Raw genomic sequence first — 232,091 nt, 5'->3', positions numbered from 1 at the left:
AGACTCAGATCTTGGGCGTGATGCCCTGTAACCTTTTCTTCATTATGTTCCTAGCACCACATCCTTCCTAAGCCTCTCCCATTAGCTTGAAGGGACTCAGTCCACAGTGGTGGATTTTGTCAGATGGAACACAGGCTGTGTGTTAGTACCCTTGGTGACTGCCATTATGTCAGCATGATGGTAACACCAACTGCTGGTATCTATTAAAAGTAAAAGTGACTAAGCTGAAATTTGGTTAAGTAACATGCAACCTGTTCGGCTCTGTTCCATAGACCAGGGAGGCGCAGGAGGACTGGGTGTGAGTGTGAAAGAAGCAGAGATTTTCGTGTAGGGGAGGAAAAATTGCTTTCCACACCCATTGCTAAGTTCATGACTGAGCCCCTATAACAAAAGACAGATCCACAAAAGCAAAGCATACACTTTGTTTTGTTTTTTTTTTTGACACAGTCTTACTCTGTCGCCAGGCTGGAGTGCAGTGGCACGATCTCAGCTCACTGCAACCCCCGCTTCCCGGGGTCAAGTGATTCTCATGCCTCAGCCGCCCGAGTATCTGGGACTATAGGTGCGCACCACCATACCCAGCTAATTTTATTTTTAGTAGAGACGGGGTTTCACCATGTTGGCCAGGATGGTCTTGATCTCTTGACCTCGTGATCCGCCTGCCTCGGCCTCCCAAAGTCTGGGATTACAGGCGTGAGCCACCGTGTCCAGCTAGCATACACATTTTAAAAATGTTTTCTGTGACATGAGAGCCTTCATAAGGAAATGAGGACCCAAAGAAACAGGTGAGTTTGTGTATTTTTATGTTTCGGTTTAATGAAGAGTGAACGGTTGTGCAGAAGTATTGGACAAAGGGGATGATCTAATGGTAAACTCAGGGGAACTCAGCAAGGCCTGTTTGTTCAGATTCTTCTCTGTGTTTCTGTGTCTTCAGAGATGAGGATGTTTATTTCCCCTGGGTATATGGAGGGTACCTCTCAAATGAGAGTCATTTCTTTCTTTCTTTAAGACAGGGTCTCACTGTGTTGCCTAGGCTGAAGTGGTGTGATTATAATTCACTGTAGTCTCAAACTCCTATGCTCAAGAGATCCTCCCACCTCAGCTTCCCAAAGCATTAGGATTACAGGCGCGAGCCACTATGCCGAGCCTATACCACACCTATTGCATCAGAATATCCAGCATTTAATGTTTTGGGTTTTTTGTTTGTTTTTTCAGACAGTCTCACTCTGTCACCTAGGCTGGAGTATAGTGGTGCAGTCTTGGCTCACTACAACCTCTGCCTCCTGGGTTCTAGCGATTCTCCTGCCTCAGCCTCCTGAGTAGCTGCGATTACAGGTGCCCACCACCATGCCAAGCTAATTTTTGTATTTTTAGTAAACACAGGGTTTCGCCATGTTGCCCAGGCTAGTCTTGAACTCCTGACCTCAAGTGATCTGCCCGCCTCAGCCTCCCAAAGTGCTGGGATTACAGGCATTAGCCACCGCGCCCAGCCAGAATATCCAGCATTTTAAAGGCCCTTCTGGGATTTCAGCTCCCTGCTGGGGGTTGAGAAACCACTATTGTAGCAGGAACCATACGAAGGAAATGAGCTCATGAGATAAAGAAAAACAGCCCAGGCAGCTGGCTTGTGGTTACTGCCCTCTTGCTAAAGCGACATATAAAGCGCCAGAGTGGAAAGGAATCTAATGCGCCTGTCCGGTGCTCAGCATCCTTGACTTCCATCCCTCTTAACCACAGTGCCACAAAGGCCCTGCAGTTCCCCAGATGTGGCTTGGCCTCGTTTTCCACATGGTATGTTAATGCAATAATATTTTAATGCAGCCTGAACTGACATTTGCTTCTTTGGGGGTAATATCAGACAGGAAACTTGTCTTGAATTTCTGCCAGGTAAAACCTGTCTTCATGCTTGCTGCTGAAACCGGGTCTACCCCATCCACACACTGGTGCAGTTGGATTTGGGACTCACCGCACAAGAACTTATACTGTGATACCTTTTTCTCACTTTGCATACCAGATGTCTCAGCATCCGATGTGTACTTTAGACATTTTCCTTCCTAATTCCTTTTTCTTTTCTTTCTTTCTTTTTTTTTTTTAATTCTATTTTAGGGCGGCTAAAACAAATAAAAGATAAGCGTCTGCATCAATTTGGCAGACTTACAAGAAAAAAGGCATTCTTTCAATTTTGGAAGAAGGCATGTGGAATTAGTACTGTGCTGTGGTGGTATTTTGAAATCTGGGTTCTAATAAAAGCCCCACCACTTGCTGTGAGAAATGCAGCATCTTAATCTTTCTAAGCCTCAGTATCTCCATCTAGAAAACAGATACTCATACTTACCTCATCGGCTGATTTGATAAGTAGAGGCTATCATAGGAGTGCTTTTACCGTGAGAAATTCTTACAATACTGGTCTCTACTGTGAATCAGTGCAAAATACAAGATGCCTGTTCACATTTTCTGACTTTTGTGTAGACTTGGGAAACTGCATCAAGAATATGTTTTAGGCCGGGTGCAATGGCTCATGCCTGTAATCTCAACACTTTGGGAGACCAAGGTGGGCGGATCACAGAGTTAGGAGTTCGAAACCAGCCTGACCAACATGAAACTCCATCTCTACTAAAAATACAAAAATTAGCCGGGTGTGGTGGCAGGCGCCTGTAATCCCAGCTACTCAGGAGGCTGAGGCAGGAGAATCACTTGAACTTGGGAGGTGGAGGTTGCAGTGAGCCAAGATCATGCCACTGCACTCCAGCATGGGCAATAGAGCAAGACTTAGTCTCAAAAAAAATATATTTTAGCTCATTTGCATTACCTACTCCCTGGTAGCTGTCCTCACACCCTATTTTTCACTCAGAATCTCCTTATCACATACTTGGTGATTTCATAGATAGCTGACCACATGGGTCTGGAGTAAACCCTGAATGGGGACCCATGAGTGCCAGCTCTGGTGCCAGCCCAGAACCCCAAAGCCACAGAGTCCTCCTCCAAAATGAGATGATTAAACTGGGTGATCCTACTTCAATCTCTAGGTCCTTTCCATCTTCTGTAAATGAGCCTACTTACTGAGACCTTAGAGACTTTGGTTGTTTATTAAGACTCATTTGAGGCCAGGCGTGGTGGCTCACACCTGTAATCCCAGCAGTTTGGGAGGCTGAGGCAGGTGGATCGCTTGAGGTCAGGAGTTCAAGACCAGCGTGGGCAACATGGAGAAACCCCATCTCTACTAAAAATACAAAAATTAGCTGGGTATAGTGGTGGGTGCCTGTAATTCCAGCTACTCTGGGGACTGAGGTGAGATAATTGCTTGAATCAGGGAGGCAGAGGTTGCAGTGATCCCAGATTGCACCACTGCACTCCAGCCTGAGTGATAGAGAGAGACTTGGTCTCAAAAAAAAAAAAAAAAAAAAAAAAAACACAAATTCTTATCTATCCCTAGATTCTTCTTCAGGGTTAACAAGCAGTTTGATGTCACTTTAAAATGGGCAACTCATACCTTCCCTGTACCATGTGAAACTTTGTGTACCTATATTCTTTTTTTTTTTCCCCAAACATCGCCGGGTTGATCCTAGTCTTGAAAGTTCGGGCCTTTCCTCTTGGCCTGTTTCTGGAAGAAATGCTCATGAGGTGGATGAGAGGCAGGTGATATGTGCTGTTGCTCTGGCCCCACCCTGGGGATGCCAGAGGACAGCACCGCAGCATTTTCAATAGGTGACCCGTCTGAGAGGAGGAGGGACAAATGTGCCCAAGGCCATTATGGAGAACGAACACCTACGCAGTTGGAGAATGCTAAAGATACCCAAGGGTGTCGTCCTCTCCCTCCTGAGAGAAGCTAAGAAGTTCCAGGCTTAGGGTGCTACAGAAATAGAGATTCAGGATGGAAAAAAGGAAAGATTTCCTAACTACCACCAGGGCTATCAGGCACTGATCTGACTTATTTGTGAATATAGTTGTATAGAATTGTTATGTGGCAAAGACGAAGATCATGCTGGAACGTCTTCCATGTATCCCTTGGTGGAGGCAGTGGGCAGCATAAAAGTACAAGATGGCAGGTGGAGTCTTTAACCTTGTGGTCTGGAGGCCGCATGATAGGGTTGCAGTGTATTTTCCTTCTCTACACGCTTGGGCCCTCATTCTGTTTTCTCTCATTCACTCCATCCTAGTGTATTCTTGGATCCTGTCTCCCTCCCCTTGAGATTCTGGCTCTAACTAAAGCCAACTATCAGACCGACTTTACCTGTCTCATTACACCAATCACAGGCAGATTCTTTATTTTTCTTCCTTTTGAGACAGAGCCTTGCTCTGTTGCCCAGGCTGGAGTGCAGTAGCACAATCACAGCTCACTGCAGCCTGAAACTCCTGGGCTCCAGTGATCCTCCCACCTTGGCCTCCCAAGTAGCTGGTATTATAGGTGCGCCACATCACGCCTCACTTAGTTTTTTTTATTTTTGGTAGAGACGAGGTCTGCTATGTTGCCCAGGCCAGTCTCGAACTTGAGGGCTCAAGTGATCCTCCTGCCTTGGTCTCCCAAAGTGCTGGGAATATAGGCATGAGCCACTGTGCCCAGCCTACATTTATTTTTATCTTTTTTTTTTTTAAGACAGAGTCTCACTTTGTTACCCAGGCTGGAGTGCAGTGGTGCGATCTTGGCTCGCTGCAGCCTCCACCTCCTGGGCTCAAGTGATCCTCCCACCTCAGCCCCCTAAGTAACCGGGACTACAGGCGTCACCACCAGGCCCAGCTAATTTTTTTGTATTTTTTTTGTAGAGACGGGGTTTTGCCATGTTGCCCAGGCTGGTCTTGATCCACTCACCTCGGCCTCCCAAGGTGCCAGGATGACAGGTGTGAGCCACCTCGCCTGGCTGTCTACATTTCTTTTTAGAGAGAAAAGATGGTTCATCAAACTTCAGTATAGCCAGGCTGAAAATGTTTCAGATTTGGGACATGTGATAAACTGGTTGCACTGATGGCCAAATAATCTCCTTGTATTTCTGCCTCTTGCAATGCGGCTTTGCAGCTGCTCCCACCAAGGGGGAGATCTACTTCCCCGTCCTTCACCGCCAGCCCTGTGACTTGCTTTGACTGTGAGAATGTGACAGAAGTGTTGATGTGACAGTTCCAGGCCTAGGCTTCAAGGAGCCTTGAGCACTTCTCTCTCTCCAAACACTGCCTCCACTGGGAACGCAATCCTTGACTAGCTGCTGGAAATGAGAGACCGCGTGAAGCAGGGATGAATCATTCTAGCCAAGGCTATCCTAGCTGACATCCAGCTGTGCTACCAGCTGACAGCAGAGGCATGAGAAAGCCTACTCCAAATGACCCAAGACCAGAACTCCCCAGCTAATTAAACTTAGCCTAAATTGCTGATCCCCAAAATCTTAAGCCAACAAATGGTGGTTGTTTTAAGCCACTAAGTTTTGGGGTGGCTTTATGTAGCATAATTCTGGTAATAGGTAATTGTTTCAGGAGAAGACAGGAATGGTTCTGATAATTAGAACCACAATGACTCCCATATTTATGTCACCAGCCAACACTTCTCTCCCTTGAGTTCCAGACCCAAGTACCCAGCCACCAAACCAACATTTCTATAATCAGAACCAAGCTCTTGATAATACCCCAAAATTTACTCCTTCTATAGCCACAGCCTTTACTGTCTTCATAAAATGAATAACTCTCTATTTCCAGTTGCTTAGGCCTAATCCTTGCACTCATTTTTAAGATTACTTTCTTTTACATTCCATGTCCAGTTTATTAGCAAATCTTGTGGGCTCTACCTTCAAAATATATCCAGAATCTGCTCACATTTCACCAAATCTATGGCTACTACTCTGAGCCAAGCCCCCACCATGTCTTGACTGGATTGTTCCAGCAGCCTCTTATTTTTGTTTCCAAGTTAATTGGGCACTTTGTATGTTACCTGGCAACCCTAACCAGGCGTGCTTCCACTTCACAGCTTTTGCATCTGTCCAAATGCTCTTCCCAGATAGCTGCATAGCTCACTCTATGACCACCTTAAAGTTTCGGTTCAGATGTCATCTTGTCAATATCGAGGCCTTTTTGGTCAGGCACGGTGGCTCACGCCTGTAATCCCAGCATTTTGGAAGGCCCAAAGCGGGTGGATCAGTTGAGGTCAGGAGTTTGAGACCAGCCTGGCAAACATGGTGAAACCCTGTCTCTACTAAAATACAAAAATTAGCCAGGCATGGTGGCACGTGTCTGTAGTTCCAGCTATTCGGGAGGCTGAGGCACAGAGAATTACTGGGAGGCCGAGGCTGCAGTGAGCCAAGATCACGCCACTGCACTCCAGCCTGGGAGAGAATGTGAGACTCTGTTTCAAAAAAAAAAAAAGGCCTCCTGGACCACCACATGTATTTATTTATTTATTTAATTTCTTGAGACGGAGTCTGGCTCTGTCATCCACACTAGAGTGCAGTGGTGTGATCTTGGCTCACCGCAACCACTGCCTTCTGGGTTCTAGCGATTCTTGTGCCTCAGCCTCCAGAGTAGCTGAGACTACAGGTGCGCACCACCACACTCAGCTAATTTTTTTTTTTTCTTTTTTTTTTGAGACAGAGTCTCGCTTCTGTCTTCCAGGCTGGAGTGCAGTGGTGCGATCTCAGCTCACTGCAACCTTTGCCTCCTGGGTTCAAGTGATTCTCCTGCCTCAGCTTTCTGAGTAGCTGGGATTACAGGTGCCTGCCACCATGCCTGGCTAAGTCTTGTAGTTTTAGTAGAGACAGGGTTTCACCATGTTGGCCAGGCTGGTCTTGAACTCCTGACCTTGTGATCCGCCTGCCTCAGCCTCCCAAAGTGCTGAGATTACAGACGTGAGCCACCGCTCCCGGCCCACTCAGTTAATTTTTGTATTTCTAGTAGAGACGGGGTTTCACCATGTTGGCCAGGCTGGTCTTGAACTCCTGACCTCATGTGATCTGCCCGCCTCGGCCTCCCAAAGTGATGGGATTACAGGCGTGAGCCACCGCGCCCAGTCGACCACCATGTTTAAACCTACCTTCCCGCCATGGTATGCCCAACCCTCTTATTTTTTCTCCATGGCACTTATTACCATGTAACATACTATGTATTTTACTTACTTGTCATCTATCTCAACCCCAATCCCATGCAAGCTTCAAGAAGGTTTGGTTTTTGCTCTATTTTGGTTTGCTCACTGCTGTATCCTCAGTGTTTAAAACAGCTCCTGGCACTTCGTAGGTGCTTGTGGTGGTTGATTTTCTGTGTCATCTTGACTGCACCAGGGGGTGCCCAGATTAACTATTGTTTCCGGTTGTGTCTGGGAGGGTGTTTCCAGATGAGATGAGCATTTCTGGCAGTGGACTCAGTGGAGTAGACGGCCCGTGTGAGTGGGCATCATCTAATCCATTGAGGGCCTGCACAGAACAAGAAAACAGAGGAAGGAGGAGTTCACTCCTATTACTGCCCGCCCACCTGCCTGAGCTGGGACATTCGTCTTCTCCTGCCCTTGGAATGGGATTTATACCACCAGCTACCCCGGTTCCCAGGCCTTTGAGCTTGGACTGAATTATACCACCAGCTTTTCTGGGTCTCTAGCTTGTAGATGCCAGATCATGAGACTTCCTAGCACCCACAGTTATATGAGCCAATTACTCACTCACCTGAATGCTATATCCCCTTCTTCCATCTTGGTGAAACAGCCTCTAACAGTTTATTGGGAAGCTACCTTTTTTGTTTTCTTTTGTTTTTTGAGACGTTGCTTATATAAAATATCCGTATTTTCTCCTTACACTTGATTATTTGACTAAATATGGAATTCAAGATTAGGCAAACTTATCAGACAGATTTTTGAGGGCCTTGTTTCATTGTCTTCCAGCTTCCAGTGTTGCTGTTGAGAAGTCTGATGTCACTGTAATCGTCAATTCTTTACTTGTAATTTGCTTTTTTTTTTTTTTTTTTGTCTCGTCTCTGGAAGCTTTTAAGATCTCTGTTTCTGGTACTGAAATGTCATCATGTTGTGCCTTACTATATGACTTTTGAAATTTCTTGTGATGGCTACTTGGTCAGTCATTTCAACTTGAAAACACATTTTTCATTTCTTAGAAACTTTCTTGAAAAAAATTTTGTTCTGATATTTTCATTTTCTCAGCTCTTACTTTCTGGATTTACTGTTAGCCAGATGGTGGGTCTTCTAGACCTACTCCTTGAGGGTGAAATTCAGCATAATCTGGGCATCACATAGGCATCAGGCTCACCAAGGAAGCCAGTTTATGTCCAGGGCGTCAGGAGGCTAATTCTTCACTGCAGCCTGTGCCAATACTTCTCTGCTTCTGTTTCACAAATTAAATGAGAAGCCAGTAGGCCGGGAGTGATGGCTCAAGCCTGTAATTCCAGCACTTTGGGAGGCCGAGGCAGGTGGATCACGAGGTCGGGAGATCAAGACCATCCTGGCTAACACAGTGAAACCCCATCTCTACTAAAAATACAAAACCAAAATTATCCGGGCGTGGTGGTGGGCGCCTGTGGTTGGGCACAAAGCCTCCCAGCTGCTAGGGAGGCTGAGGCAGGAGAATGGCATGAACCCAGGAGGCAGAGCTTGCAGTGAGCCGAGATCGCGCCACTGCACTCCAGCCTGGGAGACAGAGCAAGACTCTGTCTCAAAAAAAAAAAAAAAGAGAGAGAAGTGACCACATTGTTAATCCACTGTATTAGTCAGGGTTCTCCCGAGGGACAGAACTAATAGGATAGATGTATATATGAACAAAAGTTTATTAGGGAGAATTGGCTCACACAATCACAAAGCGAAGTCCTGTGATAAGCCATCTGCAAGCTGGGGAAGAAAGAAGCCACTGGTAGCTCAGTCCGATTCCAAAAGCCTCAAAAGCAGGAAAGCCAATAGTGCAGCCTTCAGTCTATAGCCAAAGGCCTGAGAGCCCTGGCAAACCACTGGTCTAAGTCCAAGAGTGCAAAGTCCAAAGAACCTGGAGTCTGATGTCCAAGGGCAGGAGAAACGGACAGAAGCATCCAGCACAGAAGAAAGATGAAAGCCACAGGACTCCGAAAGCCAGCTTAGCCCACCTTCCACCTTCATTGCTCTAGCCCCACTGGCAGCCAACTGGATGGTGCCTACCTACATCGAGGGTGCGTCTTCCTCTCCCTTTCCACTGACTCAAATGTCAGTCTCCTCTGGCAACAGCCTCACAGACACACCCAGAACAATACTTTACCAGCTATCTAGGCATCCCTCAATACAATCAAGCTGCCATCTAATATTAACCATCACACCCACCTTGTTATCATGTGGGTATGTGTTGAAACTGCAGGTTATGTTGAGAAGCTTTGTGAGAAACGAATACATGGAAGCTTCCAGAGGTTAAAGAAAATTAGAATACTGGCCGGGCATGGTGGCTTAGGCCTATAATCCCAGCACTTTGGGAGGCCGAGGTGAGTGGATCACTTGAGGCCAAGAGTTCAAGACCAGCCTGTCCAATATCGTGAAACCCCATGTCTACTAAAAATACAAAAATTAGCCAAGTGTGGTGGTGCGCACCTGTAGTCTCAGCTACTCTTGAGGCCCGCCTCAGCCTCTCAAAGTGCTGGGATTACAGGCGTGAGCCACTGCACCCAGCCTGTCTTTTTGTCTTGAGAACATGTCTGCATTCCTATTTCTTGGTGCATACTGCACTGTCACCATAGGCCCCGGTGCGTTCTGCCTGCACATGCACACTGTGTGTTGTAATAGCGAGGCAGCAAGGCACAGGAGGAGGGTGTGTGTCATTATATAACATGATGCATTGTTGGGCACAAAGCCCAAACCCTGCCACCCAACCCAGATGGGAGTTATTACACAGTGACATTTCCCTGCAGTGTCTTGTAACATTAGACTTTCCTTTTCTTTCCTAGAATTCTTTAAAACGCACTTCCCCTGTATATAAATAACTTCTTAAAATATTGGAAAGTAGCTGTCCTGCCAGGTTATAGCAGGAGGTTAGCATAAGAAGAAAACTTCAATTTCCCCCCCATTATTTTGTTCTTCAGTTATTTAATAGCAACCTAGACTTTAATCTGAATATAGTACAAGGTTTGGGGAACACTGCAGGAGTCTGAAATCAATAGTGATGTCATTAAATTGCCACTTTAAATTCGCTTATCCTGGCTGCTGACACCCCTTCCACTGCCTGAGCAAACTACAAGTTTTTGAACAGCCAACACTTACTTAGTGTGCTCTCTCTCTCCCCCAACAATCTAACCTAAACTATAAGAGAAAGTTTAAACCTAAACTATAAGAGAAAGTTTAAACCTAAACTATAAGAAAACTCTTGCCTTGCATTATTCTGACTCTAGGCCAGTACTTTCCAAAGTATCTGTGGTAAAGGACTGGTTTTCTTTTCTTTCTTTCTTTCTTTCTTTCAAGACAGAGTCTTGTTCTATCACCCAGGCTGGAGTGCAGTGGTGCAATCTCAGCTCACTACAACCACTGCCTCCTGGGTTCAAGCGATTCTCCTGCCTCAGCCTCTCCAGTAGCTGGGATTACAGGCATGCACCACCATATCTGGCTAATTTTTGTGTTTTTATGTTTTTAGTAGAGACGGGGTTTCTCCACGTTGTCCAGGCTGGTCTCTCTCAAACTCTTGTCCTCAAGTGATCCACCCGATTCAGCCTCCCAAAGTGCTGGGATTACAGGCGTGAGCCACCGCGCCCAGTCTCAGGACTGGTTTTCTTTAAATTTTCAATCTGTTCGGACTGGTAACTTTTGTAAAATATAATAAATATGAATTACTATAAATATAAGTTGGAAAGAAAAACATGCAAAATACAGTTCCAAATAATTTTTGTTATTACATTGTATTTTTAGATTCAATAAACAAAATTATTCTATCATATTGCCTGAAAAGCTCCCTCTCTCCCTCCTTCCTTCCTTCCTTCCTTCCTTCCTTCCTTCCTTCCTTCCTTCCTCCCTCCCTCCCTCCCTCCCTCCCTCCCTCCCTCCCTCTTTCCTTCTTTCTTTTTTTGAGACGGAGTCTCGCTCTGTCGCCCAGGCTGGAGTGCAGCGGCGCGATCTCAGCTGACTGCCGCCTCCTGGGTGCTGGGATTACGGATGTCAGCCACCCCATCCAGCATCCAGTTTCTAAATGTGTGTTCTCAATCTCTGTCCCACACTGTGGACCACATGTTGAATGACTACGCTTTAGTTGATACTGGCCTGAACATTACATAGCTTTGAAGTTCTGAACTTGCAGTCAAATACTTTCACACTCCCCTTTTCAAAAACTAGCAAACTTTTGGCCTTTCTTTTTTTTTTTTCACAGTCTCGCTCTGTCACCCAGGCTGGAGTCCAGTGGCGTGATCTCAGCTCATTGCAACCTCTGCCTCTGAGGTTTAAGCAATTCTTGTGCCTCAGCTTCCTGAGTGGTTGGGATTACAGGTGTGCACCACCACACCCAGCTAATTTTTTTTTTTTTTTTTAAGTGGAGTCTTACTCTGTTGACCAGGCTGGAGTGCAGTGGTACGACCTCAGTTCGCTGCAACCTCTGCCTCCCGGGTTCATGCGATTCTTCTGCCTCAGCCTCCTGAGTAGCTGGGACTACAGGCACCCACCACCACGCCGGGCTAATTTTTGTATTTTTAGTAGAGACAGGGTTTCACCATGTTGGCCAGGCTGGTCTTGAACTCCTGACCTCAGGTGATCCACCTGCCTCGGCCTCCCAAAGTGCTGGGATTACAGGCGTGAGCCACCGTGCCTGGCCTGTATTTTTCTTTAGTAGAGACGGGGTTTCACTGTGTTGGACAGTCTGGTCTCAAACTCCTGACCTCAAGTGATCTGCCTGTTTGGCCTCCCAAAGTGCTGGGATTACAGGCATTAGCCACTATACCTGGCCTGACCTGACTTGCAAAACCTTCACAATGTGCCCCAAACCTACTTTTTAAAAATCACCAGAAGGCCCAGTTTTCTTTTTCATTTCATTTCTTTTTTTTTGAGATGGAATTTCACTCTTATTGCCCAGGCTAGAGTGCAGTGACTCGATCTCAGCTCACTGCAACGTCTGCCTCCCGGGTTCAAGTGATTCTCCTACCTCAGCCTCCTGAGTAGCTAGGATTACTGGCACCTGCCACCACGCCCAGCCAGTTTTTGTATTTTTAGTAGAGACAGGGTTTCACCGTGTTGGTCAGGCTGGTCTCAAACTCCTGACCTTTGGCGATCCACTCACTTTGGCCTCTCAAAGTGCTGGGATTACAGGCATGAGCCACCATGCCCAGCCTCCAGTTTTCTTTTTCTTTTTTTTCTTTTTAAGACGGAGTCTCATTCTGTTGCCCAGGCTGGAGTGCAGTGGCGCAATCTTGGCTCATTGCAACCTCCGCCTCTCGGGTTCAAGCAATTTTCCTGCCTCAGCCTCCCGAGTAGCTGGGATTACAAGCATGTGCCACCATGCCTGGCTAATTTATGTATTTTAGTAGAGATGGGGTTTCATCATATTGGCCAGGCTGATCTCGAACTCCTGACCTCAAATAATCTGCCCGCCTTGGCCTCCCAAAGTGTTGGGATTATAGGCATCAGCCACCGAACCTGGCTAATAAATGTTTGTTGAATAAAGGAACATAATTTAAAAAGTTTGGAAAGGGTCAGCATGTATGGTTTTTGAGAAAAGGAAATGGGTTAATGAATTGCAGAGAAGAAAGCTAAAGATGGGTAGAGTAGCTCCCTTGGGCCAACTGTATATGAAATAAGACTGGAACTTGTCTACCTTATATGATGTGAAGTGTTATTTTAAAGGTGCCAAGATCAACTGATTCTCTGTACCTCAAAATAGCCCTCCTCCCATTGACCTGCTTGCACACCTGAAATTCCATTATTAACTATACATTCTTTTTTTTCCTTCTTTTTAGACACAGGGTCTTGCTCTGTTGCCCAGGCTGTAGTGAAGTGGTGCAATCATGGCTCACTGCAACCTTGACCTTCAAGCAATCCTCTCACTTCAGCCTTCTGAGTAGCTGGGACTACAGGCATGTGTCACCGTGCCCAGCAGATTTTTGTAATTTTTTTACAGATGGAGTTTCACCATGTTGCCTAGGCTGGTCTCAAACTCCTGGGCTCATGCGATCTGCCCACTCCGACCTTCCAAAGTGTTAGGATTACAGGCGTGAGCCACCGGGCCCAGCCCTACGTATCCATTCCTACCTGGGTATTGAGTATCAATGATCGGAAATATCACAAAAAGAGAGACAACCAGATATCCGTTACATACTTCCCGATGGAAGAACACACCACCGACTATGAAATGGCCTTGTCAAAAGATCAAACCTAAAGCTGATTGACATCCATATACCAAATTACAGCAACTATAGGGACAGAGGGCGTATTATACGACACTACGGTGATGCCATTGCCGAAGCCCTGGCTGGGGAATTCTAAAGGACAAGCAACTTGAGTTTGTTTTTGTTTCTAACAAATAAATTGAAAGAAAAAAGAAAGAGATAAACTCTAGATTAATAAGATATTTAAAAGATCAATGAATCACAATGTATAGACCTTATTTGTGTTACCGGAAAGGGGTCCCAGTCCAGACCCCAAGAGAGGGTTCGTGGATCTCGTGGAAGAAGGAATTCAGGGCCAGTCTGTGGAGTAAAGTGAAAGCAAGTTTATTAGGAAAGGAAAGGAATAACGAATGGCTACTCCTTACAGCAGCCCCAAGGGCTGCTGGTTGCCCATTTTTATGGTTATTTCTTGATTATTTGCTAAACAAGCAATAATCCCTTGTTTAGTGGATTATTCATGCCTCCCCTTTGTAGGCTATATCGGCCTACGCCTGTTGTTGCCATGGCATTAGTAAACTGTCATGGCGCTGGTGGGAGTGTAGCAGTGAGGACGACCAGGAGTCACGCTCATCACCATCTTGGTTTTGGTGGGTTTTGGCTGGCTTCTTTACTGCAAGCTGTTTTATCAGCAAGGTCTTTATGACCTGTATCTTGTGTTGACCTCCTATCTCATCCTATGACTCACAATGCCTTAACCTCCTGGGAATGAGGCCCAGCAGGTCTTAACCTTATTTTACCCAGCCTCTATTCAAGATGGAGTTGCTCTGGTTCAAATACCTCCGACATTTGATCCTGACTGAAGCAAACTATAAAAAAAGAAATTGATGACATTGATGATATTATGGTTATTTTTTCTAGTCTCTTTTTACCTTTAGTTTCTTTTTTTTTTTTTACTTTTATTTTAGGTTCGGGGGTCTATGTGCAGTTTTGTTATCTAAGTAAACTCGGGTCACAGGGCTTTGTTGTATAGATTATTTCATCACCCAAGTACTAAGCCTTATACCCAAGAGTTATTTTTTCGGCTCTGAAGTCTTAATCTTTTAGAGAACATTATCTCTTGAGATTTGTTTTAAAATAATATAGCAAGGGAGAAGTGAGTGGTGAGATAGATGAAGCCAAACTGGTTCTGGTTGATAATATTGAAGCAGGACGACGGGTTACACAGGTTATTCTTGAAATTTTTCATAATTAGAAAAGTTAAAATTAAAAAAATAAAACAGACTGCCCCTCAGCCAAGTCTTCCGGGCTCCAAAGGGCCTTTTTAAAAAATGTTAGCCCTCACAGTGGGTTAATATAGTGACAAATGATTAATCATTAACATTTTAGTCTGCGATGGTTTCCAGCAGCTTCACTGAAATGCCTGTCTTCCGCAGCCCAGCCTTTCACCCTTCAGCCCACCTCTCCAGCTTCTCCCTCCCTGAGCCCCCCGCAGCCCCAACATACCCTCCACTTCCCTGCACCCATCCCCTTGCTGCTGGTGCCGTTTTGCCTCCTGCAATGACCTCTCTGCCATCCTCGACCTGACCTAGCCTGCTTATGTTTACCAGTCCAGATAAATGCTGCTTCCTTCGTGAGAGCTTCCTCCTCCTCTTCTCCTCCTCCTTCTCCCACTTCTCTTCCTCCCCCTCCTCCTCCTCTTCCTCTCTCCTTATTAGGAAAGGAAAGGAATAACGAATGGCTACTCCGTACAGCAGCCCCAAGGGCTGTTGGTTGCCCTCTTCCACCTCTTCCTCTGTCAGAATCCATCACTCCCCTCAAAAAGCTCTGATTCTACTGCTCTTTCTATATACTTAGCACCTTATGTTACTCTTTCTTTCTTTTCTTTTCTTTTCTTTTCTTTCTTTTCTGGAGGGCAGTGGCGCAATCTCAATCTCTGCTTCCCAGGTTCAAGCGATTCTCCTGCCTCAGCCTCTCAAGTAGCTGGGACTACAGACACATGCCACCATGCCCGGCTAGTTTTTGCATTTTTAGTAGAGATGGGGTTTCACCATGTTGGCCAGGCTGGTCTGGAACTCCTGATCTCAAGTGATCCTCCTGCCTCGGCCTCCCAAAGTGCTGGGATTACAGGCGTGAGTCACGGCGCCTGGCCTTTATGTTACATTTTCACTTAATAGTCTGGGTTTTTCACATAATATTCCAACTTAAATTAAGATGGACATTTTTGGCAGATTAACTATTTGGGTTAATCTATTCTGTCTACTTTAATCTCAGTCAAGGCTGGACAACCTTCATTTAAAGGCATTTGGCCTTTGGCCAGAGTTCAGCAGGCCATACTCAGGCTGGATGGGCTGCAGGGCTGCAAATTTGAAACAGCGACAGGTGCCGACAGGCCAATCAGCTGGGGAGAGACTGGCACAAAGGAATGCACATGCCCTGGCCCAAAGGCACGCCCACCTCCCAGCTGCGGGGGACTGTGGACCCTAGGTTAAGGGCTCCTTTAAATACTCATTCTCGCACCTCACTTTGGATTCATTATTTTATATTCATTTCCTTAAACGAGGCCTCACAAATGGTATCAATTTAGGCCCTAGAAAACCTGGGCCCTGGGGCTGGGCGTGGTGGCTCATGCCTATAATCCCAGCACTCTGGGAGGTGGAGGCAGGTGGATCATCTGACGCCAGGAGTTCGAGACCAAGATGGCCAACATGGCGAAACCTCGTCTCTACTAAAAATATAAAAATTAGCTGGGCATGGTGGCGCACACCTGTAATCCCACCTACTCGGGAGGCTGAGGCATGAGAATTGCTTGAACCTGAGAGGCTGAGGTTGCAGTGAGCCAAGATTGTGCCACTGGGCCCTGCTCCCTGGCTGCACATTCCACCTGTTCTTGCTGATTTGGAGTTGAGTCCAGTCTCTCCCCACTGTGGAACACTCCTTATATGTATGGTGATGGTCCCCTGACTAAAGTCTGCCGTACCACTTTAACAAGTGTCAGTAGTAATTTTTTCTTTCTCTTTTTATTTATTTGTTTATTTTTTAGAGATGGAGTCTTGCTCTGTCGCCCAGGCTGGAGTACAGTGGCACGATCTTGGCTCACTGCAACCTCCGCCTCCCAGATTCGAGCGATTCTTCTGCCTCAGCCTCCCGAGTAGCTGGGATCATAGACGTGTGACACTACGCCCGGCTAATTTTTGTGTTTTTAGTAGAGACGGGGTTTCACCATGTTGGCCAGGCTGGTCTTGAATGCCTGACCTCAAGTGATCTGCTCATCTTGGCCTCCCAAAGTGCTGGCGTGAGCCACCACGCCTGGCCATGAGTAATTTTATTCTGTAGCACACATCTGGCAGGTCCCCTCTCCCTCACCCAGCTCAAATCGCTCAGGCCTCCTCAGTGCCCCTCAAACATCTGTCCAAACTCCTAACCTTACGCTCGCTCTGCTTCCATGGAGCCCCATGTGGCTTACACTCTCATTTCTCTTTCTTTCTTTTTTTCTTTTTTTTTTTTTTTTTGAGAAGGAGTCTTCCTCTGTCCACCAGGCTGGAGTGCAGTGGTGCAACCTCGGCTTACTGCAACCTCTGCCTCCTGGGTTCAAGCCATTCTCCTGCCTCAGACTCCCAGGTAGCTGGGACTACAGGCATATACTGTAGTCAGGCATGAGATCCTGACTTGCTGTTACCGTACCCCCCATCAGAATGACACCCATTAGAATAGAAGGACCATGAAAGCAGGGACAAGGGTTCTGTTTTAGCTTTCATGTTAAGAACACACTTTGTGGGTACTTAATTGTGGATACTTCATAAATATTTGCTTTTTAAAACACAAAACAAAAAAATCAGATCAGAAAAGAATATGGGCTTTAAAACCTAACAAGACCAGGCACGGTGGCTTACGCCTGTAATCCCAGAACTTTGGTAGGTAACATGGTGAAACCCCATCTCTACCAAAAATACAAACAAAACAAAACAAAACAAAAAAACAAAAAAAAACCCAAAACAAAAAACACTGGGCATGGTGGCCATCACCTGTAGTCCCAACTACTAGGGAGGCTGGGGTGGGAGAATCGCTTGAACCTGGGAGGCAGAGGTTGTAGTGAGGCGAGATCATGTCACTGCACCCCACCCAGCCTGGGTGACCAAGCAAGACCCTGTTTAAAAAAAAAAAGAAAAAAAAAAAAAAAGAGGCCAGGCGCAGTGGCTCACGCCTGTAATCCCAGCACTTTGGGAGGCTGAGGCCGGCAGATCACGATATCAAGAGATCGAGACCACCCTGGCCAACATGGTGAATCCCCGTTTCTACCAAAATACAAAAATTAGCTGGGCGTGGTGGCGTGTCTGTAGTCCCAGCTACTCGGGAGGCTGAGGCAGGAGAATTGCTTGAGCCCAGGAGGCAGAGGCTGCAGTGAGCGGAATCGCACTACTGCACCCCAGCCTGGGCAACAGAGAGAAACTCCGTCTCAAAAAATAAAATAAAATAAGATAAAATTAGCAGGTCACGGTGGCGCCCGCCTGTAATCCCAGCTACTCAGGAGACTCAGGCAGGAGAATCGCTTGAAACCGGGAGGCGGAGGTTGTAGTGAGCCGAGATCATGCCACTGCACTCCAGCCTGGGAGACAGAATGAGACTCTGTCTCAAAAATAAAAAAGGCGGCCAGGCGCCATGGCTCACGCCTGTAATCCCAGCACTTTGGGAGGCCGAGGCGGGCGGATCACGAGGTCAGGAGTTCAAGACCAGCCTGACCAACATGGTGAAACCCCGTCTCTACTGAAAATACAAAAATTAGCCGGACGTGGTGGTGGGCACCTGTAATCCCAGCTACTCTGGAGGCTGAGGCAGGAAAATCGCTTGAACCCAGGAGGCGGAGTTTGCAGTGAGCCGAGATTGCGCCATTGCACTCCAGCCTGGGCGACAGAGTGAGATTCCGTGTCAAAAACAAACAAACAACAACAACAAAAATTAGCCGGGCACAGTGGCAGGCGCCTGTAATCGCAGCTACTCGGGAGGCTGAGGCAGGAGAATCGCTTGAACCTGGGAGGCAGAGGTTGCCGTGAGCCGATATTGCGCCACTGCTCTCAAGCCTGAGCTACAGAGCAAGGTTCCGTCAAAAAAAAAAAAAAAAAAAAAAAAAAAGGTAAAGTGAAAGAAATACGCCAAATCCACACTTCCGTAGATTTTTGTTGTTGTTGTTGTTTTTGAGACAGGGTCTCTGTCGCCCAGGCTGGAATGCAGTGGCACGATCTCGGCTCACTACAACCTCTGCCTCCCAGGTTCAGATCCTCCCGCTTCAGCCTCCCAGAGTGCTGGGTAGCTGGTACTACAGGTGCCCGCCACCACGTCCGGCTAATTTTTTACGTGTGTTTTCAGTAGAGACAGGGTTTCGCCACGTTGGCCAACTTGGTCTGGAACGTCTGATCTCAAGTGATCCGCCCGCCTCAGCCTCCCAAAGTGCTGGGATTACAGACGTGAGCCACCTCACCAGGCCTGAAGGCGATGTTCTTCAACCTCCCCCAAGCTTCTAAAAAGGGTAAAAGGCCCCTGGGGACCATCCCATTGCTGCTTGCCACTAGGAGCCACACATTTCAAGACTTTTGGCTGGAAAGATAACCGTTATTACGGTGATACTTCTAAGGTGTTTATCTGTGTGCTTTTTGGTGTAATGTCAAATCTTGTGGTAAACATGCAGTGAACACACACAGACTTTTGGAGGGGACTGGCTGGGCCCCCTCTGCGGATCACCCTAGAGAAAATGCAAACATTACCGTTCAGAGCCTCACCCGCAGAGCTGGAAGAGTTTTCTATGTGAGGACCGGGCGGCGCTGGGAAGTGCAGCGGCCAGAGACCCCCCGGGCCTCTGTCTCCTGCGGGCGCGGCTGCCCTGCCCGCCCAGGACTCGCCCCTGCGCCCCCTCTGCGAGGCCGAGGAGAGCAGAGGAGGCAGAGCTCTGGCAGCAGGAACCCAAAGACAGCGAGCGCTCCCCGGACGCTGAGGTCCCTCCGCGCCTAGCCTGGCCTCGCCTTCAGGGCGCGGACGCCGGGGCGCGGCTCGTAGGACCTGCTGCAGGGTCCTGGGGACCGCGGCTCGCTCCGCGCGGATGCTGCTCGGCAGAAGCCTCCTTTCTAGCTTCTCCACCGCCATTCAGAGCAGAATGTACTCGAACATACCCAGATTTTTTTTAAAAAAGGTAACTCATCGGCATTATCCAGTTCCTCCTCCTCCTCCTCCTCCACCCTGTTTTCCGGGGACCATGACAAGAGGCGGTATTTCGTGGTGACTGCAGTCGCTGCTATTTTATAAGCCAAACGGCTGCTCGCTTTGCCCTGGGAACATAAAAATGACCACCCCCGCCCTTTAAAAAAAAAAGACGCTTTGTGGTTCGCAGCCGGAACAGCTAAGAGGCCCTGCCTCTGGCCTCTGCCCGCGCGCTCACAGCCGGGAGGTGTCGCCGGGAGGGGGCGCCCGCGCGCCAGCGGCGCTGAGATGCACTAAAGCGTCAACTTGTCTCTACTGGGAGCGGTTCAGGGAAGGAGAAAAAGGTCAGGAGGAAGCAACCGCAAAGAGCATGTTTGGGGAACGGTCACGTTTCCTTCAGAGCCAGGAGAATGAGGCAGACATTTGTACAGGTGTAGTCTGGCGAAGAGCCCCAACGTGATACGTTGCTTAGCGACGGAAGCCAAAGCGTTAATAAAAACCGTTAGAGTGAACACTTACAATAAAAGGCAGGTGGTACAAAGTCAGCGGATGCTGCCGCATCTCATTATCGAAATGCCTGCTGGCTAAGTGGAAGAAGAGGCAGTCTTGCTTCCAAATTTGCCTTTGCATAAGGGTACCAAACATTACGTTGGGGATGGAAGTGGGGCTGTTGGTACATTAAGTCTGATGCGATTATTATTGTGTGGGCATTCTGACATGGCCAAAGTGGTTAGCATGTGTTTACTATGAACATATTCTCTCAGCAGTTAAGTACGTAATGTGCAAAACACGTGTGCATCATCACAGATTGTCTTTATTTAAAGTTCTTCATATATGCATCTGCAGCCACCCTTTTGTATCTTCTTGTGACTACTTTGCCCTATGACTGCCCTCTCCTACCCAAAAGACAGATAAAGGCAGGGAAGATGATGAAATAGTGGGTGCTAGGTGGGGAGGGTAAACAACTCATAGTTCTTACCTGAAATCTTGCCCCAGGGGCTTCTGAAACCAGCAAACATGAAAACAGGAGTTGAGTCAGGCATTGGTATTCTAGCTCTCAAGTGAAATTTAACAAAGTTTGCAGCCACTTCTCTAAGGCTTCCCAGAATTAGACTGGGTGATGAAATTGTAACGATTCTATTACAATTTGTACAATCAATAACCATAACCCATTAGTTGCACCCTGCTAAGGTATAGATAAAATAAATGCGGTAAAGAATGAAAAATATGCGGGCCAGGGGCAGTGGCTCACGCCTGTAATCCCAGCACTTTGGAAGGCCAAGCTGGGAGGATCGCTTGAGCCCAGAAGTTCGAGACCAGCCTGGGTGACAAAGTGAGACCCCCATCTCTATAAAAAAATTAATACAATAAATAAAAAAGAAAAATATCTGCAACTGACTAAAAAAAAGTATGTAGGTACAGTTTTTCTTTTCGGAAATCATACTCCCAGCTGCTGCATCTACCGTGTATGTACAGAAAAGGGACTTCAGTAATTTAACTCATATATGGCTAACCTGTTTAAAATAAAGGGCCCCGTAATGTTTGGGTAGTGTAGTTCATCAGAAGGCCACCAGAGGGCGCCTAAGTTTACTTCCCACAGAACCCCAGGGTAATTTGCAGTTCAAAAGACTGGCACTCAGCCCAGCATGGTTTCAACACCTGGAGGTCCTGTTGCGGGAAAGCGTTGTGGAAACACAGGACTGATAACTTCCGTTCCACTGGTATGAACCGGAAGATGGCTAGGCTAATGCTCATTGTTGGATTCGAAGTCTTGATCTTGTTTTCAGTTGTGTTTGGGGCTGCTTTGTAGGAAGGCCCCTCTCCCAGCTCTCAGCTTGTCTCCCTCCCTCAGCATTTTTATAATGATAGTGCACAATGACCATCCCTGGAGTAGTATAATTATAGCCTAGTGCATAGAGCGGTATGGATGAGGGGGACGTGTACATCCACAGAGGAGAACAGTGAGTGAAATCAGCCCTACCTAATCAACAGAGCTTTGTCATAAGTTCTAAAGGTTAAACATTCTCAATACGGGAACTCCCTTTGATTTTCACATCCACATCTGAATCTCTTTCACCTTGTTTACTGTGAGTCACTGAATCAATTATCTACTGCTGTGTTACAAATAACTTCCAAAGATAGTTAAGACAATAATAAAGATGTATTATCTCAAAGTTTCTGTGGGTCAAGAATTCAGCGCCTCTTGGCTAGATGGTATGAGCCTGGGGTCTCTCTGATGAGGCTGCTGTGAAATGGTCGCTGGGTCTGCAGTCATCTGAACACCTGACTGGGCTGGGGTATCCACTTCCTGTATGTTCACTCACATGGCTGCTGGGAGGAGGCTTCAATTCCTCACCCCCTGGATCTCATCATCGGACTGTTTCAGTCTTTCCCACAATATGGTAGCTACTTCCTCCGCAGTGAGAGCTCCAATGGAAATACAGTGGAAGCCACAATATGGTTTATGAACCAGTTTTGGAAGTTGCACATCATTTCCTCAATGTCCTAATGGTTACATGGTTAGCCCTGGGACTGACTATCCAAGGGCATGAATATCAGCTGCTGGGGATCATAGGAGACCCTCTTGGAAGCTGGCTGGAGTGCAGTGGTGCGATCTCGGCTCACTGCAACCTCTGCCTCCCAGGTTCAAGTGATTCTCCTGCCTCAGCCTCCTGAGTAGTTGGGATTACAGGCTTCTGCCACCATGCCCAGCTAATTTTTATATTTTTAATAGAGACGGTGTTTCACCATGCTGGCCAGGCTGGTCTCGAACTCCTGACCTCAAGTGATTCGCCCACCTCAGCCTCCCAAAGTGCTGGAATTACAGGTGTGAGCTACCCTGCCCGGCCCAATTTACCTTATTTAATGGAATCATTCCTGTTTTAAGAATGCATACATGAACCATCTTTTACACTTGATCTTAGCCAAAAGGCCAAGAAGCAATACATGAAGCACTTTTTAAGTGCATACCAGAAGTTTATTTTCCTATGAGTACAAATTGCTCCCTCTTCTGTGGATCGGAAAATAATTTCTGAAGAGGTGTGTGTTGGGGATGGGGAGAATGTCCTATCTTTAATAATATATGTGTTACTAAACATATTTGTCTCTCACAACTGTAAAATTGATGTGTTAAGGAGAAGCTTTCCACCTTCTGGTTGAGAACATTTTCCTCATTTCTTTCTGCAAGCAGATTTGCTAGCAAATGGCAAGTTATATCAAACAGTAAGAATCAACAAAAGTCATCAGGGAATTACTGGATCACTTTGTTTTAAAATTAACAATCCCAAGCCCTTTTCTTGTAGACCTGACACTAACCAACCCTTAAAGGGAACTGTGATGATTCTTTTATTCATTCTTTTTTCAAAAATAAGAGCTCCAAGACAAAAAGGTTTGAAGCAACCTCAGAATTAGAAAATGGCTGTGAACTCAAAGTTCTAACCTGCTGAGTGACCTTGGATGACATCAGAAACTTAAGAGACAGGTTCTGACACTCACTCAGCGGCCTCCCTCCATTTCTGCCAACAGCAGAGGCAGTGTCCTGGCATCAAGCGATCCTCCCGCCTCAGCCTCCCAAGTAGCTGGGATTCATATGGGTTTTGAAGTGAGAGAGATTCGAGTTTAAATTCTCCCTTCACTTCTCATTGGCTGTGTGACCCTGGATGTTTTATTTAGCCTCTCTAAGGCTCAATTTACCCTTCTGGAATATAGGGATACTAGTATTTACCTTCCCGGGTAGTTGTGAGGTGATCTATGTAAAGTACCTATTACAGTTCCTGGGCCTCCTAGGTGGTCAATATTTGGAGGCTGTTATGGAAGGGGGAGGGGAAGGAATACGCACCACAGTGATGCTCAGAGGGGGTCTATAGTCAGCTGTTTCTCTCTAGGTGAGATCATGTAAAACATTATACGACGTTCCATAGTATTTTTCTCTTTAGAAAACTGAATAAACTCTCTGGGGAAAATCAGGGAAGTGAGAATGTGTGGTGTCCCAAATTTAGGTCCTCCACATGCTGGCATTTCAGGATTCCCAGAACCATGGCCGGGTTCCCACCTGCTCACCCAAAGCAAAGTCTGTTGATGACAGATCCTGCCCACACAGAGAACTCCTAATCAAACATTTCATTTCCTCATTTAAAAAATGTGAACAAATAGGCAAGAATCACCAACAGAGCCTTCAGCATGAAAGAGAAAGACCAAGATGAACAAATAGAAAACAGATATAATGCAGGGTACAGAAGAGTACAGGACTGCTAATTAGTATTCTAGAGAAATCTACAACAGAGCATCTATAAAAGAAGAACAAACATGATGCCATAAAATAAGAAAAATCAGGCAGGTGGCTAACACCTGTAATCCCAGCACTTTTGAGAGGCCAAGGTGGGAGGATCGCTCGAGCTTAGGAGTTTGAGACCAACCTGGGCAACATATCAAGACCTTAACCGGGCATGGTGGCTCACACCTGTAACCCCAGCACTTTGGGAGGCCAAGGCGGGCAGATCACTTGAGGTCAGGAGTTCAAGACCAGCCTGGCCAACATAGCAAAACCCTGTCTCTACTAAAAATATAAAAATTAGCTGGGCGTGGTGGTACACACCTGTAATCCCAGCTACCCAGGAGGCTGAGGCAGGAGAATCATTTGAATTTGGGAGGCAGAGGTTTCAGTGAGCCGAGATCATGCCACTGCACTCCAGCCTGGGCAAGAGGGCAAGACTCCATCTCAAAAAAAAAACAACAAACAAAAAACAAAAACAAAAACAAAGACCTTGTCTCTACCAAAATTAAAAAAAAAATTGGCTGGGCATGGCGGCACGCACCTATAGTCCCCACCTGTGTGTGAGACTGAGGTGGGAGAATTACTTGAGCTTGGGAGGTAGAAGTTGCAGTGAGCTATGATCACGCCACTGCACTCTAACCTGGGCGATAGAGCAAGATCCTGTCTCAAAAAAAAAAGAAAAAAAAGAAAGAAAAGAAAAGAAAAATAAGAAGCAGCTGATTCCTTCATAAAGGAGTTGGTTTTAGAGCAACATTGTTAAAAAAATATATAAAAAATAGAAACAGAGAGACTTTGAGCACATTTAAACTCTGAGACAGAAGAAAACTTATTTAAAAAGTAAAAATCTGTTTTGGGCATGCTGGCTCACGCCTGTAGTCCCAGCACTTTGGGAGGCTGAGGTGGGAGGATCGCTTGAGCCCAGAAGTTCATGACCAGCCTAAGCAACATAGCAAGACTCCATCTGTAAAAATAGAAAATAAAAATTATTATTATTATTATAATTTATTTTTTTATTTTTGAGACGGAGTCTCGCTCTGTCGCCCAGGCTGGAGTGCAGTGGTACAATTTCGGCTCGCTGCAACCTCCATCTCCCAGGTTCAGGCGATTCTCGTGCTTCAGCCTCCAGAGCAGCTGGGACTACAGGCAGGCACCACCACATCCAGCTAATTCTTGTATTTTTTGTAGAGACGGTGGGGGTGGGGTGGGTGGTGTTTCACCATGTTAGCCCAGGCTGGTCTCGAACTCCTGACTTCAAGTGATCCACCCACCTCAGCCTCCCAAAGTGCTGGGATTACAGGTGTAAGCCACTGCGACTGGCATAAAATAATTTTTTAAAAGTAAAAGTCTGAGCCGGGCATGGTGGCTCACGCCTGTAATCCCAGCACTTTGGGCGCCAAGGCGGGTGGATCACAAGGTCAGGAGATCGAGACCATCCTGGCTAACACGGTGAAACCCCGTTTCTACTAAAAATACAAAAAATTAGCCCGGCACGGTGGCGGGTGCCTGTAGTCCCAGCTACTTGGGAGGCTGAGGTAGGAGAATGGCATGAACCCGGGAGGTGGAGCTTGCAGTGAGCCGAGATCGTGCCACTGTACTCCAGCCTGGGCGACAGAGTGAGATTCCGTCTCAAAAAAGTAAAATAAAATAAAAGTAAAAGTCTGACCTTGAATAGGTAGAAATAAACCTGTTTGGTGTCAGAAAATTTTCTTCAAGGGTAGAGAAAGTTTACGGCATAGATATTGGAGGTGAAAGTTGGTTAAACAGAAGTTGAAGAGGTTAGTAATCCCTAGTGTTTATAGAAACTTGGTTCCTCAGGAACTTTTTTTTTTTTTTTTTTTTTTTTTTGAGACGGAGTCTCACTCTGTTGCCCAGGCTGGAGTGCTGTGGCCGGATCTCAGCTCACTGCAAGCTCCGCCTCCCGGGTTCCCGCCATTCTCCTGTCTCAGCCTCCCTTGTAGCTGGGACTACAGGCGCCCGCCACCTCGCCCGGCTAGTTTTTTGTATTTTTTAGTAGAGACGGGGTTTCACCGTGTTAGCCAGGGTGGTCTCGATCTCCTGACCTCGTGATCCACCCGTCTCGGCCTCCCAAAGTGCTGGGATTACAGGCTTGAGCCACCGCGCCCGGCCTCCTCAGGAATTTTCACAGCTGATTTGCAAACGCCTTAGCTCCTAAAGCTTGAGTAGAATCAGGATAGAACTCAGGCCTGAAACACCATGACTGATACTGCCTGATGATGCTGGCCTCTCCCTCAGGGACAGGGCCTCCTAAAATGGGTGTGGCCACACAGAGCACAGGGATCTATAGGCAGAGGTGTTCCTTGCAGCACTGTTACAAAGTGAAGCAGAACAGAACAAAACTCAAGCCTGGAAACAGCCTAAATGTGTATTAGGGGAACATTTAAAAAAATTGTGGTTTGTTCATATCATAAATCCTATGATGGCTGTTAAAAAGGATGAGGCTGGCCGGGTGCAGTGGCTCACTCCTTTAATCTAGCACGTTGGGAGGCCGAGGTGGGTGGATCGTTTGAGGTCAGGAGTTTGAGACCAGCCTGGCCAACACGGCAAAACCCCATTTGTATTAAAAATACAAAAAAATATTAGCAGGGCATGGTGGCGCGTGCCTATGTTCCCAGCTACTGGGGAAGCTGAGGTGGGAGGATCGCCTGAGCCCAGGAGGTGGAGGTTGCAGTGAGCTGAGATTGTGTCACTGCACTCCAGCCTGGGCCACAGAGTGAGGAGACCCCTTCTCCAAAAATAACAATAAAATCATCATTACCAACAATCAACATCTATTTGATGGTTTCTGTTTACTACCAATCTCACTCCTCTGGTCCCTCTCCCCCAGTTCCAAGAACTTTGTCATCTCCATCGCTAAGTCCAGACCTCTAGACTCTAGTCCCACATCTTCAACTTCAGTGACTGGACTGCAGTTTAAACTCATTATGCCCAAATGGAAATGCTCAGTGCTTCCCTGTATCAGTCCATTGGAAATAAATAAAAATCCATTTCATTTGGGATCTTTGTTCTCTATCTCACATATGCATTATTAACTCTGGTCATTTCTTCCTTCAGAACATCTTCTACCCTTCTTGTCTATTTCTACCTGAGTTGACAACATTGTTATTTATCGGTGTATTCATTTAGCAAGTATTTATTAAGTGTTTCTTATGTGCCAGGCGCTGTGCTACCTAAAGGGGACAAACACTAATTCCCAGCTCTACCTCGGTAGGAGGAGCTCACAGTTTAATGGGCCTCCCGACGTGGTAGCATGGTGTCTCCCGTCCATCTTCTCGCTCCTGCACCCCTGCTGACCTGCCAGGCTAGGCCTGCACCTCTAGGCAGTTCCAATCACACAGTTCCCAAGGGCCTGTGAGTTTCAGCAGTGCTACTATTTCATAATTCTCACATTTTCCTATAACCTGTTACTCTAGTGCCATTTCCTAAAGAAGAAAATTTAAAATATCCACAAGAATGCTCACGAGTCTCTTCCTACAGAGCATGTTTGCTAGCAGAGTGACACCACGGAGGAGGCAGGGTTCTAAAAGCATGGAGGATGCTGAGACTGGAGAAAGACCATGTAGGAGACAAGCTGTCACCAGGCCTGCAGGTTCTCTAAGCTCAGTGCTTACATCCAATCAGTCTCAATGGCTGGGTGCGGTGGCTCACACCTGCAATCCCAGCACTTTGGGAGGCCGAGGTGGGCAGATCACTTGAGGTCAGGAGTTCAAGATCAGCCTGGCTAACATGGTAAAACCCTGTCTCTGCTAAAAATATGAAAATTAGCCAGGCGTGGCAGCAGGTGCCTATAATCCCACCTATTTGGGAGGCTGAGACAGGATAATTGTTTGAACCAGGGAGGCAGAGGTTGCAGGGAGCTGAGATGATGCCACTGCACTCCAGCCTGGGCAACAGAGGGAGACTTTGTCCCAAACAAACAAACAAACAAACAAAAGCATCAGTCTCAAGATGGGCTGTTCTGGAAGTACAAGCTGAATTCCTTACTGACAAGCCTTCGTTAAGTTATATTGTAATGGAATCAGTAACAACCAATGGGCCTATATACTATGTCTTTGCATTATTTATCCCTAATATTAAGGTCCATGGTGCAGATTTATTCTATTTTTTTGCTTAGGCCAGTCTGAGTTTCTATCATTTGCAACTCAAGGGACCCACACTAACAAAAATAAATAACAGCTAATAGGTTTACCCTTACAATATCTATGTAAGGTTGGTACTTTGGTTGTACCCTTTATAAGGAAGAAGAAACAAAACCTCAGAGATAGAAGCTGTTCCCAAGCAGCTGAAATTTGAGCAGCTGAAATCCTGCCCCAGAGCCTATGCCCTTTTCACTAGAAGTCCCTTCATCTGTATAGGAAGTTTTAAGTAATCTCAAATTTTTTTTTTCTGAGAATAGGTGTGGTTGACATTGCTTATACATGATAAACCGAAGTAGATGATTAGAAGTTATGTTTTCATTAAATTATTTCTAGTCTCTTTTTCTTTAGATCCTTTTAATTTCTTTCAAATCATTGATATTGGGGCCTGAACTAAACAGTAATTTTGTGAGACCCCCGACTTCCCTTTACAAAGTCAAAAACCTTACGGTAAACACTAATTACCAGCCCAGCAATCCATCCTTCCCTCCCCAAATCTAGAGGAAGCAGCTGTTTCTTCACTCATTATCCAGTCTCCTGGAAGCCCAGTGAGGGGACAGTGTCAGCTATCAGAAAAAGTAACCGCAGCTCCTGCGGATCTGACTGACACTGTTTCTGAATTCATTTTGCCAGATCCCAGAGAAACATGCTTAGCAAGACAACCCCCAGACTGACCCTGCTGCTTGCTCTCAACTGTATGTAATGCTAATTGTCACCACCGAAGCTCGAGGTCACAGTGATTTCAACTCACCCGCAGGGATTGTATTCAGCCCAATTTAAATTAATTTGGCAAGTGCGCTGTGGCACTAACCACCCTCTCCAAGCCCAAAAGTAGATCCTGTGTAGGTGTAGCCTCCACTTGGAAAAATAACAGAGTTGTGCATTCATTTCAGCTGAGGAAGGAAGGCAGCAAATAGTTGTTTTCAAAATAAGGTTTATTCATCATTTAAAAAAAAAAAAAAAAAAAAGGTACAGGGCAAGACCCTGACTCAAAAAAAAAAAAAAAAAAGAGAACATATTCTCATATCAAGCTCATTCAAGGTATGACTAACCAACTCTAACGGGGTGAATGTATGTGTCCCTTCTTTTTTTTTTGAGAGTCTTGCTCTGTCGCTCAGGCTGGAGTGCAGTGGCACGATCTCGGCTCACTGCAACCTCTGCCTCCCGCATTCAAGCAATTCTCCGGCCTCAACCTCCTAAGTAGGTGAGATTATAGGCACGAACCACCATGCCCGGCTAATTTTTGTATTTTTAGCAGAGACGGGGTTTTGCCATGTTGGTCAGGCTGGTCTTGAACTCCTGACCTCATGATCTGCCCGTCTCGGCCTCCCAAAGTGCTAGGATTACACGCGTCAGCCACCGCGCCGGTTGACTGTGTCCCTTCTAAAATTCATGTTAAAATCCTCATACCCAAGGTGATGGTATTAGGAGGAGGAGATTGGGGAGGTGATTACATCATGAGGGTGGAGCCCTCATGAATGGGATCAGTGCCCTTATAGAAAAGACCCCAAACAGCTCTCCTTCCCTCTTTCTACCACGTGAAGTCACAAAGAAAAGGCAGTCTGTAACCCAGAAGAGGACCCTCACCAGAACTGACTTCCAGCCTCTGGAACTGGGAGAAAAACATTCTGTTTATAAGCTGCTCAGTCTATGGCATTTTGTGAAAGCAACTTAAATGGGCTGAGACACCAGCTGCTGCACCAAAACAAAAATGTGCCTGGATTTCTCATTATCCTACAAAGTGAGGTGCTGCCAGCTCAGAGACTTCTCCTGGTATGTCACAAATGCTAAGGTACAAAACCAGTAAGAACTCTGAGCGTGATCCACCTTTATTTTATTGCCAATATGCACTCTAAAGCATACCTAACAGTGTGACTGAAGTGCCTGCCTTCCCACAAGCGATCATGAAGAGGCACTTGCTCCAGCTACTCCCAGTGCTGTTATCGCCTGCAGAAGTCACACCCTGAAGGGCAAGGAAATCGGAGCAGAGAAGGAACCAGGGGACCTACAATGTCAACCAACTAGACTGTTTTTTATTTTTTTAAATTTCGAGATGGAGTCTCGCTGTGTCGCCCAGGCTGGAGTGCAGTGGTGCAATCTCGGCTCATTGCAACCTCCATCTCCCGAGTTCAAGTGATGCCTCAGCCGGCTTTTTTTTTTTTTTTTGACAGAGTTTCACTCCTGTAGCCAAGGCTGGAGTACAGTGGCGTGATCTCGGCTCACTGAAACCTCTGCCTTCAGTTCAAGCAATGCTCGTGCCTCAGCCTCCCGAGAAGCTAGGATTACAGGCCCCCGCCACCACATCCGGCTGATTTTTTGTAGTTTTAGTAGAGATGGGGTTTCACCATGTTGGCCAGGCTGGTCTCGAACTCCTAACTTCCAGTGATCCACCCACTTTGGCCTCCCAAAGTGCTGGGATTACAGGCGTAAGCCACTGCACCTGGCCTGGACTGATATTTCGAAGGGTAAGTTATGCACACAGGGGCAACAAATACTTCCTCCTTTCCATTTTTCCTATTGGGACATTCACCCCAAGGAGGGACACAATCAGGAAAACCTATAGTCAAGCAGTGGGAGGTCCACGTCTGGCTGTGTAGGGGCTGACGCAACTGGTTTGCTGGCTCTGATGGCTTTGAGTGGGGGTACAGAGGAGACATTTGAACCCACAGGACTCTAAACTAGTTAGCAAGGGCCCTAGGGCCAATGAATATTTACCTTTTATTCTACACTGGAGTTATTATTTGGTGTGTTTGATAAAGACAACCGTCTTTACTCAGTATGAGATTTCCTTTGTCCCCGGCTTTTCATACCCATTAATGGCTCTATGGTCATTTCCTGTGAGGTGGCTAGAAATGTGTGAAATGCAGCTACCTTTACTATTGAGTGGCAGTAGCTCTGAAAACAGTCAATAATAAATGCTTACTGAACGTCTACTATGTGGCAGGCACTGAGTAAAGCCACTTTATACGCTTCTCATTCATCCCTCCCACCGCTATTCTCATCCTTGGTTTTCAGGTGAGAGCAGGGAGGCCTCCTAAGGCTCACACTGTCAGTGGATTCATTCTCAAGTTCTCAGGGCAGGGTGTGTGGTGTGATGTGTAGGTGGGATGTCACTCTGCTTTTTCAGGGAAGTCTTGAACTCTCCCACAAGCTGTTTGTTCATGGCCAGGAAAACCCCACCACCAAACAACCCTTTTTATTAATTTTCTGGTTGAAAATGTTTTATGAATGCAATAGTTTTCAGACCTGCTTGATCATCAGAAATAACTGTGGAGGCATGGCATGGTGGCTAAAGCCTGTAATTCCAGCACTTTGGGAAGCCGAAGCGGGAGGATCCCTTGAGCCCAGGAATTGGAGACCAGTCTAGGCAACACAGGGAGACCTTGTCTCTACCAAAAAAAAAAAAAAAAAAATTAGCTGGATGTGGTGATCCATGCCTGTAGTCCCAGCTACTCAGGAGGCTGAGGTGGGAAGGTCGCTTGAGCTTGGGAGGTTGAGGCAGCAGTGAGCCACGATTGCACCACTGCAATTATGAGGACCTTTCCCTCATAACTGTCACTGTTATCTTGAAATTCACTGGTAAACCTTTTTTTCAGTACTCTCTTTAGTTGTGGAACTCAGACCTAGGCACAGGTTCTCACCAGAGTGGAGTACGATGGAACCTCAGGTAGGGATCATATTCTCGGAAAAGCATTCCCGAGTAGCTACCGCAGTCCGAGGATACCGTGGTCTTTTTCTGGAGTGCCCAGCTAGACACGAACCCTTCCTTGGGAATCACCCCGGCCCCACAATTACAGCTTCTACTGGCTGTGAACACACATGCACCCTCCTGCTTTCCTCTCTCTAGCCCCACTGACCTGACCCAAGGTGGGCAACAACCAGATTGGTCTGGAAAACCTGGAAATGGGACCTAGAGTGAGTTAGCCAGCTATGGGGAGCTAAGGTGAGAAATCATGTAAAAGTGAAGCCAGAGCTGGCACCATATCAAGACAAATCACAGTGCACGCCAAGTTATGGGGGAACTCGAACTGCATGGACCCGGGGAAGCCAATCTGTAGAGAGCAGGGTGCTGCAGATACACAGAGGCAGGCCACCAGCAAAGACCCTGTGGCCCAAGAAAGGGAGGCCCGGTCTCCGTGAGGACTGTGCCTCCTACCTTTGAGCCACCTTGAATGGACTTTTTAAACTTGTGTTTTGTTTTTTCAGACAGGGTCTCACTCAGTCACCCAGGCTAGAGTGCAGCGGGGTAATCTCAGCTCCCTGCAACCTCCACCTCCTGGGTTCAAGTGATTCTTGTGTGTCAGCCTCATGAGTAGCTGCAATTACAGGCGCCCAACACCACACCCGGCTAATTTCTTGTACTTTAAAAGTAGAGATAGGGTTTCCCCATGTTGGCCAGACTGTTCTCGAACCCCTGGCCTCAAGTGATCCATGGTGCCTGGCTGGACTTTTTAGTCATGGTCTTGATCTATCAGCCAGGCTGGAGTACAGTGATGCAATCATAGCTCACTGAAATCTCCAACTCCTGGGCTCAAGTGATCCTCCCACCTCAGCCTCCGGAGTAGCTGGGACTACAGGCGTGTGCCACCATGCCCAGCTAATGTTTTTTTTTTTTGTAGAGATGGGGTTTCACTATATTGCCCAGGCTGGTCTTGACCTCCTGGGCTCAACTGATCTTCCTGCTTCAGCCTCCCAAAATGCTGAGATTATAGGCATGAGGCACCATGCCCAGCCATGAATAAACTTCTCTTTCATACAACTGAAAGGGCCTTGAGTAGGAGGGAACTGAGTAAGGATTAAGTGATAAAGACAAGCATTTCTGGGTGCATGCAAGAGTGTGTGTAGAAGCAGGTGGGCCTGCAGCAGGGGGGAGGTGAGACTGCTGTGAAGCCATGCAGGGAATGGTCTTTTCTGAGAACATGCATGCCTGTCTGGTGCCTGCCTCCTGTCCGCAGTGCGATGTCCATGTGTAAAACTCAGTGTGGGTGTTGTAGCTGGGCCTCTGCCATGTCCAGAGCCTCTGGGTAAAAAGAACAATACAGCAAACCCCTCTCCAGTCTTGCGCCGGGCGAGGCTGACCGGATCTTCAAACCACAGCAACATTAAAGATCATTTTCACCGATCTCCCGCCCAGTACAAAGATACCCTTTTCTTTATACCCAGTACAAAGATACCAGCCTCACCTCAACCACTTTCCCCAAACCAGGACAAGTTTCTCCATCCCAGTTACTGATGACAACAGCTGTGTAAAAACACCCAGCAAAAACATCACATGTGATGGAGAGCATGCAACCGCAGCTCTAACTTCCTGGCTTCTTTTCTAGTGCACGTGATGCCCTACTCTTGATTGACACACTCAGTTTTGTTTTTTCCATGTGGCAACCAATTGAGTCCAACAGAAAGTTTTTTTTTTCTGTTAATTAAAATAATCCTGTTTTTTCTTTTCTGTCCTTTCCCAGTTGATTACTTGGTATCCACGTGCAACATCAGTTAAATACAGCTTGAGAAATCGACATGTCGAGGTTCAATTTATTTAGCTTGCAGGCTAAGGTTTGTGGAGCTTGGGATGAATCTTTGTGTAGGTGGGTAACAATGTGATCTCAAAGCTGAGTGTTTCACATTGTTAAGGTTTCACTTGCTGATGCTGTCTGAAGGTGATTAAGAGTTTTATTTTCGAAGTGGATAGGAAGCTTGGTGAGTAATAAGGATTCACTACCTCCATAAGCTGTGCTTGTAAAGCCTCTAGCAGCTGCTGGTGCTGCTGCTTTCCATGCATAAGGCCCTGGGCCCAGGTGGCTGAGCTATGCCAAGAGTGCAGCATGGGAAGGGAAGCAGGCACCCACCTTCCTTTCAGATCCATAACTCCATCAGAAACAAGAAAGGAGACGTTGTGGGGCTAGTAATTTAGCAAAAGCTTTGGCTCAAGTGGACTTGAAATCTAGCATCAATTTTTTTCATAGTTGGACCATGGCATAGTCAAGAACTCACCTTGCTTTTCTCTGCTTTTATTACTACTATTATTTTGAGACGGAGTCTCGCTCTGTCACGCAGGCTGGAGTGCAGTGGCACCATCTTGGCTCACTGCAGCCTCTGCCTCCCGTGTTCAAGTGATTCTTCTGCCTCAACCTCCCAAGTAGCCGGGATTACATGTGCATGTCACCACACCTGGCTAATTTTTGTATTTTTAGTAGAGATGGGGTTTTGCCATGTTGGCCAGGCTGGTCTCGAACTCCTGACCTCTGGTGATCCTCCTGACTTGGCCTCCCAAAGTGCTGGGATTATAGGCCTGAGCCACTGTACCCAGACACTCTTTTAGTTAACACTTTTATGCAGTAACACAATGTGCAAGTTTTAACACACACAGTGTCATGTAGCTGCCACCACAATCAGGATTTCCATTGCCTGCAAAGTTCCCTTTTTGTAGTCAACCTCAGGCAAATACTGTCCTGTGTTTTTATCCCTCTGGTTTAGCCTTTTCCAGAATGCCACATACACAGAAGCAAACAGTAATACCACTGAGTCTGGTTTCTTTAAACCTAGTAGAATGCATTGGAGATTGAACGCAGTTATTGTATCACTAGGTCCTTCATTTTCATTGCTTAGTGGTTTTCCATTGTATGACTGTATCACAGTTTGCTTTATCTAGTTATAAGTTGGTGCACATTTGGGGAGTTTCCGGTTTTTGGTGATTAGAATTAAAGCTGCTATAAGCCAGGCGTGGCAACTCATGCCTGCAATCCCAGCACTTTGGGAGGCCAAGGCGGGTGGATCACGAGGTCAGGAGTTCAAGACCAGCCTGGCCAACTTGGTGAAACCCCATCTCTACTAAAAACACAAAAAAATGGCCAGGCGCGGTGGCTCCCGCCTGTAATCCCAGCACTTTGGGAGGCCGAGGTGGGCAGATCACCTGAGGTCAGGAGTTCAAGACCAGCCTGACCAACATGGAGAAACCCTGTCTCTACTAAAAAATGCAAAACTAGCCAGGTGTGGTGATGCACGCCTGTAATCTCAGCTACTCAGGAGGCTGAGGCAGGAGAATCATTTGAGCCCGGGAGACAGAGGTTGCGGTGAGCCGAGATCGCACCATTGCACTCCAGCCTGGGCAACAAGAGCAAAACTCTGTCTCAAACAAAACAAAACAAAACAAAACAAAACATTAGCCAGGTGTGGTAGCAAGCGCCTATAATCCCAGCTACTTGGGAGACTGAGGCAGAGAATTGCTTGAACCTGGGAGGCAGAGGTTGCAGTGAGCCGAGATCACGCCGCTGCACTCCAGCCTGGGTGGCAGAGCAAGGCTCCATCTCAAAAAAAAAAAAAAAAAATTAGCTGGGTGTGGTGGCGCACGACTGTAATCCCAGCTATTCAGGGGGCAAATCTGGAGAATCACTTGAACCTGGGAGGTGGAGGTTGCAGTGAGCTGAGATTGTGTCACCGCACTCCAGCCTGGGTGACAAGAGCAAAACTCCGTATCAAAAAAATAATAATAAAATAAAGTTGCTATAAACCCTTCTATACAGGCTTCTGCGTGCACATATGTCTTCATTTCTCCTGGGTAAACTATAGGAGTGGGATTGCTGGGTTGTATACACTAGTGTGTTTAACTTTATAACAAACTGCCAAACTGTTTTCCAAAGAACCTGTATCCTTTTGCATTCCATGAACCATGTGTGCGTTCCGGTTGCTCTGCATGCTCATTAGCACTTGACACTGTCAGGTTTCTAAAGTTTTAGCTATTCTGGCCAAGCGCACTGGCTCACGCCTGTAATCCCAGCACTTTGGGAGGCCGAGGTGGGCGCATCACCTGAGGTTAGGAGTTCGAGACCGGCCTGGCCACAATGGCAAAAAAACCCATCTCAACTAAAAATACAAAAGTCAGCTGGGTGTGGTGGTGCACGCCTGTAATCCCAGCTACTTGGGAGGCTGGGGCAGGAGAATCGCTTGAACCAGGGAGGCAGAGGTTGCAGTAAGTCGAGATTGTGCCACTGTACTCCAGCCTGGGTGACAGAGCGCTATACTCCGTTTCAAAAACAAAACAAAACACCCCCCTTCCCCACCAAAAAAAAAAAAAAGAGTTCTAGCTATTCTGATAGGTATGCAGCATTCTTTTGTAGCTTTAATTTGCATTTCTCTAATGACCAATTATGCTGAGCAGCTTTTCATGTGCTTGTTCATCTACACCTTCTTGATGAAAGGTATATTCACATTTATTGCTCGTTTTTTAAATTTTTATTTATTTTCTTTTTTCTACCTTGCCTGGATATTGCCTGTTTTAAAACTGAATTGTTTTATTATTTTATTAAAGTTTTAAGAGACCTTTATACAGTCTGGATACAAATCCTTTGTATGTGTTTCACAAATACATTCTCCTTTATATGAAGTTTCCCTTTTAGCATCACTGGTGAGAAAAGATTATTTCTGAAGTGCTAATTGGCAGTTTCATGCCAGTCGTGTCTCTTGGAGGTCAACATGTGACAAATGTTGTCTGAACATATGGCTGAGTGAGTGCTCACAAATGTCTCAGCTGTGTCCTTGGGGTAGGGGTGGAGGTAATTGGTAGTCCAGAGGGGAATCTGGGGGAGTAGGCAGGTTTGAAGGGACTTGGATGAGTTCATTGGGTAGCCTGCTACCATTCAATCATTTGTGCCTTTTCAAAAGTCCATCTTTTCTATGTCCACTAAGTTAACAAACATTCCTTAACAATGTATCAGGGAATTTTGACATGGTTAGGTTCATCCCTTTCCCATTATGTGTTTGCTGTGTTCTTGAAGTCCTACGTCCACTCCCACAGGGTGAGGACACTAGGCTGTGATACCTCTGGGAAGACCAACTACTCTAGATTTTTCACCTGCAAGTGGTAGTCAGGCCAACTTCTGTTGGTGACCAGTCATCTCTACCTGAGGAAAAAGATAAGGAGATTCTCCACTTTGGCCTCGGTTCTTAGCTAGGTTCTCTAGTCCAGCAAGGAGTTACTGGGCCTCCACCAAGAAGGTGAATCATTTGACCCCATTTAGCCCCTGCTCCTTATTTATTTTATTAGCGTTTGCAGTGATGGAGAGTAAGTGGTTGGGACCTCAAACTTCTAACACATATAATTATCTCAGGTTGTTTTGGACCACTACTCTAATTAGACCATACTAAAGAAATGTGTTCAAGGATGAATCATAAGGAAAACGCCTGCTGCAAATAAAGGAGTCATTGAGTTGTTGGCATCAGTTTGCACCTGTGTCCACAGATGATGGAGGTCAGCCCTGCCTAACTCCTCATCCATTCCACTTGGGCCCAGGGTGAGATTACCTGATTCCAAGTTGCTCCATCAGACTGAGAATATACTCAACTTGTCAAGTCACGGTCTTTTACAATCTGCTGTATCTGCAAGTACACTGAAGGTGTGTGAAGGTTCTCATTCAAACCACCTAGGGAAGTAAGGCTATTCACATTCTCTTGCACTTGCTCTTTCTGTACTTCCTGCTCTTCGACTTTTATGAACTCCTACACTCCTTTAAAACACAACTCAGATACCAACTCCTAAGAAGCTTTCCTGATTCTCCAAAAATGTAACTAGTCGTTTCATTCTCTGTGCTACCCCATATTTTACATAATAGCCAACTCTGATAAAGTACTTTTTATGTGCCATGCAGTGTTCCAAATATAACCATTAAACTGACATTTAATTTTCATCACAATTCTATGAGATAGATACTCTTAACATTTCTATTTCACAGACAAGTAAACAGGCACTGATGGTAGGCAACTTGTTCAAAGTCCCAAGCTTTGAATCTAGGTAGCTCTTAAAACATTCTCCCACGTATTTCTACTGCTGCACTTAAGACACTATGCTGCCATTTATTTGCTTCCCAGTCTTCTTCAATACCATGGCCCCCTAAATGCAAGGACCTGTCTTATTTGTTCATCACTGTATCCCCATTACCTGGGAGTCTCAAGCTGACGGACTTCCTTTGTGATCACTGGGACATGGCAAAGACCCCCAGCTGTGACCACCCAAGCCAGCAATTTTCTCATGAGCCTGGCATTGGAGAGTCATTGAGTGGTCTTGGATGGAAAGAAATCAAATACACTGGCCATCTGCAGTCATTAACGGGAAGTATCTCCTCATTTGAATCTACAGCAAAAAAGGAACATCATTCCATAAAAAGAAACTCTACAAAAGAAATAAGCACTAGAAACCCAATCTCTAAATGCAAAGCAACTGAGGCAGAATCCTGAAGCAATTATTTTTGGTTCCGGAAAGGTAACTCTTGAGACTTTGCCACCAGCATTGAGTGAGGAGTCATTGAACCCTAGGCAGGTGAATGACAGCTGTGGGCACCAAGCAGTGGCGCACCCATTGTCTAACACACGGTGGCCAGGAGCCTGTGTTCCACAGTACCATTCTGAGATTTGATCTAGTTCCTGCCCTTGGCTAGACCTGGGGCAGATTCTTTAACCTTTCAGTGCCTCCGGACTCACATAGATAGAACACAGATAATAACAGAACCCAAATTACAGGGTGGCTGGGAGGATTAAATGAGTTATATGAGTTAAATGCTTAGCATGGTGCTGGACACACAGTAAGGGTCCAAGAAACATGAGCTATTTTTCTTCCTGCTTATTAAGACAGGCAGAGAACTGGTGGTATGTAAGGTCCATTATCACAAGTACATAACACCTCTACCCCTGGTGCCTGGCACACAGTGGGCAGCAATGCTTTTTTGTTTGAGACGGAGTTTTGTTCTTGATGTCCAGGCCGGAGTGCAATGGTGCGATCTCGGCTCACCGCAACCTCTGCCTCCTGGGGCTCAAGCGATTCTCCTGCCTCAGCCTCCCGAGTAACTAGGATTACAGTCATGTGCCACCACGCCTGGCTAATTTTGTACTTTTAGTAGAGACGGGGTTTCTCAACATTGGTCAGGCTGATCTCGAACTCCCGACCTCAGGCAATCCGCCCACCTTGGCCTCCCAAAGTGCTAGCCACCATGCCCAGCAGCAGTGATTTTTCACTGAATACATAAATGGCAAAGTGGTTGACAGGCTTTTGTTCAAGGAAACACAGTGGAATGGTAATCAGAAGTAAAGCTTAAATGTCAAGAGGACTAGCCCAGTAAGCTCTTAATTCAACATTCTATTGAGATCATTGTATTACAGACATCCACTATGTGTTCATAATAGTCAGTCTGAGGCACTGTATAAATCCTTTTGTGTCTTAAGAATTGTCGATGATTAAATTATATTCAATGAAGTTTTAAAATTAAGTGTACGTTATTGCATTCAAATGCTTGAAACACTGGAAATCCATGAAGAGCACAAGTGGCAACAATGAATTAACTGGAGTCTTCTCATGGAGAGCAACCTCTGTACCTACATGGTACTGTTACCCATCCACAGCTGCATTTCCCACGAGATTGTGAATGCTTATGTCTAGTGCTTTTGTATCTCCAGTGCCCGAGATACAGTCATGCTTAGTAAATACTTACCAAACAGCCATTGTGTTTCATGACCAAACCAGATTATAGTTTTTAGCCCAGAAATATATTCTTTTGGTGAACTTATATTTCTACAACACAATAAAAAAAACTTGTACCCGTGAGACCACTTAAATATAAGTTTCAACATTTAAAAATATGGTACATAAGAAAATCATTCTTCTTTTTTTTTTTTTTTTGAGACGGAGTCTCGCTCTGTCACCCAGGCTGGAGTGCAGTGGCTAGATCTCAGCTCACTGCAAGCTCTGCCTCCCGGGTTTACGCCATTCTCCTGCCTCAGCTTCCCGAGTAGCTGGGACTACAGGCGCCCGCCAAGCTTTTCGTATTTTTTAGTAGAGACGGGGTTTCACCGTGTTAGCCAGGATGGTCTCGATCTCCTGACCTCGTGATCCGCCCGCCTCGGCCTCCCGAAGTGCTGGGATTACAGGCTTGAACCACCACGCCCGGCCAAGAAAATCATTCTTGAAAGCCCTAACATGTTAGACTAAATGACTTAATAGAACCCAGTTAAACTGAAAGCTAATGCATCTGAAAAGTCCTTTTAAACTTAAACAATTTCTAACACAATCAGATAAAAATTAGCTGGGTGTGGTGGTGGGTGCCTGTAATCCCAGCTTCTTGGGAGGGTGAGGCAGGGAACTGCTTGAAGCCAAGATTGCACCACTGTGCTCCAGCCTGGGTGACAGAGTGAGACTCCGTCTCAAAAAAAAAAAAAAAAAAAAAAATTGACATTAGGTCAGGCACAGTGGCTCATGTCTGTAATCCTAGCACTCTGGGAGGCTGAGGTGTTGAGAATCAGTTGAGCCCAGGAGTTCGAGACCAGTCTGGACAACACAGTGAGACCCCATCTCTACAAAAAATGTTTTAAAAAAGTAGCCAGGTATGGTAGTGCATGCCTGTAGTCCCAACTACCTGGGAGGCTGAGATGAGAGGATTGTTTGAGCCCAAGAGTTTGACACTGTAGTGAGCCATGATCGTGCCACTGCACTCCAGCCTGTGTGACAAAGCGAGACACCATCTCTTTAAAAATAAAAAAGAAAATGATATTAGGCTCAGGAACTTTCTCTGGACTCATGTCAGAGAAACGAATCCAAGCACTTTGGGAGACTGAGGCAGGCAGATCACTGGAGGTTAGGAGTCCAGCCTGGCCAACATGGTCAAACCCCGTCTCTTCTAAAAATACAAAAATTAGCCAGGTGTGGTGCTGGGCGCCTGTAATCCCAGCTACTCAGGAGGCTGAGGCAGGAGAATCGCTTGAGCCCAGGAGGTGGAGGTTGCAGTGAGCCGAGATTGCACCACTGTACTCCAGCCCAGCAGACGAGTGAAACCCTGTCTCAGGAAAAAAAAAAAAAGAAAAGAAAAAAAAAAAGAACACACAGAATAAGAACCACTTTATTATCTCCGGGACTCTCTCACACAAATGCTAGGGAAAACGGCCAATGTGGTGAAGGCGATCTGCAGCAGGTGATGTCTGCAGCTCCCCTCTCAGTTCAGCACCCCTCCCCACAACACACTGCACTGGGAGCCTCAAACATGCAGAGGTCTAAATCACAGAGTCCACTCTAAAGCTGCACTCTCTACAAGATACTTTTTTTTGGAGGGGGGATAGGGGGTGGGGATGGAGACTTGCTCTGTCACCAGGCTGGAGTGCAATGGCACAGATCTCGGCTCACTGCAACCTCCGCTTCCCGGGTTCAAGTGATTCTCTTGCCTCAGCCTCCTGAGTAGCTGGGACTACAGGCATGCGCCACCATGCCCAGCTAATTTTTGTATTTTTAGTAGACACAGGGTTTCACCATGTTGGCCAGGATGGTCTCAATCTCTTGACTTCATGATCCACCCGCCTCGGCCTCCCAAAATGTTGGGATTACTGGTGTGAGCCACCATGCCCAGCCTCTACAAGGTACTTAAGTGTCACAGAGATTACATTGTCAGCGAAAGGATCTTGACTCTAAAGGCGGAAGTTGATTCTTCATCCTGTGGATAGGAGCAGTTTGGGTGTTAGGATTTAAGGAGGGTGGAAGTTTCGTCTTCATCCTATGGATAGGAGGAGTTCGGGTGTCAGGATTCAAGGAGGGGTGCCAAAGACAAACTCCCATTCCTTCACAATTTTGCTGGGATCAGCTCCACTTTCTTGGTTTGGAGGTGAGGTGGGGAGAGAGAAGAATTCTGGGAAAGCAGACTCTGATTTTGGCCATGGGTAGAATTCCTCCAAAGAGGAACCAGTACTCACGAAGGTATGCTAGGCAGGAAATGGTTCCATAAAATGGACATTACTTACCACTCAGCATTGTGAGGATCAAATGAGATAATATTTTAGATGACTTAACATACTATGAGGCACATATGGCCTGATAAGTGTTTATTATTATTTCACTGATATGTACTAAAAATGATGAAAATAAGCTTCCAAAGAAATTTGTTCACAGACCATTAGAAACAGTTGCACTTGTGCTGAAATCCATAAGAACTGCTCATGATACAAAAGAGTGCAATCTTTTCCCTTTTTAAAGATCCATCACTTTTTTTATTTTTTATTTTTATTTTTGAAGACGGAGTCTTGCTCTGTCACCCAGGCTGGAGTGCAGTGGTGCCATCTCAGCTCACTGAAACCTCCCAGGTTCAGGTGATTCTCCTGCCTCAGTCTCCCAAGTAACTGGGATTACAGGTGTGCACCACTATGCCCAGCTGATTTTTTGTATTTTTAGTAGAGACGCGGTTTCACCATGTTGGCCAGGCTGGTCTTGACCTCCTGACCTCAGGTGATCTGCCTGCCTCAGCCTCTCAAAGTGTTGGGCTTACAGGCGTGAGCCATTGCACCCAGCAGATCACTTTAGAAGTTACTGTGGTAACACGTAATTTCAAATCTTTCCAATGCCCAGCAACTATAATCTCCCCTCTCGCCTACCCAAGACGGAGTCTTGCTGTCACCCAGGTTGGAATGTAGTGGTGAGATCTCAGCTCACTGCAACCTCTGCCTCCTGGCTTCAAGCAATTCTCCTGCCTTAGCCTCCTGAGTAGCTGGGATTACAGGTGCCTGCCACCGCACCTGGCTTATTTTTGTATTTTTAGTAGAGACGGGGTTTCATCATGTTGGTCAGGCTGGTCGCAAACTCCTAACCTTGTGATCCGCCTGCCTCGGCCTCCCAAAGTGCTGGGATTACAGGCATGAGCCACCACGGCCAGCCACAACTATAATCTTATTACATTTTGTCAGTTAAAGCATCCCCTCAGTGTGTGTATTAGTTGAGTTTAACAATATCATTTATTAAATATGGCCTTCCTGGCCAGGCGTGGGGGCTCACACCTGTAATCCCAGCACTTTGGGAGGCTGAGGCAGGTGGATCACGAGGTCAGGAGATCAAGACCATCCTTGCTAACACAGTGAAACCCTGTCTTTACTAAAAATACAAAAAAATTAGCCGGGCGTGGTGGCGGGCGCCTGTAATCCCAGCTACTCTGGAGGCTGAGGCAGGAGAATGGTGTGAACCCAGGAGGCGGAGCTTGCAGTGAGCCGAGATCACACCACTGTACTCGAGCCTGGGCGACAGAGTGAGACTCCCTCTCAAAAAAAAAAAAAATGGCTTTCCTGTCTTATGATGTGACATCTTACCAGAGGTGTGCATCTCCTTTATCTGTTTTCCTCTCACTCTCAGTTTATAAGGGCTTAGGATTCCTACTTTTTGATTTTTGTCAAAAGTCTGTCAGAGTAAGAGAGTCCTGAAATAAAAAAATAAGGGAACCTGGGTAGAAGGAAAAATCTCCTCCATGGCCAGCAGCCACATTTTAATGTTAAATAAGAAAGCAATTTAAGCCAGGCGTGGTGGCTCACACCTGTAATCCCAGCATTCTGGGAGGCTGAGGTGGGTAGATCACTTGAGGTCAGGAGTTCGAGACCAGCCTGGCCAACATGGTGAAACCCCGTCTCTACTAAAAATACAAAATTTAGCTGGCCGTGGTGGTGGGTGCCTGTAATCCCAGCTGCTTAGAAGGCTGAGGCAGAAGAATCGCTTGAACCTGGGAGACGGAGGTGCCAGTGAGCCAAGATCACACCACTGCACTCCAGCCTGGGCAACAGAGAGAGACTCCATCTTGAAAAAAAGCAATTTAAAAAACTTAATCAGAAACAGCATCAGTCTAGCACCTAAATTACGTATCCTACTGAAGAGATAAGTGTTTAAGAGACTCAAGCTCATGCAGTCAGGTGTGCTGAGGTAACAGGGTAAAAGAAGCAGAAGAAACCAGTTTACAAAAAAACCAAAGCACAGCTTCAAATAAGACACAGCTCTGCCCTGGAAACTCTTCTGGCACAGCCACCTCATTTGATATGGTAGGCACTGTCACAAAACAAAAGACATCAGCAGAGGAGACACAAGTCTGTTTCAGGGCAGTACCACATATATAAAAGGTTTTGGGGAAGATCCATGCTATGAACCAAGCACATGGCAGGTATCCAGAATTCCCAGTTCCATATAGATTTATCAGACCATTATCCATGGGCTTCCTGACACCGAGCTTCCACTCATCAGGAGCTAGAAGGCAATGGGCATACCACATTTGGTTCCTGTACATAAGACAATTTGAGGTGGGGTGGGGAATGGGAACACCCTCCTTACTCAGAATTGTATTTTCCAGTGTGTACACAAGAATAAAAATCTTCTTAGTGCTGTAACAATCTCAGAATTCTAAAGCTTTGCTTCTAAAAGCAAATAATATAAAAATTGCTTTTCTCAATGGATAGATATCTCCTTGCTTTAATTATATAACATTTTCTTCAATTTTTGGCATTTGCTCCTTGTTTATTTTTATTATTTTTTCTCTTTTTTTCCTGCAAACACTATGGCAACTTGAGCATTTGCTGCTTCTTGGTTGCAGCATCCAGGAGCAGCTGACAAAATGAATGAGTGAAAAACAACTTTTCCCTGTGCTTCGTTTACTTAAGCTTCTTTTGTTTGATGGTCTTGATGGTATGATTTTGGATTGCTTAATATATAATAATTTGTGCTAGAAAAAACTAACATATACATGTATTGTTTTCATTAAAAAATTAATTGAAGAGAAAGAGAAAAGCAATATTTTAATGCCCCAGGAATTGAAACTAACCTTTTCTGTCTCGACTGGACCCCTACATCCCTCTTTTGATTTGCTGGTATCATTTGCCATGTATTGGTCAATACATGTCTGCTGGGTGAGCAATAAAATTCTGGGGGCAAGCCAGTTTTGAGAAGTTTATAATCTGACTGGGGGAGACATATCTTGAAATTTTGGAAAGATATTTTACTTCTAATTATCTTAAAAGCAAACAAAAGAAACATCAATTGACCATGATTCTGCACATTTCTCACCTCAGTATCACTACGGTAAAACAAGCTAATCACGAACACTGCCATTTCACTACAAACTTAAATGCTCTCCTTTTATTAACGTTGAGTATGAACACGAAACATGATCACCTGTTTAAAAGAAAAACACCGCTTTGTTCTTCGACAATTTCAAAATAAGGAACTTTGGCTTTTTATTCCTTTTAAGAGTTTCCGTAGTTGACTGTTTTTTTCTTGCTATACAATTCTCCTTGGATCTGTATTACCTCAGCTCCTCAGATCCAGCAAGGGTAGAGAGTTCTCATTTAAAAAACATTTCCTAATTGTACACATTAAAAGCTAATATTTAAGAAAAACCCTCTTAATCCTCCAACCCCTATTCCTATTGTGAGTAATCTGGTTTAATACAAGTTAAGTCTATAAATAAATTTGTTCTTTCTCCTCAAAAAAACAGTTAAGAAACTTTACAAGAATTACAGGTTTAAAAAATTTACCGAGAGAAATGAAAGTATTGTCACTTAACCCCTATTAACATACGGTGTTCAAGCCTTCCAGTATCAGCGCCTGTAGCACAGCATCGCCACTAGCTGTTTCACTAGCATGCTGACTAGGAGGCTTCTCAGTCACTCTTTTCTTCTCCTTGATAGTGTCTGTACTCTGGCTTCAGCTCCCATGTGTTTTTGTGGATCCCTTTTACATTCTGAACACCAATTTCTTTTAAGATTTCCTTCAGGTACACCTAAAACAAAAACAAAACCCCTAACAAATGAGATTATAAAGGCAGGGAACAAAACTTAAAATAAGGTGATATGCCGAAACACATATGCAAGTCATAAAAAGTATGATCCTAAAAGCTCAGCAAGATTTCTCTATAAGGAGGTTCAATAAACTGCCTCTTGATTCTACAGTGCGATGATAACTGCACTAAATGCACTAAATAACTGCACTAAATATATGATCATGTGCATTAAAGGGGCTGAGAGTCCTGAATGCCAACAACTTAAAAGCTAAAATAAACAACAACGACAACAAAAAACCCCACAAAAAACACTAGATGAAATACACGAAAAAATTACTGGTCCTCACTCAATGTGACACAGTACACCAAGTGTAATCTGCCCTTGAGTTCAACGGACTCAGTTCACAGATTGAAACCAGTAGTTTCAGGAGCAGTAACATATATAAAAAATGAGTAACATTTTTGAGAATATTCTATCAAGAAAGCATATGACAGGTATTCAGAATTCTCAGTTCTCAGATGAGTTCTCAAATTTGTTATTAGGCCACCCACTTATTTTTTCCTATGTAAGAAGGAGAACTGTTATGTATTTACTACTATTTGTACTTTATCCAAGCTTGCCAACACAGATAAGGGAATAAGAAGTGATAATAAGGCTGGGCTTGGTGGCTCACGCCTGTAATCCCAACACTTTGGGAAGCTGAGGTGGGCGGATCACCTAAGGTCAGGAGTTCGGGACCAACCTGGCCACCATGGTGAAATCTCGTCTCTGCTAAAAATACAAAAATTAGCCAGGCATGGTGGTAGGGACCTGTAATCCCAGCTACTAGAGAGGCTGAGGCAGGAGAATCGCTTGAACCCAGAAATTGCAGTGAGCCGAGATTGTGCCATTGCACTCCAGCCTGGGCAGTAAGAACGAAACTCTGTCTAAAAAAAAAAGTGATAAGACATCCCCCAAAACTATCAGGGATGCAGCTTTGTGTTTGGCTTCTCCAAAGAAAACAGTCTGTAGTATGGTGTTTTAGGTCCCTAAAAATTCAATAAACATTTACTAAGCGATTACTATGGTCATGGAAATGATGGCTATTTAAGTGTAATACGAAATTCCACCTTTGCTTGCCAATGCTGAAGGCCAAAAAGCATTCCACAATAAGCTGACCAATATAAATTACAAAATTTCCTTCTCAGAGAAGAAAGATAATAATAATAATTACTATTATTTTGAGACGGAGTTTTGCTCTTATTGCCCAGGCTGGAGTGCAGTGGCATGATCTCGGCTCAATGCAACCTTTGCCTCCCGGGTTCAAGCGATTCTCCTGCCTCAGCCACCTGAGTAGCTGAGATTACAGGTGCATGCCACCATACCCAGCTAATTTTTTGTATTTTTAGTAGAGATAGGGTTTCACCACGCTGGCCAGGCTGGTCTCAAACTCCTGTCCTCAGGTGATCCACCCACTTCGCCCTCCCAAAGTGCTGGGATTACAGGCCTGAGCCACCGCGCCCGGCCAAGATAATTATTTAAAAACGACTCTTTTGTTGTTGTTGCAGAACAAAACAATCCAACAATAATTTGTGTGCGTGTGCTTCAAAGAACCAGTTACGGTATGATGATGACTCATCCCATTGATGGAAGACGTAGTTTTTCTTACTGATTGAAATGAGGCATTAATAAGAAAAATGGCTGAGAAGTTCTTGTCCGTATATTTAAAGTAGTGCTCTTCTCTAGCATGGTGCTAGACTACCTGCAACAGAACCTTGTGGGGAGCTTGCTAAATAAGACCGAGCTTGGGCCTACTGAGTCAAAGTCTCTTGGGTTAGGCCCAGGAATCTGCATTTTAACAAGTGCCTAGGTGACTCATGTAACTATATACTAAAGTTCCACCACATCTGGCTTAAGGTTCTTCCAGTTCTGATACTCTAAGATCTTTTGAGTCTTTAGTGTGTTGCTTTGTTCTCTGAGTCTCATAATTGCTGGAGATTACGTGCTACCAACATAATCTAATGCCACTTTACACTGACTGATACAATGCTCTAGAGTTCATAAAGTCCTTTCAGTTACGGGTAGGTTGTCACCTAGAAACATAATAGCTGATTAGTACTGGAACTACACAGAGGTTCCTCCAGGATGGCTTACAGCTCTCTCGGACAGCCTTTCCATTCCAGCAACCAAGCCCCAGCAGGTGGCAGCAATGAACCAAATGAGCCCTGGTTCCCCCAGGCTTGCTTGCCTCCCACACCTTCTACAGTTGGCTTCACTAGCAGACCTGTGTCAATGAGTAAGCATAAAGGCTTGAGATATCCAGGTAATAGAAAATGCAAGTCTGCCACCTGCTATTTCAAATTACATTTAAAAAAACAGGGCGCTGTTCATAAACTACTTTCTAATTGAACAGGATTTATAAATGGAAAATGATTGGTTAGGCACAAATGATTCTCTGTTTAGGTGCCAAGAATGATATCTTTGTAAAATTCCAAAGAATGGTTTATTATGAGACTGGCTAAGACGATGTTGCACAAACAACCATACAATTGTGGATGCACTGCAATGGGTCAAAAATGAAAAGAACAATTGCCAGGAGCATTTTAGCAGCTCCATAGAAAAGAAGCTCTCCTGACTTCAAGACTTGTGTGCTCATTTATAATCTAGGCCCAGAAAATGAAAAGCCTAAAAAGGGTTAAACACAAAATATTAAGAAAGTCTTAAGTGTACAGATTAAGTTGCTTTCATGTCCACCCTCATTTTGGCAATCTAGCAGAATATATGGAATTCTTTTTATATACGAAGGTGTCATTCTTTTTTCTTTTTAACAATAAGAGTGGAATAAGATGATCATGGTCTGTCGTCAATTTCTCAAGCAACAAAATGCAATCAGGGTCACAATGTACTGTGATCAGGGGGTAGGAGACACAAACTTCCTGATTTTTAGGATGTTCTGAACTGCAACCTAAGACCATTTTACTCTAATCAAATAAATTAGCTTGGCAGGGAAGTAGGTACAAAACATTAGCAGAGAAAGTAGTAGTGACAATAGGGAAAAACACGGTCTCTAAAGGGAAAATCTCTAAAGGGAAGACATGGACAGAGAAGAGAGAGAGGACATGTCCTTCCTCTGTCTAAAATATTCCAATGACTTCCCGCTTTGGGGCTACACATTAAATTCCAAACGCCTTTCAGGCATCCACTCAGGTCTGCCTTCTCCCTTTAGCCTCATCTTCCAACATTCCCCGTTACACATACTTCCCATTTCTGTATCTGCATGCTTCTGGGTTTTTCCCACGTTGTTTCCCTTTCTTGTTATGTTTATCTCCTTTCCTCACATCTGAACCCCTCACTCTTTAAGACTAGGCCCAAACGTTACTTTCTCAGAGAAACTTTCTCTAACAGCCTTCCCTTAGATTTACATTTCACACTGCACAATCTTCGATGGTAGCTCTTATTATATTATAATCCTTTATTTATATGCCTTGCTCTCCTCTTAAATCACATGCTCCTTTTTTTGGGGGGCGGGTAGGGGACAGGGACGGAGTTTCACTCTTGTTGCCCAGGCTGGAGTGCGATGGTGCTATCTTGGCTCACCACAACCTCCGCCTACTGGGTTTAAGCAATTCTCCTGCCTCAGCTTCCCGAGTAGCTGGGATTACAGGCATGTGCCACCACACCTGGCTAATTTTGAGTTTTTAGTAGAGATGGGGTTTCTCCATGTTGGCCAGGCTGGTCTTGAACTCCTGACCTCGTGATCCACTCTCCTCGGCCTCCCAAAGTGCTAGGATTACAGGCATGAGCCACCACGTCCGGCCACATGTTCCTGTTATAGTGCCTGCGTGCACATCACAGAGACTCAGTGTAGTTATGCAAAGTGAATAGGGTGTGCTTAAGACTGACAAAGCAGCTAAGAGGATTGCTGGGTGGTGGTGGGGGATATCACTAAGAAGGTCCATAAAAATAGACCATTCAAATTCTAGTTCATTTTTAGAACTCAAGCCGTGATCTAGTTTGAGAAACAAAAGTTTACTGACTAAACTGTACTACGTGAATTTGAATGTAATTTATTACTAAAATCTGCATTTTAGTGCTAAAATATTGTTGGTGACAAAGCCAACTGAAGAACAGGTTTTAAAGGTTCTACCAGGATTGAAAATTACTTGGTAATCTTATCTCTCTTTTTAACATTCATATATTCACTCAAATATTTATTCCAGCATCTACAATGTGCCAAATAGAATGGTAGACACTCAGCCTCCTTCTCAGAGTTCACAGTTTAAGTTTAGCATAGAGGATGCGGGTAAAGAAAAAGGCACATTAGGCTGGGCGTGGTGGCTCACGCCTGTAATCCCAGCACTTTGGGAGGCTGAGGCGGGTGGATGACCTGAGGTCAGGAATTCAAGACCAGCCGGCCAACAGGGAGAAACCTTGTCTCTACTAAAAATACAAAAATTAGCTGAGTGTGGTAGCAGGCACCTGTAGTCCCAGCTATTTAGGAGGCTGAGGCAGGAGAATCATTTAAACCCGGGAGGTGGAGGTTGCAGTGAGCTGAGATCACACCACTGTACTCCAGCATGGGCAACACAGCAAGGTTCCATCTCAAAAGAAAAAAAAAAAAAAAAAAAAAGAAAAGAAAAAGGCATATTGGCAGGTAATTAGAAAATACAATAGAGGCATGTGTACAGGGTATTGTGAGACCACTGAGAAGGAGCACCTAACACAGCCCGCACAGAGATGTTACGTTCTTTGAGGATAGATATTTGCGCATAGAGATGTTACTTTCTTTGAGGATATATATTTGATTATCTGACTTGAATAGCAATTCTGTGTAGAGATCTACAGAAAGGAGTTCTCCTCCTCCTACTTATTCTAAACATTGAGTGACTTTCCAATTAAATCTTCTGTCTAACCATCTGTATTTGAAACAAAGGATTCTAGAAGTGAGTAGATCGCCTTTATGTCACATAGGATTGGGGATATGTCTCATTACAGACTATGCGCTGAGCTGCAGCACAAGATCTGAAAAAACTGGCTCTGGTCCAGCAATTCTCCTTCAAAAGGATGTGTGGGAGAGAATTTACAGCAAGTCTGAATGCAGAGAAATAAGGGATAGAACATCACAGCTTTCTTGGAAGGAAATGGCAAGGCACATACTTGACCAAAGAGGTCAAGTGATTAGGATGTTTGTTTGCATTTGTGGGTCAAGTTAAAACTGCAGTGGGCAAAAAGCCAGAAGTCCATGGATCCACTTCCTAATTGGCCCCCAAGACTGAGACAAACCTATGTAGAGTCATAAGGCACAGTAGCCTATTATTTTAGTCTTTTGCTCCTTCCTTCCCTCCCTCCACCCCCTACCATTTCTCATATCTTCTTTTCCTCTCCTGCTCTGTCAAACAAATGGAGGACTTAATCTGCATTTCATCTTATCAGGCATTTCAGTGATAAGCATAATAATAAATCAATTATATCTAAATTTGTAGATGTTCATTAAAAACATACACCTTTGACAGGGAGATGATCACCAACGATTAATGCTTTAAGTAAGTTAACAATATGACCCTGTTAGGGTTCTAGTCACAAAAGCTTCCCAAAATGGTGAGACTGAATATGCAACATGCAAACTTAAACTGATGATGGCACTGATTAATGCAGTCGACAAGGGGAAATGCACTATATGCTTTTTATAAAGTGATCCAACCCCAAGAAGGGCATTATCGATTCTGTGATAATTTCAAAGTATCATTTCATCTTTACATGATTTTTTTGTGAACGACTACAACTCCTTTAAGAGATATCAACAGAACGAAAACTTACTGATGAAGATGTTAGTGACTTCAAGGCACAAAATTCTTCTGTTAAAATATAAACTACACATTAGGAAGAAACTGTGATCAAATGTGATATGGTTTGGATGTGTGTCCTCACCAAAATCTCATATTGAAATGTAATCCCCAGTGTTGGAGGTGAGGCCTGGTGAGAGGTGATTTGATCACGGGTTGGAACTCTCATGAATTAGCACCATCCCTCTGGGTACTGTCCTCACGATAGTGAGTGAGTTCTCCTGCCATCTAGTCGTTTAAAAGTGTGTAGCATGTCCTGCCTCGCTCTCTCACTCCTGCTTTTGCCATGTGACGTGCTTCCACCATGACTGAGTTTCCTGTGGCCTCTCCAGAAGCTGAGCAGATGCCAGTATCATACCGTACAGCCTGCAGAACCATGAGCCAATTAAATCTCTTTTCTTTATAAATTATCCAGTCTTGGGTATTCTGTTACAGCAATGCAAGAATGGCCTAATACAGAAAATGCAATAGACATTTTCACTCACTCACAGGGAAGGTGATGCTAGGAGACTTCTCTGAAACACAGACCATTTCTGCATTTTTCTTCTCCTTTTCTCCTGGTTTCACTTTTTCTTCCCCACTAGATCCTGCCTCCTATCTTCCACTCAGGGTCCCACTGTCTCCATTCCTCCCTGTAAAAACTCTAAGCAGCATACAGATGGGTGACGAAATGGTCACGGTGCAAACCCTACTCCACTTTCCCCCAGCTCTACTTTACTGCTTAATCCAAATCTTGAAAAAGCAATTATTGCGTTAATATTTGTATGCTAGTAAATTATCTCACGTTCGTAACATCTCCTCTGTCTGGCACTGATGAAATGTTTCACGTTTGAATATTGCAGATAAACAAAATTTACTTTCTTTAGGCCAAAACTTTTAATTTTGTTTAAAGACATGCTTCTAAATTGTATTAGGCTGGGCGTGGTGGCTCATGCCTATAATCCCAGCACTTTGGGAGGCCAAGGTGGGTGGATCACCTGAGGTCAGGAGTTTGAGACCAGCCTGGCCAACATAGCAAAATCCTGCCTCTATTAAAAAAAATACAAAATATTTGCCGGGTGTGGTGGTGGGCACCTGTAATCCAAGCTACTTGGGAAGATGAGGCAGAAGAATCGCTTGAACTCGGGAGGCAGAGGTTGCAGTGAGCCAAGATCATGCCATTGCACCCCAGGATGTGCGATAAGAGCGAGACTCTGCCTCAAAAAAAAAAAAAAAAGTCTAGCAGTTCCTCAGAAGGCTAAACAAAGCTACCATGTGACTGAGCAATTCCACTCCCAAGAGATATGAAAACATATATTCACATGGGAATTTGTACACAAATGTTCATAGCACCCTTATTCACAATAGCCCCAAAGTAGAAACAACCCAAACGTCCAACCCAAATGTACCAATGTGTAAACAAAATATGGTATATATACACTATAATATATATTTGCAAACAAAAAGAAATGAAGTACAGTCAGCCTTCCATATTCTTGGGTTACACATCCACGGATTCAACCAATGGCAGATCAAAAATATTCTGATTCTTTTCTTAATGCATCTGTACTGAACATATACAGACATTTTTGGGTCACTATTCCCTAAGCAATATAGTATCACAATTATTTACATAGCATTCACATTGTATTATATATTACAAGTAATCTAAAGATTTAAAGTATACTGGAGGATGCATGTAGGTTATGTATAAAAAAAGATGCTGGAGAGGATGTGGAGAAATAGGAACACTTTTACACTGTTGGTGGTACCATAAACTAGTTCAATGATTGTGGAAGACAGTGTGGCGATTCCTCAAGGATCTAGAACTAGAAATACCATTTGACCCAGCCATCCCATTACTGGGTGTATACCCAAAGGATTATAAGTCATGCTGCTATAAAGACACATGCACACATATGTTTACTGCGGCACTATTCACAATACCAAAGACTTGGAACCAACCCAAATGTCCATCACTGACAGACTGGATTAAAAAATGTGGCACATATACACCATGGAACACTATGCAGCCATAAAAAAGGATGAGTTCATGTCCTTTGTAGGGACATGGATGAAGCTGGAAACCATCATTCTGAGCAAACTATCACAAGGACAGAAAACCAAACACTGCATGTTCTCACTCATAGGTGGAAACTGAACAATGAGATCACTTGGACACAGGGTGGGGAACATCACACACTGGGGCCTATCATGGGGTTGGGGGAGAGGGGAGGGATAGCATTGGGAGAAATACCTAATGTAAATGATGAATTAATGGGTGCAGCACACCAACATGGCACATGTATACATATGTAACAAACCTGCACATTGTGCACATGTACCCTAGAACTTAAAGTATAATAATAATAAAAAGAAAAAACACCATTTTATATCCAGAACTTGATCATCCTTGGATTTTAGTATTTGCAGAAGGTCTCACAGCCAATCTCTCATGAATACTGAGGACAGCTGTACTGGTATGTGCCACAACATGGATAAAACATAAAAATATTATGTCTAAGTTAAAGAGGCCAGGTTTAAGAGATCACATATCCATACATATTAATGTCCAGAGAAAATCTATAGAGACAGAAAGTAACACTAGTGGTTCCCTGTAGGGGAGAGAAAGGAAATGGAGAAAGGAAATGGAGAAGAGACAGGAGTGACTAGTAATGGGTATGAAGTTTCTTTTTAGGGTGATGGAACTGTTCTAAAATTGATTATGGTGTTGGTTGCACAACTCTATGAATATACTAAAGTCCACTGAACTATACTTTTTTTTAAATTTTTTTTTTTGAGACAGGGTCTCCCTCTCCCAGTCATTCAGGCTGGGGTACACTGGCACGATCCGGGCTCACTGCAATCTCTGCCTCCCAAGTAGCCGGGGACTACAGGCACGCGCCACCATGCCTGGCTAATTTTTCAGTTTTTTTTGTGGAGACGGGATTTTGCCATGTTGCCCAGGGCTGGTCTCGAACTCCTGGACTCAAGTGATCTGCCTGCTTTAGCTTCCCAAAGTGCTGGGGATTATAGGTATGAGCCAACGCATCTGGCCTGAACTTATACACTTTTAAGAAAGTATAAATTGGCCAGGCGCGGTGGCTCACGCCTGTAATCCCAACACTTTAGGTGATCAAGGCGGGCAGATCATGTGGTCAGGAGATCGAGATCATCCTGGCTAATACAGTGAAACCCCATCTCTACTAAAAATACAAAAAAATTGGCTAGGTGTGGTGGCATGCACCTGTAATCCCAGCTACTTGGGAGGCTGAGGCAGGAGAACTGCCTGAACCTGGGAGGCGGAGGTTGCAGTGAGTTGAGATAGCGCTACTGTACTCCAGACTGGGTGACTGAGTGAGACTCCATCTCAAAAAATAAAAATAAAAATATAAAAAAAATTTGTGTGTGTGTGTATATATATATATATATATATAATTTGTACTAAAAATAAAAGGTTTTAAATGGAGAGGAAAAAGGGAGGACACTTCAGCTTATAACAACAGATTAAGATGACTATTTTTATTATCCAATTATCTGGGTAAAGTAATATATCCAATAAACAGTGGCTGGCTCTGTATGTTAATCTATAATTGAATTAGCTGTCTTGGGACATTCCAAAAAGAAGAAATGGCTCTGTAATGCCACAATACAGAACTGAAGAAGGCCAGTGCTGACACTACAAGGTCCTCTGCCAGTTGGTTTATCCTCTGGTATTTGAATCCACCTGCTCAGACAGAGAAATGGGAGGCTTTGAACACCAATTCAAAACCACAGAATAATGTTTTCTTAAATGCAGAGCCCAACACAAAGAAAATTATTTCTTTCCTGAGGGAAATTATTTCCATAGAGGTGGCAAGCCTAAAACCAAGTCTTTCTAGTGTATTCAGGAATTAAATAAAACCATCAGCAGACAGTTAATAAGCTTAAAAATTTTAGCCGGGCATGGTGGCGGGTGCCTATAATCCCAGCTGCTCAGGAGGCTGAGACAGGAGAATCACTTGAACCTGGGAAGTGGAGGCTGCAGTGAGCCGAGATCGTGCCATTGCACTCCAGCCTGGGCCACAGAGCAAGACGCCGTCTCCAAAAAAAAAAAAAAAAGGCATATATATATATATTTTACCTCTCTTTAAAATCAAGCCGGACTGGAAGGATGGTATGGAGATTTTATTGGTAAGGGCATTTTTCAGAAAATATAATTTTTGTGGCCTACTGCTTAATTAAAAATTCAATGTAAATTCTATATACAAATAAATACCAAACTTTGTTTACTGGGTACCTATCCCAGATACTGCTCTTATCCATGTAATAATATCTTACATAAAATTCTGACTCATTTGTTTATATTACTAAATTCACCCCAAATTTCACCTCATTCAGGATGAGGTAAAAAGCGAACAAGGGCCAAATGCTGTGGCTCATGCTTGCAATCCCAGCAATTCTGGAGGCTGAGGCAGGAGGACTGCTTGAGGCCAGCAGTTCAAGACCACAGCAAGCAACATAGTAAGACTCTGTCTCCACAAAAATTTTTTAGAAACTTAGCCAGGTGTGGGCCGGGCATGGTGGCTCATGTCTGTAATCCCGGTACTTTGGGAGGCAGAGGTGGGTAGATCACGAGGTCAGGAGTTCAGGACCAGCCTGGCCAAGATGGTGAAACCCCGTCTCTACTTAAAAAATAAGAAAATTAGCCAGGCGTGGTGGCAGGTGCCTGTAATTCCAGCTACTCGGGAGGCTGAGGCAGAGAACTGCTTGATCCCGGGAGGCGGAGGCTGCAGTGAGCCGAGATTGCGCCACTGCACTCCAGCCTGGGCGACATAGTGACACTCTGTCTCAAAAAAAAAAATCAGCCAGGTGTGGTGGGGCATGGCTGTAGTCGTAACTACTCAAGAGGCTGAGGTGGAAGAACTGCTTGAGCCCAAAGGTTGAAGTGACAGTGAGCTATGATCATGCTATGAGCTATGGAGCTATGAGCACTCCAGCCTGGGTCACAGAGCGAGACCCTGTCTCTCTATTATTTATTTATTTTGAGACAGGGTCTCGCTCTGTCACCCAGGCTGGAGTAGAGTGACACAATCTTGGCTTACTGCAAGTTCTGCCTCCTGGGTTCAAGCAATTCTCCTAACCTCAGCCTCCAGAGTAGTTGGGACTACAGGTGTGCACCACCGCTCCCAGCTAATTTTTGCATTTTTTGTAGAGTTGGGGTTTCACTACGTTGTCCAGGCTGGTCTTGAACTCCTGAGCTCAAGCAATCCTCTCACTTCGGCCTCTCAAAGTGCTAGGATTACTCACATGAACCACCTCACCTGTCCAGACCCTGTTTCTAAAAAAAAAGCCAAAACAAAACCATATAAGAAGTTAAAAGGGGAAATGTTACTGTTCCATAATAAAGTTGGTAGTAGATCATTGATCCTTCTATTAAAATCACTATTCAAAAAGAAAGTATTAAAATTTTATAAATGTGATTAAATTTCACCCACTTATAGTCAACACAGTTGACAGTTTATTTTATATCACATTTCATAGTCTAAAACTTTTAATTAAGGCTCTACTTCATAAATTAGCAAATAATTATTTCTTAAAAGCAGTCTTAAAGAGGGCTGTCATTAATCAATATGCTCTGTTGGGAAATTGATTGTCTTTTTTTAAAATATAAAAAAATACATATTTAAAATATAAAAATATAAAAATTTAAAAATAAAAATTTCCAGTTATAGGAAAAATGAAAAGAAAAAAGGAACCAAGTGAATATATGTCAGTGCAAAGCATTATAATAAAAACAGCACTTATTAAGTAGTAGTAAATTTGAGAATAAGCTTCAAACATTAAAAACACCTATTTTTCCTTTTGGAGTAGAAACTGAACTAAGATAAAGCTTAAATTCTACACTCTACATATTCTACATACCTGGTTTAGGATTAATGATGATGATTCTTAATAATATAGAAATTAGAAAGCAGCCTGCCTGATGGGCAGATCACCTGAGGTCAGGAGTTTGAGACCAACCTGGCCAACATGGCAAAACCCCGTCTCTACTAAAAAATACAAATATTAGCCAGGCATGGTGGTGCATGTCTGTAGTCCCACCTACTTGGGGGCGCTGAGGCAGGAGAATTTCTTGAACCCGGGAGGCGGAGGTTGCAGTGAGCTGAGATCGTGCCACTGCACTCAAGCTTGAGGACAGAGCAAGACTCTGTCTCAAGAAAGAAAAAAAAAAAAAAATTAGCTGGGTGTGGTGGTGGGCGCCTGTAATCCCAGCTACTCGGAAGGCTGAGGCAGAAGAATTGCCTGAACTGGGAGGTGGAGGTTGCAGTGATCCGAGATTGTACCACTGCACTCTAGCCTGGGCAACAGAGCAAGACTATCTCAAAAAAAATAAAAAATAAATAAAAATAAATAAATAAAAGAAAAGAAATAAAAACAAAAATAAAAATAAACTTTTCTGAATCCTGAACTGAAATTGGGTAGGTGGTGCAAAAGGAAATTAAGTGGTCCAGTTCTAATCAGGGCTAGTTTTCAATGACACTTTTTAATACAAGTATGCTGTAGAGGAACACTGGTAAATGAACACTGTTAGACAGAAAACAGAGTGTTGAAGCTCAAAGTGGTATTGGCAGTTTGGTGTTTCAAAGGGAGCAATTAGATAAAAGTTTTTCATGATTTGTATCTTCAAAGGAAATGCTGTAAATGCTTCTATTTGACAGATAAAACAAAATGTGAAAAAAGCTAGACATAACCCATTCAAGGTTAAAAACCAGAGTACCAGGAGAAATAACAGGCCTCCTGAAATCTTCTATTTTTAAGGGGGAAAAATCCAGAAGTTAAACCCTATAAAAATATCTGGTATGGTTTGTATATCTGTCCCTTCTAACACTCACGTTAAACTTAATTCCCAATGTGGCAGTAGTAAGAACTGGGCCTTTGAGAGGTGACTAGGTCATGGGGGTTCTGCCCATTCATAGATTAATGGGTTATCATGGGAGTGGGATTGGTGGATTTATAAAAAGAGGAAGAGGAAGAGGAAGAGGAAGAGAGACCTGAGCTGGCACACTCAGCCTCCTCACTATGTGATGTCCTGTGCTGCCTCAGGGCTCTGCAGAGTCCCCACCAGCAAAAGCCTCTTACCAGATGTGGTCCTTTGACCCAGGACTTCTTAGCCTCCAAAATTTTAAGAAACAAATTCTTTTGCTTTAAAATTGCCCAGCTTCAGGTATTCTATCATAAGTAACAAAAAACAGACTAAGATAATATCTCTTTAAATGGATACTATGTCCCTGACTTTACATCAGTTACCACAGCTTGGCCTCCTTGATGAGTAACTTCCTTTTTTTTTTTGAGACTGAGTCTCACCTCTGCCACCCAGGCTGGAAGTGCAGTGGCACAATCTTGGCTCACTGCAAGTTCCACCTCCTGGGTTCACGCCATTCTCCTGCCTCAGCCTCCTGAGTAGTTGGGACTACAGGCACCCGCCATCATGCCCAGCTAATTTTTTGTATTTTTAGTAGAGACAGGGTTTCACCATGTTAGCCAGGATGGTCTCGATCTCCTGACTTTGTGATCTGCCCACCTCGGCTCCCAAATTGCTAGGATTACAGGCGTGAATCACCGCGCCCGGCCCTCGATGAGTAACTTTCACTCTTTCTAGTTGCTTATGTAAGTAAGCCACATACTGGCAAATGAGAGAAAAAGACGGGACCTAAGCACAGTTTCTCTAGCCAATAATTTTGCTTATAGAAATGAAGGTTTTAGCCAGGAACAGTAGCTCACGGGTAATCTCAGCACTTTGGGAGGCTGAGGCATGTAGATCACCTGAGGTCAGGAGTTCAAGACCAGCCTGGCCAACATGGTGAAACGTCGTCTCTACTAAAAATACAAAAATTAGCCAGGTGTGGTGGTGGGTGCCTATAATCCCAGCTACTCAGGAGGCTGAGGCAGGAGAATCGCTTGAACCTGGCAGGTGGCAGTTGCAGTGAGCAGAGATTGTGCCATTGTACTCCAGCCTGGGCAACAAGAGCAAAATTCCATCTCAAAAACAAACAACCAACCCCCTCCCCCGCAAAAAAAAATTATAATTTGAACATACTGGCAAATTTTATATTATTACATATGTTAAGTGAACTAAATATTAAATATATAAGTAATGTATTAAATGTATTTAAGTACTTTGTCCAGGACTATTTGGCTAAATGGTAGAGCCGGGACTTGAATTGAGATCTCATACTCCAAATCCAGGGTTCTTTCTATTATACCAGGACATCCCTTTTCCTGGACCACAGATCTTCATGCTAGAATAGATTCCTCAAGTCTCTTGGGTACTGATGACCATTAGTACAGATTCACTTATGTCCTGGGATCCTTCTAAAGGGGGATAGTTGCCTACTTGGGGGAGAGCTAGGCTTTGGCAATTTTCTTTCCCAGTCAATGGACTGGAATCCATGCTGACCACTTCCTGCCCTCTCCTCTAGGTGGAGGTAACCCTACCTCTGGCCTACACCCAGCCTGGGGAAGGCATTCCACACTTTCTTGGCACTCTTTCCCCCAACTTCACTATAAATGACGTGAGAGGCCTGCCAAAATCCATCTGAAGAAAATATGGTGGGCCCTTGGAGACTGAGGACTTTCTTTTTTCAAATCAATTCATGAGATATTTACTGAATTTTTACCATATTTTACACTATGGGGTATATGAATATTTAGGGACAGGAATAGCACACAACTCTGCCTTCAAGAATCTTATGTTTATTGAGGCAATTTAGTCTCTAAATAATAAAACTATTATTTAAAAAGTTAGTTTCAATATCAGTGGCTTGTATGAGAATTTGATACAAACTATGGATGATATGTTCCCCAGAAAAATCCATATATTTTTGCACATATTCAGGATATTCAGGAACTTAATGGATCCCCTGAAGTCCACCCACTGGTTAGGAATTAAGAAGTTCTGTTGTAAGAGATTCACTGAGTACTACCATATAAAAAATATCTTTTTTTTTTTTTTTTTTTTTTGAGACGGAGTCTCGCTCTGTCGCCCAGGCTGGAGTGCAGTGGCGCGATCTCGGCTCACTGCAAGCTCCACCTCCCGGGCTCACGCCATTCTCCCGCCTCAGCCTCCGAGTAGCTGGGACTACAGGCGCCCGCCACCACGCCCGGCTAGTTTTTTGTATTTTTAGTAGAGACGGGGTTTCACCATGTTAGCCAGGATGGTCTCGATCTCCTGACCTCGTGATCCACCCGCCTCGGCCTCCCAAAGTGCTGGGATTACAGGCTTGAGCCACCGCGCCCGGCCATAAAAAATATCTTAACCAAAACCAAAAGACATACTAGTAATCCTTTTTCTTTGATGCAAAATGAATAAACCTTATATCCCATGTGAAGGCAAAGAAACTTTTCCCTAATCATCTGAATGCCCCTCTACAAGTGATTATTTTCCATATCTAATTTTTTGTGTTTAATTCCATGAGAATCTCTTGTCTGTTTTCAGAGTTTCTGGAATGGTCTTTACATACAGATGTATATATACATATACACACACAAAGATAAATTTCATTAAAACAGAAGAAACACAGCTTGGCTAATGAATTAGTGTATTTCAAAAAAATTTTTTAATCTAGCTTAGAATGCTGTTTCTAAGGCTTTGATGCCAAAGGGAGTGAAGTCATTGGGATGAATTGATAATACTGCACCATGAACACTTTCTTCTGATTAAAAAGTAAATCTTTTGGAATTTAAATTTTTTAACAAAAAGTGAAAGGTTGATGTACAATGGTAAAGAAATCTCTGCAGAAGAAACTGTATAATGAACACTAAAATTTCATAACTAATTTCCTAAAGCTTTGTATAAATTTTAAAAAATCAAGTTATTTCACAAATAGGTTATTTGGTTATGTTAAGATTTTTAAAAAATTGGTTATTTTGTTACATATTCTGAATCAAATAAATGGAGCAGCAAGAATCAACATATTCTTGAGTATACTGGCAGAGTGGACAAAATGGTAAAGCAAATGAGATAAAAAGAGTTTCCATTCAATTTTCTGAAACCTATAAGTAAATACTTAATCTGATACTGTGGTAACATACGGTGGAGAAAGTTAAATGGAAAACAATGTGACTCAAAGACTAGAGAAAGAATTTGGATTTCTTATTGTTACTATCATTTTAAATGGATTATTAATGCAAATTACTAGTAAATGCACAAAAGCCTAGAGAAGAGATAAAAATGACTATTTATAAAACAAAGATAAACTTTCTAAAATACCAATTTGTTAAATTTGTCCTTAAAAATGGGGAACAGGCCAACCTAATCACAATCTCTGCAAGCATAATGAAGTGCAGTTCAGCTCAGGTTTAAAAGGACCTACTTAGATTCTAATTAAAAAAAAAAAAAAATCCACAGAGAACAATCCACAAGACAGGGATAAACCCTCCCACAATGACAAAACAGTATAGTTCTTTCAAGAATGTGATTCTTCTATGAGGCACATTTTCCAAAAAAAGGGAAGGAGTTAAGCTTTTTCAGAGGAAGACAGGGAAACAAAATAAAGACCAGAAATGCTATCAACAGATTTCAGGCTTAATGTCAAGAATAAATGAACACGAGGACAACTTCTTTTCTTCATAAAGAATTGTTGATATTAAGTGCACTAAAATCTAAAATAAAAACTGATGTTACCAAAAAATGGCTGCATTAAGGCATCTTTTCTGACTGTTGTCATAAAATTTGTCATTAGCATAGGTAAATATGAATGAAACCATGTATGATACACTTTCAGTAATGTCATGTTAATGAAGGAGGGCATATTCAAAGGATGAGTATGAACATATACATACCACAGGTTGTTTTGTGATGTCCACCAAGTCCTTAAGATTATAGTACTGATGTTTCTCAAAGGCTGAAAATAGCATGTCTAAAACATGTTGTTTATCAGCTCGAGCTCGCTTTCCGTCTTCTTTCTTTTTCCTTTCATATTCAATCTATATGCAAACAGCAAAGGAAATAAAAGCATCAATTCAACATGCTCACTCTGAAACACAGGTATTCTCTCTCTCTCTCTTTTTTTTTTGAGACAGAGTTTTGCTCTTGTTGCCCAGGCTGGAGTGCAGTGGCATGATCTCAGCTCACTGTAACCTCTGCCTCCTGGGTTCAAGCGATTCTCTTGCCTCAGCCTCCCAAGTAGCTGGGATTATAGGTGCCCGCCACCACACCTGGCTGATTTTTTGTATTTTTTTTTTTTTTTTTTTGAGACAGTCTCTCGCTCTGTCGCTCAGGCTGGAGGGCAGTGGCGCGATCTCGGCTCACTGCAAGCTCCGCCTCCCGGCTTCACGCCATTCTCCTGCCTCAGCCTCCTGAGTAGCTGGGACTACAGGCACCCGCCACCATGCCCGGCTAATTTTTTGTATTTTTGGTAGACACGGGGTTTCATCATGTTGGCCAGAGTGGCCTGGAACTCCTGACCTCAGGTGATCCACCCGCCTCAGCCTCCCAAAGTGTCGGGATATCAGGTGTGAGACACCACACTTGCCCAGGCATTCTCTTTTTAATCATTCATTAATGACTAGATTTTAAGTTTCGAGGCAGCAGGCCTCTGAACAGTACTTCAGAACCTGGGACCTGTTACTCCTAGGGGTCCCCATATCTTTAAGGCTCTAAATTAGTAATAATTCCAGTCACTTTCATTATCCCCTCAAGTTTTATGTAACGCGTAATGTGCCCATTTCCCCCCAAAAAGGCCTTTTGCCAAAATTATATCAATTCAGTGTGGTTAACTGGTTAGCTTGTGTTGATCGAAAACTCTAACTTGTAGTTCTTTGGTTTTTGATTAACAGTAAAACAGTTTATTGAACAGATGCAGTGTCGTAGGTCACATCTTTCAAACGTGGGGTTCTTGGAGGCAGGCAGATCATAGAACAGGTTCTTTTTTTTTTTTCTTTTTGAGACGGAGTCTTGCTCTGTCACCCAGGCTGGAGTGCAGTGGCCGGATCTCGGCTCACTGCAAGCTCCGCCTCCCGGGTTCATGCCATTCTCCTGCCTCAGCCTCCCGAGTAGCTGGGACTACAGGCACCCGCCACCTCGCCCGGCTAGTTTTTTGTAATTTTTAGTAGAGATGGGGTTTCACCGCGTTAGCCAGGATGGTCTCGATCTCCTGACCTCGTGATCCGCCCGTCTCGGCCTCCCGAAGTGCTGGGATTACAGGCTTGAGCCACCGCGCCCGGCCAGAACAGGTTCTTTACGGAGTGAAAAGTTCGGGAAGCATTGGTAAAAAGAAAAGGACATGGACCTTTTCTCATCCTGACCCTGTGCAACCTCCTTGAACCTGTTTCTCTTCCCATACAATAAAGTTAGTTTAACAAGAGAAAGGACTAAGTATATACTTATCACCTCAGGCACAAGCAAAACATTTTTCTGAAATTCCCATTTAAAACTTCATGTGACCTCTAAATTGACCTGTATAATACATCTTTATTTTTAACATGGAAATAAAAAACAGAGTATCTCCTGTCCAAATAAAAATGACCATGTGTTATGTTTATCTTGTAGTTTTGTGTACCTCCATGCATGCCAGCTTAAAAAGCAGTGGTACTAACACAATGAAGAAGTTCCCTCCTACTGTTACCATCCTAGAACTGTTCATTTGTAAAACATTACTCTTTTTACTGAAAATATGCAAGCTCTGTTCAATTACTTAGTTAATTGAGACATTTGTTTGTTTGTTTTTAGGAACACTTCACTTGTATAAACCATCAGAAACTCGTTGAAGGGGCCAACCTGGTGAAGAAAGCATCAATAAGCTGGGTGGAAACTGCCAGAGAATAATGTCCTGTGTGTCAGCTGGAATAATTATAATCTGGGGACTAGCTTCAAAAACAATGAAATACATTTCAAAACTTACAAATAAATTGTTCCATAAATTTCAGCCTCAGGTAGTTAGGCTTACTCTATTTTAACAATAAGGATTTGTTATAAAGGATAACATTTAGTTTCTACTGATTTATTGATATTAAAACTAAAAATACATCTTATGAGAGACTGTCAAATTAGTGGTAAAAGGTAACTCTGACAACCTTGAGTATCTACTTTTTAGTTAAATAAAGGTAGGAGTGAGACAAAGGGAAAGGACTCGATCTTCATTTTTTGATATGTACGAACTGGGAATAAAATTCCAACTCCACTGAGCTTCAGCAGATTAAGCATGACGATATGCTAGGCATTGTGCTGAGATATGGGTGTGCTAAGATATGGAGACAGTAAGACAGCCTTCTCTTTCTAAAATGGCTTTACATGGATTACAATGATTAGAGAGGGGAGGGCCTTGAACGTTTTAAATGCAGTAATGGACAAAGAGCTACCTAGGACAAGATCATCATGCTGAAAAAAAAATGCAAATGAATGACATAGATTGTATTGTTGGGGAAGACTGAAATCCAGCCAGTTTCAAATTTTTTTTTTTTTTTTTTTGAGATGGAGTCTTGCTCTGTTGCCCAGACTGGAGTGCAGTGGTGCAATCTCGGCTCACCACAACCTCCACCTCCTCAGTTCAAGCCATTCTCCTGCCTCAGCCTCTGGAGTAGCTGGGATTACAGGTGTGCCCGACCATGCCTGGCTAACTTTTGTATTTTTAGTAGAGACGGGGTTTCACTATGTTGGCCAGGCTGGTCTTGAACTCCTAACCTCGTGATCCGCCCGCCTCAGTCTCCCAAAGTGCTGGGATTGCAGGCACGACCCACCATGCCTGGCCTCAGTCTCAAGTTAAATTCAGGAAATAGCAAAGAGAACTGATGATATACTGTTTCTACCTTCAGTAGGCTGTTGTGTAAAATCACTGGAGAAGCTAGGAAGTTTAACAAGAAAAATGTTTTCAAATAAGCCCACTGGTAAAGCAAGATGACCTACTTTACAGAGGGCACACATTCTAGTTGGCTGTGGAGAGAAAACTTTTTAAATGTTGTTGTCAAACTGTCCCAACCCAGAGTCACGTGTCAGATGCAAGAGGACCTGAATCAAAGGTACAAATTAAGAATTAGAAAAGAACTTTAAAATCAATACTAGGGATAAGAGTAAGGGTCAGATTAAGTTGTAATTAGTAATGTTAATGAATAGTAAGAAAATTACCGAATTCTACCCAGATTTTTCAAAAAATCACGGGGCCAGGCGCGATGGCTCACTCCTATAATCCCAGCACTTTGAGAGGACAAAGCAGGCGGATTGTTTGAGGTCAGGAGTTCAAGACCAGCATGGCCAAGTCTCTGCTAAAAATACAAAAAAATTAGCTGGGCGTGGTGGCACACGCCTGTATTCCCAGCTACAGATTCTGAGGCTGAGGCAGCAGAATCGCTTGAATCCAGGAGATGGAGGTTGCAGTAAGCCAAGATTGTGCCACTACACTCCAGTCTTAGCAACAGAGTGACTCTGTCTCAAAAAAAAAAAAAGAAAAAAAATAATGGTTTACATGCTTCAATCTCAAATTGAAGTTAATGTTAAAACTAGAAAAACAGACTAAAAATATATGCTTATCTTTCTGTGCTAACCATGTACATCACTGGTTTAATTCCTGGGGGTACTGCAGCCTACCTCTACACTTGCCTAGTAAACAAAAACTTTTTTTTTTTACACTCCAAAATATTTCTTAATTGTTTACTTATCAAGATAAACTCTTTCTCAGCCTACATATTCATGTTTCATAGTTCCTGAACACAAGTCAGTGACAAACTTCCATGTGATTCAATCCAAGCAAATTTTTTATATTCCCAAACCACTTTGCACTCAAAGATACCAGCCTTCCTCATGGCCTCAATATCTTTCATGGAATCCTAATTTCTGCAGAAATCTGCATATGCCTTATTTCTTGGTTCACCACAGCAAACTTAGAGAGAGCTGCAATCCCCAGGGATACAATGAATGCTCCAACAACATAAAACCTCAGATGCAAGGTGTTTGGTATCATCAAAGCACTGGAAACCATGGTAGTTACTGTCCTTGACAGGTATATGTCAATCTTAAGTAATGAGATTCAGAAAATAACTGTACAGTTTATTCGAGCCCAGAGCTTGAGGATAGCCACGCAGAAGCATAGTTTCAAGGTACCCTGACGATACAATCTGTAGTAAACAAAAACTCTTAAAAATGTAGTCTGAAGGCTGGGCGTGGTGGCTCAGGCCTGTAATCCCAGCACTTGGGGAGGCCGAGGTGGGTGGATCACGAGGTCAGGAGATCGAGACCATCCTGGCTACACGGTAAAACCCTGTCTCTACTAAAAATACAAAAAATTAGCCGGGCATGGTGGCGGGGACCTGTAGTCCTATCTACTTGGGAGGCTAAGGCAGGAGAATGGTGTGAACCCGGGAGGCGGAGCCTGCAGAGAGCCGAGATCGCACCACTGCGCTCCAGTCTTGGTCACAGAGCAAGACTCTGTCTCAAAAAAAAAAAAAAAAAGTAGTCTGAAAACTCAGACATACAAAACAACGATAGCAATAACAAAACAGAAACATTCTTATTAGAGAAATTTAAGTACTTTAAAATTAATCCCACATTTATTTAAATTTATTTAAAAATAAAAACAGGGCCGGGCACGGTGGCTCAAGCCTGTAATCCCAGCACTTTGGGAGGGCGAGGCAGGCGGATCACGAGGTAGGGAGATCAAGATTATCCTGGCTAACACGGTGAAATCCCGTCTCTACTAAAAATACAAAAAATATTAGCTGGGTGTGGTGGCAGGTGCCTGTAGTCCCAGCTACTCGGGAGGCTGAGGCAGGAGAATGGCGTGAACCCAGGAGGTGGGGCTTGAAGTGAGCCGAGATCGCTCCACTGCACTCCAGCCTGGGCAACAGAGCAAGACTCCATCTCAAAAATAGATAAATAAATAAAAATAAATAAATAAAAACGGAACATCTCTTTAATGTCCTCAGGGCCTGTTTAACTATGGGATAATTTATAGAAGATTGTTTTAAAACAAAATTTATGGCCACACATGGTGGCTCACACCTGTAATCCCAGTGCTCTGCCAGGCCAAGATGGGAGGATCACTTGAGACCAAGAGTTTGAGACTAGCCTGGGCAATAAAGTGAGACCCATCGCTACAAAATTAGCCATGAACAAGCCTGTAGTTCCAGCTACTCAGGAGGCTAAGGCAGGAGGATTACTTGAGCCCAAGAAGTTGAGGTTGTAATGAGCTATGAGCATGCCACTCATGCACTCCAGCCTAGGCAACAGAGTGAGATTCTGTCTCTAAGAAAATAAATAAATAACAAAATAAAGATTAGGCCAGGCGCAGTGGCTCACACCTGTAATCCCAGCACTTTGGGAGGCCAGGGTGGGTGGATTGCTTGAGCTCAGGAGTTCAAGACCAGCCTGGGCAACATGGCAAAACCCAGCCTCTACAAAAATTACAAAAATTAGCCAGGCGTGGTGGCACTCACCTGTAGTCCCAGCTCTTTGGGAGGCTGAAGTGGGAGGATCACTTGAGCCCAGGAGACAGGAGCTGCAGTGAGCTCAGAATGCACCAATGCACTCCAGTCTGGGCAACAGAGTGACACCCTGTCTCAAAAATAAAATACAGATTTAACTAATACTGTACTACAAAAATATTATTGTTTTAATTTAATTAGTTAACTAATTAATTTTAGAGATAGGATCTCACTCTGTCGCCCAGGCTAGAGTGCAGTGGTGTGATCATAGCTCATTGCAGCCTCAACCTCCTGGGATCAAATTATTCTCCTGCCTCAGCCTCCCAACTAGCTGGAACTACAGGGGTATGACACCAAACCCAGCCAATTAAAAAAATTTTTTTGAAGAGATAGGGTCTGGCTATACTGCCCAGGCTGGTCGCAAACTCCTGGCCTCAACTGATCTTCTAACCTTGACATCCTAAAGTGCTAGAATTACAGGCATGACCCACTGCAACCAGCCATTAAATTTTTTTTTGATAATGTCTAAGATAGGCTCATAACCCAAATTCTGCTCTGTGGTATCAGATAAGTAGTTTCAGTGTATGTGTAATTATCAAAGGGGATTTAAATGATTTCCATGGCCATTAAGTTGTTAATAAACTTATAGTTAGGACAAAACCAAGGTCACTGAGGTAATTTTTTAAAATTAAACAGTGCAGAAATGATAATCTTAATACTATATTCACAACTTGACACTACAAATAAACTTAACTGTACAAATAAACTACCAATGATATGAACTATTCTCTTTAGGAGAAGATTGCAGTTTTGAGATAATGTTATTTCTTCTCTTTTTAGCTCTTTGTCTTTTGGGCATTTTGTTTCTCAGTGGAGCTCAGGCACTGTAAGGAAATGATATTAAAGCAGTCAGATATCTAACTTGTTGGCAGCCACTAAAAATCTTAGTAAGACTGGAGTAGAAACAGCTTTTATATTGTGTGAATTTTAATTACCAATCTTCTATCCAATGATCACAGACCACTGTGCAACTGCCTGTACAGAAATAAATGTCAATTCAGAAAGCACTTTAGTCTTCAGTTACAAATTTTTACCAAAATATCCATCATATACAATTAATTTTCACAACAGAACACAAATTATTGTTTTTTTTTTTTTGAGATGGAGTCTTGCTTTGTCGCCCAGGCTGGAGTGCAGTGGTGCAATCTTGGCTCTCTGCAACTTCAGCCTCCCAGGTTCAAGTGATTATCCTGCCTCAGCCTCCCAAGTAGCTGGGACTACAGACGCGTGCCACCACACCTGGCTAATTTTTTGTATTTTTAGTAGAGAAAGGGTTTCACCATGTTAGCCAGGATGGTCTTGATCTCCTGACCTCATGATCCGCCCACCACGGCTTCCCAAAGTGCTGGGATTATTGGCTTGAGCCACCGTGCCTGGCCCCCCAACCTTTTTTTTTTTTTGAGATGGGGTCTCACTCTACTGCCCAGGCTGGAGTGCAGTGGTGCAATCTAACCTCACCGCAGCCTCCGCCTCCCATGTTCAAGTGATCCTCCTGCCTCAGCCTCTTGAATAGCTGAGATTACAGGCGTGTGCAATCTGAGATTACCTGGCTAATTTTTGTATTTTTATTAGAGACAGGTTTCACCATGTTGGCCAGGTTGGTTTCAACAGTGACATGCCACCAGACCCAGTCAATTAAAAATTTTTTTTTGAAGAGATAGGTCTGGCTATACTGCCCAGGCTGGTCTGAAACTCAAGGCTGGTCTCAAACTCAAGTGATCCACCCGCCTCAGCCTCGGAAAGCGCTGGGATTACAGGCGTGAGCAACTACACCAGTCTATTCTTGACTAAAATGCAACCAAATGTTGAAAATCCTTTGTGGATGTGGTATATAGATGTTCAACCATCATTACTGGAACTGTAATCACTGACTAAAATTATAAATGCCACCCACTACCAATTAAAATTTATAATACAGACATCTATAAATTTCTAGATTATTGTTTGCAGAAATACTTTGTTTTGTCAAGGCAGTCTTTGTAAAGGCTTTTAACTTTTGAAGTGAGCATGACAGCTGTGAATATCATGGTTCTGCATGTTAAATCCCTATGAGAGATTATTCCCCCTCCCCTCAACTAATGCTTCTATTTCTGCCTAGGGTGTCATTATCTCTTGGGAGGAAATTATTTCTTTAGAATTGGTCAGTCCTTTGTGTGCAAATTCAAACGGAAAAAGCATGTAGTATACTTATACTATATATTATAACAGGCAAATATTACTGAAAAGCCCTAATGATACAGTCCTACAAACATCCTTTTTATTCAGGAAAATTCAAATTTATGCATAGAACTTTAAAAGATTAACCACTCAAACCCCAAATCTTAGTTCTGCAGACTAACAGTCCGCTGCCACACTGAAGGAAATAGAGTATATATGCATGCAAATGAATTTCCTTTCTAGTTCCTGGGGCTTTACCTCAACTTACCAGTTTACTAGGTAAGCTTTTCTTTTTTCTCTCTTACCCATCTGAGCATAGTTAAGGTTTTCAAGTTCTTTCTGGCCAAGAGCTTTTACCAGAAATTTAAAAAAAAAAAGAAGAGAGAGAGAGAGAGAGAAAACTTATTTTTTCAAATTGTGGGGCAGAAATTCTAACAAAAATAAGAAAATATTAATTCCTTTTAAAAGTTCTAGGTTTGCTAGAAAGAGGTTTCCTCCCAAGTACCATTATTAAACACCCTAAACAGGAGATGGCAGAACTATAAAAAGTTCTCATCTCTTTGGATCAGTGGCTGTATACTAGAATTACCCAAGAAGTTTAAAAACTTAAGATGGCTGGCCTCCCCATTAGATTAACCAAATCAATTTCTGAGGGTATTTTTTTTTTCTTTTTTTTGAGATGGAGTTTCGCTCTTGTTGTCCAGGCTGGAGTGCAGAGGCGTGACCTTGGCTCACTGCAACCTCCGCCTCCTGGGTTCAAGCAATTCTCCTGCCTCAGCCTCCCAAGTAGCTGGGATTATAGGCATGTGCCACCATACCCGGCTAATTTTGTAGTTTTAGTAGACATGGGGTTTCACCAGGTTGGTCAGGCTGGTCTCGAACTTATGCCCTCAGGTAATCCACCTGCCTCGGCCTCCCTAATGCTGGGATTACAGGCATGAGCCACTGCACCTGGCCTATTTTTCTGCTTTAAAAGCTTCCCAGGTGATTCTAGCATACAGCAACATTGAAAACAAATGTCTAGACAACAGAGGACATGATTCCTTATGAGAAGAGAAGGAATTCCTTATGAGAAAGGTTATAAGAGGCCATGGAATACATAAAAGAATGCTATGAAATTTACATAGGCTAGATGCGATGTTCACAAAGTCAACCAGAACACACATACAGAGTCACCCTTACTTGGAATCAAAGTTGGAGGGAGTTGCAAAGAACCTTACGCATCAGCTGACTCTATACTTTGATTATACACCTCTGTGAGCAAAAAGCTTAAAGCATGAACTACGCATATATCTCTTTATAAACTGACAAATGTACCTACTATATTTATAAATAGACACTAGAAGCATACACAAGATAAAATATTTTAAGGGGATGAAAGAATGTACATAATTTTAAGAGTAAGTTTTGGCAAAACTACAAAATACCTTTACGTTTTGCTCTCAAAATATCATGATTTGTCTTCATGTTCTGTGTGCTTAGTTTTTAAATGCATTGCACACTGCGATAGCTTTGTCTCAGCAATAGCTAATATAACAAGGTACAACACCCACAAAGGTCAAGGGTCACTTTGCCAGTTATTTTGCAACAAGTCTTCAGCTCTAGCCTTGGTGTTAAGGGCAGGGTGGCAGGAGATCTGCAGGCTACATTTCCAAGATTCCCTTGCTAGAGGGTTTCCAGCTGGGGTTCTGCCAATAGGAGAATGAAATTGGGAGGGAGGGAGATTTTTCTTCTTTTTTTTGTATTGCAGGAGCACCTCCGCAGCAGCTTCCTGATCTCTTCTCCCTTTTGCAACTTCAGCCCATCCATTTGGTATTCATAAATCATTCGTAACCAGCTCCCTACATTACATTCTTTTCTGCTTGGAATATCTAGAGTTGTTTTTGATTCCACCATAGACACTAACTGAGTCATCATTAAAGACAGGGCATGACAAGCCATATTTAAAATGATACTGATAATTTCCTTTTTGGAAGGGCCAAGTTCTTTTCAGATCTGATTACGTCATCACTGTTTGTCACCTCAAAGATTGGCTGATAAACCATTTTTAGAAGCAAGAGAAGTTCAGTTTTTTCACTTTCTTGTTCACATGTTTGGTTTATTAGTATTATCTCTAATTGACAGTTTCTCTGCAGAAATCTTTTAAAGCCATTTGTTCATTTATTGAGACTGAGTTTAGTTAATAATAGATACTATAATCTGTAAACCTCTGAATTGAGCACCAATGCTAAAAAGCTAAAAGCAAATGAAAACATGAAGGCACAACGCTCAACCCCTCTGTCCTGTCCCATTTCCACTCTTCTGCTGAAAAATGACCGATTAGCACATGGGCTGCAAAAAGATGCCAGGGTCAATCTACATAGTATTTCTAAAGCTCAATTTCTTTCTTTTATAAGGTGCCAAACAAGATAAATATAAGTTATAATATAATAAATATGTTTTATAATAATATAAATAATTTTCCCCCTCACCCAGTGGGCCCTCTAGTAAACCATTCTTTGACATCTCCATTTTTTCCCACTGTCTGTTTTCACTACTTCAAAGAATGGGGGAAATTTGATGTTCAAATGTTTATAAATGCAGGATTAAACAAATTCCTAAAGCCTCCCTATCTTGAGTATATTAAAGTGAAATGTCAATTTAAGAGGAGGATATAATCAGAAACTACAAGTTCTTTAAACACAGAATCCTTTTTACATGACTTTCTCACCTAGTTAATGTTACAAAATATTTACTGTGGAAAATGCTGACCTACATGAACTGATTCAAATTTCAGACACTTAATGAAGATTTAAGGTACAGGAAATGCCACTTAGGGAAAAAAACTGACATGTCATATCCTAGTAAGAAGATGGTTTTCAGGGGTGCGATTTCAATGGAGTATTCTAAGAGATAAAAATAATCATATAATTCTTTTTGGCTCAGTAGATGGTTTCTGAATGACAAGTATGACAGATACTATACCCAGATAGTTTGTGAACTAAAAAGATAAAGCTGAATTTAATTCTTAGAATAGCTCCAAGAACAAAATTGGATATTTTCTCTACATATATACAGGTAAATTCACCTATGTGCCATAGGTGGGTGAAAAGCTGTGGATAAATGCAAGGTTTCTTTCTGACCAAACGTAGGAACATCGTTTTGCAAATACATATGCAATTTCCCAGTCCCTCTTTCACTTTTTTGTACAATTTTTAAAAATATTTTTATTCTGAAAATTGCATTCAAAGAAGCTCAACTGTTAAAATGAAACACTGAGCTTCATGTTTATATAGCTTTATCTGGCAAGACTTTCAAAACATTTCAACATTATATTGAGTTAAAATTTTTTATTAAAAGTCTTTATTATGTTTCCTCTAAATCATTCTTGCTGTGTTCACTTATGTTTCTCAATCTTTAAAAGTCAATGTCCTCTTCTAATAAATAACAAAAATGTTATATTCTTTCTATAGTTGGTATTACACTACAACACTGAATATGTTTTTTAAAGCTATGCAGGTGCCCATCCTGGTTTACTCCCAAAAAAATAGTGATTAAACATTCAAATGCAATGTGGTAGATTATAGTCAATCTCTGTATGTAAAAATCTTAAAGACTCATTACTATAATGACTTATTTTCACTATGACAACCTTAACAAAGGTTGATATCTTGAACTAAAATGTCACTTAATGTTAATTATCTTTATAGAGGGTGCTATAGCTTTATATAATAAGGAGTTCACAATGTAACATGTTTCTACTTACTTTATTCACCAGGGGTATGTATCTCAGGCACGAAGCAGATATTTAAAAAGTACTTGTTGTTTAAAGAAGGTAAGTCTTAGACAATCAGTAGGGTACTATCATGGCTAGCTATTCTTCCCTGGCTTTCTTTCCTTTCCAATCTTCCCCTTCCCAATATAACTTTATTGCTTACCAACAATTCAGGCAATATGTGCTCACTGTGACAATTCCAACAATTGGAAAAGATTTTATAAAAAAGAAAATTAGGATAAAATCACTGTAGATCCTACCATCCAAAAATAATGACTTAAAATATTTAATCATTCCCCAGTTTGGGACATTTGTTTCCAATCTTTTCCTATCTTAAACAATAGAGAGAAACATTATTGTATATATATTTGGGCACTGGTGTCACTATAATAAATTCCTAGACAAAACTGCTAGGTCAAAGGATATATCCTTTTATAGTGCATTTGACATAAACTACCAAACTTCCCTCTAGAAAGGTAATAACTCTTTATAGTCTATGAAAGTGTGGTCTTTCTTGTACTCACTGTAATAAAAACATACACAAGAGTAGAAACGACAGAGAAGCCTGGCCCATAAAAGGACAAAAAAGCTGAGTCAGGAGCTACAGAAGCAGCACACCAATGAGGAAGAAAGGCAAAAACAACTAAGATCTATACTGTTTTACAAAATAGAACAGAATCTCTATTTGCACGTAGCTCCAGAAAACTGTATGTATTCCCATCCAAGAGTAGAAAAGACTAGAATGGAAGAGGACAAAGATGTGGACTTTTATCTATTTGTCTAAGTCAGAAAACAACAGAAAAATACCTCTTCTGGATCATCTGATACCTTACCTGTCCTTTAGTTTACTTTCCTCCTAAAGCATAACCAGAGGCTGTAAAATGGAAGCTTGGCTGGATGCAGTTGAACTTTTACCTGATTTGTTTAACTCACATACCGTAGCAATTTCAAAATGTGAATGTATTTATACAGGTCATGTGGACTCCAGTTCACATAGTCTCTATTATTGACTTTCTTAAATGTCATTGTTCTACTCATTTAAGATATCTACTTAGCCCTAGTGGCATTGGCATTTGCTACTTTCATATAAAACAATCACTCAAATTTCATAAAGTAGTAATTTGGTAGATACTATCCTGTGCTCACTGCAACCTCTGCCTCCTGGGTTCAGGCAATTCTCCTGCCTCAGCCTCCCGAGTGGCTGGAATTACAGGTGCCTGCCACTACTCTTGGCTAATTTTTGTCTTTTTAGTAGAGACGGAGTTTCACTATGTTGGCCAGGCTGGTCTTGAACTCCTGACCCTCAGGTGATTCGCCTGCCTCGGCCTCCCAAAGTGCTGCGATTACAGGTGTGAGTCACCGTACCCCGCCAAGGCTAGTCTTAAAGAAAATTTTTTTCCTAAACTCAGTATCAAAGGTAATCTTAAACAACAAAGTGGGACATAAAATTCCAGCTGTTAATTGCTATTTGACTTAACTTGGGTATTTTATTTTCAGGAACCCATCACACTTACTACATTACAGATATTTCAAAACCCAAAACCCTTAGCCCTTTTAGCAACTGCTAATCACCAGCAGCAACATACACAGTGGTTAACAGTATAGCTCCTAAGCTAGACTGCCTGAGTTCAACACCTGGACTGATCAATTACTGGCTGCGCCACCTCAAGTAAATCAGTCTCTCTGCCTGTTACCTTATCTGTTGTAGTTTCTTCATAGGGTTGGAATGAAGATTAAATGTGATCACTTATGAAGCACTCAGACCAATACCTGGCACAAAGTATACATAATATGTATGCAACAAATGTGTATATTGTATAATACATATAGTATATATAAGATACACAACAATAAAAAATGTCTTGAAATATAAATATACAACACTTTCCCCTTATTGGCAGGAGATACGTTGCAAGACACCTCCCTTCCCCACTTGATGCCTGAAATTGCAGATAGTACCAAACTCTATATATTATGGTTTTTTCTATACATACATATCCATGATAAAGTTTAATTTATAAATTAGGCACAGTAAGAGATTAACAAAAATAACCCATAATAAAATAGAATAACAATAACCATATACTGTAGTAACAGTCTGTGAATGTGGTCTCTCTCTCTCTCACTCTCTCAAAATATCTTGGTGTTCTGTACTCACTCTCCTTCTTTCTTTTTATCATGTGTCGATCAATCTGTTAACCAAGAGGGTTACTAAGTGACTAATGGGTGGGTAGCATATACAATGTGGATATATTGGACAAAGGAATGACTCACATCATGGATGGGATGGAGCAAGATGGTGCTAGTTTTCATCATACTACTCAGAAGGTTGCACAATTTACAACTTATGAATTGCTTATATCTGGAATTTTCCATTCAAAATTTTTGACTGTAGTTGACTGTGGGTCACTGAATCTGCATTAAGTGAAACTGTGGATAAGGGAGTACTACTGTACAGATAGTCCTCACTTCGCATGGTGGTATGAGACCATTAAAATGCCTGTGAAAGCTGAAACCAGGCAAAGTGATCTTAATAATCGATGAGAAAAATTACCACTGTTCCATGACCTTTAAAAATTTTTGTTAACACATTAAAAACTTTCCTATGGTTCATCACAAAGGTATAGAATAATTTTTAAAAATAGTAAAACTAATATTTATTTAGTACATTGTAATTTAAAACATTAGCAACATTGAGAATTGAAGTGTTTTATTTCTTTGTAAAAACTTATCAAGGGCACTTTGGACAGTGGTCGCCTTCTCTTTGCCATTATATAACTTGCAATGTAGAGTGAATATCTTTTCTATACTTTTAGCAGTTACATTCCTTACTAAGTCCAGATCAGATACTGTATTTTGAGCACCTGATGGCAAGGTGCATAAATGCTCAGGTTCTTTGAAAACCTAAGACTCTATGATACAGAAAAGAACGAAGATATAAAAGAATGAAAAGAGACAAGCAGAAGGCTTACATTGTATTGATGATTAGCAACAGGTTTGTAATTGGTTGTTACAACTTTTTCCAGCTGTTGTGATAGCCTCACAGGTTTGGAAGACTCTTCTATTTGCAATCTGAAAAATAATATAAGGCATTATTAACACTCTTGTTTAGCAGAGTGAAATATGAAGAGTTATTATTTCTATAATTCTTCTTATTCAATGACAACTAATATATAAAAAGGTAACCTCAGAGGATATACTAGCATTAATACTTTAAAAATGCACTGAATATATGTGACTATAATGTAGAAACCAGTACCTAAGCTAAACATACAAACTATTACAATGCCAGAATGTACTTTTCACCTGCTTATTATATAGGCAAATCTTTTTTTATTTTTGAGACGGAGTCTCGCTCTGTCACCCAGGCTGGAGTGCAGTGGCCGGATCTCAGCTCACTGCAAGCTCCGCCTCCCGGGTTTACGCCATTCTCCTGCCTCAGCCTCCCGAGTAGCTGGGACTATAGGCGCCCGCCGCCTCGCCCAGCTAGTTTTTTGTATTTTTTAGTAGAGACGGGGTTTCACCGGGTTAGCCAGGATGGTCTCGATCTCCTGACCTCGTGATCCGCCCGCCTCGGCCTCCCAAAGTGCTGGGATTACAGGCTTGAGCCACCGCGCCCAGGCTATATAGGCAAATCTTAACCACTAAAACCAAGAAGCTTATCAGCCTCAAATTTCTGGGGGAAAAAAATCTTCATGTAAAAATAAATCATCTTAAATTACATAGTATAAAATCAATCAAGTTATTAATTCAAAATGTCTACTTAGCTGATAAAAGATAAAGGCAAATAAAAAGAGAATATATCAACACTCAAGGTTTACTGAACAGCACAGATAGGGAACATTTTTATCATCACAGAAACATCTACTAGACAGCACTGCTCTAGAACTGCTGCAGGACACCATCTAAATGGACCCTGTCTCTACAAAAAATTAAGAAAAAACAATTAGCCAGGCACAGTGCCTGTAGTCCTAGCTACTCAGGAGGCTGAGGTGGTAGGATCACTTGAGCCTGGGAGGTCGAGGCCACAGTGAGCTGTGATTGTGTCACTGCACTCCAGACTGAGCAACAGAGTGAGACCATATCTCAGGAAATAAAATATAACTCAAAACACTGCTTTTGAAAATATATGCCACCATATATAGTATATTATAAAACATAGTAGTTGACTAGTACATGTATATTTAAGTAGCAATCTTAGGATATTTTGTTTTATGTTAAGTATAGAAAGACTCATAATCATTTACTTATTCAGAAAATTAATTCACTTCATATATCAGCACAGTAAATTTAAAAAACTGTTTTAAGGAAGGAAAAGTACAGCTTTCTAAGCCAACTATTTTTAATGATGCAAAAGTTATCACTGTACCTTTTAAACTCATCAGCAAGATATCAAAATACAAGATTGTAATATATTTAAGAAAACTGCATAACATATCTAGTTAAATTATAATTGAAGGGTAAGTGTAAAACATAAGCATTTTTGGACAAAAGCTTATGTTTATTATTTATAGATCCTCATTGAGAAACTACTCAAGAATTTATTTCAGTAAGAAGGAAAATGAATCCAACAGGAACCAGTGAGATGCAATGGTTACAGCAAAAAAAATTGAAAACCATGTTAGAAAATTGCCTTTAATTAAAAAAAAAAAAACACTGCCTTTTTTTTTAAATGGTGAAACTAACATGAAAGATGAGAAGGAAGAGATCAGACTGGATGCATTTTAAGTTTGTTTTTTAAATGTTCTGTAATAAGTATCTATTACTTTTATAATCCGAAGAAGTACACTTTCTTAAAAAGAGAAGAAATACTATAATTTCTTGGATGGTTCATTTGAAAACCACAAAAATGCTGGCTATTAAAAAATAACATGAGTTTAACACTATGTATTATTTTATTTGAATGGGGCTTTAAATTCTTTGGATCAATAAAACAGAAACTAAAAACATTTCCATTTTAAATTCCTTCAAAAGCAGAATTAAGTATAAAAGGTGCTTGCTTATATAACGTTCCTATTATTTAATTCCTTGGATGAAGATAATTCTGTATTTACTTCTGCTTATTTTCAGGTATATACTATCAAACTGCTGAGAAGATATAAGAGATCTACCAACTGCCTTTTCAATTTGAAAACTAAAAATGTCATAGGTTTTGTTTTTACCATGATCCCCAAATTCAGTATACTCATTTCTGTATGGAAATATAAATATTTAAATTATTCCAGTTATTTACAAATCCGTACTTATCCTTTAAATACATAAGATGGCTTACTTTATAAAGTACAAAAAGTTCTCTGGAAGTGTCTTTAGAAACTTACTGGATATGTAACCATAAATAATACTTACAATTATACTTTGTTTTTCATGTGCCACATCGAGTTTCTATGGACATGGATTCAAGTTTCTTGCTAAGACTGAGAAATCAACTAGCTAGAGTCTAGAAGGGAGATGTGCGACCCAAGGATAGATTTAGATTTATGATTCTTCGATGGCCTCTTACTATTCTCAGGGTGCAGCACAAGTTCCTTCCTAGGACTTTAAGACTCTCTGGGATCTAGTCCCCGCGTATCTCTCCGGTTCTCCCTACCATTATCCTGTACCTGCCTCTGGCTGCAGCTGTGCCACAGCCAGACTCTGGAAGGAGCCTCTTGCTGTCAATCATCCAGCAAGTGTTTACTGGGTACCCACTTCTGCCAGGCACTGGGTTAGAGGTTGGAGACACAGCAGTAAAGACTTGCTCTAGTGGAAGACAAGCATTTAATACTATAATTAACTGCAGCACTGAAGATGAACAAGGGTGATGGAGGGATGGCAGGACAACTGACTGCATACTGATAACAAGAAAATACTAATCCCAATGTGTGCATTTTGAGGGTAAACTGGAGCAGAGCTGCTCATGCTTATAAGAGGTAAGGCGGGCTGGGCGTGGTGGCTCACACCTGTAATTTGGGAGGTGGAGGCAGGCAGATTACTTGAGGTCAGGAGTTCAAGACCAGCCTGGGCAACACGGTGAAACCCCGTCTCTATTAATAATACAAAAATGAGCTGGACATGGTGGTGCATGCCGGTAATCCCAGCTAGTCAGGAGGCTGAGGCATTAGAATCGCTTGAACCCAGAAGGCGGAGGTTGCAGTGAGCCAACATCGTGCCACTGCACTCCAGCCTGGGCGACACCAGAGTGAGACTCTGTCTCAAAAAAAGAAAAACAAAAAAGAAGAGATAAGACAAAAAGATTAGGTGGAAATGATTCCTCCGAGGAAAGTTATGTCAAAGCTTCTAAGAGATAACCCTTCAGAGAGAGAAAAATGATTGAAGACAGATACAGGAATGTTTACAAAGTGTCAGGACGGCTAAATGTGTTAACTTTGTGGGGGGTGGAAGTGGTGGGAAACACAGCTAAGTGTCAGTCTGTTTCTGAACATACCTGTGTCCTAATCTTAGCCCCATCTCCCTCTAATGCAATCAGCTCTCAGGGGTCTGGCCTCTCTAACTGGTAATCTGTTATGTTGCCACTAAATTATCTTCCCTGTTTCAGTCATCTCCACGATTTGATCTTATGAGACATTCAAGGAAGGAGGCATGCACTAGCTCCTTCCTTCCATATTAAATGATTGTTCCCATTACTTCACAATTTGAAATTTCCTCAGGGTTTCAGTTTGTTTAGTGAAGTGCTTCTTTATAAACGGTAGCTTATTCTGGTCACACTCTCACACTTGAATTTATTTGTAGCCACTGCATCCAGACTCAGGTTTATGTAGCATACTTTCAATTTTAATTCAACAATTCTAAAAGCCAATTTCATCACTCATACAGTATCATGTAGTTTTTATCCTCAAAGCATTTAACCTTTTACATAAAGGAAAAGACTGATTTTTTTTAAAAAAACAACTCATTTAAAAAATTTAACTGTTCTATTATACATTTAAAAGGAAACTACAAGGGTTTTAATTAAAAGAGGACATCTTATGATTCAAAACTAAAAAGGTTAATGCATGAACTGAAAATATAATAAAGTACTAAATCTTAAAGTACTTTAACTCACTTTGAATCATTTAAAATAATTTAGCAGGGTTCTTTACTTAACACTAAATAATTCATTTAACACTAGCTCATGAAGTGTCAAGAACAATTGGCAACTCCATATCATCACTGAACAGTATACTAAATTAAACATTACCGACCTCAATATGCTTTCAAAGTCAAGGTAAGGTTTATCTAGGTTTGTACAAAATAATATAATTTGGAAATACATGGTTTGCAAAGCAGAACAACAAACTACATAGAGAGGTATTAGTCTGACCTGGGAGTGAGCTAAAAGGCTACCCTGATCATTTTAAAAAATGAGTCTCCACTTTTTCAGAAAATTTAAAAATACATTGTTGTTTTCAAGGAACAGAAATAGAAAAATAATGGCCGATCACTTAGATACAGCCAGGCTACGGTTTACTTTATTTTGTAAACCATAAAAAAAATACTTGGTGCTGGCTGGGAGTGATGGTTCACGCCTGTAATCCTAGCACTTTAGGAGGCAGAGACAGGCAGATCGCCTGAGGTCAGGAGTTCAAGACCAGCCTGGCCAACATGGTGAAACCCAGTCTCTCCCAAAAATACAAAAAAATGAGCTGGGCGTGGTGGCAGGTGCCTGTAATCCCAGCAACTCAGGAGACTGAGGCAAGAGAATCACTTGAGCCCAGGAGGCAGAGGTTCCAGTGAGCCGAGATCGTGCCACTGCACTCCAGCCTGGGCGACAAGAGCAAAATTCTGTCTCAAAAAAAAACAAAAAACAAAAAAAACTTGGTGCAAATTCAGAATATAAAAACATATATTCTTCAAATGCCAGGACTAACCATGTCTTCTGGTATTCCCCACAGACATAGAGAAAGTGCTTGGAAACATACAGTACATTTATAAAATAATTGCTATGCTAGTCATAAATCATGCATATCTATTTGTCACAATGCAAGACTATTAAGTATCAAGTAACAAATTTAGTCAAGCTTGAACTAGAATTCATTCTAATGAAATAAAACTCCATTTATTTAAAAAAATCAGGCCTGGCACAGTGGCTCACGCCTGTAATCCCAGCACTTTGGGAGGCTGAGGTGGGTGGATCATGAGGTCAGAAGTTCGAGACCAGCTTGGCCAACATGATGAAACCCCGTCTCCATTACAAATACAAAAATTAGCTGGGTGTGGTGGTGCATGCCTGTAATCACAGCTACTCGGGAGGCTGAGGCAGGAGAATCGCTTGAACCTGGGAGGCAGAGGTTGCAATGAGCTGAGATCTCGCCAGTGCACTCATGCCTGAGCAACGGAGCGAGACTCCATCTCAAAAACAGACAAACAACAACAACAACAAAAACTGCAATTTTAATTTTAGGGAACTTTAGAATGGTATTCTTGGAGATTCAAGTTGGTGAAGTATGAAAGTAGTCCCTAAATTATTTGCCTGAGTTATAACATCAAAAACACTAAAATACTTGGGAAAAAATAAAATACAGGATACAGGTGGCCAGGTGCGGTGGCTCATGCCTGTAATCCCAGCACTTTGGGAGGCCGAGGCAGGTGGATCACGAGGTCAGGAGATCAAGACCATCCTGGCTAACATGGTGAAACCCCATCTCCACGAAAAATACAAAAAATTAGCTCGGTGTGGTGGTGGGCGCCTGTAGTTCCAGCTACTTGGGAGGCTTAGGCAGGAGAATTGCTTGAAGCCAGGAGGCGGAGATTGCAGTGAGCTGAGATCGCACCACCGCACTCCAGCCTGGGTGACAGAGACTCCATCTCAAAAACAAAACAAACCAACAAAAAAGCCAGGTATCTGTCTAACAGAATAGCTTATATTCAGGAAGCTTAATTTAATTTAATTTGAGATAGGGTCTCTCTCTGTCGCCCAGGCTGGAGTGCAGTGGCGTGATACCAGCTCACCACAGCCTCTGCCTTCCAGGTTAAAGCGATTCTTGGGATTACAGGCATGCACCACCACACCTGTTTTTTTTTTTGTTTGTTTGTTTTGTATTTTTAGTAGAGACAGGGTTTCGCCATGTTCGTCAGGCTGGTCTCGAACTCCTGTCCTCAAGTGATCTGCCCGCCTTAGCCTCCCAAAGAGCTAGGATTACCAGTGTGAGTCACCGTGCCCAGCCAAGAAGGAAAGGGGGGATGAGGCATAAAAGCTTATACATTGGGTACAGTGTACACTATTTGGGTGATGGGTGCATCAGAATCTCACAAAGCACCACTAAGGAAATTACTCATGTAACCAAACACCACCTGTTCCTCAAGAACCTACTAAAAATTAAAAACAAATTTTTTTTAAAAAAAAGAATAACTGGGCTCAGATTTCTGGCTTCAGCAACTATAACTTAAGCAGGGTAGACAGACTACATTACTGTAAAACTGTTTCCTATGGAACTCACCATATTTTACTAGAAAATTTGTAAATTACATGCTCCATTTTCAGATGTAGAAAAACTATTCCAGTTGAAAATAAGAGAAGAAAAACTACCACCTTCTATTTTGAATTCTTAATGTTTTACATAAAGATATCAGTTTCTCTTTCCGCCTCACACTTACATTAAAATAGATGCAAACATCTGATGTACAAAGCTTCAAGAGTAACTCTTTTCTCCGGACAAGAAATACAGTGGCTCATGCCTGTAATCCCAGCATTTTGGGAGGCCGAATCACTTGAGGTCAGGAGCTCAAGACCAGCCTGGCCAACATGATGAAACTCCGTCTCTACTAAAAATACAAAAAATTAGCCAGGCATGGTGGCTCACATCTGTAATCCCAGCTACTCGGGAGGCCGAGGCAGGAGAATCGCTTGAACCCAGGAGGCGGAGGTTGCAGTGAGACAAGATTGCGCCTCTGCACTCTAGCCTGGGCAACAGAGTGAGACTCTGTCTCAAAAAAAGAGACAGAAATAATGACTAACAATGACTATCATTGTATAACCTTGGTTATATAAAATTAAATAGCTTTGTTACTACTATAAGGGAACAGTCAAGATCAACTTCTTGAATTACTAGTCTTTCTATTATTACTATCTAAAGAATAAGTTTTAACTCATATTTTTTCCCCATCAAAAAAATAAAGGTCAAGGGCTACCTAGCATAGAAATAGAACACGAATAAAATGACAACTGTAACAAAAATAAGACATTTAAAGAACACTTACTGTGTGCTGGAAACTGTGGTAAGAACTTTTCCTATATCATCTCAATATCATTTTTTCCTCATAGTAAGCAAAAACAAAACAAAATCAGATTTTTCTCTTTTCAATCTAGGGTTCATGCAATTAATCCTAACTCTATACGGTCCCAAAAAGGCCGTGTAACAGAATAAAATCTCTAATTAAAATCTCATGGAACTTAGTTCAAAGTAATTTCTCCTTGACAGTTATCAGCCTCCCTACAACTAACACAATTCTATACACACACACAAGAGCACATTCTCCTTTACAACACTGAAAAAAAGATTCCTAGTAAGTCAGTGTCACTAAGTCATTGGGACATAACCATGGTTATAATTACCCTTGTCAAAATTACAGTTGGGCCACTGTATCTGCACATTGGGCACTTGCAGATTCAACAAACTGTGGATAGAAAATATTTGTTTAAAAAAACCAAGAAACTGGCTGGGCACAGTGGCTCACGCCTATAATCCCAGCACTTTGGGAGGCCAAGGCTGGCGGATCACTTGAGGTCAGGAGTCTGAGACCAGCCTGGCCAACATGGTGAAACTGTGTCTCTACTAAAAATACAAAAATTAGCCAGGTGTGGTGGCAGCTGCCTGTAATCCCAGCTACTCAGGAGGCTGAGGCAGGAGAATCGTTTGAAGCCAGGAGGTGGAGGCTGTGTAACTGCACTCCAGCCTGGGTGACAAAGCAAGACTCCGTCTCAAAAAACAAACAAAAAACCCAAAAAACAACAATAAAACAAAATGAATTAAAAAAAAAAAAAAACAGTATAACCACTACTTGCACAGCATTTACATTGTGTTAGGTATTGTAAGTAATCAAGAGATGATTTAACATATCGGTCCCCAAACTTTATGGCACCAGGGACTGGTTTTGTGGAAGACAATTTTTCCACCGACAGTGTGGAGGGTGTGGCAGATGGTTTTGGGATGAAACTGTTCCATTCCAGATCATCAGACATTAGTTAGATTCCCATAAGGAGCATGCAACCTAGATCTCTCGCATGTGCAGTTTACAGAAGGGCTCATGCTCCTTTGAGAATCTAATGCCACTGCTGATCAGAAAAGAGCTGGAGCTCAGGCAGTAATGCTCGCTTGCTCCTGCTCACTCGTCCTGTGTGGCCTGGTTCCTAACAGGCATGGACCAGTATGCAGCCCAGGCGTTAGGGACCCCTGATTTAAAGTACACAGAAGGATGCAGGTAGGTTATACACAAATACAACACGATTTTATATAAGGGACTTGAGCATCCGAGAATTTTGGTATCTGAGGGTGTCCTGGAATCAATACTCTGGGGATACCAAGAAACAACTGTACTTCATTCTTACATTTTGTGAAAAGTTATGTACTATACTGAGAATTTAATTTGCAAATTATTTTGTATATTCTGAAAACATAAAATCCATGTAATAAAAATAATAGTAGCATATACATCCTCCAAATATTTTATAGGATGAACACTGGTAAGACCTAACTACATGAAAAAAGGCCAAACTCTCAACCTAAACTGCTGGCAGATTTCGAAGAGAAATCTGTAAGTTTTAGCCAATAAATCTTCCATTTATCTCATTTGTAAGTACAGCATTTCTCATATAATAGCAACTCCATAAATATTCTTTAAGCAAATGGATGACACCTTTGTTAGACAATTAGATCACAAAGAAAAAGGCCAAGTCCCATATTTACAAATACCATAATTCTGCCTAATTTTATACATGTGGACTATTTTCATGTCTAAGCAAAAGCCCTAATACTGCCTTGCTAATTTCATTATCAACGGAATTAAACAACTACAAAAACCCTAAACAACAAATGTTTCCACCAGCAACTGTCAATGTAAAAGTCATTTAAAAACATAAATATTATCACTTCAGCATTCATCTATCTTTTGTGCATCTGATTGCAATTTGTTATTTTTTAAAGGATAGGTTCTACAAAAGAAAGTGTATTTTCTAAACATATGTATTTCATTTTTGAAAGGGGGAGATGGAGGGTGATATTTGCAGGGTGAAGGAAGGAAAAAAGTTTTCATGGCAAGAAGCAGGAAGAGCAGTAGAGTGCTGAGACTGCCCATGAGTGAGAGCAAACACACTTGGCCCAAAGTCAGTTTAAAAAAAAAAAAAGTAGTTCTAGCAGAAGGCGCAGCTTGGAAGAAGGCAGACAGAAGGCTGGGAGAAAGGCCAGGTGAAGTAATAGGGTGAGGGCTGAGCTGATTTACGAATATAAAAAAGTTATGAAGAAGCCTAGTTTTAAAACAGCACCTTTATAGGAAGTTTCAATATTCTGGCAGTAAGCTGTTTTTCAGAGGACTGCAATAGTAAGTATATATCAATCTATTAGAATGTGAATCTAAGTGGCAATGAGGAAATTTTAGAGCTTTGAATTAACAAGTAAATGTATTATATCCTTATCTGGCAGGGCTACTGAAGGGATTGCAGATAGTAAATATTAAATGACTTGGGCAAGCACCTCTGGAAATATTTATTAATTATCTGTAAGCTTCATGAAAACAGGGACCATGATCATATGCCTAGGGCCCAAAACAGGCATGTAAAACCCAGTGCGTTGAATAAACAAATAAGGGGGAAAAAAGAAAAGTCTCAGGCTCCATTTCATTAGAGAGGGTTATTTGGTTTTCAAATCATAAGGCTTACAGTAATATAGGTTAACATTTAGATTCAGCATTTAAGAGAATAGATATAAAATGCATTAAGGCTTGCTTTTCACTCTGTAGGAAATAGCCAGTAAAGGAAAATACTCCATTGTTTTTTTTTTTTTTGAGACGGAGTCTCGCTGTGCTCCCAGGCTGGAGTGCAGTGGCCTGATCTCGGCTCACTGCAAGCTCTGCCTCCCGGGTTCACGCCATTCTCCCGCCTCAGCCTCCCAAGTAGCTGAGACTACAGGCGCCCGCCACCACGCCCGGCTAGTTTTTTGTATTTTCAGTAGAGACAGGGTTTCACCATGTTAGCCAGGATAGTCTCGATCTCCTGACCTCGTGATCCACCCGCCTCGGCCTCCCAAAGTGCTGGGATTACAGGCTTGAGCCACCGCGCCCGGCCGAAAATACTCCATTGTTGACTTGAACTGTCCAATATGGTAGCCACTAGCCGTATGTGTCTATTTAAATTAATTAAAAATATATAAAATTAAGAATTCACCTCCTCAAGGACACTAGCCACCTTTCAAGTGCTTGTCACACGTAGCTAGTGGCTATCATACTGGACAACAAAAATACAACACACTTCTACCACTGCAGAAAGTCTATTGGATGGTGTAAGAGAATCACAAACTCAAATGTCTACAGGGGCCTGTCCAGTGCAGTAGGACGTAAGAGAGAGAGGTTGGGGCTAGAGCAAACCAGAAAATAGAGAATGTGCTCCACCCCAGGTGGGTAGCAAGTCCTCAGCTCTAGCTGGTTATCACTCTGTAGGAATGTAGGCACAGTATTTATTATCAGATCTTCTAATTATTTAAGAATGCATATATATATATATATATATATATATATATATATTATATTTACTTTTTTTTAGGCAGGGTCTCGTTCTGTTGCCCAGGTTGGAGAGTGCAGTGGTCTGTGGCACAATCACGGCACACTGCAGCCTCAACCTCCTGGGCTCATTTGATCCTCCTGCCCCAGCTGCCCTACTGGCTGGGACAAAAGGTGCATGCCACCATGTCCGACTAATTTTTGTAATTTTTTTTTTTTTGTAATAGCAGGGTTTTGCCATGTTGCCCAGGCTGGTCTCAAGCTCCTGAGCTCAAGTGATCCGCCCACTTGGGTCTCCCACAGTGCTGGGATTACAGGCATGAGTCGCCATACTCAGCCAAGAATTTACAATTTTCTTTCCTTTTTTTGAGAGGGAGTTTCCCTCTTGTCACCCAGGCTGGAGTACAATGGCATGATCTCAGCTCCCTGCAACCTCTGCATCCCAGGTTCAAGCGATTCTCCTGCCTCAGCCTCCCGAGTAGCTGGGATTACAGGCACCCACCACCATGTCCGACTAATTTTTGTATTTTTGGTAGAGGCAGGGTTTTGCCATGTTGGCCAGGCTGGTCTTGAACTCCTGACTTCAGGTGATCCAACCACCTTTGCCTCCCAAAGTGCTGGGAATACAGGTGTGAGCCACTCTGCCCGGTCGGTAATTATAATTTTCTGTGAAATCATTTAACAAACATTGCTAACTAATTCAATTTTTTAAATGAGCAATTCTCCCATACCAAACCAAACCAACAGAAAACCCTTTCAAAACCAAAAAACATACACCAGCTATACCAGGTCACTAGTTGGCTGTTCTGATCTATATATATCTATATTCCAGGGGTTTTTCACTTTAAACAAAGCAGCAGCAAAGAGTTATTACTAGAAGCAGCAAAGTCATGACACAAGTGGGAAATAACCACTGGCATCAAGATTACAGTCATTGAAAGGAACAGCAATTCCCTTCCCCTCCATCCCCGTGCTCCCATCCTAAGGTGAATCCATGAGTTGGCTGATGGGCTCTCCTAGATTGTTCTTAGGAGAGTGCATGGCAGTTGGTGTTCAGGCTAAGAATTAAAAAAACAAAACAAAACCCTCTACATAATACAGAAATTGGATCATTTTTGGCATATAAAACCAGCATCTTCATAGGATTCAACCTAATAGCTTCCTCTTAGTGAAAGACTTAATACTGACTTGAATTCTTCTACATGAGAATATAATTCAAATACCTAACTAAGTCCCAGCAGAACTGTGACATGCCCATGACCATAAAGCTTGTAAGGGGCAGAGCGGGGGGAAAAATTCAAATTCCTTGTTCTGTGTTCATTACCTGTATCATAATTGCATCTTAGATATAATGAAGCAATGCAGCCATCTTTTTAAGCTTATTAACTATATACTATCCCAATTTAAAATATTTATAGCTATTTAAGAAAATATATAATGTCCACACTATGTCCATTACATGCCATAAAAACATGGCAGCTTACAGTTTTGGGTAATTTCTTATACATCTGATTCAAATACGTTCCGAAGGGGCCTATGCCCAGTGAGGGAATGATGAGTCACACTGGACTTTGTTTTCTCCAAGATTTCTGTTAGAAACAACAAGCATCCACAAGTTTTTGGTATGTGTTGAGTAAGGTCAAACAGATGATAGACTAATGGAGTCTTCTTGTTCGTGTCTTGTTTTTATTTTTTTAAATTACTGCCTAACTTCTGTTTTTCAAAGAAACGCTGTACGACTGTCAATCCACTGCCTAACTTTCACTTCTCTAGGAAGAGTATATCGCCAGTATTCCAGAGTCACGATATTACCTCTGTTAGCTAGACAACACAAGATCTCCACTAAACAGTCCAAAATATGAGCATCTTACCTTATGATCAGAACATTTCGACTATCTTACCTAGCTTCCTTATCTCTTAGATTCTTTCCTTTTGAAATATCTGTATCTGGAACTTGAAGATATGTTCAGGGGATACTTTTACCTTAAGCAGTGGCATTACTTCTAAGTCACCAGCACTCTGATTGCAAACAAGCACACAGATGCCCAAACTGGGGAGGGGCCGGGGAGGCAGGCAGCTCACCTAACAACTGCTTCTCATGAATCTGTGAGCAACAGGACACCTAAGACTGCACTGCCCGGAGATTTTGTCCAAATAATTATATATTTTGGTTACTTTCAATTTATTCACTGCAATATAATTTTTTCTTTTTCTTCACCCCCCGCTTTTTTTTTTTTGAGACAGAATTTCACTCTTGTTGCCCAGACTGGAATGCAATGGTGCGATCTCGGCTCACCGCAACCTGTGCCTCCCAGATTCAAGCAATTCTCCCGCCTCAGCCTCCCAAGTAGCTGGGACTAGAGGCATGCACCACCACCCCCGGCTAATTTTGTATTTTCAGTAGAGACGGGGTTTCTCCATGTTGATCAGGCTAGTCTCGAACTCCCAACCTCAGGTGATGCGCCCGCCTCGGCCTCCCAAAGTGCTGGGATTACAGGCGTAAGCCACCGCGCCTGACTATTTTTTTTTCTTTACTTCAAGTCAGGCATGAATTATCATGCTACTTAATGAAAGCAAACTGCTTTTCATCTTGGAAAGTTCAGATTCCAAAATAAATGTGTGTGTGACAGGGAAGAGGAATAAGGGAGTGGGAAGAGGGAGGGGAGGCAGAAGGGACAGCATGTGATGGAAGAAACTCTTTACTGCTAATGCTTTTCCTGTTAAGTAGGCACTCTAGACACTATTTTAGTACAGGCATAAAGCAGAAATATATGAGGGGAAAAAACGCTGAGCTGATCAGGGACCATTTATTACTCCTCAATACATGACCAAGTGGCTATTCTTTCCATGATAGAAATAAAATCACCTTAAACTCCAACGGATGATAAATGAGAAAATACTTGAGTTTTATTCTTTAAAAACTTTTCAGGCCAGGCGCGGTTTGGGAGGCCGAGGTGGGAGGATGACCTGAGGTTGGGAGTTTAAGACCAGGCTGGCCAACATGGTGAAACCTTGTCTCTACTAAATACACAAAAAATTAGTCAAGTGCAGTGGCGCGCACCTGTAATCCCAGCTACCCTGGAGGCTGAGGCAGGAGAATGGCTTGTACCTGGGAAGCGGAGGCTGTGGTGAGCTGAGATCACGCCATTGCACTCCAGCCTGAGCTACAGAGTGAGATCAACTCAAAAACAAACAAACAAAAACCTTTTCAAACTCTAACTCCAAATAAAGTGCCTAAATAATTTGATATGGCTCCCAGGAGTGGGGATGAAAGCTTTTCTATCAGAAGAACCAGTAATACTTATAACTCAATATTAAAGAGAGTAAAAATGAAGTATCTTTTGTTTTCAGATCCATGCCAGTAATTTTGCATTAAAAATTAGAGACTAAAGCAAATTTATGGCATACAAAATAGCCTTAAATAATACTTGGAGTAAAAGAATGTACCATGGTATGGCAGGTCTGAAACTAAGCTCTGGTTTTAAGTTCCAGTTCCAACCCTAGGTGTGATCTTGGTCAAGTTATTCAACTTCTTTAGTCCTTTGGTGCTCTCATGGAAACAATGAGAATTGTAACAGAAATAAGTGAGATAATCTTTATAAAGCACTTAGTAAATGGCCTGTCCCATAGTATGTATTCAGTATATTTTAACTTTTATTGCACATCTTATCATTCCAGTACCCATATTGAACAGAAATGTATGGGAGTTATATGAATAAGCACAACTTTTAATATTTATTTCGTTTACATATTGGATTTTAGAATCAAAACTTGTAAAATCTGTGTTCATCCTTTATGTATTCTGATAGGGGATATTTAGCTATACTAGATCAAAAAGTATTTTATCTCTTCTGATGTTTCAAAGATTAAAAAAATTTCTTCCTAAATGACATTCAGCTGCAGGTAAAACATGTAATGTTCATGGAAGTGCTAATTATAACCAATTATAATTTAACCACAACACCCAAAAACATAAAAATATGGCAGCTTACAGTTTTGGGTAATTCCTTATACATCTGATTTAAATAATTCACTAATCTTTAGGTATATTTTTTAGATTTAATCTTTTAGGGTACTCAAATCAATTTCTCATACGACTTTCAACCAGTAGTGAATAGTATGTCTGAGTTTAACAGAAGTAGAAAAAATTATTTCATTGGAACATCTCCTGAAATTATACAGATTACTCATGATAACCATTTATTTAAACTAGTCTCAAAATTTTTTCTCAATATTCCTTGTCATATTAAAATATGACTCAAGGTTATATAATTTTCTTCACAGGAGACAGGGTCACTTTCAGACAAACTGCACAGTGGGTGCAAATGAATAAAAAGCAACTGTTTTATTCCTCTTCTGCTCTTTATCATATCATAATTATCTATTTTACTTAGACTAGTGTCCCCATTTTTCACTTCCTTGACCCTTTTGGTTGATTTTTCTATACAGCTCTAGATTATTTCATATGCACTATTTTACCTCAACAGTCAGAAGGGCTAATGCTTTTAGGGAACACTAAACAATAACACTTAGGCACCTTTCCTCCCATAATCCCAAAAGATTAGATTTTTATACGCCACACTAATTTACACTGAGCCTCATAAACTTGTGTGTGTGTGTGTGTGACGGGGGGTGGGCAGTGAGGAATCAATTTAGAGAGCACTTAGCAATCTTCTCGACACTATCATTTCACTATACACAACTCAGGAGACTTCACTATCCATTTCTTCTCCCAGATTATTTTCATAAATATAAAGTGAGTTATGCCTAAGTACTAATTCTAGGGCCTCCTACTGCTTAAACTCTCCCATTTAGATAAGTAAGTAATTCACTTCCGCCGTTTGATTCCTTGCCAACTCCCCATCTACAAGAGTCCACAGAGTCCCATGATGGTATGTATGACTCAGGGGAATGAACAGTATAGGGGAACTGCAGGCCATAGACAGTGGGCCAGTTCAGTGTGATGTAATGTGGAACTACCAAGCCCTTGAATATTCTCAAGTCACATCATACACATTTTGATTAGAAATACTTGGGAAATGGGCTGGGCGCGGTAGCTCACGCCTGTAATCCCAGCACTTTGGGAGGCCGAGGCGGGCGAATCATGAGGTCAGGAGATCGAGACCATCCTGGCTAACATGGTGAAACCCCGTCTCTACTAAAAATACAAAAAATTAGCCGGGCGTGGTGGCGGGTGCCTGTAGTCCCAGCTACTTGGGAGGCTGAGGCAGGAGAATGGCGTGAACCCGGGAGGCAGAGCTTGCAGTGAGCCGAGATCATGCTACTGTACTCCAGCCTGGGCGACTGAGCGGGACTCCGTCTCAAAAAAAAAAAAAAAAAAAAGAAAAGAAATACTTGGGAAATGAATTCTTTCTCTAGAAAACAATTAAATGCAATCTAGATAGTGGCATTAGGCACAAGACTACCACAAAAAGACCTCCTTTCCATCCCTCTTTTCTATTTTTGTAATTGGTTTTTGTACTTTTTCTGCTAAACAGTACAATCTTACAGCAAAAGCTAATATAGAAAATAAAGTATATGGCCAGGCGCGGTGGTTCACACTTGTAATCCCAGCACTTTGGGAAGCTGAGGGGGGCAGATCACCTGAGGTCAGGAGTTTGAGACCAGCATGGTCAACATGGTGAAACCCCGTCTCTACTAAAAATACAAAAAATAAATAACTAACTAAATAAATAAAATAAAATTAGCCAGATGTGGTGGTGGGTTCCTGTAGTCCTAGCTACTCGGGAGGCTGAGGCAGGAGAATCACTTGAACCCGGGAGGTGAAGGTTACAATGAGCCAAGATCACGCCACTGCACTGCAGCCTGGGCAACAGAGTGGGACTCTATCTCAGAAAAAAAAAAAAAAGGAAAGAAAGTATATAGACATAATTTCAATTTTTACTTCATCAAATCTCCATTTAATTTGCTAATTTCATTAGCATTTCAAATTGCTAATCAAACATTAGAAACAAAAATAAAGGTAAGTGCCTCCCCCTACATTTGTCCTTAAGAAGTCAAGAAGAAAACTCAAGTTAAGCCTATCCTGTGCCAAAATGATGAACCATAATGCATTACTTGTTAGATAACGTAACAGCTTTTCCTTTTCATTAAGAACTGAAATGTAGTCATTAAGGACGAAGTTTGGTTTTGAGAATTTAGTCTCACAAACATTAATTTTTAAATAAAACTGTTTAAAAATTAAAAGAGAAACTGCTGGAAATTACCGGTAATATAATAAAATTAATTCAGCTTCATACCAGAAACACTAATGTTTATAAGTTTGCCATATTGACAAAGTGCTGATAATAATTATTACTGTAAGATTTTCTATTTTCACAATGTTGTCAGTTCATGTTATTAGCCTTCTCAATAAACATTCAACAATGACCACTTTTTTGTAAGTTGCCCAAAGTGTGTATTTACTAACTAACATGTAGGCTTGTGGTCTGGTATAGTCTGATACAAACATTCAACTACGACCAGTTTTTTTTTTTTTTTTGAGACGGTGTCTTGCTCTTGTTGTCCAGGCTGGAGTACAATGGTGCAATCTTGGCTCACCCGCAAGCTCCACTTCCCGGATTCAAGCAATTCTCCCGCCTCAGCCTCCCGAATAGCTGGGATTACGGGCATGCACCACCACACCTGGCTAATTTTGTATTTTTAGTAGAGACGGGGTTGCTCCATGTTGGTCAGGCTGGTCTCAAACTCCCGACCTCAAGTGACCCGCCTGCCTCGGCCTCCTAAAGTGCTGGAATTACAGGCATGAGCCACCGCACCCGGCATGACCACCTTTTTGTAAGCTGTCCAAAGTGCATATTTACACATAGGTTTCTGGTCTGGTAAAGTCTGATGAGGAATTATGCAACTCTGACATCAAATTTTTCTTTTATATTGAACCCATGGATAGACGTATTAAGAACTTAATACATTATTTTATAATTTTAATAAAATAAATATTTTTGTTATTAGTAAGGAAAAAACATTATAAAAATGTTTAAGCCAGTTTTTTTCCTAAATATACAAAATATCTGATTCCATTCCAACAGATTTTGTTAAAAAACTAGTCTTAGTACAAAAGCAATTAAACTTAGCATACAGGAAAAAGATTTGCGAACAAGATGCTTGTGAAAATAGTTGATGATTTATAAATCTAAACCCTGTATATTATTGTATGTGCACTGCTAGCTCTATTTACAAACAGCTTTATATTTCAGTCACTTATTTTATATCCTATAACAACTACAAAATGTAAGGGATATCAGGCTATTCTTCACGTAGCTCTAGTCAGTCACAGAATGATTATTCCAGGACCAAAACAAATGTATAAAAATGTTTTCTGCATCATCAACATGCATGGATGGTAAAAATTATAATACAGGCTATTAAAGCCATAATGCATGTTCAATAAGTGATGGTGAAAATCTGTTTTATTTTTCTAAGCTGTTACTAAGATGATCTGGGTTGCTTATGGCCATCTTTGCAAATGTTGCTTTGGTAGACATCTTTATAGTGGGAGATGATGAGGTTGATTCACCAGTAGGAAAGTATAAACTCCTATATTATTTTTTTCCAACTGTGGCAATGGTGTTGTTTTTCATTTTTGTTTCTGAGACAGAGACTCGCTCTGTTGCCCAGGCTGGAGTACAGGGGCATGATCTCAGTTCACTGCAACCTTGGCCTCCTGGGCTCAAGTGATCCTCCCACCTCAGCCTCTTGAGTAGCTGGGACTATAGGTACACACCACCACACCCAGCTGACTTTTCTATACTTTGTAGAGATGGGGTTTGCCATGTTGCCCAGGCTGGCCTCAAATTCCCAGACTCAAGGGATCTTCCTGCCTTGGCCTCCCAAAGTGCTGGGATTATAGGTGTGTGTCACCATGTCCAGCCAGTAATTGTTTTATACTAAGTTGTATTCTCCCGTTTCCTCTATGACTGACTAAAGGTTCATTCACAGTGTTGCGAGCTGAGGCAAGGGCAAAATCTGTGTCCATGCAACAGTCTACAGTGATATGCTCAAGTGGTAACCAAAACTACAGCCTTGGTTTCCTAGTAATATCCATTCAACAACTGAGTTAGGTAGGAACAAACGAAACATACATATCTGAATGAACGTGTGCCCGTGTTTCTTCTGGTTCATTATGAAAACTAAGAAGGATTTGAGCCTGCTGTAGTTTTATACAAATCAAAATGAGAATATAGATGACTAAACGGAAGTGGACTTCTATGGATTTAATTCATTCTTATTAAAAAAAAATTTTTTTTTATATTGCAGAGATGGGGTCTCACGATGCTGCCCAGACTAGAATGCAGTGGCTTTTCGCAGGCACAATCAGAGCATATTACTGCCTCAAACTTCTGGGCTCAAGCCTTGGCATCCCCAGTAGCTGGGAATACAGGCATGTACCACTGTACTCAGTTTTGTGGATTTAATGCATACATAAGGTAGAGCTTAAAATATGGAGTATGTTTCATAAAAGCAATTTAGATATAAAATGAACTTGGTAGTTTAAAGTGAGCCTTTACAAATTTTGTAAGAGATGGTCAAGTGATCATCTTTACATCATTTAAGATTAGATCAGATTCTTGAAACTGTAAACACTATAACCGGGAACAGGCTACACTATCTTCTCCAAATAATGTCTATCAAAGAAAATGTATTTTCTGCAAAGTACACACTTACACTATGTGAAATCTCAAGGAGATACATTTAAAAAGTAAAAATATATTTATGTAACTGTTAAGTTTCAATAACGACTAAAGGAACTTATGGGTGGGTAGAGGGGAATGAGGTAATGTAGTTCAAGAAGCCTGACCTAACAGAAATTATAGAATGAAGACTGGAAAAATTACTGTAATGAGAAATATTTTTCTTTTTCTTTCTTTTTTCTGAGACAGGGTCCTGCTTGTCACCCAGGCTGGAGTGCAGTGGCATGATCATAGCTCACTGCAGCCTCAACCTCCTGGACTCAAGCAATCCTCCTGCCTCAGCCTCCTGAGTAGCTGGGACTATAGGCACATGCCACCACACTCAGCTAATTAAAAAATTTTTTTATTTTTAGTGGAGACAAGATCTCACTGTGTTACCCAGGCTGGTTAATTCCTGGGCTCAAGTGATCCTCCTGTCTCAGCCTCCCAAAGCGCTGAGATTACAGGCACGAGCAACCATGCCCAGCCAAGAAGTCTTTTCAATTTTCACATTATACTAAAAACTGAAGTCTTATAACCAGAATTATTTATTTAAAGCTAAGCACTCAATAAGTGATGGACAAAATCTGTTTTATTTTTCTAAGCTGTTACTAAGATGATCTGGGTTGCTTATGGCCATCTTTGCAAATGTTGCTTTGGTAGACATCTTTATAGTGGGAGATGATGATTATTATTATCAAGATTATTGAGCAATCTCAATTTCTAACATCAACTTACTCCTAAAAATGGTTAGGTTAGAAATTCAGTAAGCTGCTTATGATGATGGAGGCCATGTTTCTCCAGCCAGCTACTTTGATATATACAAGTATGAATCATCTTTTTCAAGTTAAAATTTCTGTGATCCTATGACTATGTGATAAGTGCCAACGGAATACAACAGAGGTATCAAATAACTTCTATTCAGCAAATTTAAAAATACTATTCTGCAAAATTCCTGCTGCCTCTGAGTAGAAATCAGAATTATTAGCTGCATATCATGTCAAACTGCAGGAAGCTACCCAGGCGTACACTAACCGAGACACTGTTGCTATGGTGACTAAGTAAATATAGCAAATGGCCACTTCATTAGTGACTCCATAAAACTTTAAATGCTAGAAAAATAGATGGGAAATATCTGGCAGTATGTGGCTACCAATGTGAGCTGGGATTCAGAGAAAAATTCTTAAAAGAGAATGTAGTTTTTAATATGCTGTTTGAAAATTAAGAAGAGGGATTCTTGTGCTAACTAGAGCCAAATCAAGCCAGAAAAAAAGAGAGAAAGAGTGGTCAACCTTTCAAGGAAAAGACCTTCATTTAGGACCAGCTGTGGTACGGATATTGATACTGAAGAGTGAAAGCCATCGGGAGTATCATTTAGGACTGCAAAACAGGAAAAGAGGACTCCCTATTGATTCACTGCTCTGTGGATGTGGTTTCAGGCCATATGGTCTCTCTCTCTCTCCATTGAGAGGATGAATAGGAGTGAGAGAATTTCTGTACATATTTCAACTTTGAATTCAAGAATGAAAATAGGCCGGGCACAGAGGCTCCTGCCTGTAATCACAGCACTTTGGGAGGCCGAGGCGGGCGGATCATGAGGTCAGGAGTTCAAGACCAGCCTGGCCAATATGGTGAAACTCCGTCTCTATTAAAAATACAAAAATTAGCTGGGCACACACCTGTAGTCCCAGCTACTTGGGAGGCTGAGGGAGAAGAATTGCTTGAACCCAGGAGGCTGAGGCTGCAGTGAGCCAAGATTGTACCACTGCACTCCAGCCTGGGCAACAGAGTGAGACTGCGTCTCAAAAATAAAATAAAATAAAATAAAAAATAAAATAAAATAAATAAAATAAAAGAATAAGATTGAAAATGAAAAAATAAAAGCTGGATATGAACTTATGTGATACAATGACAAACAATTAATACTAGAATTGAACTTATCCTGAAGAAGTTAAATTATCTAGCATTCTGCATACTTCTACTCCAAAAAACAAAACCTGCCAAAAAAAAAAAAAAAAAAAAAACCCACAAAAGCTGCAAACTAAAAAAAACCCAAACCTAAACACTTCTGTCTTATCCTTATGAATTTACATTGTCACTAAGAACTTTTCACTGACACCATGTAGGAATAAAAGATATTCTTACATATTAGATGGTAGTGGTATTGTGACCTTTTGATGTTACAATGCCACATAAATAAAAATCCTAGTTCAAAGTAAAGTTATAATTACATGACATGTAGCTAGTTATGTATAACATATCACTGTAAACAATTATATCTCAAAATGGACAATATATAAGCAGTACTAGTTTTAGTTAGACTTTTCACAAAACTACCAGCTATTTTAAAAAAAGACTGGCAATATATTCAACTTTCTGACTTGTAGTAAATACAAGACAATGCTATGGTGGTTTTTGTCCTTGCTTTTATATGTGTAAACCTTGAGAGCAAAAGCCATGCTTACCAAGTACCTCAATGTATCCTCCCCTATTTCTCCTATTAAAGTCCTTGTAATCCTGTCCTCTTTACCTCAGTAACTTGTGCACACCACCACACAAAAGATTCTCCTCCCAACCACCCTTTCTAGTATTTTCCAGTATATCCTCTGCCTTTCCAGTACTTTCTATCTGAATGGCTTTCTCATCAGCACTGCTTAAGACATACCAATTAGTACCGGAGTTACCTCTCCTATCATCCTTTTTTTTTTTTTTTATTTTGAGATGGAGTCTTGCTCTGTCGTCCTGGCTGGAGTGCAGTGGCGTGATCTCGGCTCACTGCAACCTCAGCCTCAAGGGTTTAAGCCATTCTCCTTCCTCAGCCTCTGCAGTAGCTGGGATTACAGGTGCGTGCCACCACGTGCGGTTAATTTTTGTATTTTTAGTAGAGATAAGGTTTCACCATTGTTGGCCAGGCTGGTCTCAAACTCCTGACCTCAAGTGATCCACCCACCTCAGCCTCCCAAAGCGGGATTACAGGCGTGAGTCACAACGTGAGGCCTCTCCTACCATACTTAAGCACCCTAACCACACACAGGTTGCCACTATTAAACTTTTTACCCTAATTTTCTATGTATTCTACTTTCCTTGTTAAACTGAAAGTACAGGGGTGGGGGGACAGGAGAAAAGAGGAGGGTGTGACCTGTGTCTATCAGTCCTTCTAAGTGTTCTGAATATTTCTCAACTAAAATGTAAGAGATGACAAAATGCATCCTTACATCACTACGTTTTTTCTTCCGGCCAGGTTTCCTTTCTGTCGACAGCTCGCTAACATCTGGCCTTCACCATCTTTCCTACCTCACCTTTTTTTTCTTCACACTGGATTCTACACAACCTAATTTCTATTAAATATTAATACATATTTATACTATCTTCTCATGAGCCTCCTTCTATCCCCAACAAAAGCCTCTAATTTCAAACTAGTATCACATCTCTACCATCTCCCAACAGCTTAGAGAGATAAGTATAATCACAGTGTGTAGGAAGAGCTGCCATGGAGAGATGAGTGAAGCACATGGGAAGAGGGGGCAGCTGCCTGGAGGAGGATAGGGAGGCTTTTCCGGAGGTGATGGCCTTGCTAGGAATTTGCTGTACAAAGAAGGCGGTGGTGGGAGGTGGGGGGAAGTAAGGGGCAGAAAAAAAGGGTGGCAAATTTCAGGAAGGGTGTGCAATCCACAGAAGCTCAAGAAAAGAGAGGGAGACAGAAAAAGAGGAAGCGAGGGGAGGGGAAGGGAGAGGGGAGGAAGGGAGATCAGGAGAAGGGAGAGGAGGGGAAGAGCCGGGTGTGGTGGCTCACGCCTGTAATCTCAGCACTTCAGGAGGCTGAGGTGGGTGGATCACCTGAGGTCAGTTCAAGACCAGCCTGGCCAACATGATGAAACCCTGTCTCTACTAAAAGCTACAAAAATTAGCCAGGGCGTGGTGGAAGGCACCTGCAATCCCAGCTATTCCGGAGGCTGAGGCAGGGTTCATTTAAAAATGAGGATTGGGGCCGGGCGCGGTGGCTCAAGCCTGTCATCTCAGCACTTTGGGAGGCCGAGATGGGTGGATCACTAGGTCAGGAGATCGAGACCATTCTGGCTAACATGGTGAAACCCCGTCTCTACTAAAAAATACAAAAAAAAACTAGCCGGGCGAGGTGGCGGGCGCCTGTAGTCCCAGCTACTCGGGAGGCTGAGGCAGGAGAATGGCGTGGACCCGGGAGGCGGAGCTTGCAGTGAGCTGAGATCCGGCCACTGCACTCCAGCCTGGGAGACAGAGCGAGACTCCGTCTCAATAAAAAAAAATAATAAAAATAAAAATGAGGATTGGTCAGGTGTGGTGGCTCAATCATGCCTGTAATCCCAACATTTTGGGAGGTCATGGCGGGCAGATCAACTGAGGCTGGAAGTTCAAGGCCAGCCTGACCAACATGGAGAAACCCTGTCTCTACCAAAAATACAAAATTAGCTGGGCATGGTGGTGCATGCCTGTAATCCCAGCTACTCGGGAGGATGAGGCAGGAGAATTGCTTGAACCCAGGAGGCAGAGGCTGCGGTGAGACGAGATCACGCCACTGCACTCCAGCCTGGGCAACAAGAGCAAAACTCTGTCTCAAAAAAAAAAAAAAAAAAAAAAGATTAACTCTGGCAGCAATAAGGAGAATGAGGCAGGATAAGCATAGACTAGTGTTTAGGGAGAACAATACCCAAGAGATGAGAAGCCGTTCAGTGCCCATGGGTTAAAGGGAAGAACAGTGTGTGAGCATGGTAAGCGGACAGATGCCACTGATCTCAAGAGGTTTCCGGAGGCCTAATGTAAGTCTGGCCCAGTGTCAGGTACTGCTCCAGAAATGAAAAGGAAAAAGCTACAACCTACCGGAGGGGTGGGCAAGACAGACTAGCAACCAAATGAAAGAGCTTCTGGAAATTCTTCATTGGTAATTCACAGGATTTGTTACCTTGTTTTCAAGCCTTCAGTCCCCCTTCTTTGCATGGCAAACTCATCCCTTGGGCCATCACTTCCCCAGAAAAATTTTCCCTTACTCCCGGGGCATTTGCACCATTTCCCCATGCACTTTACTCATCTCTCTACTGCAGAGGACTCAGGATTCCCACAGCCTCCTAAAAAGTGAGCACCAGTACGGTGTTAAAGAAGGAAAAATAACCCAGTATGTCATTTGATTACATTCCATTTAATACTTTCAGAGAGTGTCTGTCGTCTGTCAGGGACTATGTTAACTACTGATCTATATTCCTTTTAAAATACATTAGCAAAAACTTTAAAAGAAATCTTCAATGAAAGCAAATAAAGGCAAGACTATCAGAGAGAAAGCCTAACTCAAGCAAAAGTTTTGTGATATTTGTTTTTTAAAAAAGTTTTCAGGTATAAGTGACATATAAGCTGTAAAGTGTACAATGTAATGTTTTGACATATGTATATGTCTGTGAAATCATTTGCTGTTTTTAGAAAAATTGTCCAGCCTTATAACCTAGGTTCTTCAATGTTGAATTTTGTTCTCCCTGTGGATAAACTGAAGCAGAATATATAAGTTACTATCTAGCTCTGATCAATAACCTGGAAATTTTATCTTACATTTTTAATTGAATACGAAAATATATATCATCTAAAACGCAACAACATGCTCTTCTAAATTTCATATGCTAACAAATACCTTTAAAATGTCAACATACTTTTGCAGGCAATATAATTATATACCTTAAAGAAAAAGAAAAAATTGAAAAATGAAATAATGCAAATATACAAAATAATTTTCCTATAATCCAGCTATATAATATTTTTGATTTTTGAGACAAGGTCTCACTCTGTTGCCCAGGCTGGAGTGTAGTGGCATGATCACAGCTCACTGCAGCCTTGACCTTCCAGGTTCAAGAGGTCTCCCACCTCGGCCTCCTGTTTCTCCCCAGTAGCTGGGACTATAGGTGTACACTACCATGACCAGCTTATTTTTAAATTTTTTGTAGAGACAGGTCTTACCATGTTTCCCAGGCTTATATTTTTTAAAGAAACATATTTACAATAGCAACAATACTATAAATACACAACTCTTACCAGAAAAAGGTTCAACCCTCTTAGAAGAAAACTATATACTATAACTGAAAGATATAAAAGAAGGCATGAATAGACTAGCTGTATTTCTGAATGGGATGATTAAATATTCTAAGTGAATTCTTCCCAACTAACTTTATAGATTTAGAACAAAAAAATTTTACTGGAGATTTTTGAACCTGGGAAAAAAGTGTTCTAAAATTTGGACAAGCAAGACCAAACAGGTAAGAAGAATTAAGAAAAACATTTAAATAGAAGAACAATAGTGGGAACTAGAATATTCTAAGGCATTAAAATATATTAAGCTACAATAATCAAAATAGTATGTCTCTGATATAAGATTGGAATGATAGAACGAAAAAAACTGCTTAGAAACAGACCCTATGATGTGTGAGAATGAAACTTTTAAAGTGCCATCTCAAACCTCTGAAGGAAAGGATTATTCAAATAAAGTGCTTACAAGAGGAAAAGGTCCACCCTCTAAGATATGCTGATGGGGAAAGTTACCAAAAAGAAAGGAAAGGTAAGAGATAGCTATACAAATTACAACCGATAGCGTAAGTTTAGAGCTATAGTTACAACACGATATATAGCCTCAAATTTCCTTTTGGTTAGGTAATACAGTCACATGGTACTGAATTCATATCGTACAAAAGGATACATGATTATAAGTAAGTCTCCCCTAGCCACCCAGACCTTCTCTTTGGGGGCAACCACTGACCCAATTTCTGGTGCATACTTCAAGATCTATTCCACGACATTTCTTTTTTTTCCTGATATAACCACCATTTATTTTACTATCACAGCCCATAAAAGGAAGAAAACAGATGCATTTTTCCTAATTCCAGCAGAATCTGCCAATTCCTTCATACTTGTTGAGATAATTACAATAAGATTGGTTATAATGCTGATGAAGAAATTCAAATTGAACTTCCTATAACAATGAGGAAATAAAATTTCTTGAAACAAATAAGTACAACAGGCACCACTGTCTCAATATTAAGGGTTACATGACAAAAAACCATTGTAGCAAAACATCAAGATATAGCAGGGAAACTTCTTAAATGCATTTGAAGATATGGTCTATGACATTTCATTTTTAAGCAAGTACTTGGGTGGAAATATTTTGCCTTTGCTCTGGCTCTCTAATCATGGTTGTCTTTGGGAGACAGCTTGTCACAGGCCAATGTCATTATTATTATTTTTTTTTTGAGACAGTTTCACTCCTATTGCACAGGCTGGAGTGCAATGGCGCTATCTGGGCTCATTACAATCTCCATCTCAAGTGATTCTCCTGCCTGAGCCTCTGAGTAGCTGGGCCTACAGGCGCGTGCTACCATGATGCCCAGCCAACAGGCCAACATTATTCTTATAGGAAAGATGAATTATTGGTAGGGTATTTAAGAAATAAGAAATGATATTTAAAGCCAACCACAGTATTTAGTCATTTTATCTCAACATGAGGGTCATAAGGGAAAACATTAAGTGACTGATTTCAAAAATAGGCTTTTGAGATAATTTAAATTACAGATGAAATGGCAATCAGGTCGAATATGACATTATACTGTTCTTGTGTCACATACTATCCGAAAGTTGTACCTCCTTGTTAAGAATTCTTTATCTGCCAGACTATAGAATATATGTCTCAAACTATGTTCTAAGGACCACCTACATTGGAATTGTCAGGCTGCCTACTAGCAATGCATATTTCTAGTCCCAACTCAGACCTGTTGAATCAAAACCTCTGGGGGCCAGGTCATGGAATCTGCAGTTAGTGAAGGCCTCAGCTGATTTGTATACACAAACATGGAAGTTTGAGAACAACTGGGTACTATGTTAGCCCCATAAGTACAGAAATCCTGTTTTTCTTATTCACTGCAGGGACACTGCGTAGCACAATGCCTGACAAAGAAGATATCGTGTGGGATACCTTCTTTGTCTTCATAAACATACAACGGAATTGACTGCAGAATATCTTGATATGTTGTCAACACTCAACAGATTTTGAAACTGCATGCTTCATCCATGATAGAGATTTAAATAAAAATCAGAAAAACAAGCTTTGGCAATCAACAGCTTAATAGAGTTCATTTACTTGCATGATTCACTTTCACAGCAAAACACTTGGAAAGATGTCAGGACATTTAATTAGCAACACTTTACTATATATCTGAGTTTCAGATAGGTGATACAAGTGTATCACATTAACAACAAAGACCAAGTGACCCAAAGGGAGTGTTCTTCCAACTAAAATGAGATATTCTACATATTTTCTATTTTGTGATTTATTAAATGCAATGACATCTGCCCTAACTAGAATTGGAAAAAAGGGGCATCTCAGCAACGAAAACAGATGTCACAAGGCCAAACATGACAGCTCTGAGCACTTGACTCATGAGCACTTGACTCATAGGCAAGCCCATCAGACCTTCACTCAGAGTCTATTCAGTCTTCTTTTACACACACTATTCACTCTAATGAAATTTTTAAACTGGATTCTTTGCTCACAGGAAATTAAAAACACTAAATCAGAAGGAAGAGAGAGGCTGCAACAGACAGTAACACAATCAACATGACAAAATGAAAGCTGATAAGGGGGGACTGAAGAACTACATGTAACTCTCAAAGAACTTGCAAAGCATAATACTCCAGGGCCATCTCGTAAAGAGGCAAATAATCCTACTCTTCTTGGTGGTGTATGAAGGCATCGGCCCCATAATCAAAACACGGGTGTTCATATGAAAAACTAAATTACAAAGAAGGCTAAATTATGTTCTCAACAAACACTGCTTATGAAGTATGGATATAGTTTAATATACAATATAGCTTAGAAAGATTTTCATTCATTAAAGTGAATTAAAATTTTTAAGTTACAAACTTTCAAAGGAGTTTAATAACTATTTTGAAAACTCAACTACTAGAAATAACTTACTCCTCTAGAGTTTCAGGAAGGGAAAATGGTATTAATGTACCAAACCAACAGAGATAATTTTCAAGACAAAACGTCCTTTAAGATTTTCAGTTACTTCTTAACACGCTTAGCAACAGTTCTTATTTTATATATTTGAAGGACTGTATAGTCATTTATTTACCATGTAGAGCTGACATGGGGGATTACTTCTAGAAAAGTCATAGTGCAGTATTCTATCAGTTACTTTCATCTTGAAGAGTAATTTTTTATGAAAAAGGAATATCTAAAGTTCTGTATTTAAAAATGTGCTACTGAAATGCATTAATGATAACACAAATAGAAGTAGAAACTGCCAGTAATTTAATGAACTACAATAAAACGCCATATGGCATTCAATATAATTATGCAATAAGAATTGAAAATTCTGTGAACAATAGCATTTGGCTGTCACCACACCCACTCCCTCCAAAATTGGTGCGCGCACCCAACAGCATTGGTAAACAACAGATTTATAAATTCATTTTATATATTTCTTGTTCATATCAGCCTCATAAGGGGTGCGTGCATGTGCACGTGTTTGTTTCACCTATACAACTGCATCGTTTTGGATTACAAAAATCAACTCTTTTTTTTTTTTTTTAATTGAGACAAAGTCTCCCTCTGTTGCCTAGGCTGGAGTGCAGTAGCACCATCTTGGCTCACTGCAACCTCCTGCGCCTGCCTCCTGGACTCAAGTGATCGGCCCACCTAAGCCTCAGGAGTGCCTGAGACTATAGGAGTAGCTGAGACTACAGGCGTAGCTGGGATTACAGGCGCACACCACTCTCAGCTGATTTTTTTTAAGGTTTTTATAGAGATGAAGTCTCACTATACTGCCCAGGATGGTCTCGAATGCCTCAGCTCAAGCAATCCTCCCGCTTTGGTCTTCCAAAAGGCTGGAATTATAGGCATGAGCCACCGTACCCAGCCAAAATCAAGTCTTAAAAGCTAAAAGATCTAGCCACAGTTCATGAAGCAGGGTTAGCATTTATCTTTTTGAAACTACACAGGATGTTGCATGTCAAAGAACAAATTATCTACACCGAACAACTCAATGGCAGGAAAAATGTCTTATTCATCTTTCATTCCTGAGTGTCTGGTATATAATAGATGTTCAAGGTTTACTGAATGGGTTTACATGCATTTCTGAAGCTTGGGCTGTAAAACCCTTGGTATTACAGGATACAATACTGATTCTGGGGGAAAAAAACTGTGCTCATCCTATAGTATTAACCTTAGTTCTAACAGGAAGTGACATCTTTAATTCCTTATCCAAGCTAAAGTACATTTATGTATCATGATATGTCATACCAACGACGTGCCATTTTAAAGAGAAGGGGGCTTCTTTCATTGAGATTCTAAAATTAACTTGGAATACACTAAATAAAAGTCAATTCAATTTTATAAGGACTCAACAAATAAAAAACTTAACAAGGGCAGGGCCCTGTTAAATTCTCAAATAAATTTAACAAAATCCCAAATGAATTTTGAAATTCCTTTGGTATTTTGTTAACAGAAAAATACTCTGTTAACTTCAGATAAATCTCCAAAACTGAAACAGGCTAAAAAGGTTATGATAAACCTTCATTCATGCAACGAATACTTACTGAGCACTATCATGTATGAGGCACTACGCTAGGTGGTGGAGATACAGTCAATACGTCATAATTAATTAATTAAGGTAGTCATACAGTGGTAAGAATACAATAAACCTGAGTAATGTCATAGCACATAATTAGGTGGTGGCGGTGGCAGTGGCAGTGGTGGTAGTGGTGGTGGTGGCAGCGGAGGTGGGGAGAAGTCCATACTATTTCACCTAGCAGTGGTCAGGAAAGGCCCATCTGAGGAGGTTCCATATAAACTGAGAGAACTGCATGGTGGGAAGGAGGCTACCAAGTGAAGATCTGGTGAAAGATTTGTGTTTAGGCAGAAAGAAGGGCCCTGAGATGGGGCTATTCTTGTTCTTTTTGACGGACAAAAGGTGGCAACTATGGCTGCTATCTAATGAATGAGGTGTCTAGCAGAAGATGACGTTGAAAAAGCTTCAGGATCAGATCAAAGTTCTGAAGGCCAGATGATGCAGGATCTGTACATTTTATTTTAACTGCAATAAGCAGGGAAGTGGTATGACTAGATCTACACTAATGAGTCTGACCTGTGAGGGATGGTCCGTAGCGGGAAGGAAGGAGCTACTACTTAGGAGGTTACTGCAGTAGTGGAGGCAGGGCCAGCTTCATGGAGAGGGAGCCTGTGCAGTCATAACGGGCCCCGACTTGGAAGGGCCCTGAGCTCGATTTAATGCTCCACTGTCACTGTTTTGATTTTTATTGAAATTTCAATAGTTTTGGGGGTACACGTGGTTTTTGGTTACATGGATAAGTTCTTCAGTGGTCTTTTTGAAATTTTTAATAATGTATGAACAAGAGGCCTTATATTTTCATTTTGCACTAGGTCCTGCAGATTATACAGTCAGTCCTGAACTTATATTCTGGAGCAAAAATGGCAGCTTAGACTAGTGTAGTAGGATTCAGGGTGCATTGTGTTGGTACAACTAACAGGACTTGGTCATTGACTAGATGTGTCTTGTCAAGAAAAGAAGAATCATGGATAATTCCCAGGTTTTTTACCTGAGAAACTGTGTAAAAAATGAGTAAGACTGGGGGCGGGGAGGACACTGTATTAGAGGTGGGCTAACAACCAAGGATTCAATTTTATGCATGTGAAGTTAAAACACGTAGGAGACATCCAAGTGGAGCTCTCAAGGGGAATGGTGTATATGAGTACAAAGCTCAGGAGAGAGGTCTAGAGGGGTCTAGGCCAGAGACACAAATTCCGGAGTTTCTCTCTCTCTATATATATATATACACACAGACACAAACACATACACACACATTTTAAGTGGATGCGATCACTTAACAAGATAATGTAGGAGGCAAAAAGTTCAGATGATAAGTAGGAGCCTACAAAGATGACTAAGGTCAGTAACCAAAGGAGGAGAATGTACCAAACACAGAGCCCTGAAGGAGACCTAGGAACTCCCCTCAGAGTAAAATCCACTCAATCAGTGACTCTTACTAGATCAAATCCAGCCTGTTCAGTCTGGCACAAAATACACTACCATCAGCTCAACGGACCAGGCAATTTTATGTATTCCTTTTTCTGTCCATCTCTGCTTTACCAGAATGACCTCTACTAAGTTTCCCAGAACACTGCTATTGTTTTATCCCTTCCCTGGTTAGATCGTGCCAGTCCTGCCTGAGAGCCCTCCCTCCACTCTTTATGTAGTCAAAGTCTACTGATTATATGGTAGTATAAATATGGAAAATACTTATATGATGAAGTTTGACTTCTGAAATCTAGTATTTACTGCCTGTGCCAACTTCTCACACAGCATAAAATAATATCCTAAATTATTAGTTACATTAAATTAGTATGATCAATTTTCCAAGAAACATAAGATCTGGTTGCTTTTTAATGTTACACTGCTTAGTACACACTAGATGCTCAGTAAACATCTGTTAAACAAATGAGTAATAAATGGCACTCTGAAGCTATGAAATATAGGGAAGTAGCAAAAGCAGATAAATCAACTTGGCATGCAATACCTTAAAAAAGACTGACTCATTGTGATCAAATCCTGGGCAGCCTGCAGGACACAAATGCATAAAGCCAAATCACATACTTTTCATTCCTTCCTTTACTTAACAAGTATTTATTACACACCTACTAGGTGCCAGGTACTCTTCTATTCATGAGACACACACCCATAAATGAATCAGACAAAAAAGGTCTTTGCCCTCATGGAGCTGCGTTCTACTGGGAATACTGTTCATTGGCATATTTTGTTTTATATAACCTCATTAAGCCCATATATGTCATCCTTTCCCGTTTTTCTGACATGTACTATTTTTCAGTTTGAAAAGTTTCTGCCTGAACATTATTAATTCCTTCCTTTGGGATTGCCTCAAATATATAACACATTGAAAGAAAAAGGTTTTAGACATTTTGAGGCTTTCAAGTCATAAAAACAAATGTGTACAATATAAGACAATTGAGATATCTGGGGTACATTATAGATTAGTAGATCTTCAAAACAGCACAACTAGTTCATTAAAACTACCCACAGCATTAGAGATTTCACATAAACTTCAGAAAAGTAAACTTCACAGACTCATAAAATCATTTAATGTTCTACCTCTTCTGCAGAAATACGGAGCTTTGAAATTCAATTCAATCATGCTATCGAAGTTCACTTTTAAATTATAAAATCAGAAATTAGATAAAAATTCCAAACTAAAACAATGAGACCGCTTTACATCTTATATGAATCTTATATTTATTTTATAATGTAACAGAACCATGGTACTAACAATGTTGGTTTAAGTTGTGGGGCTTTGAAGGTCATTCAATAAGAGGGAGGAGAGACAGAGTACCAGCTGCTCCCTTCTCTTTTCCTACGAATAAGCCAGGCAACCTTTTGAAACTGAAAGCTGAAAGAGGCAGCTTGTCATCTGATTCCCTTGGAATCAATCAGATGTAGGTTCAAATTCCAGCTTTGCCATTTACAAATCATGACCTTGGGCAAATCACAACTTTTCTGTGATTCAATTTTCTTTTTTGTGAGAAAGGAAATGAGGGTTTTTTTTTTGTTTTTTTTTTTAGGATAGTCACTAAAAAGAACTTCTAATTCATATAATATGAAGCCATATAAAAGTGAGGGACCCACTACGCAGGCTGAACCATTCTGCCTGAAAGTCATTTCCTTTAAGCAGCTTTAAAAACAAACAAACAAAAACACCTGACATCTTCTCTTTCTCTACTTATAAACTCAAAGATTCCTTAAATAATTCAAGTTTTCTTTACAATACATCTCATGGCAACTGCATTAGAGTCTCAAGCAAGACAGATAGCATGTAACACACTTAGGAGTCAGGTGTTCTGTCCTATACTGTCAGTGACAAACTACTAGGAATATTTAAATCCTGATCATCCCAAAGTCTAACTTAGTTCTTCCTAATAGTAAGCTAAAGACTTGATTAACAGCATTTAACAATCCCAGACCATTCGTCACCCCACCAATTCAATTCCCTAAATGAGACCCTTTTTCTTGAACAAAGAATATGTGGTATCTTTCCTGCATCTCCAAATGTTTCAGAAAAATCAAAGACCAAGAGTTGAAAATCCCAGTGCCTGCAAGGACAGGCAAGTTTATTTAAAATTACTTAAAGTTTAAGTAAACTGGTAAGAAAATAGGACACATTGGCCTGCAGCAAACTGGAGGGTGCAGTCCCTTCCTAGACTGGCCTGTTTTATAGTGCACAATGATGCTGTGTTAAAGGGGACATTCACATGAGAGATGGCAATTATTGTGTCAATTTTCTGACAGATGGCAGTGATTTCTTAACAAAATCTGTAAATTACAATGATTTTCTGACAGATAAAAATAAAAACACTTGAGGAAGGGGCACCTTTTTCTAATATGTACAAAGATGCCATATGGACTAGTCAGTGACTGTCCTGCTCCTGCCTAGGGGAATCTGGCCACTTCTGTGGGTCACCTTCAGCACTCATTTTAAATCCTCAGAACAGATCTCTAACAAATGCAGCTAGGTCAGATCTGCCCATTTGGCCCACAAAGCAGAGATGGTTGTCCTGGTGACAAATCCTCCAGCAAACTAAAACGATTCCTTAATTTTGTGTTTGGGGCCAATCTATAAATGGTTTAATTTCAGTGAGTTTCTTTCTTTCCCATGGGGAAAAAAAAAATCTGCCTACTCAAATTCCTTGAACAGGTAATCTAATGGCTTTTATTTCACACTTAGTAATAAAAGGTTTAAAACCAAATACCCAGTTTGACTTATGCCCATTCATTCTTAAAATATATCCAGAATTGACAGGCTAGAAAAGATCAGAACAAGATAAAAAGTAGATGCCTAAAGACAGACATTGCTAAGGGGAAAAAGTGAAAACAGGAGATGCCTGGATAATAAAGACAAACTTTCCATACTTCACAGTTTTGCCTAAGGTTAGCCCTATTGATTTTCAACTGTGAGTGAACAAAGAGAAACTGTGTGCTGAGGTATTTTTATCCTGCAAAGCTGTAAGGCCTTGTAGAAACACCACCACATGCCAATACTGCTTCTCAGGACTTATAATTTGAATTTTAAACATAGCTAAAAAAGAGTATCAATTCTGGAGATTCATTAACCAAGGTATAATGATAAATCCCTAACTTTAAAATGCTGATCTTTGGTTACTCTACTAGTGTTAACCGAACATAAAGCTGTTAGAATGAAGATGAACAAGATACAGTCCCTGAACTCAAGGAGCTCACAATCTAGCACAGACAGAAACAAAAGTAATAAAAGTAACATAAAAAGCAAAATGTGATTAATGGTTTATTTTAAAAAGTGTAGCAGGAGTTTGGTGGACATGGTACTTGTTCTGTGTGAAGATAAACGGTCAGGAAGATTTCCCATTTGAGCTGAATCTTTTCGTTTTTTTTTTTTTTTTGGAGATGGAGTCTCGCTCTGTCGCCTAGGCTGGAGTGCAGTGGCGTGTTCTCAGCTCACTGTAACCTCCGCCTCCCAGGTTCAAGCAATTCTCTGCCTCAGCCTCTTGAGTAGCTGGGATTACAGGTGCCCACAACCACGCCCAGCTAATTTTTCTATTTTTAGTAGAGACGGGTTTTCACTCTCTTGGCCAGGCTGGTCTTGAACTCCAGGCCTCATTATCCAACTGCCTCGGCCTCCCAAAGTGCTGGGATTACAGGTGTGAGCCACCACGTCCGGCCCATTTAAGCTGAATCTTAAAGCAACCAAGAGCATTGAAGACATTTAGGGACATTAAAGTACTTAATGCACTTGGAGAAGAATGAAAATGGCTGGCTTTGATATGGTGCACACTTGAGTTAGAACGGCCGCAGAATAAGATGAGGCCAGACCCCCCCACAAGTAACTTCCTGTTCTATAGCCTTAAAAACAAAAACAAACTTTGGGCCGGCGTGGTGGTTCATGCCTGTAATCCCAGTACTTGGGGAGGCCGAAGTGGGTGGGTCACTTGAGGTCAGGAGTTCAAGACCAGACTGGCCAACTTGGAGCAATCCCGTCTCCACTAAAAATGCAAAAAATTAGCCAGGTGTGGTGGCGCGTGCTTATAATCCCAGCTACTCTGGAGGCTGAGGCAGGAGAATTGCTTGAATCCAGGGGCATGGAGGTTGCAGTGGGCTGAGATCACACTGTTGCGCTCCAGCCTGGGTGACAGAGCAAGACTCTATCTCAAGACTTTGATTAAAAAAGACTTACAGCCCCACATATTAAAAATCACACATTTGGGTATGTCAGGAGAGTCACTAACCAAGGAACACAAGAGAGCACGCAGAAGAGATGGGGAATTCAAAAAAAAACAAGAGATGCTCAGGGTGAGACAACACTTAGCTACTGAAAAAACTCCTCCACTCCCCCTATCTTAAAGTGAAAATATCAGACATCACAAGAAGGAAATACACATATATATATATAACCTTGAGTTTTAAAAATTCTTCCAGTGCTTTTTTTTTTTATCTCTTGAGACAGGGTCTCGCTCTGTCACCCAGGACGGAGTGCAATGGTGCAACCTCAGCTCACTGCAACCTTGACCTCCAGGCTTAAGCTATCCTCCCACCTCAGCATGCACCACCATGCTTGGCTAATTGTTATTGTTGTTGTAGGGATGGGGTTTCTCCATGTTGCCCAGGCTGATCTCAAACTCCTGGTCTCAAACTCCTGGGCTCAAGCCTCGGCCTCCCAAAGTGCTGGGATTATAAACGTGAGCCACTGCACCAGGTCTCATTCTTTATACATATTCCCAAGAGTTTTTACAACCATTTGGAAGTCCTTGTTTCATCACAACAGTAAATCTTCAGGGGCAGTCTACAGCTCAGGGCTGTGAAAGAGACAGCTGCTATGGCTCTTCAGAGGAAAGAGGGTGATCTCTACCACAGAGTCTCCCTAAGGAGTCTTTCTTGAAACAAACAGTTTTGGTTTGTTTTTTTTTTTCTGAGACGGAGTCTCGCTCTGTTACCCAGGTTGGAGTGCAGTGGTGCAATCTTGGCTCACTGCAACCTCTGCCCCCTGGGTTCTAGCGATTCTCGTGCCTCAGCCTCCCGAGCAGCTGGGATTACAGGCACCCGCCACCACGTCTGGCTAATTGTATTGTATTTTTTGTAGGGACGGGGTTTCACCATGTTGGCCAGGCTGGTCACGAACTCCTGACCTTAGGTGATCCGCCCGCCTCAGCCTCCCGAAGTCCTGGGATTACTGGCGTGAGCCACCATGCCTGACTCAGTTTTAGTCTTTTAAAAAATTCTGGGCAAAACACTTTGCCTAGTTTTCTGTTACAGTTTTATCCCAAAGGTATTTTTATACTTTTATTACAACTATTTATAAAATGTTTTACATTATAAATTACTGCATTTTAATGCAGTCATCCAGCTTCTTCGACACAATCCTTCACTTTCAAATAGGTAATTAAAAAGGAGCATTTCGACCAAGCATGGTGCCTCACGCCTATAATCCCAGCACTTTGGGAGGCCATGGGTGGGCGAATCCCTTGAGCTCAGGAATTCCAGACCAGCTTGGGCAATATAGTGAAACTCCAGCTCTACAAAAAATACAAGAATTAGCTGGGCGTGGTGGTGAGTGCCTGCAGCCTCGGCTACTTGGGAGGCTGAGGTGGAAGGATCACGTGAACCCAGGAGGTCAACGCTGCAGTAAGCTGTGATTGTATCATGCACTCCTGTCTAGGTGACAAAGTAAGACCCTGTCTCAATTTAAAAAAAAAGAAAAGAAAAGAAAAGAAAAGGCATTTCAAGGGGAAAGAATGTGAGAACAAGGATGGACTTATGGCAGAGACAGTTGCCTTCTTTACTTGGTTTAGTTCTTCAGAAGGACTTCTTGTTCCCTGAACTTTAAATTTTTTTATTTTAAAAAAAAGAAAACAGGCCGGGCGCGGTGGCTCAAGCCTGTAATCCCAGCACTTTGGGAGGCCGAGACGGGCAGATCACGAGGTCAGGAGATCGAGACCATCCCGGCTAACCTGGTGAAACCCTGTCTCTACTAAAAAATACAAAAACCTAGCCAGGCGAGGTGGCGGGCGCCTGTAGTCCCAGCTACTCGGGAGGCTGAGGCAGGAGAATGGCGTAAACCCGGGAGGCGGAACTTGCAGTGAGCTAAGATCCAGCCACTGCACTCCAGGCTGGGCGACAGAGTGAGACTCTGTCTCAAAAAAAAAAAAAAAAAAAAAAAGAAAACAAAACAGCTGGCTGTGATGTCTCACGCCTGTAATCCCAACACTTTGGGAGGCTGAGTTGGGTGGATCACCTGAGGTCAGGAGTTCCAGACCAGCCTGGCCAATATGGCAAAACCCTATCTCTAAAAATACAAACATTAGCCAGGCATAGTGGCAGTCGCCTGTAATCCCAGCTACTCAGGAGGCTGAGGCAGGAGAATCACTTGAACCTGGGAGGTGGAGGTTGCAGTGAGCCAAGATCGTGCCACTGCACTCCAGCCTGGGCGACAAGAGCAAAACTCTATCTAAAAAAACAAACAAACAAACAAAAAAACTTGGCCAGCCACAATGGCTCATGCCAGTAATCCCCATACTTTGGGAAGTCAAGGCAAAACGATTGCTTGAGTTCAAGAGTTAGAGACCAGCCTGGGTAATATAGTGAGATCTTGTCTCTACAAAAAATTTTTAAAAAAGAAAAAAAATTAGGTGCGCACCTGTAGTCCCAGCTACTCAGGAGGCTGTGGTAAGAAGATTGCTTAAGCTAGCAGGTCGAGGCTGCAGTGAGCTGGGATTGTGCCACTGCACTCCAGCCTGGGTTACAGAGCAAGACCCTGTCTCAAAAAACAACAACAAAAACTTATAGTCCCACATTTAACAAATTACACATTTGGGTACCTCAGGAGAGCCAAAGTATTACTGCAAGAAAGGATGGTAAGACTATTTCCAAAGACAACTTGGGAAAATTTCAGGATTATCATCCTTTACACTTTCCAGAAAGATTCTGAACATTCAATGGGAGATTTTAAGTAAAACATCAATTTCTGATATAGACATACATCGATGGTAGTACATCAAGGAGTCCTTGAATACACAGAACAGAGTAGATGAGAAGACTACGAAGAGTGAGTTAACTCTTCCTTGGGTGCAAATGTGGAAAATGTCCAGGTCATTCTAAATTATCCCTTAGGAATTTTGTTTTGAAGAGAAACTTTTTTTTTTTTCTTTTTTAAAGGACAGGGTCTCATACTGCCCAGGTTGGAGTGCAGTGGCTATTCACAGGCATGGTCACAGTGCATTATGGCCTCAAACTCCTGGGCTCAAGCAACCCTCCTGCCTTACCCTCCCAGGTGGCTGGGACTACAAATGTAAGCCACTGTGTCTGGCTCTGAAAAGAAGATTATCATGGACTCTCTAACAAAATCTTCGGATTCTTTCCGTCAGCTCTAGTTTTCTTTTAGCTATATTTCTAACTCAAACTTGATTAAACTAATTTACCTACCTCAAGTCAGGGATTTAAAAAAGAATCCTTCTGGTATGTAAGTCTCTTCTATCATGAGAACTAAAACAAATGGGATAGCGGTGGGAATATCCCCAGTGCATTTCAGGACAGGATTTTCTTAGCCAGGTTTCTCTCAGGTTATTTTCAGGACAGCATTTCTTACCCAGGTTATTCTCATAAGACTAATTAGTTAACATTTCTTGAGTACATACTCACTGTGTCAGGCCCAGATAAAATGAATGCTTTTTTTTTTTTTTTTTGAGATGCAGTATCACTGTCGCCCAGGCTGGAGTGCAGTGGCGTGATCTCAGCTCACCACAACCTCCGCCTACAGGGTTCAAGCGATTCTCCTGCCTCAGCCTCCCGAGTAGCTGGGACTACATGCATGTGCCACCACACCTGGCTAATTTTTGTATTTTTTTTAGTAGAGACAGGGTTTTGTTATGTTGGCCAGGCTGGTCTCAAACTCATGGCCTCAAGTGATGCGCCTGCCTTAGCCTCCCAAAGTACTGGGATTACAGGAGTGAGCCACTGCACCTGGCCGAATGCTTCCTACCCCTAGGATGCTTTCTGGTAGAATGGGTTTTGCTGCAGGTATTATGAGTGCCTCCCTAGCATGCACTTCACCCCTGTCCTACTGAGTTGCAGCCATCTGCATTGGATGGGACTGACTTTCCTGCCTACACATTTCCACAGGTGGGCTCTAAGCAGTCCATGTAATACTATCTTCATTGACATTTTATTTATTTATCTTCATTGACAATTTATTGGCTTATTGGTTTAGGTACAGACTCAGAACTCATGCTGACCCACTGAAGGAAGTGAAGAGTGCTGTTTAATGGTTGATTAAAGATAAAGGTCATTTAACTTTGGGGAGCCCCATATGCATAAAGAGGCAGGAACAATAGGCAGCTATATTACTACTAGGGAAAAGTCAGCCTGAAGACAAGCAAGCTGGAGAAAGACTCGAGGAAATTAGAAACAGAGCTAGAGCACTGACAGCACTGTCAATTTCTAGGTAAAGGCATGGCTAAAGCACACAACAATACTGGATTTCATACTGAGTCAATACATTTCTTGTATTTTTAAACTAGTTTACACTGGGTTTTCTGATACTTGCAAATGGAAGCATACCAACTGATTCAAGAAAATTAACTATTAACCACAACATTCACTAAAAACTATCTTTAGAATTCTAACTTACTGCTATGACTTCAACTTTTATTAACGATTTTTAAAATGTTTTTCTTTAAAACCATTTTTAGTTTATTCATTTTTACCATTTAATAAATATATAAAAATTCACATGAAAAATTAACACAGCACTATCACATATCCAATTTTGTGGGGCTACTGGGAAGCACACAACAGTTAATACTCACCCAGAGTGTAAACAATAAAGAAAAAGAAAAAAACAAAAAAATTAAAAAAAATTCACCCAGAGTGGTTTGCTTTAATCTAGAATTTCTAGTATGAATTTTCTAACTGCCAGCACTTTCACTATTTGACTCTTATCTTTTATTTCTTGTTTTAGGTTAGTATTTTCGTGTACCTGAGCTACTTATATAGCGGGTGACCATATGTCCCAGTTCATCTGGAACTGCTGTCTCAGTGTACAGTGTAACCTGTACTACAGGTTAGTGCCTGCTTTCATTCTCAAAAGTATCCTGTTTTGAATGATAAATTATATGATCATCCTATTTATAATTATACTTCTTGGAACAGCAACGTTTCTGATTTGGGGATATTTGCATTAACTTAGCAGTTAATGGATAACTGTTAAACTTAGCAGTTAAATAGGATATACATCCTATTTATAATTATACTTCTTGGAACAGCAATGTTTCTGAATTGGGGATATTTGCATTAAACTTAGCATCCTTAACATCTGAAATCTGAAATGAGCACTTATCAAAGCATTTCCTCTGAACATTATATCAGTGCTCAAGTAGTTTTGGATTTTGAAATGATTTCAGCTTTTTGGACTTGGGATACTCAACCTGTATCCCATTCAATAGTTGAGCTAGTATTTGAACGTTTTATAATCATATGGGAACCTGTGTTCCTATAGAAGGGTTTTCCTAGGTTTTTGGAAAAAAATCCACAAACATTGGAATAAAAATAAAAACGTTTAAGACGAGTATTTTCAAATGAGTTAGTGACATAAACATACAGAAGTTAAAAAGTCATATAATTTTCTATTTCTATGATTTTCCTATAAGAAAATATGTTAGGATGATTGCCTTATATTTACGGCCCTTTATACTTAACAAAGTACAACTTGAATTATAAATAGAGTGGGCACATAAGCCACCATTCAAAGACCAGGGAAAGCTGAAGAGGCTGAAATAAAAGTTACACTTAAAATAATCCAAATTAAATCAGTTTAATATATCAGATATAACGTGATATTAAGTACATTTCTATTTACCAATTCAAAATAATTTTTCTCCTAATATTCAGATTAATCCAAACTAATGTCAGATAAAGAAAAAGTAAGATAAGTAGCAGAACACTTTTTTCTTCTCAATATGAAAAGTTAGGCTGTTACAATTTTAAGACTGGCAAACAAAATTATTAGGTTTTTATTTAGCCAGTTTTACATTTTGTTGGTGGCTAACTGGATTCTTGCAGGATTTTTTATTGTGCGAGGGGATCTGATGAAAGAAATAATTTCTTTCTTGGCCTGAATTTCATCGACTGAAGGGTTTACATATTTCTTGGGTTTAGTGTATGTATTTACTAGAATGTAAGTATGTATTTAATTGCCACCTTCATCTAAATGAATGACAGAATCTTACTAACTTACATTTGATGAATATGGTTATAATTCTCATAACATCTGGCTAATTTATCAGCCAAAATTTAATGGCAGAGAGCTATAAGAATTACTAAAATTAAATTCCCACTAAAATAAGACTAATCATTCTTAAAGATCATTATTTATAAATGTTAAATAAATTTTGTGATACATGTAGTCATTTGTTTCCAAGAATGTAGTTCAGCTGCTAGTTACTAAAATATAGTACAGTAAAAACTCACTGATTAAAGAAAAGCGATGCATTGACTTAAGAACAGGTCTTTTTTGAGACTTTCTCTTCTAGTCCTCCATAAATAGAAGATTCATTTCTTTATATCGTGAAAAACAGATTTACTGTTGATGAAATGTTTTATATTTATTTTGAAATCACTTTCTCCTCAAAGCAAGGGACATGTGCACATGTGTGCACAACAATATACATATATACAAAACTGAAAGTCCAGGTTTCAAGTAGGCCCAAACAAAAAAATTATTAATAAAGAAGCTGAATGCTCATGATTCCCGTATTTCTGTACCTACCTTTGCCATTTCTATTTCAATCCAATAAATACTTTTGGATATTTATACCAAAAAAAGGAAGGAAGGAAAGGAGACAGGGAGAATAAGAGGGAAAGAAGAAAGAAAAATAAAACTCATAGTCTCTGTTCTCATGAAGTTCATAATGTTGTAGAGGATACAATTATGAATTCCCAAAACATTAAAGTGGGGAACAGAAACTATAAGGAGGTTTTGCTGAGTGAGTGATGCTGGGTTGGTTTTCAAGGCTCAGAAAGATCTCGGTAGGAGGTAGATAAGAAATCCTAGGTAGAAGCTGGGGCCTTGTGGCTCATACCTGTAATCCCAGCACTCTGAGGGGCTGAGGTGGGCAGATCACAAGATAAGAAGATCAAGACCATCCTGGCTAACAATGGTGAAACCCCGTCTCTATTAAAAATACAAAAAATTAGCCAGGCGTGGTGGTGGGTGCCTGTAGTCCCAGCTACTCGGGAGGCTGAGGCAGGAGAATGGTGTGAACCCGTGAGGCAGAGCTTGCAGTGAGCCGAGATCTTGCCACTGCACTCCAGCCTGGACGACAGAGTGAGCCCCTGTCTCAACAACAAAAAAAGAAACTACAAAAATTAGCCAGGCATGCTGGAGGATGCCTGTAGTCCCAGTTACTTGGGAGGCTAAGGCAGGAGAATCGCTTGAACCTGGGAGGCAGAGGCTGGAGTGAGCGGAGATCGCTCCACTGCATTTCAGCCTGGGAAACAGAGCAAGACTCATCTCAAAAAAAAAAAAAAAAAAGAAAGAAAGAAAGAAAGAAATCCTAGGTAGAGATGCAGCATTTAAGCAGCAAAGGCATAAGATGGGAAAGTGCCAAGCATATCTGGGATAAGAAGTTATAGTGTGTTATAACTATATAATGTCTATGTAAAAGAGAATAGCTGAAAACGAAGACAAGACAAGAGCCAGATCATCAAAAAACTTGAATATGACTACAATCTATGCGGTTGGAAGGAGGCCCTGAAAAATTGTGAGCATGTTTATGGAAAATCTAGGTATAGAATATCTCAGACTTACCAATTCTGTTCTCAAACACTTCTACTTTAATGTTACCTACATCTGAAATCTGCCTGACCAGCCTGACCAACATGGAGAAACCCGTCTCTCCTAAAAATACAGAATTAGCCAGGCGTGGTGGCATATGCCTGTAATACCAGCTACTTGGGAGGTGAGGCAGGAGCATTGCTTGAACCTGGGAGGCGGAAGTTGAAGTGAGCCGAGATTGCACCATTGTACTCCAGCCTGGGCAACAAGAGCAAAACTCTGCTCTCAAAAAAAAATATATATATATATATATTTTTGAGCCTGGCCAGGTATGGTGGCTCACGCCTATAATCCCAGCACTTTGGGAGGCTGAGGTAGGAGGAGGATCACTTGAGCCTAGAGTTTGAGATCAGCCTGGGCAACATAGTGAGATCCTGTCTCTTAAAAAAAAAAAAAAATATATATATATATATATATATATATATAATTTCAAACTCTTGTTCAGTTTTTAAAAATAACAGAAAAAATTTTTTGAGCCTCACCTTAGTGATAATGTTGGGTAATTGTAAATAAAATAATTCATGACTTAAATTAGTTTGCTATTTTGCTAATTTGTTCCTTGGTATCGCTCTTACAATTTTATGTATTTTCTGCTTCGAGTCTTTTATGTAAACTGCCAAACGGGATTAAATTCTAATGGACACGGGGACTACAAAAACTTCCCTATCCCTCTCCTCTCATCAGTGTAAACTTCCCTTGCAATGCACAGGACAGCGGGAGTCAATCTGGGATATTCACAGCTAGGCCACAGGAGCCACCACCAACCAGAAGAATCTCCTATTCCACAACCAAAGAAGTCTGAAGTAAGTTCATTAAGTCCTAATGGCTCTACCTCCAGCTATCCTCAAAAGAGACTCTCATCTCCCTTCTGACTAGAACCACCTTGTTTAGTCATTCAGACATTTTGAACCTGGAAATTATATCTGCTTCAAGCTTATCTCCCTGCTTCTAATCTTTATACTATGGCCAGAATGATCTATTTAAAATACAAATCCCTTTAGATTCCACCCAGCTTAAAATTTTTCCATACCTCCTTAACAGTCATAGCACACACTGTCCAAATTTCTTACCACAGTATCTAAGACTCTTTAACATTTTAAACCTCATCTTGTGCCATTCATTCACTCACCAAATATTTATTGACTACCCACTATGAGGAATGAACTATTGTAGACAAGTTTGTGTATGTAAATGAGTGAACCAAATAGACATGCACAAAAAATAAAGTCACAAAAGAAAAAAACAAACTTTGTTTTCATGGGAACTTAAATTGCAGGAAGGAAAACGTGGCAATAAATATAAGTAAATTACATAGTTTAGTAGGACATGATGTGTGCTATGAAGAAAATACAAGTATAGAAAGAGGTAGGGTAGTCAAGGTAGGCCTCATGAAAAAGTGGCATTTTGAGAAGAGACGTGAAAGAGGTGAGGCGGCAAGCCATGCAGTTATCTGGAGAAAGGATGTTCCAGGAAGAAAAGAATGTCTGTGCAAAGGCTGCGGTGTGGATGTGTGCATGGAGTCCTCATGGATTGTTAGGAGACAGGTTGGTTGGAGCAGAATGAGTGAAAGGGAGGGAAGAAAAAGATGAGGATGGCGAGAAGGTATAGACAGTGGTAGGATCATCACATAGGACCCTGTAGACCATTATAAGTAAGGACTTAGATTTTACTCTGAGTAATACAGAAAGCACTGCAAGTGACATTTGAACAGAGGAATGGCATGATCTGACTTAGATTTTAAAAGAACTTCCCTGGCTACTGTGCTGAGAAGAGACTACAGTGGGGCAAGGGTGGAAGCAGGAACTCTGGTAGGAGGCTACTGCAGCAATCCAGGTGAGAAAAAATGGCAGTTCATGGGGTGATCAGACTATGGATGTGTAATATTTTGAAGAGACAGTCAACAAGATTCTTCTGACACACTGGATGTGGGATGTGAGAGGAGTCAAGAACTAAGACTAAACCAAGGTTTAACTAAAAACCAATGTTTTTGGACTGAAAAAATGAGAGGACAGAGTAGGTATTAACTGAGACAAGAAAAATGCTAGTAGAGCAGGTTTTGCCAGAAAGATCTGGAGTTCAGTTTTTTACATATTTGAAATGTCTGTCAGACATTCAACCCGGCTTTTGTACGTATGTTTGATGTTGAAGAAAGAGATCTGGGCTGGAGCTTCTGACATCCTCTCAAACAATTCCTCCATTCCAGGCTTACAGAACCACACACAGGTCCCTAAAGTCTTCCCCATGTCTTTGTGCATGTCTGTTTTTAATGTTCTTACCCAATCTCTTTCTCCACTTGGTCAAAAAAAGCTGTCTTCAAGACTTATGTCATCTATCATCTACTTCATGAAACTCACATGATCCTCCTGAACCACTTGTTTCTTTTTCTAAGTCACTTAAGTAAAGATTAAAATATAGTCATGCATGGCTTAACAATGGGGATATCTCATGAGAAATGCATTGTCAGGCAATTTCACTGTCGTGCAAGCATTATAGAGTGTACTTATACAAACCTAGACGGTATACCCTGCTACACATTCCTGTAATGAACACTGTAGGCAACTGTAACACAATTTTAAGTATTTGTGTATCTAAACACAGAAAAAGAACAGAAAAAATACAGTACTGTAATCTTATGAGACTACCAAATGTCCTTACATAGTGCATGACTATGTAACAGTTGATCTTTCAGCACACTTGAAAGGCTAAACAATTTTCACTTCTTTTTTGGTAGGAAACAAGCAGCCATTTTATAAACACAGCAGGTGACCTGCCTGATCTCATCATCAGAAATCTTTAGAACCCTTTAAAAAAAAATTAGGGCCACAGAAAAAGATCTCAGTAAGCAGCTTGGTAACCAGATTTTGCATTTTTCAATTTCAGTAGTTATATGAAGAGATAAATTTTCAAAAAGACTTCAAAAATTTATTACTATACAATAAATTTTATAAGCTAAAAACAATGAAAGAAACATCTTCTGCCTGTTTTCCAAAGCTATTTTCTGTTATAAATATTTTTCATTTTGATTGTCATTCTTTTATTTGCCCCAAGGAGGCATATAAATTAGAGGAATTATTTGACAAGAGAACAAGTCTATGTCATTCTCAGGAGATAGAGTCTAATCTAATTGACAAAAGAGGGAAATTTTTAAAGATGATGCAAAATTTCGAGATGATCCAGCTCACCTGGCCTCTTACATAGATGAAAATGCTGATATCTAAGAGGCCACTACCACTGCTTCAGCAGTGTCTTCTCCAGTATCGATTCAGTGTACCTACAATCTGTGACAATGTAAGGTCCACGAAGGCAGAGATTTTTGTTTGCTTTGTTTCCTGCTATTTCTCTCACTCCTAAGAAAGCACTTGGCAGATAGTAAGTACTGAATGAATGAACAAAAAAGTGTAATTCTAAATCACATGCGGCTAAAACACATTAAAAATAAACTATGAAACAGGTATAATATATTTCCTCAGGGCTTAAAAAATTGCTGACTCTTTGAATGTCATAAAATTTGGGGTATCAAGAATTTGCAATTAGCATCTTTAAATACTAACTACAAAATGTTAACCACATAAAAAATGTCAGGGGCAGGGGAAGATCCTGAAACAAACTCTCTAACAAAGTGTATATGTTTATAAAAATTTCTCTATAGATCAAGACAACAGGATGATATTCTGGCAACTACACTTGCTTTATACAGTACAACCTTTTTTTTTTTTTTTTTTTTTGAGACAAGGTCTCACTGGGTCACCCAGGCTGGAGTGCAATGGCATGATCTCAGCTCACTGCAGCCTTGACTTCCAGGCCCAAGCAATCCTCACACCCCAGCCATGCCCGGCTAATTTTTCTATCTTTTCGTAGAGATAGGATATCACCATATTGCCCAGGTTGGTCTCAAATTCCTGGGCTTGAACGATCCACCTACCTCAGCCTCCCAAAGTGCTGGGATTACAGGCATGTGCCACCATGCCCGGCCCAGTTACAGTATTTTGGATACATATTTATTATGGAAAAATTACAGCCCTGGAAAATAAAAGAGTACAACGATCTTATTACATGTCTTTAAAGAATCAAAATGTATAAAGACAACTAGAAAATGTAGTTTTAAAACTTTGATTCCAGGATGTATTAACAAAGTAGCTTAAAATACCTCAAATAAACAGCCCAGATACTGAAATTTCTTTAGTGCCAAAGAAACTTACTTGCTTTTAAAACCAAACAGCTTTTGAAGCAAACGCTCAACAATAACCACAGTTTTAATGCAGTCAATAGGCGATATAACACACGTATCTCAATCCCCAAAGGGAAATACCAGGTATCATTCTGGAGATACAAAACACCAACCTTTTTAATCGCATGTAGTTTTCACTGGCAGCTGGTCGGCATTCAGCTCTTTGTACCACTATTCCTTCCAATGACAGCTTATCTTGAATGGGAAAAAAAAAAAGTATTCAGAGATAACACTTATCATTTTCAAGACTGTATTTTAACACACTAAATACAGTAATATGACAATCAAATATAATAACAAAAATTAAGAAAAAATAGTTAAGTTTTAGGAATCTCACTGGTCAGAATAGAGAGAAACCTTTTTCTTGGCTTTGTAACAAACTGGGCTCCTGTCAGATTTGTTTATTAGGCTGCTGCAGCTCTTTGCCAGCAACAGCTTTTATACACTTAGCTCCTTCTAAATAAGGTGGCTTAAAAGGGCATAAAATCAAATTAAAGAGTATAAAGGCTATCGTCTTTGACAAAGTAACTTCTGAAAACACAGCTAGTCTAAACCACTAAATCAAAGACCGTGTGTGTGCTTGTGTGTGTATGTGCACGAATAAAATTCTCGAGTACTTTGTGACTAGAACAGTCAGCCCAGAAAATACTGTGGCACTGGGCAAGTCTACTGTCTGGGTTATACTGTGTACCAGTTCAGCCTGCCAGCTGCTCTGACTTCTGTTTTCCTGCAGAATTATAAATCTGGGCATGTCAAAACAGAATCTTTAACTGCTATGAATATCTGTCCAAACAGAAAGGCAATTTCCCCTATCCTTAGTAATTCTTACAGTGACCCTGACATAAAACCTAGGAGAAATCAGAAAAAGAAAGGCTAGCATCTATTGTGTGCCTACTGGCCACCAAGCATTGTGGTGTGGTCACTTGACAGACCTTACCTTATTATATAATACACATATAAACGTCTCATAATGGTACCAGCTTTATGATACTCTGGAAATGTATGACTGTGGTTAGAAACATTTAAGGTTCAGTCATATTTCCACAAATTCACCTGGGTTTTAAGAAGAGACTCAGGAAATTCCCTGGCTCATGAGTAGTGCATTTATGATTCATCTTTTCAGAGAGAATTACTTCATTCCACTAACATTAGCAAAATGTCTGCTATGCAAAAGGCCCCATCTAGGCATTGAGGAATCAAGATGATTAAGATACAGTACTGTTTTCAAGAAGCATACAGTTCACTGGGGGAGACAGATAAACTGATCAAAATGTAGAATGTGTATAGAACCATGCCTACATGATTTACACTAAAAAATATTTTTCTAGTGATCTTTGAATGTCTCCAAAATCTAGGGGATGCTGTACAAACTAAGTACGAGCACACTGTATATAATCAATGTATCCAGGGTCCCTTAATGCAACATATGCAACGAATCTCAAGAAGATGCAGAAAGAGCAATGATGAGAAGCATGATTGCCTTATACCAAAATATGGCAGGAAGAAAATAGTTTAAAAGCCATAATTGTTTTATACTAAAGTTTAAATTCTACAAATAATTTCCTCGCATTAATGTCTTTAATAAAATTAAGATTTGAATTTTCTTAAAGCAAAAAGGTTATATTCAAGTTTGGCTCTTACTGAAGCTGAAAGTTCTATCAAGAAAAATTCTTTAGTCGTCACAACAATAGCAAGATTTGGGAAAATCTGATATATCAAATGTCTTAAATGCATGAGTAAAGTCCAGTAAAGGAAGACAATTAATCCTTTAAAAAAATAAATCTAGGCAGGCCGTGGTGGCTCACAGCTGTAATCCCAGCACTTTGGGAGGCCCAGGCAGGCGGATCACAAGGTCAGGAGATCAAGACCATCTTGGCCAACACGGTGAAACCCTGTCTCTACTAAAATATAAAAAATTAGCCAGGCATGGTGGCATGCATCTGTGGTCCCAGCTACTCAGAAGGCTGAGGCAAGGGAATCACTTGAACCCGGGAGGCAAAGGTTGCAGTGAGCCAAGATAGCACCACCGCACTCCAGCCTGGCAACAGAGCAAGACTCCGTCTCAAAAAACTAAATAATAAATAAAATAAAATAAAAAAATAAATCTAGACTACTATCTCTGCAAATAATTTAGTCACATATCCATATGTTCATTAATGTTGCAACTAAAAGAGCTACTGATATGGTCTGGCTCTGTGTCCCCAGCCAAATCTCATCTTGAATTATAATCCCCATATGTCGAGGGAAGTGACTGGATCATGCGCAGTTTCCCCTATGCTGTTCTGGTGATAATGAGTGATTTCTCACTGGCAGCTTTTTCCTGCGCTCTCACTTCTCCCTCCTGCCACCTTGGTGCCTGCTTCCCCTTTGCTTTCCACCATGGATGTAAGTTTCCTGAGGCCTCCTCAGGTATGCAGAACCATGAGTCAATTAAATCTCTTTCTTTATAAACTACCCAGTCTCAGGCATTTCTTTATAGCAGTGTGAAAATGGACTAATATAGCTACCTTTTAATAAGTGAATGCTCCCCACTTATTTAGCAGAACCTACTCCAGGTGGACAGGCTGAATTTAATTTTCAGTTAAAGGTTTGTGCTATCAACCTTCTCCATATGACAGCTCAAGGGTAGACATCAGGTCCACAGCAACTGCCCATTTCAACTTGGCCACCACTCTCCTCACTATTCTTCAGTCAAAGTCACTCACATAGAGCAGTAACATTTACTTCCTCAAATCATAATTTTCTGTGTATCGTATTTCCTTTTCAAACCTAAAATAGCTTTCAAATGCTACTCAAAGTGAACAGAAAAGTCTTCATCAGCAATGAATTTTCCCATCCACTGGATGTTCCTAAGTAACCTGACATCTCTGTTCACTTCCTTTCTCTTCTTCTCTTCTTAAATTTTTAAAAGGCCAATTAACTCCTGATGCAGCCCCCTAGGCATGATTTGCCTGCTCTCTTTTTAAAGCCTCATAGGAACACATTCTCATATTCTTTCCACTAAACCACACGTCTCGTCTTTTTCAAAATACCGCTTAAGATTTCAAAGGAAAGGTATTAAATTTTATTTTAAAAGTACTTAAAAGCACCCACTTGCACATTACTGCTGTTAATTATAGATCTATTCATTAATACAGAAACTTTTACTTAAAACTAGTTGACCCAGTTTAAAAGACCATAAATACTTGAAAAATAATTCATTTTATTCTCACACATTTCTTAACTATTTACTGAGTGCCTACTATGTAAAAGACAATGCAAGAGCACATTGGGAATAACAAATGAAACACGGTTCCTACCCTCAAGGAGCGTAGACTTTCTTAAACGTTCTGTGACATGTATTAGTTAAAAAGTACAGATGTGAATAGCTTGATTTAGCCATTCCACACATACACATATATCAAAACATCATGCTATATACCATAAATATACACAAATTTTGTCAATTAAAAAATTAAAAAAACTAAATTTAAATGTTTTTAAAAGGAAAAATGTACAGACCCCCAAAAAACTTCTGTTTGTAAGTTTTAACTGCTGATATCTACCATATTAGAAACTAAAATTAAGAAATTTCTAGAGAATGAAAGGGAAAAAATAAAAAAAGCTGTTAGCATTATTATAAAAATGATCTTGACATCATTGATCCCTTGAAAGGTTCTCGGGGATACCTCTGCCCAGTGGTTCCCAGACCACGTTTCAAGAGCTGCTGGTCTCACAGGATAAGACAGGTATATAAATCACCTTAATACACCAGAAGCACTTTTGATACACCTCTACTTAACTCACCTCTAGATGAACAAAGGCTCTCAATTCCCTGCTATTAAATATAGTGACAGATGTCCACAGCTCACTATACACTAGTGGGTAATAGGTTAATCTCCAGTACTCCCACACACTTCTGTTCAAACTATGCTAGAACTGGTTTATATTAGTTTTAATAATTATGTAATCTGATTATATGTTACAGAAGCCCATTAAATTATGAGTATGGGGGGAGTTTGGGGGGCGTTTCTATGAAAACTATGTAGAATATTTTGGTAAGATGATATAAAGGTCAGTTGTAGCACAATACTGTCAAATTAGGTACAGGTGAGACAACTAGAGACTGGAAGGCAAGCACAGAAGTCTACGAAGAGTCTGCATTTAGACAGTTTCACAGTGTTTGAGTTCTTGCTCCCTTTCAAAGAAACCAAAATGGAAAATCTAAACTAAATTATGGGGCTGGGTGCGGTGGCTCACGCCTGTAATCCCAGAACTTTGGGAAGCAGAGGAGGGCAGATCACTTGAGGCCAGGAGTTTGAGACCAGCCCCGGCAACACGAGGAAACCCTGTTTCTACTAAAAATACCACCCCTCCCCCCAAAAAAAAGAAAAAGAAAAAGAAAAGCTGGGCATGATGGTACATGCCTGTAGTCTTAGCTATTTGGGAGGCTAAGGCATGAGAGTTGTTTGAACCCGGTAGGTAGACGTTGCAATGAGCTGAGATCACACCACCGCACTCCAGCCTGGGCAACAGAGTGAGACTGAAAAACTAAATGATAGATTTAATTTCTGAAAAACAAAGCAGATGGTCAGTCAGTATCCTATATTCAAAGCAAAGGCCTTGTTTTACATATATGTCAGCAACTAAATGTACATTTATTTAATTTATTTTCTGAGATGATGTCTCACTCTGTCACCCAGGCTGGAGTGCAGTGGTGCATTCTTGCCTCACTGAAACCTCTGCCTCCCAGATTCAAGCAATTCTCATGCCTCAGTCACCTGAGGTGCTAGGATTACAGGCGTGCGCCACCATGCCCAGCTAATTTTTGTATTTTTAGTACAGCCGGGGTTTCACCGTGGTGACCAGGCAGGTCTTGAACCCCTGACCTCACGTGATCTGCCCACCTCAGCCTCCCAAAGTGCTGGGATTACAGGCGTGAGCCACCATGCCCAGCCAACTAAACATACATTTATAAGTTTTAAGATAAAATGTTTAAGGGAGACAGGAACTGCATATTGATATCATTTTTATGATTTCCCATCTTTTAATGTAACTGACCAATTACTGGTTATTCTACATATGCTGTAGGATTCTTCTGTCAAGTCGAATAGGTTAAAGGTCATAAAACAGAAACATACAAGAGTACTGGGATTAAACACACACGCACGCACGCGTGCACACACACACGCTCAGATTATGTATAGCTAGAGATCAAAAAGTTTTGTTTTTTTTTTCTTTTGAGACGGAGTCTCGCTCTGTCACCCAGGCTGGAGTGCAGTGGTGTGATCTTGGCTCACCGCGACCTCTACCTCCTGGGTTCAAGCGATTCTCCTGCCTCTGCCTCCTGAGTAGCTCGGATTACAGGTACGCACCACTGTGCCAGCCTAATTTTTGTATTTTTAGTGGAGATGGGGTTTTGCCATGTTGGCCAGGCTGATCTTGAACTCCTGACCTCAGGCGATCCACCCACCTCGGCCTCCCAAAGTGCTAGGATTACAGGTGTGAGCCACTGCGCCAGGCCAAGAAGAGTTTTGAAGAAAAAGCAATGACTGTGCTGGACCTTGAAAAATGGGTAGGATTTAGACTGGGGTGGGTGTGGGTAAGAAGGAAGAGCACTGACGGTGGTGGGAATAGCCTCTATGTGTGCCTGTGCTTGCTCACTCTTGTGCTTGAAATGTTCAACAAAGGGGCTCATACCACAAATTACTAGAAGGACATGGTCTTGCCAGCACTCTGCAGAGAAGCCACACAAACTCATCCTACCAAAGGCTTTGGAATGCCTCAATTAATATCTCCTCCTTGGCCATTTGCTCTTCTTTGGATTCTGGGAAATAGTATGGGATTCTTTCTAAATTCTCCCCTGCACTCCTTTTTTGGCTACATCGGTTTGTTGACTGCTTTCTACTACTTGCAACCGAAGAAATCTTATTGAGTATGAACACATATCTTTGATGACAGTAATTTATTTACGTATATCCCACCACCTAAAATCAGAAAAAACTCGAGAGAAAATTTTAAAGGTTATGTATATAAAGCACATCCTATAAAAAGAAGTGAAGGCTTCTAGTTATGATTCTGTCACTAAACAGCACTGTTACTTTGGAGAAGTTATTTTACATCTCTGGGCCTCAGCATCTATAATAATGACATTACTAGAATGTCTGAGATCTCTTCTAGGTCTCTTTCACTAAATAAAAATGCTAGCCTTCCTCTCCAACTGGGGATGTTTTATTATTTCATTAGTGTTCATCTTGTTTGCTCTAGTACTTTCCAAAAGACGTAGATATAACTAAATTTTGTTTGAGTAGAAAGAGAACAATCACAAAATGTTAAGAAGCTGCCCAAGGCTTGAAAACATTTAAACTTGTGCTCTATGCTGGATTGTCTTACCCTGTATCTGAACTTGGATATACTCTATGTCAAAGAACTGAGGAGAAATGACACTGGCACTTTTTTTTTTTTTTTTTTTAAGTTAAGGGCATCCCTAGTTTAAACAAGTTAAAGTAATAAGCAAGTAGCAACACTGCTTATTTGCATTGGCATGTAAGTAATGAAATTAGGTATGTTATGAAGTCTTAGGCATCAGGAAGTTACACTCATTCATTTCCACAAGACCTTCTGGATCCAGCTGAATGTGGAGGCATTTAAGAGGACTTCCAGCTCCTGTAAAAACCCAGACCAGAAGACTACCGATCAGCATTTCAGGCTGATCCTCCAGACCGTGAAGTTACTCTCCTGACACGTAATTACATCACATCTGTGTCGACACTCTCTGGGAAAAGACTGAAGAAATAATCTTTTCAAGAAGCATGTACATTTAAAAGGTAAACCATTTTTAATATTCCTAGTAGTCTCCTTTCTTCTCATTTAAAATATGTTCCTAGAACTTTTTTGCCTGTGGTTCTCAGGTGACGTCTACTAATAAAAGGTACTAGCATCTTAACAAACCAGTGAGGCAAACTTTCTATCCCTGTATTATTAAAAAGCTGGTCTTTATTCAAACTTGTAAAGTGATATTCTGATCTCTATTTGATCTTCAGGAATTCTGCTGTGCACGGTGGCTCACGTCTATAATCCCAACACTTTGGGAGGCTGAGGCAGGAGGACAGCTTGAGCCCAGATTGGGCAACAAAGTGAGACCCAGTCTCCACACACACACACAAAAAAATCAAAAAGTTAGCCAGGTATGGTGGGGCATGCCTGTGGCCTCAGCTACATGGGAGGCTAAGGCAGGAGGATCACCTGAGCCCAGGGGGTTGAGGCTGCAGTACACTCCACCCTGGGTGACAGAGCAAGACCCTGTATCAAAAAGTAAAATTTAATTTTATAAAAGTTATAAAATAATTTGTCTAGATAATTTTAACATCAAGCAGCCACAATGTTTTGTCTTCCCTCTCTCTCCACTCTATCTCCCTGCAAAATTCTTTCCCTCCTCCCTGTCTGTTAATTTTACTTTCTTGTGATACGGAGGGAAGAGCTCATAGAGCTGCTCAGATACTTCATCAACTATAAGATGCTATCATTTGTAATATCAACCATTATTTTACGTGCCACCAAGACAAAATACTGCCACTAAATTTTGACAAGCTAACGATACTAAGATGTACCTCAGTTATAGAAATGGTAAATACAAAAAAAATGTGTGATATGATAGCGTTCTCCATCCCTAATTTACAACTCCTCCCTACTCTGTAAGAAACCACATTTGCTCCCTTGAGCCATCATCTCCCTTGAGCCATCACATCCTGTTCTCCTGTTCAGGTCCTCTCCTCTCTCCTCCACACCACCTCATCACAGAAGACACGAGGGGATGTTAAGTGATGAGAAAAACAGAAGGAACAGTGGCAGGCACTAGCATATGGAAACAGAGACCCTCTTTAGTCACTTACTTCCTAACTGTAGTACCTTTACAAGAGTTTTCAAAGTTATGCCCCTCATTTTGAGATTGTAGGTAATGGTTATTAGCTTAAAATATCTTCTTCCCGAAGAGAAAGTAAAATTGCATTTTGCCAAATAGCACTATAAAAATGAGTTCTGTACAATATTATAATTTTAATGTTCATTTGATGGCTTATGTAAGTGCTATGCTCATCTGCTTACAATAGAATTTTCCAGTAAAGAATAATGCACAGGTTATATTTAAAAAAAAAAAACAACTTCGTTTTAAAAAACTTAAGGTATGACTTCTGCTTACAAAATTATAAAACACAGGTTTCCCTGAAATATTCATTTTCCAAAGTACATGTAAAACATGAATTAATATAATTTATAAATTGTCAAGATTACCTCTGTAGTGAAAATCAAAGAAATGTGGAATGGAATTTCACCTGAACTTCTGAGGTAGCGTGTTGTCTTTATTTGCGCTCCTTTTGACACATAGTGCCTTATTTTTTTCTATACCCCTCAAATGAGGCTAAAACATTTGCCAATGTAGGCAATTTTCCTGGGCTTCCTTGAAGACACAGTTCAACACTGCAAAATATTTACAGCTGCATTCTTTGGACTGCAATGACATGTTCACATGACTTTCTGGCCAGAGGTTACGTCCTATTAGTCCTAGGAAGGTTCAAGGACTCTACACAGTTTGTGAGATGCTGTAGTCAATCAGTTACATAAAGTGGCTGCCATAGTACTTTTGTTAGTATAATACCAGTACTAGACAACATTTAGAGCAGATAAATTTTATATTTCGAAATAGAACTAAAATTTGGACATTCAAAAATAATTACATTAATATGGGGAAGTCCTTGATTCTCAAAATACATCAATCATTAGACAGTATAATTTTTATTTTTAACACACAAAAGAAACCAACATAAAACATTCATACCTCGAGCGTTTCTTATATTCAATGCTATTGACAAGAGGAGATGAAGCAAGTACATGTTAAAAAAAAAAAGAAACTCAGCTTGTGAAAGGCAGAGAAAGGTCAAAACACAGATCAATAAACAAACAAACAAAAAATGTGGGCAAGTCCAAGGCAGAGATAGTGTCAGGTTTAAGTAAAAAATTGACACCAGTTTCTCTAGCTTTTACTTTCTAAGGTAATGGGAAAGAAATCCTTTTAAAAGACAAGCAGAGAGGCATGCAGCTGACAACAACCAAGATCTGATAGAAGGGGAGAATGTGGAGACAGAAGCTCCCTGTTCTTCTCAAAGGCAGCTTCTAAGACCATCCCTTTTCCTTGAAGAGTGTTTGAATTTTATAGAGGAGTGACCTGTGAAGTCTAGGAGAATTATTGTACTTTCTGTATCTTCCAATCGGGAGAGAGAACCTCCTGGTAAGGTTCCACTTCCTTCCACGGCATGGGAATATCTCTGGCATAAAAATGGAGCAAATGTATATATTACAATGATGTCCTGCATCCATCACGGGATGACAAAGACTTCATTTCCCAAAAGGAATTGGTAGAAAAGATGGGAATTCCTGCTGGAATGAGTTCTGCCTTATGCAGACGGTAGGACATAGCATTACCTCATAGGGGAAGGTTCTGCCAGAATTTAGTTAGGCATTGGACCCAATTAACTATAGGATATACTCATATTAAGGACCAGTTTAAATTCTCAAAGTTGGTTATGTATGATTAAAGATGTCTAAGACAGAGGTGATCTAACTCTAATAAAGAGTTAAGGTACGGAGTAGGAAACAGGACCCCAATCTTTCAAAATTTTATGTTTTTGCCTGCAAAGGCAGATAAAATCTTCAAATCTAGTGGCCAAGTGGATCCAGGTAAGCTACTCTGTGACATGTGTGGTTTAAACCCTTCTGCTGAAACCACTAAATTGAGCAGTTCCAGTTTGTATCTGCAATGAGGCAGAGAAACATAGTCCCATGATCCAGGGATGTCTCCCTTGGTACAGGTACTGAAACACCATTTTTATAGTTTTAGGGCTGTGGAGACCTTACTGATACTACCTCGGACAAGCAACACCCACTCCCCACCCTCTAGCAAGTAAATATAAATTTAGAATAGCCTAAAAAGAGATAATCTGGCTTTCTCCTAAGGGGCATGTGTACCACCACAGGCAGCAATGATCAATGAACTCCTACAATTTTCATGAATTGCGGTCATCTTGCTTTGCTGGAGGTAATATGGAGTAACAGGGATACAGTGGGGCCTACTGGGTGCCATTTTTATTTTTTATTTTTATTTTTTGAGACAGGGTCTTACTGTGTTGCCCAGACTGGAGTGCAGTGGTGCTATCTCGACTCACTGCAACCTACACCTCCCAGGCTCAGGCAAGTCTCCTGCCTCAGCCTCCCAAGTAGCTGGGACTACAGACATACACCAACACACCCCAGTTAATTTTTTTTTTTTTAAATTTTTGGTAGACAAGGGATTTCCCTATATTGGCCAGGCTGGTCTCAAACTCCTGGACTCAAGTGATCCACCCCCTCAGCCTCCCAAAGTGCTGGGATTACAGGCGTGAGCCAACATGCCCGGCCTACATTTTTCTTCCTTAAGTCTGCAAGTTGGGCCAAAGAGGACACCAAAGTCCTATGGATTTGTATCAGCCAGGCACTAAGACAAGGCCTCAGTTACACTGCTGTTGCCAAGCCATGGGTGGCAAAGAAATCACACGTCAACTTTGCAGAAGCCGAGAACACCAGAGTGAAGTCTAGAGTGAGAAAATCAATCAAGGAGAAGAGGCGCAAGATGGAATGGTTCAGGGTCTGTTCAGGCAAGCCTGCAGAAATGAGCACTCCTCAGGGGTTTTGAAAACCTGGCAGCAGAAACCAGAAGTGAGTGAGTTAGGAAGTGTAAGGTGGCCCTGGAGTGATGACTGAAGGTCAGCAGTCCCATTTCCAGCTGTCCTGCCTCACTCCTGCCCTCTCATCACCCCATGGAAGCCCATCCTCCAACAGGAACAGCACTGGGGCTTCCCATGAAGGCATCTATAGACAGGCCAAACAGGGTGTAAGGAAGCAGACCCAGCGTACATAGTATCTATCCACATCACTTTATTCAAACAAGCAAGAACATGCTAGCACAGTCTCCCATTACTATATTACAGTTATGTTGTACTAATTCTGGTACCCTATAAAGTTCAAAAAAAGAGGACTAAACCTATAAATGAAATTGTTATGCCTTTTTGATTCTGCTATTATATGATGCTACTCAAGTGCAGTGACTATTTGTAATGGTAAGACAAGAAAATAAACTTCCAAAGTTGTATCCCTTCTCCCTCAAAATCTATTCAGTATTTCTTAAAAACTTGTACTGACAGAAACGACTTAATCTAAAAAAGCAAAATCGAGACAAACATGAGATTGTCAGAATATAAGGGTAAGTCTTATAAAGTGCTGCAGGACTGAAAGGAAGTTTTAGTCAAAAAGTTGGCTTTGCTGTAAAGTCCTAGATAAAATACTAACAATTCTCTGGAATGCAATTTTATCTTTGGTGAAATGAGGAAGTTGAATTTCATAGTCTCTAAGCAAAAACACAGCTCTAAAAACATTATGCCTTAGTTCTCTAGTTCAATTTCAATGAACTTTTGATCTTAATAATGCATTAAAGTTAACTTCAAGATCACTGTGAGAATATAATTTTTTATATGTGAAAATCTAATATTGTTTAAAGAAAATAAGAAGTAAGCATTTTAGAAGAATCTCTTCCAATATTTCTATGTCAACGTACAGTTAATTAATTTTAAAATACTTCTAATGCAAGATAAATATAAACCAAAGTCTAACTTTTAACAGTGTGGCCCAGGGCAGTGGCTCATGCCTGTAATCCCAGCACTCAGGGAGGCTCAGATGGGCAGATCACCTGAATCCAGGAGTTTGAGACCAGTCTGGGCAACATGGTAAAAACTTGTCTCTACAAAAATAAAGATAAAAAATTGACACAAAAACAAAAAACAATGTAGATTCCCAGAATAATTTAGCAGATAGGCCAAATAATAGTGTACTGGGGACAATGTTTACATTCCTTACCACTGAGCCTTTAAATGCTAGAAGTGACAGTTCAGAACTCTAAATTGCTTTGGAAGGGAAGTTATAGGGGAAAGAGGAAAAAGATCTGGGAAGTGGAGGATGACATCATTCACACTGTTCCAGCTCCCAGGTTGAAAAACAAGGTTAGGCTTTGGTGGTTTCTTTTACCCACTGTGAAACAAACAAGAAACAAACTAACTTACCCATGACACTATTTTGTAGTAGGTATTCTGAATCTATATCTTTCTCCTATCTTCCTATATGGCATATATATGCATGCACATACACAGTTACAGTATTTTCTATAATTGCCCAAGTCTTTGTTCAGCACAAAAGCAGGTTCCGAGTGAAACAAGTTCATGAATTTTCCACAGAAAATCTTAACCAAAAAAAGTAAGAGATTACTGTAAAGCCTGTCTATTTGATTTTTTTACTTTTAGGGTAAATAAAATAAATAAATAAATAAATAAATTTCTTAACATCCTTTAACAAAGATCTCCAAATCAGAATCACATGCAAATCCAATTAAAATCAAGTACAGTGTCACAAGTAGCAGGTTAAGTATTCTTATTTGTGTCTCAAAAATGACTACACCACTGTGAAATGTGTGACTTTTTCCAGGAAAGAAAATTGTATACACCTAGAATTTTCACCTTATGTTTACTTTAAAAAGGTGACACTAAATCAATATACATTATTTTCCAAAAGATGACAATATTATTCAATATTAAGCCTGCCTGATTAAAAAATAACTCAGGCATTTAGAAATAGTTAAACATTCACATTTGGATGAAGAATTAAATATTTGCATCTGCTTAACTGACAAGAGGAAATTCAATTTATTCTAAGTACCTCTTATTACTTCAAAGGATAGACATGAAAATCCTTTCACAACAAATCCCTTCCCTGATACAGTTAAATGCAAATTCTCTTTTCCGTCTTACTCCAGAAAGCTCCTGCATACATAGGCTGATACGCCACCTACTGCAAAACCGAGCTGACAGCGCAGGCGATGCTGCCAGCGTTTCCATTCCATCACCAGGCTGGGGCTGAATAAAGGCGTGCTTGTGTGGTAGTGTTTCTTTTTAAAAAATCTCAAAGCCAAGAAGAACAAGCTGAAATAGCATCTTCAAAAAATGGAGCGTAAAATAAACAGAAGAGAAAAAGAAAAAGAGTACGAAGGGAAACACAACAGCCTGGAAGATACTGATCAAGGAAAGAACTGCAAATCTACACTGATGACCCTCAACGTTGGTGGATATTTATACATTACTCAAAAACAAACGCTGACCAAGTACCCAGACACTTTCCTTGAAGGTATAGTAAATGGAAAAATCCTCTGCCCGTTTGATGCTGATGGTCATTATTTCATAGACAGGGATGGGCTCCTCTTCAGGCATGTCCTAAACTTCCTACGAAATGGAGAACTTCTATTGCCCGAAGGGTTTCGAGAAAATCAACTTCTTGCACAAGAAGCAGAATTCTTTCAGCTCAAGGGACTGGCAGAGGAAGTGAAATCCAGGTGGGAGAAAGAACAGCTAACACCCAGAGAGACTACTTTCTTGGAAATAACAGATAATCACGATCGTTCACAAGGACTGAGAATCTTCTGTAATGCTCCTGATTTCATATCAAAAATAAAGTCTCGCATTGTTCTGGTGTCCAAAAGCAGGCTGGATGGATTTCCAGAGGAGTTTTCAATATCGTCAAATATCATCCAATTTAAATACTTCATAAAGTCTGAAAATGGCACTCGACTTGTACTAAAGGAAGACAACACCTTTGTCTGTACCTTGGAAACTCTTAAGTTTGAGGCTATCATGATGGCTTTAAAGTGTGGCTTTAGACTGCTGACCAGCCTGGATTGTTCCAAAGGGTCAATTGTTCACAGCGATGCACTTCATTTTATCAAGTAATTACCTGTGTCACGAACAAAGGCAACAAGCATGCAGCCAGCAAGCTTCGGAAAACCACAGCATCAAAGGCATCCCAAATAACATGCCCAGCTAGCTCTGTACTACAGAGCCCTGCTACTAATCAATTACTGTGAGCTAACGGTATGTAAATTCTATCGCTAAAGATGTCCTTCCTCTGGGGTGTTCCTGCTGATCAGACTCTTCCACCTAAGATGAAAACAGTAACCTTCTATATACTGTAAATAAAGACTGAATGCTTTTGCTATTTATTTGTCCTTAAGCTGTCTTTCAATCAGATTGTCTTGGGTATTTACACAAAAAACAAAGCATGTACATTATCTATCGTTCATTTCAGTAACTGGTAATAAAATATTTTAAGGGGCTATTAAGATTTGAAATCCTTTCTACTATGGCAAAAATCTACAGAGAAACTGAACTGGTAAAATTAACCACCTGGAGCAAAACAGATGTGCAGATCTAACTAAAACAGAGCTATAGTGAAGCAAAATGAGATTGTAAGAAGACATTAAAGCTATTGATTTGCCATAGCAGGCACCAAAAGCTCATATTCACAGTTCCTGTGTTTCATACTAGACTTATAGCTGAATTGGTATTTTGCTGAAAATTCCTAGAAAACTGCTTGATGACAATAAAAAGTAAATAAAAGCACTGCTACCTTCTTTGATTGTATTAATGATTATAATAAAAAGTTACACATCACTTTAAAAGCAAACAGTACCACTTGATGATTTTGCACAAAATTATGCATAGATGTAGTCAACCGGCAGGCTACAGTAACCCTGGCTGGTCCTGGAAGTGACAAAACCCAGCAAATTCAATTCTTTGCAGGCTGAGTTCCCACAAAGCATGGATAACTTGGTCTCAATAGAGTATGTGTTATTAGAATAATAAAGGAGTTGATTTTCAGAATCACCCTAAGTGTTCATTTTTCAAGCTCAAAAATATTAAATGAACATCACTAAACATTATTCTTATGAAAGAACTTTGTTTTCAATACCTTTTTGGATGCTAAATCTCAGACTCAATGAGTTAATATTACTTCATGCCAAACAAAAAGTTATTTTAAAAATTACGTTTTATGTATGGCCATTTCAATGAAGTAATCTACAAACTTAACTTTAAATGAGTGTATTTCCCCCCTGCAAAAGACAGCTAAATCATTTCATTTGTTCTTTAACTTCTAAGAACAAAATATACTTAAATTTGCTCCTTTAAAATTAAACCATTAAATCTGGTAACTAAATCTTAATTTTAATAAATCTCAAGAAGATGTCTGAAAATCTTGACTGAGGTTACATAAATTAGCATATATGCCAAAAGTTTGATTACTCATAAAAATTTAGAATAAGTAAAGCTAATATTCATTTCCAGAACTACAACTGACTTCTAGTTATAACGTCTAACGTAATGTAAAAGCTGGCTGTATATACTAAAAGAAACCTTTTAAAATCTATTCTACAAAAAAATTCCTTCAAAAATCACATTTAACAACCAAATTCCACATCAGCTACACAATGTTTTTATGTACACTAAGAAAAACAGATTTCTACTAAAACATTATCTTTTACATAGTTTAAAACAGCCTAATCAAGACTGAACAAACTATAAAAACAGGAAAAGAATTGTAAAATGTATTTGAATAGCCACTATAATTGAACTGTTTATACGCCTCTCCAACTTAAGAGTTGACTTTTCCTTGGCATTTGGACTTTGGTAATGAAAAAAAGGTAGTGATTGACTGTTAGAGCAAGATTTTCTCTAACAAGATTTCATTACAGATAATAAAAATAACCCTGACATATCTTTTTACAGGAGATATAGCTGAAGAGATCTCCTGAGAAGCATTACAAGTAAGGTTTTTCATCAAATCAAAAGAGGAAAATTTAACTATTTTAACAAAGTTATTATTGATAGAAACTATTAAAAATATCAGATTCATTTTTATGTAGCATCTTTTAGAACTTGTATCTGGACACATTTAATTCCTCCTCATACTTCTAATAAATCACAATGTTCTAAAACAATTTAGTAATCTAGAAGGAAAATCTGACTAGACTGACCACCCTTATAACTTTTTATAAATGTACCTTTTTAAATTCCAAATTACTTGTACTTGGATTTATATATTCAAGTGCCTAAATACTGTGCTCTAAGTATATAGAAAATATCTGTATTTTAATGTTAGTATTTTCTAAATATATTTAGAAATACTTTCCATTCAAGAAACTCAAGATATCATACAAAATGTCAATTATAAGTCAGAGTGAAGCTCTCAGAGTATTTCTGTTCCCAGTCACTTAAAAATTTATTTCTCAATTTTTTTCTCACAAATACTGTTCCAAAAAACAAATCACAAAGTGACTATCTTTCTCAAAAGAAAGGTAATAAAAAAGTAGGTTACTATAGTTGCCATGAGCCAAACATATATTCTCTTATATTTGGAATTACCCCATGCAGTGACTCTAGCACCATCCTTAAAATGTGAAAAGATCATGGCTTTTACTATACTTTCAAAATGTATATATGGTGGTATACACAACAAAGGAAACACAAGACTTTTCAAATAATTCAAGGAAGATGACTACCATGCCAGACTGAAGATGATGTTACTGAATCAGCTTATTCAGTTTGTCTTTTTTTTTTTTTTTTTTTAAGAAAATTACTTGTATTTCAATTAGCCACACATGGTGGCATACACTTGTAATCCCAGCTACTTGGGAGGCTGAGGCAAAAGGATTGCTTAAACTGAGAGGTGAGGTTGTGGTGAGCTGAGATCACACCACTGCAATCCAGCCTGGGTGACAGAGCGAGATTCCATCTCAAAAAACAAAAACAAAACAAACAAAAAAATCCACAAAACTTATACTTCAAACGCTACTTACTTTTAGGGTGATAATAAAAGCTAACATTTATTGAGCATTTTACTACATGCCAGATACCATGTTATGAACATACATTCTCTCAAACCTCAAACAATTCTAAGAAAGGTATTAATTATTCTTCCCTTTTTATTGATGAAGAAATGGAGACTTAGGGAGTTAAGGAATCTGCCCAAGATTACATAATTATAAAGAGATGGAACCAAGATTTGAAGCCCAGGTATACCTGTACCAGAGCCAACAGAAACCGTGTCTGATTTTGCAAGCCATTTATATCCCTAACACCTAGAACGTGGCAGAAAACAGGCATTCACAAGGTAGGTGTTGAATACAGAACACTAAAATATAGGTTTGCCTCACTTGATACAATCTTACAATGTAAGTATTCCTAAAACGTTGAGTGAAAAACTGAATTTTAGAAAAGTAATATTTTTAACATCATGTCATTTAAAAAACAGGTGAATCATATGTCTCTTGGCTGCATAAATGTCTTCTTTTGAGAAGTGTGTTCACATCCTTTGCCCCACTTTTTTATGGGGTTTTTTCTTGTAGATTTGTTTAAGTTCTTTGTAGATTCTGGATATTAGCCCTTTGTCAGAGGGATAGATTGCAAAAATTTTCTCCCATTCTCTAGGTTGCCTGTTCACTCTGATGGTAGTTTCTTTTGCTGCCATTGCTTTTGGTGTTTTAGTCATTGAAGTCTTTGCCCATGCCTATGTCCTGAATGGCATTGCCTACGGCATAATTTTAAAGTATAAAATTGATGAAGTCTACTAATTCTTAATTTGCAACCCATTGATTTTTGATTGCAAGTCAAAACCACCATGGCCTTTGCCCATGCCTATGTCCTGAATGGTACTGCAAATCAAAACCACAATGGCCTTTGCCCATGCCTATGTCCTGAATGGTATTGCCTATGGTATTACCATTTGCAATACCACCCTGAATGGTACTGCAAATCAAAACCACAATGAGATACACCATCTCACGCCAGTTAGAATGGCGATCATTAAAAAGTCAGGAAGCAACAAATGCTGGAGAGGATGTGAAGAAACAGGAATGCTTTTACACTGCTGGAGGGAGTGTAAATTAGTTCAACCATTGTGGAAGACAGTGTGGTAATTTCTCAAGGATCTAGAACTAGAAATATCATTTGACCCAGCGATCCCATTACTGGGTATGTACCCAAATGATTATAAATTATGCTGCTATAAAGACACAAGCACATGTATGTTTATTGTGGCACTATTCACAATAGCAAAGACTTGGAACCAACCCAAATGTCCATCAATAACAGAATGGATAAAGACAATGTGGCACATACACACCATAGAATACTATGCAGCCATAAAAAAGGATGAGTTCATGTCCTTTGCAGGGACATGGATGAAGCTGGAAACCATCATTCTCAGCAAAATATCACAAGGACAGAAAACCAAACACCACATGTTCTCACTCACAAGTGGGAGTTGAACAATGAGAACATATGGACACAGGGAGGGGAACATCACACACCGGGGCCTGTTGCGGGGTGGGGGACAGGGGAGGGATAGCATTAAGAGAAATATCTAACGTAAATGATAAGTTGATGGGTGTAGCAAACCAACATGGCACATGTATACCTATGTAACAAACCTGTACGTTGTGCACATGTACCCTATAACTTAAATTAAAAAAAAAAAAGTGAACCATCCCTGTCACAACAGTAAAGAATATCACAAATTTGTCTGCTGGTGAATCTAACACTTTCACATATCAGGTTTGTTCAAAAATAGGTTAACTTTTTATGACTGTATAATCCACAGAACTGACATATTAGGAGAAAAAACAAAGCACAGTGAAACACACATGGGCTCTGGAATTAGACTTGGGTTCTAATTCCATTAACTTTCACTAACTTGCTTACATGATTATAAGCAAGATCCTTAACTTTTTAAAATTTCAACATCCTCACAGTAAAATAAGGATAACAGTAACTATTTGATAGGGCTTTTGCAAGGTTTCAATTAAATTCTAAATTGGCCGGGCGCGGTGGGTCAAGCCTGTAATCCTAGCACTTTGGGAGGCCAAGACGGGTAGATCACGAGGTCAGGAGATCGAGACCATCCTGGCTAACATGATGAAACCCCGTCTCTACTAAAAAATACAAAAAACTAGCCAGGCGAGGTGGTGGGTGCCTGTAGTCCCAGCTACTGGGGAGGCTGAGGCAGGAGAATGGCGTAAACCCGGGAGGCGGAGCTTGCAGTGAGCTGAGATCCAGCCACTGCACTCCAGCCTGGGCGACAAAGCGAGACTGTGGCCCAAAAAATAATAATAATAATAATTCTAAATTGTGTGTAAAGTACTTCACCTTCATGAACTTTTGATAAAGCACTAATTATCATTTTGTCCAGTAAAAAGTATTTTCATGGCATAACCATGAACAGGTCTTCCCAAAATGCACATTTACATTAATTAGGCTTTCTACTTAGACATGAACAGAACAGAGAACTTTTAACAAGCACATGTTTAATATGTGATGAAATACTACAAAACACAAGACTGTACTTTAAACTGCTATAGGCAAACATGGTTTTCATTCTATTCATTTAAAATATAGATATAATAGGTTTTTTAGGACTTTTGTTTTCTAGCTTCATGTCAAAATCTACAATAACAAAATAATCATAGCAGCTGTTTTGTCAGCAATGTAAAATCAGTCAGGGCCAGGTGCAGTGGTTCACATCTGTAATCCCACCACTTCGGGAGGCCAAGGCGGGCAGATCACTTGAGGTCAGGAGTTCAAGACCAGCCTGACCAACATGGTGAAACGCTGTCTCTGCTAAAACTATAAATATTAGCTGGGCATGGTGGTGCTTGCCTGTAATCTGAGCTATTTGGGAGGCTGAGGCATGAGAATCGCTAGAACCCAGGAGGTGGAGGTTATAGCGAGTTGAGACTGTGCTACTGCGCTCCAGCCTGGGCAACAGAGTGAGACTCCCATCTCAAATAAATAAAATCAGTAAGGAGTAATATACGTGATAATGCAATTTTAAACACACACCTATCTAATAAATTATGAATATTTTAAACAGCAATGCATATTAGTCAAGGTTAAAATTACAGCATTTGAATCATAATTATCCTTGCTAATAAAGCAAACATGTAATATGGAGGACTATGCAACACAGCATGCAACTCAGAAATCATTTGTATTTAACTTTAAAATATACAATGGCTTCTTCTGTAGCCGACTTATTGTCCTAATCATATTTTGCTTAAGATAATATTAAAATTAATTTGTTTCTGTCAATAAACACCAAGGGAGTGGCGGTAAAGGAAAATAGGCTGGACAGAGAGAAATATTTAAGATGAATCTAAAATACGGCTAAAAAAATTTATGAAGAGGTGGACTGTATTTCTACTTCTTTTCTTTTCTTTTTTTTTTTTTTTTTGAGACAGAGTCTTGCTCTGTTGCCCAGGCTGGAGTGCAGTGGCGCGATCTCGGCTCACTGCAAGCTCCGCCTCCCGGGTTCACGCCATTCTCCTGCCTCAGCCTCCCCAGTAGCTGGGACTACAGGCGCCTGCCACCATGCCCGGCTAAGTTTTTGTATTTTTAGCAGAGACGGGGTTTCACCGTGTTAGCCAGGATGGTCTCGATCTCCTGACCTCGTGATCCGCCCGCCTTGGCCTCCCAAAGTGCTGGGATTACAGGCGTGAGCCACTGTGCCCGGCCTCTACTTCTTTTCTTAACAAAAATACATAATGGTTCAATATTTTCTAGCAAACAATCATGAACACATACAAGTTGTTAGAAACAACCTATATGTAATAAAACTTTTCTAACAATGCAAAATGTACATTAAGCATTGTATAATAAAATGCAGAAAGTGTAGTTTTATTTCAACCACTAGTTATTTTAGAAAAGATACTGAATTGGATATTTAAAAATGAGACCATTATAACATACCCCTTTTAAAGTTTTAAAATATTAATTAAAAAATATATATATTTTTTCATAGAGATGGAGTCTCACTTCGTTGCCCCAGCAGGCTGGTCTCAAACTCCTGGGCTCAAGCAATCCTCCTGCCTTGGTCTCCCAAAGTGCTGGGATTACAAGCGTGAGTCACCACGCCTCGCCAACATATCCCTTTGTAAATGTTTTAAAAACCTACTCCATATTATAAAATATAACACATTTAACCTAAAACCATGACAGGTTTTTCCAAAACCACAATTCCAGAATATTCAGTTACATTTAAATGCAAGTTTTAATAGTAATTTTATTTTAAAAACCAGTTAATTTTTGAAAATTCGTTTTTAAAAGCAGGCTCAACTTTTCAAAAGTAATTTTGATTATTGTCCTTTAGGATGTTTAGCACGTAGGTTTTGACATTATTAAAGTATAAAATCGAGGAAGTCTACTAATTCTTAATTTGCAGTCCACTGATTTTTGCCTCGTTAAAACAGGTATTTATTAACTATTTTTAAGGTTCTTAAAAAATGTTGAATGATACTAATTTTGACTTGATTTATCTTCTATCACTTAATGTTATTTTACAAAGAACTAGACAATTTAGCATTCACATTAGGTATCACAGCATTTGATGAATTTTTATTTATTTTTTAAAACACTAAAAATAGGCTGGGTGGTCAGGTGGCCAGGTGCAGTGGTTCACGCCTCTAATCCCAGCACTCTGAGGCGGGCGAATCACGAGGTCAGGAGTTCGAGACCAGCCTGGTCAACATGGTGAAACCCCCATCTCTACTAAAAATACAAAAAATTAGCTGGGCATAGTGGTGGGCACCTGTAATCCCAGCTACTCGGGAGGCTGAGGCAGGAGAATAATTTGAACCTGGGAGGTGGAGGTTGCAGTGAGCTGAGATCGAGTTACTGCACTCCAGTCTGGGCGACAGGGACAGACTCCATCTAAAAAAAAAAATTAAAATTAAAAGAAAAAAAATAGGTCAGGTGCCAGGGCTCACGCCTGTAATCCTAACACTTTGGGAGGCCAAGGTGGGCAGATCACTTGAGGTCAGGAGTTCAAGACCAGCCTGGCCAACACGGTGAAACCCCATCTCTACTAAAAATACAAAACTTAGTTTGGCATGGTGGCCCATGCCTGTAATCCCAGCTACTCAGGAGGCTGAGGCACAAGAATCGTTTGAACCCAGGAGGCGGAGGTTGCAGTAAGCCGAGATCGCGCCACTGCACTCCGCCTGGGCCACAGAATGAGACTCTGTCTCAGGGGGGAAAAAAAAAACCACGTTAAAAATAAGTATGAATGCAGATACCATAATCCTATATCCTAACAAAACTATTTTGATTTTTGCACATTTTTTTCTATGCAAAGATATTTTAAGAGAAATCCATCTAGAAAGAAAAAAGAAAGACTGTGCATAGCTGTGCATGGAAATAATTACTAATAAAGGTGAGATAACTGGAGAGAAACACCAAACAGAAGAATCTAAAAGTCACAAATGATTTTTTAGTGCACTTTGTTTCTTAAAAAACTATTTTTAATTGATAAAATTTGTATACATTTATGGTATACAACATGTTTTGAAATATGTATATATTATGGAATGGCTAATCAAACTAATTAACATATGTACTACCTTATATACTTAGTTTTGTGGTAAGAACACTTAAAAGTATATAATACATTGTTATTGGGTATATTCACCATGCTGTACAATAGCTAAAGGTCGTGGGTGATGGATTTATAAAACAACAAAACCAAAACTAAAACCAAACACAACCGCAGGCATTTACATGTGTAAGTCTACATGTGTTTACAATATGTACAAGTTTACAACATAATTATAAGTTGGTGTTGTTACACCACAGCCAAAAACTAACACATTGAGATTTAGAACATAAAATTCAGCTACCTTGAAAAGTGGAAGAAGGCTATATTAAAATACATTTTGGTTCTCAGTTATATTTCCCTCTGCTCTTCTTTGTGTCTTAAGAAAAATTTGGATTATTGGGATATCAGGCAGATTGTTCTTAATAAGAGACAAGAAAAAGGAGCTTCAAATATATCTCTTGCTGTTATAGAATACAACATAGGTATATTATAAAATTCACTAGGTGACAGGTATATAGAAAATAATGGGCTAAGCGGGGTGGTGCACCTATAATCCGGGCACTTTCAAAGGCCAAGGCTGGAGGATCACTTGAGCCCAGGAGTTCAAGACCAGCCTAGGCAACATGGCAAAACCCTGTCTCCACAAAAAATAAAAAAATTAAAAAAAATTTAAAAAGTCGGGCGTAGTGGCCCACACCTGTACTTCCAGCTACTTAAGAGGCAGAGGTGGCAAGATCGCTTGAGCACAGGAGATTGGCTGCAGTGAGCCGTGACGATGCCACTGCACTTCCTGTCTGGGCGACAGAGCAAGACCCTGTCAAAAACAAAGAAAATAACAACCTTGTGCTTATATAAAACATATACAAATTTCGCAGTTAACACTGAGGTGTTTAGTGAAGCAAAAGGCACCCTAAGTAAAATCTTTCCTAACTTTCCAAAGACTTTCCATTTAACTAAAGGATGTAATAAAGGAAAAAAGTTTAGGTAGAATCTTAATTCACTTTATCTTTTTAACAATGAATATGCATCAAACAGTGGTGTTTTGGTTCCAGGCAGTGGAAAAGAAAAGCAGGTGAGGATTTCACAATTAGGGAAAAAAGGCTGGCTACAGTGGCTCACATGGTAATCCCAGCACTTCGGAAGGTCGAGGTGGGAAGACTGCTTGAGCCCAAGAGTCTGAGGCTGCAGTGAGGTAGGATCATGCCACTGTACTCCAGCCTGGGTGACAGAGCAAGACCCTGCCTCAATAAAAAAGAGGGAAAATAAAGTTAAAAAAGACTTCACCAATCAACTCCAACCATGTTAAGAATTACTAATTAAGTAAAAGGCTAAAACCTCTTCTACAGAAACTAACGGTTTCCCAATAAGGGAACAGCCACCCCCCAGCTACCTCTTTCCTGCAGAGAAATCATCTATGGTTGTTTCTATACAGAAACAAGTTTCAGGTAGTACAATATTATACGAAATCACTCTTCTGGGAAAGTATGTGAATGAGTCAAAAAGAGTAAGAGGCCAGTGCAGTGGCTCACTTTGGGAAGTCAAGGCAGGCAGATCACTTGTTGGGAGTTCAAGACCAGCCTGGCCAACATGGTAAAACCCTGTCTCTACTAAAAAAAAAAAATACAAAAATTAGCCAGGGGTGGTGGTGCACACTTGTAATCCCAGTTACTCAGGAGGCTGTGGCAGGACAACTGCTTGAGCCTGGGTGACCAAGAGACACTCTGTCTCAAAAAAAATAAATAAATAAATAAGAAAAGAAAAAGAAAAAAGAAATGGTAAATGTAGATAATCTGAATCTTTAACAGAGGAGATCATAAAAATGTCTGGCATTTGCTGAGGTATTACTTTGCATCAGGCACGGTACTAAGTATTGATAAGCATTGTCTGCTTTAAAGCGCACAACACATAATGATCTCATGAGGTGATGGGGTAGAGATTGCTAGTTACTTCTCCTGTATCCATTCTCTTCTTTGTCAGAAATGGATCCCTAATTAAGGGTGGCAACTGTACCCAAATTAAATCTGCATTTCCCAGTGTTCTATGGCTGCAAGGTGTGGCCAAGTTATCAAGTTCTGACTAGGGGAATGTAAGCAAAGTGTGACTTTTGGATATGCTCCTGCAAAGAATTAAAAAGTCCCTTTACCTTCCCCATCTTGCCTCCCTTTTGATGCCTGAGAGGTAGATATGACAGTAATAACTCCAGCGTCATTCTGGATCCCCCTGAGGATGGAAGCCACAGTTAAACAATGGCAGAGGCCGGCTGATGACCTTGGAAATGTCATAGCAGACAAGGACTCCTTACATAGTGACTTCCCTTACGAGGGAAAACAATGTGCTTAAGTCACTGACATTTTGTTAGCGGAGTTAATTCTAACAGATAGAGGTAGGTGGTATTAAAACTATTATTTTATAGATCAAGAAACAGGGATCCCCAGAGTTAAGCGATTTGCCTGCAGTCACACGGCAACCAAGCAACCTTCGAAGTGCCAAGCTCTTAATCACTGTGTGATAATGCCTTCAGACCAGATCCTGGAACTCAGTAAGAGACTTACTTGACAGAGGACATGAACCTTGAAAATCGGCAAAATAATATTAAAGGAAGGGGGTGCCTCCACTCATTCATTAGTCTAGGCCAAGACCTAGTTAAAATAATGGAAGAAGCCACAGTTAACCAGTTAAGAAGGGAACCCAGCCTGCCTGATGAGTATGCTATAAGAAAAAACTAGTACAGAGAATCCATTTCTGAGACTTGTGGGGCCTCAACCACAGAAAGAAAAGAGGGGACTGGCATGTGAGGGATAACCAAGAAAGAGGCCTCTGTGAGCTAGGCATATTTTCTTCACTCATATACAGAATTATTAACAAATTAAATTTGAAGAATAGCTACCAATAGGGAATAACCAGCAAAATGATTTCTAAAAATGAACTAAAAATTCTTCCATGGGACCATCTAAGAAAAAAGTAGACTAACTTTAAGCAAAAGGGAGGAGGGAGACTATTTTTACATCAAGTAAGCAAAGGAACAACTTCACAGATTTTTGAGATATAGTAAACTCTTGTGTTGCCCTGCTCTGGAGATAGAGGAAGAGTATAAACATAGAAACAGAAAGGCATAATTCTGTTTCCCCACAGTACAAAGCAATTATAAAAAACACTTAAGATCACAAAGCATCTTGAATGCTATTTTAGAGTCATCTGGGAAGGAGTGAAGTAAGAACACCGGGAAAGTGGCCGGGCGCAGTGATTCATACCTGTAATCCCAGCACTCTGGGAGGCCGGGGCAGGTGGATCACCTGAGGCAACAAAAGTTAGCCGGGCGCAGCAGCGGGCATCTGTAATCCCAGCTACTCGGGAGGCTAGGGCAGGAGAATCACTTGAGCCTGGGAGGAAGAGGCTGCAGTGAGCCGAGATTTGCACCACTGCACTCCAGCCTGGGCGACAGAGTGAGACTGTCTCAAAAAACAAACAAACGAAAAACACTAGGAAAGTGAAATGTAGTCTAAAAAACTAAACTGGTGGAAGCTGGAAGAAAGACATGGTCAAATTCTTAGAAACGGCAGGGTATGAAGGAAGAAGGGGCTACATAAGGAGCTACCTCCAGAGAGAGGGAGGAGTCTAAAGCTTCAGTCAGCAGGGCAGCCATTAGTTACCGAAGGAGCTAGCATTATTATCTCTAGTTTTCTAAATTAATAAGCTTGTGGTAGACTATTCAAACAATTAGTCATTTTCCCCAATACCACATCAACAGAAGCATCAAGAAAAGCTACTGCTAGCTTTTTGTACACTTAAGCTAACAATGTGCTCAAGTTCACAAACTGTTTTTCAAAAAATAAAAAACAGATGTAAAGTAACCCAAAAGAAATGCTTTTGGATAAGACATTTTCTCAACCTAAACTCTCCCTCTAGCTTTCAAAAGTGACCCAAAACACAATGCTAAGTAAGTTTTTCTGGCTTATATAGCCGAAATATGAAGATCACTTAAAAGCAATACTCACTTATCCACAGGCTAATAGATTTATTTTATATTTACTTTTAAATACATACTAATTGTTTTTGTAAGCTTTATAAGATAAAATGTAAAGTTGCTGTTGTTTAAAACCTAAAAATTATCTTTAAGAACATCAGACAGAAATGTTCATATACAAGTAATTGACATGCTTAAAATGTTCTTGATTATTCATTTAAGGATTCCCTAAAGGATCTCTATTGACTAAGCTTTTTTACTCTAACTCATTATTTTACAGCAAAAGCAAAGATTCCTTAAAACTACTGTGAAAAACAAAATATATTTTAAGGTGCCACTAGTTGAAATATATGACCCTTTCTTTTTCTTAAGGTAGCCAGCAAGAAGAAGAGAGGGAGGTATATGAAGGGGATTGATGCCATGATATCTGGATATCACTTTCGGTTTTTCTGTTTTGGTTTTGGTTTTTTTTTTTTTTTTTTTTTTTTGGTCTTTTGAGACAGGGTCTCCCTCTGTTGCCCAGGCTGGAGTGCAGTGGTGTGATTTTGGCTCACTGCAACCTCCACCTCCTGGGTTCAGGCAATTCTCCTGTCTCAGCCTCCTGAGTAGCTGGAACTACACTATAGGCATGCACCACCATGCCCAGCTAATTTTTGTATTTTTTGGTAGAGACGGGGTTTCACTGTGCTGTCCAGGCTGGTCTCAAACTCCTGGCCTCAAGTGATCCTCCCGCCTTGGTCTCCCAAAGTGCTGGGATTATAGGCGTGACCCAACACGCTCAGATCACTTTTGTTGTTTGATGACTACATATGATAAAGACCACATCAGAGACTAGCAATTTACCAATATAAAAATATACTTCTTTTAAAGAAAAATCCATGCTTTCTTCAAGTCACTGAACCCTTCTAAAGAAAACATTAGGACACAATAAAAAATTAATTAAATAAATTTTTATTGGATAAAAATGTATTAAAGCAACAAAGTAAGGTAACTTAGATGACTGACATGAAGTATAATAAACATGTAGAAATAAAAGTACAATTCATCTGGCTATAAACACACAAAACTTGAGAAAAACAAAATGAGCAATCTTTTCTTTATACAAGCAGTATGGACTAAATTAGATCAGAGTTTATAATTATGACAAAAATACTCATTTAAACATCTGCTGACCAGCCAAAACTCTGCATTGGGGAAGATATATATACACATACATATACACATGCACATACTGAAAAAAATGAGAAAATTATAAATGTCTGTCTAAAACAGACACAAAATACGCATGAGTCTATAGTATATACTAAAATTCTACAATGGACCTGAAAAGAAACTACGTATATTTTGTAAAGCTCACCTATTGAGTGTTTTTTAAGAAAAGAGATATAACAGTGAAATCTAGACAATACAGAATAAAAATAAATAATTCAAGAATAAGATGACATGATCAAAAAAGCCTAGAAAGAAGTACAAATGTATTTATAATATACACTAAGGTTAAACAGCAGGGAAATTAGTTGTGGAACGCTAGTCTTTACAGCCTTGACGAAGTGATAATACAACTAAGTAAAAATGAGAAGTTGTTAGGAGGATTATAATTTTCAAAAATTTCATAACAGAGAATCAATAGATTGTCAAAAAGTGAAAAACATGGAGTTTTTTAAAAAGATAATATAATGACTCCGATTCTTTAATTCCTCACCCACATCTACACCCCCACCTCCCAACTTAAAAGAAACTCTTAGGAACTTGTATTTCTTGTGAAAAAGAGGCATTTATTTGATGTTAAGAAATTCCTTCAGTTCTTTTTTTTTTTTTTTTTTTTTTGAGACGGAGTCTCGCTCTGTAGCCCAGGCTGGAGTGCAGTGGCCGGATCTCAGCTCACTGCAAGCTCCGCCTCCCGGGTTCACGCCATTCTCCGGCCTCAGCCTCCCAAGTAGCTGGGCCTTCAGTTCTTTTTCATCTGTTATTTCGAGTAAATTTACTATGCTGGTCTATATTGTCTATAATGGTGGGCTTATTTAGATCAAATCTCCCACTGAAAACAATTAAAAAGCTTAATAAAATCTTAAAAGTATCAAAAAGACCAAAAGATAATAAGGAATTACAAGCCCCAAACACAGGGAAAATGAGATTCCTTGTGGTCATGAGCCAATGCAAGGAAAATGAGACCCTTTGTTTAAGACAGCCTCCCAAGGCATGGGGGGCATAAATCGAAGTCCAGTGCCTATACAAGGTAGAAAGTCTAACAGGAGTTCATTACTACAAAAAAATTAAACCCCAAAGGACTACATACCTTCAGGGTGGTGATAAGAAGGAAATTTTAAAAGCTCCTGATAAACTAACGAGGGTGACCAAGAGTCCTAGTTTGCCAGAGACAGTCTAGTTACACCCGAAGTACTGGCATGCTTAAAAACAGTGCTCCGTTTTACTCTCAAAAAGATTCCGTCTTGTAACCAGGTAAGCTACACGGTCACGGTAATGATAACCTAGTTTCAATCCCTGGACTACTCCATCAAAGACATCTCAAGCCTTGAGCATGGTTAACGTGATCATGGTAGACTGTCTCTGAAGATGACTGAAAACAATCCCTTCCTTCCCTGTACTTGCACACAGCTAGTTTCATCAAGAGGTGGGGTCTATTTTATTTTCCCTCGCTTTGAATCTGAGCGGGTCCTGTGACTTGCTGTGACCAACAGACTGCAGCTGAAGTGATGCTGCACCAGTTCCAAGCCCAGCCCTTAAGAGACCTAGCAGCTTTTGCTTATGCTTTCTTGGAAAACAGCCACCATGTAAAGAAGCATGGGCTAGACCTACTAAATGATGGGAGCACTAAAGAGAGACCACAAAGGACAGAGCAAAGGTACCCCAACCCATATGCACCAAGTTTCAGGCAATAAGCGAAGCAGTCCTCGACACTGCACCCTAGCCAACCTCCCAGCTGAATGCAGATGCATGAGTAACTCCTGTCAACATCACGTGGAACAGTGGAACCCCCAGCTTAATCCAGCCAACTCACAGATTCATGGAAATACATCATTATTGTTTTAAGCCCCCACTTTGGTGGTGATTTGTTATAAATTACTGAAACAGTGGATCAGAACTGGTAGTGGTCTGTAGTGCCTGGGTGAGAGTAGGTACATAACTTTCATTTAAAGTTACATGTTTGGTAAATGGAATTTGAGGAGAAAAAGGAAAAAAATTTAAAGAAAGTCATGTTATTCCTGCAAATAAATATAATGCCAAACATGAAGCTTTGAAACTTGACCAAGTACCAGTAAAAGTATCAACATAAAGGGACTCTAAAAGACTTCAGAGATTGGACTTCTCAGATACACACTATAAAACAACTGGACTGTGATTAAAAAAAAAAAAAAAAAAGACAAACTCAGAAATACCTACAGGGAAAATTGTCACAAATTCAAAAAAGAACCACATAAGACATCTAGAAATAAAATAATAATAATAAGCATAATTTAAACCTCACTGGACAAGTTTAATATCAGACTAGACACAAGTGAAGAAACCATTAGTGAGCTGGTATATAGGAAAAATAAATTTCCCAGAGTGCAGCACAAGCAGAAAAGGGGCAGAAAAATCATTAGAGAGACACAGAAGATATAAAGAAATGGTTGAGCATATGTTTAAAATATTTGTTTCATCAGAATCTCATGAGGAGAGAAAAAAATAGAGGTAACATTTAAAGGGCAGGTGTCTGAAAGTTTTCTACAAATGAAGGAAGACAGTAATCAACAGACACAAGAAGCTCAATGAATCCCAGGCTGCTTAAATAAAGAGAAACCCACATGTAGACATATCACATTGAAATCAAAGATAATCACAAAAATTTTATATACTCACAGGAAATAAAAAGACATTACCCTTAAAGCATCAGCAATAAAACTAAGATTTCTCCACAGAAAAAACAAGACTGCGGACTCTTTCAGCAATAAAACTAACAGTAGAATACTCCACAGAAAAGCAAGATTGTGGACTCTTTTTCCCTTCTTCACAATTTTACGAATGAAAGATTCGTTTTTACTGTAGATATTAGCAAACTCAACATATTTTTGTTCCTTTCCTTATTAAGTTAGGAACTCTTTCTCACTTAGAGAAGGCACTTTAAGGTTTCTCTTTGGCATATCTGAGTTACCAGCATCACTACTCTTATACTTTGGGGCCATTATTAAGTAAAATAAGGGTCATTTGAACACATACACAGTGATATTAAGACAGTCTGTCTGATAACCAAGACAGTTACTAAGTGACTCATGGGCAGGCAGCATATACAGCATGGGTATGCTGGACAAAGGGAGGACTCACACCCCAGGCAGGATGAACTCAGATGGCCCGAGAGTTCATCATTCTACGCAGAACAACGTACAGTTTAAAACTTTTGTATTATTTCTGGAATTTTCCATTTAATTTTTTTTGGACCTCAGTGGACCATGGGTAACTGAAACTGCAGATGGGAGGTGGTAGGGGGACGCAACTGTGTAAGTTTGATACCAAAATAAGGCTAAATGATATCGACCACTGGAGAAGAGAGTGAGCCTAAAAGCAGACCTGTACTTCAGTAAATAGTTGATTTATGGCAAAGCTGGCACTGTAGAACAGTGAGAAAAAGATGGTCTTTATTTAAAAAAATACATCATTCTCATTCATATGGAAGAAAACCACAATTTGACCCCTATCTCACACCTACAGAAAAAACAATTCCAGGCTGGGCGCAGTGACTCACGCCTATAATCCTAGCACCTTGAGAGGCTGAGGTGGGTGGATCACTTCAGGCCAGGAGTTCAAAACCAGCCTGACCAACATGGTGAAACCCCATCTCTACTAAAAATACCAAAAAAAATTAGCTAGGCATGGTGGCGGGTGCCTACAATCCCGGCTACTTGGGAGGCTGAGGCAGGAGAATCACTTGAACCTGGGAGACAGAGGTTGCAGTGAGCCAAGATTGCGCAACTGCACCCCAGCCTGGGCAACAGAGCGAGACTGTCTCAAAAAAAAAAAGAAAAGAAAAGAAAAGAGAAAAACCAATTCCAGGTAAACCACAGATCCAAATGTGAAGAAAGACAATACAAAAAAGCTTATGGAAGATGACAGAGGAAAATAACTTTATGATCTCGATTTCTTAAAGAGACACAAAAAGCACAAGCCACAAAGACAAGACTGACAAACTGGACTATTAAAGATAACTTCTGTTCATCAAAAAACACCTTTAAGAGAGCAAAAAGGCAAGTCACTGAATAAAACGTATTTTAAAACCACATAACTAAGGGCTATACCCAGAATATATAAAGAACTACAACTCAAAAAGAAAAAGACAACCAATAAAAAAATGGACAAGAAATCTAAGGAAGCATCTCTCAAAAAAAGAAACCCAAATGTAAAATAAACACAAAGGCTTAACTTCATTTAAAAAAGAGGGGGCGCGTCAAATCAAACCACAGTGAGAAATCACTACAAATTCACCATAACAATTAACATTTTTTTATAAATATAATATCATTAGAGAGGAGTTGAAACAAAAAGAACTTACATACACTACTGATGGCAAACAGTTGGGCCTTATCAAATAGAATTGAAGATATATGTATCCTATGACCAAACAAAGTCCACACTTAGAAATTATACCAGTATTGTTAACAAGCTAAAAATTATAAATGACATAAATATTCACTAACAGTAAAAATGAGTAAACTGCAGCAAACAAATACTCTGGAATGCAGCAAAGAAACGGAATGAACTACTGTTACATACAACACGGATCAGTCTTAGAAAACAGTGCTCCAGGCCGGGCGCGGTGGCTCACGCCTGTAATCCCAGCAATTTGGGAGGCTGAGACGGGTGGATCACGAGGTCAGGAGATCGAGACCATCCTGGTTAACACAGTGAAACCCCATCTCTACTAAAAACACAAAAATTAGCTGGGCGTGGTGGCGGGCGCCTGTAGTCCCAGCTACATGGGAGGCTGAAGCAGGAGAATGGCGTGAACCCGGGAGGCGGAGCTTGCAGTGAGTGGAGATCGCGCCACTGCACTCCAGCCTGGGCGACAGAGCGACACTCTGTCTCAAAAAAAAAAAAAGGAAAACAGTAATCCATGACAACTATAATAAAATATATACTAACAGGAATAATTCAGGCCAAAACAAAATACTACCACATAGAATTTGGCAAATGGGCCGGGTGCGGTGGCTCATGCCTGTAATCCAACACTTTGGGAGGCTGAGGCAGGCGGATCACCTGATGTCGGGAGTTCCAGACCAGCCTGACCAACATGGAGAAACCCCATCTCTACTAAAAATACACAATTAGCCAGGTGTGGCGGCGCATGCCTGTAATCCCAGCTACTCTGGAGGCTGAGGCAGGAGAATCGCTTGAACCCGAGAGGCAGAGGTTGCGGTGAACCGAGATAGCGCCATTGCACTCCAGCCTGGGCAAAAAGAGCGAAACTCCATCTCAAAAAAAAAAAAAGAATCAGGCAAATCCAGGAAGTAAGGAAGAGAACTAAAGAGTACATACATATTTGGATAAAGATACTGATGCTGTTTAAGACAATAACAAAAATGTTTTACATGACATAAAACATATATAAAAAAGAACACTAAAAAATAGAATGACCATATGATCCAGCAATTCCACTACTGGGTGTACATCCAAGAGAAAGGAAATCAGTATGTTTAAGAGATGTCTGCACTCCTATGTTTATTGTAGCACTATTCACAATAGCCAAGATATGGAATCAACTTACATGTCCAACAGATGAATGAATAAAGAAAATGTGGCATATATACACAACGGAATACTATTCAGCCACAAAAACCAATGAAATCCTGTCAAACAAGACAACATGTATGACCCTGGAGGATAATTATGTTAGTGAAATAAGCCAGGCATAGAAAGACAAATATCATATGTTCTCACTCATACATGAAAGCTAAAAAAGTTGACTTCACAGAAGGAGATAGAATAGTGATTACTAGAGGCTGGAAAGTGTGAGGCATAGTAAGAAGGGATTGGCTAACAGATGCAAAATTACAGCTATATAGGAGAAATAAGTTCTACTGTACTGCAGGGTGACTATAGTTAACAAAAATTTAGTGCATATTTTCAAAGAGCTGTAAGATTTTTAATATTCCCAACACAGAGAAATGATAAAGGTTTGAGGTGACAGATATGTTAATTACTGTGATTTGATTATACACTGTACATATGTATCAAAATCACACTGTACCATAAACGTATACAATTATTAAGTGTTAAAGAAAAATCTCCCAGTGAGAAACCTGTTTGGATAAGGCCCTAGACCTCAATGAAGGCGTTAACCCGTGGATATTTCTCCCTCTCCTTCCCTCTGACATGCTCCCTGACCTCTGTGTATGACCTCCAGGTATGTCATGTATCCAGGACCTGTAAGTAATAAAACCATTATTTCTTATTTAAAAAAAAAAAAAAAAAAGTGCTCCATGAAAAACTCATACCAAAAAAATGGTGCATATTGATTCTATTTATATAATACTAAAAAACAGGTAAAGTAAAATATATTACAGAGGAATAAAGGCTTAAACGCTCATATTATAAAAGAAAAAGTTACTATCATAAATGTCAATGACAGTTTTCTTTTTTGGATGAAGGAGTGAGCTGTGATCAAGGAGGGATACCTGGCAGCTTTTGAGGGGCTGAACATGTTCTATTTCAGCTGTTTCATGTTAATACATCTTTTCTGTATGTGGCAGTGGTCACATTTTCAAGTTTTAAAAAAATTATCTATACTTTTACTTTTAAAAATAGCTTCTCTGGAAAACAGTTTGGTGGTTATGTATTAAATTTAACTTGCAATTACCACATTACCCAGCAAATGCACTCTTGGGTATTAATCCCAAAGAAATGAAAACTTGCGCTCACACGAAGATCTATACACAAATGTTCACAACAGCTTTATTTGTATAGCCAAAATCTGGGAACAACCCAGATATTCTTCAATGAGAGACTAGTTAGATGTACTGTGGTATATCCATATCATGGAATACTCAGCAATAGAAAGGAATCAACGATTGATTCACATAAAACCTTGGATGAATCTCTAGAGAATTTATGCTGAGTGAAAAAAGCATGTATATAGTACTTATTTACATAACAGTTATATGACACTTTTAAAAAATGACAAATGCAGAAGAGATCAGTCGTTTCCAGGGGTTAAGACAGAGTTGGGGAAAGGGGCGGGAAGTGGGGGTGGTTAGGAGGAAGGTGGCATAGTTACAAAGGGTAATCTGAGGAATTCTTGTGGCGATGGAACTGTTCTGCATCTTTAGTCTGGTGATGGGTATATGAAACCATATGTGATAAAACTGCATGAAACTAAACAATACACACACACACACACACACACACACAAGTAAGTACAAGTAAAACTAGGGAAATCTGAAAGGGATCAGTGGACTATATCAATGTCAATATCAATGTCAGTGGTTTGTATAGTACTATGAATTGCAATATTACCATTGAGGAAAACTGAGTAAAGGGTACATCCAATATCTCTGCATTATTTTTTACAACTACATGTGAATCTACAATTACCTCAAAATAAAAAACTTAATTAGAAAATTAGAACACACCTTTTTCTCTCTTCATACTTTTTTCTATATCTGTGTATCTCTATACTGCATATTTTGTAATGCTGTCCACCATATAATACTGTTAAGATGGCAATATTCTTCAAACTGATGTATACATTCAATACGATCATTACCAAAATCCCAGTTGGACTTTTTACTTTTTGCAAAAATTAACAAACTGATCTTAAAATTCACATCAAACTTGAGGGACTCAAAATAGGTCAACAATCATGAAAAAAAAAAAAAGAAAGGTGGAGGATTGGAGGGTTCATGTTTCCCAATTTCAAAACTTACTACAAAGCTATAGTCATCAAGACTGTGTGGTACTGGCATGAGGATAGATACGTGGAGCAATGGAATAGAACTGAGAGTCCATAAATAACTCCTGATCCACTAATTTTCAACAAAGGTGCCAAGAGAATTCAATGGGGAAAAAAATAGCCTTTTCAACAAACAATGCTGGGAAAACTGGATAGCTGCATGGAAAAGAACAAAGCTGGCTTCCTATTTCATACCATATACAAAATTAACTCAACATGGATCACAACCTAAATCAAAGAGCTAAGACAATAAAAATTAAAAATAGAAACACTAGATTATATCCAAATTAAAAGTTTTGTACTGCAATGAATACCATCAGAAAAGTGAAAAACACAACCTACAGAGTGGGAGAAAATATTCGCAAATCATATATCTGATTAAGGGATATGATCGAACTCTCACAACTCAATCATAAAAACATAAACAACCCAGTTTAATGATAGGCAAAGGGTCTGGAACAGATATTTGTCCAAATGAGATATACAAATCACTAACAAGCACATGAAAAGATATTCAACATCGATCATCAGCTGTCATAGAAATACAAGTCAAAACCATGGGGAAATGCAAATGAAAATCACAATGAAATGCTACTGCACACCCACTAGGTTGGTTATAATCAAACGGACAGACAATAACAAGTGTTGGTGGGGATGTGGTGAAACTAGAACCCTCACACTCTGCATTCCACTCCTAGGTATATATACAAGAGAAATAAAAACTTAAGTTCCCACAAAAACTTGTACACAAATATTCATAGCAGCATCATTCACAATAGCCAAAAAAAGGGAAACAATCTAAATGTCCATGAACTGATGAATGGATAAACCATGAAATATTCAGACGATGGAATACTATCTAGCAATAAAGCAGAATTAAGTACTAATACATGCTACAACACGAATGAGCCCTGGAAACATCATGCTAAGTAAAAAAAAAAAAAAAAAAGTCACAAAAGACCAAGTATTTTAGGATTCCATTTATATAAACTGTCCAGAAGAGATAGATCTATAGAACCAGAAAGTAGACTATGGTATGGGAGTTGCCTGTGGTGTAGGAGGTTGGGGTGAGAATAACAGGTGACTACGAATAGGTGTGGGTTTCTTTTGAGGTGATGAAAATCTAAACTTGTAGTGATGGATGTACTAAAACCATTCACTTGTACACTTTAAATGGGTGAACTGTATGGTACGGGAATTTTCATCTCAATAAAGCTGTAATTTTTTTAAAGCCAATATAATGTAAATACTCCTTTTCATTTAAAATACCACTAAATAATATTAGGTTTACTTCCCTCCAAACTTCAGATAGAAAGGAAACTCTATAGTGTTCCAATAGGGATCCTTCTTACTCATTGCAAAGGTACAAAATGGATATCAGAATGCATGGCAACATCATGCAGAACCCTCAAATTAGTTAAACCTGTTTCCTTTAAAGTTGAATTAAAGTCAAGATATGGTTTTAGGCCAGGTGCTGCAGCTCATGACTGGAATCCCAGCACTTTGGGAGGCCAAGGTGGGCGGATCACCTGAGGTCATGAGTACAAGACCAGCCTGGCTGACACGGTGAAACTCCATCTCTGCTAAAAAATAGAAAAGTTAGCCGGGCCTGGTAGCATGCTCCTGTAGTCCCAGCTACTCAGGAGGTTGAGGCAGGAGAATCGCTTGAACCTGGGAGGCGGAGGTTGCAGTGAGCCAAGATCGAGCTACTGCACTGCAGCTGGGGTGACAGAGCAAGACTCTGTCTCAAAAACAAAAAAAAGACAGGGTTTTAGACACTAGCATTTTCACAACTATGTCACCGCATGCAAGCAACATTGCTTTCTCTCTTCCAAATTGCTGCCTATTTAATTTCTGCTGCTGCCAGAGCCAACTGTCTGTTACCATTCTGACTGACCACCATGATCTTCCTCTACTCTCTCTGCTACCCTCCCAGTATGACAGATCACACTGCTACTACCTTCACTGGGCTTTCATTACAATCTCCCCTCAGTCAGCTGGAAGCCACATCCTTTTCATTCCAACCCTTCTCTTGCATCTGGATTTCTCCAATTCCTCCAGGAGCCATTCTTCTGATCTCATGATGCTTCTCTCAGATACCACCTCTGATCCTTTCTCTGACTGCAGCCCCTAGTCTTTCTTGTACGCAGATTCTCTATATTTTCCAGCTTTCAAGAATAACTACTTCAAAGTCACATAACATTTCCATTAGAATACAATTTACTCAGAAAGACAGTTTAAAGGGGAAAATATTCTGTGTACAGAGTACCTCACTAGCTGAAAAAAAAAGTCATTTGTTGGAGATGATTTCAAGACTGTAAAACTCATGAAAAGTAATTCAAATAAATTACCTGCATCACTGATTCAACTGACATTCACTTTCCACAAAAGCTTTTATTTGCTTCTAAGCCTTGTCAGAAAAAAAATTTAAAAGATGTTAAGTGGGAGAAAGAAAAACTAATTGGAACCTATGTAATGATAAATTTACCAGGCTATGTGTCTTACAAAGATAACCAGTCTCAGCTGGGCACAGTGGCACACACCTATAATCCCAACACTTTGGGAGGCCAAGGCAGGGGAGTTTGAGACCAGCCTGAGCAAGAAAATGAGACCCTGTCTCTGCAAAAAAACTTTTTAAAAAATTAGCTGGGTGTGGTGGTGTATGCCTGTAGTCCCAGCTATTTGGGAGGCTGGGGCGGGAAGATCACTTGAGCCCAGAAGTTAGAGACTGCAGTGAACCGAGATCACAGCACTGCAGTACAGCCTGGGTGACAGAGCAAGACCCTGTCTCTAAATAAATCAATAACCAGTTTCTTATTTTAAAAAAAAAAAGAAGAAGAAAGAAAGATAAATGTTGGAACTATAACTTTCTGGTTGGTTTGTGTTAAAAACCTAGTTCTTAAGAAGCTTAATATTCCTAATATTGCAACATTTCTAAACAATACTGGTTGTATCCATGTAAAACTTGTGCTTGAAGGTTAAAAAACAGTAATCTACATTTAAAATGGAATAAGTTACTGAAGATATGTAAAAAAAAATTAGTCTAGAAAATTTGATACTGGATCCATGAATTCAGAAATCAAAGCATAGCTGACAATGTTCTTTTTGTTACCTGGGTGGTGGTTACAGGGATATGTTCACTTTGTGAGAAATCAACAGTATAAACTTATGATTTGTGCTGTTTTCTTAAACGTAGGTTATGTTTCAATTAAAATTTTAGTAACAAAAAAGCAAAACACAAGAAGAAAATCAATTTTTCTAAAAATCCATCAACTAGACTTCTTAGTTCAAAAACTTAAACCACAAGTATTAAATCACACTGCATTAGTTTGCTAGGGCTGCCATAACAAATTTCCACAGACTGGGTGGCTTAAGCTACAGGAAGGTATTTTCTCACAGTTCTGGGGGCTGAAGTCCAAGATTGAGGGGCCTATAACTTTGGTTTCTTCTAAGGCTCAGCTCCTGGGCTTGCAGATGGCCACTCACTTGCTGCCTCCTCACACTGTCATTCCTCTGTTCACGTGCATCCCTGGTCTCTCCTGGATGTCCAAATTTCCTTCTCTTATAAGGACACCAGTCAATTGCCACTGCCTCTTTTTAACTTCATTGCCTCTTTAAAGGTCTGATCTCCAAATACAGTCACATTCTGAGGTACCTGGGGTTAGGAGTTCAACATATGAATTTGGAGGGGGGCGGGCACAGTGGTTCACGCCTATAATCCCAGCACTTTGGGAGGCCGAGGCGATCGATCACTTGAGGTCAGGAGTTCGAGACCAACCTGGCCAACATGGAGAAATCCCAGCCTGGGCAACATGGCGAAAGTAAAGAAGGAGTGAAAGAGCGAAAGAGGGAGGGAGGGAGGGAGGGAAGGAGGGAAGGAGGGAGGGAGGGAAGGAAGGAAGGCAGGCAGGCAGGCAGGCAGGCAGGCAGCCAGCCAGCCATGTGTGGTGGCACACACTTGCAGCCCTAGCTACTCAGGAGGCTGAGGTGGGGAAATCACTAGAGCCCAAGAGGTCGGGGGTGCCATGAGCTGAAATCGGGCCACTGCACTCCAGCCTAGGCGACAGACTGATACCCTGTCTCGAATAAATAAATAAATAAAGTTCAGGTAGTTTATTTGTCAGAAAACACTGAGGGTTGGAAAAGAGAGAGAGGAAGAAGAAACAAGCCTGTGAAGTGATTAGTGTAGAAAACTAGTACCAGCCAGATACTACTAAGGACAACTGTTGCTTAGTATGTGCCTTAATCACCCTATGTGAGGATTAAAGGAGCTGGGTGTTTATCCACCAACTCGGGGCAGATACTGGCTGAACGCCACTCCCAAAGTGAGTGTTAATATCCTGGCATTTCTGGCCTGCCCTCCAGGCAGGCAGAGTAGTTGGCAGCAAGAAAAGCTCTCAGGCAGAGGCAAAGGTGCCGAGATGTAGAATTTGGCTACTGTGCACAGTAATGGCAAGGCCTTGAGAGGCTATGGGTAAACACTGACAGCACCTGGGGCATCTATGCCACAGCCCCTAATCTATAGGAGTCTGTCCTGAACTTGTGAATGTAAGACACATCAGCTTTCACCTAGAAGCAGCAGAAAAAGGGTTGAGAAGTGCTCTACACCAGACTTTTTTCTTTGCTAAACAGTACAGGTGTTTCTCTCAAGAAAAGTCTGGCACATAACACAGTATACAGTAAGGAAAAAATTGTGTCAAATCATCATAGTCATTAAGTTCTGCATGGTTATATGAAAGAAACTGAAGCTGTAAACAACACTGGCTGGTGTACTTTTTTTTCCCCTCTATGAACAGAAAATGCCACAACTTTCAACCATAAAATATTCTTAAGAAAGGTTCTTTTAGAGCGGGGTAAAAAAAGTGAGGCTGGGCGTGGTGGCTCATGCCTGTAATTCCAGCACTTTGAGAGGTTTGGGAGGCCTGAGGTGGGAAGATCACTTGAGGTCAGGAGTTTGAAGCCAGCCTGGCCAACATGGTGAAAGCCCATCGCTACTTAAAATACAGAAGTCAGCTAGGGGGCCAAGCACAGTGGCTCATGCCTGTAATCCCAGCACTTTTGGGAGGCTCAGGTGGGCAGATCATGACATCAAGAGATCAAGACCATCCTGGCCAACATGGTAGAACCCTGTCTCTACTAAAAATACAAAAATTAGCTGGGTGTGGTGGTGCGTGCCTATAGTCCCAGCTACTTGGGAGGCTAAGGCAGGAGAATCGCTTGAATCTGGGAGGCGGAGGTTGCAGTGAGCCGAGATCACGCCACTGCACTCCAGCCTGGTGACAGAGCAAGACTCTATCTCAAAAAAAAAAAATTAGCTGCTTGTGGTGGCAGGTGCCTGTAGTAACAGTTACTATGAAGGCTGAGGCAGGAGAATTCCTTGAACCCGGGAGGCGGCGGAGGTTGCAGTGAGCCGAGATTGCGACACTGCACTCCAGCCTGAGCAACAGAGTGAGACTCCATCTTTAAAAAAAAAAAAAAAAGTAAAAATAGTGTGTATAGTATGTGTCTATAGGGCTTTTTACTCTTTCTTATTTTGAAATAGCTAATGATACAGTCTGTATAAGCAAGAATTTGTGGGCTGACACACATACATGAAGTGCTTTAAAAAAAAAAAAAAAAAAAAAAACTTCAGCTGGATTTCTTTCTAAACAGAGCAGTCTTTCAAAGTGTGCTGGCCACCACCAGAGTTTCACCTCTGGGCAGGCCACAGCTGTCTAACAGCTGGTAGGAACATGTAAGACTAAGATTTTCTTTCAGAACTTAAACATGTTTAGTTAGTCATTTTTGCATTAAAGATATATAAACAGACCTAACTTTCAACAGATTTTAAACTCAAGACAAAATTGGTTTCTCAATTATTGATCAATATTCCAGGTAAGAAATTCATACTTTAAACTGAGGTTTGTATACAAGTTGTATATAATGTCCCTCATATTTATATTGGGATATACCAACACAGTCCCTATGCATATTCACTCTATTACGTTAAATAACATTTTTTATTCCATTCATCATATGAATTCTCATACCACCTACTTCTATCTTACTTTAACTTTTATTTTAAAGCCCCCTATTCCCTAAAGTCTGGTCATAGTGGATTGACAAGATTTTCCTTCTAAACTCATCTGCTTATTAACTTCAACTTGATGCAATCTGAAAACAATCCATACGACGCTCAGTGAACACAGCTTTCGTACTTTCCCTAACACTGTCTCCAGTTTGACATCAGTACCTCGGTACTGTTCTAGAAATAATTTTCTATTCGTCATTTCCTTATCAGCCAAATTCCTCAAACAGTTCTGCAGAAAGACTGAATTATGTCTTCATAGTAATATGAATGACTTGACGAAGTGTATCTTCTTCAGGGGATGCTATAACCTATACAACTGCAATCCATGGTGACTTCTGGTAGAGTTGGACCATAAACCAGAAAACAGAATGTATTTAAAAGGGAAAAAGTATCAGAAAACATTGGAATTTAAGCATCACATAGTTCCCAGTGACTATATCTACCATGATATTTTGGAATTGTTAATTTTTTTAGGTGTCATAATGATATTATGGTTGTGTATTTTTCTAAAAAGGGATTTGTTTCTTCAGGGCAAACCAAACAGATAATTTACAAAGGAACTGAGTTCCATAATAAGTGAAGAAACTACATGTCACTTTGATATATCACTTTGATATATTTTGACTTTATCAAGTGATATATAGCCTAATAGAGCCTTAGGAGATAAAATTTACCAAGACTATGGCCAGGCGTGGTGGCTCACGCCTGTAATTCCAGCACTTGGGGAGGCCGAGGTAGGTGGATTACTTGAGGTCAGGAGTTTGAGACCAGCCTGGCCAACATGATGAAACCCCATCTCTACTAAAAATACAAAAAATTAGCCAGGCGTGGCGGCACGCGCCTGTAATCCTAGCTACTTGGGAGGCTGAGGCAGCACGATCGCTTGAACCCAGGAGGTGGAGGTTGCAGTAAGCCGAGATTGTGCCACTGCACTCCAGCCTAGGTGACAGAGCAGGACTCTGTCTCAAAAAAAAAAAAATTTTTTTTACCAAGACTAATGGCAGAGAAATACAAACATATATAAGTGAAATTATACCTTTTTAAAAAAGTAATTTGCTGCTAATCATCGATAGCAAATTTAAAAATCTACTATAGCAGGGCGTGGTGGCTGCTCACGCCTGTAATCCCAGCACTTTGGGAGGTCAAGGCAGAAGGATCACTAGGTCAAGAGATCGCGACCATCCTAGCCAACATGGTGAAACCCTGTCTCTACTAAAAATACAAAAAATTAGCCGAGTGTGGTGGTGTGCGACTATAGTCCCAGTTACTTGGGAGGCTGAGGCAGGAGAATCGCTTGAACCCGGGAGGCAGAGGTTGTAGTGAGCTGAGATTGCGTCATTGCACTCCAGCCTGGTGACAGACTGAAACTCTGACTCAAAAAAAAAAAAAAAAAACTACTATAAATTCATAAAGTTGGGTGGGAGTACATAGACTTTGTTATATTATTCTACTTCAGTGTATGTTTGAAATGTTCCAAATAAAAACAAATATTGGCCAGGCGTGGTGGTTCACACCAGTAATCCCAGCACTTTAGGAGGCTGAAGCCAGGAGTTCAAGACCAGCCTGGTTAACACAGCAAAACCCTGTCTCTACTAAAAATACAAAAATTAGCCAGCAGTGGTGGTGCATGCCTGTAATCCCAGTTACTCAGGAGGCTGAGACATGAGAATCGCTTGAACTCAGGAGGCGGGGGTTGCAGTGAGCTGAGCTCACACTACTGTACTCCAGCTTGGGAGACAGAGCAAGATTTTGTCTCAAAGAAAAAAAAATATATATATATGTGTGTGTGTATATATATATATTTTAGATATATATCTAATGGATAATGGATATATATTATATATAAATATATCTTTTTTCATTCTATTTCTCCATTTTTCCATTCTATTCCATATATATATGAATAGATAGATATCAATATATATTTTTTCCATTCTGTTTCTCTTTATTTCTTAATGTTGCCTAGTACCTCACAAATTGATTCTGCATCCACACTGTGTAAGTGCTCACCATAGCAAACAAAATAAGCGCTCAACAGGTTACCTATTTCTGTCCGCTTAATAAAGCTTAATAAAGCAGCCAGAGCTTAATAAAATCATTGCTTAATAAAGATGTAAACACTGTGTATCTATATGCTGTAATTAAAACTTCCTTCGATTCTTCCAAAACAAATAGTTATGAGAATGTAAAATGGTACTAGGCACTTTGTATCAGAACCAATGTAATCAAGAACACAGTTCAAGTGTAGGTCTCTAATTCATTTTTTGGTAACCCTTCCTATTCTGCTGTGATCCAACTTTTTTTTGTATAGCCTTTTTACCAGCACTGGGTACCCCAAAAGTGGCACTAGTAATGCTGGGGGAGAAGGAGCTACAGTTTTTTTTTTTTTAAACAGGGTCTCACTCTGTCACTGACACTGGAGTGCAGTGGCACAATCACAGCTCACTGTAGCCTCAACATCCCAGGCTCAGGTGATCCTCCCAACTGAGCCTCCAAAACAGTTGATACTACAGGTGCACGCCATCACACCCAGCTATTTTTTGTAGAGATAGGGTTTCACTCTTTTGTCCAGGCTGGTCTCTCTCTAACTTCTGGGCTCAAGCAGTCCACTCCGTCTGGCCTCCCAAAGTGCTGGGGTTACAGGCAGGAGCCTCTACCTGGCCACTAGGGCTGCTACTTTTTTACTTGAAAACCTTCAGTAAATTGACATGTTTTATTGCTTTTTAAAGAAACAGGTCAGTTTTAAAGTCTTATCTTCTTTTCTTCTTTTTTCCAAGGGAATTACTATACTAGTGCTATCACCATATCAACAGACTACCTTTCTCTCTTTTTTCTTTTCTTTTTTTTTTTTTGAGACTGTCTCACTCTGTTGCCCAGGCTAGAGTGCAGTAGCACAATCCCAGCTCGCTGCAACCTCCGCTTCCCAGATTCAAATGATTCTCGTGCCTCAGCCTCCCGAGCAGCTGAGATTACAGGTGTCTGCCACCACGCTGGACTGATTTTTGTATTTTTAGTAGGGATGGGGTTTTGCCAAGTTGGCCAGGCTGGTCTTGAACTCCTGGTTGGAATTATAGATGTGCACTAAGTAGCTGGGATTACAGACGCGCACCACCACGCTTGGCTAATTTTTGTATTTTTAGTAGTGATGGGGTTTCGCCAAGTTGGCCAGGCTGGTCTCAAACTCCTGGCCTTAAGTGATCTGCCCACCTTGGCCTCCCAAAGTGCTGAGATTACAGGTGTGAGCCACCGCACCGGACCCTCAACAGACTACATTTCTAAGTGATAAAAATACAAAGGCAACCAAATAACCTGTCTCTGTTTTTATAATGTAATGCTATACTGCAGAGAGAAAAATCAGTTACACGGCATTTTTTACATTTTAAATTTTGATAATGGTACCCTTATGCTCAAAGAACTAGAGAAAAAATCATGCTACTATAACCTTGGATGAGGTTTTTAAAAACAGTGGCAATAATGTTATTTGAAAAAGCCAAAGAAAATGAAATTTTTTAAATTAAAATATTTTAAAATTAAAATTGTTTCAATTACTTAGTTTTAATACCTCAACTAAGTAATTTTTATTTTATTTTTTTTTTTTTTTGAGACCGAGTCTCACTCTGTTGCCCAGGCTGGAGTGCAGTGACACTATCTCGGCTCACTGCAGCCTCCACCTCCTGGGTTCAAGCGATTCTCCTGCCTCAGCCTCCAGAAGAGCTGGGGCTACAAGTGCGTGCCACCATGCCTGGCTAATGTTTTTTGTATTTTTAGTAGAGACCATTTAGGGAATCACCATATTGCCCACACTGAAGTAATTTACATTTTAATTGATTTTACTAAGTTAGGTTTAGTTATACAAAGAAACCAAGTTCTTCCTAAGATTTTAAGTATACAATGAATCAAAGCCAAGAACCAACTTTATAAACTGGAAGCTACAGAAAATCAAAAGGAAGAAAGAGAAATATGTTGGTACAGCCTGTCATTTTCTCCAGATATGACAAGAATTTCCTAAGTTCTTCCTAATTGTTTTATCAAATATGAAATGGACAGGTGTGATCAAAGCTGACTATCACAAAATTTTAGAAACAGGCAAATACGACATACAATAAAAGTAAAAACTTGATGATGCTTTCTGGTATTCTCCATAAAAATCATAACAAAGATACACAGAAAACAGAGATCCTAAATAAAGATATTTATTTAGTAGAATCACAATCCAAACTTCAATAAATTCGAGACCATAAAATTTAGGTGGAATTCATGAACACTGGAACTAAAAGTTGAGGTCACACTAATACATTCATAGCAATAAATAAAACTGCAGAAAAAAATAATGTGCCAACATTCCTTGCATAAATTAGAGATCAAGTCTTCTGAGAAAGAATACTCTAAATACTATTCCATATTCAAAACATTGTCAGTGGCCAGGCGCAGTGGCTGACTTCTCTAATGCCAGCACTTTGGGGGGCCCAGGCAGGCAGACCACTTAAGGCCAGGAGTTCCAGACCAGCCTGGACAACATGGTAAAACCTCTATTAAAAATACGAAAATTAGCCAGGCGTGGTGGCACATGCCTGTAATCAGAGCTACAGCTACTCGGGAGGCTGAGGAACGAGAATCACTTGAACCCAGGAGGCAGAGGTTACAGTAAGCCAAGATGGTGCCACTGCACTCCAACCTGGGTAACAGAGTGATACCTTGTCTCAAAAACAACAGCAAAAACACTGTCAGTGTGATTATTACAATACAGATGAAGAAGAAGAGAAACTACATTACCAAAATAACACATGGGTGGCAAGGCCAAAACAATTTAAACATCTTTTATCCTTATACTCTACCGATCATTCAGTATTTCACTAGAAACCATGGGACTGAATTTTTAAGTTTCACTGATAATTACTTTTGATCATCTAATTTATGTTAAAAGTCCAGAAAAAAATTTTAATTAATGTACTATAAAAACAGAAGAAAAAACGGCTTGTCAAGATATAACCTACACTAAAAAATCTCTACTCAAGCTCAACACTGGACTTCCACAACTGCTAGAAATTTGGAGCGCACTGCCTAACACATCTCCAAGAAACTTGGTTGTTTTCCACCAGTTAAACTATACAGATTCCGTTTTGAGAACTGCAGACTAGTCACAATGAGTCACAATAATACACGCCAACTCCAGGACAATAGTTACCTCTAGCAAGTGAGGTAAGGGTTGGGGGGTCTGGGCAGCGGGAAGAAATCTAAAATGTTTTCTAGCTTTAAAGAAATATGGCATATGTCAACACTTATGAAATATAGCTGTTAGGCATAGGTTATACTATTCACTACACTTTTCTGTACATTTGAAATATTTCATAATTAAAAAACTGAAGAGTAAACCGTAAGTTTTAATATGTTTTTGATTCCAAACCTTAATATTATCCTACATTGCGGTTTTTTCTTTTAATCCTCCTCATCCCATCCTCAGACTATTAAAGCTACCACATATTTATGTCTGAATACCTGAATATGAAGAGTACAAACATTGTTTTTAGAAGTCTCTAGCCACTAAATAAAGGAACATTTTCTGCCATTAGGTTTAACTTTTCAGAGAGTAGACCTGGCTCAGGCAGCTGGCAGTAAAATACAAACCTGTAGTCAGCCACAACCTTGGTGGCAGTTCAGGAAATAAACACTAAACTCATATATTTTTGTTCCTGTTTGTTCCCCCTCACAAGTATAAGATTGTCAGAAGCTGGTATGATTCCATATGTTCAGTGGCAAGGCTGTTACTCAAAGGAGTAAGCAAAAAACAGAGCTTCCTTACTCCTTCTGTAGGGCCTTTACTAGGAGAGTGAGAAAGAACCACTAGCTGCCAAGGTGAATGGGACTTGAAGATGGCTGCCCTGTGAAATGCAGTGAGGAAAGAGACAAGCTGGAGTCACCACAGAGCATCTATCCAGGCAGACCTAGCAGGATTTCTATTACCTACTTAAAGAGACTGTTTTAACAATATATTTCTTTTTTTTTTTTTTTTTTTTTTTGAGACGGAGTCTCGCTCTGTAGCCCAGGCTGGAGTGCAGTGGCCGGTTCTCAGCTCACTGCAAGCTCCGCCTCCCGGGTTCACGCCATTCTCCTGCCTCAGCCTTCCCGAGTAGCTGGGACTACAAGCGCCCGCCACCGCGCCCGGCTAGTTTTTTGTATTTTTTAGTAGAGACGGGGTTTCACCGTGTTCGCCAGGATGGTCTCGATCTCCTGACCTCGTGATCCGCCCGTCTCGGCCTCCCAAAGTGCTGGGATTACAGGCTTGAGCCACCGCGCCCGGCCTTAACAATATATTTCTAAATATCAGGAAATAGGGGCTAGTCACACAATCTCTTAGAGCTTCTGTCATATCATCTGCAAAATGCAGATTTTTTTAAAAGTCCCTCCCTCATGGAGTTGTGAGGAGAATTAAATAAGACAGTAAATACAAAGACAGGCTATCCACCAACAAAGTGTAATAAATACACACCTGAAAGAAACAGTTTAAAAGTGGTTTAAATCTGGTTTAAAAATATGTACTGTATTCATTTTTTCTTTTTTTTCCTTTCTGAGACAGAGTTTTGCTCTTGTTGCCCAGGCTGGAGTGCGATGGCACGATCTCGGCTCACTGCCACCTCTGCCTCCTGGGTTCAAGTGATTCTCCTGCCTCAGCCTCCCGAATAGCTGGGATTACAGGCGCCTGCCACCACACCCGGCTAATTTTTTGTGTTTTTAGTAGGCATGGGGTTTCACCATGTTGGCCAGGCTGGTCTTGAACTCCTGATCTCAGGTGATCCGCCCACCTCAGCCTCCCAAAGTGCTGGGATTACAGGCCTGAGCCACGGTGACCGGCCCCTGTATTCTTAAAACCAACAATAAACACTGAAACAGGCATGCAATTCAGTGTTATGGATGAGGTTCCCCTAAGAAGCACTGGGGGGAAGAATGTCTCTATTAGGCAGGCCATCCCAATAAGAAGGGATCAACACTTCACCAGGTATTTTAAAAAAGAGCTTGCAATCTTTTCACACTACAACACACTAAATTAGCATTCTTCAAAGTATGGTCTATAAATCCCTAGGGGTCCTCAAGATCATTTGGGTGTCCACAAGGTTAAAATATTTTCTTAAAATATTTAATTACCTTTTTCATTGCGTTGATATTTGCCGATAGTGCAAAAGTAACAGTGGGTAAGGCTACCCACCTTTGAGGCCAAATGGTACCAAAACTGTACCACTGTATTCTTCACCACCTAGCACTTGCAATTTTTTTTTTTTTTTTAGGCGGAGTCTCGCTCTGTCGCCCAGGCTGGAGTGCAGTGGCACGATCTTGGCTCACTGCAAGCTCCGCCTCCCGGGTTTACACCATTCTCCTGCCTCAGCCTCCCGAGTAGCCGGGACTACAGGCGCCGCCACCACGCCCGGCTAATTTTTTTGTATTTTTAGTAGAGACGGGGTTTCATTGTGTTAGCCAGGATGGTCTCGATCTCCTGACCTTGTGATCCGCCCGTCTCGGCCTCCCAAAGTGCTGGGATTACAGGCTTGAGCCACCGCGCCTGGCCGCAATTTTTTTAAAAGTCTGTTTCACTTCAGAATGTCCTTGATGAACAGTAAAAACTGTTTTTATTAAATTTCAACCCTTGAGTATGCATCCCTTAACATCCTGTGACACCAAACGGCAAATACACAGGAATTGCTTCTGCTGGACACTAACATAAGATGATTGCCTCAAAGAAAAGCACAGTTGCAACTATTTGAGTTGAGTATTGAGCTGCTACTTTTGTTGTGGAAGATTGTTGTTACTTCAAAGAATGAATGACAGACAAAGCATAATTATTCAGACTTGGGTATCTGAAAGATATTTTTTCAAAAATCAATGAAAAAAAGTCCATCCTTTAAAAAAAAAAAAAGCTGACAGGATTTGTCATTAATAAAATTCAACTTTTTAAGTGAAAATTAAAGTCTGAAGAACTTGTACCTACCACCATGAACTTAACAGCTCTCCTATACTTAAAGACTTTTCTGATAAAATCAGTAGTGATGCTAATGATGTAAATTTTTGATATTCTATAATGATACGTGTCAGCATTCAAAAGAACTACATAATTCAGGGAACCAACAGTCTCCAGATGATGGATGTATGATGCTACAAAATCATGTCTGGGTAAGAGATTCATTCCAAATACAAGACAGACCAGTGAATTTAATGTAAGAGAGTAGAAAAGATTTGCTACAGAGTTTCAGATTCTATACTGCAAGTGACCTTTAAGAAACTACCACTTGCAGAGTTTTAGTGTAGTAGCAAAAGAAGAATATCTACAACTATCTGAAAATGCTACTAGCTACTCCTCCCTTTCCAACTATGTATTTATAGGAGGTAGATTTTCTTCAGATACTTCAACCAAAACAGCAGATGGTTACAGACTGAATACCGAAGTGGAGATGAAAATCCAGCTTGTCTTAAGCCAGACATTAATGATACCTGCAAAATGGCACTTTTCCCACTATATTTTTGGAAAACAGATTTTAAAAAAAAATGTTAGCATATAATGTATAAAAGAGCTGTGAGACCGAAAAGTTTAAGAAATGCTCCATTAAAGTGATAACAATAATTAAATTATGATAGATAACGTAAATAAAGCCTCAGAAAGTCCCACTGCATATGCATCTGGTGACAATTCAGGAAACAAGAGTGTAATTCGTGTCTTAAACCAGTGACAAGAAAAAAAGTTCAATGAAAAAGTACTTCAAATGCTTATAAGCATACATATAAAGAAGGTTTAATTCAAACCTCTTAAAATCATATACCTGATATGATATTCCCCAAAAAATAAGGGAAATGCAGCAAATTAATGTTTCCTATAAGCACCCAACAATCCAACTTAAAAATGAAAACATGGCCAGGCACGGTGGCTCACGCCTGTAATCCCAGAACTTGGGAGGTTGAGGCACGCAGATTACCTGAAGTCAGGAGTTTGACAACAGCCTAGGCAACATGGTAAAACTCCATCTCTACTAAAAATACAAAAAATTAGCCAGGCGTGGTGGCGCACATCTGGAGTCTCTAATTTTTTGTATTTTTAGTAGAGACGGAGTTTTACCATGTTGGCTAGGCTGATCTTGAACTCCCGACCTCAGGTGTATTCTGCTACTTGGGAGTATTCTGCTACTCGGAAGGCTGAGGCAGGAGAATCACTTGAACCTGGGAGGCAGAGGTTGCAGTGAGCTGGGATTGCACCACTGCGCTTCAGCCTTGGCAACACAGTGAGACTCAGTCTCAAAAAAAAAAAAAAAGAAAGAAAGAAAACACTTACCTTTATTTTTCATTTACTATACTTGCAGGACAGTACCATACAGGACAGATTATAAATTGTACAGTTTCAGTTAAGTTTTCAAAAGGACTGGTAATTCAGCATCTTCAAAGAGCATTACCATTTCTATACATTCTTCTCAAATACAAACTAGTATGTTCTTAGTCATATGTGTAATTGGTACATGTTACCAAATTCAAGCTTGAAAGTAAATACCTACCATCAGTGAACTCAGCTGCTACTTTATCTGGGGAATATGTCTCATGACAATATGCAGAGTGGCTAACCAAGTGTCACAGAATATGGCACTGAGCTAATCTGATTAGCCAAGAGAAAGTTTAAAAAATCATCTGTGCCAAAATATAATGAGCAAAAACTAAAGTGAGGAACAAAGGGATTTAATATTTGACTCTGAACCTCAAGTGTCTTAAGAAAAACACTTTGAATCAAGAATATCTGAAGGGAGACTAGCCATCCCGTGAGTAACTAAAACAAGCTATCTCACTTGAGAACCATTCTAAAAAGTACCATTAGAGTACTAATTCTTAGGAGGAAATAAATGATTTCAATATGTTTGCTTTAATGAACCTATCACTCTGTGCTCAATCCCAAGCCACAGATGTGCTCAATGCTATACCAGGCACCATGAAGATAAGCATGAGATACGGTCCTTGGGACAAAACAAGTTAACCTACTGCCATACAAGTCTAAATGAAGGAAAAATCAGCAAAGGCTGGATCAGTAAGGGAAGGCTGATTATGACTATAAAGGACAAATCCCTGACAGAGGAAAAAGAAAGGGAAAAGCAGAGGCCACTGTGCAGGAAGGTATGGTAAAGGTAAGAGATTTCCACAGATGGGGCTAGAAAAGGGCTGGGGATGATGGGTGGAGTTTTCAGAGGGTTGCTTTGGATTCAATGAGTATTAGTCTGTTTTCACACTGCTGATAATGACATACCCAAGACTGGGTAATTTATAAAGAAAAAGAGGTTTAACAGACTCAGTTCCACATGGCTGGGGAGGCCTCATGATCGTGGCGGAAGGCAAAAGGCACGTCTTACATGGTGGTAGACAAGACAGAATGAGAGCCAAGTGAAAGGGGAAACCCCTTATCAACCCACCAGATCTCATGAGACTCATTCACTACCACAAGAACAGTATGGGGGAAGCTGCCTCCGTGATTCAATTATCTCCCACCAGGTCCCTCTCACAACATGCGGGAACTATGGGAGCTAAAATTCAAGATGAGATTTGGGTGGGGACAGAGCCAAACCATATCAAGTGGTATCCAGAAATGTGTATATGTGATTCCTACTACAGAAACGACCAAATGATCAAATGCGAGAATAAGAGGAAGCTAAGAATTACTATGGCCAAGACAATAGAAGAATAATGTATTACTGGCAGAAACACAGATATATGGAGAATAAGGAAATGGATAAATGAACTTGATTTTCTATCTCCTGGTTTCAGGTAATAAATCCAAGTAGCAGGCTGGGCACAGTGGCTCCTGCCTATAATCCCAGCACTTTGGGAGGCCGAGGCAGGTGGACAGCTTTGCACTCAGGAGTTCGAGACCAGCCTGGGCACCGAAACCCTGTCTCTACAAAAAAATAAAAAACTAGCCAGGCATGGTTGCATGCACCCGTAGTTCCAGCTACTCGGGCGGCTGAGGTAGGAGGACTGCCTGAGCCCAGGAGGCAGAGGTTGTAGTGAGCTGAGATTGCGCCACTGCACTCCAGCCTGGGTGACAGGATGAGACCCACCTCCCCCCACCAAAAAAGGATATCCAAGTGGACTGTCTGTCAAGACAACTAAAGATATAAAGCTGGATATCAGGTGAGTGAGTAGACCTCTGTCACTGCTACCACTCTAATCCAAGCTTCTGTCATGTCTCCCCTGGATGACTGTAACAGCCTCCTGGTTCCAGCCCTGCCCCCACTCCATGGTCTCTTCTCAACCTACCAGTCAGAGAAAGTTTTTAAGATGTAAATCAAATTATATCACTATGCTGCTTAAAACTCTCCAGTGACTTCCCACTTCACTAAAAGTAAAATCCAAAATACTTTTTATAGTTTACAAATCTTTTCATGATCTGCCAATGCCAACACCCACCCTTCTTCTCTAGCCTAACAGCCCACTACTCTTCCCCCTTGCTCATCTACTTTATCCATACTGACCTCTTGGCCACTCCATGAACATGCCAGGCTTGTTCCCAACTTGAAGCATTAGTCATTACTGTTCTCTGTCTGCCTTAAAAACTCCTAGCTGGCTAACTCACTCCACATAGCTACCCCTTTCGCCTCCTTCAAGACTGTTCAAGTCTCACCTTCTCAATGAGGTCCCACCCCGATTGCACTATTTTAAATTGTAGGTCCTACCCTCAATCTGATACTCCTGAGCCTACTTCCCACTTTACTCCCAGAAAATTTATCAACTTCTAGCCAGCAACATAATTTACTTATGTTTATTGTTGTCTCCGCTTAGTAAAATGTAAGCACCACAAGGGCCGAGCCTTTGCTGGTTAAAGTATCCCAAGCCTAAAAGGGGGCCTGAAAAAAGCAGGCACATATATTAACTTATTGAATTAAATAACTCCTACAAAGGCGTCAAAGACAACGAAAAATGAAAGCAAAAAAGTCACTGCGTTATCAGCTCTAACCCTGCCCATTTCTTTCAATATTTTCTAACTCAGTAATGGTTTCACTATCCCTCCAGATGCTCAAGCCAAAAAAAGCCTACAGCCAAAAAAGCCTAGAAACCATTCTAGGCTTCTCAGCCTTCCAATTCCCTCACAGCTGATTCATCACCAAAAGCTGTCAAAATAACCTCTAATTCTGGTCGACTTATCTGATGGCAAAAAAGATTTAAAAAAAAAAAATTACCTCTATTATCCCTGGAATATGATCCATCTTTTCCACTCCTATTGCACCAATTCAAACTTTTTTCATCTCTAACCTAGACTATGACATCCATAACCAAGTTTTTTGCTTTAAAGAATTTTTATTTAATGATTTTTTAGATAGCTATGACAGAGGATGACAGGCAAAAGAATGCCAAGTGAAGAATTGGATCCTTGAAGGCTAGAAAAATGAATTTATCTTTACTATCTTTCGTCCTATTCATATACTTCAAGGTCCAGCTCAAATATTATCTCTACTTCTGAAGCCAGTTCCCTCAGGCAAAGTACACATGCTTTTTTTCCCCTTTGTGCATAACTCCATTGGAGCACTTGTATTCACATACCAGTTGCCTCAGTGCACAGGAGGCTAATCTTATTCTAGCACAGGGCTTAGCACCAAAAATATCTATTGAACAGATGAATGAACATTTTTGTCTAGAATTGGCAGTTATAAATAATAATATCTAAGAGCCAGACATGGTGGTGCACGCCTGTAGTCCCAGCTACTCAGGAGGCTGAGGTGGGAGGATCACTTGGGCCCAGAAGTTCAGCCTGGGCAACAGGGTGAGACACCGCCTCTAAAAAAAAAACAAGAAAATCTAACTTTGAATAAAAGTAGGAATGCCAAGGAGGATGCCAAAGGCAGAAAAAATAGAAGTTATCTATAGTTATCAATAAATAGTAGATGAAAATACTAAACTGAAGACCCAAGGCGGGGAAATGCAAGGCCAAACACATGAGGTATTTCCACAGAGATAAGGGTAATGGATAAGAGAGCTCCATGAAAATAACAGAGAAATATTAATAGATCATTTTGACTTTCATAGAGGAAAGCAGAAGTGGAAGATGGGGTAACCCAAAATAGCCTATAAAAATAAAATATATTCTTTCAGACAGGAACACTGAATTAGAAATACATTAACTGAGTTCATAAAATGTTGATGACATGCAGATTATTTTAATTAAAGAGAAAACACTGTATAACTTATCATTAGTCCCCTCTAATTCCCTCTCCCTAAAAGATACCCAAATGTGCCAAATTCAATCATTAGGAAAATAGACTCAAAGGAGGCCTCTCAAAAACTAGCAAAATCACATTAACAGGAATAAAGTTATTAAAACTAAAACTCCTAACATAGTGAACTAAAATGTGATTTCAAGCTTCCTTACAAACTCTACATTTTATAGACCTGTGCACTAATAAAAAGAAATGAAGAGCCTAGAAAAGCAAGTACAGTTCTATGCTTGATAGAAAATGTAGAAATATTCCAGATAATGCCTACCTCATTTATATTTCAATGTAAAATCAACAGCTTACTCCCTATAAAATGGCTTAGTCACTTATACTTTGGCAGGTTCATGACCAACTAAGGTTAAAACTAGGATAGTGGTTCTGTAGCTTTTCTGAGCCACAGATTCCTCTGAGATGCCAGTGAAAGCTCTGGTACCATTCTATAGAAAAGAATGCACATATACAACATACATCTAACATTTTAAATATGTCGCAGCAGTCACAGAGCCCATTGTACTATTTATGACTTCCAAGAGATACAAGGAACCCACTTGTATAACTGCTGCTTTAATGACTAGAAACAGCAAATACATAAGACTCCTCAGAGGAGATAAACTACTCACAATTCTAGAGCTTTTTTCTTGGTCATGCAGGCAATTGAGAAACATTTAATACAAAAATCCCTACTGGCTGAATTTTATCAAGTGATATACATCCAGATTGAGCTAAAATGCATGCACTTGCCTTAAAATAAACTTGAAACCTAAAGTGTTTAAAAACAAGGTGTAATATTAACAACAGCAGCTAATATTTGAGCATTCATTATATACTGAGCATTGTTCTAAGTGTTTAAATGTATTCATATTTTTATATGTCAACAAATTATCCTCATTTCATAAATGAGAAAATTAAGGCACAGAAAGGTGCAAAGAGAATCAAGGAACAATGACTTGAAACAGAAATAATGAGGTTAAGAAGTAAAATATTGTTATAGTGTATTATAACTAATAGCAACTTAGAACTGCATTTGTATTATCACAGTTGTACAAAGCAAGAACATACCGTCCAAGCCCCAGAATAAGGATGACAATCTTAATTCTCTTCCATATCCCTGCCAAGATAATCCTCATAAAACCACGTTCCCTTCAGAGTACACTGTAGCCAGAAATGTGAACACGAAATGTTCAAAAAGAGCACAACACTAAAGTGTTTTTAAAATGTAAAATGGAAGACTAATTTTGAGGCTAACAAATGTTAGCTTTCTAAATCACTGTCTTCGTAGAAGTACCAGAAATAAATCACGCTTTCAAAAAATTAGTCACTTAATAAGATGTAAAAAATTTGTAATAGGGTACTTTTTTCTACAAAAAAAGTTCAGGTTTCCCTACCTCAAACTTTTGTCAAGGCGATGTCTCCTTTTTACTACCTTGGTGCCATGCCTCTTCCACTCTAGGACAATCACAAAAGTAGAGAAAACCTCACAGGTTCAATGGATCTTATTAAATCTCATCAATCAAAAGGAATAGAGTTGTTGAAACTAAAACTCCTTAACTCTTTTTTTTTTTGAGATTGAGTCTCCCTCTATCACCCAGGCTGGAGTACGGTGGTGCAATCTCAGCTCACTTCTACTTCCACCTCCTGGGTTCAAGCGATTCTCCTGCCTCAGCTTCCTGAGTAGCTGGATTACAGGCACCCGCCACCACGCCTGGCCAATTTTTTATTTAATAGAGACAGGGTTTCACCATGTTGGCCCAGCTGGTCTCGGACTCCCGGCCTTAGGTGATCTGCCCACTTCGGTCTCCTGAAGTGCTGGGATTACAGGCACGAGCCACCGCACCCCGCCAAAATGAAAACTCTTTAACATACTGAATTCAAATGCGCTTTTAATTTCAGACAAATTTCAGATTTTTAGATAGGTCTATACTATGCCCTGAACTATGTAGCATGCAATAAATATTTGTTGAAGGGTTGAATCTTCTCCAGTATAAAATGGATGTATTGAAGAAACTGTTACTTTTCTGCCTCCCATACTACTACACTATTAATTATTAGAGCATCAGAAAACTGCAGTGAAACCAACCTTCTACCTTCAACTACATAACTGAAGAATTATAATTTACCATTTTGTTATAGTGTACATCCAAGAAAAAAAGAATAATATTTAGATCATTTTATGTAGCTTTTGGTAATCGAAGACACCACAAAAAAATTTATGAGGATGTACCTTTTTTTAACCAATGGTGTTCTTAACATACTATAATTTCTTACAGCTTCCTTTGAAATGTTTGATGCAATACAACAAAATCACAAATGTTTTCTTTTATCAATAAGCTTTTTGAACCAGATAGCAGAAAATTAGCTCCATTAAACTAAGGTGGCCTGTTGCTTTAATAGTATTCTAAACTCAGTGAAAGATAAAAATCCCAAAACATGGAAAATATACTCATGCTGAGTGTGTGCCACAAGAAAGTTCCTTCTGTATTTAATTCACAAATGGAAACATTTGCTTCTGATTTATTGAACTGTTAAAATATCTCATTGCAAACACATAAAATCTTAAAACTCTACACAGAAACTTCTTAGAAGCCAATATCAATTAAAAGTTATCTCTGTGCAATAAAAAGGTCCTCTTGGTATACAAAGCATACAAGATGAAAAATTCAGACTAAAATATTCCCTAATATCGAGCTGTATTTTTAAAGTACAACTTATACTTGCTAAATATCAATTTACTAAAACAAGCAATGATGACCTTATCTTGGCAAAATTCAGAATACTGTTTCTTCAACATCTGAGAAGGCAGCTGGATGAACCAAATTCTTCCATCTGCTTTGTTCTATATCTTCATATCCCAAATAGAAATTAAACCCTTCTCAAGTAATGGCCAAAATTTCATTAATCACAAGAAAGTACACAGAGCAGAGAAGTAGCATAGTATGAATAACAGAGGTAGACAAAATGAGAGATGGAACAGTCTTGGTAATGACCTTAAAAAAGCAAACAGGAGGCCAGGTGCGGTGGCCCACGCCTGTAATCCCAGCACTTTGGGAGGCAGAGGCAGGCGGATTGCCTGAGGTCAGGAGTTTGAGACCAGCCTGACCAACATGGAGAAACCTCGTCTCTACCAAAAATACAAAATTAGTCGGGCATGGTGGTGCATGCCTGCAATCCCAGCTACTCGGGGGGCTGAGGCAGGAGAATCGCTGGAACCTGGGAGGTGGAGGTTGCAGTGAGCTGAGATTGTGCCATTGCACTCCAGCCTGGGCAATGAGAGCGAAACGCCATCTCAAAAAAAAAAAAAAAAAGCAAACAGGAGTGTATGTTGAGACAGAAAATCTATACAACAAGTACAGGAATCACATTAAATAATTCCATTCCCACTTACCTGATGAGCTCTCAGTAAACACTGTTAATGTCTGTCCTCCAACACTTTGCAAGACAAATGGGTGTTCTCTAGGAGCACTGACTGAAGCCGGTTTTCCACCAATATCATGAATATTTGCAAGGTCCTCATTCAAAGTAAATGACACCTAATAGACACATTAACCAGAGATTATAACAGACTTTTGTATTCAAACTACATATAAAAAAATTTTAGTTATAAATCAAATTGTTTTTAAATGTGTTTTCCAGTCATTTCACTAAACACTTTAACTTTATTAAAAACTCCTTAATACTCGCTCACAAAAAGAGAATGTAAACTGGACACACTGGTGCACACCTATAATCCCCACTACTTGGGAGGCTGAGGTAAGAAGATTCCTTGGGCCAGGAGTTCCAGGCTGTAGTTCACTATGAACAGCCATTGCACTCCAACCTTGGCAACACAGCAAAACCCTGTCTCTTAAAAAAATCAAAAGAGAGAAAGACAATCTATTCCCGTTTGTCAGAATAATGGGGCTAATAAAAAAAATAACAAAATCACATCCTTTGCAGCAATGATGCAGCTGGAAGCCATTATCCTATGTGAATTAGTGCAGAAACAGAAAGCCAAATACCACATGGTCTCATTTATAAGTGGGAGCTAAACATTGGGTAGACATGTACCTAAAGATGGGAACAACAGACATTAGGGACTCCAAAAAGAGAGAGGAGACTAAGAGTTAAAAAACTACCTATTGGTTACCATGTTTACTATCTGGGTGACAGGATAAATATCAGCCCAAATCTCAGCATCATGCAATATACCTATGTAACAAACCTACACAGGTACCCCCGAAATAAAATAAAAATTACTACAACTAATAAGAAAATAAAAAACAAAAACAAAAAGAATAATGGGGCTAATCTACCATCATAAAAAGACAGTTTTCATGTTTTCTCTAGTCTATGGCTGAAGAACTCTTTCCAAAACAGGGGTAAGATTATTTTTTTCCAGCTGGGTGCAGTGGTGTTGGTAATCCCAGCACCTTGAGAGGCCGAGGTAGGCGGATCACTTGAGGTCAGGAGATTGAGACCAGCCTGGCCAACATGGCAAAACCCTGTCTCTACTAAAAATACAAAAATTAGCCAGGCATGACAAAATGAGACTCCATCTCAAAAAAAAAAAAAAAAAATCATCTTTTTTTGTTTTTTTCCTAAAAATCTCTGAGGTCTGAGGTCAAGGGATCATGTCTTACTATATTTTATATCCTTAAGATCTAGCAGAGTGCCTGGCTTATAGAAGAAAAATAATATTGCTGAATAAGCGAATATTTTAAGAATATTAAGAAAGCAATTGTACTTAAGATGTGGGGGTGTGAAGTGAACTATTTACTCCGAAAAGCTTAAACACTCCCATAAACAGAGGATGCATTTATTTCGTAGGTCTTAATGACAACTATATGAGTACATGGTATTATTTTTGAATGTTTTGACATATACAACTCAACAGTTACAAGGATAGCTCAATAATAAGGTTTAGAATAAAAAGACATACTAGGTGTTCTTTCAAAATGCTTTTTATCAGATATCACATCTCCCCAAAAGAACATCACATTTTACACTAAACAAACTTATAAACAAAATTACTCGTCTCCCAAGCATGTAGGAAGATCATAAAGTATTTATTAAATATCTCTCTACTATGTGATAAGTACTGTAAATCACAAACTGGACTCAATGGGTCAGAATCTAAAGTCCTCAAAAACTCCGTATCAAATGCCGTTGTCACAATGAAGTAATACTAACGTATTAGTACAGTATTACAGAAGTTTTACTCAGTTTCATGGTACCAAAAGAGGGGAAATGTAGGTCAAAGAAGAAAAATGCTGAGAATGAACAACTAGAAAAGAGCCCATTCATTCACACAAGGGTGGTATTTATACCTTTATGTATTCCTAACCATCAGCCATGCACTTGATGTGGCGTTTTCCAAAATTCAAACACTTTCTTCACTATTATTAATGAAAAGTAAGATAGTCTCATGTTTTAACTAAAATTTCCATAGAAATAATCTTACCTCAGTCCTTCCTTGATTCCTAAAGGAGAGGAAAAGAAATATTTTAAATTATTTAGATGTCATGTTGTTTTCAAATGTGAGTTAAGAGCTTAAAAAAAAAAACACTTCATATTTACATAAAATATTACATTACAGAGATTAACCAATATTTACCCTTGACTCCCCACAACTGTCCTATTTACAATCTTATGGGAAAAACAAACTCACATTAATCACACATCACTATTTTGTATATTATGAGTTTATGTCACTTAACTCTATTATAACCTCTGCTAGTTCTATTTTGTCCAAATAATGATCTTATTACAATTCTTTCTTTTTTCTTTTTTAGATTTTTTTTTTTGTTTTTGAGACAGGGTCTCCTTCTTCTTTTTTTTTTTTTTCCTTTTTGTTTTTGAGACAGGGTCTCCCTCTATCAACCACAGAGCCCCAATCATGACTCACAGCAGTCTTGACCTCCTAGGCTCAACCGATCCTCCCACCTCAGCCTCCCAAGTAGCTGGGTCTACAGGTGCATGCCATCACACTCAGCTAACTTCTGCCTTTTCTTTTGTAAAGACAAGGTCTCACCGTGTTGTCCAGGCTGGTCTTGAACTCCTGGTCCCAAACAATCCACCTGCCTCAGCCTCCCAAAGTGCTGGGATTACAGGTGTGGGACACTGCACTCAGCCTTATTACAATTTTTATCTTTATTTCTGAGCATTTTTGGCATTCAGCAGCATGTTAATACATATATAACACCAGATCTATATAGTACTTCATCAAATTTTACTATTCATTTTATCTAGCTGAAGAGGTTTCATTTACCTAACAAAATCTTAAAGATCAAGTTATTAAATGTAATAATTTAAATTATGAGCAATTTTTCTCTATTATAAAACAATATATGCCCATTATATAAATATTTTTAATACAGACAAGCAAAAAATAAGTTTTAAAATAGCCACAATTCCATTGTTAACTTCCTGGTACAGTATCTTTCCACACTATTTTCTATATACTGTATTTGAATTATGTTTTTAAATTTTAATTTTTTTTACAAAGCAAAATCAATGCACATCCTATATAAGAACTTAATTTTTTCAAAAACATGTATTAAATACCTCCTACATGCAAAGTACTGAGTTAGCCCTGTCCCAGCCAGCAGAAGGTATAAAAGGTGCATCCATAAACTATACAATGAGATAAATTTTAATGTTCAATTAAGGGAGCCGCAATGCACCAGGATCATACAGCAAGAAGCCATTTCTTCCATTTGAAGAATTAAGGAATGGTCCAACAAAGAGGGAACTCTGAGCTGAGCCTTAAAGCATACTAAGATTGCAATAACTTCGAGTGGGGAAATACAGTATCAGAAGTGAGAGCTGAACGAAAGTCACGAAAGGGTCTGATCACAAATGAGTGATCAGATTTGGCTAGAAGGGAAAGGCAAAATAAGAAAGGGTAGGAGATGAACTCTAAAGCAGAAGTGGGGCTCAACCATAGAAGCTCTTGAATATCACAGACAAAGTACAGACTTCATTCTTTGGGCAATGGAAATCAGTAGATACTGTTTGACCAAAAGAATAACAAGTACAAACATTTCCTACAGGAAACTCACACTAGAAAATATATACAGAATAGACTAAAGGTGACTAGAGATAGGAAGATCAATTAGAAAACCACTGTTTCTCCATAACATTCAGTTTAGTTCCTACCTGCCTTCATTCACTAGCTCAGTTAATCCCTCATTATGAAGGGTCTACTATACATCCACTATGCACTGTGCTAGGTATATGGTACAGTATTAAGTGTGGATCCTTGACCTCAAGGAAGTCCCAGTTCAATGAAAATAATACATAAACAAATAAATAAATAAGACAGTTATATCTTGCCATAACAATAAAAACTTTATGGCAAAGGTATATACCATAAATGTACCTGTCAGGGAAATGCAAACTAGAAAGCCAGGAAAAGAAGTGAGTGAGGGATGAAGTCGAAAACACGGGGGGGCCGGGCTCAGTGGCTCACGCCTGTAATCTCTGCACTTTGGGAGGCCGAGGCAGGTAGATCATCTGCGGTCAGGAGTTCAAGAACAGCCTGGCCAACATGGCGAAATGCCATCTCTACTAAAAATACAAAAATTAGCCGGGCATAATGGCGGGTGCCTGTAATTCCAGCTACTCAGGAAGCAGAGGCAGAGAGAACTGCTGCTTGAACCTGGGAGGCAGAGGCTGCAGTGAGCTGAGATTGTGCCACTGCACACCAGCCTGGGCAACAGCGAGACTCCATCTCGAAAAACAAACAAACAAACAAAGAACATGGGGGAATTCCAGGCTAAGGGAATAGCCCAAATGAAAACATAAAATATCTAGCACATTCTTTCTGACACTAGTGAATGGCAGCCTGGAGTCAAATGGTAAAGAATCACTTACGAAAGACTAAGGATTCCAGATTTTTCCACAGATTTGTTTACTGTAGAACTTCTCAGTCTTTTATATATTAAAATGCAATGTCAATCTCTTTTTTGTTGAGGAAGTATCTTAAAATGAGGTGAGAAAATTTTAAGATTACACAGAAAAATATGATTTTCCAGCTTCTCTTACAAGAATTAGAGATATGGCAAAGATTGGCCCCCAATTCAGCACGACAACAATATCCTCAACATGCATTTTGAGGCAGGCACTAAATTCACCACAGTCCCTTCTCTAGTACTCCTGAATTTAGCTTCTAGAGCTCAATTTAACGTAACTACCATTTATTTAACTACCTGTGTAAGGCACAGGTGCTGTAGACAAGCAAAGGAAAAGATGCAGAAGACATTTCCATAACATTTACACAATTATACTGAGGCTAAGGCAAACACCCACATAGAAAGTAAAGAAAGCTTGAAGCAGCTAGTGGTAGAATGTAAGGAAGAGATACACAGCAGGTCATTAAATTGTTAAAACCAAGAGAAGAGGAAATGACTGGAAGTGGGCAGCATAGGAAAAAAGATGAATTAAAGATCATGTTGACATTTTCAGTCTTGGTAACTAAATGCAATTAGGGAACACAGGAGGAGACAACTTCATTTTCACACATATATAATTATAACAGCATCTTAATTGGAATGATAGATTGATGAGCTCTAGATGAGTTAGTATTCTCTAAAAAAAACCTAATCCTTGAAGACTTAAAACTTATTTAAAAAGAATGACACTCCCTTGTCTTGCTGTGTGAATGTATGAAGTACACACAACCTTTTGTTATTCTACATTACAACTATAATATACCCTTTGTATGATGACCTGTGTGCAAAATTTTAAATGCTAATTATTGTACAATACAGTGCTATCTTCAGAAATTAATGAAGTAAACATCTGGCCACCCTTTCACTAAATTTCTCAGAATGCTAGGCATTTTCTCCTTTACTACTCTGATTCTGTTTCTCAATACCCCACAGCTACTTTTTTAGATTCCGGTCTCATTCCTTTTGCCTTTCTTAATTTGTATTAATCATATCTTTCCTTTTCTTACACTTTTAAAAATACTTCTTAGATTTGGTACCAATGGGGCCTGGCTTTTCACTATCGCTAACAGCCAATAAGCAACACCTTTTCCAGGTTAAGAAAACCAATAAAATAATATCAATATTCAACTGTTGGCTCTTGTTGGTTTTATTTTGTTTTCTTTTTGACCTGTCACCCAGGCTAGAGTGCAGTGGCATGATGATGGCTCACTGCAGCCTTGACCTCCTGGGCTGAAGTGATCCTCCCACCTCAGCCTCTGGAGTAGCTGGGACCACAGGCGCCCATTACCATATCTAGCTAACATTTATTTTTATTTTTGTAGAGACAGGGTCTCACTATGTTGTCCCAGTTGGTTTGCAACACCTAGACTCAAGTGATCCTCCTGCCTTGGCCTCACAAAGTGCTGAGATTACAGATATAAGGCACCACACCAGGCCTTCTTTTAATTCCTATTCATACTTCCCCTAACTGAAAAACTGAGCTCAAAAACCATCAGATGAAGCCAAACAACATAGGTATCTTCTTCAGAGTGGGTTGGATAGGATGGTCATGTCCTAACGGGGTGAAGAGGATGTCACTGGAGTGAAGCAGGCAAGCAGGGGCAAGGTATCAGTGCCCAATCAGGTAAGGAGGGCATCGCTATAAAGGAGTGGCGCAGTAAGAAGTGTGTCAGAGCCTAGCAGGTGAGAGCATCCACGTATAGGAGGACAACCTGAAACAGGATGCTGGACCCTTAGTGGGGTAAGGAGGCATTCCTATGGAGGAGGGGAGAAGCCTCAGAACCGGAATGGAAGCCTGAACAGGGTGAGAAGGGTGTCCCAGTGCAGGACAGTGAAAGCGGCAGTACACTGAGGGGAGCTACAGCCCAAGCAGAGTGAGTAGGGCATTCGCACAAGGAGTGGGGAACAAACTGAACAAGTAAGAACAGAGGCCCAAACAAATAAATAAATATATTAAGAACAACAGGAACTAGGTTTCTCACTTTTGGAAAAGAAGTACCAGTAAGAAAAGGAAGAAAACTGGAACAAAGCATGTGGTATTTTACTGGAACTGGATATATCAGTGCAAGCTCAATTCAATAAATGTAAATACAGAAATATAGATGTAAAGAGGGATGTGTGTGGGGTGTGTGTATATATACATATGCTCCCTAGCTCGGTTCACTGAGAAGGCCTTGGAAGCAGCAATAAGCATTTGGGGTATCCAGATCTTAGTTTCTAAATATCATTCGCCCCTAAAAGGAACCATGGCCAACTCCTTGGAGAAATGGCTAACTCCAGGGCTTAGGCAGAAATGTACAAGATGAGTCTAAAACATCTCTCTATGTCAAAAAATAACAAGTGCTCAAAGAATGATGAAGACATGTCAAAAGGGCACAAATATTTTATCATTAATTTATCCTCACATATTAATCTTTCCATCACTCACTTATTATTTCCATGGGATAAGTTCCTAGCAGTTGATGGAATTAAAGAAACAAAGAGAAATTTATGGAATTGCTGGGTGAAAGGCATGAATATTTTGTTATTAATTTTTCTAGCTTTCTCATTATCCCAGTCCCACTCTACTAAAGGAGCTTATTTGTCTCTCTAGATAATGGCAGCATCAAGAACTGAACAAAATGCTTGAGCTGTGAGCTAACTGGCAGAGAAAATAGTGGGATTATTAGTCTATGTTGTTTAGAGCAGGAATATATGTGTATGTTGTACAAGTTATACCCACACACACATATGTTGCCAGACTGCCTTTCAGAAAGTTTGTAACAAATTGAACTCCCATCATCATATCATCAGTGTGACACTGCTCTAAACTTAGTCAATTTTGTAACAGAAAAAAATGTGTCTCATTAATTTTTCCTTTCCATACTTTTTATTATTAGCGGGTCCCCACATCACCCAGAATGTTAAACGTGTTTAGAAATAAAGCTAGAAATTAAGTCTCTGGGAGAAGCCGTATCATCAGTACAGGCTACGTGATTATCAATAAGATACAACGTATATCAAACATTTGGAAAACTGAAGTATTCTGAGGCAGGATGGTGATGTAGAAACAAGGCTGCCTTTAAAATTGAACAAGCTAAAGCAAAACTATAATTTTTTTTTTTTGAGACGGAGTTTTGCGCTTGTTGCCCAAGCTGAAGTGCAATGGTGCGATCTCTGTTCACTACAACTTCTGCCTACCCCCCGCCCCCTACCACTGGTTCAAGCGACTCTCCTGCCTCAGCCTCCCGAGGAGCTGGGATTATAGGCACGCACCAACACATCTGGCTAATTTTTGTGTTTTTAGTAGAGATGGAGCTTCACCACGTTGGCCAGGCTGGTCTCGAACTCCTGACCTCAGGTGATCCACCTGCCTCGGCCTCCCAAAGTGTTAGGATTACAGGTGTGAGCCACCGTGCCCAGCCCAGCAAAACTATAAACTATATTAAAATGTGGCACACATCAGATGTCCAAAAATACAAAAATAATCCAGGTACATTGATTTAGAAATGTCATATAAATTGCTTGATAAAAATGGTCCAAATGTTACCAATTGTCAGAACAAGCTGTTACTCTCATCTCATTCACAACTAGACTCTCCTTTTTTTGATTATTAAGACAGAACCAAATTCAGGAAGAGTTGCATTCCAAGTTGCACGTCTTTTCCCTCCTCTCTGCCTATCCCAATCTCTCCACCCACAGCCCTGTCTTCTGGAATGAGCAGCCACACTACACAGATCTCCCAGTTTCTGGCCTGCGCCACACAGCAAGCTGCTGCTGAGCTTCGGAAGATGTGGTAAGGAGGGGAGGTCCTCCCGCACCACATTAGACACAATGCAGTGTCTACTATCTGGACCGTGTACTATGTGTGGTTACGACAGCAAGAGAACTCTTATTAACTACATATTCTACATGCATTTGAACCTATGAGGTATTAATACCATCTCCTCAGATGAGGAAACAGAGTAAACAATTTACCCAAAGTCACACAGCTAGTAAGTGACAGGGTAAGGACTAAACCGCAGGCTAATTCACAGGTCCATACTCATAACCAGTATGTTACGCTGCCTTTCTAAAATCTTAGTTGTTTTCATTTTACCCAAATATACGTTTTTTGTGTTGTTGTTTTGTTTTTGTTTTTTTGAGACAGAGTCTTGCCCTGTCGCCCAGGCTGGAGTGCAGTGGTGCGATCCCGGCTCACTGCAAGCTCTGCCTGCTGGGTTCACACCATTCGCCTGCCTCAGCCTCCCGAGTAGCTGGGACTACAGGCGCCAGCCGCCACGCCTGGCTAATTTTTGTATGTTTTTTTTTTAGAGACGGGGTTTCACCATTGTTAGCCAGGAAGGTCTTGATCTCTTGACCTCGTGATCCTCCCGCCTCAGCCTCCCAAAGTGCTGGGATTACAGGTATAAGCCACCATGCCCGGCCTTCAAATATATGTATTTTTTTAACCACAGGTAACCTATTACCTATAAACCTGCAAACTTAGAGGTTAATCTGTCTCTAGGAATCAGCAGTTGATTCTACATTTAAAATATGTGAGTACAGTTTACCTGGTTTGCCCTACATCTTCTCTTAACAGCCCTAGACTTTCAAACGTTCCTTATAAGACATTAATTTTTTTTTTCAACTTTCTGATTATCCTGGTCTCACTCCACTGAATGATCTTATTCATCCATGTCTCTCTTTAAGTGCAGCACTAAGAACTGAACATAATGTTTTCACTGTGAGCTGACTGGCAAAGAAAGGAGTAGGATTATCATTCCACTTCATTCTAAACAACAAACATCTATTAATGGAGTCTTTTGTTTATAGGCTCATAAATTTGATGACTCATATTAACCTCAAAATCAACTAAAGTCCTGATAACCTGGTCACATGCACTGCAGGCCATTCCTCACCCATCCTACACTTGTTTAATAGGGAATTTAGTTAATTCAGTAACAGCAATGAAAACTAAATAAATTAGGAAAGTAAACAAGACAGCCTGGAGAATACAGCCAGGAGACCAACTAGGGAACAAGCTGTTTTCAAGCATTTTCATGGCAGTCTTAGGGTTCTAATTACTATAAGTCTGTTCTCATCACTAAAAGCATCTAGATCTTCTATAAGACTGTGTTACGTTAGGTAGAAAATCTGCTAGACCTGTTGCCTACATATAAAACACACAAACACACACAATCTGCTCCTTGTCTCTGATATTGGTATAGATAGAAACCACTAGATTCCCTTTTAAGAAATTCTGAGGGCCAGGCATGGTGGCTCACGCCTGTAATCCTAGCACTTTGGGAGGCTGAGGCGGGTGGATCACTTGAGGTCAGGAGTTCAGACCAGCCTGGCCAACATGGTGAAACCCCAGCTCTACTTAAAAAAAAAAAAAAAAAAAAATTAGCCAGGCATGGTGGCAGGTGCCTGTAATCCCAGCTACTCAGGAGGCTGAGGCACTAGAATTGCTTGAACTCAGGAGGTAGAGGTTGCAGTGAGCCGAGATCATGCCACTGCACTCCAGCCTGGGCGACAGAGCAAGACTGTCTCAAAAAAGAAAACATGGTGGGCTTACTTTTTCTTCCACTGTGGTTGAGGAAACTGATTTGAATAAAAGAATTTCAACTCACTTCTACTGAGGTTTTACTTTCAAAAGGATTCAGAGACTAAAATGAGAAAAACAAGGAATATAAGTACCGGCCATGCACCCTAGGGAAGAGATCAAGATGCAACAAACTAAACCAAAGCCTTAGAACTACATATAAGAGAGAACAACAAAGAAAGCAAAATCCGACTTCTGCACTATGTTCTGAAGTTAGCAAAACTAAGCCTAAAGGGGTTAGAAAAATACTTCGCTCTGGATTTAAAACATAACAATGTTTTAAAACTTTGTCTGTATTAAACACCCAAAATGATTTGTATGGAGAGTAACCTGGAGGGTTACATACCAAGCAGTTACCCATGGCCACCTCTGACGCATGTGAATGGGGAAAACAGAGACCTTTTCATTTTGTAAAAATTTAAAAGGAAAAAAACAAGGAAGTATTACTTATACACTAAAACACACACACAGTATTTCTAAGGAACTTTGGTTGTATCCCTAGAGAAATCAAACAACGCCAGCTCATAAATCAGCCTGGTAATGCATAGAACCACCACCCACCGTCCTCACCCCTACCCCTACACATACATCTGCTAACATTTAGGACAACTATATTATCAAAACCAGGACATCCTGGAGGGTGGAAACGGGGGCACTAATAATTGCATAGGGAAACACATAAACTGGGAGGGTTCCAGGCAAACCTGGAGGTTTAGCCACCCTATGTGAATTAGATGCAACTATGTGGACCATCTGCTTTAAACTAAGAAAAAGACCTTGAGATTTTCTACCAGGCAAGGATTGATAAGGAAAAATTGCAGCATGCTCATTATTGCTTATTTAGCATGTTATCTTTAATATTTTACTTTAGTGATCAAAGTGGTACTTGAGATTTACATGGGTTTCCTCTCAGCCTTGTTTCCTTTTACTCTTTTTCCTGTAATCTTTTCCCCCTCCTCCCAAAAAGAGATATTATATTTCTCAACCAGGTATTTTCTTTACATAGAGGTTTTCAGGAATATAATATTCATGGCGGGACAAGAATATTACATGGAAGGAGAACATTTGAGTTTACAAATATTTTAACAAATGCTAAGCTATTTAATTTGTTTTATAAACATCCTATGGGTTGGGAAGGCATTATTATCCACATTTTACAAACAAGAAGTGTAAGGCCCAAAGCCAAACAACTATCAACAGCCATTTAGGACTAGAAGCCAGATCTTGAGCTCTATAGTGAAGGCATTCCACAATACCATGAGGTTCATCATCTAAGTCCTTTCTCCTTTAGCCTGCCTTTCTTCAGTGACATACATTCTTGAGATTTTATCTTGGTTGTGGCTCCCATTTCAGTAAAACCTAACATAAAAAACTCTGATGTTCATTACAGAACAGTAGCTAATTATGTACATTAAAAAGAACTTCACATTGAGGAGAAAAAAAAAAAATCCCGTAGATTTCAATATTATTTTTCTCTTTCAATAAAAGTATGACAACTCATAAAAATGTGATACATCTACAACTTTCCAGGAATACGTTCATCTTATAAACTTAAATATACAAATAAATAATAACTATTTCCATATTATCTCAATGGATTTATAATATAAAAGCCCTGCAAAAAGGCAACTTTTAGGATAAGAAATCTAAAGTCAGAAGATTCAGTGACTTATACAAAGTCTCACTTATAGTAAATTATTGAGCTACAACTAGGACCTGCTGGAGTTTTCTGACTAATAAAAGGCCAGAATACAAGCCTGACTCCACTATGAACGTATACTCAATCATTCCTTGAGAAAATGAGATATTACACTTGGCCCCCTATATCTGAGTATTCATTATACGTGGAGTCAACCAACTGCAGACTGAAAATATTTTAAAAATCAGCTGGGCATGGTGGTTCACACCTGCAATGCCCACACTTTGGGGGCTGAGGAGGGAGGATCCCTTAAGCCCAGGAGTTTGAGACCAACCTAGGCAACACAGGGAGATCCTGTCTCTACGGAAAAAAAAAAAAAAAAAATTAGCTGGGCGTTGCAGTGGTTGCCTGTATTCCTGGGCAACAGAGTGAGACCCTGTTTCAAAAAAAGAGAGAAAAAAAAATAGTAACAACTATTTACACAGTTTTTACACTGTATTAGTTATAAGTAGTCTAGATATGCTTTAAAGTACACAGAAGGATGTGTGTAGGTTATACGTAAATACTGTGCCATTTTATATAAAGCACTTGAGCATGGTAGATTTTGGTACAGGGGATGGGGCATGCCAGACACCAATCTCCTGCAGGTACTAAGGGACAACTGTACTTGTCCCCACCTAACTTTAGAACACAGTGTCTACTATGCCAAGCACTGTTCTAGACAATGGAGATATAGTAATCATTAAGACAAAAATCCTGACCTGGTAGAGTTTATACTTTAGTAGGTGATATGAACAACACACAAACAAACATATACGGTATGTCAGATGGGTATAGTAGAAGGAGAATAAATAACAACAACACAAAAGAATGGTGAATAATAAGAGGGTAAGGGAGGTAGAGCCTACAGGGTGCTATTTTACATATAGGGGCCAGAAAATACCTCAAGGAGCTGAAATTGTGAACAGAGACCAAAAAGAAATGTGGGAGTAAGCCATGGCGATTACCTAAAGGGAGAGTGTTCCAGAGAGAAAAAACAGAAGAACAGCAATTATTAAGTTTGAGATGCTTCTGAAACATCCAAGGACACAGTCCAAACATCAAAGACACAGTCAAAATCATGAATATGGAGAGACAGAGAGGTGTGTAAATATATTTTTTGATTTTTACTTATTTTCAGTTGAAATGAACATTTATTGAGTCCATATTAAATAACACAGAGCTAAGAAATGCCCCTGCCCCATCATTGCACAATTTACATCACCCAACCCAGGATCAATGTCTTGCTGTTTCTCCTCAGCTAGGTACATCCTACATTTCACTAGTTTTCTACCATTATGCAATCTCCTATAGTGGAGTGACAGGCTTGTCTTAAAGCTCAGAATCTTCTTAGAAAGTAGTGGATAACAGAGTGATAGTCACAGCTAACAAAAAATTTGCTTTATTTAAACATGCGCTGAGATGGACTCATTGCTTCCTGTGAATCTGCTAAGCTTGTCTGTCACTCTAATCATGGGCTCTTGGGAATAAACAGCATTCATAATAATCTTCACTCGTGGCCAGGCGCAGTGGCTCCCGCCTGTAATCCCAGCGCTTTAGGAGGCTGAAGTGGGCAGCTCACTTGAGGTCAGGAGTTCGAGACCAGCCTGGCCAACACGGTGAAACCCCATCTCTACTAAAAATACAAAAATTAGCCAGGTATGGTGGTGCACATCTGTAATCCCAGCTACTCAGGAGACTGAGGCAGGAGAAACACTTGAACCCGGGAGGTGGAGGACGCAGTGAGCCGAGATCATGCCACCGCACTCCAGCCTGGGTGACAGAGTGAGACACTGTCTCGAAAAATAATAATATTAATCTTTACTCATGTCATAATTGTCACTCACAAGCTCTCTGAAATGGATTATAATCGGCTATGGCCTCAGCAGCTTCCTCCACAAAGCTAGAGTTGGCTGACTCCACATCAGTAGAGAATTCCAAAGCCTGTGTGTTCTGTGGTTGGCTCCAGGTCCGTGGTCAAGTCTAGGTTAACGGTTAAATCTCGGTCTGCGGTTAACTCTACATCAGTGGTCAATTCTAGTAGGTCAGTGGTTGATTCTGGGAGTAGTGTGGAGAAAGTCACAGCCAGGGCACGGAACACAAAGAAAATCAGGACCTTCCTGAGCACGGTGCCTCCAGGGAGGGCAGAAGCATCTTGAACTATATATTTAAATACCACCTGGTACTTAAAGCCATGAGACCAAATGAGACCACCCAGGAAGTGAAAAGAGAGAAAAGGAAAGAACTAAGGACTGAGTCCTGGGGTCACATAACATTTAGAGACAGAAGATGAGAAGGGGCTTAGCAAGAAACTAAGAAGGAACAGCCAATGAGCGGAGAGGAGAAGAGATGTGTCCTAGAGTAGAGTGGGAAAACAAAGTTTCAGGAAAAAAGTGATCAACTATGTCAAATTCCACTGAAGTTCAAGTAAGAGAGCTGCTAGTTGACTCTTGGATTTAGGAATGTGGATGTGGCAGACTATAGAAAAGGAACATGTGCTCGCCTCAGCAGCATATACTAAAATTGGAACAATACAGAGAGGATGAGCATGGCCCCTACACAAGGATGACATGCGAATTCGGAAGTATTCCATATTTTGAAATAAATACATAAGGAACACAAATTTTTCTTGCAGCAGCTTCCATCAACAGGTGGAGTCTTATTTTCCCACAACTGAATCTGGCTTGGCCATGTGAGTTGCTTTGGTCAAAAGGACTTTAAGCAAACGTGACACAAGCACAGGCTTTCAAAGTGCTTGTGCACTGGGGCTTCATTTCTCTTTTGCTACTAGAACTCTTTCACCATCATGTGAATGAGCTTGCTAGCGGTGAAATAAACAGTCGGTGCCCCTGCTGATGTCAAATCAACCACCACACACAAGTGAGGTCACTCTCGCCAGGAAGGCCACCAGGCCAGCCCCAACCAGAATTGATCCACAGAATTATGAGCAAATAAAATGGCTTTTGTTCTAAACCACTAAGTTTTGGGATGGTTTGTTATGAAGCAAAAAGTAATTGATAAAGAGGAAGATACCAGTAACAGACAAGAGCTGTTTCAATGGAATCATGGGCATAGGAATCTGACTGGAGTTGGTTAAGAATGAATGGATGGAAAGAATAGAACACAAGGCCTCCAGCTGACACTAGCTGAGCTTTAGAGGCTTTCCTTTCTAACAGGGCTATTTCCTCAACCAGAAAACTATGTCGTTACACTGTTTTCTACATACTCCCTACCCACTTCCAAAGCACCTGTAAGTAGGCCCAGTGGTACAGTGGCAAAGTCCTACTGCAAGCACTTTCCCGGGTGCATCCAGTTATACCCAACCCAAGCACACCTGCTCATGGAGGCAGACAGGATGGAGGGGTGAAAGAACTACATACTCTGCTGCTTCACCGCCATTAAAGTAAACCAATAAACTTGATATTATATTTATACCACCTGTCACTAGGAGTGTGGGGGTGGGGATGTGTGTATTGCACGGATGTCTCCTTACAGGGTACCTAACCATCTCCTGACAAGCCTTGACATGTTCATTACTTGTCATTTTCCAAGTAAATTCTCTGATCAGAAATTATAATCACATTTAAAAGCATTTACAAAAATTTCAAAAATAGCTTTTCAAAATGTCAAGAATATCTAAATAACTTACTTGGCAATCCGCAGTTTCCCAACTTCACCTCTTCCAGGGGCTTTAGCCCATTGCTGTGACAAATATTTGGGAACCTAAAACAAAGTAAAACACTAATAAGACTATTTTAGATGATAACAGATCTTTTCAAACACAAAACGATATACTGCTTCTATTTTTATTTTCTGCCTCTAATAAGGGATCACTATCAAGTTATCACTGTATGTTTTATACTACATGAAATACGAAGACACGTAAAAAATGATTTTAGCGCCGGGCATGGTGGCTCACGCCTGTAATCCCAGCACTTTGGGAGGCCGAGGCGGGCAGATCACAAGGTCAGGAGATCGAGACCATCCTGGCTAACACGGTGAAACCCCGTTTCTACTAAAAATACAAAAAACCAGCCGGGCGCAGTGGCGGGCGCCTGTGGTCCCAGCTACTTGGGAGGCTGAGGCAGAAGAATGGCGTGAACCCGGGAGGCGGGGCTTGCAGTGAGCCGAGATCCAGCCACTGCACTCCAGCCTGGGCGACTGAGCAAGACTCCGTCTCAAAGAAAAAAAAATGATTTTAGCTCTCAAAAGAGCTTAATCGAGGTGGCAACACAAAACTAACATAGGTCAAATAATCTAACAAAAATAAAGCACTAACTTATCTTCCCAAGTCAGTCCAATTAAAGGTCACAGAACAGAAAGGTTACCAGAAAAGGCTTCTCAGAAGAGAACAGCACTGACTACAGTAATAGCATGATTTAGAAACACCACTGGGCTTAAGATTATTTCAAAAGTCAAGTTTTATTATGTAGAAAATTGTAACTTTGACTACTGTGAAGAAGAAGCTGCTAATATAAAAGGGTTATCAAACAGCATAGCTAACATTTATATAATCCTGCCTTCCTGACACTGTTGTAAGCACTTTATATAGATTGACACATTTAATCCTCACATCTCTATGGAACAGGTCTATTACCCCCATTTTACAGATGATGAATCTGAGGCACTGAGGGACTATACAATTTACTAAAGGTTATATAATTAGTAAAGATGGAGCCAGGATTCTAACCCAGGCAGTCTGCCTCCAGGGACTGTGTTTTTAACCAATACACCATATTGTGTCTGTAACTGGATACATGCAATCAAAAGGACTATAATTCTCAAAAAGGAGAAGTAGACGATATATGCCGAATCCCTATTATATAACTTATCCATCTCATTTCTTCTAAAAAGTAATTTGGACTCGAATCAGTGCATACTTCGAAAGCTATCCTATTATTAGGAGTAAATGAGATACACCAAGTATGAAGCATAATGCCTTACACAAAGCAAGTACTCAGTGTCAGGTGTCATTATTTTTTCATGATAAATTTGGAATGATAGTCCAGCTGCCAAAGCTGAGAAGGAAAGAAATTCTACCTAGCAAGACAAAAAAACACCACTTGACCACTAGTCAAATAAATTGCAGTACCTTGGAACAGCAAAAATTCAGGAATTGAAGGGTGAAAAGAAGCCCCTGATGGTATTTGTTCACTTACATACGCACTCCTCACACTAAAAGTTACTGAACAGGGCTGGGCGTGGTGGCTCACGCCTGTAATCCCAGCACTTTGGGAGGCCGAGGTGGGCAGATCACGAGGTCAAGAGTTTGAGGCCAGCCTGGCCAACATGGTGAAACCTCACCTCTACTAAGAATACAAAAATTAGATTGTGCCAGAGCAAGACTCCATCTAGAAAAAACAAATAAATAAACAAAGTTACTGAACAACTATTAAACATTATGGGTACACCGGGCGTGGTGGCTCACTCCTGTAATCCCAGCACTTTGGGAGACCGAGGAGGGCAGATCACTTGAGGTCAGGAGTTCGAGACCAGCCTGGCCATCGTGGCGAAACCCTGTCTCTACTAAAAATACAAAAACTAGCAAGACACAGTGGCACATGCCTGTGGTCCCAGCTACGTGGAAGACTGAGGCACAAGAATCGCTTGAACCCAGGAGGTGGTGGTTGCAATGAACTGAGATTACTCCACTGCACTCAAGCCTGGGTGACAGAGAGAGACTCTGTCTCAAAAAAAAAAAAAAAAAAAAAAAAAAGAGTTAGACAATATACTTGAGTCAGTCAGGTACCATGCTAAACATCCATTATCCCGTTTCATCCTTCCAATCACCCTGCAAAATCACATTCTCCTCACCCTACAGATGAGAAAACTGAGGTTCAGAGGGTTGAAATAACTCAGGTAGCTAGGATCAGATTCAAGACTCAACTCCGGACAGGTCTTTTGCTTTCTTCACTAGACCATACTACCTCTCAGGAGGGTATATGTCCTAAGGAAGAGTACGTAAAAGATCTAAGGGAAAGAGGATTTTGAAGATTCCATATCTCAACAGAACTTCTACTACGCTGTACTCCATTCATCCAAACAAGCTAAGAGGATTTGGCAAACTCCTTATGATAACTGTATCTACCCACTCGGTCTCCTTTGATTACAGGTGACAGAAAACCCACTTAAAAGAAGACTTAATGTGACAAATAACAAAAAATTCCAGAGGTAGCTTTAAGGTGGCTTCATTAAGGGCTCAAACAATGTCCCCAGGACTCTTTCACTATTTCTTACCTATCACCTCAGGTAGCAAGATGGCAGAGGCAGCTCCTGAAGAGCACAAGTCTCCTTCTCAGAAGTCCCCAGTGAAAATTTGTCTTTCATGAAGCTGACAAGGGTGTGTGCCCTTCCTTAGACCTATCACTGTTCCCAGAGATGAGATACTTCACTGGCCAGGCTGAGTCAATGACATCTTTGGGGAAGGGTAGTCAACATCACTAAAATCACACAGATTGAAAAGGGGAAGCACTGGTTTCCACAAGCACAGTCAAGATTCTGCAACAGTGTCAAAGTAAATGGATACTGGTTAAAGAAGCAAATGTCCACAACATTATCTGTTGGACAGCCTACGAATTTCTCATTATCAACAGCAGTATCCCTTTCACAACCTGTATTTCAAGCAATTATTCTGAGCACCATCTCCTAAATTCCTAGCTCTCTCCTTAGTACTTCTGTTGTGGAATCAGGAGAACCAGGGAGAGACCTTGGGGTGAATACAGGAGGATATCTTTACTGAGTGCACTCAGACCCAACGGACTTAACATCCAAAGACCGGGCCCAGAACAAAGACAGCACTTGACTTTTATACACACCTTAAAAAGGGGTGGGCTAGCTTGAAGCAGGCTTACAGTGGCGCGAACGCAGGGATACAGAGGCAGGACAAAGACGGTTAATCAAATTGTAACAGGTTCACAACTCAGGATTACACACGACTGCTGCTATGCAGCCCAGATGTCCACTATCTAGGTTTGCCTAGTGCCTAGCACAGCTTATTCCATGGCTTTCACTATGGCGCCCAGGTGGCCTGCTCAGATGGTTTATGAACTTCACCCCACTGATTAGATAAAACAGAAGACTAGAAGTCACCAGTTACAGAGAACAGGAATTTACAAACTGATACCATAAAACAAAGGAAAATTTGTTTTTCTTCTCCCTATGTTGAGGGAGTGCTGGGAGAGTCTCCAGAGCACATTCTTTTGTGTCCTGGCTTCTTAGATAGTATTATCAAGACTTTTCCTGGGTCTGGGCTGTGCCCACTGCTCCCTCTGGGACAAGTCAGCCTAATACAGGAAAGCTTATTTCTCTCTTTATTTTTCTTTCTTTAATTTCCCGCCTCACTTTGACTCCCAACAATTCTTCTAGTCCTTCAATTCGCTGACTCTAATTAACATCTTCTCACTGTCCCCCATCTGCTATGTCCTCATTTCTCTCTTTAAGGAAACTAGATTCCATGGTCCAGCACTATAATCATTCCCTTGCCTTTATCTTCCTCCGTCATACTGGCCTGGCAGAACCTTAATCCTGATTAAAGCCAATCTCTACTTTTCTTCATTAATTTATAATTTATCCATGGTTTTATTTTATTGTGTTATTCCACTTCTCTGCCACACTTGCACCTGAGCAGCTGAAGGAAAGCTCACGATCATGCTAGCTGGTCTCACATTAAATACATGGCTACAAACGTCAAGTAAGCCCTTAGTGACATCTGGCAAGTTAACTACATCTCCCTAGTCAATTCAGTTCCTCACTCCTGATTATTCAAATGTTCTCTTTTCACTTCTCGAACCTACACCTCTTCCTTCCTCCTCCCTCTGTGCTGACCTGACTTCCTCTTCCACTGAGAAAAAGCAAACCATCAAATCTAAACTTCTACATCTACCACCTAGCCACAGTTGGATCCTTTTACTCGCTTTACCCTCTTTAAACAATGGATAAACTATGGCCAATCCCTCCACTTGTGCACTGAATTTCTTTCCCTGTTATGTAACTAACCGAGGACATCTTTCCTTCAAGTACACCCTTTCTCTCCTCTATTGCCTTCTCTGCTTAATCATTCCCATTAGCACAATAATGATAATAATAGCAGCTAACACAAAGTGCTTACTAAATGTAGCAGGGAGATTTCTAAGACGGTTCCCAAGGATCCCACCTGCTATCAACCCCGTCCACTTACTGGTGTAATCTCCTCTCCTTCAGTGTGAGCAGTATCTGTGACTCAGGGCAAAAGTGACAGGACTTCACTTCTGTTACTGGGTTACATAAGATTACGACTTCTGTCTTCTCTCATTGCTTTCTCAGTCTGCACACTCTGATTTAGAAATCTACCATATTGAAGAGGCCCACGTGGCAAAACAAAAAACAAACAAACAAACAAAAAAAACACTACTGACCGGCTTTAGCCAAGAGTCAGCTAGGAACTTGGACTCTTAAGTCCAACAACCCTGGAGGAACTGAATTCTACCAACCACATGAGCTTGGAAACAATATTTCCCCAGTCAAGGCTTCAGATGAGAATCCAACCCTGGCTGATACCTTGACTATCGCCAGTGAGAGACTCTGAGGCAAAGGAGCCAACTAAGCCATGCCAGAGTCTAGCCCATAGAAACTGTGAAATAATAAATGCGTGTTGTTTTAAACTACTAAGTCCGTAGTAATAGGTTATATACCAATAGATAATTAATACATTAAGCAACAAGCACTCTTCTAAATGCTGTAAATATATCAACCATCTACTTCTCACACGGTCTTCATTTTACAGATGAGGAAACTAAGGCACAGGGAGGCTTATAAATTTGTTCAAGATCATGCACCTTGGTAAGGGCAAACTTAATAATCCTTTCCACCCAGTGTTTGATTTCTCTGCCTTTTCTTTTCTTCTTTTTTTTTTTTTTTTTTTTTTTTTTTGAGACAGGGTCTCATTCTGTCACCCAGGCTGGATTCACAATTTTGGATCACTGCAGCCTCCACTTCCTGGGCTCCAACGATCCTCCCACCTCAGCCTCCCAAGTAGCTGAACTACAGGTTTGCACCACAATGCCCAGCTAAGTTTTGTATTTTTGGTGGAGACGAGGTCTCACCACATTGCCCAGGCTGGTCTCGAACTTCTGGGCTCAAGGGATCATCTCACCTCAGCCTTCCAAAGTGCTGGGATTACAGGCATGAGCCATCGTGCCTGGTCCTCTGCCTCTCTTTATGGTAGAACTCCTTGAGAGAGTTCTCTATGTCAGCTGTCTACACTTACTCCTCTGCCACTTTGTTTTGAACTTACTCTAGATAGGCTTTCCTCCCTACCACTCCACTGAAACTGATCACAGGGTTATTAAGATCTCCAAACTGCCAAGTCAAAGTTTAGTCCTCATCTCTCATACTTATCAACAATATTTGAGAACTAATCATTTCCTATTCCTTCAAACATTTTATTCACTTGGCATCTGAGTAATCACATTCTCTCGATTTCTCCCTCTACTTCTCTGGACTCTTCCTTTTTGGTCTCCACATCTAGATGCTCATCTTTCTGGCCTCTTAACTTCAATGGCCATTGGATTCAGTCCTTGGATCCCCGCTCTTCTCTGTATACTCGCTCTCTCTCTTTTTTTTTTTTTTTGAGACGGAGTTTCGCTCTTGTTGCCCAGGCTGGAGTGCAATGGTGCGATCTTGGCTCACCGCAACTTCCACCTCCTGGGTTCAAACAATTCTCCTGCCACAGCTAATTTTGTATTTTTAGGAGAGATGGGGTTTCTCCATGTTGGTCAAGCTGGTCTTGAACTCCTGACCTCAGGCGATCCGCCTGCCTTGACCTCCTGAAGTGCTGAGATTACAGGCGTGAGCCACCATGCCCGGCCCTGTATACTCTCAATCTTATGTAACTTCGTCCAGTCTCATGGCTTTAAATACCATCTGTATAATGACAACTCTCAAACTTACAACAAGCTCAGGTTCTCCCCCAAAGTCTCAATTTATATATCCAACTGCCTATTCAAACTCTCCATCTTAATATTCAGTAAGCATTTCAAAGTTAAAATCTCCATACCAGAACTCATTTCTCCCTCATAAACCTTGCTCCTGCTGCAATTTTCCATATCTTAGTAAAAGGGAACTCCATTCTTCCAAGCACTCAGGCTGAAACCCTGGAGTCATCCTGAATATCCTTTTTCTTATACCCCAAAACCAATCAACTGATACATCCTGTCAACATCTTCAGATTATATCCAGACTCCAGCCTTTCCTCTCCAACTCAAGTTACTACCCTAGCCCAAGCCATCATCATCTCTTGAATAATGATTGTTAACAGCCTCCTGAACTCCTTGCTTCCACTTTTGCCCATGTAGTTTATTCTCAATAAAGCAGCCAGAATTGTCATCTTAAAACCCAAGTCAGATGATACTGTTCTGCTCAAAACCTTTCCATGTATTTAACAGACATCTACATAGTGCTTACTATGTTTACCAGATACTTTTCTAAACAGTTTACAAATATTATTTCATTTAATCCTTATAACAGTCCCATCATCATTCTATTTTGCAACTGCAGAAATTGAAGCACCAAAAAGCTATTTTTTGCTCAAAGTCTCACAATTACTAGTGATGAAGCTAGGATTCTAACCTAAGCGTGTCGACTCCATAGTCCACGATTTTAGTCACCATACCATGCTGCCTCTCCATGGCTGCTGGCTTTCCATCTCACTCAGAAGAAAAATCCTATAATGTCTTAGGTGACCCAGTCTCCTGGATGATCCTATCCCATATCTTCATCTCCTATTCTCCCTCTCATCTTACTCAAACCACACAGATCTGTCAACATCTGCAGTGACGTCCCATCTAAAGACCCATTTGCTGTTATTTCTGTCTGGAACACTCTTCCCATGGGTACCTGCAAGGGCAAGCCCATAAATTCCTTTACATCTCTGCTCAAAGACCATCTTATCAGTGAGGTCCTTTCCCGCCCTAGTTAAAATAGCATCACATTGCATCACATTATGTTCTAGATCCTAGATCTTGTTTTATTTTGTAACTTTTGTTTACTGTCATATATCTAGCACCTAGAATAATAGAAGAATAGTTATTTTAATGACTGGATATTGTTGAAGAAACACTAACGTAATGGCAATGATGGTTAATACTGTAATATACCTAGGATATATAATTTACTACACTTCATTTCATTCTCAGAAGGAAGTCTCAGTTCAGAGATCCACCTTAAAATAAGGGGAAGGGCTGGGCATAGTGGCTCATGCCTGTAATCCCAGCACTTTGGGAGGCTGAGGTGGGTGGATCATTTGAGCACAGGAGTTCAAGACCAGCCTGGGCAACATTGCAAAACCCCATCTCTACAAAAAATACAAAAATTAGCCAGGCGTGGTGGTGTGTGCCTGTAGTCCCAGCTCAGGAGGCTGAGATGGGAGGATCACCTAAGTCCGGAGAGGCTGAGGTTGCAGTGAACCACGATTGTGCCACTGCACTCCAGCCTGGGCGACAGTGTAAGACTCCGTCTCAAATAAATAAATAACTAGGAAGAGGACAAAATGCAAATAGTGGAGTAGGGCATTTTCTAACCTACTACTTTGCCCTCACTGCTGTACCCTGAAATGCTCTCAAAGAGAACACAAGAATGTTTGGGAGCTTTGGAACTGTTAAATGAGATTATACTTCTTCAACATATTAACCAGATCAGGATTTTCTGTGATCAAATTACCGGAGACTATAATTCAGGCCTTCAAACAAGAAAACAGTTCAAGGGAAAGTAACTATATATCATACATTAAAGCAAATTTAAGAATCAAATTCAGTGCAACAAACTGTACCTAATACAAGCAATTACCAGCTTAAAAACAGTGTGTCGGGCATGGTGGCTCATACCTATAAATCCAGCACTTTGGGAGGCTGAAGTGGGAGGATCACTTGAGCCCAGGAGTTCAACACCACCATGGGCAACATACAGAGACCCCATCTCTACAAAAAATCTAAAAATTAGCTTGTGATTCAAGGTACTCAGGAGGTTGAGACAGAAGGATCGTTTAAGCCCAGGAGTTTGATTGAGGCTACAGTGAGCCATGATCACATGCCACTGTACTCCAGCCTGGGCGACAGAGTGAGGCTCTTTCTCAAAAAATAAAATAAAATAAATTTTCTTTTTTCTTTTGAGACGGAGTCTCACTCTGTCACCCAGGCTGGAGTGCACTGGCGCAATATCAGCTCACTGCAACCTCGGCCCCTCGTGCAAGCGATTCTCCTGCCTCAGCCTCCCAAGTAGCTAGGATTACAGGCACCCACCACTACGCCTGGCTAATTTTTATATTTTCAGTAGAGACGGGGTTTCACCATGTTGGTCAGGCTGGTCTCGAACTCCTGACCTCAGATAATCCACCCGCCTCAGCCTCCCAAAGTGCTGCAATTACCACAATGCCCGGCCACAAAAATAATTTTTTAAAAAGGCCAGGGATGCCAGGCGCGGTGGCTCACACCTGTAATCCCAGTACTTTGGGAGGCTGAGGCGGGTGGATCACAAGGTCAGGAGTTCGAGTCTAGCCTGGCCAACATGGCAAAACCCCGTCTCTACCAAAAATACAAAAATTAGCTGGGCGTGGTGGTGGGCGCCTGTAATCCCAGCTACTCAGTAGACTGAGAAAAGAGAATCACTTGAACCCGGGAGGTGGAGGTTGTAGTGAGCCGAGATTGTGGCATTGCACTCCAGCCTGGGCGACAAGAGCAAGACTCCGCCCCCGCCCCAAAAAAGGCCAGGGGTGGTGGCTCACGCCATAATCCCAACACTCTAGCACTTTGGAAGGCCAAGGCAGGTGGACTGCTTGTGTCCAGGAATTTGAGATCAGCCTGGGCAACATGGTGAAACCCTGTCTCTACAAAAAAAAAAATTAGCTAGGCATAGTGACACATGCCTATAGTCCCAGCTACTCAGAAGGCTGATGCAGGAGGATCACTGCAGCCCAGGAGGCAGAGGTTGCAGTGAGCCGTTCACAGCACTTCACTCCAGCCTGGGAGACAGAGTGAGACCCTGTCTCAAAAAGAAAGAAAGAAAAAAAAGCAGATGGTGTTCCAGAAGTTAAAGGACAAAAACAAGTTTGCAGCTCATATTGCACTGTCTTCATTATTATAATAAAACTGTAGGTTCCCAGGTAAGCTCACCAGCTTATTTAATTCAACGGTTCCTAAAATACTATACTCTTGCAGTAAAAATAATAATAATAAGAGCACATTAATTATATATAGCTCTCTACACCAAGAACTTACAGAAATTGGCTTCCCAGAAGTCCCAGCCTATTAAGTTGGTCCCAGTGAGCCAAAATTGCACCACTGCACTCCAGCCTGGCAACAGAGTGAGACTCAACTCCGTCTCAAAAAAAAAAAGGGAGAGACAAAAAGGAAAAAAAAAAACATTTTTCTATTGCAAAGCTTTTAGCCTAACAAATCTGAATCACTATTTCCATACTTAGGCAAGATAATTAACCTCCCTAACCTTAAATTTTATCATCTGAAATACACAATTAGTACCTGCTTCATAGGTTTGCTTTGCAAAATACTCCATACACAAGAAATGTTAAGTTCCTTTTTCTCCTACTAGCTGCAAGGCTTTAGGGTATCACCCACTCCAGTTTCATCTCTCCCTCGTATATAACTCTCTTTGGCCAACAATGTCCAAGTGCTTGCCTGTCTGAAAAAATATAAGCTAGCCAGGAACGGTGGCTCACGCCCGTAATTCCAGCACTTTGGGAAGCTGAGGTAGGTGGATCACAAGGTCAGGTGTTCAAGACCAACATGGTGAAACCCCATCTCTACTAAAGATACAAAAAATTAGCCAGGTGTGGTGGTGCACGCCTGTAATCCCAGCTATTCAGGAGGCTGAGGCAGGAGAATAGCTTGAACCTGGGAGGCAAAGTTTGCAGTGAGCCGAGATTGCGTCACTGCACTCCAGCCTGGGTGACAGTATGAGACTCCGTCTCAAAAAAAAAAAAAAAGAAAAAGAAAAAGAAAAAGAAACCCCATCTCTACTAAACACAGAAAAATTAGCCAGGCGTGGTGGTGGATGCCTGTAATCCCAGCTACTTAGGCTGAGGCAGGAGAGCTGTTTAAACCCAGGAGGCGGAGGTTGCAGTGAGCCAAGACTGCGCCACCTGCACTCCAGCCTGGGTGACAGAGCAAGACTTCATCTCCAAAAATAAATAAATAAATAAAAGAAGAACACAACATTCATAGGGCATGATGTCCATCCTTCCAATCCTGATCCTCTCCTCCAACAAACATTAGCCACAGTGCTTACAAGAGGAAAGTTTACTGGGCTAGAAAAACATCTTTCTGTTGCCTAGAAAGCTGTTGGTTAGACCTGGTGCACCTCTCCACTTCTCCCTCCAAAAAAAGACTGTACTTCTTATCATTCAAGCCCCAATGATATTCACAACTTTAAAAATCCCACTCCTAACAATCTTGCCAACTGTATCTCCTCTTCCCCATCATATACCTTACCCTCCAGGGAACCATAACTAGAGAAAATGGTTTTCCAGAAATCTAAATATTAGAGGCCAAAAACCAACCATGCTAAAATCAGCCAGGCGCAGTGGCTCACGCCTGTAATCCCAGCACTTTGGGAGGCCGAAATGGGAGGATTGCTTGAGAAAAGGAGTTTGAGACCAGCCTGATCAACACAGCGAGACCCCATCTGTATTCTTTAAAACAATATTGAAAAATTTAAGAAAAAAGAACTCTGCTAAAATATTTTTAAACATCAGAGTCTCACTCTATTGCCCAGGCTAGCGTGCAATGGTACGATCTCTACTCACAGCAACCTCCACCTCCCAGATCCAAGCAATTCTCCTGCCTCAGCCTCCAGAGTAGCTGGGATTACACAGGTGCCCGCCACCACACCCAGCTAATTTTTGTATTTTCAGTAGAGACGGGGTTTCACCATATTGGCCAGGCTGGTCTTGAACTCCTGACCTCAAGTGATCCACCTGCCTCAGCCTCCGAAAATGCTGGGATTACAGGCATGAGCCACTGTGTCCAGCACATCACCCAATTTTTAAATCATTACTTGGTATAGGGTGCACAGCAGTGGTGTGCCCAGTAGGTAACCTAACAATACCATAAACTGAGCAATATAAACAGGGTAGTACAAACTACAAAAGACTAGCTCTATGACAAGGTAAAAATTATAGCTAATTACATGTTTTGGCAGGTGACAGCTATTGTAAAGTGTTAAATTCAATCATGTCTAATGCCTATCAAAATGTGTTTGGATCATCTTTCTTTTGTAGATTTAAGATATTCAAAATTGGCTATCTGCTCCTCCCGTTTGACAGACAGTCGCATCTTCTCTCACATCACCAGCCGCGTCCCTGAGGCACCATGGTGAAGGTGAAGGTAGGAGTCAACGGATTGGGTCATATTGGGCGCCTGGTCACGAGGGCTGCTTTTAACTTTGGTAAAGTGGATATGGTCGCCATCAATGACCCCTTCATTGACCTCAACTACATGGTCTACATGTTGCCGTATGATTCCACCCATGGCAAATCCCATGGCACCATCAAGGCTGAGAACAGGAAGCCTGTCATTAATGGAAATCCCATCACCATCCTCCAGGAGCGAGATCCTTCCAAAATAAAGTGGGGCGATGCTGGCGCTGAGTACATTGTGGAGTCCACCGGTGTCTTCACCCCCATGGAGAAGGCTGGGGCTCACTTGCAGGAAGCAGTCAAAAGGGTTATCATCTCTGCCCCCTCTGCTGACGCCCCCATGTTTGTGATGGGCGTGAACCATGAGAAGTACGACAACAGCCTCAAGATCATCAGCAATGCCTCCTGCACTAACCGCTTAGCGCCCCTGGTCAAGGTCATCCATGACAACTTCGGTATCGTGGAAGGACTCATGACCACAGTACACGCCATCACTGTCACCCAGAAGACTGTGGATGGCCCCTCCAGAAACTGTGGCGTGACAGCTGCAGGGCTCTCCAGAACATCATCCCTGGCTCTACTGGCGCTGCTGAGGCTGTGAGCAAGGTCATCCCTGAGCTGAATGGGAAGCTCACTGGCATGGCCTTCCATGTCTCCACTGCCAATGTGTCAGTCATGGACGTGACCTGCCATCTGGAAAAACCTGCCAGATATGATGACATCAAGAAGGTGTGAAGCAGGCATTGGAGGGGGCCCCCTCAAGGGCATCCTGGGCTACACTGAGCACCAGGTGGTTTCCTCTGACTTCAACAGCAACACTCACTCTTCCAGCTTCAATGCTGGGGCTGGCACTTTGTCAAGCTCATTTCCTGGTATGACAATGAATCTGGCTACAGCAACAGGGTGGTGGACTTCATGGCCCACATGGCCTCTAAGAAGTAAGACCCCGGACCACCAGCCCCAGTGAGAGAACAAGAGGAAAAGAGAGGCCCTCAATGCTGGGGAGTCCCTGCCATACTCAGTCCCCAACCACACTGAGAATCTCCCCTCCTCAGTTTCCATGCAGACCCCCTGAAGAGGGAGGGGCCTAGGGAGCTCTGCCTTGTCGTGTGCCATCAATAAAGTCCCCTGTGCTCAGCCAAAAAAAAAGATACTCAAAATTCCAGAAATAGCACTTCATTAGGCCAGAACAGTACAGGTCCTGGATATTTTGCTTTTTTGGTAAACAATCTACTACTATATTTGTTTTTCCCTAAACACACTATTTATCCCCAGTCCTGCTGGTAAGGTTTTTTTTTTTTTCCTTTTCAGATAGGGTTTCACTCTGTCGCCCAGCCTAGAGTACAAGGGGTGTGATCTCAGCTCACTGCAGCCTCAACCTCCTGGGCTCAAGTGATCCTCCCACCTCAGTCTCCCAAGTAGCTGGGACTACAAGCGTATGCCACCATGCCCAGCTAACTTTTTGTAGTTTTTGTACATAAAAGGTTTTGCTATATTGCCCAGGCTGGTCTCAAATTCCTGGGCTTAAGCAATTCGCCCACCTGGTCCTTCCAAAGTGCTGGGATTCCAGGCATGAGCCACTGCACCCGGCCTTCCATAAGCTCTTCTTGAAAGCTTGTTTGGAGGTTCCAGCAGGGGAGTACAGCCACATATATACCCTTGACTGAAGACCAGTCCTCCTCTATCGGGATGGTCATCCTCTTTGATCAAGGGTGCAGCTTCAGGAGGGACATACATGGAGTGGAGTGGGAGGAAGGGGACACCCACCTAGCCAGCCAGATTAGCCAAATCAACCCTGGTGATCAATGGGGTGACAGATGTCCCAGCCAGATCACACTCACATCCAATTTTTTTTTTTTTTTTTTTTTTGAGACAGGGTGTCACTCTAGTTGCCCAGGCAGGAGTGCAGTGGCACAATCTCGACTCACTGCAACCTCCAAACAGGCTCTTCTTAAACATCACCTTCTCTATGATGTCTTTCCAGTTCTGGTGAAGCATTAATTTTTTTCCTGCTCAAAACTCTAAGAGATCTTGTATGTACAGTCCTTACTGCATTTACACAGTTCTGTAACTGTCTGGTGATGGAATTAAATATGTACAAGATGACCTTGATATATCCTAGGAAGAAACATTTTTTAGCAACAAAGATCAGAACTCAAGGTATTATTTTTAACAGAAAATATTAATGTAAGGAGAAAAAACTTGAAATCAATACGTAGTTCAAATAAAATTCTGATTAGATGAGAATGAAGACACACTTTCTAAGCAACAAGTTACTATTTCTTTTTTTTTTTTTTTTTTCTGAGATGGAGTTTTTGTTCTGTTGCCCAGGCTGGAGTGCAACGGAGCAATCTCAGCTCACTGCAACCTCCGCCTCCCAGTTTCAAGCAATTCTTCTGCCTTAGTCTCCTAAGTAGCTGGGAATACAGGCGCATGCCACCACAACCAGCTAATTTTGGTATTTTTAGTAGAGATGGGGTTTCACCATACTGGCCAGGCTAGTCTCAAACTATTGACCTCATGATCCACCTGCCTCGGCCTCTCAAAGTGTTGGGATTACAGGTGTGAGCCACCGTGCCCGGCCCAATCCTGTGATAATTTTCTAAATGTGACTCTGGTTACTTACCCTCCCCTCTAATTCGTACTGCACACTGCCAAACATTTTTTTTTTCTGAATAAATATTTGGCATCTCTACCTCACTCAAATCCTCCAAAAAGTTTGTTACTTCCTTGTAAACTAAAGTTAGAACATCTCCGTTTCATGATATGACAATCTGAGTATATGGTCCCAACCTTTATCTACACAGATCTTCTGCTCTAGGTTCTCTCTGTTTTCCACGACACGCCATGCTGATTATGTATTTTGAGTCTTGCATTTCTGTTCCATTCCCCATGGTATACGCTATGTCCACCCACCCAAATCCTGTAAGGCGTAAACACTGAGCATTTACCATGCTCCTAGAACAATGGCACCATCTCAAGTCACACCATTTTTTCAAGCTTTTTGCTTCTACAAGGGCCATCTCCTCCTTAGTGACTCTCCTCCAATTAACACGCTGCTGGAGACAGAAATGCCTATTTAATTCATCCTTTTAAGTCACACTGAGCTTGGAAATAAGTCAAATCAGTGCCACAGATTAAGGCGAGGGTTAAAGAATGAGAGGTCATGCATTTATTCATCACCTTTTTGTTGAGTAATTATCATGTGCCAAACACTATTCTGGGTATGACAGGCAAATATCCAGTCTCATGGAATGTGATTTTGTGTGTTGGAAAGACGGAGGTAACCAACTTTGAACATATTAACACAAAATCACCCTACACTGTGAAAAGCGCTTTGAAAAATGTAACGGCCGGGCACGGTGGCTCACGCCTGTAATCCCAGCACTTTGGGAGGCCAAGGCGGGCGGATCACGAGGTCAGGAGATCGAGACCATCCTGGCTAACACGGTGAAACCCTGTCTCTACTAAAAATACAAAAAATTAGCCGGGCGTGGGGGCGAGTGCCTGTAGACTCAGTTACTCGGGAGGCTGAGAGAGGAGAATGGCGTGAACCCGGGAGGCGGAGCTTGCAGTGAGCCGAGATCGCGCCACTGCACTCCAGCCTGGGCGACAGAGCAAGACTCTGATTCAAAAAAAAAACAAAAGAAAAGAAAGAATGTAATACGGATCTGTCGTGTTAGCAAATGATTATAAGGGAGCTATTTTTAAGAAGGCCTACAAGAAAGACCTCTTAGATGTAATTGACGAGAACTCAGCCATATGATAAATCAGTTAAAGCATTAAGAAACCGAAAGTCCTTACATTTTAAGTCTCAACGACTTTCAGGATCACATTTTGAATTTGCTTAAGTACTATGAAACTCCCCTAGGAGAAAACACTCCCCAACATGAAACAGTAAAGCACAAATAGTGCCCGCTGTGAGCTAACCAAAATTGCTGTCTTTACATAAAACATTTATTGACGGCCAGTTTCATCAGACCCAAATGTGCTCTGAAAGAATACTCCAGTCCAACGACCTCTCCTGACCTCTCCTTCTGTTTGTTCAGGGCTCTCTCGCCTCTTTTGAGAGCTTCATTAAGGACCATCAACCTAAGAGAATAAGAGTACGCAGGGACCAGTTCTAGTTTCTCGCCGAAAAACTGTACAGAAAGCAGACATTCAACTAGGCTCATGGCTAAAACCAGTTTCAGGGAAAGATACAAGGAATTCTTCGGTCTGGGATAAAATGCACCGCCCAAGTCTAGGAACACCAAGACAGGGCTCCAGGAAAGCCGTGAGAAAGAGATCTAGTCCAGGATGATTCAGACCAGTAACCGGCTGAAAGACACTTTGCGTCCCTAAACTAATCTCCTCATCTGCAAACAGATACAACAATGACTCCTGCCTCTCAAAATATGTGAAGCTCTAACGAGATAGCCGTAAAAGAACTTTAAGAGGTGCACGGAGCGGGATGGGCTCAAGTTACTTAAATTATACTTGTGTTAGGAGGAGCGCAAGTGGGAGACTCGTGAACATTACCTTGACTAGCCACACTCCTGTGTTCTGTTTGGCGCCGGTCAGGTCGAGTTCCCCGCGCTCGGCCATGGGTCTGTTGCCGGTGGACGCGTGCGGCCTACAGCAGCGACACCAGGAGCCGGAGGGCTGAGAAGTGGGCGTCCGGAACAAAGGGCAAGCCGCGCTGAGAGGTGAAGAGGCGGCGTTCCTTACCTGGCAGGACACTGGAAACCTGGGGGAAAGAGGAACACGCCGCCGGGAGCCGAGACTGCGCCTGCGCACTGTACGTCCGTACGGCGCGCTGTTGCAGACAAACTTTCTGTTTCGGAAATTCCTTGGGTGGGCGTGGCTGTCAGCGTGGTGTGTATCTGACTGATTAAAACATAGGGTGAGATGAGCCAAAACGTTAGCAACGTATTTAAAGACATGGCCAGCATAACTGAAGAAAAAGATTATCAGAACGGAAAAACGGGGTTCAAAGAGACAAAAGTTGTCAGAACGTGTCCAACCCTAGCCAAAGAGAGAGAGAGAATATTTGAAGGACAGGCTTAGGTTAGTAAATTGGCATCCCCCCTGGCCAACGTCATTAGCACAAGTGGGCACTGGGATCAGACTTGGTAGCCCTGGGTATATTGAAAACATACCGTTTCTAGACCTGAAAAGAAAGCCGTGTTTCAGTTCAGAGGCTGCCCGAGCTCCTCTGATTAAGCAAGCAGAGCACCTCATATTCCAAAACCCGGAGGTCTGTGACGAAACGAACAAGTAAGAGACAAACCTGATCGTTTCCTCCCCTGCTTAAACAGTTTTCTCTTTCTCTTCTTGCCTCTAGAATAAAATTCAATCCTCCTGCTTCAACTGGGCCCTCTCAATTTCATCCGTTTTCCCCTCCCACCATTACTCCACCATGCACCGAACCACACCAAACCCAGCAGACTTCCCGGAACACGTCAGAATCTTCCTCGGTCATTTCAGAGCCTCTGCACACTGGATTCCCTTCCTCGGAAGCCCTCTTTTACCCCTGCCCTCACTCCCACTCTTTCCTCTGGTTGGCAAACTCCTACTTATGGTTCAAGACCAATGGAAATGTCACTTCCTATGAGATCTTTTATCAACTTCCCCAGAAGAAATTAGTTTTTCTTCACATCACAGTGTGATACTTAGCACTCTGCACTATAATACATATGTTTACATATCTGCCTTTGCTTTTCAGACAACGAACTCCTCCTAGGCAGAAGGAGCTTTATTGAGGTATAATTTACAAATAAAAAATAGTGCTTTATTCATGTTATATCCACAATGTATAGCACAGTGTTTGACACATTGTCAGGTTTCAGTAGGCTTTGGGTGAAAGAACATTCGCTGAAGAGAAACAAACAGTAAGGTATTGTTAAGAAGGGCAAGTAATGTATTGAATCACACATCAGAGCCTTGCACAAAATTGAGGAAATTTTATATGTGTTCAGCACAGGGCCAGGAAAAGCTGTCAGAACTCTGCGATTAGCTAGCAAAATTAACAGGAAAGATGGGAAGAGACCTGGAGTGTGTCGAAAATGAAAGTTTCAGTGGCTCGACCCTGTAACCCCACCTTTGGGAGGCTGAGGTGGGAGGATTGTGTGTGCCCAGGAGTTCAAGGCTACAGTGAGTCATGATCGTGCCTTGCACTCCAGCCTGGGTGACAGAGCAAGGCCCTGTCTCTGAAAAATAAATACTAAAACCAAAATTTTTTTTGGCCAGGCACAGTGGCTCACGCCTGTAATCCCAACACTTTGGGAGACCGAGATGGGAAGATCACTTGAGGGTAGGAGTTCAAGACCAGCCTGGTTAACATAGCGAGACCCCCATTTCTAAAAAGAAGAAAAAGAAAAAACAATTTTAAGCAGAAAATGAAGGTTTCTTCTTGTGCAACAACTTGGAAAAGGGCCTAAAACATATAAAGGGTAAGCAGATGAAGGGAACTGCTCTAAGCTTTACTCAAGTAGAAGGAATAAATTGAAATATGAGACCATGGGAGAAGAGAAGCAAAGTCTAGAGCACCCCAGGAATAAACTTTAAAGATTGGAGCCTTGGCCTTGGTCTCTGGGTCATGGGAGGCCTTAAAATGTGTATGTGGTGTGTGTATGTGTGTGTGCACAGAGATTGGGAGAGAAAAAATGGTTGATGAAAAGGCTAGAGAAGAAAGGAAAAGTGGAGATTTAAAAATGATTATATAGAAGAAAGAAAAAAACAACTTATTGAGCACATCTTCCTCATACACTGTTGAACAAAGAGCAAGCTTCCCCTACTGTCCTTTTCAAACAGCTTGAAGAGGGATGTTTACAGAACCGTGAGAGAAAAGGAGGGCATGGCCTCTGTGGAGGCCCTTAGGGTGATAGATATTACAGCCAGATCCCTCACCTTCCTAAGGACTCATTATATGCCAGATGCTTGGCTAGTTGTGTTTTGTATTATCCCATTTAATCCTTATAACAATTTGCCAGAGTAGATATTATTTTTCCTCAATATAGCCCTATATGTCATTAAACATATCAACATCCAAGAGCTGAGAACACATCCCAGGATGGGGCTCACAGAGCATAGGATGCAGAGGCCAGTGCCCTAAAAAATGTAACACCAGAATTTTTTACTCCCTCAGATGATTGGTCAAGTTGTTATCAAAATTTTTAAGGCACAAATGCAATTCTAGGAAGGAGGGCCCAACAACTCATTGCTGGCTGCAATTTTTCCAAAAAGTCTAGTAGTGCTTAGGCCAACTTGAAGCTCCATCCCTATCTAGGGCTTAGATTCTAGATCAGACCTCAAGGCCACCCAACCTTCTTTGCTGCTTTGTTTTTGTTTTTAGACAGTCTTGCTCTGTCACCCAGGCTGGAATGTGCAGTGGCATGATCACAGCTCACTACAGCCTCGACCTTTCAGGCTCAAGCTGTCCTCCCACCTCAGCCTTCCAAGTAGCTGGGACTACAGGTGCACGCCATCACACCTAGCTAATTTTTGTCTTTTTTGTAGAGATGGGGTTTCACTGCGTTGCCAAGGCTGGTTTTGAACTCCTGGGCTCAAGCAATCCACCCACCTCAGCCTCCCAAAATGCTGGGATTACAGGCATGAGCCACCGTGCCCAGCCCCAACCTGCTTAATAGGCAGAACTACATTCTTTTTTGTGGGTCTTCTAGACTAGGTGCAGCAGGAAAAACCCCTAACACCACACCCACCACCAAACATGCTTCAACCTAGATGAGCGTTCTCAGCCTCAGGTTCCTGTATAAGTTGCATTAGAATTCCCTGGGGGAAATGTGTTTTAAAATGAAGACACCTGAGCCCCAATCCAGGCAAACAAAATTAGACTTTCTGGAGGTGAGTCTAGAAACTGACATTTTTAGCAAGCTCCCAGAGTGTTTCCTAGGCACACCAAAATCTGAGAATCGTTGTTCTAAATGATAGAGTTCTAATAGATAGAATTCTAATTGATATTTTTCTGATCAATATAGGTCATTAGAACTGGGCCAGTTTCCAAAGTCTGAGACGTGTGGAAAAGTTTACCAGAAATTCTAGCTAGAATTCCCTCATGCCTTGTTAATTCAGAACACCACAATTCTATCAGGTAGCCATTAAGCAGCAAAACCATTAGGCGAGATGTTACAAGTGAGTTGAGGGAATTAGAATGACTTTAACAGATAGCTGAGCTCACTTTCAGATTTTGTCCTTGTCTATCATGCACAAGCCTAATTTCTCCAGGCCAGAGATTTTCTTTGTTCATGTTCACTCAGAAACATTCTAGCAAGAGAAAGTATTATCTCCAGGGGAGTTCATATAGGCCAAAAATGCTACGACCAAGACTTTCGTAATAAACGACACTCATTACCTATTGGTTACTAACATAACATTGTCATTCAACATTGTCATTCAAAAATTACAAATGAATATGGCATTGTGGTAATTCATTCAATTTCCCTGACATTAGTGATGTAGTAGGTTGATAATTTTGCTTCAATATGACACCAAGGCTATAAAACTCCTCTGAATTCTCCCTGCCTAAATTCCTGGGAGATCCCTTGTTTCTCCAGTTATACACAAGCAAAAAGAAATACTTCCTAAAATAGTTTCCATATTGTTTAGTATAGAAAGAGAGTATGAGCTTTGGAGTCAAACTTTTTACTTTTTTTTTTTTTTTTTTGCTTTGTCACCCAGGCTGGAGTGTAGTGGCACTATCTTGGCTCACTGCAACCTCCAGTGATTCTCGTGCCTCAGCTTCTGAAGTAGCTGAAACTACAGGCACGTACCACCATGCCCAGCTAGCTTTTGTATTTTTAGTAGAGATGGAATTTTACCATGTTGGCCAGGCTGGTCTCGAACTCCTGACCTCAGGTGATCTGCCCACCTCTGCCTCCCAAAGTGCTGGGATTACAGGCGTGAGCCACTGTGCCTGGCCAGTCAAACATATTTCAAGTGATACTTCTGCTGTGTACCAGCCTAATTATGTTAATCTCTCTGCACCTGTTTCCTTGCTTATATAATGGAATTATTATACTCTGTAGAGTTATGATGTGACTAAACGAGAAAATATATTAAAAGAATTTAACATTATGATGTGGAAATTATTTTGTAACTGCATTAATTATATTGCAATTATATATATTGCAATAAATATACATAATTGAAAGGAAACACAAAAGATTTATTATAGGCAGCAGTATACTGGTAAATGTTTAACAGCTGGGCTCCCTAAACTCCCCTACCCGCAGGAAAGCCCTGATTTGTAGTGTTTACCAATTTCCATAGTGCAAGTACTTCTACAATAGCTGATTTCAAGCTGCCAAGAAGAGATCACTGAAGGCAACGTTGGAAGAGATGCACTGTACATTGTATAGTATATAAAGTCTATAGGCTGGGCACAGTGGCTGAGGCCTATAATTCCAGCACTTTGGGAGACCAAAGCGGGTGGATCACTTGAGTCCAGGAGTTTGAGATCAGCCCTGCCAAAATGAAGAAACCCCGTCTCTACTAAAAATACAAAAATTAGCTGGACGTGGTAGTACACCCCTGTAATACCAGCTACTCGGGGGGCTGAGACACAAGAATCGCTTGAACCCAGGAGGTAGAGGTTGCAATGAGCCAAGATCATGCCACTGCACTCCAGCCTGAGTGACAGGGCGAGACTAAGTTTCAATAAATAAATAAAATATACTGTATAGTATTGTAGTACATTGTGTAGTATTTTCACTAGATAGATACTTAAATATAACTTTAAGAGCATGGATAATAATAAAATACAGAAAAATAATTAGGAAGTGATGAGTATTAAGTTTTTATTACCTTTATGTTTAATATTATTTATTTCTTCAGCAGTGTTTTAGGAAAAATAAGTTGCATCTGCAAACCCTGAGGAGGGAAGCCCCTGGTATGTTGGTATCTGTGGGAGAGAGAGGATGCCAGTGGGCAGGATATAGTGAAACTGTAGCAGTGCCATTGGCTGAAGAGGGAGGGAGTGGCTAGACCATGCAAGGCCTTGGAGACCTTGTACAAAGCAAATGTAAACTGGAAGGAGACTTTTTTTTTTTTTTTTTTGGAGACAGAGTGTCACTGTCGCCCAGGCTAGAGTGCAGTGGCGCGATCTTGGCTCACTGCAACCTCCACCTCCCAGGTTCAAGCAATTCTCCTGCCTGGATTACAGGTGCGTGCCACCACACCTGGCTAATTTTTTGTATTTTCAGTAAAGACAGAATTTTACCATGTTGGTCAGGCCGGTCTCGAACTTTTGACCTTGTGATTCACCCGCCTCAGCCTCCCAAAGTGCTGGGATTACAGGCATGAGCCACCGTGCCTGGCCAACTGGAAGGTTAATTTAAGCTTGAATATAAAATAATTATATTTACTTTTTCAAAAGATCCCTGTAGTTGCTGTGGAAAAAATGGATTGGAGGAGACCCGAATGAAAAACCAAGGGACCAGTTGAGACACTATTGTACTAATCCAAATGGAAAAGGATAGTGGTTTTGATTAGGAAAGTGGTAGTGAAGATAAAGGAAGTGGATCAATTTGAAACACATCAGAGATAGGTTTAGGAGGCAGAATTGACAAGGCTTTGTAATTCTTTGCTGTATAGCACAATAGGAACAGGACCATCTACCAAGTGATAACTCAGAATAAGAAAACAAAACTACACACACAGCATTGCTCCTTCTGGGAGATCAGACGAGACTCTGCATGTATTTTGCCTGATGGATGACAGGATTCCATTGAATTGCGTCTGTTCAGTGCCTTACGTCTGATGTGACATATGGCTGCTGTGGCCTGCAAGAAGCCTTCACTTTCAGTAAGTCACTTTAATTGCTCATTAGGTATTGCTGTGGGAATAAAGTGTTAAAGCATGAGAAAATTTAATTTATCATTACTGTAATGAAATCCAATTACAGTATGAAAATATGTAATTTACCAAAACATTTATATCATACTTTATACATTAAATAAAATTATAGTGTAGGAAACAGCACTGAAATACTTGATCAAAGTACCCAAATAAAAACCACAAATAAGAATAAGCCTGAAAATACCATATTAAACAGACAGATCCCCACTAGTGTTCAGATTTCAAAGCCAGAGAAGCCATGTGTGCTGAATATCAATGAGCAATTGTGTCCACATTCCGCTAAGAGCAAATCTTGGGGCTTCCTTTTTGATGGATTTCCTCCCCAAATACATAAGCATCAGGGGAAGACAGTTTTCACATCCAGGGGTAGGTGAAAATATTAGATAAGTATCAATGGGTGGAGTCAAGGAATGTTCAGTTTAAGGACCCTTTCCATACGTCGAGCTCTTGCCATAGCTTTGTCAACATAATTCACTTCCCTGGTGTGTAAACAACTGAGCTGACATGGTGGCTCTGCTACATATAAAGCTGTTGGGGACTAGGGTCCTTCCGTCTCATAATTTTACCATCTCTGTGTGGTGTCCTTGTCTGCATAGGGGACCATAATGTCTGCATTTTTCAGCCAAAAGGAAAAGGGGAAGGGTAAAAAGAGTGTACATGACTTTGGCCTTTTTTTTTTCTTTTCTTTTTTTCTGATTTTTTTTTTTTTTTTTTTTTTAACAGTGTGTTTAGATTAGAAACCAAGTAAGGTCCATACATTGTGGTTGGTTTTGATGTCTCTTAGTCCTCTCCTCTCCTTTCTCTTTGCCTTCCCTCTGTTCCCCTTCTCTCTCCTCCTCTCTCCTCCTCTCTCTGTTTCATACACCACTCTCTGTCATTGTTGTGGATGAATAATTAATTTACTTGTCCCATACAGTTTTTTTTTGTTGTTGTTGTTGTTGCTGTTTGAGACAGAGTCTCACTCTGTCACCAGGCTGGAGTGCAGTGGCACGATCTTGGCAACCTCCACCTCCCGGATTCAAGCAATTCTCCTGCCTCAGCCTCCCGAGTAGCTGGGACTACAGGCACGTGCCACCACACCCAGCTAATTTTTGTATTTTTAATAGAGACGGGGTTTCACCATGTTGGCCAGGATGCTCTCGATCCCTTGACCTCATGATCTGCCCGCCTCGGCCTCCCAAAGTGCTGGGATTACAGGCGTGAGCCACCACACCCGGCCCTCCTATACAGTTCTCTACATTCTAGAGTTTTCTGATTGCATCTCCAAGGTCTCACATATGACGTTACTTCTTCCCTTGTTTTTTTTTTTTTTTTTTTGAGACAGAGTCTCACTCTGTCACCAGGCTGGAGTGCAGGGGCGTGATCTGAGCTCACTGCAACCTCCGCCTCCCAGGTTCAAGCACTTCTCCTCCTCAGCCTCCTGAGAAGCTGGGACTGTAGGCACGCGCTACCGCATCCAGCTAATTTTTGTATTTTTAGTAGAGATGGAGTTTCACCATGTTGGCCAGGCTGGTCTCAAACTCCTGACCTCAGGTGATCTGCCCGCCATGGCCTCCCAAAGTGCTAGAATTACAGGTGTGAGCCACCACGCACCACGCCTGGCCTTTTTTTTTTTTTTTTTTTTTTTTTTGGAAACAGAGTCTCTCACTCTGTAGCCCAGGCTGAAGTGCAGTAGTGCGATCTCAACTCACTGCAATCTTTGCCTCCTAGATTCAAGTGTTTCTCATGCCTCAGCCTCCCAAGTAGCTGGGACTACAGGTGCGCACCACAAGCCCAGCTAATTTTTGTATTTTTATCAGAGACTGGCGTTTTGCGATGTTGGCCAGACTGGTCTTGAACTCCTGACCTCAAGTAATCCATCCACCCACCTTGGCCTCCCAAAGTGCTGGGATTATAGGCGTGAGTCTCTGCACCTGGCCTTCCCTTGGTATTTTCTAAACATAGTAGTTAGATTTCAAGGTATGATCAGTCTCAGGTTGAATTTTGGTGGGGGGGAAGACTATTTAAGTGGTCTTGTGCACTTCTAGCATGAGATATATAATGTCTGGTTTTCTTTCTTTCTATGATGTTAGCAGCCATTGATGAATATTGTCTAGACCCAGTAATTCACTAGGGATTGCAAAATTGTTATATTCTAATTCTGTCATTCCTTCTTTGTAGAAACTTCCTCATCATTTTCTCTATTAAATATAGCATTAAAAGTTGATTCCGGCACAGACCTGAGCAAAGGTAGTGTGAAGTTTTCATACTGTGAATGTGAAATAGTTGCTCAACAAGTACTTGGATTCAAAAATGCATCCTTTCTCCTTTTGTGTTAAGGAGAAAAAAAGAAAACAAAAATGTACCCTGAGCAGTGTAAGAGTACCCCGACACATCAGTGCTCAATCCTCTACAATACTGATTTCCATGCTCACAATCCTCTTTATCAACCTCCACTCCAAAGCCATTGCCTTTTGAGACAGAGTCTCACTTTGTCACCCAGGCTGGAGTGCAGTGGTGCCATCTTGGCTCGCTGCAACCTCTGCCTCCCAGGTTCCAGTGATTCTCCTGCCTCAGCCTCTTGAGTAACTGGGATTACAGGCATGTGCTACCACACTCAGCTAATTCAAAGCCATTGTCTTTTTTGTTTTATTTTTTCCACAACATCTTTTGATCACCCATCAAGAAAGTCCTTTATAGCCCATTAAAATGGAAGCCCCGAAATTCACAGTTGCAGTGAGCTGAGATTGCGCCACTGCACTCCAGCCTGGGCAAGTGCAGTGAGACTCTGTCTCAAAAAAAAAAAATCAGAATTTGCCCATTTCCTGAATCCAGACAGTATTATGTGAATCATATTTTAAAACTGATTATTGATCTTTTACAGTTCCTTCAGCTTTCAGAGACCTTGAGCAATAAATGCTATTTTGTGAAAGGGATGTTAATTGCTTCCCTGGGGTCAAACATCCTCTTTGTAAATCACAAATCCAATAGCCACAAAGAACCCAGACAAAAAATTGACCATTAGTCTTATGAGAGTTATAATTGAGCCTTTTAAATTTAATTCTAATGCAAAATTTTTTTCAGTTTTTTTTTCCTCTAGCATCTTTAACATGAAATAATTACTGTGACTCTTTAGACTTAGCTTATTCATTATTTTGGTTAATGCTATGAGGCTTCCTTCCAAGAATCTCTTCCCTCTGTGATGAAAACATCTCTCACTCTTCTATTTTTTTTTTTCTTTTTTGCATAAAGCATGTGTCTCTGATGATTTTCCAATGTGTACACCTAACATCCCTGATTTTCTGTATTGGTTGTGGCAGTGGGATTGCCAAATGGCAGAGAGACAAATACTAGGATAAAAATTCCTCTCTGTATCCAGACAGATTTAATCAATATCTTCTTGTGTGAGGCGGCAGACTAGAGTAAATATGTTGCACCTGCTATAGTACTATTTGAATTTAGATGAACTCTATATTATTTTAATTCCTCCAAGCAAGAAAAATGAGGACAATAATACTTATGCTGAGAGACTGCTAGAACAAGCTGCTATTGGACCTGAGTTACTGCCTATCTTCCTGGGCAACTCCTTCTACTGCCATTGGATGTGACCATCAGGTGGTTTTAAAGTATATCCCAATACATCTGACACTCCTTTCTTGAAAACGTGAAGCCTAGTACACTCCCTCATGATGTGGGCCAGACTCCTGGTGATTCACTTCAAAGAAATAGAATGTGGTGAAAGTGATGTTACAGGATTTCCACAGCTAGGTCATAAGGATAGCTTGTGCTCGCTCATGCGCTCTCTCTCTCTCTCTCTCTCTCTCTCTCAGGAGATGATCTTTTTCTGGCTATTGCACTCCAGAGTGTCACGGTAGTTTTACCTTAGACTTTTTTTTTTCCAGTGGGGCAACGAGTTACAGATGGGGTGACTTTTATGGTTTGGGTTCTTTTGCAAGCAGGGAAAGTCTCCGTAATCTGAAGAGGAGAGGGTATTCTCTGTGGTTAGCTGGTTTCAGGGGGACAAACAGTTCTAAGCTTAACTAATCAACTGTAAACCAGAAAGTATTGAGATGAGTTTCAATCAATTTAGAAGTTTATTTTGCCAAGGTTAAGGACATGCCTATTGCACAGCCTCAGGAAGTCCTAACAACATGTGCCCAAAGTGATCAGGCTACAGCTTGGTTTTATACATTTTAGAGAGACATAGACATCAGTCAATATGAGACAGCCGCGTGGGAGGGGTCCCTGGCAAAACTCCAACCCGCATGGGCACTGGGGTGGAGCTACAGAAGTTCACACCGTTGGCAGTGGGGCGGAGCCTGGCCCCTCCTCTTCCTGTGTGAAACCTAGGATTCAAACTGCGAGGCGGGAAGCACACTAGAGTAACTCTGGCCTTGTGGAGAGTCCCTGTTCCCCCTTTTATTCCTTTTCACCCAATAATACCCTGTTCTACCCACCCTTCAAACCATCTACAAGCCTAAACTTTCGCGGCTGTGGGACAAGGAACCCCGTCTTTAGCTGAACCAAGGAAAGGTCCCGCAACAAATTGGTGTAAGATATACATTGGTTTGGTCTAGAAAGGTGGGATAACTAGAAGTGGGGGCTTCTGGGTCATAGGCGGACTCAAAGATTTTCTGATTGGCAATTGGTTGAAAGAGTTATTATCTAAATAGCTGGAATCAGTAGAAAGGAATATCTGGGGCCAGGTGTGGTGGCTCATGCCTGTAATCCCAGCATTTTGGGAGGCTGAGGCAAGAAGATTGCTTCAGCCAGAAGTTCTAGACCAGCCTGGGCAACATAAGCAAGACCTCGTCTCTACAAACAAAAAAGTTATTAGCTACTTGGGAAGCTGAAGTGAGAGGATCACTTGAGCCCAGGAGGCTGAGGCCGCCATGAGCCATGATCTTGCTGCTACCATCTCAAAATAAAAAAGAAAAAAGAAAAAGAAAAGAACAACAACAAAAAAAGATAAGAGGTTATGGAGACCAAGATTTTCTCTTTTTTTGAGATAGAGTCTTGCTTTGTCACCCTGGCTGGAATATAGTGGCCCAATCTCAGTTCACTGCAACCTCCGCCTCCCAGGTTCAAGCAATTCTCCTGCCTCAGTCTCCTGAGTAGCTGGGCTGCTTGAGTGTCATATGGTGTTCAGAAGAATCACTCCTTCAGAATGAGTGAGGAGACATGGACAAACACAGACCCTTTCCTTTTTGCTTGAACCCACTGAACACATGCTCCAACATGGTCCTCCAACTTCCGGTTTTTTTGTCTCATGATAGTGTAAACCAAAAATAAAATTCTATGCACCTCAACCTACTGATGCCCGCCCCCTGCCTTAGCCAAAGGCATTCCAAAGGAAATCTGAAAATTTTGTTCAGGTCATGATTGGAAGGGGGTTGTCTGACATCCCTCATTTTACTTTCCTCCCTTTGAAATTCAGGCACAGCCGGGCAGTTTAAACATTACAGTAGAAATCTCAAGATTGAAGAAACAGACTTTTGGTAGCAATAAGACACCAAATTCCAGCCTGACTTTGGTATAACATCACATGACAGATAGCAGGCCCTCAAAGAAATAAAAATATTTTACTCCAAAATGCATTTCTTTGACATGTTTTGAAATGACCTTGCAAAGCTGCCTCTTGTGGGGAAAATCTATATTTTGTTAAAAAAAAAAAAAAGTCCCTGTTCCTTTCCAAGTCTTTTCCCTGATCTAGGAGAGAATTCACTAAGAGTTTGGCACCTTTTCAGGTCTAGTAAGAACTCTGAAGCTTGCTACAGGGAGGCTTAATCTGCATGATGAAACGTTGGTCCTTGGTCTAGGGCTGGATGAGGTGGCTCATGCCTGTAATCCCAGCACTTTGGGAGACTGAGGTGGGCAGATCATTTGAGGTCAGGAGTTCAAGACCAGCCTAGCCAAAATGGTGAAACCTCATCTCTAATAAAAATACGAAAATTAGCTGGGTGTGTTGGTGCGTGCCTGTAATCCCATGTACTTTGGTGACTGAGACATGAGAATCTCTTGAACCCAGGAGGCAGAGGTTGTAGTGAGCTAAGAACCTGCCACTACACTCCAGCCTGGGCAACAAAGCAAGATTCTGTTTCAAAAAAAAAAAAAAAAAAAATTATCCTTTTAACCATACCCCTTGGATAGAGGCAGGAGGCAGAGAAATTCTAGGCAGACAGGTGGGTCCCTGGCAAGACCCTACCTTTGAGCCAAAAAGCCTGAAACCTGCATCCAAAGTGAGAACACCTATCCCCGTTTGCTGGCTCTCTTCCGGTGGGTTCTTTCTGAATAATGTCTTTTTTACTGATCGAATGTTGCCTTTTCTGAAACTACCTATGGCCCACCCCATGCCCCTATCCTGTGCCTATAAAGACCCCAGACTCAGTCAGTGGAGGGAGAGAAGTGGCTTGACTAGAGGGAGGCAACTTGACTTCAGAGAGACAGATGGGCTTCAGAGGGGAGATGGCTTAATTTCAGAAAGACAGCTTGACTACAAGGAAGAGCTGGCTGAAGACAGCCGGATTTCATGGGAAGATTACGTGCCTGTCCTTTCCCCTCTCCAGTTCCCCTCTCTGCTGAGAGCCATTTCCCATTGCCTAATACAATTCTCCACCCTCACCATCCTTCAAGTGTCTGGGCTATCTCATTCTTCTTGGATGCCAGGCAAGAGCTCGGGAGCCACTGAAGGTGGGTACCCAAAAAAGGCTGTCACACTGGTCCTTTGGTCATACTGGCAGAGGGCAGCCACCCCACATGATGAGGCAAGGGGCTCACGGAGCTGATAACACACCACTGTCCATAGACGGCAGAGCTAAAAGAGCACTGTAACATGCCCTCTGGAGCTTCAGGGGTCACGGGCACCCCAACCTGGACACTGCTCCTGGGCCTGTACGCAGCCTGCTCCTGGCAGCACCCAGAGCAGCCATCCAGATCCCGCACTTGCTCACTCATGTGCTCCCTCCTGCAAGGGGTTGAGCGTGGCAGGCTGAGTAAATGGGGTACCCCCATCACAAGTCTGACAAAGGGGTTGAGAAAAATCCTGCATCACTTTGGCAACTGGATAAGTCAGTTCATTTAGTTTACAGTCTCCACATACTCATTTGTGATGCAACAAGGGCTGATTGTAACATAATCCAGTTTTAAAATCTTAAGTTTAATGAGTAAAACAAAATACACAACTGGTAAAGCCAGTTGTATTTTTTTTTAAACATGAGAATACTTATGAGAACTTTGAGCTAGGGACGGTGGTTCATGCCAGTAATTCCAGCACTTTGGGAGGCCGAGGTGGGTGGATCATTTGAGGTCAGGAGTTCAACACCAGCCTGGTCAATGTGGTGAAACTCCATCCCTACTAAAAATATAAAAATTAGCTGGGCATGATGGCACATGCCTGTAGTCCCAGCTGCTTGGGAGGCTGAGGCAGAAGAATCACTTGAACCTGGGAGATGGAGGTTTCAGTGAGCTGAGATAGCACCATTGCACTCCAGCCTGAGCAACAAAGTGAGACTCCATCTCAAAAAATTAAATAAATAAAAATAAATAAAAAGAATAATAAAAAGAAGTTTGAAATGTGTGATTAGAACCTTGCCATTCAAAGTGTGGTGCCTGTGGCTGAGCATGGTGGCTCACATCTGTAATCTGAGAACTTTGGAAGGCTGAGGCAGGAGGATCACTTGAGCCCAGGGGTTCAACACCTGCCTTGGCAACATGGCTAGAGCCTGTCTCTACAAAAAATTAAAAAATTAGCCAGGCGTAGTGGCACGTACCTGTGGTCCCAGCTTCTTGGGAGGCTGAGGTGGGAGGATTCTTGAGCCTAGGAAATCAAGGCTGTAGTGAGCCATGATGGCATCACTGCACCCCAGCCTGGACAATAGAGCAAGACCCTGTCTCAAAAACAAACAAACAAACCCCAAAACAAAGTGTAGTCCCAAGACTAATGATATTAAATTATCTCAGCGTTTTATTAGAAATGTAGGATTTAGAGGCCCATCTCCAACCTACTGAAGCAGAATCTACATTTTAACAATATCCCCACGTGATTGTTGTGCATGTGAAAGTCTGAGAAGCCTGATTTGGAATTCTGGCTCCCCCAATTTCCTGTGAAACTGTAGGCACATCATTCATCATTGTGACTCCAGATTTCCCGTCTGTAAAACGGGCAAGAGTGCTGCTTCACTCATGTACACATTCGGTAATTACTGACTGAATATTCATTGCTCTGGGGATAGAACAGTGAACAAGACAAATAATTTTTCAGTCCTCTTCCAGCTGTAAAGTTGTACAGCTCTTTCATCTGATTCCTTGATAGAATTATTTTTCCCTAGCCTTTCACTCCCTACCCCACCTCCCGATCTCATGAGAGTACTTACAGCATCACGCAATTTTGCATAAGAAGACAGGTGCCAGAGAAAATGGGAGAAAACAACTCCCTCGAGATCAGAAACCCACTTAAAATTGGAGTAAGAGAATGAACACATACATTAAACGCCCACCGCTGCTGCCAGCTTGCTACAAATTCCTTCCATAAGGAGTCTGAGGTTCCCTGACTTGACTTTCAAAATTGCTCCACAAATCACGGGGAATTTCACAGTATTTTACAAACAGCGTGATTCTGACAGCATGTCAGGCATCTACCACTGTGTCTTCCTAGTTGTATCTCTAACAACAAACCCATAGGGCATGCTAGAAAAAGTGGCAGAGGAGGGTCAGCTATAATTATAAAGCCCAAACTTGCTGATGTTTGCCACCAGCCAAGGGGTTTGAAACCTGTTTAAGTTCCATTAATAGGCCATTAGGCAGAACAAAAGAAAATGGGGAGGAGAATAAAAAGAAAATGGCCAGCCTGGCCAACATGGTGAAACCCCGTCTCTACTGAAAATACAAAAATTAGCTGGGTGTGGTGGCGCATGCCTGTAGTCCCAGTTACTCAGGAGGCTGAGGCAGAAGAATAGCTTGAACCCGGGGGGCGGAGGTTGCAGTGAGCCAAGATTTCACCACTGCACTCCAGCCTGGGTGACAGAGTTAGACTCCATCTCAAAAAAAAAAAAAAAAAAAGAAAGAAAGAAAGAAAGAAAAAGAAAATGGAAGATAAAGCAAAAAGAAAGAAAGAACTGCAATACCATCAGGACTAAGCTCCATTCCTATTCAGTGTTACCAGGTACCTTGGGCCTTTGGTCTGTTGCCTTCATTTAGCAGCACTAGCTCTTTATAGCTCGTTTAGAGCTGTAAAGGAAAAGCCACAGCTATCATTTTAAAATGTCACTCCTTTTCCTTCAGAGGTTAGATGTTTGAAGTGACTCTTTTCAAAAGCTTAAGGAAAAATTGATTTGTAAGACAAGACACTTGATTTTACAAAATTGCTCCTTTGTTGGCCCTTGAAAATAGTGTGACTCTTCTTTATGAGAAACAGGGCGCTATTCTGCCAGTAACATCTCTAGTCCTCGATATTTGCAGAAATGGGATGAAGCAACATGGTTCAGAGTATTTGTTGGTAGAGAAATTTTGTTAATTAAGTATACCACTGTATATCTGTACTTTTAAGTCTTAATGAGTGCCCGACACATATTAATGTCAAAAATATATCAATAAATATTTGTTAAATCAATAAATAAGTGTTCTGAAAGGCGACAGAAAATATAATTCAGACCCGCAACTGTCAAGGACTCAGCAGTTAGTTATATGACCCGTCACCACCTGCTTCTTCAGTAAGGCTGTTTTAATGAGAAAAAAAAAAAAAGCCATTGATTTATATCCTTTAGTTCCAGGTTCACCCCAGGACTGCTCAGTATTATGGTCTTTTAGGAGGCAAGCTCATTAAAAAGCAATGCGGGGTGAGGCAAACACATCACAGTCAAATGGCTATGTGACTGTAAATCCCCCTGAACCAAACATTCACCTAATGAGCTCAGTTTGTGAGTTTTGAATTATAATGAAGAACAGGCAGCATCTGAAGCCCTAAAAAGCATGTGTGTGTGTGTGTGTGTGTGTGTGTGCGCGTGTGTGTCCATGTATGTAAGCAATGGCTTCTGAAGCACACTTTACAAAAGTATGTGCTTTGAAGAAGTCAGCTGAAGGTTTTATGTTCACTGCATGCTCATTAGTAACTGGTCTCATTTCTGCTGTTTACTTCTTTTTTTTTTTTTTTTTTAAAGAAATCCTAAGGATGCAATTAAAATCCCAGTGACTGGTGGTTTCTGCTAGAGAGATAAACAGTACCTGACCCCATGTGATCTGTTGCATGAATAGATCAGGATTTCATCTTCTAGCAACTTGATTTTGGATGGTTGCTAAGGAGACTATTGGCATCTCTGTGTCCTAGGTGCCCCATTGCTTGGAGAGAATTACAGCAGCTTTTGCCTGTTATTTTCCCAGAGAGAAAACCTGAAAATTCATTAGGGCAGTCAACATTTTAAGATTTTGTTGGTCTCTTTCATGTTTTGAGTGTTTCTGGCCTTGGAGCGTAACTGGTGAACATGTTGGCATCTAAATGTGTATGCTTTCAGAAATGACAGTGCAGCTTTGTTATAGAAAAGAGGCGTAAGTAGTCAGCGTCTTCGTATCAAATTCTATGGCCCAGCTCGTGGCACAGGCCTGTATTTGTTTCTTTGTTTTGTTTTGTCAGAGTCAGGAGATCAAGATTAAATCCCAGCTTTTTTTTTTTTTTTTGAGACAGAGTCTTACTCTGTTGCCCAGGCTGGAATGTGATGGGGCAATCTCAGCTCACTGCAACCTCCGCCTCCTGGGTTCAAGCGATTCTCTTGCCTCAGCCTCCTGAGTAGCTGGGATTACAGGCACGCACCACCACACCCAGCTAATTTTTGGTAGAGATGGGGTTTCACCATGTTGGCCAGACTGGTCTTGAACTCCTGGCTCAAGTGATCCACTCATCTCAGCCTACCAAAGAGCTGAGATTACAGGCGTGAGCCACTGCACAGGGCCCCAGCTTTTTTTCTAACAAGCTATATGGCCCTGGGCAAATATCCTCCTGACACTCAGTTTTCTTATCCTAAGAGCAGAAAAATAGTTAATGCCTCACAGTGTTCTTTGTGAGGATTAAAGATAAGAGTGAGAACATGTCAAAAGCTACTCATAAATTACAACAGCTGTCAGTTACTGTCCTAAATGTGGTTCCCCTAGGGCACAGACTTTCAGGAATTTACCCTCCAGCATATTTATTAGGGAGTCCTAGGATCAGTGCTCCTGGAAGGAATAAGATGGAAGCGGGATATGTAGAGGGAGAAGCCGAAAGGTGAATCAATGCAGGCCCAACAACAGACTCAGCTAACCCTACTGGTGAGCTCTGACGATAGAATGGCCCTTCAGCATTTTCTTGAATAGAACAAACCTTTTTTTCTCCCTGCATATGTTGAAGCCCTAATCCCCACTGTAATAGTATTTGAAGATGGGGTCTTTGGGAGGTAATTAGGTTTAGATGAGGTCGTGACGGTGGAACCTCCATGATAGGATTGGTGTCCTTATAGAAGAGGAAGAGACGAGAGCGCTCTCTATTTCTACCATGTGAAGTCACAGTGAGAAGGCAGCTGTCTGCACACCAGGAAGAGAGCCCTTCACCAGGACCCCAACCATCCTGGCACCCTGATCTTGGACTTGCAATTTGTTAAAAACCTGTTGCCAAGCCAGTGCACACCTGTGCAGATTATCTCCAACACCTGTCCTGCCAGCTTAACTTTGTCCCTTCCCTTGCTTTTTGGAGGTAGAAATTGTTTTCCAGAAAAATCAAAAGGGGAGAGGCTCTGAATCAGGGGCTACAGGGCTCTTCAGGGGGCAGGAGTGAAGATCCAGACTGAAAGGAAGGCGTTTGCATGTGAAGCAGTGGCACGCTAGGGAGATTGCCCAGCTCCTCGAATGCCAGCAGCCACATATAACATCCAGGCAGGAGCCCCGAGGTTCCCTTCCCGAAAACAGGGAACATCCCCAGAGAACAGACTTCCTGATACAGGTTGCACTGTCATTTTCATAAGTCTTAAGAGTTTATGAAAAAGAAAAGTTGTCATTTTAGTGAAACAACTTGACTAAGATTTTAGCAAACCGAATCAGGTCCCAGTTGCAAAATAGG

General features: G+C 41.1%; 2 protein-coding genes, 1 non-coding gene and 1 pseudogene across 4 annotated transcripts; 3 read left to right on the top strand and 1 right to left on the bottom strand.

Moving 5' to 3' along the window:
* Positions 1-44,703: 44,703 nt before the first annotated feature.
* Positions 44,704-214,669, bottom strand: GTF2F2 (general transcription factor IIF subunit 2). 2 transcript variants are annotated; one of them, XM_021929602.2, is made up of 8 exons: positions 213,698-214,669; positions 197,423-197,496; positions 184,039-184,057; positions 181,984-182,128; positions 124,209-124,290; positions 76,515-76,614; positions 62,001-62,144; positions 44,704-45,394 (listed from the first exon to the last, which is right to left on the bottom strand). In XM_021929602.2, exons 1-8 carry the CDS (start codon positions 213,761-213,763, stop codon positions 45,365-45,367), a joined length of 660 nt encoding a protein of 219 aa, XP_021785294.1. In that variant the 5' UTR covers positions 213,764-214,669; the 3' UTR covers positions 44,704-45,364. The 2 variants fall into 2 exon arrangements, with proteins under 2 accessions (XP_021785294.1, XP_003913880.1); XM_003913831.5 differs by having other exon boundaries at positions 44,704-45,374; positions 213,698-214,649.
* Positions 136,911-138,610, top strand: KCTD4 (potassium channel tetramerization domain containing 4). Its single transcript, XM_003913833.5, has one exon. The coding sequence runs from the start codon at positions 137,151-137,153 to the stop codon at positions 137,928-137,930; it is 780 nt and encodes a 259-aa protein (XP_003913882.1). The 5' UTR covers positions 136,911-137,150; the 3' UTR covers positions 137,931-138,610.
* LOC116270653 lies at positions 196,271-196,372 on the top strand. The gene has a single exon (XR_004178801.1). It is a non-coding gene; the product is annotated as a U6 spliceosomal RNA (small nuclear RNA).
* Positions 209,130-210,118, top strand: LOC101004534 (annotated as a pseudogene).
* Positions 214,670-232,091: the final 17,422 nt, after the last annotated feature.

The sequence above is a fragment of the Papio anubis genome, chromosome 15 (assembly GCF_008728515.1).
Source record: "Papio anubis isolate 15944 chromosome 15, Panubis1.0, whole genome shotgun sequence".
NCBI classification, from domain to species: domain Eukaryota; kingdom Metazoa; phylum Chordata; class Mammalia; order Primates; family Cercopithecidae; genus Papio; species Papio anubis.
Note: the sequence above shows the minus strand (reverse complement) of the source record. Positions and strands in the feature narration are given on the sequence as shown.

Excerpts from the sequence above, each read along its gene's own strand:
- KCTD4 (XM_003913833.5), top strand. The coding sequence starts at position 137,151 with ATGGAGCGTAAAATAAACAGAAGAGAAAAAGAAAAAGAGTACGAAGGG.
- GTF2F2 (XM_003913831.5), bottom strand. The coding sequence starts at position 213,763 with ATGGCCGAGCGCGGGGAACTCGACCTGACCGGCGCCAAACAGAACACA. Across the intron at positions 76,615-124,208 it reads AACTACATGCGATTAAAAAG|ATTGCAAATAGAAGAGTCTT; the intron begins GTTGGTGTTTTG and ends ATTATTTTTCAG. Across the intron at positions 62,145-76,514 it reads TTGCTAATCATCAATACAAT|ATTGAATATGAAAGGAAAAA; the intron begins GTAAGCCTTCTG and ends GTTTGCATATAG.